The sequence below is a fragment of the Lepisma saccharinum genome, chromosome 11 (assembly GCF_977018435.1).
Source record: "Lepisma saccharinum chromosome 11, izLepSacc3.1, whole genome shotgun sequence".
Taxonomy (NCBI): domain Eukaryota; kingdom Metazoa; phylum Arthropoda; class Insecta; order Zygentoma; family Lepismatidae; genus Lepisma; species Lepisma saccharinum.
The window spans coordinates 82,635,979-82,924,336 of NC_139239.1; the positions used below are offsets into that span (position 1 = coordinate 82,635,979).

The 288,358-nt window shown below is 36.9% G+C and overlaps 3 protein-coding genes across 5 annotated transcripts; 2 read left to right on the forward strand and 1 right to left on the reverse strand.

The window, feature by feature from the left end:
- Positions 1 to 5,214: 5,214 nt before the first annotated feature.
- LOC145995341 (uncharacterized) lies at positions 5,215 to 76,938 on the forward strand. Its single transcript, XM_083131954.1, has 9 exons — positions 5,215 to 5,346; positions 36,574 to 36,970; positions 41,042 to 41,088; positions 51,742 to 51,823; positions 63,927 to 64,120; positions 64,877 to 64,912; positions 71,014 to 71,227; positions 73,205 to 73,263; positions 76,528 to 76,938. The coding sequence occupies exons 1-9, from the start codon at positions 5,281 to 5,283 to the stop codon at positions 76,549 to 76,551; spliced, it is 1,119 nt and encodes a 372-aa protein (XP_082988080.1). The 5' UTR covers positions 5,215 to 5,280; the 3' UTR covers positions 76,552 to 76,938.
- Positions 76,939 to 96,407: 19,469 nt separating this feature from the next.
- On the reverse strand, positions 96,408 to 139,197 carry RpS24 (ribosomal protein S24). 2 transcript variants are annotated; one of them, XM_083131462.1, is made up of 5 exons: positions 139,043 to 139,196; positions 129,770 to 129,838; positions 121,094 to 121,303; positions 109,707 to 109,823; positions 96,408 to 96,493 (listed from the first exon to the last, which is right to left on the reverse strand). In XM_083131462.1, exons 1-5 carry the CDS (start codon positions 139,043 to 139,045, stop codon positions 96,491 to 96,493), a joined length of 402 nt encoding a protein of 133 aa, XP_082987588.1. In that variant the 5' UTR covers positions 139,046 to 139,196; the 3' UTR covers positions 96,408 to 96,490. The 2 variants fall into 2 exon arrangements, with proteins under 2 accessions (XP_082987588.1, XP_082987587.1); XM_083131461.1 differs by lacking the exon at positions 96,408 to 96,493 and adding an exon at positions 104,203 to 104,229 and having other exon boundaries at positions 139,043 to 139,197.
- On the forward strand, positions 139,147 to 199,161 carry Sirt1 (Sirtuin 1). 2 transcript variants are annotated; one of them, XM_083131459.1, is made up of 12 exons: positions 139,147 to 139,301; positions 149,470 to 149,617; positions 153,673 to 153,785; positions 158,099 to 158,220; positions 167,753 to 167,875; positions 170,455 to 170,648; positions 179,431 to 179,537; positions 180,747 to 180,902; positions 182,021 to 182,179; positions 183,831 to 183,948; positions 188,767 to 189,173; positions 191,578 to 199,161. In XM_083131459.1, exons 1-12 carry the CDS (start codon positions 139,154 to 139,156, stop codon positions 191,781 to 191,783), a joined length of 2,001 nt encoding a protein of 666 aa, XP_082987585.1. In that variant the 5' UTR covers positions 139,147 to 139,153; the 3' UTR covers positions 191,784 to 199,161. The 2 variants fall into 2 exon arrangements, with proteins under 2 accessions (XP_082987585.1, XP_082987586.1); XM_083131460.1 differs by lacking the exon at positions 139,147 to 139,301 and adding an exon at positions 139,482 to 139,563.
- The last annotated feature ends 89,197 nt before the right edge of the window (positions 199,162 to 288,358 follow it).

Sequence of the window (288,358 nt, forward strand, 5' to 3'; positions counted from 1 at the left end):
ATTTAGGAATATTGTGTCGGAATATTTGTCTTATTGCTACGATCACAATCAATTAATTCTCGTTATTGCAGTTTACTATACGTGTAGAATTTCAAATAATAAAACAAGACAGTATTATAAAGCTATAAAAAACAGCCTGTGAAATATAAAATGAAAGACGTGCACTAGTGAAATAAAAACCCGCAATATTAATTTAAGTGCAAAATTCAACTTACTCCAGGACCCGATCACTTGTGCCGTACCACATCCAAAGCACGCTGTTTGTCCAGTTCACGTCAATACGTGTCTTTGCGAAAGATTGCAGCTTAACAAAGGAAGTTATGTGACTTTTGGATTTTTCATGTTTGACACAAGTGTTGCAAAGATTACAGTATCAGCCACGCGTCCATACATTCAATATTAATTTAAGTGCAAAATTCAACTTACTCCAGGACCCGATCACTTGTGCCGTACCACATCCAAAGCACGCTGTTCGTCCAGTTCACGTCAATACGTGTCTTTGCGAAAGATTGCAGCTTAACAAAGGAAGTTATGTGACTTTTGGATTTTTCATGTTTGACACAAGTGTTGCAAAGATTACAGTATCAGCCACGCGTCTATACATTCTTTTCAGCCCCGAAAAGTAAGCACGGCCAACAAAAATGCAAAGCTTATTAACACTTATACTTCCTGTCAACCATGGTGTTTTGTCATAATTTGCTTGGGAATATGCCTCACATATTCCCGATTTTTGTCTTTGTGTGTAGAAATAAGTTCAAGCGATGACACTGGCCTACCTGTATTAACAATTTGCAACTTCTCCTGAAAAGATCTTGTTCCAAAAGGTTTCACCAGCAAATCTTGTATCACATCCATTACCCTTTAACACAGCACTATCACGACAAACACTAACACCTTAATAAATAATAAACACGAAGCCAACGACTACACGCATTCAGTTTCACGCGCCAAACTTCTGTTGTTGTTTTCCTGGCTCAGAAAGAAATTCCCTATGAATGATAAAAAAAAAATCCCTTTCCGAGCTCGAAATGACAGGTTTTTAAAAGTTCGAATCATTGCAGGTCAGAGCCAGAATTTTATTTCGGGATGGGGATCATCCCTTATTAGCAGCCGCCACATAAAGTTGAAACAGTGGGGTTAGAAGTCCTGAAGATGAATCTCAGATTATTACAACGTATTATGCAAAGTGTTTAATCCTGCTAATGAAGTAAAATTAATTATCACTATACACTTTTTAAATTAGATATTTGTAGGATTTCGGGGAGGGGGGGTTTCAGCCCCCCGAGTCCTCCACCTGGTTACGTGCCTGATGTGTTTTTTTCGTTTATGTTTAATTCGTTCATCTTCATCACTATTAATCTAAACAGGCGGAATATAGCAACTTAAATTAACTAATATATATAATTTATTTTTCATATCTTTCCCTTTAAAAAATATTCAGTTCCGTGAAAGAAGTATTCTCGCTGCTTTTGAAGATTAGAGAGGAGAAACAATCACTATTTTTGTAAATACAAGGATTGGGGGGAGTCAGCAAATAGGTGCTTTAATTTCTTAAGCTTTGAATTTTAATTCAGTTTGCTTCATCTTCAATATTTAAGTTTTTCCCTTTTGATAAATTTATGTTCAAGTAACAGAAATCAGCAAGACAGAAGCAAATGTAAAGTGAAAATTAGCGTAGAATTGGTTTGCCCATGTTATTCAGTTTTCCTGTTCTTCGCACTCTACCGGGTATGTTTTCCCTATTCAGCGGAGGGAATGGAGAGGCTCTGAAGGTTGAGAGTGCGACCGGTGGACTCTCACAAGAAGGAGCTTACCCTGGGCACGGAATCACCGCGCCTGAAAAGCAATGTTTCCTCCCCCTCTTTCCTTTCTCCTCCCTCCTCGCCAAGGGTTGCAAGGGAAGCGGGAGGAATGACGTCAGGGTGAGATTCCCTGTAGACATTCCACCGGCTGGAGAAAGGTTCCCGGACATTCGGCGGCAAACGATTGGAAGTATTCGCGCGCTGGAAGCAAGGAAATGTATGCATCGAAATTGGTTTGGAAGAAAATTGGGAAGAAATGTGTATATATATACATTTTTTTTAAAAAAAAAAAAAAGAAATACAGCCGGGTCATCTGCTATTACCTAGATGACCCAGAGTATACGCCGCTGATTTGTATATGTTTCTCTATTGTTGTTTTAAGTCTACTTGCTGCACAGACAGACTATTCGGTACTGGATCTATATTTTAAACTAGAATCCGAAGCAACGTGCCTCCACCGGGTGTTGAGCCCGGAACCCCTTGATTACAACATCCTGTTTAAGAACAGATATTAATGACATATAAGTTCTTAAATACGCGTATGTGTTAACATAACTTATGACAGCTGAATGAAAGGATAAGTTTTTCCTACATCCTGCCAATCACTGAAAGTTTAAGAACATTAGTAGAAATATTACTTGAGGCATGCACAGTGGCAACGATTAGAGGGGGGGGGGTAGAGGAAGCATAGTTGCCCTCCCACTATGCTAAACCTTATCTCCCAAGGGAAACCCCCAGTTTTGACACCTTGCCCCATCAGGTTTGGAACTCAATCGCCGCCACTGAGTATGCATCGCATAAATATTTACAGTAATATCATATAATCTTATATTACGTTATTACAACACTTCGTATTCGGTAAATAAAAAAGAAAACATAATCAGGAAGGGGTGGGATTTGAACCTACGATGTTTCGATCTTGACGAAAACAGTAAAAAATGAAAAGTGTTGTCATCTAACCAACTACTCCAGGAGATTTCTAACGAAAACCTCAGTAAAGCACGTTGATCTCAGTTGAAGAAACCTTGTGCCGGAGTTTCGAACCATTTTTCGCCAATAACCAAGGAAAAGACACACTTTGCAGAATCGTTTGGTGTTGTGCAAGGTATCTTTCATAAAAATTTCGTATAAAATCATCATGAATTTGCCTCCTTGCATTCAAATGTGACGGCAATTCTTTCCAAGTGGATGAGAACTTGTTCAGTGTTTCAAAATGCACATAAATTTACCTCTTTTCAAATTCAGAGCGAGGAATCTTGAAATATTTTCAACATTCGTATTTCTACTTAACATTTTTTTGTCTACTCATGTATTTTATTACTGCTTTAGGGTATCTTTACTTTATGGAATGTGAAAGAATGAAAAAAAAATTCACGAGCGTTTTCATTCAGGAAGAAGAAATGTTGCAAAGTTGGCTACTCTTAGTTGGCTCTGAAGCGCTATGCTGCCAAATTTACGAATTCCGGACTTTGAAATTTTTCAGGGCGGTCAAATAAGAAGTTGCGAAGTGTACGTGTAGACTGCACTGCTGGAGCGTTGTAAGAGGAACGGAAAGGGAGGAGTAAGCGAGAAGGGAGGCTTCGTCGGTCGCGTTCCTGCAGTTGGAAACCTCTCGTCATCTGTGCAATGTGGCATTATAATCACGGCAGGAGAAACATGAGACGGTTCCGTGAACACCTCCCCACCGAACAATATATATATATATATTCATTCATTCATTAATTGTTTTCTGCCTAATTGGCAGGTTTTTCACTGCAATCTCCAGCTTTCCCTGTTCTCTGCCTTACGCTTCGTAATAGCATACGACCCAGTTAATTTAATATCATCCATAAGCTGATATCTCTTTCTTCCACGGACTTTTCTTCCTTCAACCATTCCCTCCAAGGCATCTCTTAGCAGGCAGTTTCTTCTTAGATATATCCTAGGCAAAATAAAATTATTTTCACTCCGACCAGGGATGTTTTTATCCCCCTCAAAGAAAGTGAAATTGAAAGCATATAGTATACTATTTCTTAACTATGTAGAACACACAAGTCAAAAATCATTCGCGTCCATTAATGGTCCAGGCACCAAAGATTTCCATCCCGAAAAGTGTGCAGCCTTGTGGATTAAAAGAGGACACCATTCTTCAACTGACCAACATGTATTAAAGTGTTCACAAGAAACTTGTAGGTAGGTTAAATGGAAATTAAGGTCGAACCTGGAAATACAGGGTGTCCCATATTGAATGTTACCATTTCAAATGTAAATATCATCTTTATTAATCAATCAGTTGACAAGAAAGTTGAATGACACATAGTATACAAACAGGAGATTAATTATTTAGGTGTGAAATATGATATCCCGTAGGTGGGCTCTATTATTCGCCAGACAGACACTTGGGATCTTTGAAGAACGGATAATCTTCCGATACTCTGACTTTAACTGGCCTCCCGGATCCCCTGATTTAACAGCACGGTCAAGTTTTCGGTATTACTAGTTCGATAGCTCTTTTTGTGTACAAGTTTGGGTTTACTTGGAATGTAAATAAATATACTAACGTAAGTGTTTCTAAACAACGTGTAAATGTTATCATTAGATTTAATGACCTTAGAACCGGGAAGCAACAGTTTAGTTTACTGACTGATAACATACAAATTTGCATACCCAAAAACCTACTCCGCAAATTGAAATCACAAAAAACGCCACTGAGTGGGCAAAGCAAGAAGCTTAATTCGTACAGCGCTGCATATAGCCTACGACATTTTACACACTAAAGAGCAAAAAATATCAACTTTATGAATTATACACACACACTGACAAACAACACACTCATATAGAATACACACACACACACATATTGCGTGTGTGTGTAGTATATTGCTTTTATATATTGATTTGCTTTTTATTTTACTTCGCTTTTGTGCCGCTTTTGACTAATTTGCGAAGATGGGAATGAGTGATGATGTGATGAAATTGATCAATGGACACTCACAAACATCCATGCCCAGGTCGGGATTCGAACCCGAGACTACCCAATAACTACTGGGATCGGTGATCAAAACTAGCCGAAAACAAGAGTTTAATGGATGTTTCTGGTTACACAACTGTAATTATAGCTCGAATTACTGTTACAATAAAAATCCATCACCTTATATTCCTGGTTCAAGTTTTCCAGTTACAAGATGTTTGTACTTGTACTCCCTACTAGGCTTTTTAATCCGAAAATTGATTTATTCAGCCACTTCGCCTGCTGACCAAATTGGCTGAGTACACTACATATGTTTTTTTGTGGGCTGATAAAAGCAAGAGTTTTCATACAAAGGCTACCTAGGGAGGCGAAAGCCAACCATGCAGGAGGTCACGTCCATTTCCATTGGATGGCGAGGGTTTATATAAGGGTGGGGAGATCCATCAACCATAAACATCACTTTGATCTGGTCGGGAGAAGTGAAACTGAGAGGAACTCATTGGAATCGCAACCACCGCAACCGCAACCATGAAGCTGCCATCAACCGCAATTCTCCACCTCACGATGGTCCTCTTTCTTGTCATCAAAGTCCATGTAAGTAAATTAAGTGCTTTAGGTTAGGATATATATTTTTTTATCGCCACTGGTCCCGGGTTCGAATCCCGGCAAGACATGGGTATTTTTTGTGAGTGTCCCTTCATCAATTTCATCATATCGTCACGATTAGCCAAAAGTTGCAGAAAAGCAACGCTAAATAACAAAAATTAAATCAAATATTTTGTAATTTTATGTACAGTCACGGACACTTCTGGGTTGTAATAATCACATAGAAAATCAATGGGGTTGCTACAATCCAGAAGTGTCCGTGACTATACAATGGATGTATGGTCTAGTCGGAGTCTACCATCGTGGCGGATTGGTTCTCATATCGCTATACGACGCCAGGGTTCCCGGTTCGAATCCCGGTTAAGACATGGATGTTTGTATTCGTCTGTTCTGAATGAAAAAGATAATTGAGATTAATTGATATGAGTTTGGTGTGTGGGGAAGATTGCCGCTTCGGGGTTTTCCTTCTAAAAAAAAAAAAGTCGTTAAGGTGTCTGACTCCACACGGGAGATACGGGTTCGATTCTCGGGGTGGGTGATCTAGGGTTGGAATTTTTACGGCCTTGTCCCTGCATAAAGTGGCTCTGCGGCTCACCCAGCCTCAAATCTAGCAACCCTGAGGAGTAAAGGCGGCCGGAGCGTGATGGTGATCACATCACCTTCAAAAATGGTCGAGATCTAGAATATCCTATATGTGCCTTCACGGAACGGTGCTATTTGCACGGGAAACTTTACCTTTTACCTTTACAATGGAAGTATGATGATTTACTATGTAAACCGAAATCACCACTCCTTACCATTACTATTTCATAACTTGCTCCAAATGAAGGTATAGGAAACAACAGCGAGTCGGTTTCTGCGGTGTAATGGTTAGTGTTATGCACAACAAGAAGAGTACGGTATTTCGTGGTTCGAATCCCGTAGTATATGGATGTAGTGCTCTACATCGAGGGCACGTAATCCATCTTCATCACATCATCACGATTAGCCCACAGAACTAGAAAAGCGACACAAAATAACGAAGAAGTAAAATCATTGAGATATTTTGCCGTTTTGTTAATATATTTATAACAGAGGTATATGTTGTGTGACAACATAACATACAACTGGTATAACTTAATGAAAATATTGCGTTTTAAATGTCACGGTGGGTACCTATATCAGTATTGGTAGTAAAGAAAAACCTCCTGCCATCTTTGATTCGTTTACTTTTCCCAATCAAGTAAATTGAGACGATGTGAAAGGATGACAGGTTGACTTAATGAGAGAATGAACGCAAGTTAACACCCTCTTGTTTCATCAGTATTCGATTTCAGGATTTCTATGTTACTAGTTCGTTACGCTAACTGGTAGTTTACTGACGGGGGCTTCCGGTAGCTCCACTTTTCGATGCTCTATTTGATCTGTAGCCAATTTACTTCAGTTCGGGCCAAGAACAAGTACTTCTTGCCATATCTTCCATGAATTCTTTGTCGACTTGAGGATGTACGCTTTGTTTTAAACGCTGCGATGCTGGGGGATTCTGACTTATTTCAGTAACTTTTAATACATCTGCATTACCGATATTAATGTGTAGGATAATATAGTATTGCAAAATAATTGCACGTACCTATTCATCGATCGATTGATTGATTGATTAGATTTGAAATTTTGGATGCGTCAGCATTTAGGCTATTTTGTACCGTCACACTATACGGGGTCGAGCCCCTTACCATAACAAAAATATAACTAACATAACATAGTTGGAATGTCGGAGGATTAAATATCCTTACCAGGGTTAAAAGCTGAGGTTTTTAAGGGGCACTTAGCACATATAAGGACAAAACATAGGACAACAGATACAACCCTACAAGGATTATACTGACCGTGGGTCCAGACGCCAGAGCCTCGTTAGTATGCAAAATGCAGTCCAGGGTGTAAAGTGTAACCACCTGCAAATGAACCTGGGCAGACCCGCGACTCCTGTGCACCGTACTCCCGCGAGGCGCGGAGGGGCTGGGTGAACCATGCTTTCTTATGGCCCGAGCTGAAGGGATCGAGGGGAATGTGCGCGAAGGATTTTAACCGAAGGCTCTTTTGTCTATTGTTTGTGGTCTCTCTATACTACCTGGACTGCATTTGGTGTACTACGTGGAAGAGTCATCCCTTACACCCCATTTATTCATCGAATTCTAAATATATAATATGATTTCCCTTTTCGACCCTAAATAATTTCACTCTTTCACATAATTAAATTATTTCTTTCAGTATCAGGTTCTCAATTTTATACGCATTTTCCCAATGATTTGCTGGATTTGTTTTATTTTGCGTCGCTTTTTGTACCATTTATGGCCAATCGCGCACAGAAAAAACTTACTTGTTTGTATTAACAAAACACGTTTGGCTAAGCTTTTTGGTAACCGCAAACAAAATATTCGGTAACCTTCACGAAATTTGTTAACTTCGTTAATTTTTTTTTATGGTAAATCCAACCAAGTGTGCACGATTATTTGGTCCTGTTGAACAATCGTTTGTTTGTCGCCTATTTGAACAAAGGTTTGATTACCACAAACAATTTTCTTGTATTATCCCAAACAACCTATTCCCTCTGTGCGATGCCTAGGCTGAATGAATGAATTTCCATCGTGCCCAGGAAGGGACTCCAACCTAAGGGAGATTTCACGTCGAAGCGACTCGTAAGAAGTGACACGTGTAGCTTGGAAGCAAACCTTAGTAATCAAAGCAACCTTTCGAATCGAAGCGACACGGCAAGCTGCACGTGTCGCTTTCCTGACGCTCTGACTTGGCCGTTTTCTCAACACCGTGCTTCGTGTCGTTTCGGGCTGTAGTCCGCGCATGTGAACATCATCAAGGTTTACGAAGTAACGAGCGAGTGGGGTAGTGCTTATCGTACTGGTTCTCACTACAGCAGTCGTAGGGTCAACTCCCCGCCAGTGGGGGATCCAGAGGTGGATACAGGGGCACGCCCCCCCCCCCAAATGCTCTAGCAAATTATACTCGTAATATGTAATTTAGAAAATTAATTTTAAAAAATCTTATTAATTATGTGTACACTTTTGAAAACATATCGTTAAAAATTGATGAGTGCCGAACATCATTTGAAGTTGGTGCCCCCTGTGCATTGTTGAAAGTTGGAGCCCCTCATACACCATTGGAAGTTGGTGTCCCCGAACATCGTTGAAAGTTGGTGTCCACGTGCATCGTTGAAAGTTGGTGCCTCTCGAACATCGACTATGTTTCTTTCATAAATCGTTAGTAAAGTTTCTCCCTGTTCTTTGTTCCATCATGAAAGAATCAAAGGGCGTGAAAGTAAAGTTTAAAGCGCATTATCCTACCCAACACTATATGCACGCACGTTAGAACATTAGAAGTTTGCTTCATCTGTTGTGTGTGATTCCAGTCACAACGGCTACAGCCGAGCGTTCATTCTCGAATCTGCGAAAAATCAAGACCTACGTTAGATCTACAATGGATAATGGATATTCCAGCGTCGAATAACATGGGTACCTGGGGGAAACCCTGGGGGGGTAAAGGCGGTCAGGGGCGTGATGCTGATCACATCACCCCCACTCACGACCGGATCAAGAAAGTGTGGGGCGTTACCCCCACACCCCCTAAAACGCTTTCATGGCGTGGTGCTATGCACAGGGGAACACTTTACCTTTACCTTTATGGATAATGAACGATTGAATGGTTTGGCTCTCCTGAACATCCATAAAGACAAATACCAAGTGAAACCAGAGGAGGTTATTGACATATTTGCAAGGAAATATTCACCAAAAATACAGCTACAGTATTTGTAGGGTGAGTTAAATGTCTTTAGTAAGTTCCAATTATTTGACGATTGAAAAGTTAAACTGGTGTCCAAATTATTAGCAGCTTTATCATGTATCATGCATGTTACTGAAAAGGACTCAGGTGCTACATTAAACTAATTATAAAGCAAAAAAGAATTAAGAAATGAAGTAAAACAGACTGCTTATAATATGAAAATACTTCTGTAACTTGTGCGTTTCTGTGTTCGTGAGGAATACGCTATGTTTAATATATTGCTTTTTTCTACAATGTAATTTTTAAATATATTTGTTCTTAATAACTTGGCCGCATATACAGATGACTGGAATTGGTATTTAAAGAAATATTAAAGTATAAAAGACTTGTTTCACCATGGTAAACTTTAATTAAAGTAGTACTGTAATCTTCATTAGTATTTATGTGTACACTTTTGGAAATTGGTGCCCAGCCAAACTGAATCCTGGATCCGCCTCTGCTCCCTACGGTGGCAAAAAATGTAGGCATTAATCATTTCCCACTATTGTTAAATGAACTATTTCTGTTAACATTAACGAATAAAGATTGTAAGATAATATCTCTCTATTTAAACAAGAGAAGGTAATATTAGGATAGTTATTATAAATATGGAATTAGTGTTTGTGGTTGTCTAAATATGTAAAAGTCAAACGTCCTGATCAAAAGTAAAAAAAGTCAAAAGTCAAAAGAGAACTTGAAGAGAATGCAAGGGCCTACTCGCGTCTATTTCAAAGAAATACTATAATCATTCTCTCGTGATTTTTTTTATTTTGGGTCTTCTGTGTACAATCGCATAAACTTAATAAGATTTGTGACAGCCATACAGAAATTGTAATTTCTAAAATCTAGAAGCTGCTTCTTTTCGCATGTTACTATGTTTTGAATAATTTATTATTTTTTACTTCAGAGCGTGGGGGGCTTTAGTTAGCATCATATGAAACAACATTGGTGCATTTTTTACATCCCCTTCTCAAATAGTGTTTAAATAGTTTAATTGTCGACATTGCTGTTCTAATTGTATGTAATTTCATTTTATTTAACATAAATTGATAGTTAACACAATGAGAGTGGTGGACTAAAAGTTATAGAAATAATGAAAATATAATACAATCCCACATTATGATGGGTGTTCTCCAGAGCACAGTGGTAAAATGTCAATGTCTTGTGTTCCCTCCTCCGATTTGCGGTCAGGTCGCATAATGTTTCAGTTTCCAATTTAAATTTATCCCCAGTCGCGATTAGTCTATGTGTGGTGTATAAATTCATATTAAAACGTAGTGTTGACCGTTTTGATGTAATTTTTGCATATTCTTTTAGCTGCGGTTACCTCTTTTGCCGAAATTTACGACTTAGTATGATCATTAATTCAACAAATAAAAGCCAGGGATCCCGGGTTCGAATCCCAGCCTAGGTAGGAATGTTTGTGCGTGTCCATTTATCAATTTCATCCTATCATCATTCATCCCCATCTTCGCAAATTAGCCAAAAGTGGCACAAAAAGCGAAGTAAAATAAAGCAAATCAACCAATCAATAAAAAAATTAAGAAATAAAAAATACATCTCTAAATTCATTAACGAAAAGCAGTTTCTGTGAATAGAACCAATCCATTATTTTCCCGTAAGTATAAATGAAATATCATCTCACTTAGTGGAAACAATGTATCAACGTTGGATAACCCTTGGTTGATCTTCCTGTGAGCAAGACGAAGTCACGTCTCTTCCTCCTCCGAATCGAACATCACTCTGATTGGCAGATCGATTTTTTCGTAGCACTTCTGACAAGATAATTTCAAGAGACGCTGGACTTATCCAAATTCCATGCGACATTTTATTTGAACGAGACTGTACGTAATGGGACTGGAACTGTACTCTAGTTAGAGATGTCTGCACCCGGGGCGGAAAATTCTCCCACCATTAACCTTCTTTAAATATTCGCATGCGAACAACCCCGACCTCATAAGGTATAAATAGAAAAAAAGTGTTAATATTGCTGTATATGGAAGCGACAAAATTAACAAAACGTTACAAGCGAAGCCGTTTGTTTCTTAACAAAAGCAAGAGCTCACTGAGACAAAAGGTTTGACATGATAATTTGGCATTATTTATTTCTCCGTTCTGTGAAATAATTTATAATGCAATTATCACAGCACACAGAAAATCGTTAATACAATATATTTCCAATAGAATAACATTGTAAAGATTACGCACATCTGTTTAAATATAATAGAACACTACGACAAAGTATTATTTTGTAACTGAGATTAATCAGTACTGAGAATATGCTGCTTATGTTTCTTATTTCCAGCTGGCGGCTGATCATCGTGGCTATTTTTTGGCTCTTTCCGTTCCTCAATCGTCTTCGGGTTGTGTGGCTCGTGGGTGGCAACAAACTCAGTTTAGAAGTAAAATCTGTAGGGGTAACATCTCTCTTCAATAGCAATGTTGGCAAGCTTACTTCTGTTTTTGCCAGTTGCTTACCGATCTGTGGGGGGTCGTTCCGGAAACGTCATTGTGCAGGACAATTGTAGTTGTACTGGTGCTGACGATATCGTTGTCGCAGAACTCTCTCGCTTTGCAGTATGTTTGGCAACATGCAGGGACGGCGACAGGGGTGGGCACGAGTGGACAATGTTGCAATAAATTAGTGTATTCTGGTGTTCATTACATGTATATTTTACTAATGAATATTATCTATGCTACAAATGTTCACATATCATCATCCCATAAAGAGATGATTTAACTTTGTCATTAGAAAGCAAAAGGAATTACTAGAGATCTTGAAACAAGAAAACTGTGACCAATTGAATGCTTCTATGATTAGAAGCAGCTGGTGGGCTTAGGAGGCGCAAAATTATGAGATCAGCATTTAGGGTGAGTTTGAGGGCTGCAGCTCCCGGCCTTCACTGCTTTGAAAAGTACCACATAAAGAAAAAATTAGGTACTTCGGATGTGAAAAAAAAAATGTAGAAATACGTATAACTAACCACCTCATGTAGTTTGGCGAAAAGTTATAACTGAAAGTGTGGAGGGGATTGGGGTGAGGTCTTGATGTTGTAAGCTTCAGGTCTTCACATATATAAATCTCGGCCTGTGTATGATTAAAATAATTTCTAAATAAACAAATAAAAACCTCAGCGTTGCTTCCTCCAGCAACAAAATAAATTATTTCGACTTTTTAATTAGGTCTACATTGAAATTCCAGAAGGTTTGTCATAATCAGACAAGTTTTTGTAACATGTGCACATGTGTATGTCACAGGGTCAGACAGGTTTTTGTAACTTGTACATTAATACATGTGTATGTCACAGGGTTGTTTGGGTTTTCTTTCATGATTCCTACTAACAAAATATCCATAATGGATACTCTTTCAGTTGTATATAACAAATTTTTAATACATCCTTCGATTGTCGAGTTATTACTGGGTTGCCATGACTTACTCCCCAACCCTCGTATTAATTTTGATGTAACAGTTATCTGAGTTTGGAAAAAGCAACAGAATTATTGAATTGATAATGGGTGGCTAATTCTATTTAGAAATCCTAGTTCCACACATAAATTTTGCCTATCAGTTACGTAATCATGCGATTTTTCTTGTGATTACGTTACGTAGAATTACTCGTAAAAGAAGAAGGGGTTGGAAGGAAAGCTTTGTTTTGAGGGCGTCAGAGAATTTATCACGATGAGAAGCATAAGAGGTTTAGCCGAAAAGGTCAACAGAATCTGTAGATGCATATGAAGTAAAGAAGAAAAGGTATGTCACGAAGTATTCATAAGAAAATTTTGTTTATTTGTTTTAAGTCGAATTTTATGCTCAGATAGGCTAATCGAGACTAAACCTGCAGTGTGCATTGTGCTTCCAGCAGGGGAGGGGGCAGTAGAAATCAGAACCTCTTCATTATAAGGCGACAACGTTATGCCATTGGAGAAAAAAAATATACAGAAAGAACTCACGGGGAACGTGTTATGTTATCACCATAAAAGATGCGTTCATTTAAGAGTGTATATTGCCAGAGACAAATATTTGAGACTTTCGGAAAACAACGTTATTGTTCACGGAGTTAGCTGCCTTGATCCAACAATGAAACACTGTGAAGTTGTATGAACCAATGCAACTCCACTTTTGGAAGAGTAACTTGTTGCTGATTCGATTGATTAGATGAATGGGGTAAAACAAATACACGCAGACATTGAAAATAAACCCTCCACAAATTATTATTTTGACTGTGGTTCCAAGCGCCAGAGACTCGTTCGCTTGCAAGATTAAAGTTTCCAGGGTATACTGTGCAGGATAGAGGTTGACATTTGAGCGCTTTAGAAAAGGTCACGATATACAACCCAAATCGTCTGTGAAAAACAGATGAATTACCGGGTATAGTGATCAATTTCGATGATTTTCTGTCCTACAAAATGTAAACTATTTGTTGCCTCAGTGCATGTATTTATCTAGCCATAAGTGTATCACTTCTCCAGCATGAGTAACGAAGACTTACTTCAGGAAACGAATAACAACTTAGCTAACAGATTTTTCAATGTTACTTGATTATTACTTTTGGGCGATATTTTGTCAAAATAGCCTTTCATAAGCCTGGGGATACTTTATGCAGAATGAACAAAGAATTGGTTTTTCCGTGTGTGTATGTTGACGTCCCCAATACTACATTAATTTTAATCCAAATATCCAGTGGCAGCGATTAGGAGGAGCGAAGGGGGAGTTCCCCCCACCACATTTTGCCACTTGTTGCACCCGCACTATGGCCTCTTAATGCTAAGACTTTTATATCAAAAAAGTAAATTGTCCTTGGTCCCACGTTTTGGCACCCGATAGCTGTTACTACAAACATTCAGATACATTTGTCAGTTGTAATAACCTTGTAAGCCAAGAAAAGTGATCAGTTTCAGTCAAAAACTCACGTGATGAAAATAATATGATCAGGAACATGCATTTAAATTACGAAAAAGTAATTTAGTCCTCCACCATTGTCTACCATCAACATTTCTATCACTGTCGCCTAATATATAAAATGGAGTAGGTACGTGCCTTGTAATTTTGCACTTGAAGGACAAAATGTGATGCAACCAATTCACATTTATTTCACTACATTGACATGAAGGAAAGAATGTGATTAGAATGTATGGCTGCGCACACACAAACACTTACCTTGAAATAATTGTGTCCATCGGAGACAAAGAAGTGGAACAAGATGCGAGAATAGATTAGAAAAGGAAGAGGAAAAACACCAAACACACACACACATACATGTGATGCATGTGTGTACAGTATGGCACTTAAGAGAAACATTTGAAGAATGGGGCGAGAGAAAGTGAAAGGGAGGAAGAGGTAACAAGCTGAGAAAAAAGATATAAGAAGGCATAATGGAGTAAAACAGAAAAGATGAAATGGAAAGGGAAAGAAGTGAAGAGAAATCTGTAGTGTAAGAGAGAAGAGAGAAGGGGATACATATGCATGTGTCTCGTACATATATGTGTTTTACATGTATGTATGTGTGTATATTATATATATATATATATATATATATATATATGGCCTTACATTTATATCTGCCCACCTTAATCTATCAATTTACAGCTTCTGCCCACCCGGTCGAAAATTTCTGGCGCCGCCCCTGGATGTGGTGTACCCGAAGCTCATTTGTTTCATCCCGCTAACAGCATTCGGTGCCATGTAATATGAAAATTCAACTGATCGCTGATTCGCTGTTTCCCAGCCGTCACTGGAGATGTGACCAGTATAATTCCACTGTAGTCTATACTTTGTAATCCCTTCATTAAAAAATAACCCCTATATCCCGATTATGACGATTTTTTCATTATCAATTCGCCCTTGCACATGCTTTTAGTCACTGCTCAGAATGCTATACTAAATGACCATTTTAGATCCCTTTCTTTGCAAACTGGCATTAATATTAACTAAATACGTTCACAAGGCGCTGCGACGTTTCTAATTTGAAACATATTCTCTTTTTTGATCATTTGCCGCCGTCTGTGCTTCGATGCTCGATGTAACTACGACTGTGCTGAACGCACAGTCTTATTGGAACCCAAACCACAGCACTAGCCCCTTTCCCCTTAAACTCACTGTATTAACACTGTCCAGCCTTGTTTCCATGTTAATAAAACATTAAAATGCTGACCAAGGCGAAATCTATTGTATAAAAATATACACTAAAAACGTAACGTTTCCATCCTCTAACAGGGTCTTCTTCAGACGAAGATTCACATTCACAGTAAATTTATTGTGAATCTTTGTCTGAAGAAGACCCTGTTAGAGGGTGGAAACGTTACGTTTTTAGTGTATATTTTTATACAATAAACTTTGCCTTGGTCAGAATTTTAATGTTTTATGAACTGTAGGAATCAGGTACTTAATTCAAATGGACGAATGAGGCTTAGAATGTGATCCACTGCAAATCTGTGGCTATAACAATATAAATATTACATCGAATTATACTTATTATTAATATTATAATTATTGGGCTTTGCAAAACTGCAGTACTCGTCTCTATTATGAAGGTTTAATGGCATGATATGAATATTTCTACGTATTGTTGCATGTGCATGTTGTCGAAGCTCGAGGTCGCAGGTTCGACTCTGGGCAAGGCATAGGTATTGTGTTTGCCACCTATTCATAAGCCATTACCTCAGGCGATAGAAAAGCGATGTAAAATTACTGACATGGAAAGAAAGAAATATCGTGTACTGGTGTACATTGTGTGGAAAGGTCGCCGGTTCATCATTCCGTGTCTGGTCACAACACTGCCGAATTGTGTTCCATTCAAACATTGAGTGCCACACCACAAAAATATAATAACCTGTCTCATTCAAATCCAGGAATCTTGGGTTTTGATTCCGTGTAAGTCAAGGATATGTATGCTAGCTCTTCATCACCTCATTATTTATCCAGTTATCTCCACAGGTAAAAAAGAAAATACGTTGAATATCCAGAAATCAATAAAATCATTGAACCTTTCTCATTTTTTTGTAAAAACGGAGAATTTTAAGTTAGCTATCACAACATTGTAAAAATAGTTTATTATTTATTATGATATGAATAATCACATTAAAAAAATAACCGATTGTTGAGGTTAGATTACTTTATTGCCATAGACAGACCGGTGGGTCAATTGAAATTATAGTTATATCACGTTAAACTAGCCTATGTTGGGACATTTAAATGTTTTAGTTACCTCTCATAGCCAGCCAGCCAGATGACGATCAAACTAATTCGTGTTGCTTTGAGCTACTATTTATTAGGCCTATCAGTGCACCGAATTTATTTGTAGTTATGGTGGTTTGTGTGATAGAGACAATTCACGGATGGATGGATTGACAGATGGACAAGCATGGTCATCACACATGTGTACTTTTCAGTTTTTGCTGGTTAATATCCTAAAAAAAATTTTCAAACAATGCATCGATAAATCACAAGTATCCGTTGTTATAACGTAATTGTCGTTACTAGGTGATGTTTTCAGTGAAGGTTGCTTAAAAAGTGAAAGAGTTGCTAATTTTTTATTGGAAAGCACAAAAATCGTTGTAAGTAACAAACGTAGCAAACAGTAGATTCTTGTTTATCAGAGGTTTGCCTTGAAATTTCAACTAATATTCGAAAGTTTATTTCTATAATGGTAGCGGTTCTTACCATACTAATTGTTGTAATTGTTGTAATAAAAGCGTGGTTTTTTAGAATGTTTGTGACATTAAATTTAATAACTAGTATAATTATATTTATCCTGCACAACGACCAAATTATTTTTACTGCATTTTGATCGCATGTTTTCACTATAAATTATGGAAAACCTTGGCTTCGAAGGTTCTGGGTTCGACTACCAGATAGGATATATTTGTTTCATCTATTTACTTTAATTATAATTTATCTTCATTGCCGTGATAAATCTACAGAGATAGAAAAGCAAAGTCAACTGAACCAATAATACAAATAGCCTGCATAGAAACACAATTCATCCAAAAGCAGCAAAAGGATAAAACAGTTGATTGGATCTGTTACTAAGTGATTAGCCTACGCAATTAGTCCGTGTAAAATCTAATTATACACCTAACAGCAAATGCAATAGATGACAAAAAATATAAACCTTCAATTGCTTCTATCAGATACATTTAGCACTTCTTTTATTCACAGTTAAAGCAATAAAGTATTTTTTAGCTTCAACAATGTATTTGTCCAACAAATGTCCATTGCCCATAACTGGAAGTGGTAGGGACCGATTGCACAGCGTGGTATTTTTATCAGGAGCTATTCAATTTGCGAAACAGGAACTACACCACACCAACCGTGAAATGTCGTTGGCGAATATTTTATTCATGCTACTAGGTAGAAAGGGAAAACATCCTATATGAGAGGGAAAGTACGTGAGAAAGTTGGAGTGTATATTTTTTATCTTTCAAAAGCTCAAACAGACGGAAATTATACATTTAATAGAGACATGTTGACATGTGTTCCATTTTTTTTTGTTAACGTAATATCACGGTGGCGACACCTACATGCGGGTCACGCAATTAGCATCACAAGAGTACATTCCGCCTTGACCTACTTCACCGACGATTGCTCGAGTTGGTGATGTACGCATGGTTAGCTTAAATGGCTATTGGACACGTAATTATGGTCATCGTTCAGTTCAATTCACTATGTTTTCAGTAAATTGTGTGATATTTCTGTAGGATGCACAGTTGCAGCCACATGTTCATTACTTCTCTCCAGGGGTGTCCATCTCCCCCAAGGCCAATTGCGCAATCCCTCCAAATCTCGTCATGCGCCCCCCCCCCCAAATCATGGGGTAATCCACATAAAGTATTTAATTACGATAGCGTGTCTACTGAAAGTAACTTTTTTTAAGTTTTATTGAACACGATACTTGATCTGCCTGTCCTCCTTAAACAGAGGTTTCCATCCCCCAGCTAGACCGTGGATGCATTACTCCTCAAAATATTTTGGTGAATACGTAATAATTCATTTTATTTTAATACAATAGCCTGTTAAACTGTCCATATTTTTTAATGGTTCGAATTTTCGAAATATCGAAAGCTAGCAATCTCAAGTGTCATAATTATATAAATATGTATTTAAACAGTGTTTGTGGTTGGAGAACAAGATTTCAATAACCCACAATTTGGGTACTTAACACAAAGTCTTATATAACTTAAGATCGAAAATTACAGAACCCTAGCTAGAAATTCCTAAGGCCGGGACGAGAATATAATAAGGTGCCTCCTTCAAAGAACTCACCCCCTCTGCTTGGGGTAATTTTATTTTTAGTAATCCATAGCAATCATTACATGGATTTAATCTTAAGTGCAAATTTCACTTGCTAAAGCAAAATTACCCTACAACATTAAGTTAGAAATGTGAATTTCACTATTTATTTTCCTGTTTTATCGAGTAATGTGCAATGCGTTGCTATGAAGCACACAGTTAGTACAATTATTGCAGTATAGCGTACAGGGATCAATAATACAATAATATTGCTAATAGAACAATATGATCAAACTGACTCACCTGCTTTAAATTAAGCAGTATACCGACACTAAACATTATGTATTTTAAGAAATTATATTATTAATAAATATCGATAATATTTTTTTATGTCTTGTAATGTAGCTACAATATAATTCTTCATATCGTCTCATGAAAATGTCAGACACACATTTTTGCAACACAAGATTGCGAGCGAAGCGAGCAAGAAAATTTTTATATCCATTTCTTTGCAGGCTTGCAAGAATATTAATTTAATGGAACGTCAATACTTTCATAGGATCCCTCGATATTTATTTTTCTCCCATGTTCGGCGCCGAAACGTGCTCATACCATATCGCTAAATATAGTCCCAAAATATAATTTCGAACGCTAAAGAAATCCCTTGATAATCAAACACTTTATTAAGAGCTCCATATCTCCTCGCCTCAATCCTTCAACCTAGATATTACTCCCTCCAAAAGAAAAAAATTTCCAAACCACATTTTTCGCTAGAATCTCAGACGAAATATTAATACACAAGAGATGGATATCCCCCCCCCCCCCAAATTTAATGCTCAGCTCCCCCTAACTAAAATTCCCACGATAATCTAAGATTTAACAATAATATTAAATAGTAGAATATTGCCCCCTCACCAACGTTTAATCCTGAATCCCCCACCAGAATCCACGTGTCGCTTTAAGACCCAATGTGTAAGAGTTGGATATCCCCCTCCCTTAATAGTAATATTACCCGTTACAATTTCCTTAGCAGTCTAGAATTTGCTTTTTATGTAACAGCAATGGATAGAATAATGTAATTCAACTTGTGCCAAATGCTGTACTGTTTCACATCAAATTTCCATCACAAAAAAATATCCCCACCCCACCAAAACAAAAGTTGCTTGGACATAACGTGAGTTCACAAACCCACCTGTGGGCATCATCGCTACCTCTAAATACTTAATTTTCTTCATCTAATGGATTAAATATGTTGTAAGGTGTAAACGTCTTTACATTTATTTTGGAAATAATATATAAATGTTGAATTTTATATTAAGGAAAAAATCCCCCCAAAACTTTCGATGGCGCAATCTGCGCCACAATCCCCCCCCCCCTGTGGGCACCCCTGCTTCTCTCTTCAGTATGTTTCTGTCAAAAGCATGCAACGAACCTTCACACTGAATATATATTGTACGCGAAGGATGAGCAGATTTTAAAACAATTTTAAAATTAAATTGCAAGTCCTCAGCGCTCAACTGGTTTTCATAATGTTATTTTACTTACATTGCAAGAATTAAACAACACGACTCAACTTCCAAAATATTATATCACCTTAAAACATTTGATATAAACTCATTATCGATTTTTGACACAAGACATTTTTATTCAATCTTCTTACATATAACAAAAACGAATCGAAATCAACAACTTAAAACAAATATCGACATTGATACAGCGTTCTTAATCTCAATAGTTCCCCGTTAATTTTATAAACTTATACACAATAGAAATAAAGTAAATATTAGTTATTTGTGAATGTAGAAGACAGTCACATAGTCCCCCCACTCTCTATAAAAACCTACTCGAGGGATCAAACATTTTATGATCACCCTGTATGTTATCTAAAATGTGCAGATCACAAGTAGTTTTCTCAAGACATAAGATTCTCCAGTTCGCCAATCCAATTAATTTTCTCACTGATATCTTATTGTTTGGGACTGGAAATTGTAACAATGCTGCATTCTTAGAATGATCCACTTTAATTTCTGTACCAGATATTACATGTCCAAGAAATAGAATTTCTTCCTGGAAAAACTTGCACTTTGCAAACTTAATGGACATATTTGGCTTTCGAAAAACCTGCAATGTATACTCCAAATGTTTGAAATGTTCACTAGCAGTCGAACTAAAAATAAGAATATCGCCAATATATACCAACACAAAAGAACTGGTTTCCGGTTCAAAAAGGTTGTTCATCCGATCCATAAACACAGACACCGCTGATTTAATACCAAAAGGTAAATAACAGAACACGTGCTGCCGCCCTCTATATGAAAAAGCCGTATATGGATAGGAGTCTGGAGTTAGCGGTATCTGGAAATATCCACTAAAGAATGTAACGCCATGAAAGTGTTGCAGAAGTTCAGTTATGGGTTCGACTTGAGTGAGAGGGGAAATCACATGCTGATTCAAACGACGAAAGTCTACTACTGGACGCCATTCTCCATTTGCCTTTGGAACTCTGTGCAATGGATTGAGGTAAGGGGACGACATTTCCTTTATAATGCCCTAGTTCTTCCACTTATTCAATTCACTCTCCAAAGCTGTTCTTTTAGCAAAAGGAACGGGATGAATGGGAGCACGAATTGGTAAATCAGTATCCAACATTATCTTGTATGTTTCAACATGAGCGGGTCTAGGCTTATTCGAAAACTGCATTCTATATTTTAATAGCAACTCACGTAAGAGCGCTTGCTGACGTGAGGAGAGTTTACTACAATTTTGTACTGTTGATGCAATTTTCTCTTCAGTTACTATGTAGATTTCTTCTGAAATTGTGTTCATTGGCAAATTTTCTGCCGTAATGCACTGAACCCTTTTATCAACATGCTGATGGTTAGGCTTCAGTCGATACAAAGACTGTGTATCCTCTTGCTTTGCAGGAGATACCAATGTAACTTCTCCCTGTCTAAAATTCAGTATAGCTTTATATTGCCTAAGGAATGGTATACCTAAAATAATATCTGCATGTAATTGTTTTAACACAAACATTCCCAACGGAAAAGTCTCCGACTGTATCAAAAGGTGAAGTATTTTCCTACCAACAACTCGAAATTTTTGTTGTCCAGCAAATGGTAATAATTTTACCTGATCTATCGATTCCAATCTCGCACTTTGTACAATGAACTTTATACTGCACCATAATTCGTAACTCATTAGATTACATTGACTTCCACTGTCAATAATACATTGAATTGTTAAATTACAAATGGACCCAAAAATAATAGGTTGATCTGTAATAGGAAATGGTACAGTGGGATCCATGAGTATTACCCTGCAAATTGTCCATGACTATTTTTATTAATTTTTTCTTACATACTATGTGTTTTTAAGCGATGCATTTTTATGTATGCTGGTGCAGAAGTTGTCAACAGCTTGTTTTGAGTTTTCTTTTAATTCCTGAAGCTCTTATTGGGTAAAATAAAGTGAACGAACATGGTGATGGACAATTTGCACAGTAATACTCATGGATCCGACTGTACACCACTATCATCCATGGTCCAAGTGGGTTCCTCTTGGTACCATTGCAATTGGAAATACACTGCTAGCTGGTCATTGTCTTTAAAATTATCATATACAGGAAAAATATTTGTAATTTGTGACTGAACATTTTGTGAACCATATTCTGTGTTAAAACTTGCAACACAGCCCTCTGTATTCTCACTGCGAGTAAATCGGGCTCCATTTACCCACGGCGTTCGTTTGACTGTGACTCCATCGCTGGTGTATTAATTCTTTAACTTGTGTTTCTCTGGGATCAAATGAAACAGCGTTTTCATTCAATCAGCTACCTGAAATAGCATTACTGTTAAGAGAAACGAATGATGGTTCCCAGGGCTGACGACAATTACAACATAAATTTACTTCATTGTTTAAACCTTGACTATTGTTCGGGGAATAAGGAAAACTAGCCACATTAGGATCTGAATTGGATCTCGTTTGTAGATAACCTTGCCTTGTATTAGAACGTCTATCGTTCTATGGTGTCACACTGTCTCGTCGGAATCGGCTATTGTTATAACTTCTATTATTTGTATTTAAGTTTCTTCTAAAGAACTGTTGATTGCCATAATTATTTTGATTCCATCTTCTGAATGTAAAGTCCTGTCGCCGACCAGAGTTGTCACCCACATTTTGTCCTCTATTATAAGAGTTACCAACGTATATAGAACCAGAATTAGAATCTCTATTGTTGGAAGAAAACTGTCCATTATTCCTTTGATTTGGATTTTGCTCGCTGTTCCTTGGTTGCGTGTTAACTGTCTGAACTTTGTACCTTTGTTTATCTCTGAAATCTGACGCATTTGAATCCTTAGTAAATCTGGATGTTCTCACTTCAAAATCACTAGGCAAATCACACTTCTTACCAGATCTGGTCTTTATCAAATCCAGTCTCTTCAGTAAATTAATAACGTCGTCAACCTTCGTTAGGCCAGCACCTAATATCGTATGTGCCGTAATCGATGGAAACTGATTAATCAAAATGTCTATGACTTCTGCATCTTTTGGACGCTCTACCAAATTATAATATGTTGAGTAAGGACTAGTGGCAAACGCCTCCATGCTCATAAAGCTATTTTCATCATACTTTCTGTTCCTCAATTCTGACAACTGATCCTGCGTCAATGAGTACGAAATGTACAGGTTCAGAAACTCATGTACAAAATGTTTGTATGTAGTAAAGGAATCCACGTTTGTATTGTACCATCCCTCGGCTGGCCCTTGAAAACAATTCCGAATACATTCCAATCTCTGAACGTTTGGAATCTGAAGCAAATCCAAATGTGAAGTTAAGGTTTTAAAAAACTTCCTTGGGTTTGATTTCTCTGCATTTCCAGAAAATTTAGGCAACATATTCAACTCATTCAACCGTAGATACTTTCGTGGTTGTTCCTTAGAGGTAGATGGTTTATTTGTATCAGAATCAATTATAGTAGCGTGCCTATGGTGCTTCGTGTTGTAATTAGGTTTAAATCGTTTGCCAGAAGTTGCTTGCGAATTATATCTAGTTTTGTTTACTTCAGACATATCAGATTCTGATCCATTGCTAGATTGTGAAGCATTATTTGCTGGATCAACATAACATGTGAAGTTTTATGAGGCTTCTTTAATCAAGCATTTTGCACATTAACTGGTGTAGTAGGAGCTGACAAATTAGATTTAGGATTTCCTGTAGATTTGCGTTTTCCTGACATATGCAATGGAAAAGATTCATCTTCTGAAGCACTGGAAGATGACAAGGATAAAGATACAGGATGTTCTGGATTACGTGAAATTTCTGTAATGTTGCCATTGTTCCCTACAGCTTTATAGATTGTTGAAGTATTAGTCATCAGCAGTTTAGCTGTTACATCACTTAATCGTGCTTCACAGATCTCAATGCGTTGAATTGAACCTTCATTATTACTTTCCCTAATCTGGCTGATAACATTCCACTGCTCGTTTACCTTCAAACCCAATCCAGCAACACTTTCTTCTAACTTACGAATGCTGTTAGTATTCGCTTCACCAGATATATTCAACTGTTGGAAATTTTCGTCCAACACTTTAACTTGTCCCTTTATTTGATCATTTGCTGTTTTGCAAGCTTCAGCAACCTACCCAATCTCCATCCGGAGTGAGTTGCCAAACTCCTTAACAATGTTGTTCATATTTTCCATACACTTCACCGTTCTGTCTTCAAGTTCTGCAAACTTCTCTTTCTGAGATTTCTCAAGCTCTGACAACTGCTCTCTCTGAGATTTCTCATGCTCTGACAACTGCTCGCTCTGAACAACTGCTCGCTCTGAGATTTCTCAAGCTCTGACAACTGCTCTTTCTGAGATTTTTCAAGCTCTGATAACTGCTCTCTCTGAGATTTCTCAAGGTCTGACAACTGCTCTTTCAGAGATTTTTCAATCTCTGACAACTTTTGCCTTACGCTGTCATTTGATTCCTTCGATTCCCGAAACATCACCAATATTTGAGCATTAGAATCTGAAGTACCCGTAGGTAATGGCATGATAGGAACATTCTTCGTTGTCATTGCACTAATTTGTATTCACAACAACAGAACGAAAATATGAAGTACACAAAGGAAGGAATACTAATAAGTCTAAAAATTATAATTCTTCAGTGTAACCAAATTCCCGCACACTGGCCACCAATTTCTTGCAACGATACTTCACACTTAATATATATTGTACGCGAAGGATGAGTAGACTTTAACACAATTTTAAAATTAAATTGCAAGTCCTCAACGCTCAACTGGTTTTCATAATGTTATTATACTTACATTGCAAGAATTAAACAACACAACTCAACTTCCAAAATATTATTTCACCTTAAAACATTTGATATAATCTCATTTTCGATTTTTGACACAAGACATTTTAAGTAAATCTTCTTACATTAACAAAAACGAATCGAAATCAACAATTTAAAACAAATATCGACATTGATACAGCGTTCTTAATCTCAATAGTTCCCTGTTAATTTTATAAACTTGTACACAATAGAAATAAAGTAAATATTAGTTATTTGTGAATGTTGAAGCAATGGATAGTTAATAACGTAATTCAACTTGTGCCAAATGCTGTACTGTTTCACATCAAATTTCAATCACAAGAAATCGTCCCCCTCCCACCAAAAAAAAAAAGTTGCTTGGACATAACGTGAGTTCACAAACCCACCTGTGGGCATCATCGCTACCTCTAAATACTTAATTTTCTTCATCTAATGGATTAAATATGTTGTAAGGTGTAAACGTCTTTACATTTATTTTGGAAATAATATACAAATGTTGTATTTTATATTAAGGAAAAAATCCCCCCAAAAACTTTCGATGGGGCAACCTACGCCACATCCCCCCCTCCCCTGTGGGCTCTTGCTTCTCTCGTCAGTATGTTTCTGTCAAAAGCACCAACTGCTTCCCATGTTTGCTTGGAAGGAATAGGAGGCACACAGATACAGAAAGCTTTAGAGTCCCAATAAAATAAATCTACGGAAAGAAATAAGGGAAGACTCCAGAAAATTATTTCTCTACATTCAGATATTTTAATATCTTGAAGACGATGAAAGTCAATTTAAACTGTGTTAAATCAGAATAACAAATGCAACAAAGTGTATTGCCAAAAGGTATATTAAAATCTGCAGATAATTTTATTGTAAAAATACAATTTTGTACAGTAACGGCGGTTTCGCTGCCTCAGCATCCGAGATCGTTAAGCAATCAACTCACTTTCTGAAGGTTCCGGATTAGAAGATACCTGACCTGGTCATGGGCTTCTCTTTGTGAGTGTCCCTTTTTCAAATTCATCCAACCATTCGATTTGAGGCTACTACCACCACCCTAATTGAAACACTGGATCTATAACTATTTATTAATTTATTTTTCCTTTTTCCGTATTCGCTGGACTCCGTGGCAGAGGGGCTATCACAGCGCGCTACGACGCCAGGGGTGCCGGGTTCGAATCGTGGCCTGAGCATGGGTGTTTACGAGTGTCTCTTCATCAATTTCATCATATCATCACTTATCCTCATCATCGTAATTAACCAAAAGTGGCAGAAAAGCGAAGTAAAATAAACCAAATCAATCAATCAAACAATCTCTTTCTGTTTTTGATCCTTTTTGTTTTTGTAGATTGGAATAAAATGCGCGATAGGTTCCGTGGAAGTATTTCAACATTAATTGAATTTGACGATTGAGTTCGTATATGCATAGAGGATTTTTACGTCATTTCCTATCACTTTATGTTAATTTCGTGCTCCTGCGTAACCTAAAGTTTAGCACTCTCGCCTTTTGGAGTTACACTTGCTATAGTAGGGGGTCTTGAAAGTCACAAAACAGCGACGATGGGACATGATGCTCAGACCATACATTACACAACGAAAAGCAGCTTGACAGGTCTTGGCCCTCAACAAGCTGTTTGAACCAAAAGTTTGATTCTTTTTTTTAGGTTAATCGTGATTATAATCATGAATTATGAATTGATCAAATGCATCAAGGAACAAAAACAGCGAAACATCCATGCATTACTAACCGGTGCTGCAAACTCATTCAGTTTCACGTGAATTTGAAAATGCCCTTTGTCATTGTTTACATGTTGCAAGAAATAACCTAGGACAAATAATAGAATGTACAAAATACAACAAGAGTGACACTTCTGTAAAATAATGATGCAAGTTCTTGATAACTCATGTGCTCAGATCAGGAAATATTAAAGCTTCTAATTGTTGTGCGTAGTTTGTCTTGACAAGTATAGTTGGAATCATATTTCAGTGTCTCCATTCTCATTTTAAGCAGTAAATCTAGTCTGGGCTACACCCTATATGTGCATAATATGAACTTTAAACAAAACTCTGAAAAAAGCAGCGTTAGAAACATTTCCCCATAGATTTGAATCCTGTGATTCAATCCCAGATAAAGCCATTTTTTTTTAATCGTAACCATAAACTCGTTTTATTGCCATTAGCATATACTATTTACCTTATAATAATGAAAAGGATCACAAACAAAACACTCGATCCTTTAAAGTTGGAAGGCTTGAACAAAAAGAAAGACTCAAAATGGACGCATGTGCCGACGCACCCACAAATTTTAACTCCTTCATGCATTCATGCCACTGTACTAGCTTCGTGAAGAATGAAATGGTTACATATGTTATTAAGTTTTATTAATAACCGAATCTTGAAGAATTTATCCGAAAAATTATTTGTAAAAAGTAACAGATTATGACATTATGACAGTCTACAAAAGACCTCCGGGGTTTCACACGAAGAAACATGTGAGAAAAAAGAAAGTTAACTTGCATTCATAAATAACACGAAAGAGCATTTACTGATTTTCCCCCATTTAGTAAATTTCAATATGTGCTCCGTACGTAGCTCTGCATACATAAACACAGTCTATCTCTTCCCATGTGCCGGCCAGCAAATCGTAACTTACGATCGCCATGGCTGCGATTATCCATTCTTGTAGATGATGAATCTTTCCAGCGTACGTACAGCAATTTCTTAACATATCTTCACATAAAAAATCAAGAGAGGTATGTCAGAACTTCGTGATGGCCATGCGATCGGCCCTTTTCTTCCAATCCACCTTATTAGGATTAATATGATTAAAGTTTCTGTTCCAGGAGTGCCACCGAATGACGCGGACGCGTTCATACATAAACAGAGCTTTTGAGTTCCTAAATATAGTTGAGAAGCAGTATGCTTCCATCTCACTTACTTATAATTTTTTGAGACGCCGGAGTTTCTTTGTAGACATAGGCGTAACTTAGCGGAGGAAGGCAAGCCCCCCCCCCCCCACCAATTTTCGGGCTTGGTAAAAATTTACACTTATTTTAGCATTCTTGGACATGATTGCAAAGTAATAAAGAGTAATATTTGTGATTTCTCAAATGTCACAGTTATGTAGCAAATAATCCTGGTCGCTATTTCTATGGGATGGAAAACTTTTCGATTCTGCCACCTCCCAAAGTGAAGCTCCAAGTTTGATTTCGACCCTCCAAAATTAGATCCCAAGTTACGGTCATGTTTGTAGAGATCCTGTGTATTATTTCATAAATAGGTACGTTTTATTAATTTTGATGAGCATAATGTGCATAAGGCAAAGATCTGAAAAATGAAATCAAATTCCTTCGTGTTGTATCGTAAATACAATACTGAAAGAATTAAGAACTATAAGGGTATCAAACAGAATTTGACAACGAATGCAGCAATATGTGCTATCCCTATCCACCAAACTTCAAACTGATAGACTTTTAAGTATCGAATGCCAAATTCATTTTTTCTAGAAGTGCATTATTTCGATGCGGTTATTTTTATTCTTCAAATTTCTTTATACTACATATCTTCCTGCGCCCTTCACATTTGACATTATTCATGCCAGGCAGGGACCAGGGGGCTGAGCCCCCTGGAACTGCCGTCAGCCCCCTTGACATTAGGTAACACTATTTTGTAGTTTGCAGTGAATAATGAAAATGTAGACAGCCCATATTATTTTGCTCACAACTTTGGTGAAGGTTAAATTCACATAACATGAACAGCAGCTATTATATTCTTTATCTGTACCTTCGCTGCTACTGTTGCGACCTCACTTTAGACAAAAATCAGTGACTTTGATGCCATCATGCAAATTCCCTCCGCATCTGCGTCAAAGCTCAACAGATCCCAAGTTTTGAGGACGAAGAGGAGTTTCCTTGCTTCGGGCGGAGGTGGAATGTACTGTAGGCACTGTGATTGAATATTGTGCATTGTTTTCTTGTGTGATATAAATATCTGTATCATCGAAAGTAGTATGGAGTGTGTAGTGAGGGATGATTTCAGTAGCAGTCAATTAACGCTTCAAGCGATGTTTTTTTTTAAATATATAGAAAAATGTAGTTTTTGTATATTTCTAAATTTTATGTAACTGAATACCCCCCCCCCCACACACACACATAATTTGCCTTCATTTCACACTGTTAAACTTTTAAAAAATGGACTTGGTTTACAAAGCCCCGCCTGATAACCTGTGAACCCCCCTCCCCCCGGAGATCAATTCTGGCTACGGGCCAGTTGTCATTCCAATTTCCGCATCTAAGTCCTTTCTCGCCCATCGAGTTTCGAACTTCATCCACCAAAGGGCCTCTCCGATGGCGCAGTGGTAGCGTCGTCGCCTTGTAATCAAGGGATCCCGGGTTCGATACCCGGTAGAGGCACATGGCACAGTGGTTCGGATCCCACTTTAAACCGTAGGTCCAGTCCCGATTAGCCTTACTGTGCATAAAGTGGACTTAAAACACCAACTCAAACTCTTTCATCCACCAAATTTTTGGTCGTCTTCTTTCTTGGTGCAGTCCAGTCTGAAATTTTCTTTAGAAGTCTGTCTTATGGCATCCTTTTCACACGCCCGAACCATTTGAACTGTATATATTTAACAAAATTCATGAATGAATGCTTCTAGTTCAACTTCTGTTTAATCACATTATTTTTTACTTTTTTTTCCTTCAAATTCTTGCTGAGTAATTACAAGTATCAATCTGTTGAACACAATTTTGATTCCGACTCCTTTGTAAATTGCCAAACGTGCTCCGCACTTTATTGTAATTTGTGCTATCGAAATGAAAATATATTATTTCTTTTTAGATACTCAATCTGTGAATCGTCAGCAGAAATCGTCCTTCTGTTATTATTGGTCGTACCTGCCACGTCTCATGCTACGTAACTACACATTCTCAGCCAAATGTGTAGGTATACAGGGACTTTTTTCCTTCGCTTTGTTCTGTGACACCATTTTATGACCACCCTGTACAAAGTTCAACAAAACATGATTGGAATAGATCTCGATAAAACTTTTCCTGTCATTTATTTCCTGCCACCACTAGCTATGCTTTCATGAATGTACCATTCAACTAACAGCAATAACAGGCCATTTCTTCCTTCCATAATAATAACGTGAAGCGAAAACGCACACTTTTGAAAAAAAACAACTTATAAAACAAATGTATCTGCTTTGAAAAACAAGGGTGTGCCTTTCGTAATGTTGCTCGTTTCCGCTGACTCTTAGGAAATCCTGCTACAGAGAATTGTCCTTTTGAAATCACGCACTGGGAGTACTCTGCACTCACTTACATCCCGTTACGAGCTACCAGCATTGTTAAGTTGATGAGCGTTATGGATGAAACGTCTGCTGAAGCAATCTACATCCTCCTGAATCACCGTCACAAATTAGGGGTTCCTCTATTACAGAACGCTGAAAATATAAATCACAGTGTGCATACTTTGGCATTATTTCCCTGCTTACACTAATTACTACGATATATCCCAGCATGGGCGTGACTTGGGACCTAATTTTGAGGGGGCAGAATCAAACCTGGGGTTTAACTTTGGGGGAAGACACTCGAGAAAACAGCGTCCAGAAAAAAGACTGCAATGAAGTAAAATATCGAGATAACAGCGAAAAGAGTCTATTATTTTCAAAAAAATATTACTAGTGGATAAAATAGTATGCTAAACGCACTTCTTTATGCGCGAGATAACGCGAATTTGGGTTCTCACACAATTTGTAGTGTTTCTGGGCAATTTTGTAGTTTTTACGCGTTTACAGAGGAAAATACCGCAAATATTTGTCTGGCAACAGTCTGCTTTGTGCAGTCATCTGAAGTTGAACCAAGCCGCACTTCTCCCTCGCGATTTTCAAGGACAAAGGGGAAATTTTACGTACGTATACAACGGGCACCATTGCTTATTTTGTTATGTAGTTATAACAAGGGAACGTGCCTAGGAATCAAAATATTTTTCTTATATGTAAATGCAGAATGTTGCGGTAGTAGCTTTTCTAGAGAAAAGTAGAATTTCTTAGAGTAGCCTGATTTCTGAGGATTATGAATTGAATTCATTGACCTCCGCAGAATTTTTGCATGGAGGGGCAAGAAATATTTTTTTCGGGGGGGGGGGAGCAAAAAGGCATATTTTTCCCCATAATAATGATACTCCCTCAAAAAACACAGCTTCAGTCTGAAATTACCATGTTCCTTCAACACCCTTATAATACGTAATTAACACAAATTACTGTGACTGAAATGAAATTATGTGTGAAATACAATGCTTTTCACGGTCGAGTCGTCCGTTGAGCGCCGGCTACAGCGCCGGGCAGTGAGAGCGCGTATGCCAGCATTTAGATCCACAGCTTTACGCTGACTTTGGCACTAGACGTGTCAGTGTCTCAGTACCCAGATAGCTCGTGTCCAGTTTGCACGTGTTTGTGAAGTATTAAAGTGTTAACAAGTGTTTTAGTTTGCGTATTATTGGTGCTTTCAGCAGACTAATAATGCAACGCTATACGTACAATTTAAAACAACGAATTTATATGTACGATTCATACGTCATTACAAATTCTTGTAGGGACGTTAGAAGGCGTTTGCAGCAGAATTCCCAGATGTTCCTGTTCCACACAGAAACACCGTTCGAAAACTTGTAAACAAATTTTGGGACGGGGGTATGTTCTTGATAAGAGGGGAAGGGTAAAATAGCGCGTGCTTACTGAGGAGAAACTAGACGACGATGGATCACAATTGGGACATACTCCTCAAAAATTCCTCCGACGCCTTGTACAAGAAACAGACTTTATCATAACGTATGTGTGGCAAGCTACCAAGCTTTTAAACCTGAAGTCATGCATTAGAAGAATTGAAAGAAAATATCAGAGAAGGAATTGAAGCAATCTCGGAAGAGGAACTGATACGTGTTAGGGAAATTTCCTAAAAAGATGCCGTAAATGTGTGGATGCAGGAGGACAACACCTCTTGCAATGTAATTGAACGAGCCTATTTCATTACATAGCTAACATTTCCAGTTACGCGGATGTTGCATCCAGTTTGCCGGCAGACGCGTTCTCACTGCCCGGTGCGCAGGCCGCCACTCCACGAACGACTTGACCGTGAAAAACACTGTATATACTTTTTAGGAAACATTCATTTTCCATGGGAGGCCGTGCACCCGCCCCCGCCCCCGCTCCCTTGCCCCCCCCCCTTTCCGTACGTCCTTGATTGAATTGTTTATAACCTGTAAACTAGTGCAATTATTTTCTTTGCAAATAGAAGTTTTATACAGGCATTCTTGGAATACTGACTCATTTTGGGGCGGAAACGTTATACGTATGGCATATTCTTACCACTTGTTATTGTGTTCAGATGGAGTTTCTCTCTGGAGAACACGAAGCTGTTCTCAAAGAACTCGAAAATGTTTTCAGAAAGTGACACAGAAAACATTATCGTGTGCAAGTTTACTTCCGCTACTTCTTCTCCCAAATTAGCCCCTTAAGCGTAAATACCGAAATTTTGGAATTTCCAGAGAATCGAATCCGGGAAAGCTACGCAGGAACTCTAGTTTCTATGAAAAGTGACTGTAAATCTAAAGTAAAATTTTACAGTCCGTTGTCCAATCTCATAGTAGTGAAAGGGCGAAATGTTGTGATTCTCTTTAAAATCCATTTTACGCTCAGATAGGATTATCAGGACAGAACTTACAGGTTATAGTAGAATCCTAATCACTGTGTAATATTGGCTTTTCTAACGTTGGAAGCGGCCACGGCGCCCACCCAGCGTCGAATGACATGGGTACCTGGGGGAAACTCTGGGGGGTAAAGGCGGTCAGGGGCGTGATGCTGATCACATCACCCCCATTCACGACCGGATCAATAAAGTGTGGGGCGTTACCCCCACACCCCCTATACGCCTTCATGGCGTGGTGCTAAGCACTTTTTTCACTTTTTGCTAGTTTGTTTCGCTTTAAGACCACTTTATGCACAGATAGTCTAATCGGGCCAGGACCTACAGTTTAAAGTGCAATCCAAACCACTACTTGCCTTCACCAGGGATAGAAGCCAGGTCCTCTTGATTACAAGGTGATGATGTTACCACTACACCATTAGGGAGGGCCAGGTAATATAATGTAACAGTGAGCAAGTAACACTTTGAATTTCGTTCTATCAAAACGAGGAAACAAATATAAAGATCTGAAAATCACCCTTAAGATTTTCAATTTGAAGACTGCCAAAACAATTACACTGGTCAACAAGATTTTGCTTATCATTGTTTTGTGATGAATTCTTATAGATTTCGACCCACTAAACACGAATCCGGCAACGATTTTGTAGAAATATCAACATTTTGAAAGATATTAGCATGTTTTGTTCTCTCGCACTGCTGCCTTAGCCACAGCAATATGGGTGTATTTACTCTTACAGTCGCTAGATGGAAGCACAGTTGCTGTTGATTTTAACTCGTATAAAGGTTCGAAACTCCCCCGTCGTTTCTACCCCGTCTGTGTGGTTTATCTAATTTTTTTGTGTGTTTTTTTTTATCGGTGCGTAGTAAATTTGAAGAGTACAAGCGCTCACCTGAATTCCTACTTTGGCCTTGTGGTTGTGTGTTTCAAGGTTGTTTCTTCGCCACCATGTCTACTACTTCAGTCTGGGTGTGTGTTAACAGGCATGCCATTTGCGATTCTGCGAGTGTGGAGGGAACCAACAAATCATCATGATGATTGTTACTTTTGCATGATCGACCTGCCACATTTCAAGAGAGGGAAGAACAGGCATTGGCAAAACAATTTGTGACAGCATTAGATAGTGACTCAGTTGCTCTACAGTACATAAAAAAATTTCCTAATCTGTCAGAGGCAAAAATTGTGGGTGGCATTTTTACAGGACCACAGATTTGTTTCATGCTAAATAATAATGAACTTAAACAAAATATGACCGAGCTGGAAAGAAATGCTTGGAAGGCCTTTCACAACTTGGTGAAGGGATTTCTTGTCCACAACAGAAATGAAACTCTTGACGATCAAGTTAAGACACTAATTGATACATATAGAGCACTGGGCTGTAGAATGTCTGCTTCATTCGTATCTGATTTATTTTGGGAGAGATAAGCGAAGAACAGGGCAAACACTTTCAAAAGGAATTCAATTCATGGAAGGCAGATACCAGGGAAGATGGGACTGTGCCATGATGGGTCATTACATTTGGGGATTAGTTCGTGATGAAGGGGAAGGGAGTGTTTCCCAAAAAAGACAACGAACAACAAATATTCCCTCTTGAGCATGTTGTCACAGAAGATGAACTAAATTAAGGGACTGATGTGTAATATTAATGTATTCTGTTCATTTCATTGTATTGCTTTAGCTATTTTTCATTGTTATACTGTTCATTATATATGTAATTTACTGGGTACTGACTATACTGTGTTCGTAATTCTATGTTTGTAATTCTATGTTTTTCTACATAATACATATGACATATAGGCTACACGTTGTACTTTCAATAAGAAATAATAAACGACCCATATTATCCGAAAAACTGATATTACAGCAAAACCAATGTCATATGTGTTCAGTGGGTCCAAATTATGAAAATAAGACTAAAAAATATACATAAGCAGAAAGTTCATGAAAATTTGTAGACCAGTGTTATATTTTTAAGACATAGTTATGCAGTCCTAAAACAAAAAGTGCTGAGCAGTATTCATCCTAAAGTGTTGTCGTACGTTTGCACAAATGTGTGTGTTAAATCGGCTAATACTGAATAATAATTGTTCTTACTATTGTTGGTACATGTAATGAATGGGGTTTAAGACAAGTCCAATGCTTTAATTCATGTGGGTTCAGATGCTCCACACAACCATCCATCCTCAATATCAAGGAAAAACAACAATTAGTAAATTGCTAACTAAAATTTGTAACCTACCATTATAGTTACACAGCCTTGACCTTGTCTTGGCTGTCACCACTGAGGTGAAGCAGTCTCAGCTGTTGGTTTTGGAATATTTGTAGTCTTCTTCCTGCTTCCACAACTAATGACGCACATACACATATATAATATAATGTCTCCATCTCCATGATTCAACACTGGACATTTTGAAAATAATAGAATAGCACACGTATGATTTTCAAATTATTTGCACAGCAACTTACGACAGAATTGTAGTTCCATAGCAACAGTATTTTTATTCAACAATTCATTCATTCAGTTAGCTTGGAAAATATCAACATTGTTTTGCTTGGAAAGTTCGGGGGCGCCCACAAGGGAGTTTCATGACACGCTTCTGTCATGGGATTTTTTTTTGGGGGGGGGGCAAAATTTTATACCAATTCTATATATTTTCACTCAAAAATGGGGGGATCGTTTCGTTTGATTGCCTTGTTACTGATTTTTAGTTATGGTTATTATGTACAGTTTTCTTACCTGCCTGTGGGTGGTCGTGGCGATAGGGTTGGAATGAAACATCACCTCTTATGCCTTTAGAATTGGTTTCCAAAGGGAAGGGGGGGGGTCGTGTTGTTCGCAGTAATACAAAGTTAGTCAAGGAGACAAATTGCTAAGAATTAGCTACAGTACACTAACAATGGCAGTGGGCCTGAGCAGTTTTGTATGTTTCATGTTAGCAAACATGAAAGTGAGCCTACAGTACCTGAATTGAATTGTTGAATTGTTGTTTTAAGTCCACTTTATGCACAGTAAGGCTAAGAAAAACTCAATATGCTGACCAAGGCAGAAATTTATTTTAATATAAAACATAAACTAAACATAACGTTTCAACCTTCTAGTTTCAACATTACGTTTAGTTTATGTTTTATAATAAAATAAATTTCTGCCTTGGTCAGCATATTGAGTTTTTCATATCATGGAAACAAGGCTTAATGGTGTTATAGAAAGGCTAATCAGGACTGGACCTACAGTTTAAAGTGGGACCTGAATCACTATGTTCCTCCACCGGGTATCGAACCTGGGATCCCTTGACTTGATTACAATACCTAAAGTAAACATATATTGCTTAAAGATATCTATATTATATTGTTCCACAAATTTTGTCTAACAAAAATAATGTGAGTAAATAATTCGGCATAAAGGGGACGGGGCGAATGATCTACCTTTTTTTGGAAGGGATTGCATCATAGCCCTTGTGGGGATGGGCACCCATGGCTCTATTTAACTATTGATTTTAAAAATTACAGACAAGAAACAGTGATACATACCCCTTTACTCACCATGTCAAAATTGAGCAACCGGCTACTGCCCAAGAGGAAAGAAGAAAGTGTTCCTTCCCTATTTCTTTCTCTTTACCCCCCCCCCCCCAACACACACAGAGTCAGATAGAAAAAGGGAGGAGACTCATCTGGGATCTAGTGAAACTGATGGGGGCAGAGTTCTCTATATGGATGCGACAGTGTGATGAAAAATAAAATCTTGGTCAGGTGTATGTAATTTTAAGTGTTTGGAAAGTTACTTTTTAAAGCTAAATGGGTTATGTTATTTGGTTCAATTAGATAAGAAATGCCTTGTTCTAATGAATTATTCATTTTTAGCATGATATTTCCTTCTCTTTAATGTTGTAATTGTAGATGGTCATCTAAGCTCTTTTATATACATTAAGAGTATCTGATTAACTGTAATGCACAATAATATGGTAGAATATTCTGGTTCTATCTAAATATATATTTTAAATTAAACTTCTTCACACCAATGTCGTCACTCCATATAATGCAGGTTCAAAAATAAAACTCAAGCAGTATCCAGTATATTACTGCTGGCAGCAAGTTCTTGTGACTGTCAATTATACTCTAGTTTACTTTTGATGCTTCATTATATTTATGTTTTCAAATTTCAGCCACTACCAAAGGCAATGCCTGAGCATATGATGCCTAATGATGATGAAGATAAGTTTGAAGATATGATTGACGAAAAGCCATCATCAGCTGAAATGTCAGTAGAAGAACCAAATGGAAGTATGATGGGTGAAGAAATGTCAAAAGAAGACATGGACAACAATATGTCTAAAGAAAACATGAACAGTAAGGAAAATTCAAGCATGGAGGAGAAAGAAATGGATATGTCTCAAACTACAGAAAAAATGAATACAGAGCAGGATTTTGACTCGAGTACCATGATGGAAAATATGACAGAAACAAATAACATGTCAATGGATTCTGCTGAATCTACAATAAATGAAAAATTCATGGAAGGAATGGAACAGAAAGCACAAGACAATGTTACTGCTGATGACAGTAAGTTTGAACAGAATCATAGAATTTACCACTTTATCATATTTATAATTTATTTATCAAAACTCTAGTTTAAATAAGTACACTAGGTTACTACAAGAATATAAATACACAAATGTAGAAATATTTTTCATAAATGTATACAAAATCATATTCACACTCTAATCATCACATTTATTTGAATTTCTTCTCATTGTAAGTAGTTTTTATTATCGTTCTTTCCTAAAAAGAAGGTAAAGTTAACCCCTGTGCATTGCACTGTGCCTTAAAGGCACATAGGGGTTGTGGGGTTAGAGCTTAACATATTCTCAATCTCTGCCAGAGATAATATGCAATTCTGACCCTGACAGTAAGTTATGAACTAATGTGATTATTGTTCACAAAATATTATGAATATACAAATTTGGCATGAGCCAATGTCCAAGTAGAATTGTAATTGTGGTGCAACGTTTGTAAATAGATGGTAAATCAGGTTGTAAGGAGAACAGAGAAGTTACGGACTTGAAGAAAATAGCCGGAATCTGGGTTGTGGAAGAACACTATGCAAAAGATTGGAAAAATTAATTTGGGGTGAATGGAAAAGGAGAAACATTGAGGCATGACTTTCTCCTAGTCATTGCCAACAACTTTTCAAAGTTTATTTGAAGTTCATTTTATGCTCAGATAGGATAAATTGGGGACTTAACCTACAATTTAACCCCTTAAGCGGGGAGCCCGAGTTGTGCTCGGGCATTTGAATTTGGCGGCTTTTTGGATCCAGTCAATGTTCCCGTAGCGGGGAATTATTTTCTTTAAATGGATATACAGTAGTACATACTTAGATACATTTCGTTTTGTACAGTTTTGTATAGTTTGCTTGCATGTTTGTGTGTTCATTCACCTTTCTCTCATTTACAAGACGTGTAATGTTATAATGTTGTCCAGAGTCATGTGCCCTCTGTAACAGGGGCGGACTGGGGGCTCGCTGAACTGGGGTCTTAGATTCAACATACGATTTACTATAAATTATGTGTGCAGTAGTTTCAATTCCCTTTTAGATTTAAGTTACACACACACACTCTCACCCTCTCTCACTCTCTCTCTCTCTCCTCGACAATGTAGTGAGAAAGTTTAAATTATGTGTGCAGTAGTTTCAGTTCTCATTTAGGTTTAAATTACACACACACACACACCCTCCCCTCCACACACACACTCTCACTCTCTCTCTCTCTCTCTCTCTCTCTCTCTCTCTCTCCCCTTCACAATGTAGTGAGAAAGTTTACTTTAAATTATGTGTGCAGTAGTTTCAATTCCCATTTAGGTTTAAGTTACACACACACACTCTCACTCACTCTCTCTCTCTCTCTCTTTCTCTATCTCTCTCTCACTCTCTCTCTCTTTCTCTATCTCTCTCTCACTCTCACTCTCTCTCTCTCCTTGACAATGTAGTGAGACAGTTTACTTTAAATTATGTGTGCAGTAGTTTCAATTTCCATTTAGGTTTAAGTTACACTCTCTCTCTCTCTCTCTCTCTCTCTCTCTATCTAAAAAACAACTGCGCATCAGATTCCGCATAGTGTACACAACAATTTTCGAGAACAATTCGCGTGACCCGATCTGAAGTTGGAATAAACTTTCCTGCCCGAACCTAGCTCGGGCAACCTGTTTAACGTTACACATTGCAACCCCGAACACAGCTCGGGTTACCCACTTGTAACTCAATTGATAAAATCGAAACACCCACTTAAGGGGTTAAAGTGGGCAAAGTGCTCTTATCAGGGAGGGCCTAATATCCCCTAGTCCATTAGTCAAGTGGAAAGTGAAGATTGTCCAAAATTAATTGATAGCTAGGATGCATTTCCAATATAAACTTTTACATTCTTTTCTTTTAACTTTTAAACTGCAGGCCAAATGTGGTTGTTCTTACAGTAGGGAATATAAATTACATTTAAAGTATTAACTAGGATGGTTTATGTAGTGCAATACTGATTAGTCCCTCATTATCAACATTCTGCTAGAAGAGAAGAAAAGGGACTTCTCTAACATATTTTACTTCAAGAAAGCTGGGTCTTGATAGAAATAAGTGTCACTATCTAACTCTCAGGGCATGTTAGCAAGAAAGACATCATTCAACTTGACAATTCTGTTTATTAGGAAGAAGTATATTCTAAATTTTTCTTCACTCCCACCAGTGGCATCTGGTAGTCTGGTTCTACTCTCAGCCTAGCATCCAGAAGAAGTCATCAATTTCAATTACTCACACCCATTTTTGTGTATGTAATTATGCTAAATATATTGACAACTCAAGTTATGACCACCTTTCACTGATAATGAAATAATGGCAGAGTTGTATTTCATGAAAAATTTTGAAAATATGATTTTTTTATAAATTTGAAATCTCTCGGTGATTTTTCCATCGATCACGAAAAGTGTGATGTTATCAGCTTGTAGATAATTCAGCATTCGATAACCTGACAAAATCACTGAAAAGATAGAAATACCAATCTACAATATCAATATTATTGTTGATTTACAAAATTTTAGCAAAAACTTGCTCCCTTGCCCTGCTGGTTATAGTGAGCAAGGAGAACAATAACATGGACATACACCAAACAAACAAGCCGATCCAATTGGACAGAAAAATAAACGATTTTCACTCTTCTTGAGCAGCTACATAAAATCCTATAGTCTTATTTTGTAGAGCAGAAGGAGAGCTATAAAATGGTATAATATAATCATTGCAGCCACAATAGTTCCCAAGATAATGTAGCAAAACCTGCGAGGAAAATCACAAACTTCAAAAAAACCTACTCGGCAGAACTACAGTTCTCTATGCCATCTGCATGCATTATATACAAAAGGTGCATAAAAAGAAAGCATCTTTGTACCATTTTGAAAACATTTGCAAAACCTTTTTTTCCTTTCCTGACCATAATTTTGTACCTTAAAATCCTCTCCCTACTTATGACCAACTGACTGTACCAATAAAAATCAAGAGAATAACAAATATAAAAAAATACATCCCTTGATTAAGTAACCACACTTTCTCCTTGCCTTTCTTATTTTATTTTCATTGCTTGCTGTAAGACAACTAAACTTTAGTTTATATGCTTTCAATATGTGTTGCATCAAATTTTGTGTATATTGAGTTTAAGCCTCCACACAAAGGATCACAATGGTGTTGTATCCTCTGCAACAATAAAATGTATGACAGAAAATCGGTAGAAGGTTGGGGTCACAAGCAAGTAAATTTTCATTATCTGTTTATAAAGTCTACTGTAATACACATCACCAATATATTTCCAGGAAAGGGACGTTTGCAGATTTTGTTGGATTTTACCACTATGACTACGTGCCAACAAATTTCAAGTCATAATGGTTTGAACCAGTGGTGAGTGAGGCTTGCATCAAAGTATTATATTTACAGTTTATGTTAAATGAAAATAAAAATCAGCTAATAGCCGAGTGCTGAAATGAGCATCTCTCGTTTGAAATTAATCAAGGCATATTTGAGAATGCTCCCCCAGGGTGGTACTTAAAGGGGAGGGCTGATTGGGGAATTCCCCTCTGGTTTCTGCATCCCTTCTGCGAACCATTACTGGTATCATTCCCATAATCCATAATTACAAGGCAACAACGTTGCTAACGACAGCCCTGAAATGGAGTTACTGTTCACAGCCAGAACTATCACCACAACTATCATATTTGATATAAATGACAGAAATTTGAAACTGCAAGCCTCACTTCTCTCAATGGAAATCATTGTTATCAAAATGATAAAAATTAATGGTTTTATTTTAATTTGTAGTTTGTATAGTCAATAGGGTGGGTCAGAAAAATGGAGTTCACTTCGTCAAGTTCTCATAGTGCATGAAAGTTACATTATTGCAAGTAGTAACACAGGGGAAAACAAATAAAAACTTGCATAATATCTTCGTTTACACATTAAGGTTAAATTTTGAAAATTTTGCCAAATATATTCAATTTTCCTCGCTTATATATTTCATAAATTTAATTATGTGAACTTCATTTCTTCGACCCACCTTAATAAAGTATTTGCACTTTTGCAATATCTCTAATGCATTCATATTTCAGGTTCAATGCCAGAAAAGAGTATGATGGAACAGATGAAAGCAGATAAGGTATTGTTTGTTATTATTAATATATATGTACTGTACATAAAGACAGAAACTCTCATACATACCTATGAAATTATTCCTTTGAATTTTTTCAGAGATTAATAAATAATTCACAAAAAGCAATGTACAAGTAGATAACTGATTTAATAGCTGATGTGGGTCATCAAGACATAAATGTTTACTAAACAATTCACTTGTGTGAAAATGTGTGTATCTATTGTACTTTTAAGAACAATTTTAAGTTACAATGATGATAAAAACAGTAACCTTTTTCAAATAGTTTTTTAGTCATAGTTTACACAAGAAATGAATTTTTAATTTTATATGCATGAACAATGATGGCAACAGAAAAAAACTAGTGGAGAGACAGGCAGGATGAACAAGAGAGATGGGGGGGGGGCAGGGACAGGGGGGCTAGAGGGGGCTGAAGCCTCCCCAAAAGAGGTCTCAGTCCCCTCTATCCCCCCTAGATTTTTATAGTACGGTAGATGCATTTAGACTGAAAACTTAAAAAGTAGAAGTTTACATTTTCCATTGAAAACTTCCATTGGAGCAAGTACAAGTACAATTTCTAGTTTAATTAGATCGCAAGGTTATTTTATTACGATGTACTGTAAAATCAAGGAGAGGAGGGCAGATGCAGATATGTGTGCACAGCAGTGACCACTGATCATTTGATACTAAGTAATTGGCCAATCATGAGTCCCCAAACTTGCTACGTAATCTGCTGGTTGCCTGCCGTAGGTGGACATATTCAGTGGCTGTGATTTTGTTCTTGGATTGTTGGCATATACAGCTAATTGTCATTAACAGTTATATTGGCCTCTAGAAATAGCAGTGGCGGTCTCTTCATGGAACAGAGAGAACAGGCTGTTCCCTTCTACTTATCGCCCTTTTGAGCTATTAAAAGTATCTATATTAACATAATAAGTACACTTCTTTGTCCTGAAATCAACGTTTCCACAAGTAACGCTGAAGAAAATCTTTCACCGTGGCTGGACGTTTGTTTTCTTCACCTACCCTCACAGCCTCAGGCCTCATTGTTCCCCCACTCTACTGCCTGATGTCGAGTATTTCCGACCATGCGCGAAGGTAAACGATCCCCAAGGTCCCATGGAAGCTGACCATCCTAGCTGTTCCCTCCGACTCCAAGATATATAGCGGATTCACTTTTCCTCGAGTTTTTGCTATGTGCTGAAGTTTAATTGCATCATAGTGATACTTTTGGGTGTAGTAAGTCTATAATTTCCTAATCTTGTTACGAACTTGCGTCTGACATTCAAAACGAACTGCAAAAATCATCTACAGTCTAAGCGCCTGCTAAATGCTTTAACTTACCTTGGCTAAATGCTGCGAAATAGCTTCCAAGGGAACAGCTCCAGTCCACCTCTTCTACCAGCTCCAAGACCAAGTTTCAACGCATGCAGCGGCAGGACAAGAAAGCGAATGTTGTGAGTGTTGCATGATTGACTGGCTGGAGATGAAAGCTTTTAGTTCATTGAACTTTGCAGAAAAGAGAGCAAGCCAACACCTATCCTAACTGATAGAAGTTAAGAAAAAGATAAAGGATTTAAGTCTAGTTGGAGATAGATTGTGTTTTGTCTTTGTTGAATGTATTTCATGTAGTTTTTATAACATGAAGTTATAAGTTAAATAAATGTTGTTTTGTTGGTTAACGTTTTGCCTAATTGAGAATCATTACAATTAGCGACGAGGATAAAAATGGAACGAAGGTAACAAGAATAATGTGTATAAGAAGATTAGTCTTATTATGAATAAGAAGCTATGAATAATGGAGGTTAGTAATCACATACAGTTTTTTGAACAGTTCGATGTGGAACGTGGCAATATTCAAACATACATTGAAAGGTTTGACCAATCTGTTTGGCAAATAATATTGCAGCAGATAAAAGTGTTTGTACATTATTCCGTAGCTGGCGGAAGAGTGTACGATATACTAAGCGATTTAGTGGCACCAGCAAAAGTTACACAAAAGTCATATGAAGATTTATGTTATTTATTGCTAACCCATTTCAGGCCTAAAAGAAATGTCATACCTGAAAGGTATAAGTTTCATTTGTTGAGACAAGAGGAAGGGCAAACGTTATCTGAATTTGTAATATGTTTGAAGCATCAAGCAGCTAATTGTTAATTTGGTATGTTGAAATGATGAGAGACCAATTAGTTTTTGGCATACGTGATGAAGTAACAAGAAAGAAATTACTATCTGAACCAGAGCTTGATTTTGTAAAAGCAGTATCTTTATCATCAACCATGGAAATGGTAGAGCAAAATGTGAGGTTGTTTTATCAAAAAGATAAGACTGTATTTAGTAATGTACATCATGTCCATAAAGATAGAACAGTTAATCAGCAAAGTAAGAAAGTGGCTTTTAAATGTTCAAGGTGTAATAACGTTCATAATAAATGCAAATGTCCAACTTGGAATGTACATTGTTTTAAATGTGGATTAAAAGGTCATTTTCAGCAGTGCTGTAGGAATAAAAATAGAAATGTTATTAAAAATGAATCTGCAACTAGGGTTAAATCAGATGTTGATACATCTATGAAAAGTTTATTATTAAACGTTGTACATGTGGAAGCTGATCAACCAGTGTACGTTAATAAGAAAAGTAAGTTAGACAAAGTGAAGCATAATAATAATTCAAGTGATCCTTCGCATGAGAATAGAGTACATAAAAATCAATTATTTATACAGAAATCGGAGGTTGAAGTGAATAGCTCTAAAAGTGAAGCTGATAATTGTTTAGTTAGGTTGATGTGCAACTAAAAAGAGGTCCAATCCGAAGTACGGTGAGTCACATAATTATTCGGACAGATAAGATTTCTGAATATTTACTGACGTAGTCGTGATATAATACGATGATAAATGTTTAATATTTATTTAACAAACAAAACACAATATAAGCACACTGTTAATTATCTTCAATTATGTTTAATATAATATATTAGTAAAATATTTTCATTAAACAAAACAAACATTTTTTTGTGGGTTAAACAAAATTATTCGGACACATGGAAGGAGAAACAGGAAAACACGCTTGAAAGCAACGAACAGAAATGTCAGTATCTGGTAGGCATCCCTTTCATTTTTAACACCTCGGATAAACGATTTGGCATACTTTCTACCAATTTTCTGGTGTACACTGGCGATATGTTGGCCCATTCATGTTGAAGTCTCTCCTTGAGGTCTGCCTTGGAGGTTTTAGGTGTTTCCTCACTTTTTTTTGCAACTTACACCAGAGGTGCTCAATGACGTTCAAGTCTGGAGACTGCGGTGGAGAATGGAGCACTTTTGGGCAGTTGTACAATAACCATTCTTGTACTACGCGGGAAGTGTGCTTCGGGTCATTATCTTGATAAAACATAAAGTTACAAAGAATGCCCGTCATTTCAGCACTAGTCTTTAGATTTGACTTCAGAATGTCAAGGTAACGGTACCTGTCCATTGTCTGTTCGATGAAAGCCAATTTACCAACGCCTTGGGCCGACATGCAACCCCAAACCGTTACGTGACCACCCCCGTGCTTCACTGTTGATTGCAAATTTTCCCCTCGAAGCTCCTCACTTGGTTTATGCCACACTTTTAACCTCCCATCTGACTCACAAATATTGAATTTACTCTCGTCAGTGAAAATTACCCCATTCCACCATGTCTGATCCTTTCCTAAGTGTTCCTTTGCGATCACCAGTCTTTTTGTCCTGTTTGGCTTACTTACAAATGGCTTTCTCCTGGCTACACGGCCATGATAGTTTGCCCTTCTGAGCACTCTTTGTATAGTTTCAGGATGACTATGCTTTCCACACTCCTCAGCTACCTCAGCACACACCATTTGAGCACTCATCTTTGGGTTTTTTTTTAAATTTTCCTCACGATTACTGTCTCTTCTCTGGGGGAAAAAATTCTTGGTCTCCCTGTATGACCGTGGAACTCGATCCTGTCTTCATCTTTAAATCGCTTAATAATATCTGCAACTGTACTTTTTTTCATTTTCAACATTGAGGCAATTGCACGGTAAGTTTTACCCTTAGCGTGGTGCCATATCACTAACCGACGTTGTTCAAATGAACTTTCCTTTCCTCTTCGCCCCATTTCTACATAGAAAATGTTCTTATATCACAACTTTGTTAAACAAAACGCGATCGTAATTGCTATAGAAACCTACAGGAAACCAGAGTTAATATATATGAACAGAGTATCAATCAATCCGTAAATTGAAATTGTCACTGTATCGCAAATTTACGTTAACATTTAATATGTGTCCGAATAATTTTGTGGCACTATTTTTGCAACGGTAGGGATTCATCCTTCGTTATATTGTTGCTGATGTTCGTTTTTTAACTTTTTATTGTCCAATTTTGTGCTAAACATGATAGTTTTTAAATGAAAATCAACTTCAACGCTGTACACAGATTTCACTCCCTTCCCGCTCTTAAACGTTAGAAATTTACTGTGTGTCCGAATAATTATGTGACTCACTGTAGATACTGGGGCAGCAGTATCTGTTTGGGAATTCCATAAAACGAATTCCAGTTATAAAGAGTGTTCTCACTTTAAGGAATGCAGATGGAAGACCATTACCAATAGTAGGGAGAGTTATGCTGGATGTGCAATTAGAAAATCGAGGATTAAAAATGCCCTTGTACATTTCCCGAAATAAATTAAAGACACCTATTTTAGGAAGGACCTGGTTGGATGAATTATGGCCAAATTGGAAATCTTAGTTTCAAGTAAGGATTTCTACTTGTTTGTTAACAGTATCTAAGCAACTAACTTTTTATAATCAGAAAGTTGAATACTTAATAAATAAGTACAAAGAAGTTTTTTCTGGTAATATTTGTAAGCCTATTAAGCAATTTAAAGCTACAATACCAATCAAGGATGGAGCAGTTCCAATATTCAAAAAGGCATACGATGTTTCATACAGTTTACAACCAAAAAGTAAAGGCTGAATTGGATAATTTAGTTCAATTGGGAGTTTTGTCACCCATTCAGTATTCTGATTGGGGTACACCTTTGGTGGTAGTAAAGAAAAATAATGGTGATGTACGGCTGTGTTCTGATTTTAAGGTAACCGTCAATAAAGTGGTAGAAAAAGTAACTTATCCTTTGCCACGAGTGGATGATTTACTTAATTTTTTAGTGAATGCAGACACGTATGTAGTGTTGGACCTGACTACGCATATCTTCAACTATTACTCGACGAGAGTGCTAAAAAGTTGTTGATTCTCAATACTAAATGGGGATTGTTCACTTATAACAGGTTGCCAATGGGTTTAAGCTGCAGTGCACCGATTTTCCAAAGAACAATGGATCAAGTACTGTTAGATTATACATTTGCCAAATGCTACCTGGATGATTTGATTAAAACAGGCCATGGAGAAGAAGAATGTTTCAGTAACACAAAACTAGTTTTGGATAGATTGACATATTACAATATAAAAGTTAATCTCGATAAATGTCAGTTCTTCAAAAAAGAGGTAGATTATTTAGGGTTCAGGATATCTAGTAATGGTTATCAACCTTTAATCAAGAATAAGACAGCAATACTGAATTGTCCAGAGCCAACAAGCGTTAAAGAGATGAAGTCATATTTAGGAATGATTTCATTTTATTATAAAAGCATGCCAAAGTTCACTATGAAGATAACACATCTTTATGAATTGCTAAAGAAAGGAGCAGTGTGGTCGTGGACAGATCGACATAAAGCGGAATTTCTTGAATCCAAAGAAGCATTAGGAAAAGCTGAGATATTAACTCCATTCAATCCAGATCAAGATATTGTACTGATAGTAGATGGAAGTGGTGTAGGAGTTGGGGTTCAATTGTGTAATAACATTCAGGGCGAATTGAGAACAATTGCCTGCACTTCGGCGACACTAGCGCCTTCAGAGAGAAATTACAGCCAATTTGAAAGGGAAGCGTTAGCTTTAGTGACGTGCATAAAGAAATTTCATAAATATCTTTATGGAAAACATTTCATAGTTTATAGTGATTCTTTACCTGTAAAATATATTTTTGGCGAGACAGCAGCAATTCCATCGTTAGCATGTTCACGTTTACAGAGATGGGCCTTGTTGTTATCACAATACTCATACACAATTGTTTACACAAAATGTGTTGATGTAGCAGATTTTTTATCGAGATTGCCAACAGAGGAAGACACAGGTGATGCTGAGGAATCTTTAAATTATATTGACACCTTCGAAATGGAACCTCTATTGTTAGATAACATAGTAAAGAAGATGAAAGAAAATGACATTTTACAAAAAGTTGTACAATGGGTTGATGTTGGGTGGCCTAATGCACTTCCAAAAGAATTTCAAAATACTGTGGTCTTACATTATTACAGAAGGAAGAATGAAATAACAATGAATAAAGGATGTCTTATGTTATAATAATTCTGAAAGAATGCAGAGAAACAGTGTTGAAGCTGTTACATGCAGAACATGTGGGTACACCTAAAATGAAAATGATGGCTAGAGAGTTTTACTGGTGGCCTTTAATAGATCAAGATCTTGACAAAGTGGGAAATCAATGTCTAGAATGCAATAGTTTTCAAAGAGGTGCCTCCAGAAACAAATATGTCGGATGGAAACAAACAGAGATTCCTTTTCAGAGAATACCTATTGATTTTTTTCTAATACGGAGGAAGGAAATTTTTACTATTCATTGATAGTTGCTCTAGATGGACAGAAATATGGCAGGTGCAATGGAGAAGAAACTATAGAATGTTTAAACAGAAATTTCCAGATATTTGGTTATCCTTCTGTTATTGTGTCAGATAATGGACCGCCTTTCAGGAGTAATCAATTTGAGAAATTTTGTGAAAAACATGAAATAAGATTGATACATTCACCACTTTGGAATCCGGAAAGTAATGTTTTACCGGAAAGGTGGGTGCAGACTGTTAAAGGCTTATTAAGAAAAAAAATATTTTCAAAGTAGAAATGAGGGACATAGAATTGACTGGAAAAAAATGATAAATATTATTTTATACTATCTAAGATTTTCGAAGTGGCAACGATTAGGAATGTCTCCAGCAGAAAGAGTTATGAGTTATCAGCCGAGAAGTGTATTCAACTTACCAAATTGCCAAATAGATGAAAAGATAGACAATAATAAATATGAGGCAGAATCTTGGATGCCTAGATCAGGAGAGATAGTTTGGATAAAAAAAATTTCCATCCTTAGTGCCTAAATTTATAAAAGCTCAGGTGATTAAGAGGGTAGGAGCAAGGCTTTTACAAGTGAAACTTAGAAATGGATTGACAAAAAGAATGCACAGACATCAAGTGGGAAAGCTTAAGAACAACTATAAAGGTCAGAGATTGGAGGTTGAGAAGAAAGAAAAGGAGATGAATGATTTTTGGACGTTTCCAAGGTATAAGGCAGCACCAGGAAATGGGGACCCAGAGGCAGTTGTAAACACACAAACGAGGAACATAGAGAACAGAGAATTTCGAAGATCCTCTAGATAAAAGAAAGAACCAGATAGACTACAACTTACCTTTGGTAACAAGACCTATGAATGATTTTTTTTGTTACAGGGGGAGAATTGATAGAAGTTAAGAAAATGATAAGGAATTAAGAAGATATACTCTGAACAAGTCTAGTTGGAGATAGATTGTGTTTTGTCTTTGTTGAATGTATTTCATGTATTTTTTATAACATGAAGTTATAAAATAAATGTTGTTTTGTTGGTTAACATTTTGACTAATTGAAGATCATTACACTAACTGAATTAAAAACTAAAACTAAATTGTACACAAAACATTTTCAAAGGAGTTACTACAACTCTTTAAAATGATTAACTGGATATTCTTCCAGTGGAAAAGTATTTTGTTGTCCTTGTTCCTTCCTGAGAAGGGAGTCTAGAACAGTTCGAGTTTCGTCACATTAACAACTTCTACAAATCTAGCGGATGTCATGAAAAAACTCAGCCATCTGTATGCCATTATTACATTGAGAACGTTTGAATTACAAGAATACTCAATTCTATGAAAAAAACATCAACTTAATCTATGAATAAAGAGATGAAACAGGTTTTGACAAAACATTATTTTTTTCTCTGATCACTCATGTATTGCTTTTATTAAATTTTTCTTTGTTGCACACCAACAATTTTGTTATTAATGTTTCCTGTACATTATATCATATTTGCTTTAAAATTATTGTTGTTATATAATTTTAACGTACCTCATGTATGTCACTTCTGACAATTTGTAGCATATATATTTATTTGATTCTTTTCAAGAAGGATTGAATTTTACTTGGTCTACTGTATTATATTGACACCCATGGGGGGGGAGGGGGGGGGCAAGTGCAGGTGACCTGTTTCCCTGCCTGATTTAGCACTGCACGCCACTGATAAATCGTATCACTATATTTCGGAATAGGTCTAACAGGTGTGACAAATGAATTTTTATAAGTAGGACGACATTCAAAATCTAAAGGACAGTGATGCTTCTTATTAGTTCCTCATTCGAATGAGTGTTAACAATGTTCTTCAGGGTTGGCATGTCTAAAAAAAGGTAAAGGTAAAGTGCTCCCCTGTGCATAGCACCACGCCATGAAGGCGTATAGGGGATGTGGGGGTAACGCCCCACACTTTCTTGATCCGGTCGTGAGTGGGGGTGATGTGATCAGCATCACGCCCCTGATCGCCTTTACCCCCCCCCCCCCCCCCAGGGTTTGCCCCAGGTACCCATGTTATTCGATGCTGGGTGGGCGTTAGAAAAGTTCCCAGATTTGAACCGGCCGGGGATCGAACCCGGTCTAAAACAAAAGTGATTTAAACAACTTGTTTTAAACGTTTAAAACACATGGCTTTGTTTTTTCACAAATGTTTAAAAAGTTTAAAACAAAAGTGTTTTAAACATGTTTTTTTCAGACTTGTTTAAAAAACATTTTGATACTTGATGTTTGATGGTTTGTGGCTTATTTGCATGTTGTGTAACTATGCATTTTCATTCAATGTGTGCCATTCTGTTTACTGTGTATAGAAATCTGTTCAGTGGTGAAAATGTATATTGAATTAACAAAGAAGCATATCGTGATGAATACCCTTGAATCACATTTAAAACATCTGGCTATGTTTTCTTTACAGGTGTTTAAAATATTTTTAAAATTGAATACTATATGAATGAAACAGTTTTTTTTCCTCACCTAACACACTGCAAAATGTGCACATTGTTGTAAATGTCAATATTGAGTTGCATTCACGATAAAATGTCACATTACCCCCCCCCCCCCAAAAAACAAAAAAAAACAAAAAAAACAGAGCTACCACGTGGACTCAGTTGGGCCTGGCAACTGTGGATTAGTCAGTTCTCAAACTGCCTACATAAAAGATTTAAGACTAACATAAATGTGTATTTTTAAGAAGTTAGTCAAGTGTTTACTTTATAACAGGAACACAGTCCATCCTTGGATGATTAACAGATACCTTATTAATCATTAGTCTTTGAAAATAAGTCTTCTTGGCATTATGATTTAAACGTTTTATTTGTTTAAAACATGTTTTTTTGTTCTTGTTTAAAACACCGTTTAAAACATTAAAAACATTTTTAAACTGTTCCGTTTTATGATCCGTTTCAAGTTCAATAGAACGTCTATTTTCATAATTTTTTTGGATAATAACCAAACGTTCTTGAAGCATGTATTTAGCCATGATGAATTGTCACAGTATACTAAACACAAATGACAACTAGTGACAGTTATAACATTTGAAGCATAGTTGCCAGTTCATTTCAAAATTATATAATTCTTATTGGAAAACCCTTTATAAAATTTCATAAATTGTAACTATTGAAACTTCATATTGTATAGCACTGGTATACAATATAGCATTTCACTTTGTTCCCATTTATTCAATAAACCTTTATCATGTTCTCTCAAATCTTTGGATTTTTTCTTTCAGAGAATATGGGAAATTATTTAAGAATTTGCACAACAAAGATTTATTAATGATAGAGTAGTGGTATTAAAAAACTGTATGCAGTTCTCTTCTAGCGTCAGTGTGATAATTTAAAAATATACAAAAAAAAATTGCAGAAGGAAAACATTTTTTGTTCATTTTCTCTTATTTTTTATGCCAATAAAACAATTTTCTATAAAATTATCAATGCATATCTGGGCCCTGAGCAACAAATTCATCAGTGTCTTTCATAGGTACTTTGCAACACTGCTACGAGGATGAACATTGCAAACTTGGAGTTTCAGGAGAAGTATTTAAGTATAATGAAAACGTAACAAAACAAAATTTTGATCCTACTCTGAAAACATCGCCAGTCTTGACTTGCAATGAAGCACAACTCATTCAGGAAATATGACAGTATAGAATGAAAGAGTTTGAAACATACAACCTTGAATTCACGTAACTATTATAAATGGTATCATTATTTTTTATGAGAATTTATATCTATAACAAACATATCATGATAAAAATGTGTGCTCCTCAATGCACATGCTCCTCACATTTAATAATTAGCATGTTTAGTTATTATATTAATGCTTTATCATTTAAATAAAATAGAAACTGCTTCAGATGAAACATAATAAAAATCGAAGTATGCTCTTTACCCATTAGATCTATACGTACATTGCTCCTAATATATGAAATATTTTCTTCAGACCATGCTCTGCCCTGAGAAACCAAACATTGTAAGAAATGCTATAATGGAATGCCAAAAGGAACTGAAGAGTAGTAAAACAGGTATGTATGATAATCAATATTATAGTCAAAGAATAATTCAGAATTTAAATTTAATGCACACCAGAACCTTGGACATTACTTTCAAAAATCATTTACAACAGGTTTCAATAATTATCACTATCAAACAAATGTAGCAAAAAGTAAAAGTGTAATTGACAATAACATCAAAGAGGCAATACTCTAAATGTGGTATCCAAATAACGTCATGCTTTTACACAGGTCCATAGCCAGGATTTATTTGAGAAGGGGTCAGACCCATAGACGGATTTTGTAAATTTTATATATATAATGGGGGAGAGAATATGTATAGAGAAATTTGCTCATTTCGATGCTACAAATCCTTGAAGAATATTTCTAGCCTATATGTGTAGGGTGACCAGACACATACATCCAAAAAAGAGGACAGGGGATGGCTAAAAAGGAAAACAAAGTCATAAAAAAGAGGACACCGCAAAAAAATGGCCACACATTTTGCATTATTCATAATTTAAACAAATTTGATCAATATAAAAAATCTTACCAACACTTTGGGTGTTCTTTGTGAGTGTCCCTTCATCAAAATCATCATATCATCGATCATCCTCATCTTCGTGATTAGCCAAAAGAGGCAGAAAAGCTAAGTAAAATAAGCCAAATCAATCAATGAATCAATTGAAAAGGAACTGCACAGAACACGTGTGTTTCAGAACTCTGGGACATGCTCAGAGGGTAAAGCAACATATTGGAATAATATGAATGACTCAAAATTGGGCAAAGTGATCGTGTAAAGCTCCCAGATGCTACGTGAGCATTGCTCGAATACTTAACATGACCCAAGTGACATGCCTTAAATGGTGATCATTATGTGTTCTCTGTGCAGCACATTTGCTATGTTCGATGCTATATTCTTTCCAAAAAAGGAGCACATTTACTGATTTCTAAAAAATCCGACCGGATGCCGGACAGACAACTAAAAAGGATAAAAGAGGATGTCTGGTCACTCTGTATGTGTGCAACCATGTGACAAATATTTGCAGTTGACACTGACATTTGTTTCTGTCCAAGAGCAAAAAATATAGTATGATACGAATGGACTACAGGAATCCTCCTGCAGATTGTAAATATTTCTTTCAAAACTTGCTATTTCTTTTAAAATGCAAACAAGTCAAATAGCCTACAATAAGCAACATATGTACCATACATGCCATGCTATATGAGGAATCACACCCATTTTAAAAAGCCAAAGTTCCTGACTTTCCCAGGTATAACGTTCTAGACTACTGTAGAATGATTAAACTTGCTAATAAATAAGATATATACTTCAACTTCACAAGTTAATCAAATTAATCAATCTTGCTGAACATTTTTGAAAATAAATTAAAAATAAAAATAAAATAAAATAACGTTTTCATAATAGTCCAGGGGCAGATGCCAATATTTCTATAGTTTGTGGGTTTTTGAATGAAGGGAATATATGACTACCGGTAATACGTTGCTAGTGTGGTACACAATGACGGACTACCAGGTGTTTTGCCCGCAATTGTGGCAGAAGGCCTGTGTAACGTCAGAAATCCAAGATGGCTACTGCTTCATGCACCAACTAAGAAAATCCATCATAACTCCTTTAATAGTGGTTTTGGAAAAACTTTTATAAATACATATTTTATTCAGAATTGAACAAGGAACAAAATGTATTCTTACAGTTTTTTTCATATCTCGCACTGTTATGGAGATATATCTAGTGAAACTATTTCATGGCCTTTTCTGCAAGGATTCTATGCATATTTTACACTTTACTTGACATTCTGGCATATAAAGGGGGAAAATTACTACCTGTGATATTTTGTTGATGCCTACTATTGTGGCGTATTGCCTGTGTGACATCATACATCCAAGATGGCTGCCTCTGCAGACATTAACAAACAAAAACAACCATATCTACTTAACTCCTTTAGGAGTAATTTTGACCATTTGTAAGTTTGTTGGGTTTTAACACGAAGGGAAGACATGTGTATGGAGGCATGCAATCATGTATTATAATGTGTCAGAAACCATACATAACGTCTGAAATCCAAGATGGCCACCTTGGAGGTTCTGCACATGATATATTGTTCATATCCTGATTTAGAGTTCGATTATCAGATTTTTCCAGAGGCATTTTCTGTTAATAATTAAAAAGTGAAAATATTATTATTATAATTTTTATAACTACAGTAATGTCCAAAAGTTAAGGATAACTAAGATATGAGAAATGTTTTATTAATAAAGTGACAGAACTGCATAAAACAGTGAAAATTAATAAAAAAGTTATATGGTATACAATAGAGTGGAGGCACATAGTGGTTTGGATCCCACTTTAAACTGTACGACCAGTCCCGATTAGCCTTACTGTGCACAAAGTGGACTTAAAAACACCAAATCAATCAATCAGTAGAGAAGAATGCATGAAATTAACAATCGTTTTATACTGCAAAGACATACATGCCAAAGAGAAAATAGAAGATACTTCCTTGACGAAAAGAAGAGGGTTGTATGGGGTGAAGTTACCCCTAACAGCTACACAACCTTGTAACGACGTAGCACGCTATTTACAAGGTGGTTCAAGAGTTCTACAGGCACAGGCAGCTGGTTCCATTTCCCATGAAGAGGAGTGCGGAGCTCCTGAAATGTCTTTGGTACAGGATCGCGAGATTACTCGTCTCCTTAAGACACTACAGGATTTACGTCTGGGGACCTTGGTGGCCAGTCTATGTGATGGATTTATTCACCTTCAAGAAAGCCATCCACCAATTTGGTTCGATGCACACATGTACTATCATCTTTTCATCCTTGAAGTTGAAGTCTGAGTCCACTGCATCTTTGAAAACTCACACATGCTGTTGGAGTACCTCTTTCTGTGCCTCTGGGCAGTAAGAGTACCTCCAGCAGAGACGTGCAGCTCTGTACATCCACTGAGCATGATGTCTTCCCATATCAGTATTCCATCACGACCAAACTGATCGCTTTCCACGATATTCCTTGGATTAAATCGTGATCGAGGTTCTCTCCAGATGAATGTGCGAGGGGAATCATTTTGCAAACTAAATCTGAACTGATCTGTGAAAGAGCACATTCCTCTGTTTGTTCAGGGTCCAATTTCGATGATGGTGATTCCACTGTAAGCGGGCTCTTCTGTGCACTGGATCAAGTGGGACACACATAGAGACCAGCTGTCCTGAGTCTCCGGTACACAAATTGGCGAGAGATATTCTAATCTCTGAGGTGGCCGCAAGCTTTGAGGACAGTTGTCATCATCCGGTTTCGTCGTGCAGTTAAAGCCAGATATCGGCCCTGTTCTGGCGTTGGTACTCGTTGACAACCTTGTTCTGGCCTACCATGAACATCTATTGTGTCTTGGAACCATCACCAAAGGCTGGAAATCACTGTGGCACAGTCAATGCTGCCGTGACTTCAAATTGACCTGCTTCCAGATGTCTGACGATTCTTCTGACGTCTTCGTGCCATGTTTGTACTGTACATTGAACACTTTACCAAGAGATTGTCCTCCCATCACAATGAGCGTTCGATACAGAATGAGGCACTCTTATACTGATATGTTGTGTTTTGTTTACCTTTCAATCATGGGCCTATTTGACACTAGCAGTACTGTTGCCTACACGCGTAAGTTGAGTTACATTCCTTGATGATTATTTATGGTGATCATGCAGGTCTCCCACTTCCATTTTTCTACTTTTTGGACAATATCGTATTATGGTAATGACGTCACCTGTGACTTCCTCATTCAACATTCTCTGGAGCTCTAGGCAGTGTCAATATGACAGGAATGATCTTCTTGTCATCCTCATTTTCTCTTTTCCCATCAACAGCCTATTGAGATGCATAGATTTGGATGATCCTTTTCTGCTTTTATTTGACTCCAAAACTTGGAAATAACTCCTTCTGATAAAAAGTGTGAGGATAACATTAGTTGGAGCAAGACGTGGGCCTTGAACATTCCTTTTCGCGAACAGATACCATCGCAATTTGCCGAAATATTTGATTCTAGTGTCAGGAAAAATCCTGTCATCATATTCAGGGTGTAAAAGATGCCCAAATATCAACCTCACTTCTACGAAGTACACCCTGGACTGCATTTTGCAGACTAAAATTGCTCTGACGTCAAGGGCCTCCCCGATGGCACAGTGGTATCGTTGTCGCCTAATCAAGGGGTCCCAAGCTCGTTACCAGGTGGAGGCACATATAGCAGTTCAGATCAAACTTTAAATTGTAGGTCTAGTCCCAATTAGCCTTACTGTGCATAAAGTGGACTTAAATAAAACACAAACTCAATCAATCAATGCTTTGGTGTCTGGACTCATGGGACTTGAGTTGTGTGCTGGCCATGTGTATTTGTGATTGTCCTTTTATCTAAAATGAAAGCATTTTCCATACACGTCTTTTCCTTCGTGTAAAAACCCAATAATCTTACAAATGGTCAAAATTACTCCTAAAGGAGTTAAGTAGATATGGTCGTTTTTGTTTGTTAATGTCTGCAGAGGCAGCCATCTTGGATGTATGATGTCACACAGGCAATACGCCACAATAGTAGGCATCAACAAAATATCACAGGCAGTAATTTTCCCCCTTTATATGCCAGAATGTCAAGTAAAGTGTAAAATATGCATAGAATCCTTGCAGAAAAGGGCATGAAATAGTTTCACTAGATATATCTCCATAACAGTGCGAGATATGAAAAAACTGTAAGAATACATTTTGTTCCTTGTTCAATTCTGAACAAAATATGTATTTATAAAAGTTTTTCCAAAACCACTATTAAAGGAGTTATGATGGATTTTCTTAGTTGGTGCATGAAGCGGTAGCCATCTTGGATTTCTGACGTCACACAGGCCTTCTGCCACAATTGCGGGCAAAACACCTGGTAGTACGTCATTGTGTACCACACTAGCAATGTACTATCGGTAGTAATATATTCCCTTCATTCAAAAACCCATGGGAGTACAAATGGCTCTGGACTATAAGCAATATTACCTCAAAAAGGAAGATTGTTGGAAGAAAAAAATTAAATGTGTTTTCGGTTAACAATTCTGGCAAGCAAAAATCATTTCATTCCCCTGACTTTCCAGGTTTTTAACGCTTTTAATAAATTTCCTGTGTTTTCAATGACCTTCACACTCCTAGTCTGGTTTTCCGGACTTCTTCAGTTGTCCAGGATTTTCAGATCAGTGGGAACTCTGTAAATGAATTATCTGAAGGGAATGGCTAAGATAAGTGGCTTCATCCTATAATTGTCTCTGTTGGCATAATATTTTTCTATGGTATATTTTCCCTTTTAGAATCTTATTTCACATGACATTTTCAAAGGCTTGTAACATCAATTTTTTTTGCTTTGTGAAAGTAGACAGTGTTGTACAGTCACACCCCTGTGTATTTAAGTTCAAGACAATTACAAGTAGAAAACAAGAAAAGTTGCAGTAAAATACGAGGGGATATCAAAAAGTAATTGAGTAAATTTTTTGCAGCCAAACGGAAATTTATTCACAAAAACTGAAATATACATTTTGAAGATTAAACAATACTCTACTTTTCAACATTACATCCATTCACATTTATACATTTGTCCCACCGTGACACCAATTTTTCGATGCCCATGCGGTAGAAATCGTTCGGCTGGATGCGTAACCAATGACGCATGGCTGTCACAACTTCAGTGTCGCAGCTGAAGTGTTTGCCAGCAAGGTGTTCCTTCAGTGGGCCGAACAGGTGAAAGTCTGATGGGGCCAGCTCTGGACTGTATGCTGGATGCTTGAGAATTTCCCAATGCCAGGAATTGACTTTTTGCATCACTGATGCAGCCACTTGGGGATGAACATTGTCATGCAGAATGATGACCTCCTCCAGAGATTTTGTTTAACGTTTATGGCGCAGAGCAGCTCGTAAACGATCCAGTATGGCACAATATGCAGCAGCATTTACAGTTTTTCCTTTTACCCCAAAATCAGCAAGAATGACACCCTGGCTAGCCCAGAAAATGGTTAGAAAAACCTTTCCTGCAGACGAGATTGTCCTGAATTTTTTGGGTGCGGGTGAGTTTGTGTATTTCCATACCATACTCTGTCGCTTTCATTCAGGGGTGTAATGAAAACCCCATGATTCGTCCCCGGGTAACAATGTGGTCAAGGAATGTGTTTCCAGCCCTATGGTACTTCGGTTTCTGTGGTCAAAGGGACAGAAACCACCTGAAATCTATCATGAGTTGTGTGCAGTGTATGGTGACATGTGCATAACATTCACAAATGTCTGGATGCAAATGCTCAAGATTGTATCCCATATGGTCCTCCATATGCTGTGGTGTGAGCTATCTGGGGACCCATCTCGCTGACACTTTGCGATACACAAGTGCTTCATGAATGATGGTGTATGCACTGCCATATGAAATGCTCACTGCATCCCCTGTTGTTTGGATTGTTGATCGCCGTTTCTTCTGAATCAATGCCTCCACAGCGTCAACATTGCTCTGTGTGTGGAATGTGCGAGGCCGTCCAGATATTTATACACCCTGCGTCGAACTTTGCACATCAGTTACAGACATTTGTGAATGTTATGCACATGTCACTATACACTGCACACAGTTCATGCTAGATTTCAGGTGGTTTCTGTTTCTTTGACCACAGAAACCGAATCACATTCCACAGCTCGACTGTGTCGAACGTCTCAAACATAGCTGCCATTTTGAAACAACTGCCTCAGCGTGTGCGAGGTGCACACACCTGCCATCTCATAAAGGGACATCGGAACCGGGGGAGCAGGGGGGATCATGCCCCCCCACTCATCATCAAGGGGGCAATATGGTCTCCCCCCCAGTCGCGCCATAGAAAATGTACTATTTTTTTCTGCTCGTTCTTTGTTCTCAATAAAATTTGAGAAAATATTTTTACATTCGTCAAATGAACATGGGCTGAAGTTTCCGCTAACATCAAGAACCAGAAAAGAAGTACTTGACTGACAGATCGCTAAGCAGATTTGGAATGGCAGTTTTGTCTTTTCAAAGCAAGTGCAAAAGTGAATTGTCCCTCCTAGGAATTCCCTCTTCCTGTTTCCAGTTCCAACAGGTTTTCTACAGATACACTCCCTCATAACAATGCTCCAGGGAGTAGTGGGGGGAAGAGATCGGTGCACTCAGATAGGAATGGTCTGCAGTTCCGAAATAGATCCAAACGAACATATTTCCGCAAAACATGTGTTGCGGGGGAACCAAATATCCTATGAAGAATTCCTGGCCTCCCTCCTGCTGTTTCATGTTCACAACCCCGTTGTCTGGAAAGCTTTGTCCAGATTAGCGTTTCAGAAGATGATTAAGTTTTCCCTAGCTTTGACTTGAACTTATCAGTTGAAGTTTGGTGTTGGTCAGAGTCACTAGTCAGTTATCAGGTGCATCGGAAACTTGTGAATAACAATGAGTCCATCGACCACCACGTCGTATCATTGTTAACATAAAAATATCAAATGTGTTTTTGAAAATGTGGATGCAGGGGAAGAGAGAAGACATCTTTCTAAGGAGCATTAAGAATATTTTTAATGGCTTGTATGATATTTTAACTTTTTTTGCTATCATTTAGTTATGATTCCGAGAATAACATTACAAAAACTGGCTGTTCACCGATGATAGCATAGTGGCTAATGCAGTGGTCTTATCATTAAAGGGACTCGGGGGTCTACGTTGTCTTTGTTCATAATAAAAATTAATTAGTATCCCACTCGAAATAGCATATAAAGTTGATTATAATTGACAATAGTACGTGATATTCTTGAAAATTCATGACAGTTTTGAAAAGTTATCCCTAACGTCACATCTTTATAAAGTTAGATTAAACGCAATGATGATTGGAAAGGAGTAACTCCCCAATACAAGTGAGTAGGTAATAGGAGACGAGTGAGACTATTTTGAGGGTGGAGATTCCAATTTTACGTAGCCCATATTCCTACATACGTATAATATGCAAATTTATCTTTTACAGACAATAGTTCACTACCAGATTATTTACTACTGGAGTTTTGACTGTTGAAAACCGACAAAAAAAAACAAAAAAAAACGGGAGAGAAATGTTCCTGTCTATTAATTATTAAAGGTGCAACATCAGCACCTTAGAAAATGTGATAGGATGGCTGGTTACTTGGTTTGAATCTGCGACCCCGAGATTTTTTGTTCCCCGTTGCACATATACTAGTGTTACAACATGAAATTTTTACGAGATACAATGTCCCTTACATTGTTTTAATTAATTCGTTCACGATCACCCAAACTACTGTCGCGTTCCACATCTGGTTTGTCTTTGTTCATATTAAAAATTAATTAGTACATTATGCAATATATTTAGTGTGGTGCAATATCTTGCAATCAATCACTCAAATAGTTACTGGCTCTGCACATAAAATGTTTTGGAGTTGGTGGATACATAGTATACATGTGGGGTGAGGGGACACTCAACCCCTAATCCCTCGCAATGACATATCCAGATTGTGGGTCCAGGGTTCAGACCCCGAAAATTCCTTAATTTTTTGTGGATTCTGAAAATAACATATACTAAGTTATTTTTTTTTTAAAAAAAAACTGTTTTGGTACAGTAAGTGAAGTTGATGTATTTTTTAATAGTGAAATAGTAAAAAGAAATACATCATTATGCATCAGACATTAACAAAAAAATATTGTCAATGTGTGAATCTCGATTTCTAGAAAAACATGATTCACTTCATGTTTTTGTTAAATTTCTTCAACCTTGTCAGTTAAGCAGAGCTGTCCAAGTGAACCATCCCAACCAAGTGATCTTCTAGCCCCAGTTGAAAAGAGGACTTTCTACTCTTTATCTGAGAAAAGTTTTTCAGTTTTACTGATGAGTTGTCAAAGCATGCTTCACTCTGCCCCTCCCCTCCACACGAGAGTACGATGCACAGACTCGGGGGTTTACGTTGCCTTTGGTTCTACTGTACTTTTCCCATCAGGGCTCTGGCGCCTGGACCCGCAGCCAGTATCATCCTCTGTGGGGTTATGTGTTGTTCTTATGTGTGCTGATGACTCCTTAGGTTCAGCTTTAAGCAATGGTATGGAGATTCTAAGAAAGTTTTATCGATCTTAGTCTTGGTAGGGAGCTCACTTCCGATGAACGTTGTGAAATCAGAACAGTATATTTTATAAGGACCCCGCAAACCCGTGATCCAAAGGCTTCTCAAAAGGTTGCTTTCTATTCTCAGTCATTACGGTCTTCTAACTTTGTTCTAGCCATTGGCAATTTTCTATATTTAAATGATATGATTAAAAAAAAGTCTTGAACAATTAAGAACTTTGGTATATTAAGGAGCACCTCTTCTAGATCGTGATTTGACCTCAATGAAGCTGGTATTGACCCAATGTATACATACCATCACAGTTTAGTAAGGATAAATGGAATTGAATACGTCAACAGTGCATCAATTGGCTGGTTAATGTATTTATCACCACTTGTTTGTGCAATTATATTACCTAGAGTGGAGAGGATGATGGGAGCAGCATCTCTCGTTTAATCTAAAATGTAATATAAATTATATTAATTATATATATAATTTATATATATATATATATATATGAAAAGAGATTTAGAAAAAATGGTGGTGGATCTAAGAACTTGCCCCCCCCCCCCCCCCCCTACTAAATAAGTTCCGACATCCCTCATCTCATGGAAAGGGGCAAAATAGCTACATGTACTTCCAAATGTATATTTCAGTTCTTGTGAATACATCTTAATTTCTTGAGTGTTTTGGAATAATAACAGTATCTGTTAAAAGTACTTCACACAATTTTGTGCCAAAAAAGAATCTAGCAACGATTCTGCTGTGAAGTGAATCCTAAGCCATTGGCTGGCAGATTCAACATCAGTTGCAGAAAAAAACAGTGATGGTGGCGAAAGAAAAAAAAGTGTCTTATCCTTCTGCTAAGTGGTGGAGAAAACGGACCAGCGGTGCCGGTGGAGAGCTAAAGGCCTCCTTCTATTGTTGGTTTTGTATTGCAGTCCTTGAGGAACCTTTGTTTCATAATGTAAAGAATACACAAAATTCTCCTCTATGAAAATTAATATGCCAACATTAGTGACATTGTAATTGTAGAAACCATTCAATAATCAAAGGGTTCTTATTTCCTGAGTGTTTTGTCAAAACAACTGTTTTTGACTCATAAAAAAATTCAGACAATTTTAAAAATGTACACAGTATTCTCCAGAATGTCCTACATAAGCAGTGCAATGCCTGTAGTGGTGCAAGAATCTCCATTTATAGCAAGTAGTGTCCGAGCCAAAAAAGTTTGTGTATGGATTAAAAGGAATGGACTGTCCTGACATCTGATAGCCTTGCATCAATGGTTTTAAAATTAAAATTACCAAATATTGCAGACTACAGACTTCTGGAGCTTATTTCTCTCCAGACACAACCCATTCATTTGTGCAAGGACATAATCGAAATTCTTAAAAAAGTTGAAAAATCAACTTTATTTTCATAGGTTTTTATATGTTCAAATTAAAAATTTTCATAGCTTGAGAGGGGGGACAGGGGGGGGGGTATGGCATCCTCTCTTGGGTATGGGCCTGCTTTTACATCACCACCTGCAGGCAGAGCAATTCCAAGTGGATACAACCACAAACAACTTGAAAGGTGGATATGAACAGGAAACAGTATTTTTAAATTTAGTTTTTCTTTCCTCTAATATTATCCTACAAATGAAAACATTGTCCTTAAAGAAGAAATGTAAAGTAACTGTTAATTTTGTTACATATTATTGCAAAATATAACAGCTATGCAATTGCAGTTGCAGTTACTCATTCTACAAAGTAACTTCATTGTAACAGCAAAATTAAAAAAGGGCCAGTGCTGGGTAACATGTTAGTTCTCAGCTATCTTATACGCATTCTCTTATACTAATTTGTTGAATACAATACTGAGCCATTTCACATAGAATACAAGGCATATCCGAAAGAACATCATATAATTTTAAGAAATCCGAACTTCGTTTATTCGAGGGTGTCTAATAAGTGAGGAAAGTTTTTACAATGAGAAGGAGAAAGAGGACATCAACAGCTCACATTTGTACTTGACATTTGTGTACAAATAGCACTGTAGTGACGACATGTAGCCAGCCTAAATCAATTATTATCCTCGCAGTGTGCAAGTGATACAGATATCATTGTCTTGATAGAAACAAATTGCATGTGAGAGGGCAGGCATAACAGCAGATACATGGAATGAATCAAAGTTTACTGTGGTCAAAGTTCAAAAAGATGTTAACATATTACAGGTCAGAATACCACAGGTTTTGGTGTACACCCTGTATTATAACAACAGGTGTGTATATAGTAACATAAGTAGCAAAAGCAATCAAGAAATTAAAATAATAGTTATAAATTACTAACCATCTTTCTGACTCATGCTTCAAGTGCAAACATGTCAATATGATTTGAAAGACAATTAGATTGGTTAATACGAAGGAGGAATGTTTAATGAAGCATATGCTTGCCATAGATGGCATAGTGGTAATGCTGTCACCTTGTAATCAAGGCAGGTTTGATACCTGGTGGAGGCACATAGTGGTTCGGATTCCACTTTAAATGGTAGGTGCAGTCCCGATTAGCCTTACTGTGTATAAAGTGGACTCAAAACATGGTATTTTAAATCTTACCCTTTCCTTACTCATCATAACTGTAATTTCAGATTGTGAGTATTCACAGAACAAGTGTCAGCTAATCTCAGGAAACACCCTGGTTGCAGAGTATAGTTTGCACAGTTCTTATTACTAAATAGACCTACCATCAACTAAATTTCCTGATTTTTTCAGGTTTTCCTGACCAAAATCTAATTTCCTGTCATCTCCAGCTTTTCCAGGTACCTGATAACCTTGCATGCATGCATGTAGATGTGAGTAAGAGGCAAAATACCACTCCATATTTATCCAATCTCTACAATCCCACTATATAGGCATAATTTTGACTTTACATCATTTTTTGAGATACATGGAATTAATGTAACTCATTAATTTGTGTGTTCTACATATTTAAAGTTAACATTTATTCATGATAAAATTTCTAAATGTGTTTTGTATTGAATCAAGACATGATGGGTCAACCAGACACTGAAATGAAGAATGTGAAGAATGCAAGTGACGGAATAAGTTGGGAAATATCAACAGATGACATGAAAGGTGAGAAATCTATGACGGAAGAAGAAAAAATGAAAGATGGGAAATCCATGATGGAAGATACAAAAATGAATAGCACCATGATGGAAATGGAAGGTCCTACTCCTGTAAGTATTCACACGGGTTGCACAATTTTGCTTCATACATATTCAGTTTTAAGGAACCAAATGCAGCCTAACAAACATAAAATTATAAACAAAATTAAATACAAAGTGTTTAAGGTTTGCAAGTTAATTGAACGTATGACCAGTCTCACCTAATGATGGTGTAAGGGGTGTAATGGGTGACCTGGTAAGGCACTCAAAAGCCAACCTCACTTCCAAGTAGAACATTCCATGCAGACCAACAAGACTCCAACATCTGGACCTATGGCCAGTATACTCATCTGTGGATTTGTGTCGTCCTGTGTTCGGTCCATATAAGTGCTGAGTGCCCCTTTACAGCTTCAGCTTTTAACCTGGGTAAGGAGATTTTAGTACCCAGAGACAGAATAGTTTTAGTTCTTGTTTTGGATTGAGTAAATGAATGAATTAGTAAGGAAGTTTTTATCTTGTATTTTCTTTTCTTATTAGGAATCTGTCCTCAATTTTGTTTTAGTTAAGGGGTATATCCTACATTGTGTGAAAGGAAAAAATAGCTTATGTGCTGATATGCCCATAATACACAAATCGATCAACCAAATTAATCAATGATCACATCGAAACAAAACTGAAGACATACTGAAGATAAGCCACATTTTAACTACTATGTTTATTACCAAAAAAATTTAAACATGAAAAAAATACAAACCTATAAGAGCTAATACATTTGTAAACACATGAAAAATTTCAAATTTCCTAATGTAGATATCGTTTTATTTTCAGTGCTGTTATCAATGTATTCTCAAGCAACTTGAAATGGTAAGTTATTCAATCTCTTAAATCATTCCATTTTTCAATTTTTAAACTGGGAGAAGTAATACCATAAAAAAAAAGTTTAGTATGTTCATTTTCATGCCAAAATTTATTTTACCACATACATGGCAAAGAAGTTAGTTAGGTGACTGTAATGCACAGATTGGCAAAGAAGAGGCATTTAAACCTACTATTGGTAAAGAAAGTCTTCATGAATTAAGTAACGATAATGGTATCAGATTAATTACTTTTGCAACCTCAAAGAATTTAATTGTGAAAAGTACCACTTATAAATATAAATATATCCATAAATATACCTGGTCTTCTCCACATGGTAAAACTCATAATCAGATAGATCATATTCTCATTGATAAAAGAAGGCATACTAATATAATTTACATTCGTTCACAGTGGCCATTATTTAGTAATTGCTAAATTAAGAGAAAGACTCTCAGTGATAAATCATAAGCAACAAAATCTAAAAGCTCTAAAATTTCATACAGGAAAATTTGCTGATGATAGAATTAAGAAAGATTACCAAATTAAACTGTGAAATAGATTTGATGTCTTGCAGGATTTAAATGACAATGAAAATATAAATGAAACAGACGTAAATAAGAATTGGGAGCACATACGTAATGCAATAAAATCAGCAGCTAAAGAAAGTATAGGATACCATAAACCAAGAAAAAGTAAGCCATGGTTTGATAATGAGAAATAAGAAATCAGGCTAGACTTAGGTGGTTAAATAACTCTGATGATACAAATTTAAGCAATTATAATAGAATAAAGCGAGAAGTTAATTGCACGTTTAGAAGTAAAAAAAGAGATTACTTGAAAAGCAAAATTAACTAAACAAACAGCAAAAATAAAAATATCAGAAAAATGTAAAGGTGTAAATGGATTTACAAAGGGGTGGCAACCTAAAGTAAACTTCATGAAAGATAAAAACGGCATTTTTTTGGCTGACCCAAGCGATATTTTATAGATGGCAGAACTACTTTAATGACCTTTTAAATGTTCATGTAGGAGATAAATCAGAAGTAAATGAAGTACACAGAACCTTTAGTTCCAGAACCTAACTTGACTGAAGTTAAAGATGCTATTAAAAGGCTAAAGAATAACAAAGCACCTGGCATTGATTTAATACCAGATGAGTTAATTAAATATGGTGGAAATTTGTTAATATGTCAAATTTATAAATTAATTTGTTTAATATGGAATAAAGAAGAAATCCCTCAACAGTGGAAAGAATCCATAATTGTTCCTGTGTTTGAAAAAGGTGATAAAATGAACTGCAATAATTACAGTGGAATTTCGCTACTCTCAACAACATATAAAATATTATCTAACATTCTTTTAGCAAGAGTCACCCCAAATGCTATTGCAATTATAGGTGATTATCAATGTGGATTTAAACATAACAGATCAACAACAAATCAAATTTTTCATATCAGACAGACACTTGAGAAAAAGTGAGAATATAATCAAAATGTCCATCAGCTATTCATTGATTTAAAAAAAAAGCATACGATTCAGTCAAAAGAGATAAATTATATAATATATTAGTCGAGTTTGGAATACCTAAGAAGAAGCTTGTTAATATGATAAAAAGTATGCTCCAGTGAAACAGAAAGTAAAATTTGTGTGGATATTAATATGTCTCACAAATTTACAATTCATGATGGGTTAAAACAAGGAGATGCATTATCTCCATTGCTCTTTAATTTTGCCTTAGAATATGCTGTTATGAAGGTAAAAGAAACTAACGAAGGTCTAAAATTAAACGGTGTGACTCAGCTGTTAGCATATGCAGACGATGTAGACTTACTGGGGGATGATGTAAATACAATTAAGAATAATTCTAAAATATTTTTTAAAGCAGCTAAAGAGAGAGGTTTGGAAGTTAGCAGAGAAAACTAAAAATATGCTTACAGGCCGAAACCAAGTGTTAGGTAATAATCAAAATCTAATTATTGATAACAACTCATTTGAACCAGTTTCCAAATTCAAATACTTAGGAGTAATACTAACAAATGAAAATGATATTAAAGAGGAAATAAAAAGCAGGCTTCATTCAGGAAATGCATGTTACTTCTCTCTTCATAAACTTTTGTCTTCTCCTTTAATATCTAAGAAACTAAAAGTTAAAATATACAAAACAGTAATTTTTGTGAAACTTGGTCCCTTACATTGAAAGAGGAACATAAATTGAGAGTATTTGAAAGTAAGATCCTTAGGAAAATATTTGGGCCTAAAAGGGATGAGGTGACAGGTGAGTGGAGAAGGTTACATAATTTAGAACTACATAATTTGTATTCATGTCCAGACATTATTACAATGATTAAATCAAGAAGACTTAGGTGGACAGGCCATGTGGCACGAATGGGAGAGGAAAGAAGAGTTTACAGGATTCTTGTTGGAGAAACCTGATGGTAAGAGACCAATAGGAAGACCAAGATGAAGATGGAGGTATAATGTTGAGATGGACCTAAAGAAATTGGTAGGGACGGAAAAGAGTATATAGATCTTGCTCAGGATAGGGACAAATGGAAGGCCTGTGTTGCTGCAGCCATGAACCTTTGGGTTCAATAAGGCCAGAGTTAGTTAGTTAGTTTTACATACAAGCAAGCTTTTAATTTTAATCAACTCACATTTTAAGTTTTAACAATTTCTGAAACAGAAATTCATAACTAGCTGTTGTGCGAATTACTCACTGATTTCAATTCAACACGTATTCTAAAATACAAAAACCTTTTTGTACTAACGTTTCGTGAGTATCTGGTTTTCCAATGAATGACGTTTCGAGAACAACTGTTCCCTTCTTCAGGTTCTTAAGTTACATAGGCTATCCAAAATACACCATACCCATGGCAATTCTTTTCTCCCAAAATTCCAGGAACAAGAATATAGGTTTGGTTATTAATATAGGAAAAATTGGAATCAATACTAAAACCCTTTAAAACTTCCAAGGCCTTCGTTATTGTTAAAAACACGGTGTAAAATCATCTCAAGCTAAAAAAACCCTTTCTACTTAAAATTATAAAATTATAAAACGCGACCTCTAATTTTACTCCCTCGTACTGACTGTAGGATGCTTCCTCAACGAAGGGTTCTTTTACCATAAATTTATTGGTAGCCTTTGCTATTCTCTCACATGGCACATCTTCATGAAACAATCACTTAATCTACCAGCGGACTCTTGAGTTAAAGTTATGCCAGTATACATCTTGCCATACTTTTAAACTCAACATGCATAACACAAAATACATTTGAAACTAAAGTACAGGGTGTCTATAAAAGAACTCTGGGGTTTTAAACAATGATAGCATGCAAACGGTATTAGATAACTCAGGTTAGTTAATTACTTTGAAATCAGTAGCTCATCAAGTTTTATTCATGCCATTTGCAGTTTATTCCAACAAAGGTTGGCAATGCTGCACAGCGTTGACCTTGAAGTGGCCGAACCGAACCCAGTCAGTGCAGTTCAGTTCAGTGCAACGGCGACACCACAACAGAAGACAGTGTGTGATGTAGTTTGTAGAAACTGGATCCGTTATTACTGTACAGCGGAACTTTTGACGCGAGTATGGTGATGTTGCACCTTTGGACAAAACCATTTGTCAATGGCTTCAGGTGTTTAAAGAAACTGGAAGTGTGGATTGGAAGGAAAGGGCCTATTCCATGGCCTCCAAGAAGTCCGGACCTTAGTCCCTTAGAATTTTTCCTATGGGGACATGTGAAGAACATGGTTTATGCGAAGAAAGATGTCAACCATCTAAGGCAAATAATTATAGATTCTGTGGCAACCATCACCCCAGACATGCTGGCCAGGACGTGGCAAGAAGTTGATTATCGTTTGGATGTTCGCCGTGCTACAAACGGGGCACACATTGGAATTTACTAAATTGTAAACAAAACTTGATAACATTACCTTCAAAAATATGTATTTACTTTTTCCTAAGTTTCAGTTTTTAATCAAATGTATTTAGCTTCAAAACCCAGGAGTTCTTTATAAAGGGTGCGGCAACATAACTTTCTTATTTCAGAATGCAATAAAACCCATGTGATGAATTAGAATTGTTTAATGGTTTTTTTACACTGTAGGTACATATCTAAAGTTATGTTTCATACAGTTTTGAAAATCATATCAGGGAGTGCCCCCCTTGTCCATACACTGAAGAAGCTGATTTCTGGCATTCTTCATGACCCGAACCAGCATATCAGTGGGAATGTTGGCAATTTCTTGACGGATGTTGGCCTTCAGGTCTTGGAGGGTCCTTGGATGGGTAACATAAATGCGCGATTTCAAAAAAACCCACAAAAAAAATCGCAAGGGGCCAAGGGCAGACGCATGTTTGCACGCAGAACGCCGTGGTGATCGCAAGATTGAAGCTCTCACTGCCTCAATGTTCTCACGTGATCGGATGGGCCGAGTGGCTCCTGTTCTTCGTCTTGTCGCACTCGCAATTTGTCTGAACGTAGTGACCCAGGTAACAATATATTTCCGGTCTGGGACAGGGCCCAATGGGGCTACATGAAAGTGCTTTCGGAAGGCGCGCTGGGTTACGATAACAGAACATCTGTTCGTAAAGTAGGCCTCGACGGCAAACGCACGCTCCTCACTGTTCCAATGCATGATGGCGACTGACCGGGATGCAAACAAAACTTTAGACTCGCGCCTGTCGAATGAGACCACTCCTGCCCCACTACGACCTCTACAGGCTGCATGGCACGCATTTCAAAAAAGAAGTTACGTTGCCGCACCCTGTATATACCCTGTATTTCATTCTTCCTTCTTTAAAACTTCAACTAATGATGAAATAACAAAACTTAATGAGTGGGAAGAAATCTTTATCTTGATTGAAATCTTATATCACAATAAATTACACTACAAACTAGCAATAAACAAGGAAGTAAAACATTCACCTCTTCCAAAAGAAAACATTATTTTAAAAGTTGAATAAAAAGTGAGAAAGATTACTAGAAATGAAAAAAAAATGTTCCAAATGAGATTTCTTTAATTAAGACACATTAGTTAATGATAGTTTTCCAATTAGGTATGGAAATACTGCTTACATGACACTTAGCTTATGTGAGGAATTCAAGCTAATTAAAAAATGTATACAATAACATTTTTCAAAGCATCATTTTCGATCATTTGCTATAATTTTGTTAAACAAGATTTAGTACTTTTTTGCATAGTGGGAACTCAATCAGTGATTTACAACCCCCCTGCCTGCCAAATTTCTTCAACATCCCACTAAAATTTTTCACAATGATGATTTCTGCTCAAAATTTACCCTTACCACCCAATGCAACTTTTAAAGTAACATTTCAAAAATAAAAGTATATTGATTTTTTAATTGAAAAAGTAACTTTCAGAAAGATCAGTGAAAAATGCAGGCTTGTCAAACCTGGGTTTCTGGCATACCATGCCATTGCTCTACCAACTGAGCTACTGAGCCAGCACTGGCTTCATCTGATCTTGTTTGTCTGTGCTACCACAACGGGATGTGTTGCCTTTGAAACACACTTTTGACATCGACAGTGCCTGTACTCTGTCCTGCCTATCTCTGGAGTAAGACTGCACACAAGGGCAGAGAAAGGGAGGGGGACGAGTGGGCAGACTGAAGCAGTACACCCTGCTGTGAAGGCTGGTAACAGCAGTCACTTTTCATCCTCCATGCAATCCCATTCCCTCTCACGTGTTCATTGGTGTGTTACTAATTGCACAGACACTTGTTTTCATTAGCTTCTACAGAGATATGCAGGACAGAGTATAGTCTCCCTGCATAGACATGTAAAGCACAATCTGATGCTTCAAACGGGCTCCAGAGGACTCTTGAGTAGGGGAACTTAAATGATGATGATGAAGTTATGTTGTTTCACACCAACATAACCATAAACTGCATGCACTGGAATAAGCATTTACTCATTCCTTATGTTATGTGAGGTCTGAGGAGGACATGATTTATCAGTCCCATCCCTGCTGATATATTTGTAAATTTGATTTGATAGTTTAGGATTATAGTTGGGAATCTTATCTGTAGAAACTAACACAATTACTGTTATTTTAAAATGTTTACCTGAATTGTTCTTCAAAGTTGGATGACATGAATGAGCCAGAACAAACTATGGCAGAGAAATGGATCAAGGAGTATGTTGAAGATGAAAAAGAAAAGATGATGATGTTGAAAAAATTGCCAGAATGCTTTAAAAAAATGAAAATGAGCAGCATGGACAGCATGTCAGAAAGCAAAGCCAAAAAAGATGGAAAGAACAAGAGTGATGATGTGAAAGAGGAGATGGAAAAAGAAGGTAAATATTGTTTCTTTATTTACACTTTGGGCCATTCCACATGAAATCAATCAATGAAAAGACACTTCTCAACCTCTCATATTTTGATTCATTTGAAATTTGACATAATGTAGAGCCACCTGAAGGAGGAAAATATGCAAAGTTGTAGATGCATATATTTTGTATATCCGAAATTACAGTGGTGCAAACTGTATGATTTTCACCATTTTTTCAACATCTTCTTAACATTACATTGCAACATTTCAGCAATAAGGACACTCATAGAAGTGATTCAAATGGTGTGTTCTTGAAGGGCTCTTTCACACGATATATTGCATGCCTATGTCAGGGGGAAAAAACAAAAAAAACAATTGAAGGTGGTCTAAAGTAAACATTGGGAGCCATTTTCTCAAAAATGGGCCTTTAATTTTTTTCAAAAAAATATATGTATCATACATACACTATTACTCAATAACTGAACAAAATTTAAAAATGGGATGCCAATGGGATCTGGAGTTATGTTAGATTCAGGTTAGGGTAGGGTAGGGTAGGTAATGCATGATAACCAGGGGCCGGATTTTGATGACCTAAAAATCTTTGAAAAATGACCCAAAAATTCATACAAAACTCAATCTCCTTATTGAAAATAGTATATATATTTATATTGTACACTTACTTTATGGATCACAATCAATAACATTGGGAAGAATTCACAAATATCAGAGTATTACACAAAAAAAAAATAGGTATCCATACTCTCTATACAGTCCAAGCACAAGTAATAATTGAAAAACATTTGGAGAGAAAAAAGAATTTCACTGCATTAAAGGTGCATGTTGCTTTGTTGCTCTGGTAGTTAAACACAGAGTAAGTACTGCAAGATAACATTCTACTGAATATAGAACAGAAATTGTTGAACTTCTTATGTTTCAGCACGCAATGACACAAAGTTTTTAAAAAATGTTGCAAATTTTTAAAAAAATGCCCTAAAAATAAAAAAAATGGTAAAAAATTACAAAAAAAATATATTTCTTCAACCTGAGGAGGGTGTTCAGGATTTCTGTACTAGTTAGCAATGTCTATGTCGCACTAGTTAAAAGATGAAATGTCATCAAAATCCAGGCCCTGATGATAACATATCTTGATACACGAATTCCTATAATTCAAAGGTAAAAGTATAACAGAAATAAAATACAATATTGTTTGAATTAATGTGCATGAAGCTAATGTTTACATTCCGAGTTATTAGAAATATAGGGTGATTCAAAGGTCTGATCCCATAGCCAACTCCGATATTAGTGCACATAGCGAAAAATGAAAAGTTGTTGGAAATAGGAGAGTTTCAATCTAAAGTGCTTGAATTTTCAACGTAGCATGCACCATTCAGGCTGAGTACTGGGTAAATTAAGAATTGACGATGATAATTACAGGCAAAGCAAACAAGTGAAAACATGACTGTGACATGCAAAGTGGGACAGTGTGAAATACGTATTTTAGCCTGATTCTCATTTGTGCCTGTTAGCCTTTTCTAGTGGTGTGGGGAAGTGAGGGGGGCATGCACATCACATGTTCACGTTTCTTATATTGTATTCAATTTCTTCCAAAATATTCTTTACTATGACATTAACCATACGTTTTGGAAGTAACCAGCTAATATTGTCTTGATTATTCAGAAAGGATGGCAGTTTGTTGAAGTGAAAACATCACATTATCTCCAGAATAAAATGAAAGGTTCAGGATAGCAGTATTGTACATATTTATATCATTTCAAATAATTATTTCTCCACGCAACATTTAAATTATGATGAAAAATAATGAAATAAGGCAGGAAAGAAGCTGTTATTGCATGAATAAACTTTCTGCGAAATTACTCGAAGTGTTAAAATTCAACTTGGCTATAAGAATACTCTTGTCTGGCATTACCCAAAAGGGATCCACATTAACCACAACATATTCTACATTTCTTCCAATACATGTCATTCATTTTTATAATTTTAGATAAGATGAAATGTGAGTTTTCCAAGAACTTGGTCATGTGCCTTACAGAAGATATGCAGGTACGTCTAAAAGTATTTTTTCTCTCTAAAATACATATGAATCATGCATATTGATTTTACCAGGTGTGCCGGTTAATAATTCTTAATTGATCCGAAAGAAAACAAGTGTATCTGGGGAGAAAGGTAACAAATGATTTATTCAAAGTATGCGCCATCGCTAGCTATACATTGTGCCCATCTGTCCGTCAAAATGTGGATGCCCTTCCAGAAAAATCGTTCACATTTTGAGGTGATCCAGTCAGGAAGCCATTGTTCGTCATCTTCGTAATTGTTGAAGAGTTGCTGGGAAAGTGAGTGAGACATTGATGAAAACAAGTTATAACAAGGGGCTAAGTCTGGTGAGTATGGTGGGTGGATAAAGAATTCCCAGCCAAGTACAGATATGGTGTCTCTGACGCCTTTCACTGTGTATGATGAGGTGTTGTCGTGCTACAAAATCAACTTTCCCTATCTTGTCGCAAAATCTGGGCACTTTGATCAATGCATGGTTCAAATTGATGAGTTGTTGACGGTAGTGAACGGCATTCACTGTTTCACCTGGTTTTAGAAGCTCATGGTACACCGCACCCTTATGATCCCACCAAATGCACAGCATTGTCTTCCTTCCGAAGCGATTCAGTTTTGCAGTCAATGTTGAAGGTTGTCCTGGATAAACCCAAGATGTTTTGCATTTTGGGTTCTCAAAGTAGATTCATTTTTTGTCCCCAGTCACTATCCGATGCAAGAAAGACTTTCTTTCATGCCGAGAAAGCAAAACTTCACACACAGTTTTTCGCTTTTCCATTTGTCTGTCGTTCAGATGATGTGGTACCCATTTTCCTGCCTTCTGGATCTTTCCCATAGCATGAAGATGATCAGATATGGTTTGGCGACCAACATTTAACTTCTCTGCCAGTTGTTGTTGCATTTGCATATCGTCTTCGTCCAACAGTGCTTGCAATTCGTCTGGGCCGGGTGATCTTTGTCTTTCAAGTCGAAATCACCACTTTTGAATCATCAAAACCAACGCACACACGCATCTTGCATTAGGACATTGTCACCGTACGTTTCCACAAGGATACGATGGCTTTCATTCTCGTTTTTCTTTTGGTTGAACAAGAAAAGCAGGAAGTGCCGAACATTCTCCTTATTTGGTTTGAAGGTCAACATGTTTCCCACACAAACCCAATATCACGATCACTTGCACTCGGTTGCACATCCACGGCATTTTGACAGGTACTGTCCTGGCAACACACTCGACGTAACAGTTGAGACTGTGCACCAACCCTTGCTTCCAGCACCTTTCAGTGATGAAATTAAGAATTATTAACCCGCACACCTGGTACACTATAAATTTTAACAATTTTAGTTTGTTGTTTTAATCCAAAATGTTGACAATATACACTGCTCCACAAAACTTAAGCAACTCTGTACAAACATAAACAAGCACAGGCAGTGCGAGTGCCCTCTATAACGCGTGAGCACCACCTTATAAACCAAGATTAACAGCTTGTGCCTGCAGGTGCAAACCACAGCCTAGTATTGTCCCAGTCCTCAAGCAGTGAAGTGGTGGTTCGTGCGTGGGATATCAAGTGTAGACACCTTGAAATGAATCGTAGACATTATTTGAGTGACGTTGACCAAGGTCAAATAATTGGACGACTGGAAATGGGTCGGTCCCAGGTGGAAGTGGTACGTGAATTCAATGTGAATAAAAGTGTTGTGTCAAAGTTGTGGCTTCGCTTTCAAAATGGTCCTACTGTCAATAGACGTCATGGAGGAGGCCATCCGAGGACGACGACGGCAGCTGATGACCGGTTTCTCACAATCAATGCCAGACGTAACCGCCAAGAGCCCTGCTCTCAACTGGCAAATGATTTGTTTCAAGCTACGTGACGACATGTTAGTCATGAAACTGTTCGTAGGCGGCTGAATAAAGCAGGGACTGTATGCCAGGAGGCCTGTGCTGTGTGTGCCATTGAAACGGGAGCACAAACGTGCGCAATACACATGGTGTCAGGAACATGTCGAATGGGGAAAAGACCAGTGGGCACGACTAATGTTCTCTGATGAGTCTCGATACAGCCTGCCATCTGATTCTGGTCGGATATTCGCGTGGAGTGTGGAAAGAGCCAGGAACACGATATATTGAAAGGCCGTCCTTTGGAGGTGGTTCCATTATGGTGTGGGGTATCATCATGCTGGATGGGAAAACGGACCTCAATATTGTGGAACATGGAACTTTGACGGTACAACGTTATCGGGATGAAATTCTCCATTCACATGTTCGCATTTGGTTCAGATTTCCTTTTAATGGATGACAATGCACGCCCACACCGTGCACATCTTGTGTCTGATTATCTGGAGACATGACATTACCCGTATCGAATGGCCTGCATACTCACTGGACCTTAATCCAATCGAGCATGTTTGGGATGCTCTTGGGCAAGGAATAGCACAGTGCAATCCACCACCACAAACAATTCCTGAACTGCCCTCTTAGCCCTGTTACTCAAGACTTGATAACCACTCTGATCCACAGCATAGAGGCCAGATGTCGTGCCTGTGTGTCTATTCGAGGTGGTCACACACCGTATTGACAGCTTGTGCCCTCTCAGATTCCAGCTTTTCATGCAGGGTTATACTGGTACTGAACTTTCTGGCCACCCTGTACACCATATCTGCATTGTTATTGTGTTCATTTGTGTTGCATTGTGTATCTGTACCTTCCTTATGTTTATTAAACTTGGTGAACTGACATTTTCTTTACATTTAGTCCTACTTCGTTCGAGTTGCTTAAATTTTGTGGAGCAGTGTATTTGAAACTGATCAACCTTCTGTACAAAGATTTAGTTATTTCTACATTATAATTAGAATTACAAACCATTAAATTAACACTGTAAAACCTGGCTTTACAACAGAAAAATACACGAAATACAAGGGGAGAAAAATTCATTTTGACAATATCATGAAGTTGTGCCAAAATATTTAATTTCTTAATATCATCAGGAAGCCCTGTATTTGAATGCATGGATTCAAATATGCAAATATTTGAAACTGTATAAAACTTTAGAAGGTAAAATACGTTGTCGATGTAAAGTTTCAATATAATTTCTATCACTCATTTGGAAAAAATTTGAAGCTACTTAATTACAAAGCAAACACCAAACCAAGTTATAATGTTGTATCTGAAGATAATTTTGGTAAGTAATCATTACTCTTACGTAGATAAAAGTGTTACTGTTACTGAATATTGCAAGTTTTAATAAACTCTCTATTTTGCAGTGTTCAGTGCTGAAACTACATTAGGAAGTGATGTGACAATCAAAAACTCATGCACTTCACATAAATTGCATTGCATCGTGCCACTTTTGAAAGGCTGGTCAACCCTGACAAATGAACATGTATTTTTGAAATGTTTGTTGGTGACCAGTATGTGCAGATAAACACTATTCTATTTATCAAACAAGAAAGTGATTACATTTCAAGATCGGAAAAGAATGGAAATAAACTAACATATGTTCCGATTTATTGTATGTATATTTTACAGTACTGTACTGTATGAAACAAAGATTCAGAGCACTTAACACATGATGCACCATACAAAAAATGACATATTACTCATTATTTTTACATAACTGTGTGCTCTCTTATGTATATTATTTACCCAAAGTTGTAATAAAGAACTAAAATTTATCTGTATTTCTTTCTTGCACCAAACAAATATTATGAATATATCGAAATTTCATGACATTATAACTTACCAGAGACTAGGGATGGCCAGATCCGGATTTGTAATTAATTAATACACTTACAAGAGAGGTCTAAGTCTCCCCCTCTGATTTCCATGAAACTTGGCAGGTGTATAGAGCCCCCCGCCCTCAAATGTCAAGATGAGGAGAAATTGAAGTGGGGATCTGACCCCAAAACCACGTAAATATGGCATAGGAAGAAACAGGGGGCATAGGGCCTCTCTATACACCTGCCAAATTTCATGGAAATCGAAGGGGGACACAGAGGTAACATGATCCCCACCTCAATTTGTCCTCATCTTGACACTTGAGGTGGGTTTTGCCGATGCGTAGCAAAGTATTTTAGGAACACCACTTGAAAAAAATTCTTGTAGGACTAACTAATCAAAAATTTCTTTGTAATCGAAGATCATAATACCTTTTAAGGTGTGGTAATATTATAATGGGATTGAGATCCGAAACTCTCAGATCCGGATCCAGATCCGTAACTTTTGGATCCAGACCCGTTTGGCCATCCCTACCCGAGATAAGCAGGAAGCCACCCAGCCGGTATAGCTTCTGACCACCACATGGGAATGCAGGTTTGATTCCTGGGTTGATAGTTTCAGGTGAGAATTTTTGACAGTGTCCCTGCACAAGTGGCTCTGTGACTAACCAAGCCTCCCATTAATGAATAACAGGGGCAACTCTAGAGAGGGGTTGTGATGGATATAAGAGAATATGTGGGGGAATGGCTCTAACTCAACATTGTTTATGTGCGTTCATCGCATGGTCCAATACACAGGGAATAGCTATACATTTATTGAAATAAGAGTCTGTGCCAACAATGTACAGTCATAGGAAAAAATACTTTTCCCATAGAGGCTTAATACCAGAAATCTTATTGGGGAAGTATTTCTTTCCACGATTGTACACTGGGATATTTCAAATGCTTATTTCTGAATTCAATGGATGGTATTCAGCAAACAACTTGCCCCACAATTAATTGCAAAAAATCACACTCTGACATATGAGGGTAATTCGGAAAGTAACCGCCATTGTGGCATGGCACTAGTAGTAGTGGGCAGAACGCAACCGTTGTTACATCATGCAATCTGTGTTTCAGTAAGCCTCCAGCTGTGCTAGTGAGAGTATCGTAGTGCCGTGCGTGTGCTGGTTATAACGTCACAAAATGTGTTCCGAAATAAAAAATCCAGCCAAATGCAAGGTACACGGAGTGATAAGATTTCTTTGGGCAAAAATATCTGTCAGCAGCAGACATTCATCGTGGATTGTGTGCTGTATACAGTCCAAACATTATGGGTGAAGGTGTTGTGCATCAGTGGATCTGATTTTTCAAAGCAGGAAGAACAAACATTCATGATGCACCTAGGAGTGGTAGGCCTTCTGTAGTGAGTGATGATCTCGTCAAAAAAATTGACTCTTGACAACAAGTTTGTGAGAATGGGAAATTTTTGATCATACCATGTACAGCTCCTTCTGATTTTCATCTGTTCACTCACATGAAGAAGTGGCTTGGGGCACAGCACTTCGCTGACAAAGAGGATCTTCAAAATGCTGCGACAGGTTGGTTGAATTCCCAGGCAGCCGAGTTTTAAGCAGAAGGAATTGGTAAGTTGGTGAAATGCTATGACAAGTGCTTGAATTTACATGGCAACTATGTTGAAAAATAGAGGACAGCTGTACCTATCAGATGTAAAGTAACAATTTGTTGTATACATGCGGGTTTTTTATTTACAGCCAAACGGCGGTTACTTTCCGAATGACCCTTGTATTTCTGGCGAACAGATGAGATCCAACATTGAAAACATGCAGGTAAGCATTATGCATATGATCCTTTCCGAAGTGATTCATGGTATGATTATCATGATGATATGAGAAATGTGTACAGATAACATATTGCAAAATCATCGCTCTACGAAGGTTTCTCAAATGCTTTCCTTAACACATGCGAATCTGTTTGCCCAAATTCATGCTGCTTCGTCCCGAAGTGCACTGTGATGACGTCAAGTTGAATACCATCCATTTTATATGGTGTGTTCATGTACATGTATGACCTTTGTTGAAGGTAGACAGCTGAACATCTGAATTTTTACAAGAATATTCTATAATGGCCAAGGAGTTCATAATGGCCAAGGAGTTCATAACTGCATGATTTGACTAAATCTAGTGTTTGCTTCTCAACCTCTGTGCATACACATCCAGAACTACCACTGTAGGAAAAAAAATAACTGACTTATCTCTGGAAAAATATATTTTCTTTCAAAACTAACACAACTTTTGTTTTAAAAATATGAATTAATGTTCTGCAGCAGGCTTGAGCACACTTCACCTGAATACTAGTAAGCAGCAGCCACACTGCACTGTTTGTTACTCATGAATATAATGTTGAGATATTTCACCATAGTATTGCCACAACCAGTGAATGCAACTTCCCTTTGACATACAAATTTTACCTTCATTTCAGAAAAAAATAAATCACGGTAATAAAACTAAATAAAGTATTATTATATTTCCCTTGGCATTGGCTACATTGAAATTGAAAACTTAAATTTAGAAAAATACCAGGATAGATTGAATAAATGAAAATAGGGAGATTATAAAAATAAATTTCAAATTGTACAATTTGGAACAATGTTGGTGGGTTTCATATGACTAGGGAGACAAATTTATGGTAAATAAAAACTGAGAGGAGAGCGGTAAATAAAATGTTAGATCAGCGGTATATACCAGCGGTGAAAAAAATAAAAAAAAATTGGCACACACTTTTTCATTATGAGAGGAAACAACATACAAAAGAGCTATAAATTGATAAACTACTTCATTTTTATATACTGTACACATACACAAGTACTTAGCTGTCCAACCAAAAAGAAAACATCAACACAAAATCACTTTATTTCTAAATTGCATATCTCAAGTGATTTATTGATTGTATGTATTTAAAGGATATCCTTGCTGTCCAATAAATAAAATAATTACTACTGTACTACACAAACACATGTTGAAAATCACATGATGATAAACAAAATTCATTCATGACTGAACACAAATGACACCATTGTTTCCCTTGATGTGCGGGAACAGACTAATCTTATCGCTGCTACAGCTAGCACGTTCAATGAAACTGGAAGTTGAGTAGACATTCGGGGAAAGAAAGAAATGCAGCTTGACAGGGAATGAAGATTTCTAACTGAGATTATGTGAATGGGAAATCCCAATTTGTAGCGTCTTCCTGATGTGATCGAAGCTAAAACGTTTTTCAGCTTCAAGTGTTGGGAAACTTTAGGAAAACGTTTCGTTACAAATCGACAGTTTGCGCGCACAACCTCGATTGTCGGTTTTTGCATGTTTTCTACTTAATTTGATGATATTTCACGGTTATTTCACGAAAAAGCATTCATTTCGTGGAAAGCACACATTTCACATTACTTCGCGAATAAAACTCATGCATATTTCATCATTGGGGGAGTAGTTACGTGCAGAATGTTCAAAATTGCATCTTTTTTTCACATTTCGCGCATCACAAAAATTCAATGTCCCTACATATGACGTCAGGATGGTCAGGATGCACACAGGCACCATGTTATTTGTAGTTTGCAAGGAAGTATCTACCCGTAGCATTCGCTACATCTGCACGTTTGTTTTAAATCACGAATGTCTATGTTAGTATCTACCGTCCAGCCCGCCCGCTTGAATTATGTATGCTTACATGGAACTGGCCTCAATTAAGGCTGCTCGAAGCTACAATTGAATAGTTTGTGACCAGAGAGCTGAACATCGGCCAGAATTGCTTACTAGGCCCGCCTGGCTGGTCGGGCAGGCAAGTAAAACTATAGACCTGGGTTTTGACCAGTCAAGCATCGAAAGCCCACGGGTAACTGGAAGGCCTTGCAAGACGAAGCTCACTTATCTTCAGCGTACGCTCATTCCGGTTTTGCACAGTCTCCAGATACATGAGTCACGCAGTCACCGTTGCCAACTTTTAGATTCTAAAATGGCCAGGGAGCACCTAAAATGTTCATCACTTTTATCAATTTGAAATTGCAGACAATTATTCCTTGCTAGAAAACATTTGTATCACTCACACCCAGTGGCGGCGATTGGGTTCCAAAACTAGGGAGCCAAGGTGCAAAAGTAGGGGGCAAGGACAGTTTAATTTCCCATGGTACATGAGGTTAGCATGGTGTAAAAGGTGGCTACAAGTGGGGGGGGGGGGACACTGCACCCTCTCGGCCCCGCCCCTATTCGCTGCCACTGCTGACACCTGTAAAGGAGTACGAACAAAGTTTCGCAAAAAGTGCCATCGTAAATATTTTGGAACTTTATGTGACTGGTGGTTGTTCTACATTATACTTTTTTGGGGGGTGCTCCCCTATGGAGCAGTGGTAGTCTCGTTGCCTTGTAAATAAGGGGTACCGGGTTCGATACCCGGTGGAAGCACATGTTGGTTCGGATCCCACTTTAAACTATAGGTCCAGTCCCGATTAGCTTTATTGTGCATAAATTGACCAAATAAATGAATCAATCAAACAGATTTTTTTCTCTGATGTAATTTTGTCAATTCAATATCCGAATTAGTTGCTCAAGATTCCCCTCCCCCCTCTGCCCCCCGAACACTAAGGCACGATGGTCCATAAAATGGAACATGAAATCAGAATTTGGATTATAAAAGGTTTTTGAATATTGTCATCTCTTTCAACAAATCGTTGTTCGCTCATGTTGTTGCTAGTTATCTAGTATTTTCATACGGGTGCAAATAGTACGCAATGCTAATTACACATTTCAACAAACAACGTAAAAATGAAACCGAGAGAAGATTTACGATTACAAGAACAGAAAAGTGACATAAGATGAACAACACACACAAACCTATTTCAAGACCTTCGAAACAAATTTGGAAAATATGTGGTAGTTGGTTTGACATAATAATGACACTAATTTGAGAAGTTACAAAATCTTAGGTGCAGTGGCGTTGCAACATATCTTGAGGCCCTGGGCGAGATTACAATGCAAGGCCCCATCCGTTATTTAAGTTTGAAATATCCCATCCCTTATTTACAACCTTGGTGACAATGAAGTTCGACCAGAAAGGAATACGTGATTAAATGCACAGAGGCATAGGCAGTGGAATGGGTGACCCGCAGAAGTGACGCATGTGTGTAAGAGGAGGCATGTGAGCAGGCAAGAATCGTGATCCCAGCATGTTGCACCCAAGGTCACGTAAAGAACGAAAACGGGGAACTATACGCGTGACATTGAACTTCGACCAGGCACCAGACCCATACGAAAATTTCAGATAGTGGCGCATTCGACGGATGCACGACGTCACGGACACGATAAGGGAGTCTGCCGTATATAAGCACGTGCTGAGCACCGAGGAACCGCAGTGCATCATAACCATGGCCAGGGGCAAACCTATTGACAACACCGTGAGGAGAACAGTGGTGGAGTTGCAATGGGATGGACTCAGTGAATGGGAAATAGGGCGCCAACTGAACTTACCCAAGTCAACCGTCCACTGCATCATCAAACACCACCAAAATACGGGTACTACAGAGCCAGGTAAGGCCCCCGGTCGAAAACGCCTGCTGAGCGTGCGTGACCTACGGATATTTAGGCGCTATATCCAGACCAACAATCATGTTTCTGTGGCCGAATTACGACTGTGGACTCGAGAACGCTTTCACATTGAAGTGTCAACCAGAACCATTCGCCGTTACCTACAGCGATGCGGTTACCGAGTGTACAAGGCGAAACGTAAACCCTTCCTTTCCATTTTGAACAAAGGCAATCGACTACGGTGGGCACGAATGTACTGGGGATGGACATTTCGGCAGTGGAACAGGGTTTTGTGGACGGACGAATCCATTTTCAATGTTGTGTACGGGAAAATACAGAAAACAGTCATTTGTCGGAAGGAGGAACAGAATGAAGCAAAATGTTATGCACGTCGGGTACAGAAACCTGTGTCAGTGATGGTATGGGGATGCATGACGGCATCTGGGGTTGGCCCACTACACGTCTGTGAGGGCATTGTGAATGCACACGCCTATACACGCATACTGGAGCGGCATCTTCCCACAGTGCTAAGGCACCTGTTCCACAGGCGGCGTCTCATCTTTCAACACGACAAAACCAGGCCTCATACAGCGCGGCTGACAAGAGAATGGTTGACTTGCCATCACGTGCGAACTCTGCCATGGCCACCATCGAGTCCCGACCTCTCGCCCATTGAGAATGTGTGGCGTGTTCTTAAGCGACGTGTGCAACAGAGGGGACCCACGAAAGTGGCTGCTCTTATCGCCTGCCTGCAGGAGGAATGGCACCGCATCGATGTGGAATACCTTGAACGACTCGTCCGCAGCATGCCCCGACGCATTGCCACAGTTATTTGCCGACGGGGCGGCATCACACCATGGTAAACAAGATCCCCTCTAACAGTGATCGAACTTCAATGTCACGTGTAGATGGACCAAAATGTTTTATTTTGTGTGGACACCATACATTGCTGCGTTGCAGCGGAAATTTATGTTTTCCTTTGTTCCATGTAGCCTGCTGAATAAAATATGTTCAGCATAGGCCGCGGTGGCTCAGTCGGTAACGCGTCTGACTACCATGCTCAAGGTCCCGGGTTCGATCCCCGGCCGGTTCAAATCCGGGAACTTTTCTAACGTTGGAAGCGGCTCCGGCGCCCACCCAGCGTCGAATAACATGGGTACCTGGGGGGTAAAGGCGGTCAGGGGCGTGATGCTGATCACATCACCCCCACTCATGACCGGATCAAGAAAGTGTGGGGCGTTACCCCCACACCCCTTATACGCCTTCATGGCGTGGTGTTAAGCACAGGGGAGCACTTTACCTTTACCTTTTATATGCATGTGTTCTCCTTCTTTCACAACGCACTCCTATATTTGTGACTGGTCGAACTTCATTGTCACTAAGGTTGTAAGTTTGAAATATCAATGTAAATCGATACAAGGAAATGTTTGCAAATTATCATATTTATGTATATAATAGCGTATAATAATTAATTTCTGACGAAAATTATATTTAATAGTACGCGACAGAGAAATTTACACTTGGCAGAGCTACAGTAACACGCTCCTGGAATTTTCATTAACCAAAGTAGTAGTAATAGTACGTTTTTTAAGATGTTCTTTAGGCAGTAAGACAACTGAAATATCCTTAAATGTGCTAAACTTTTTTTAAAAAAATCAGAAATTTAAACTAAGAATCTTGAAATATAACCTATATATTATTTAATGAGTCGTTCTTTGTTTCCTCATTTCATAGTTTGTAGGATGTAAATGTCACAAACCATGACTTAAGGCGATCTCCTACCCCGGCGAAGGTCTGAGCATTTTCTATGTAAGCTTATGGGATGTTTTCGGTATTTTGGTCACGATTATCTCGAGAACCAGTCGACAAAAATTTTCCAAATTTTGATTGAACACTGAGAAAGGATGTTTCTAGAGACCCACTGATTAATATTTTAATTTTTTGCATCAACGTCCCGAAAATTAAATAATTCATTTTACTCTATTTTCACTTTTCTTGACACAGCAACCCTGCAGAGCCCAGTCGCCTGGCTCTTCACGGACCCTCGTTCACGACTAATAAGCCGGGAGGAGAAGGGAGGGAGGCCCGAGGATAACTCACCAGATGTTTTCGAGCTGTAGAAATCTGCTTCAGGTATAAATATCCGGGGAGGAAAGCTCTCGGAAGATTTAACTGAGTATTTTTGAAATTATAGGGCTAACTTGAAAATGGACAAAAGAAAGTGTTCAGGAATGCGAATAGAATCAGCACAGATATATATTCACTTAGTCTGGAGTATGAAATTTCTCGAAGTACCGGGATGGCGAAAGTATGCTGTAAAGCATTGCTGTTCTCAAGGAGGTGTTGAGGGCAGCATATTCCCCAGTATCTCAGATGTCAAGAAGAGAAATAAATTACACAATGTCCATTTCAAGAATATTTCGGCAAAAATAAAGCGCAGGTTAAGTAGTTCATGAATATCTGGATAATGAACTTCTAACAATTGTATAGATCAGTCTCCCACCCCATCCATGACCAATAGCGCGTCACCCCCTTAGATCATGCCATAATTCCCATAAAGTATTTTATTGCGACACTCTCCTATTACTGAAAGTCATTTTTTAAGATTTACTGCATAATTTACTTGATCTGCCCCTTCTCCAAATTATTCCTTTTCTTCATCTTGGAACCAATTATAGTGAGTTGAATTAATTACTAATCAAGTATGTTCCTCTCCGCCTCATCGCACACATTGCACAACGATGTCCTTTTTATACATATATTTCAGAAAAATATATTGAATTTTATGATAGTGAAAGGAAAAATATTCCTCACCAAGAATTTAGATGGGGCGGTCTGCGTCATTATCCCCTCACGCGCGAAGCACCTAATAATCCGGGAGGAGGGGGAGACCCAAGAGAATAAAACCCAGATGCACTCGACCTGCATGCAACCGGTTTCGGGTATATGTAACAGGGGAAAGACCCCTCAAGATCAATCTTGGTATTTCTTTTTCTAAATTGTGGACGGGAAGTTTCGGAGCAAACGTTTGATGAATAGAAACAGAATAATCGCAGATAGTGTATATTCGTTTAGTGTGGAATATGAAATTACTGTGCTGCAAACAGTGCTTCCGGCAAGGAGGGGCTGCGGGCGGCGGCATATTCCCAAGAATACAGATCAATTGCGCTAAATCAATTTCAATTTCAAAAATATTTCAACAACGACCAATATATTGTTTTGTTCCGTGGTGGAGGATTCTCCCCGATGGCACATTGTTAGCTTCATCGCCTTGTAATCAAGGCGTCCCTGGTTTAATAACCGGTGGAGACACATAGTAGTTCGGATCCCACTTTAAGCTGTAGGCCCAGTCCCGATTAGCTTTACTATGCATAAAATGCAATTAAATCAATGTTTCATGGTCGCAAGAGTGTAAAACTTCTGAGTCACATAAAATATAACGTTTAGCTTGAATTAACAGTGTTACCTTCTCAAAGCATTTAAATAGAAATAGCATATGCATGGTTTCGTTACACATTCCAACTTTAGGCCAAAACCTAAATAGTTTTACTAAATTAAAAAAAAAAAATTACTCTCAAAAGAGGAACACTGAAAAATTTGTTTAAAAGCAGATTTTCATGCCCCAAATATCGTACTAACAATAATATTACATACGCGTGTATGCATAATCACACAATAGCAGTAAAGTGGACAATAAAATACGAAAATTGTATTTATTTTAACTCCACATACATACATGCACCTCCATAAGTGTGTTATGTATTATGTATCTGCATGTCTGTGTTAACTTATATTTCTGTTATTGGCCTGCAACCGTGGCGGAGTGGTTGGCACAGCGCTCTACGATGCCATGGGTCCTGGGTTCGAATCCCGGCCTGAGCATGGATGTTCTTTGTGATTGTGCCTTCATCAATTTCACAATATCATCACTCATCCTCATTTTCGCGATTAGCCAAAACTGGATTAAAAGAGACGCGAAATAACAAGAAATCAAAATGATCCGTAAATATGTTTCATGCTTCAGGACGTACTGGTAACCTTCATTTTTCACCTCCTGGAAGTTTCTTTGCCCTAGTCCATGTCTATGCAAGAATACGTTTATCTACGAATACGACAATTCTATTTATTACGTAAGGCATTATACAATATACCCCGAGGAAATATCATTATTTACGAGATTTTCTTCTCTCAGAAGATGTAAAATTGGGTTTTCATGTTGTTGTTTTTCCGTGAAGCACTGTTCTTCCGTCGAGTAGCTAATCTGGAGTACGTACATTTAAATCTTCTTACACATCTCACCATGTCCGAACAAACTGTTGTACAACATGATTTTTTCTCGCCAAAAGTCGTACCATTTGTTTTTATTGCGCTTTCTGTCCTGCCAAGACAAGCAGAATGTCCTATTGCGCATGAAATACATATATAACAGCGATGTACGTAACGTATCTAACCGTTATGGCCAGGGTTATGTCTGTCCTGTTGTCCCTATGCTAAAACATAGCACCAGCTATCGTAAGGCACAACCAACACCCCCCAGCTATCAATTTTCTCTTGGAACCTTGAATATATGTGTACGACAGAAACACACTATTAGATTGTAGTAGAAAAGGTCATGGTTCAAGAATAGTAGAATTTGATTACAAGTAGCAAGAATGATTTCGAAGGATTTAAATTTGAAACAGATTTTCGTAGTGATTAATTCTGCATAGGTATAATAGTTCTGCAGTTGTGATGAAAAGATCTAGTATTGAAATGCTAATTGGAAGCCCTTTTAATACTAATCTTTTCATCACAATTTCCCTCTATTGATCGCTCTTCGGTCTGATTTTCCGTGTGACTATGATATGTACCGCGATTCCATGTAACACTTTCCTAGTCTTCCACGTTCATGACAAACATGCCGCTCTCAATATAGCAACTGCTACCGATATTTTCATTTGATACTACAAAATTTATGAGGATAATCCGAGCTTTTTCTCTAGGAAAGATCGACATCTACCATTTATTCCCGGACGAATTTCACGAACATTTATATGAAGTAAATAATTTAAAATGAATTTTATAGACTACACAAAGTGTTAAATTCCATCAGAACTAGGACATATAGTCTTCAATATGTATATTTGTGTTTATTTGTGTGTTATAGTGTGTAATGAATTGTTCGGAAAGAGCCACGGAACTACCTATTGCCATTTCACGAACATTTATATGAAGTAAATAATTTAAAATGAATTTTATAGACTACACAAAGTGTTAAATTCCATCAGAACTAGGACATATAATCTTCAATATGTATATTTGTGTTTATTTGTGTGTTATAGTGTGTAATGAATTGTTCGGAAAGGGCCATGAAACTGCCTATTGCCATTTTACGAACATTTAGCTATATGAAGTAAATAATGTAAAATGAATTTTATAGATTACACAAACTGTTAAATTCCATCAGAACTATGACATGTAGTCTGCAATATGTATATTTGTGTTTACTTGTGTTTATTTGTGTTATAGTATGTAATGAATTATTCAAAAAGAGCCATGAAACTGACTCTTGCCATTTTACGAACCTTTATCTGAATTAAATTAATTCTATAGACTACACAAACTCGTTCCCTCAGAACTATGACATGTAGTCTGCAATATGTATATTGTGTTTGTTTGTGTTTATTTGTGTATTATAGTGTGTAATGAATTGTATGGAAAGAGCCATGAAACTGTCCTTTGCCATTTTACGAACATTTATATGAAGTAAATAATTGAAAATGAATTTTATAGATTACACAAACTGTTCAATTCCAACCGAACTATGTCATGTAGGCTGTGACACACACACATATTTATGGGTGTCGGAACCAGAAAACAGAGGCGATGAATTTGATGGTCTGGCTGATCATGCGTCACCCAATTAAAAAGGCAATGTGGCAGGCCCTGGCCCATAGCTGTCGCACCATCGAGTTTACATATGTCTGTAGTTTTAGTTTCTGTGTGTGTGTCGGATTACGTTTATTCATCTTCCAAACCTTTGGAAAGCACTCGGCGGGAGAAACATGATACTTCGGTGGTGATTCTCGGAATTTGACCCCAGCTGGCAGGCCCTTCCAGTTTCTCCACCGCTGGAAACCGGCGATCTGGTGGTAGGAGGGAAAATGCCAGAAGTAAACAATAATAGCTGCAGAAAACAGATCGAGGTTGAGAAAAAGGATTTCTGATGTTTTACAGTCTTGCAAGAGCCAAAGTGGTCTATTTCGTCTACCCTCGTCGCGAACCTGTGAATGCAGCGCGCTGTGACGCCAGAGTCCCGGGTTCAAATCCCAGTTCGGACATGGATGTTTGTGATTGTTTGTCCTCAATGAACAAGTCGAGATTTGACATCAATTGAGATGAGTTTTGTGTGAGGAAAGCTGCCCCTTAGGGGCTTCACTTTAATAAAAATAAAATAAAAAGGATCTGACTGCCATGCGAAAGACCCGGGTTTGATTTCCGGGTAGGTGATCTAAGGTTGGAGTTTTTCCGGCCTTGTACCCGTATAAAGCGGCTCTGGGGCTGCCCCAGCCTCAAATCAATGGGTACCTGGGGGGGGGGGGGGCTAAAAGCTGCAGTAGTATGGGGCTGATCACCACCTCCAAAATGGTCCAGTTCAAAAATGTGTGGGGCCCTATCCCCACATCCTCTAAATGTGCCTTCATGCCACAGTGGTACGCACAGGTAACTTTATCTTTTTATAGTGTTTGCAATGGAATTGAAATATTAAAATATTAAACTGGCATAAATAGGCTACTTGTATTTTGTGCATGAAATGTTTCATTGCATTAGTGATAAGAGCTTTCAAAATGAATGATTTAATAGTTAATTGGTTCTAATGTAGCCATTATGTAAAATTCATACATCCACAACCCGAAATCCGGACAGTCGGGCCGACCTGCGTGCGAAGTGATTAGCATAGCATGCTAAAACGCCGGGTGTCCTGGGTTCGAATCCCGGCCACGGCGTAGAAGTTTTTTTTGGTGAGTTGCCGTTCAACAATTTCATCTAATACGCATTCTTCATTATTGTTGCAATTATCCAAGTATCAGAAAGCAACGAATAATAACAAAATTAATCAGTCAATCAACGGACACTCGGTTCTAGGATCAGATCCAGGTACCCGGTTCTGCCGAACTTTATATTGTTTGCCATCTCTAGTATATACGTATGTAATCATGTATTATTTATACGCGGATCTTCCCGATGCCGTAGTGGTTACGTCGTCGTCTTGTAATCAAGGAATCCCGAGGTCGATACCCGGTGCAGGCACATTGTGGTTCGGACTCCACTTTAAACTGTAGGTCCAGCCCTGGCTAGCCTTTCTGTGCATAAAACAAATTTAAAAACAAACTCTACATTTATTTATGCATATATAGTATGGTCCGTTATCTACATTTATAATGGAAGAATAGTGTGTTTTACAATAATAAAAATAATGTAGTAACCAGCCCTGTTACGGAAACGCCACTGCTTTAGAAACATATTTGTCTCTCAGACTCAAACTCTCGGACCAAATTCCAACTTCATATTTTTCTTGGTCCGGAACACACTTCACCAATTTCATGCCACCACTTCCAGTCCATAATTTAAAAGCTACCCAGTTAAAAGCCAAAAGACATGTTGCTTTCTTTTCATCTTCTAAACCTGTTGTGTGTTGGGGCGAAACCACCCGCCGTGTTCCAAACCCTCTTTCTACAAGGTCATTAGGCGACCGCGAGCAGCTGCAGTGAACCTACCGGCCGGCAACAGGGTTGCCCTGTCAAGAAAAGTGAAAAAAAGTCTGATATTTCACAAATAAAATGAATTAATTAATTATGGGGACGTTGATGCAGAAAATGAAAATATCGATCAGTGGTTCTCTAGAAACATCCTTTCTCAGCGTTCAGTTAAAATTTTAAAATTATCTGTCTACTGGTTCTCGAGATAATCGTGACTAAAGTTACGCCCATAAGCATACATGGAAAATTGCTCAAACCTTCGCCGGGGTAGGAGATCGCCTTAAGTAGAAAATATCAAAGGACGCACATAAAATGTCGGTGCTTGATAGAGGGGGGGGGGAAGGGGAGTGTAAACCACAATCCTGTCTAGGGGCCCAAAGTATCTACCTACAAGCTCTTCGACACAATCGGTTTCAACATCAACAAATCTTAAAATGAAAGTCATTTGCACCATAAGTGTGAAATCTTTGGTGTAATCAATTGATACAGCTAATTTGAATTTTTTTAATTAGCAATTTTGACTTTGTTGCACATTAATTGTACCCGTTAACTTTGAATTTTAGGACTTAGATGATAATACTAATTGTGAACCTCATTTTGTTGTTAAGTCTCAATGTTCTTGTAATATTAAATATTTGATGCAGTGCTGTAACAAAATCGTAAAGTACGCGTCCGCAAGAAATACATTTGGGTCCCTCAAGTACAGTCAGATTCTTCCAGGAAATTTATGTAATTACTTAGAATGACTAGTTGTGGCTACACTTATATTTATAATTATACAAATCGATGCTCTACCTCTGAATTTTCACATATTACAACATATCTTTCTTTGACATTTATGTATTCAAAAGAAGAAAATACAAATACTTAGTATTCCCTTCTCCCCAAACAGAAGGTAGTACAGGATATAGAAAACACTGGAAGCTAGTGTAGAGCTATCAAGGAGAAGAAACTTTGCCAAAGCACTTGATTTCAGATTTAAGCACATTCCTGAAATGTAGAACTTGATCAGGAAATTCGGAAGATAAATCATCTTCGTGCCTGTTACAGAAGGCAATAGCTGCATCTGAAGTTGTAGGAACGAAGGAAGAACTGCTAATATTATCCATACCCTTCTTCAGTTTAAAACAACGGAAGCATTTAAATGCCACATACTTTGCTCCGTGGCAGTTTAAGGTGCTTTACCATTAACATATTAAAATTGGGTAGGCTATGCAAGGTCACGAGACAGAAGAAAAGCCAAGATAAAGCGCTTTTTATTCAAGAAAATAATAAATGGATAAAAATGTCAACGCAAATTTTTGCATTGGTTTCACATGAGAAATGATAATTATTTTGACTTTTTCGGGGCCCCTTAGGCTTAGAGCTCCCGCCCGCCTCTGATTTGACGTATTTATTCAAATTATAACGTTAAACTGTGACGTGAAGCTCGCTTGCGCGATGTCGAACACCTGGGCTTGACGTGCGAGTTGCATATTATTGTCGGCATGCCTCCTCGCAGATGGGTTTTTTCCAGGTCTTGTGCAGGTCTCCGTTTGTGACGTAGGTGAAACACACCTATACAAAACTGAAAATTTCAATGACAACAGACATTAGGAGCTCTGTTAAGGGCATAAGGCCCTCCTCCCTGTGGTGGGTACAAGCACTGTTGTTGACTTAGCTCTTTTGGAGCAAGGTCTGGCTCTTTCGTGCACTCATTTGGCTGTGAACTGAGGCATCACTGGCTCCAGCCAACATAGACCAAGTTTTCCCACAAATATACATTTTGCATGTGATATTGTTATATTGGCTGCATTACTCCACCCAATCTTACCTTCCCAACTTTTTTCGTGAAGATGACAGAATATTTTTAACCGGGAAAATTTCATTTTCGATTTCATACTATCATTAGTGGACTATTGAGATGGGCGATGCCACCAGATATAGACGGTGAAAACTAAGAATAAATGTCATCACTTTAAAGTTAACGGTAATAGCAGCAACACTTGTCCCCCTTTGATACCTAACATTAAACGAGGAGGCACTTTATCGAGCCTTTGAAAATCTAGCTCCTTTAAAATCAGTTTTAACTCAATTTAAGGTTAAATTTAGCTCTTTTATGTGTATCAGGTTTGGCAACACTGCTGCAGAGGGGAGTTGTGTGCTGGAGAAATACATTGCGCTTATGGGAACATTATTTTTATTTCATCTCTGTAATGCATAAAATATGTATCATTTTGGTAAACACCTACAGAGACTATCGGAAATTATTGCATGCAACTCCAGAGTTGTCTTTTACTCATGTTTGTTTTTACTTCATACAAAATTTTTTTACACCTCTGAGTAATTTCATGCCAAATCAACACAGATATATGTAATTTCCAACCTGCCCATCTGCGATTTTCATGAAATTTGGGGAGTTGAAACTATGAATGGAACTTAGTAACTATGAAAATTTTTAGTTTCGTGCATTTTGTAATTGTTAAATTATTCAAGGTCAAAGTTAGCATAAATTGCCCTTTTTGAGCCAGCTTAGATATACTAAATCTGCTGTAACTCCGCCCCTGTTTCGCCTAGGAAGCTCAAATAAAGGTTATTGTACAGAGAATTGAACAAGTTTTTCAGGTTATGGGCTGTGTTGATTTCATATGGAATGACTCCTCTAACATTTTTCGAACACTGATCATTCATGTAGAGCATGATTTTCTTGTTCAATGTTTTAAAAATATTCACATAGATGAAGTTACTACCCAGTGTAACATTCATGACAATTGTACAAAAATTATGGATGTTCACTGTCTAAGTTGCATAACCTGGTTGGACACCCTGTATAAACCATCAAAAGCAAAGAAAAATTCATTTTACATTTCAAAGGGCTTTAATGTAATTTATGGACTGAATATGTTCAAAATCCCCTGTATGTTTTATATTTTTCTAAAACTATATTTTCATTAATAAAAATATTAAAATAGGTCCATAATGATTATTGTTATTATTACATGAACAGGTAAAAATATAAGAGATATAACAACATGCACTGTGCGAATTAAGCTTTTGCTTTGGGATGGATGCCCACTTGGGAGTATTTACGATTTCATTTTGGGAGGTAGTTTCTTTGGGTATGCAAATTTGTACATGTTACTAGTATTAGAACATTGGTTCTAACCTAGGTCATTAAATCTTATAACATTTACACGTAATAGAAACACTTAGTAGAATTACATTCTAAGAAAACCCAAACTATACACAAAAAGACTTATCCAACTATTAACACCGAAAATATAACCACATTTCTTGTGAACACTTTAATACATGTAAAATATCAACATATCAACACTATGCCATGAAAACTTAAGTGCAAACCTGCCTGCTGTTGGTTCAGTGACATTGGTCAGTTTTAGAATGGTGTTCACAAGGCTCTTTTCGACAGGCACATCTTTTATGATTGGATCATTAATGGACATCTTTCAATTGTGTTCCTTACATAGTTAAGAAATGATATAATAAAAAGTTTCAATCTTATTTTTTTTGAGGGGATCAAAACATCCCTGGCGAGAATAAAAATATTATTTTGGCCCGGCACACCCACAGCATGTATTCATTATTTAGCTTATGTCTGCTTAAGATCAATATAAAATTTGTATACGTGGTCTGTTAGGAAAGTAATGAGACTGGTAACACTGTGCATGAACCGGCAACACTGCTGCCCCCACCTTCACACGGGAGGTAGGTGAACACTTGCCGTTGACTCAGTATAAGTTTCAACTTGCTACAGTTGCTTCATGATTGTTGAGAGCTTCTGAAGTGAAGTTGTGTTTCTGAGGTGCATTACGAAAATGGACTGGCAAAAGTTTGAACAACGTTGTGCCATCAAATTTGGTGTTAAGATTGGCGAACCTGCTACTGTGGCTTATGAAAAGTTACAAAGGGCTTATGGAGAACATGCACTATCTAGGGCACAAGTCCTTTTTAGAAGGCCGAGAACAAGTGGAAGACGAACCTCGTGCGGGAAGACCTTCAACCTCAAAAACGGATGACAATGTGGAAAGAGTGAGGTCTCTTGTGAGGTCAGATCGTCGATTGACGGTGAGAATGATCAGTAGAGAGTTAAATTTGAACGTGTTTACCGTCCATCAAATTTTATCACAAATTTTAACCGCCTTGAGACAGGTGACGAATTATGGATGCTGCACCACGACACTGCAGCATGTCATACGGCAGTCTCCATCAATTAATTTTTGGCAAAAAAAAAGCATTCCTGTTGTTCCTCAGCCCCCTTATTCGCTGGATCTCAGTCCCTGCGACTTTTTTTATTCCCCTTGCACAAAAACCACTTGAAAGGATGCCATTTGATACTTTGGAAAATATCCAGAGCGTAACCGACAAGCTAAAAGGTATTCCAGCAGAAGCCTTCCAGCACTGCTACGAACAATGGAAACAACGCTTCCATCGCTGTGTAGCTGCCCAAGGGAACTATTTTGAAGGGGATAACCTTGATTTGTAAAAATAATAAAGTTCATCGTTTACAGAAAATCAGTCTCATTACTTTCCTAATGAAAGTAATACAGATGCCAAGAAAATTAATGTCAAATAATTTTTAAAATTGATTATTTATTGAATACCAAAAGGGTTGTTGGGTCCAGCTGATGAAAACCAAAGTCCCAGATCATTATTTTTAGTAGTGGCCTACACAAATTTTCACAGGCAGTGTCAATGCAAAGCCCTATAATCGCAACCTCATCCTTACCTTTATGTAAGATCTGAGGAAACTTTGTATTTGGTTTATTTAATTTTGGGCATGGCGAGTCTTGGGGAGGAAATATTCAGACTACCAGGACCCCTCTCTAAATACACTATATAGCCAGTCACCAGAAGGCCCTGTGCACTACGTGAATTTGCCCAGTATGATAGTATGTGATTACTGCTATATAAGTGAAGGCAAAAATGCAAGAACATCCTAGTCGCCTTGCCTGTCACAATGAGTGAACAGAGAGAGAGAGCTGTGTGCTTTCCCCATGAGGCATGATCGTCAGGGACATGATACATTGGGACATTCCATCCAAGAGATTTCTCAGCAATTTAATGTATCCCATTCTACTGTTAGCGATGCTGTCAAGTGGAAACTTCATGGAAGCATTGAACCCAATCATCATTCTGGTAGACTTCACACTTAACTGATCAGGACTGGTGAACTCTGATGTGAACCTATCGTCAAGACAGCCTTATCAATGATTGCAGGATTTCTGTCGCAGCTCAGGTCAAGAGACCAGTGACAGAATTATCAGTCAGGAGGTGATTTCAACTTGCTTTTCATGGTCGTGCTGCTGCCAGGAAAGCATTACATCGAATGCACCAATTACTTACATTATTTGGAGTGCTACAAACACCATTATCAATGGAGTGATGTCACGGTACATGATCTGGTAGTTGAAAGGATGTGTGTGGACGTATGCGTGGTTAATTGCATTTGTCAGAGTATGTTGTGCGGACAGTGAAATTTGTTTGCGTTGGGGCAATGGTATGGGGTCATTTGTCCTTGTTTGTGACTTGGGCACTTAGTTTTAATCGATGGGTCGATGGCCTCTAGCATATATCAATTACGTGCTTTTCACACTGGGACAATAGTTTGCAATAGGCACTTTTCTGTATCAACAAGATAACTCTGCTGCCCACACAGCAAGGTCAACTGCATCGTGGTTTGAAGAAAATCAAGTGGAAGTGATTAACTGGCCTGCTCAAAGCCCCTATTTGAACCCAATGAAACATCTTTGGGACGAGCTGAAATGTTGGTTGCTTGCCACACACACTTGTACAACAAACACAAGTCAACTATTCACCATGCTACAGGAAGAATGGGAAAAAAAACTGCAGCAGTTTACCAGAAATTAGTTGAGAGTCTAGCCCAAAGCATAAAGGCTGGAAGAACAGCAAAGTGAGATTAGACATCCCATTAGTAACACAACTGGTGCCATTGGAACCAACAGCAATGAGTGTGTGTCGGGTGATTTTTGGCTACATAGTGTATGTCCTTGAGAGTAAATTCTATTACATTGTTTGATATTTGACATTTTCCAACCACAACTACAATTACAAGGATTTTTTCCTATTCTGACATATAAAGTAAACTCGAGAATGATCTTCAAAGCTGGATTTTATTCCCAAAATATATAATACATTTACAGATGGAAAGGTTCTTGTATCTCAGCAGCTTGCAGATCACTGAAAAAGAGAAAAAGACGATCAGTGTATCTTTAAAAAGTGAAGATCTTCACATGAAGAATATATGAATCATTCCAAACCATTTCAACCAATTACACTGGGGAACAAAAAAAAGATTTTATTTTGCGGCATAAAGTTTAATAACAGTTTCAGCACACAAAACAGCTGTTATTGCCAATTGTATGATTGGTTCAGTTGAATTGACTCCAGTTATAAAAATAATCACACCATGGAAAATATAGGAGGTAAAATTACTCTACGCTTTTCTCGGTAATATCAAAATTTGATAATGGGCTGAAATTCCCATAATAAACTTACTTATTTATTTGAAAATTGTTGCTAGGCAACTTATGAAGCATTGCTAGGCAATATATCGGACACTCAACAAACCTTAAGGAAGAATACCAAAACATAAAAATGGTTTTAGAAAAAAATTGAATATGGTGAACATAAGTGGCTCGTGTGTGTGGATTTGAAGATGGTGAATTTTTTACTAGGACAGCAAAGTGGGTACACAAAGTATCCCTGTTTCCTGTGTTTGTGGGATAGTCGTGCTAGAGAAAAGCATTGGACGATAAAAGTTTGGCCCCCAAGGGAAAATATTAGTGGGGAAAGCTAATATCATTCATGAACCGCTGATAGATAGGAACAAAATCATCCTTCCGCCACTGCATATTAAACTTGGGTTGATAAAACAGTTTGTCAAGGCCTTAGATACAAGTGGTGATTGTTTCAAATATACATATATGCCACACTTTTCCAGGACTAAGTATTGAAAAATTGAAGGCAGGAATCTTTGACGGACCACCACAAATTCATACATTCATAAATGATGCCAATTTACAACTTACATGTCTTACATCGAATCTGAGGCCTGACTGAGCTTTGTGTCCGTCGTCAAAAACTTTTTGGGGAATCACAGAGCAGAAAAGTACCCCGATATAGTTGGAAATATGTTGAAAAATTTTGAGAAATTGGGAGCTAATATGAGTGTGAAGATACATTTTCTACATAGCCACATTGACAGATTCTCTGAGAACGTTGGTGATTTTAGTGAAGAACGGGGAGAAAGGTTCCATCAGGATATAAGGATAATGGAAGAAAGGTACCAGGGATGGTGGGATCGCCACGTGATGGCCGACTACTGTTGGAGCTTACAGAGGGATTGTCCTCAAAGGAATACAGCAGGAAATCGTATAGAAAACGTTTCACATAGTTTGGTACTTCATTGTGTACATATTTTCTTAATTATTATGATCATAGGCCAATATAAATTTATTTTTATAATAATGATTGTAATCACAAAAAGAAATATTAAATTGTTGTTGGAAGTTCAATTATATGTATGTCTTATGTTTCCGCCATTTTGGTTTAGTTGCATTTATTTCATAAATTAGAGCCAATTCAGGAAATATATTATTATATCATTATTCAGCAGCATGAAATTGCCCTAAATTAGCTCTCAAACACTGTGCCGCAATTTCACTGTTCCCCAGTGTTATGAATTCATTTGCTGCTTCATGACTGAGTCTCCATTTGATGTCTAAGAAGACAATCTTTGTTCACATCCTTCACATCCAAAATTAAACAATCGCACCTCACTCGACTTTTCTACATAACAAAAGATGTAAGACTTACACACTTGTGTTCATGCCAACCACCAATCAACATTTAAAAAAAGAGAACATCTACCCATCCCCCAAGAATAATAATCATTCACTAGCAACTGTCCCCACTTTTCTCTCTCTAAAAACAAAGTGACTACTTCCCTAGACAATAACTCAAAGAAATAATGTCTTCAGGAACCCCTTTTTATATTAAAAAAAAAAAAGACCCCTCACAAGGTCAACAGCGCATTTTCAATTTCTGCATAATTCACCGTGGCTGACAGGCTCTTGCATAGCCAGCCAAATGGCTAGCACTCTCAACTTTGGTGTGAGCAGTCCCGGGTTCAATTCCCAATGGGAGCTGCTTGAAAAGAAGTGGCAGACTCAGGGTCTTGAAAGCCAGAAAACAGCAGCAGTGGGGCTCGATGCATTGACCATGCATTATCTAATGAAAAGCCACTTTTCAAGCCTTAGCTCTGAAAGGGATGTTGCACCACAGAGTTTAGACATCTTGTTTACATGTGCATCTTTGGGATGCATTTGGATCAGGTGGGCATTTTGAACTGGGTACATGTGGTAATTTTAGAATTTTCAGATATTTACAAGAACTGCAGTAACTTCAGTACTGTATATCCACATGTAATGATTCTCAAACTATTTCCTGTGGAATGAAATTATTTTCCTTCCATCTGCAACTATTAATATCTTTGATTAATAGTTTCCATGCCATACTGAATCAATGTGATGGATATTTTTTAATAATTTCTTTGGGAACCATATTTCTTATGTTGACTGTGTAGTACCTCAAAAGTCTGGAAACTCATTTGGGTTTCATTTTTGGCACATATTTCATAATCTTTTTGCCCCTTCTATGACCCAAATAAAAGAAATTATAACAAAAAATAAGCTATTTGTATCAATGACACAATAACTACAACAAAATTTGGAAAAGGACCCTAACAAGAAAATAAATGTGTGTGTGTCAAAACTTTCTCAATGAATTTCTAAAACCAATACTGCCATAGGCTCCTTAACAACAACTAAAAAAAACTATACTGTCCGAGGATAAAATATCCATACTTTAGTTCAGGGATTCTCAACGTTTTTGGGCCTGTGACCCCCTTTGCAAGGCACTCTGCGCACAAAGAGAAACACACGACAACACAACTTCCCTCTGGGTCCAGGCATCAGAGCCTCATTGGCCTGCAAGATTGCAGTTAACAGGGTGCATCATGTTTGAGTGAGATTGACACTCTGGTGCCATTTCAGAATGTCACCCCTACACAGTATGGAAACGATTAATATGCGAGCAAAAGTTAATTCTGAAAAAGTTGTTTCTGAATCTTTACATTTGAAATCTGAGAACGTATTACCACTTGCATAAATGAATGAATATTTTATTTAAAAATGGTGAAGTACCAAGGGTAGGTTGAAATGGTATCGATAGACCCATTATAAGTAAATTAAAATATATATTATAAAATATTTAGTGTACATGCACCGTACACACAAGAAGTTTTGGAGTTAGCAATGAATAGACCTAGGAATTTAGGGCAAATGTCAATTATTATTCCCTTAAACAGAAAGTAAAAAATAGTTCATGACCTTCATTATACATACAACATTCGACCAATTGACAGGATTTAATGGTGTAATAGTTAATAACATTTGGGTTGCATTAAAAAAATATTGAATATTTCAATTACAATGCAGTACACCTTTAAAGCCTAATTTGATGAACTTATGACCTGCTTAAAAGCTATCCGAGTATCTATTCCTTTAAATGGGACACACCCACAAGGCCATTTGGAGATACTGTTGATCTTAAATGTTTTTGTATTAATTCCAGAATTCCAGAGATTCAAATTTTCAACTATACAACTGCAAGCAACAAATTTGCAATGCAAACTAAGATTATACACAAGCATACTGCTTGTTTGTATGTGGTGCAGTTTGGCAGCACACTTAATTTGGTAACCTGTTACTGGGGCTGCCCAGTGGCAAAAATTAAAAAGCAAATCAAATAAAATCAAAACCCTGACATTTTGCAGGTTTCTCACCCAAAATTCAAGTGAGATGAAGGAAAAGTGAAAGTAAGTTACCACGTTAAAAGAGACAAACACATGAAACATTGGGGTTTTACTGGGTGCCAGATTGTTACAGTAATAGGTAGGAATATATTTCAGTCCATTTATGGCACAGGCAGGTAAGTCAATTCGTTAATTGGTGGTAGGAAATAATCTCACTTCTGGAGTTCTGCTCAGAAAAACAGGTCTGGGGTGGTGGAGTTCTTGCAACAGTCTGTCCTTAGCATTGTTCTGTAAGTTCATATAATTACAATTATGTAAAACTTAGTTAAGACATTGCTTTACAGTCCAATTTTATTTTCAAAAAGTCAAGGTCGATAGTTTTGAAGCCTATTTCAGGTGCCTAAAACTTCTTTCTAGCCTAAAATTCCTAGGTCTAGTAATGTAGAATGAACTAATTCACAATTGAAGAAATTACAATTATAATATCAATACTGGCATCACTCTTCACTGTTTCTTTATAAAACAACTCAATCCACAAGCAGTACCTCTCTCAAACAAACTGCAAATAACTTGTTTTCGTAAGTAATAAAGATCCACTCCATGCATCTGTTTAGTGTGCATGCACACTCAACATGATAAGCTCATTGTTACCTTACACGTAATATCTAAAAGGGCTTTCCACTCTTGTGTGATGCACATACAAGCATCAAACCATTCATTAAAATTCTATGTTGGCAGATTTCTTTAAAAGAGAGACCACATATGAAGTGGTGCATGGATTTTTTGACGAAATCTGCTGAATCAGTTTGGTTTCACTTCAGCAGTTTTCTGGAAATTTTGATTTTTGAACTTTTCTGGGGGGGAAAATATGCTTTTCTATTTTTATAAAAATATAAAATTTTCAGAAGGCTGTCTCCAAGATAATGGCAGATATAAAGAGAAAATACCTGGAATCCAATTAAGTTTGAACATTCACTTCAACTTTCAAAAAATTTGATTCCGTTAAGTTTCTGTATTTTGTATAATCTGGATATTTTCACTTCACATTATTACTATGTAATAACACAGGATAATGTCGCACAAAATCTCGTACATGTGGACTTGAAATCTACTTTTTTACTACTTGTTGTCACAGTGATCATTTTGGTTTGAAAAAGTTAAGGACCACACCGTAGAATATTACTACAAATTAAAAAATGAAAACAAAATCCAAGGAAAAGAGGTGCCTTCAATTCAAATTTGAGCATAATGTTCAAAATTAATTTTTGACCATGACATCAGATTGCACAGTATTCATTTTTAAAATGAATCCACTTGCAACTCTTTATCTGCCACTCTCTCGGTTACAGCCTTTTCAAAAATGTACCTCTGCAGATGTTTTTAGCTAACCTCTAAAAAGTACAAAAATCAAAAGTTTCAGGGAATTGGTTCAGGCACAACTCAATCTGCCTCATTTCATGACTATGCGGGTCAACACTTGTTCAATTTGATGTGGAATAACGCAAGGGAATTGCTCTTATTTCTTTTCCATTTGTATTGCAAGCATGAACTTGCAATACAAATGTGACTTTATAACTCAAAAAATAAGCCTCAGACACTGTATCAGGTTGTCTATAGTCACCGTGTGAAACACAAATTTACGCAATAGAAGCTTAGGTGATGCAACATTCTTTTCACATCACTATGTCTCTGATCATTTGCATTGAAGATGATGGGTCAGGATGAGAGCATTTGTGTGTGCATGTACTAGAAGGAGTATTTGAAAATCCATACTAAAGTGTGCAAGAATATTAAGTAACCACTGCATTACGGCAACTGTGCACAGCACTGGCCATGTTCCATGCAGCTACCTTCTTTTGAATTTACCCACTAAGAGGTAGCTTGCAACCTTTCAATTAATTTGTGCAAGTCTGTACTTGTTCCATGTTTTGTTCTCAACAGTGAAAATGATCAGAATGTCAGATCAGAAGTGTAAGGTAGATTTCACACCAAAGTAACAAGTAACACACGATACTTGTCACTTGAGAATTTCACTAATGGAAGGCAGACTTGTGCGGCTTGTCATGCCGGTGTGAAACACTGCTGTTGATTGGCTTGTTTCCAAGCCACGTGTATCTGTCAGTCTGAAATCTCCCCTTGGAATCCCCAGCCTTCTTTTGTTATATTTGTGGCAGATATTTGGTGAAGATGCAAATACATTAACAAATTTGTGAAAGATTCGTACCATGCGTATTTTGGTACAAGTGGTGGCACACCAGAAGTGTTCACAGAAGAATGATCTACTAATGGAATTAAATTTACCAAAGGAAAGTGTTCAAGTTCTTGTTACCAGCTTAGTGCGAAAAACCTCTTATCATCTGGTAGGAACTATTCACGGAAGACATATTTTACTGTGGATGAGTCTATAGTGTACTGTAACAACATTAGAAAACTGTGTGTGATTTCAAAGTAATAGGTTTGCTACTAGCACTGCAGGCTGGAAGCACCAAATATCCTTGCTTTGTTTATGAATTAAACAGCTGGGACAGAGCTCATCAAAAATCATGGGAAATCAAAACCTAGCCACATTGATCTGTCACCAGGTGTGAAAAAAGTGTCATGACAACAATTGCTTGATTCGTCTAAAGTCTTACTTCAACCTTTACATTTCAAGTTGGACATAATGAAAGTTTGTGAAGGCACTGAACAGAACAGACAAATATTTTCAGTATATTACCAGGAAATTCCCATGAATCACTTTGGAAAAACTTAAGGAGTGTATTTTCATTGGCCCAAAAATCAGAAAAATGATGAACGACAGCCAAATACAATGACACAAAGTGAAAAAGCAGCATGGATAAGTTTCAAAGACGCAGTTGCAAACTTTCTGGGAAACAAGAAACATAAACAGTATGTGCAGAACATGTTGACAGCTCCCGTAAGCTTGGTTTCAAAATGAGTCCCAAATTAGATTCTGTACTCACACCTAGATTTCTTTCCAAGTAATCTTGATGACTTCAGTGAGGAACAAGTCTAGCGATTCCGTGCAGATATTGTAAAAATGGAAAGAAGATAACAGGACAGGTGGAATGCAAGTATAATGATAGATTACTTCCGGATGCTAAAAAAGGGACATTCCTGAAGCAGGAAGTCTAGATGAATTAAATTCCAGGCACAGTAAAAAATACATGATTAAATTATATTAGTAGCACCTAACTTTTTCAAGCTCATAGCATATGGCAAGAAATGTTCTTTAAGCCACTATACTGGTATGCCAGAGACCCAGGTTCAAGTTTTCTATGTATCGCTAAACTTATTCTAAAATGTCGACCAGTGTTATTAATATAGATCTGAGGGTACACTTTTCATACATCCAAATCATGTGTCAAAATAGCTTTCATTATTATTGTTATGACTGTCCATCTTGAAATTATCTTGAACCACACTGGGCATCAGAAAAACATTAACGATTGTTATAAATATTATATTTGACTTCACCATTCACTTATGTATTTCACTGAAAGCAAGAGGGCATATCTGTGTATACACAGAATACTGTATTTCTATCAACATGAATCAACTTGCCTCTGTGTGTTATTCTGATCTTAATATTGCTTGGTATTAAAGTAATATGCGCTTTTTGTATATTATTATAAGAACAAATAACAAAGAAATAGCATACAGTTTACTGTCAATTCAGTAACCTATGGCAAGAAATGTATTTGAGTAGTAAACCAAGATTTTTACATGCTTCTACAATTCGGTTCTACTATAAATACATAATTATGCCCAATTATAATTGGACACACTTAAGTAGTTGGGAAATCCTAGTCACAACTTATATGTATTGTTACACAATGTACATATTTTATCAAATACAGTATCATTACAGTAAAGGTTAAGTTCAATTTTGTTAAAAAAAAAAAAAAAAAAACATGCGTCACAAGCTCCAGATCAGAACAGTCTTGAGAAAAATTGTACTGTCATAGCACTGAAAAATTGATTTCAAAACACACAATGCACTCTGAATCATGCTGAAGTGTAGGAACACTTACAACATCATGGAGATTCATAATGTCCAAATAATTTCCCAAAAATATTTGGATTATTAACGCTTTGCCTGAAATAAAATTCAAAAATATGTTTATATCTCTGTAAACCCTATTTATCTTCACTAGAATGTGTTAGTAGAAATACCATGCTTCGGTCACAAAACCATGCACTTTATTCTGTACATGGTACAAAACTTGTCAGAAACAAAGCTAACACACAATATTAATAGAAGTACATTCAACACCCCTTACCACCGTTGAAATACAGATATATAACCAAATGTCGAAAAGAAAAGCATATGATTCAACATGCATGCAGCTCAATAGCCTTTCCAGTTCCTTCCAATTTGACAAACCAACAGATTTGCACACCTATGTAATGAAAATCCACTTTATGATATAGGGCAATTCCATAGTTACAGATACAACACTTTCAAACAGTGTGCATTTTTTAAAAGAATTATACAAGCACTTTGATTTTACAGTTATATTTTGGAGATTCAGCAGAGGTATGTGGTGACCCCATCGCTGTGGGAAACCACTGCTGCAATTAGCCCCTCCTTTGCAGTTCCCTGCCTCTGGCTGGGTCGGTATAGAAGTCAAGCCTCTCCATTTTCTTCTGTCTTCCATCATTCCTCTCTTTCCTCAGTGTTCCAATCTTGCCCTCTCCTCATAACACTCTCCACTATCTCTTCAGACATCTTGCTCAACCCTTTGGCCTTATTCCCCACTCCTTGCGCATTGTAAGCTCTTACTGGCAGTATTTCTGCACCTGTTCTCTTCATGTTCTAAATATCTCATCTGTGCCTGATCTATTGTCCTGAAGCTTCACAACCCCCACAGCCTGTTGTCTCTCCTCATTCCTTATTCAATCCTTTCTAGTCTTCCCCAATATTCAAACCTGAGTATTGCCAGTAAACAAAAACTATTTAGATTGGGACGCACTGGTCAACTCCACTTGATCAGAGGATATTAGGGTGTATACCCAGACAAAGCACCCTACATTAGGCTAATCTCTCACATCAGAATATTAATGGATTCAAAGGGAAATTAGAAGCCTCGGACTGGACAGATCAAAACAACACAATAACTACACTGGGAAAGGAAAACAAGAATGTGAACCTGTAATATTAAAACTAAACCAGTAGAGAAGCAGAATTAACACAGCAAATGGTTTATTTACAAAATAGATGTACTGTGACTTTGTGAAGTGAAGAAGAAAATGGAGTACACTCCTGTTAAAATAAAGTGGCACAAGCTTCAACTATTCAACCTCATAAAGAGTGTAACTTAATGTGAACAGGAGTGTACAGAGACTTGATGAGGTTATACACTGAGGTACTCGGAACTTGGAGAATCGCCAAGAATAGGGATGTATTCCTAGCCTTTCTCGATTTAAAAGCTGCTTTTGACTCAGTTTCTTGACATGTATGGAAAGCATTGAGGCGGAAAAGAAAATGCCAAAAAGACTGCTCGTGAAAACAGTATACACAGTGAGCTTAAAAGAAATAGACAGATTAAACGCTTTATAAATTGAAAATTGTTTGTTTTATGAGGAAGCATATAGTACTGTTGCAGACAAAGTCTTCACTTTTCATGACTTCAGCATCACGTGAGCACCCTTGATGTCAGTCTAAGAATATGGTCGGTAACCAAGTAGGAAAGGCTTTCTGCATGCTTGAATTTGCAAAAACAAATTCTGTTACTGTCATACAAAGTCATTTTTAGAACATAGTATTGCAAACAACCACCCACAAGGAAGTCCACCTACGATTGGAGCAAACGGTGACTGGTGTTCGTGAGAAAACGCACAGCCTGAAGAAGTCAACAAGACGTGCAAGTTTAGAACAACAACTTCAGGACATACTCTTCCAACCATGTAAATATTTCAGGAAATATTTCAGCCATGTTATTAGAACTCTTGTTTCTGTAAAACTTTGAAACTGTCCATTTCTTTTAGGCTCAACCTGTATATTAACCCTGTAGTGGCAGTCTGAATACATGATAGGTGAATTTAATATTGAAAGAGGCATAAAACCTAGAGATAGCCTTAGCCCAATCCTATTCAATATCTTCTTAGATGAAATTGTTAATATGTAAACTGCAAAACCAAAGGACAAAACTAGATATGTGGAGGTTACGACCCGTATACCTTCAAGCTCTACTACATGCCGATCCTATCGTTTTGATATAAGATACACTTGAAAGACTCTAGCAAGAAGTGAAGGAATGGCATGAAGAGCTCAAGAGAAAAGGCATGAAGGTTAAGAGTGAAAAGAGCAAAGTTATGTTGGTCACAAAAGAGAACAAGAAAGTGCAGTCCTAAACATAGCATGCAATGGAATGTAACTAGAAACAGTTGAAACATAAAAATATCTAGGCACTATCCTAAGCAGCGATGGGAGAATATATCAGGAGGTAATGAATAAGACAAAGAAAGCAGCAAATGAGCAACACCTTAGGGGTCAAGCAAGAGATCAGCGCAAGAACAAAAAACACAGCTATACAACTCGATCCTTGTCTGCATTATGCTGAATAGCACAGAGTCTACCACTACAGGATAAACATTTTAGCAAATTCCAGGCTATAGAAGAATAGCGAGAAAAACTAGAAGTGATAGGATATATGAGAGAATACCAATAGGAGACAATGTGTGATGTGGGAAAGGAGTGTCAATTGATGTGCTCTTCCTTCCAAGCAAGCGATGGAAATGTGTGTTTAGGGTAAAGTAGGAAGATGCAAATCAAGGAACATGTGGAAAGATAGAATAGGAAAAAAATAGGATTGAAGCATGGTAAAACAAAGAAGATGAGCCAAGATCAAGAGAAGTGGATGGGATGGACAGAAAGGGGTGCCCGAGGTGCTTAGCGGCATAAGGGACTAATGGAAAAAGAAGATATTTTGGAGATTTCAGTTGCAATAATTCTTTGTACACTTTGTATATTCATAAAAATTATATGGTACGGATGTAACTCAGAAAAGAAAAAAACGACTTCAATTAATAACCGCCATATTTCTGTGCAACAAAAATGCAAACAAAAAAACTTCTGATAAGCCAAAATGATAAAAGGTCAAGCTTTGGCAGCAAAAATAATTGGATGTTCTTATTTCCTAATTGCAGAATAAATAAAATGTTACATCATGGGTGAAAGTTTTCTGCTGACAATCACAGCAGCCAGAAAAACTGATAGAAATACACATCATGAAAGCATTCTATTGTCAGTCACATGTTACCAAGCCAGTTGTATATAACATATTAGACCTAAATACACCTGAGAATTCTTGATATTTAGGTTTCACTTTTCATGGAATTGTCCTATAAAAAACCATGGAAATTGGCAGGAATATTCCATCCACGATCACGCTCAACAAATGCTGTTCTGTTACATGATATTTTGTGGCGTTGTCTTTGTGGCCCTCTTGTTGACCTGCACAATCCTCTAGAGCTGTCTCTCCCTCGTCTTGTCAATCTCCTTTCCATGACTTGGTGCTGGAAGTTGAATTTCACTCACCAATTCACGGTACACTTTTGAAATTGTAGGTCTTGCAAATTACATATGTGACTCAGTCACGCAAATGCAAGCATGTCAATAAGGGGCACAATCAATCTCAAAATCAGATAGACCCATTCTGACAGATTCACTCAAATCACACATGTTATTAATCAGAACATAAGATTGACACAATTACTACATCTGTGGCATCTCATGGTGGAATGTCCCACATATGAGACTTTGTCTAATAAAACTGACATTCAGAGAATCATCATTATCCTTCGCAGTTTCCTGCCTCTGGCTAGGTTGGCATAGATGTCAAACCTCTCCATATTTTTCTGGTCTTCCACCATCCTCTCCTCTCTTTCTTCGGTGTTCTAATTTTGTCCTCTTCTCCTAACTCTCTCCACTGACATCTTGTTCACCCTTTTGGCCTTATTCCTACTCCTTGTGCAATGTAAGCTTTTACTGGCAGTCTTTCTGCACCCATCCTTTTCATGTGTCCAAACCATCTCATCTGTGCCTGATCTATTGTCCTGAAGCTTCACTATCCCCATTGTCTGTCGTATATCCTCATTCCTTAATCTATCTCTTCTAGTGTTCCCCAATATACTTCTTAAATTTTTCATATCCACTGCCTGCATTTTTCTTTTCTCTCTCTCTCTGTCATTGTCCAAGTCTCTGCTCCATACATAATTATTGGCACATAGTATGTGTTGTATATTACCTACTTGCATTTCATAGGTACATCCCTGTTCCATATTAATCTTTGAATGCTTTGATATAGTCCATCACCCATTTGTCCTTTTCTGTTTAGTTCCTCATCTATTCTTCCACTTCTCTCAATTATGTTTCCTCGATATTCTTGGTACATTTCTGGCTCTGTTTCTTGTTATTAGCATGTCACTCTTTTCTGCACTGAGTTTTATACCTCATTCCCACCATCAAGCTGTGTCTGTACTACTACTTCCCTGTTTCCCCATATTACTAAACCATCAGCGAACAATGGAGCCTTCATCCTATCTTCTTCCCCACCTCTTCATTAATTGCATCCATTGTAATTATGAAGAGCAGAGATTATAGAATGGAATACAATTTATCACAGCCATCTTTTTTAAACCTACAACAACAGTTGTTTATCAGACCATCAGACTAGGAAAGAATTCAGTTGTAAATCAACAAAATGTGTTGAAATAAATATTAATTTTCTGATCTCTAGATAACAACACAACGATGCATGCTCATGATTATATTTAGTAGAGATGACGGAATATGAAATATTTTTTGCTGAAGTGATACGTACAAATCTGGAATTGAGATGTTTCATGAAAAATGGGGCACTTATTGCTGATACTTTTGGACAAAAAAAGTTATTTCCAATGTAAAGCAAAATAAAATTACACCTAGCATGTTTTCAGCAGAAAATTTAAAATTCTGTAATGTATTAAATACAATAATATATCTAAAAAAAACTGTTTTCAGGATCTTGAATATTAAAATGCTTTTATCTCAAAAGTAAGATTTAGTGATTTTGTCATTGGTGTAATGTAACACATACAAAGTACAAAGTAGAGTTAGATAAAAAATATGAAATTTTCACTGATAAAAGTACTGGTACCAGTATTTTATCAATCTAATATAAAAATGAATATATCACCATTTGTTTCCTGATACACATGTACTAATCATATGAACAAATCTTCGAGGCTGATTTCCGCAATCTGCTTGTTTTCCCTTCTCAAGCTGTTTTGGGACATCAAACACTTCAATGTAACCAATTTTCTACTTTTCTCTCAAATTTTGTGGAAACTTTTCAGTAACAATTTCAATTACAGTACATGTGTAGTAGTTTTCATTACACTTGTTTTTGATAAGGCTCAACTTCATCTTCCACATGAATTTTATTGGAATGCATTCCATACTGTGTGTGTACTGTACCGTTGACAACTTCATACACTTGAGAATTACAGACATAACACATAATTGCATTTAAAAAGATTACAAATTCACAAAAAAGATTTTTAAAAACCCTAGAAAATCTAGATACGTACCTTCTTGCCTCCTGTTGCGCCCACCTTAGCCTTCTTTGTACCTCTAACCTTCTTCATCCTGTTCTTCCTTTCCTTGCGCTGCTTTCGAGCTCCCTTCTGTTTTTCATACAGGCCATGCTGCAATCGAAATTACCAGAATTTTAGAAATTTTTACCAGCCATCTTTCATTGCAATTAACAGGGCTCGAAAAATTCCGGTCGCCAGGGTGTAACGTTTGCATTATTTTTGCTTTACAAACATTACACATTCAAAAAAAAAGTGAAGAAAAAGCAACGTTCCCTTTTTTTAGCCATCGGAGCTCGTTTTACCTCACGATGACTTCTTGTGCTGCCTCTAGCGGCGATTTCTGAAACCACTGGTCAGCTCGTAAAATACGCTGCTTCAGCCAGTCGGCGTGTGCGTTTCGCCTCTCGCAGCTACTTCCTACTCCCGCTCCGAACGGCAGGTGCCTGTCCTTGGGCACGACGTCTAATCCTTCGTCGGCAAGAGATACAACTCCACCAGAGCTTCCTGAAGTGAAACCTGCCATTCCAACCGTTAACGAGCAGAAGCCTGTTGAATGAGTATAGCGGAAGGAAGGCGTGGACCTTTGTGTGTATTGAACGTTAGTGGAGGTACGTACAAAAACTATCTTTTGACCGTGATATGGAAATGGTGATTACATCTCGCGATCTTGCCGTTCGCTGCCAACATTTTGATAATTTACTTTGACTTTTTACGGAACTCGGAGTAACGAATTCTAGAAAACAAACAGTGCTTCTACTTCAGTCGTCCCCCCCCTTTTCCCCTTTTTTGGCTTGTGCGTTGCTCTCGATGAACTTCTGATAAGTGTTTAAAACCAACGCATGTATTGGTGAGTGGGCGTTAAACAAAAAAAATAAATAAAAGGGGAGTAAAGGAAAGAAGGCGAGCGTATGCACGCATGAACTTGCACTATATTGCCGACGCGTTTAATAATCTGATATTTTCAAAAAAAATCTTACATTAAACGTGACTAGCTGCATAATTGAACTAATTAACAAAGCCTATCCGCGCATGGCCAGCGTATGAAGATTGACAGTGAAGTGTCCCCTTTTTGATCGCTCTAAGTTGCAGTCGGCGGAGTCGAATGCTCGCATGTGCGCTTTTGATTAGAAAACAGCGACTCTTACCGTCTTGTCCCAATTCACTATCTCGTAGTTTAATAACCTACCTGCCCGCCTTTCGGTAGCACTAATCGATTAAGCATATACGAGAGGCATTTGATTGAGCTTAAAAGAGAGGCATTTGATTAAGTATAAAAGAGACGCATTTGATTAAGCATAAAAGAGAGGTATTTGATTAAGTATAAAAGAGAGGCATTGATTAAGCATATAAGAGAGGCGTTTGATTAAGCTTAAAAAAAAGAGAGGCATTTGATTAAGCATAAAAGAGAGGCATTTTTTGGGTTTAAACAAAAGAATTAGCGTTACGCTATTTTTACAAATTGTACGTTCAAGGTGATTTAGAGACACGAATTGGTACACGCCAACTGTTCATGGTGTCTCGTCCCATCAAAGAATAAGATTGGGATTTAAACTGTATTTTAGGTGCATGCTCGTGGTTTGTTAAAAAAAAAAAAAAAATGGAAAGTTACGCGAGAAGATTAAAATAGCGCGCAGGACGCGCAGGTTATTGTTAAGGTCACATTGTTTGTTAAAATTGCTCCCAACTCTAGTCTTTGGAGATTGTGTATACTCGCAAAGTGTATCGTTTTTTGGAACTTTGAATATATATATATTTGTTAAATTGAATTGTGGAGATCATTTAATTTGTCTTGGTTACGTGCACTAAATAGTAAGATTTACGAAAAGGTGGGACTGGTTGAAAGCCCGATTTGAAGTTAACCTTAAAGAACAACTATTTGATTACGCGTTTGGCAACGTTGGAAAAGGAGAAAAGGATATTACGTCGGGAGAACGCAACCATAAAACTTAGATTACAGCGGAGAAGGCAAGAATTGCTATCCACTGGTGAATCCCTTCGAAACTATTGTATAAGTGTGCATAATTCATAAGTTTCTTTATTCCAGGGTCCTTTTTGTCTCGTGCTTCTTGTGCTTGCTGCCCGTAAACTCTCGCAGTACGGTGCAGGAAGTACGACACAAGAAGATAAAAGCTTGTAGCGTGAAGTGTGGACGTTAACATTCCTTTTTACCTTGCACGCGATCGCAGCCCAGTCGTTTCCAATTAATCAATTTGTGCGATTTGCGTTTGACCACACACATCACGTTATAAGGGCAACTAAAAATTTCAGCCTGGTGACTGTGATCTTTTGCTGTAATATGTATGAAATTTTGAAGATTCTAAGTTCAAATTGCAGTACAGCGTAAGTTAGCAAAGTATTATTTTTTTATCAACGTTGTGAACATTCCATAGAGTCCGTAACAATTTCTTACCCTTTGTTCCCCAACACTCCATTTCTTGCTTTCTCAAATAATTTAGCGATGTTTTGAATACAGTGATGCTCAGCATCTTATACAGTGTGTTTCAAAAGTCGCACAACCCAAACTTTGGAAATGTATATCATGAAAACCGTAAGAGATGTTTACACCGGGTTTTCTGCATTATAAAGCCTCATCCATTGAGATATTTTTCAATGCTTATAATTATCAGTTCACTCCATACAGAAAATTATATAAATTAATAACTGACAGAGCAGCATTAAATTTTTTCCAGAAATGAACTTCTGAGTAAGAAAAATATGTAAGAAATTATCGAAGGGTCATAATTAGACATTTGATGACTGATACCATGTCAGTCTGTCATTTGTGACCAATGATACCATGTCAGTCTGTCATTTGTGACCAATATTGGTCAATGTGCAACATTTGATTAAATTTTTGACTGGCGATTTTATGGGTTGAGTGAAAAGTGCCATTTTTGGGACATATATCCGTATATGTCAACACTAGCAGGTCAAAATATTGCCAACAGTTGCATGCAACATGTGTCTTAAGTATTGGCTATACATTTACGTGAAAAATTGTAAATCAAGATTTTGTGCCGAAATTGGACTCTTTGAGAGAATCCTAGTCTTCCCCTGCCTCACTTTCGCCGCTACTGTGCCTGTTTTTTAAATTGGTTCAGCATGGCGTATGCATTGGAGCAGTGAGTGTGAATTGCTGGAGAGTATTTTACTACTCATTCTTACACTCATGTGCAAGAGGTTTTCCAATTAAAATGCCCTGCTTCTGCTGTACCTCACAAAGCAACTGTTTTACAACCAGTCAAACACCAACAAATGATCCCACAAATTGTTTGAATTATATTTAATGTTGAAAATCAGTTCTCAGATGTTTTCAGCAAATTAAAAATGATTTTTTAAATAATGTAATTGCATTTATTTAGATAAATGCTAACATAAATTTATGAACCCAGTGATAGCATATAGGATTAGTTTAGTGCAGAAAACCCGGTGTAAATCTGTTACGATTTTCATGATAAATACAGTGTGTCCCGCTTATACGTATAATAAAAAAAATTTCATAACTTCTAAACAAACTGTCAGAATGATGTGATTAGTGTTTCATTTTAAAGAATGACTCAGAATTTTTTTTAGCAACACATTCAGTGTTAGTTGCGCATGCGCAGTAGCCAGAATGTCTTGAAAACTGATATTAGCAGTTTCTCAGTAGCCATTTGTCATGTGGTTGCCACAAGAAATGGTGTTTTGTGTTTTAACGCTGTCTGAAGTGAAGTCTGTGACACTTGTGCAAGCATTTCAATGGAAAATGGATATAAAGAGGTTTGATTTTTATTGAATGGCCCCCACGGTCACCAGACCTCACTGTGTGTGAATTTTTGTTGTGGGGGTGTTTTAAGGAGAAAGTTTACTGTACACCGGTTAGAGATTTGCAAGACTTGCGTGATAGAATTGTAGTTGCACCCGCACATGCTTCAAAACGTGTGGCTTGACGCTGACAACCGGTTTGACATTTGTCGAGCCACTAACAATTCACATATGGAAGTGCAGTAGTTTCTTGATTTGTAGAAAAAATTCTGAGTTGTTACATGTTTGTACAAAGTTTGAACAAAAAATATTGGTAAATAAAAAAGTTGTGACTTTTCTTTTATTATACGTATAAGCGGGACACGCTGTATTTTCAAAATTTGGATTGTGCAACTTTTGAAACATACTGTACGTAGTATGCACAATTGCTAGTAGGTGGTTTACTGGCACGTAGCTTTGAAGAAGTTTTTCGAGCACTGGCAATTAACATACATATTTGACAAATATATTTATTGAATTTGTTCTTATGGGCACATCAGCACATAGGGTATATTTGCCCATTAGCAAATACAGGGATATGGCCAAAACATAACCAAGGACACACCCATAACAAGAAACTAAAATATCTCTGTTAAAAATTTCCTTATTCAATTTTTAAAAGTATTGCATTCATTCATTGCTTAACATGATAAAATATCCTACATTAAAGTTGAGGCTGTAAAGGGGAACTAAGCACACAACACAGCCCTATGGAGGATTAATACTGGCCATAGGTCCAGATGCCATAGCCCAGTTAGCCTGCAACATTGCAGTTACTAGGGTGTACACTACGTGAAAGTGGTTGACTTTTGGGTGCCTTACCAGAAGGCTGCCCCTTACACACGAAACTTGACATAAATCTCAGATCAGAAACTGGAAATGTGGTTAAGTATAAAAAGGAGAAATAAAAACACATGGTTTTATGACAAAGATAACAAATGGACAAAAAAGGCAGAGGTATGGAAAATGGTGAGACTACAAAAATTCATAACATATTTATGCAACAAAATTCTGTCCATATCCATTAAATTGCTTGAATTCTTAATTAGTTACATGCACATGTAGTTTCTGATGGAAATTACATATTCAGGATGAAATGAAATTACACAGTGTACTGTTATTTTAGTTCTTTTCAAAACATTACAAACAAATTTTCATTCCAATTTTGTCCTGAAATTATGCTAAATCGAATGCAAAATGAACTCATACATGAAATTAATTTGACACTTTCAAGAATCTAGACTATACACCATGAGTGAAGGTAACATGATGTTTTGTCATAACTGCATAAAGAACACATTAAAAACTTTGTACTGAAAAATATATTTACCCAAAGGAAGACTATCAGAAAATATGAAAATTAAAAATGAAATGAAAAACTTGACATTTTGACAGTATGGTTGGAAAAAAAGTATACCAATATGCAGTACATGTACTGTATTATTTAATTTTGCAAATACAATTGAAAGTTGTTTCTTGACACCACCATCCAATGTAACGTAGCATTCAACTGAAAACCACATATTGAAAAATAAACTTTTGTCTTTGTACACATTTTCCAATGTGCAGCCACAAAATAAATGCTTATTGTTCTGTCCCACTTCTCATAACTGATGACACACCAGCATATATGAAATAGCTCCCAATTCATGAATAATGTCTGCATACGGACTCCGGCATGATAAAATGCAGGAGCGAGATAAGCGCTATGATAAATAGTGCTCTTGAAGAGCAAAAGTGCATTTCTTGGAAGAATGCAAAAGGCAATCTGGAGGATAAAATACTGAATCTGTCTGGAACATTGTGCAAATATATGGAGTACAAGAGAAGGATATAAATAATAATAATAACCGATGGTGCAACGGTCTGTGAGGGCCAGGGTCAACTTACTGCCGCTGAGGAAATCATCTGACCAGCACGATGAACCCCAAGTCATCCTCGCAGGTTTCCATGACAGCGTTATGCTACTCATTTGAAGCTCCCTAATATCCTTACGATAGTTGGAGGCCATGGTCCCATACACAGGCCGAAGTCTCGGGAGGGTCATTCCATGTCAGTTCAACCAGACCATGGTACCCATGATCTCAGATTTTGATGGAACTTGGCACATTTAACCCTTCCATGAAGGTGAGAAACCACATAATTTATTTTGTCCCAAACTTGACTGGTTTCATTTTTATAGCCCCTCAAACTTTGAGTGATCACTTATTTCTTCCATTCCCAGAGCATCCAAGTGGAACCTGCATGGTCTTGGGAAAATAATTTTCTCCCCCCCTATAAATTATTCAATCTCTTTGAAACTTCACAACAATGTTAACCAAACAATAAGGATTCCAGAAAAAATATGTCAACATATCACATTTATATTTTAGTACACTAATAAATAGGGACGTGAAGTTTTCATTTTAACGATAACACCGAAAAGTTGAGGAAAGCTAAATAAAGGGTTTAAAATGTATTTGGGTAAGTTAAGGAGGCAAGTTTTCGGTGTTTCGGAATCACGAAATAACGCAAATTACGCCACTTTTCAGAATAACAACGAATTTGCACTTTGCAAAAAACATCGCAAAATGTGCAGTATAAACTGGGCTTAACACTTCTTCTTTTCAAAAAGAAATACCAGAAGCGCTATGAAATTTGTCCACTTCTAATCTAGCTTGTGAAAGTTCTCAAAAAGTTTGTCATGCTTCATGTATTGCCGTTTGGTGCAGAAATGACTGACAGTGCTGACCTCGTCCTGAAATAGAATTTGCCTCGGGGATCTTCTCAGACGGAAAGTTTCGCAGGAACGAAAAAATTTTCAGGGAGAAACACCTGTTGTGTGGGGAGAGGCATAGGGATGTGGGTGTATTTTATGACACAAAACTGTATTTTGAGGTCTGAGAGGGTTTTTTATTGGCATTGTTAGGGAAATTTCAGTCAGTCAGAATCACTGAAGCTGCATGGTTTGTGCAGTGTCTTTCATTTCCTTTTCGTTCTGTGATGTAAATCGCAGCATCCAAAGGCCAGCAGTGAATGCATTAGTTTGCTTCTGAAAGACTTTATGCTTCAGATAGAACTACATTATTTTGTAATCACTGAATTTCAAAATAACATGGGAGCGGAAGGATTCCTTGATAAACTGCAATGGAAGTGAGAGGCTGTTTCACGTCCACTTTATGCACATGAAGGCTCGAACTGTGGAAACCTTTGTTAAAGCAATTATGCCATTCGAGTGAATGGAAAAAAAAACTGCTATCTTTCTATTTAGAAGTTAGGAAGTGTGATGAGTGAATACTGTGAACATTTACTACGCACCATCTGTGGATGAAAAATCATTAATGTTATTGTAAACTGAAAAGTGAATTTAAGAAATAAAAAAAATTGAAAATTTTATTGTGAGAATGAACGTTTTGAAAAATGGTTGTGTTCAAAGATTTGGGTCATATCCTTCAATAAACATTTCATATTTAGTGGCCGATTAAGATGAAATATTTTCCAAATGCAAGAAATTTGGTAATTTCTCACAAAGGTAAGCCTTCGATTTATTTATTTTTGTCATTAAAACTAAAGTTTGCCTTAATTTTCCATAACTAAAACAATGTGAAAATAATATGCATAGAAGAAACAGTAAAATCGCATGTAAAAATAACACCGAAATTTGCTGTAAACTGCGAAAAATGACACCGAATTGCAGTACAACATATCCCCGAAATTTAGGGAAAATAAAAATAAAACTTCATGTCCCTACTAACAAATTAATAAAATATTATTACCTGCTTTTTTTGGACCGATATCATGGTTTACTAAAATTTTATTTGAAAGGGAAAAGTGCAACACCAACAAAAGTATTTTTAAAATGAGCTTACTTATATGATCTAACTTACCCATAAATAAAATTGTTGCTTCATTCCTTTTGAAAATATGACCATTCATTTCTGAAAATTTTTAAAAATGGCTACCGGATTTACAATTTTTCAAATTAACTCAAAATCTAAGAATCTAGCTTCAAAATATCATAGAAGCAAATTCTTAGAGCATAACATTTTAAATAACGGTTACATAGATGCACGCATATCCACGAATGTTATTGATAATTTAATTGAAAGCATGTTGGATTGATTTAAAGAAAAATAATTTATAGAATAATGTACATAAGGATTTTGTATCAGAATTACTTTTGGTGAAAGTACATTAATCTCGTAATCATTTAATGGTGTTTATTAGGCTCTACAAAAGAAAAAAAAGCAAACAAAATATATGCACAGATGGGGTGAAGGTTATACGAAATGAAATGTAATTTGTAAACTGTACACACACTTCAATTTCCCTTGATTTAAAACTCAATAATTTTTATAGGCAAAAGTAGCAAACATTTCATATAATATACAAAATATTAATCATGTAAAACTGTCAATAGTATCATTACACTGTAAACAAACATGGCAGATGATATGTTACGAACTTTCATTTAAAAAATTGCCACAATTCACCCACAAAGACACTGAAAAATTATTTAAGTTTCAATTATATAGTACATCCAGAATGTTTTATTTTCATTAGAAGAAAAGTTACTGAAATTATTATAATTTCATTAACACCCTCATCAAACATTTCGATAGTAGGTTCGTATATACAGTATCAGAAACAGAATTTTTTTTAAAAAAATAAAAATCATGATTTTTATTTATCCACCCTGATTGAAAGCATACCATTATAATTACTTATATTAATATGCGAGTGGGTAATTTTGTAGTCATATGCCTAGGTCCTTTGTCCGACAGAACTCCTAGAGAATTATGTCAATTTCTTATACTGACAGATTTAGAATTTGATGTAATATAAAATGTGTTTCTGAGTGTGGAAATCACAAATAACGGTGATATTTGAGCTCAAAAATATGGTGCATGTAAATTAAAAGAAAACCTATCTCATAGCACTTTTGCTGTACAGGACCAGAATTTCATCTACAAGGGATTTATTTCGATTGAGGAAAAATTGGTCACAAAATGAAAATATTTGAAATATCTTCAAAACATATGACAACTTCAACTAGCACGGGTTAAAAATCTGTGCCATTGAACAAATTACATTAATTATATGCATAATTCATATAATAAGCAACATATGCTGCAATTTAAACAAATATATGAATACAAACACAAGAAAATAAAAAAATCACATGACCCTCCACCATTGGCTTAATACAGGGTCCGGCGGAATGAATAGCCTGATTTGAGTCACGTAGTACGGCGTTGCTGTTGCGCCTGCGCAACGACGTGTGTGCACGCTGCATTGAGGAAGGACTGCCATTTGTAAGTATGGCCTTGTGGAGTTCGGAACATCGAGCATTCGCCGTTGAGCCGTATTTAAAAAATAACGAGTCTCCAATCACCGTGCAGTGGCTCTTTCGTCGCCATTTCCAGGTGGGCCGACATCAGAACGTCCCGGATCATAGGAGGATTGTACGGTGGGTGCAACAATTCAGGACTAATGCATCGTGTGCAAAAAAGAAAAGCCCGGGGAGACCAAAGACACAACGGACCCAGGAGCGAATGGAGGAGGCCCGTCAAGCACTGATCCGAAGTCCTCGGCGTTCTGCTGCCAGACATGCCTTGGCGCTAGGAATGTCAGATCGTTCCCTGCGGCGCATCATCCATGAAGACCTCCACTTCCACCCCTACAAAATGCAGGTCGCACAGAAACTAACCGAACAAGATAAACATGCCCGACGAACCTTTGCGTTGCGTTGCTTGGAACTTTTAGCAGCCGAGCCGCAGATGCGAAACAACATACTGATGTCGGATGAGGCTCATTTTGATCTTCACGGTGGTGTCAATAAACAAAATTACAGATACTGGGCGCTATTTAATCCTCGTTGGCTGCACGAGCAACCCCTGCACAGTGAACGTGTGACGGTGTGGTGTGGCACGGTGTGGCATCGTTTGGCATCATCGGTCCATATTTTTTTGAGGATCTTCATGGACGTGCGGTAACGGTTAATAGCGATCGCTATGTCCAAATGTTACATGACTTTTTCCTTCCAAGGGTGATCAGAGACATATGGTTCCAACAGGACGGGGCAACAGCCCACACGGCCCGCCGGTCCATGACTGTCTTGCGGCGTCATTTTCCTCGTCGATTGATTTCCCGATTTGGGGACATTCATTGGCCATCACGGTCGCCCGATTTGTCTGCCCCTGACTTCTTCTTGTGGGGCTACCTGAAAAGTCAAGTGTACGCTACACGTCCTCATACCGTGGCTGAACTGAAGGCAAGGATACGTACAGCTGTGGAGGCGATCCCATTGGACATGCTGGAGCGGGTGATGCGAGCTTTTGTTCGCCGCCTGGAAGAATGAGCTGAACGTCATGGCGACCATCTGTCGGGCGTTATCTTCAAAACCAAGTAAAATGGCATATATGGTATGTAATGGCATCTATTATTCTTTGTTTTCAATGTGTGTTTCAATAAATTATTCGATTTGTTTCGACGTTCTATCCTTTTTATATCCTACTATTCATTCTGCCGGACCCTGTATTAACATTATTCCTATTATCCCATCTGAGAATACAGCAACAAACAATATTCACCCAATAATATTTACAAATTGTCTCGGGATAGATTTTTGGATTATTCGTATGCAAATAAATGAATAAGGATGACTAAGTATTTTTGGCATCAAAGTCGCCAAAGCGATCAAATCTACAACTTATAATACGAAGTACATTCCACAATAATTTCATTCCATGTACTAAAAAGTGTATCATCTACTTTTTAAAATATGCCTTTTCGTAATAAATTTAAATAAACTAATATAAGAAATAAAAATTTGCTTCAATGATATTTTGTAGCTAGATTCTTAGATTTTGAGCTATTTTAAAAAATTGTAAATCCGGTAGTGATTTTTTAAAATTTTCAGAAATAAGTGGTCATATCTTCAGGACTGAAAAAGTAATCAATTTTATTTATGGGTAAGTTAGATCATATATATATCTAAGTTCATTTTAAAAATACTTTTCTTGGTATTGCACCTTTCCCTTAACGATAAATCAAATTTTAGTAAACCATGTTTTTGTTCCAAAAAAGCAGATAATAATATTTTATTAATTTATTAGTGTACTAAAATATAAATGAGATATGTTGACATTTTTTTCTAGAATCCTTACTGTTTGGTTAACATTGTTGTTAAGTTTTAAAGAGACTGAATAATTTATAAGTGAGATAAAATTATTTTTCCAAGACTGTGCAGCTCCCACTTGGAGGCAATGGGAATGGAAAAAATAAGTGATCACTCAAAAGTTTGAGGGGCTATAAGAATGAAAGCAGTCAAGTTCGAGACAAAAAATACAAAAGTGGTTTCTCTGCCACCATGGAAGGATTAAATGTGCCAAGTTTCATCAAAATCTGAGAGCATGGGTTCCAAAACCTGCGCACATCCCGTAGCCCAAAAACATGATGACTTACACCGCACAGTCACGGTGCAGGACAGGATTCAAATAAACTGTACATAAAAGCATATCTGTGAAGCAATTTCTTCACAGCACATCTTTCGGTATAATTCATTCCCAGCCTTACTGCACAAAGTCCATATATATGTAAAAAAAATCCTTGCTTACCCTTGTTAGTCTATGTTTAGGTTCAAATTTTTTGGCAAAATCCAAAGTATCATATATCAATGCAAATCCTGAAGATTTTCCTCCACCAAAACATGTTTGGAAGCCAAAACAAAATATTACATCTGGTGTGACTTTATACATTTTTGCAAGCTTCTCCCTAATTTCTGATCTTGGGATTGATGGTAGCCCCGGGTGGAGAACATCAACGACCTGATAACAGCAGAGAGAAAATAGATAAAAATAAATGCATAATCATGATGTATTTTAAATAAATTTAACACTTACGAAAATGACACCTATGCACACACACACACACTATAAAGGGCCTCAGATGGCTAGTGGTAATGTTGTTGCCTTACAATGAAGGGGTCCCAGGTGCCAGGTGGAGGCACATAGAGGTTCTGATCCCACTTTAAACTCAAGGTCCAGTCCTGTTATCCTTACTGTGCATAAAATACTCTCACAAACACAATAAATAACACCATTTCTAAAGGTTGAATACGGAGGAACCCCAATTTATACATTTCTGGGTTTTAAATTTTACCACTTGTACATTTCATGAATAGATGAAAACAAAAATTCCAGGGATTTTACATTTTCTTATATTTTTAGTTTAAACTAAATAAACTAATAAATATTATTAGGCCCTGGTCCCTTGAGAAACAAACTCTAGGTTCCACTGTATTCTCATTTGTTTTCTTTCAATTCTTGTCTATCAAGTAAACATATAACTAACTAACTCTCTAGCCTTCTTAAACCCAAAGGTTCATGGCTGCAGCAACACAGGCCTTCCATCTGTCCCTATCTTGAGCAAGATCTATATACTCTTTTCCATCTCTGCCAATTTCCTTTAGGTCCATCTCAACGTTGTCCCTCCATCTTCGTCTTGGCCTTCCTACAGGTCTCTTACATTCAGGTTTCTGTAATTCTGTAAACTCCTCTTTCCTCTCCCATTCGTGCCACATGACCTGCCCAAGTCTTCTTGATTTAAGTAAACACATACCAAATAAAATAGAATTTATTGCTAGTTCATGCACATATATGCATCAAGAAATCACTAGCATAGCAATGGATGCTTCAATGACAATGACTGTGGTTTTATTGACAATACAATGATTTGTTCATGTTATTTATCAAATTCTGCTAACAAAATGTTCTACTGCGTTACAAGGGCCAGTCAAAATGTTTTATCAACACTGTTGCAGGTTTAATATTAACCTTTAGCAGACACATGTCTATCCTCTTCAGGCAATAAGTTTTCAGATGTGTACTTTCAATCATGCCGCAATGTACAAAAACAAAATCGTAGCTCGGGAAATAATTGTTGAGAGATTAATTATTTTTTTATTTTTTTTATTTTTTTATTAAAGACAGGGCTTTTAGCAGACATAAAATTTATACATTGTAACTGCCAATACGAGCCAGGTTTGAAGACTGGGGCAGGTGATCCTGATCAGGAATTTGTCATCATTTTCCTGTTTTTATGCACACTGAGGCACACCCAGCCTAAAGCTAAAGCCATAAAAACAGTCCAGTCAAGGTCACGCCACTCACCTACGTTGTTGCCAATAAGCAACAATTTCACCCAATGAAATCAACCGCACACGTACAACACGTGAAGTGTCGAATGAGTAACTTAGAAGTAGGCTGAAGTAAGCAAAAATTGCAAAATACCAATTTTTCAGCATGATTATGCAAAATAGACATTTAGAGGCACTATAAAAATGACATTTTGGACTAGAAACACCATGAAACATTAAAGCCTACGTTTTGCTACAAGGGAATTAAAAAGTCAAATAGGAAAAAATCTGCACCCTACTTATCACACATGAGAGAAGACGAGACAAAGTTTTGACTCGTCTCACCTCAAGTACTGTGTACTTGTGGTATACGATTCTTGGATATACAAAAATGACAAACTTGCAAAGAGTGTGGAGGACATCAAGACTGAAAACTTTTCTTGGCATCATTTTGTTCGTTAAAAAAGTAGTTTCGAAGCTAAGAGATTGAAAAACTGAATTGTTCTATCCTGAATGTGTGCAGACACGCGGGACATGTTCATGGTTGCCACTGCCGGACCCTTCCATGCCCCATTTCAACTATGAATGATATCGAGGTGAGACAAGTCAAAACTTTCAGTGTGTGATAAGTAGGGTGCCGATTTTTGCCTATTTGACTTTTTTATTCCCTTGTAGCAAAAACATATGCTTTAATGTTTTACCCCAGGGACGGAGCCCGGAATTTGCGGGAAATTTTGACAGCAATTTTCATGACATTTTTTGAGTTACAGCCCTGAAAAACCAACTTTCACATACATAGATCGGTACGGGTGCTGCGAAACTAACATGGCCACAAGTAGACTTCCACCTCGCAACTTCAAACGGCTATATGTCAACAATAAACGGTTGTACAGTACTAAATATTCCTTTCTGTGCTCCAGAATTTCTTTCTTCACACTTAGCAACACAATCATAAAAAAAAAAAAATTCCTTGCGAAATTGAGGGTGGGTCATGTGACCACGGCCCCGAAAAATGTAGTAGGGAGCGGCGGCAGTACATTCCTACAACCCTGCACAATTTCAGAGAAATGAAACATACTACTTCGCTAAAAAAATAACTACATTGTATAAAGCAGCAATGTTGTATATATGGAGGGGGAAGGGAGAAAAAAACCCAAAATTATTTTAAAAAATTGTCACTTCACCCAAAAAATGTCCTCGCACTTGGGCACAAAATGACACCTACGCACAACATTCACAGACGAAAAGCTAGAACGTAGTGACAAATGAGCACCAATTCTTGCAGCTGCTTGAAATTCTATTTTTAGCCAATGCTGGGTAACCCCTGTAGCCACTTGTGCTAAAAAAACAAAGGTTTCCTTCAGCGCACTTCGAAATTCCATTCTCACAATGCAGATTCAACAACCAGTCTTCCCCCTCCCCCTGCTTGCGCCCTCACGGAAAACTTTCATTTTGACATCGGATACTGATAAACAAGCTTCCTTCGAATGCACTTAGCAGGAGGGAGTGAAAAGCATTGCTTTAGAACAACAAAGCTGGTCTTCCTTTGTTGGCAAAAAATTGACCTTGAAAAGAGACGCAAAAGAGAAGTCCCTTCCCCCCCCCCATTTTCATGAAGACAAAAAAAAAAATGCAAAAAACCATTTCTGTTAAATACATGTGTTAGGAACAATATAAAAAAATAAAATCGAAATTCTAGCCAAAAATAGAAAAGTTATAACGTAAAAACTACGACCTTGACACAGCATCTCCATCGAGATGCTTGGTTCCGTGAGGGTTACTTTTGGGTATTTCGTTCAAGACGCTTGGGCAGCAAAAGGTTAAAAAATAACCTAAAATAATTTTCGCTCTTAAAATGAAAGCTTGATTTTTCATAAATTACAAGAGTAATTGAATAATTCGATAAAAAACTGTGGTTTGGTGGTTTAAACTACTGAATCAAAGGGAGAAATGTGTAAGTCAGAAGTAGGTCTCACACAAAGTACAAAGTATTTAAGTTTGCTGGAGAAAAAATAAATTTACCACAATTAAGTATTTAATACATTAACATTTCAGAGACCCAGGTTTGTGTCCTGGTAGAGCTTGCATTTTTCGCTGCGAGTTCTACGTAGTACATCTCCTGTCTGTGCATTATTTCAAGAATTAACATTTCAGTTAAAAATAATATTGTGCTTTTGCAGTGACCGTATTTTTGATTAATGGCGAACTTGCTAGAAAGACCATGATAAAAAATTAAAATATGTTAGTTATGCTAGCAAATGCATAAAATTCACGAAACAGGGGAGGAGGAAAATAAACCTCAAGAATGAAGAAAAATGCAAAGTACAAACAATTTCTTCTTGTTCTAACTGAATGAAAACTGATGACTATCAGGTTTAGAGAAAAATATGATTTTTCACCAACTTCCGAGCCCTAGTCATCACAGTTCATGTTGGATGTATAAACACTGCAGGTAAAAGAGACAACAGAGCTTCTAAAAAAAAAAAAAAAAAAAAAAAAAAAAAAAAAAAAAAAAAAAACTGGTGCAGGCTCGAAACCAGATACGTGCCCTGTCAAAGTAAATTAAAGGAACCGGCATTCCTATGAGTACATAATCTATACCTTCGCATGTATAATTAAGAATAAAAAAGACAGAACTGAAATATCGTGTGTATTTTCAAGAAATGGTGTATGGCTGATATATCGACAATCCATCCTCAATGGAATATTTTTTGGGTTTCGAGTGAAACCACTCAGATGCTAAAGGTTAATGTTTAAATAAGGTTCATGCTTCTATCCCTTGTTGTACTATGTTATGTTCGAAGTCTCAGTTGTTTGGCTTCTTGGACACACTGTACAATGCATCCATTAAGGTAAACCTATGTACGAAAAATTAGAAAATTTGGAAAGAGTTGGGTTGAAAATGCATTTTTTTTCCTGTGACAGTTTGGCATGGAATGTTCCATATGTAGCAAAGGCCTATTCTTACAACCATCAAATATCACATGGAAAATAGGCACATACTTCTTGAGGGAAAAATAATAATGTACAAGAGAAGGTAGTGTTCACATCTGAGAAAAATCGCTCAATCCTGCTAATTGTCAAAACATTGTGAAAGTTTTTTCTTTGTATATGTGAAAGTAAATCCACCAAAAAAAAATAATATTTTTTTGGGTATGAATAAATATTTTCAAACTTTATTTGTTAAAAATAGAAACATGTGTTGTTTTCTACAAATGACGGATGAATTGCCACCATGTGGGTGCTGTAGCCATCCAGAAGAACATATTTTGGGTAGTTTGGTTTGAAACAGCAACCTCTTGCAAACTAATAAAAAACAAACCAACTGTCATTTACTAAATGACTCTTGGTGTTTGGAAATGAATTATCTTTCAGATATTTTTAATAAACTGACAGGCGACAGGACATAATAATTACTTCAACCAATAAAATCACAAGTTTTAAGAGAAAGCTTGGTTCTTGGAGGTCTGCAGTTCAGAAAAGAGATCTGTTGCCCTTTTCAACTTCATATTTGTGCGAGCAGACCTTCCCTGCTATAGAGACAATAAAATCCAAAGCAAGAAATAGACTGCCTAACCTTGAGGATAATACGCATGTTTCGTTGTCAACTAGAAAAGCCTGATATCAAACATTTGTGCTCTAAGCATCAATTGCAATTCTCACATTAATAAAACCAAACTCAAGTGTTTCCATTGTAGTATATTGTATTCTACTCTGATGTGTGTTCCATATATTATCTCACAATAAATGAACAACATTAGTTCTGGAGTATTTATATATTTAAATAAATTATATATTAGTTGAGTTTGGAATACCTAAGCAGCTTGTTAATATGATAAAAGTATGCACCAGTGGAAAAGAAAGTAAAATTAGTGAGGATATTAATATGTCTGACAAATTTACCATTCCTGTTGGGTTAAAACAAGGAGATGCATTATTTCCATTGCTCTTTAATTTTGCCTTAAAACACGATGTGAGGAAGGTAAAAGAAACTAAAGGAGGGCTAAAATTAAACGGTGACTAAGCTGTTAGCATATGCAGATGATGTAGACTTACTGGGAGATGATGTAAATACAATTAAGAAGAATGCTAAAATATTTTTCAAAGCAGCTACAGAGATAGGTTTGGAAGTTAGCAAAGAGAAAACTAAATATATGCTTACAGGCCGAAACCAAGCGTTAGGTAATAATCAAAATCTAATTATTGATAACAACTCGTTTGAACCAGTTTCCAAATTCAAGTACTTAGGAATAATACTAACAAATGAAAATGATATTAAAGAGGTAATAAAAAGCAGGCTTAATTCAGGAAATGCATGTTACTTTTCTCTTCAGAAACTTTTGTTTTCTCGTTTAATATTTAAGAAACTAAAAGCGAAAATATACAAAACAGTAATTTACCCTGTAATAGATGTAAAACTTGGTCCCTTACATTGAAAAAGGAACATAAATTGAGAGTATTTGAAAATAAGATACTTAGGAAAATATTTGGGCCTAAAAGAGATGAGGAGACAGGTGAGTGGAGAAGGTTACATAATTTGTATTCATGTCCAGACATAATTTGTATTCATGTCCAGATATTATTAGAATGATTAAATCAAGAAGGCTTAGGTTGGCAGGCCATGTGGCACGAATGGGAGAGGAAAGAGGAGTTTACAGCAGGGCGCGAAATTTCCGCTCGCCAGGTCGCCATTGGCGACCAAAAGTTTGGGGCTGGCGACTAAAATTTTGTTGTTTCAAATATGTGTCAAACACGCCCGAACATCTCAATCCAACGTTCATACATGGGTTTGGAAAGCGAGCCGATTGAAAACCCCGGGTCCACTAAATGCCGACACCATCTAATGCTACCACTTTGCATGCACATGCAACCAAACCCAACCCATTTTCCCTGCTTTGCTTTTCCTCCACTCGGACTTGAGGTGGGGAGGGGAGGGGTAGAGTGGAGCAGAACGTGGCCCAACCGAGACTCCTTGCTTGTACACGGAAAAACCCTGTTTTCACAGTTGTGAACTGCTCTCGCGCGTGCCACTGGCCAGTCTTTGTTGACAAAAGAATGCGATAAATGCACTCGTTAAGGTTGGTTGACGTGGTAATAAATTCGTTCTGTTTACCTATTTTTTTTTTTGGTTCGGTGGTAGTTGCCTGTGAGTGAAGTGGTTCCAGAGAAATACATACATCAGCCTTCTGATTGATGGATGTGTATGTTCGATACGTGGATGCAAATGATTGGTCACATCAAGGAGGACATTTTAGGAGTAATAGAGCTTCCAAACTCTACTTCTACTGGCTACTTCACAACCATAACTGATTATTTAGATAAGGCAATAGGTTCAAATAAATACAGAAACAAGTGTTACATTGTAGGCTTGGGTACTGCAGCAAATATGGTCGGGCACAAATCAGGATAGGCTGTGCAAATTAAAGCTATTTGTAATAAAATTATAAATATTCACTGCCTTGCACACCGTTTGCAGTTAGCTGTGCTGGATGGGTGTCGTGAAGTTGAATATCTTAGAGCATTTTATTCCGTGATTAGGAATATTTTTCAGTGTTATCATGGCTCTTCTAAAAGACTTCACCTCTTGAGAGAAACGGCAGAAGTTATAGAACAAATTCTAAAACTGAGTGATATCCACACTATTAGGAGGCTAGCCAACAAGAAGTGCTGTAAGAGCTCTCTTGCAATCATGAAAGCTTGAATAGGTGGCCCATGGAAAAGACAATGATGGCGCTAAAGCTAAGGGTTTGCTGAAAAGTTTGAAGCAATTTAAATTTGTTAAGCTTCTGTACTTCCTTTTGGATTTCTACAGGAAATTGAACCCTTTAAGCGTGGCACTATAAAATAAGAATCTTTTGATTGCATCTCTGAAAATAAGAATTGAACACTGGATGACCTACAATCTAATGTTGGACCAAGCAAACAAGATTTCTTGGACCATGTATCCATTTCAGGGAAGATCAGGGATGTGCAGCTCACAAACATTCAAAATGGAGAGAAAGAGTTTCAGACTGTTAGAGGAAACTTAATTAACAATGCGAAGGTGTACATCACAGAAAGATTGCAATCTATATCAACAGATGTGATTGCATCTCTGCATGTTTTCGACACTTTGGGTCCGCCTCCCAAAGAAAATATTCTTCAGTTTGGGGTAGAAGAATTAAAGGAGCTCTACATGTACTTGAACCCGAGCCTTCATAATGAGAAAATGGATGTTCTGTTAGCAGAGTGGACAGAATACCAACTTTTGTTTTCTTCTCTGACTTTGAAACAGATGCTGGAGAAAATTCACAGTGAGGAGTGTTCAACAAGATTCCCCAATTTGCTCTAGATTTTGACATTTTGTACTGTTCTACCAGTGAGCACAGTTTCATGTGAGAGAGGTTTCAGCTGTCACAACAGACTGAAGACTACTTAATTACAGGAACTCTCTGAAGATTGAGACACTGGATGATTTGCTCCGAGTTTCTGTAAATGGACCCCCCCCCCCCCCCCCCCGGTCAGAGTTTGACCCAGCAGCTGCGATTGATAAGTGGTACTTCAGTGCAGAACGACAGTGCTACACAAACATTAATTCTTTTTAATACTTGCTCATATTTTTATTACTTATCGATATAAAATAGTGGCGACCAAAGATTTTAGTCTGGCGACTGACTTCAAACTTGAAATTTCATGCCCTGGTTTACAGGATTCTTGTTGGGAAACCTGATGGTAAGAGACCTGTAAGAAGACGAAGATGGAGGGATAATGTTGAGATCGACCTAAAGGAAATTGCTAGGGATGTAAACGAGTATATAGATCTTCCTCAGGATAGGGACAAATAGAAAGCCTGTGTTGCTGCAGCCATAAACCTTTGGGTTTAAGAAGGCTAGAGAGTTAGTTGGTTGACAGTAAATTTAGCTTTCTCCTGATAAGATATTCCACTTTGATTTAAGATTAAACATGAAAAAAAAAAACCAAGGGTGCTGCGACCAAGTAAAAAGTTGGGAATTCCTGGAATAATCAAACAAAAGTATACTATTTCCCTCAAAACAAAGAACAGTAGACAGTTGAAGAACATGACATTACAAATACAATATTTTCCTTCACTATAATAAATATGTAATGTCAGCATGAATATACGCTATTTTAATGATGTCAAGAGATTAAAACTAACCATTTGTCTCCGGCATAACAAGCGGTTGGTCATGAATTTCCTCGTTCGGATGGTTGCTGTTCCTTCACTCTGCAAGAGAAAAAAAAATACATGACATTAAAGATCAACTCGAAATACAGATTACATGAACGATTATGCAAGTTATCAAAATGTCTTCGCTTGGTTTCTTAACACAGTAAAATTCTAACGTTCACCCCTAAATCATTCACAGTATAAAAAATGTATGTGAGTGAGTATAATAGCCGTAACAATCCTTGCAAACAACGTTTCCCGAAGCTATGCTTAGCTTCTTCAGGTTTTCTTATCAGTAAATAAAATACTTAGTCATATACAGAGCATTCCCTGACATTTGCTACGAGACTCGGCGGCAAGCGGCCCGGCATCAGCGCTCGTCTTTCCCGGTGAACGGGTTCGTACGGTGGATTTATCTAGTATCGGGGTATAATTATTTCTGTTTTAATGGGAAAGTATACAGACAAAATGAAGGACTGGCTATGGGTAACCCTGTGTCGGGAATAGTTTCCAGCATATTCCTACATTTCATTGAGAAGGATTCATTGAGTGAGATTTACAATGATATTAAATATTTTTGTACGTATGTAGATGACATCTTGGTTATCGGGAAAAAAGAAATATTAGATCGTATTTTGAAAATACTGGGAGAACAAGACGATAGGATAAAATTCACAAGTGAGAAAGAAAACGAAGGAGTAATTAACTATTTGGAAATGAGAATTGAACGAGTTAATGGTGGGTTTCGAGCAGGGGTTTGTGGGTTTCGAACAGGGGTTTATCACAAGAAGTTGACAGGGGATAGATATATCCACCAAGATTCTGAACACTCAAACAGAATTAAGAATAATCTATACATGAACTTCTACATTCGGGCCGGAAGGCTCTGTAATTGTAGGGAGGAAAGAGAGAAAGAAGAAAATTGGATAATGAAGGTGGGAGTTAAGAAATTGTTACAAAGTAGAGGAAATGAGGAGAATAAAGAGGGGGGGCCTTAAAGTTTTGAATAAGGAAGGTGCAAGGAATGAGAATTAAGGAGATGGGGAAGTAGAATACAAATACGTCTGCATCCCATATGTAAAAGGGGTGTCGGGAAAGCTTGATAAAATTGTAAAAGACTTCAGGTTTGAGAGTACCCCAAAATATAGAGGAGTATTTCACAGAATACAAAAAGGATGGAAAGGGGCGAAAAGAGGTCAGAGATGAGAAGGGTGTGTATAGGATAACTTGTATATAGGACAAACCGGAAGGGGCATTTGAACTTGCTGGGACGAGCATGACAAGGATATAAAGGAACAATCACCGAAGACTGGGATTTCCGATCATGTTCTGGAACTGAAACATAAGATTAGAAAAAGGGAAGTGGTAAAAAGAGCTCATAAACAACCCGATAGCAACGTTCACGAGGCTGCAAATATTTGTGTTGATAGGGGGAAAAACTAAATAGGGATGATGGCAACTTAGATGAAACTTGGATCAAAATGTTTAAAAGATGGGGAAAAAACAGTGAAGAGTCTGTTAGATTCCTTGTCACGCTGGAAGTGACTCATGCTGCTTCGGAATCTGTGGAGTTCACATTGGAAGGGATGTAGCACTTGCACGCTACAGTAGTCATTCACTCTGTATGGTAGTATGGGTACACCATTCTTTTAGAATTATCTCCTAGCCTATATGGCACTTTTAACGTCGTGTAATTTTGCATTCTATATCCCAATACCCTTTTTTTTTGTACCTAATCCTAGATTTATTTATATATATGACGAAGTAGCATATTTACTGATAAGAAAACCTGAAGAAGCAAAGCGTAGCTTCGCGAAACGTTGTTTTTAAGAATTGTTACAACTATTATACTCACTCACGAAAGTTTTTTATACTTTTTATACACCCTTAAATCAGTGTTTCTGAACATTTCAAAAGTCGATGTCCTGACCCCAGTAAGTTTACTATTAAATAACTTTCTAATTTTTTAAACTTTATACATTAATATGTCCCTTTAAATATAATATTGAATTAATTATGACAATCCTAGAGGCTTGTTGAGAAATATAAAATTTGATTTAAATTAGTCTACTACTGGATCTAATGGAATATTTTAGTTTCATGTGGCCAATATAATTTAATTAAATTTGTAAGTGTAGATTTTCATTGGTATGTTCAATTAATCAAATTATTTCCCCTTCAATATCCTTAAGAAAATTGCTGTGCAAACTAAATTGACCATGGTGTCAATCTCCAAATCTATAGACTGTAAGCAATCTGCCCTTGTAGAGTCCAGCGCAGATAATTCTGCCGTGCAATGCGCGAAACAACTAAAGAAGCAGTGTTGCTAATGGAGCAGATAGAAAAATCGCTGCAGTGCGCCGATGCACAGCTGTTACGTACAACAATAAAATTAGAGAATTCAGGTCTATCTAACGTTGAGTTTTAAACGTCATGCATTATACCAGGACTAGGATTAATATGTACTAACAAGTGGCTTTGTATGTAGCTACATACATATGGACTAAAAATTCGCAAAACATGAACTAACACGTAAGTAAAATTACCAAAAATGCTGCAAAGAAGACTTCTTCATACGATTCCTTATTTGAGTGATTTCAAACAAAATTAAAAAATATATATATTATTTTTCATTGCATTAATGCACTGGTGGCGTTCTAACTTTTCACTCCCAAAACCCGTATACACTGGTATGGAACTGGAACGGCAGATAATTACATGCCAACGTGTTAAACCGCTACAATTGCACCATAACACTCCTCCTGAAGCAGTATTATTATTTCCTCTCAGATCGGCGACAGTCGGTTGCCTTTGTTGTACATTTACAAAGGATGCCGGCTTCCACAACAATAACAAGTACATATACTGCCACTAGACGATAAGCTGCGCGGCATTTTCTTTTGTTATGAACCAGGGCCGGCGCTAGTCATTTTGCCTCCCTGGGAGGTGGCGGCAGATGCCGCTCTATTTCGACCCCCCCCCCCCCCCCCCGGTCATTACGCAGCAACGGAAAATTGAAAATCAATATATTCCTAACTAAAACATCAAAATATAAAATAAATAATGAGACTTCTTATGCTATTTCAATACTATTCAGCGCAAAAGAATATCTCGCTCGATCACAGTTTTCAATAGGCTTATTTTTTTCTTCTCTTCAAATTTTGCCGCTCTGGGCGATGGGACGGTTCGCCCTCCCCTTCCGCCGGCCCTGCTATGAACTTGGTCACCCATCAAAGCATGGCAATTTTAACACAGAAAACAATATGTATCGCATTAAGCAGCAAAAATGACAGCCTCCTCTATGCAATTTCTACAAGAACACGTGCCGGAGCCAGAGTTGAAATGATGTTGGAGCCACATAATTTATTTATTTTGAATAATTCCAAAATTATGAAATATGAACAATTTGTTGCTGCTGTTCGCTGCTATCTTGCCAAAATGCTTTATTGGGATGCTAACACCATGACTGGCTTCCTCCTTCATGAACTCGTGCACGTTGCTTAGAATTTCCCGAGCTTGGCTATGCAAGGTTTTTGATTTCAACTTCGACAGAACTGGAGGCATTATGGAATTTAACGTTCATTAGCAAACACACACTTTTACATACACACACGCAATACACGCACACAACGTCAAACCGGTCAAATACTTAGTATAAAATAAAAATATGGTGCTTCCAATCCAACAAAACTCACCGCCACTTTATCTGCCTTTTCCCCTTCCGTGACAGAAATAGTGCTTCATTATTACAGTTGGCAACACTAGTTACTAGCTAGCCAATGAACATGCACTGCATAAAAGAAGCAAGCACTACGCCGTGCTATATTGCCACATTAGCGTCCCTACCGAACGGTGGGAACCGCGAGCTGGATCGCTATTCAATTGTTTTCAATGATGTTTGCGCGAGTGTGTCCAGGAATGGAATGACAATGTGGCAACAATAGCGAAGGTTTTCGAGCAGGGTAGAACACATGATGCTAAGAGAGGAGGAGACGAAACGAAAATTCGTTTCTACGCAACGGCAAATTTACGTGTGTGGCACTCTAAGATCATTCAATCACTCACCACCACCACTTCACGAAAAAAAAAAAATTCTGTTATTGTCGCCGAACTTGAACAAAGGTCATCTATCCAGGAAGTTGCCAGCTTGGGCTGCAAATCGAACTTCAAGAGAACTTTTACAAAGGTGTTCTCCATTTTCCCTCATTGCAATGCCTGCCCGACTCACCTTCATTTTTATTACTATTATCATTATTAGAGATGGGTCAGGTTAATCAGTATGAGTTTTGGCTGTTATAAGGTTGTCAGTGCACAGGTAATAAACAATAATTTTACCAAGAAAATACATTTGAGCAATTCCAAATGTAACGGACTGACACTTTAGAAGATTTTCTTCAGCTTTTTAAATTTTTAATTAGGCAGATATGCAATATTAAATTTCCAAAACATCACCATTTTAGATAACAAAAAGAGTCCTTTTTAACCCAGTAACAAACTTTCCAGAATTTTGTCTGACTATGGAGAAAATAATAAAAAATGCATGGCAATGGACTGACACATTTGTCAACCCACCGTTTCAAATTACTGAATGTTTTGATAAAATTCTCTGAAAGTTGGACATTTTAGTACTTCTCTTTTTCAATGATTAATAGTGGAAGGTGGTACAGTAAGACAGCAAAATCTATGCTTCAGTTTATTCAGTGGTTCAGAAAAAAATAAAATAAGCCTGGTAACAGACTGACATGTATGGTAATGTACTGACACCTTCTGTAATATATTCATAAACTCAACAGACTTACATATTCTTACTAAGAAAAATCTTTTTCTTTACTATATAACTGAAATTAGTTAAAAGTAACACTAAAAACTACTAACAATAAGTAACACGAAAACTATTTAAACACTGTGCAAAGGAAATAAGGTATATAAACTGTGCTAATACTGTATGACAATGTTACACTGCTTGCTTCTTAAAATCTTTAAATTGTTTATCTATTTCTCTTAAATATGGAATTTCAAAAGGATCGGCATCCTGCAATTCAACTGGACCATAAAATGAAAACTTCTTGTTTACAGTTTCTATATCATTAGGTTGTGGCCAGAAAAAGCTGTTAACTGAACGATATTTCATCATTGTCCATGGTTATTATTCTGTCAATATGTCTGATCATAAAATACTGCATAATATTTCTCAACTTCCAATAAACTGTTTTGTAATACTTCGTAACTTCCAGAACACTGATTTTTCAAGAAGGAATGAACAAATTTCTCAGTTGATCCTGTATAGTTGGAGCATTCAATGACATTTTGAGAGATGAATTTGAAATGGTCAATATTGTGTGTGTTTGGAATTTGTTGAATATTAACCCAGCGTTCATCTAGTGTTGCTTTCATGTTTTCTATGGTGAAAATTGGTATTTCTGCTACTACAATTTTTGTCCTTTTCTTGAAGAATGTGACAAATTCATGTGCACAGTGAATTGAAGTGTTCCCAGCCATTACAGATTCCCTCGCCATCCTCTTTACTTCTCCCCCAATTGCATCTACAGCCCCTTTACCATGGGAACTTGAAAAAAAGAAACACTCAATGTTGTTTGTTCCTGCTGTAAAAAAATATGTGATGTTACATAAAGTGTACTTTGCTTAAACTGTGAAGCTGCGCCATCTGAGAAAATATGAAGACTGGAAATTGGTAATCCAAGTTTGTTTTGGAGATAATCTAAAATATACTGTAAATATACATGTACACTGTATTTATCATGATTAAGGCAGTCAGGTGGAAGATAGGAAGGGAATTAAGGGCACACCACATGTAAATTTTACATTCGGTAGCATTCTAGGGTTAAAAAATTGGTTTAAGTGGTGTGGGATGTGAATGAGCTCACAGTGGTCCAGTTGGGGGTTAAATATCTTCCTTATTTGTGATTTCCGCATCTAAAATGAATGTGGGGATGTTCACATACCGTACCCTTGTTGGATTGGCTTAGTGGAATATCTTCAGAATTGGCCTCGTGTAAATAGTCCATAATAACTATTGAAAACTTTGCTAATAACTACTAGCACCGAACCTAGCAATCCTTAGCGAGAATGTAGTTTTGGGTGCTAGATTCACTTGCACGAAACCTTCGGGCTGTTCATCTTCAGGGTTAAGTTTGAAAGTTTTTTACTTCACAATAACACATTTTTCACGAGCTAAAATCAACTGAAAACGTCAATAAACAATAAAATCTTTATAAACCATGAAAAATATTTAGGTACCAGTTTCATAGATCGGAGACACATTAAAATCTGATATTTTGTGTTTCGCATGGTTCATACTTACCAAATTGTGTATTGCGGAACATAGTTCAAGGTGTCATTATGCTTTTAACAATTTTTGGTAAATATGAGATAACGCCCAGACAGCTTTAACTCATTTATTTCCTTAATTTTACCACTGGTACTTACCTTTTCTGCATTGCGGAACATTCTTTAAGGTGAAGTTGTGCCTTTTTCCATAAAATAGTGACAACTTTTCATATTACGAGTGATTATTTGTCTTCCTTATTTACCCTCCACTTGGGTAACAGACAATATGGCATGCACTCGTCATGGATCATCACGCCGTGCTTGTGTTTTGTCGTTTTGGTATGGATATGCAGTGTTTCAACCTTCTTAAACGAAAAATACCTACTTTCGTGTTCATTAAGTCATCACAAACCACTGACGAATAGCCCCAAAAAACCATTCACGATAGCCCCAAAAACCATTTCTGGCAAGGTTAGGTTAGGTTGGGTTAGGTAAGCATAGTTAAAAAAAGAAAACAAAATTCTCGTAAAAAATGTACGTTTGGAAACACTGACGAGACTGTGTGACTTTCGATGCTCTCGCCATCTGCCCGCACACAATGGAGACAACGGCATAATATGGCAGGCAATGCAAGTTTCTTACGTAAAGTGATTAATTCTTGTTCAGCAGCATTCAAATACAAAGTTTTTAGTTTCCCGTGAAAGAAAATACCTCCAAGAACGTCCAGAATGCTAAAGAAACTGGTACTACTTTACTATACCGGAGACACTTATCAATGATTTATTTCGCAATTTTTTACATTGGTAACGTACTATTCTGCATTGCGGAACATTTCTTTAGGTGAAATAATGAATTTCTAACGAAAATAATGTCTATTTCTTACATTAACGAGTACTTACTGTTGTTCCTTATTTCCCACAAAACATCCACGGGTAGCCCCAAAAACCATTGACGTTAGCCCAAAAATTCATGATAGCCCCACGAACCATCATGGGGACAAGATATGCCTACTAGGTTAGGTTAGGCCTGTTAGGTTAGGTTCCATTAGCACTCCTATCGTACAGAAAGCAAATTGCAGCATCAGCAATAGCGCGTCGGAAATAGATTTTCGTAGAAAACCACATGCATTCGCATTAAAATGGATCAAAACTATATTCCCGAACATCAACAACGTTGCAGAAAATGATTTGCGTAAGTACTTTCTGCTGTAAATTTGAAGAAATCCGTCTCCGGTATAGAAAAGTGTTACCAAGAAACTCATTTCAGTAAGTACTTTCTCCTGTAAATTTGAAGAAATCTGTCTGGGTGACATCGCATATTTACCCAATTTTTCAGAGAATAATTTCTTTGACTTCTTTTTTCGCTTCCATAACACAGAATATGGCAGGCAAATCGTGACTACCGTAGTGGGCATGCAGTGTTTTCAACATCCCTTCACCGAAAAATACATACCATCATGTTCGTCACTTGTGCAAATTGTACATTATGCGCGGGTAGCTGACGGATAGCCTCAGAAACCATTCATGGATAGCCCCACGAACCATTTTCCGATAAGGTTAGGTTACGTTAGGCAAGCATAGTAAAAAAAAGGGGGGGTTGAAACACTGACAGGGGCTTACATCATGAAACGTAAGCAGCATCCGATTGTCGTAGGGCAAGCAAATGAAAGCAATGGCAATTGTGCGTCGGTGAGATATTTCTCTAGAAAAATACATGATTTTCCGGTCAAATATATTCCACGATGAAAGAAAATACCTCGACGAACGTTGTAAACCTTGGAGAAACTCATTTTCGTAAGTAGTTTTTGGTAACACTTTACTATACCTGAGACAGATTTCTTCAAATTTACAGGAGAAAGTACTTACGCAAATCATTTTCTGTAGCGTTGTTGATGTTCGGGAATGTAATTTTGATTCATTTTAATGCGATTGCATGTGGTTTTGTACGAAAATCTATTTCCGACGTGCTATTGCTGCTGCTGCCATTTGCTTCCTGCATGAGAGCAGAATACGCTCTCGTATTGTCCGTATATGCTTAATTGAACGAAAGGAGTGCTAATGGAACTAAACCTAACAGGCCTAACCTAACCTAGTAGGCATACCTCGTCCCCGTGATGGTTTGTGGGGCTATCGTGAATTTTTGGGCTAACGTGAATGGTTTTTCTGGCTCAAGGAACGATCAACGGTAAGCTATCGCCATGTTGTGTGTGGTAATAAACAAGAACAGTAAGTACTCGTAAATGTAAGAAATATACATTACTTTCCTAACAAATTAAATTATTTCACCTAAATAAGTGTTCCGGAATGCAGAATAGTACGTTAGCAATGTAAAAATGTGCGAAAGAAATGATTCCCAGGTGTCTCAGGTATAGTAAAGTAGTACCTAGTTTTTTTGTGTAAAATTGAAGAAATTTGTCTCCGATGTATGAAACTGTTACCAATTGTATTACCAATATTTAACTTTCTCTTGGGGGTACAGAGGGTCAAGGGTAACATAAATGTTAGTCCTTGTTGAATATCGAAATAAGTAACTTAAATTTTAAAAAGTCGACATTTTCGAGGGTGTAGAGACGGTCGCCGATCTCACCAAGTGCAAGTTTTGGAATTCTAGTGATCCTATTTGCAAGTTATTAAAATGCCTTGCACTTAAGCCTTCTCCATTCCTATTGCAACGCTTTTACAAACACGTGTAATATTTGTAGAAAAATAATACTATGTTCTCGTTAAACACCACTCAAAAGTTCCTAAGTACATGTTCAATTTACTTTAACATTATATATATAAATATAAATGCAAAACCGTGCCAGACGTTGTATTCGACCAGAATATCTCTCATTATAGTTCGCAAAATATTCGAAAAAAATTACCGGCGGGCTTTTCTAGATATTTTCAACAATATTTCTGAATTATTGTTACAAATCATGAACTGTAGATTGCTCCTGTATTTATGGATGAAATAAAAAACATAACATACCATTGTTCAGAGTTCACCAGCTCCTACTTCGTTCACGATGTGTAAGAAAGCGCCATCTACTTCCGGAAAATGTACTTCCGGCGATCAATTTCTGTTCATCGAGTTTGGAACATGGCGGAAAACCTTGAGGTCGGAGATTATTCGTCACCCTCAAAACGCCCGAAACTGGATCAAGGTCAGAACCTGCACACTATAAGTAATGGTGTTGACTTGGAACCATTTGCAGCGTCTATGAAAAATGTTCATGAGGATTTTGAAGGTAGGTTACGTAAAAAATATGTTGTGGAAAGTTGTGCTTTCTTCGATTAAAGATGGCGGATGAAGCCACGAAAATTTCTAGTGTACGCTCTAACCCAGACTACTGCATGTGAGAAATGCAAAGGGGCGGGGCATTGTTAACAGTAGACAATCGAAAGATGCGCGTCGGTAAAATGTCAACAAGAAAGTACCGAAAGCATATAGTTTATGATAAATGAGTTTTCTGTATGAAAGTAACGTCCGATTGTGCAAAAAAGCAATATGTATTGTTTGAAACAGTTGTTACGTGTATATTTCTTAATTTTACCAAAATGAGAGTTCAATGACTTTTAAGACACCGAACATGGCCTCTGCCAATTGCGAATAATTGTTCATAATATATTCTTAGAAGTATCATGCTGTAATATACTACATTCCTAGATCACCGAGAATATGTAAATTTATCAACAGTTTTCATATGCTTACCGTGCATTTTCAAAATAAATATTCTTGAAAATAGCGTAAGAACCAGTTGTCGGACATCAGAACCAATGTCTATTCAAATAGAGCAGCCTAGTCTTGAGAATCTGCGATTTATTGAAAGATAATATTTTATTGTTGTTGCTTTCATATACGTTTCTGGGTAACATTATCGTATGGGTAAAACAGATTCCTTCAAATTTACAGGAGAAAGTACTTACGGAAATCATTTTCTTGAGCGTTTTGGAAGTTCCTGAATGTAGATTTGATCCATTTTAATGTGAATGCGTTTTGTTTTCTGCGAAAATCATTAAAATTTCGGTAACCACCAAACGTCTCTAATTCCCTTATTTTCGTATTTTTAACATTGATACTTACATATTCTGCATTCGTAAGGATTCTTCTACTTCGCGTTTCGTTTTTTGCAGGCAAATAATCTCAATTTTCGAAATATGGAGTATTTTTATTTTCTTTGCTTTTGCTTGCGTTACACGCGATATGGCGGAGAAATCTTGACTAGCGTAGTCCATGATCAGTGGTTATGCAGTGTTGCGACCTTCTTCATAGCAAAATATCTAGGTACTAGTATGCAGAATACGTAAGTATGAATGTGAAAAATACGAAAATAAGGGAATTAGAGACGTTTGGTGGTTACTGAAATTTTAATGATATGGATAACAACATAGGCCTTTAGCCTAAAAATAAACTTTAGTCTGCTGACGTCAGAACGCAAGGTAGCAAGAGTGTTGTGCGATAAGTTATTGAAATAAAACAAAGCAACTGATTGTAAAACAGGTACACGTCTCATACTCTCACTTAATGTCAAAGAAAAAGTCTGACGAACTTTGCATTTTTTTTCGACCTACTCGGAGCGAATTGACAATATAGAGAAAGGCTCCAATTTTGTTAATTTTCGGTATACTAACAAATTTTGGCCTCCTAATCAGGAATCTGTTGTAAAAAACCGGGGGTGACGTCTGGAAATTTTAAAAAAAAGGCGATTGAATTTTTGGTACTGACGAAACTCGGAAGTTATAGGTGTCGGAAGGATAGTAAACATTTACCAATATCTACTTTCGTGTTACTGATTTTGTATTTTTTTCCAAATAAATAGCCCCACGAACCATTCACGGATAGCCCCACGAACCATTGGCGCGTGGATAGGTTAGTAGGGCCACGCAAAGGTTTCAATAGTTAAAAATATAGCCCCACGAACCATTGGCGCTAGCCCCACAAACCATTGGCGCGTGGATAGGTTAGTAGGGTCACACAAAGGTTTCAATAGTGAAAAAGATAACCCCACGAACCATTGGCGCTAGCCCCACGAACCATTGGCACGTGGATAGGTTAGTAGGGCCACGCAAAGGTTTCAATAGTTAAAAATATAGCCCCACGAACCATTGGCGCTAGCCCCACAAACCATTGGCACGTGGATAGGTTAGTAGGGCCACTCAAAGGTTTCAATAGTGAAAAAGATAGCCCCACGAACCATTGGCGCCAGCCCCACAAACCATTGGCGCTAGCCCCACGAACCATTGGCGCGTGGATAGGTTAGTAGGGCCACGCAAAGGTTTCAATAGTTAAAAATATAGCCCCACGAACCATTGGCGCTAGCCCCACGAACCATTGGCGCTAGCCCCACAAACCATTGGCGCGTGGATAGGTTAGTAGGGCCACGCAAAGGTTTCAATAGTGAAAAAATAGCCCCACGAACCATTGGCGCTAGCCCCACAAACCATTGGCGCTAGCCCCACGAACCATTGGCACTTGGATAGGTTAGTAGGGCCACGCAAAGGTTTCAATAGTTAAAAATATAGCCCCACGAACCATTGGCGCTAGCCCCACAAACCATTGGCGCGTGGATAGGTTAGTAGGGCCACGCAAAGGTTTCAATAGTGAAAAAAATAGCCCCACGAACCATTGGCGCTAGCCCCACAAACCATTGGCGCTAGCCCCAAGAACCATTGGCGCGTGGATAGTTTAGTAGGGCCACGCAAAGGTTTCAATAGTTAAAAATATAGCCCCACGAACCATTGGCGCGTGGATAGGTTAGTAGGGCCACGCAAAGGTTTCAATAGTGAAAAAAATAGCACCACGAACCATTGGCGCTAGCCCCACGAACCATTGGCGCGTGGATAGGTTAGTAGGGCCACGCAAAGGTTTCAATAGTTAAAAATTGGTTTCGAAAAAAATATTCGTAGCCCCACACACCAGTATACAAAATTTTATGATTTTCTGTACACTCAGATGACTTTGTCCTAGAAAGGTGCCCAGTCTTGCAGAACGTTGAAATCCACACGGAACTTTTTTCTTCTTCATTTTTTCACGTCCCTGGATTCTCTTAGTACATAAATATATCCACCTACCATTCCGTAGAATGTGCAGTTTACATGGATTGTTACATTTTGGACATTCCAGTTCCTTCAAAATTCCATGGTTAATTACAAATTGTACGGGATCTTGAACCCCATCGAATTTCACCACGCATCCTTGGCACGTCATGGTGTCCGAAGTTCGTTATGACAAATGATGAATAGTAACGCAGGTTTATTTACGTTCTATAACTGTTACACAGTTACAAAACCGCGTATTTGGAAACACTGACCGGTTGTTACGTCATGAAACGCTCGCAAATATTTGGTTCACGTAGTAGACGGACAGCAAGGGAACAGCTTTCGTGCATCGGAATGAAATTAATGTCGAAAATTACATGATTTACTGCCAAAAAAAATTCAACGAGGGAAAAACATAATTCCAAGACCTTCCTAAAGTATAAATAAACGCATTTCGGTAAGTAATTTCTCCTGTAAAATTGAAAAAAAGACGTTTTGGGGAAACGAAAATTTTACCCGAAAATCACTGTCCGACACGCTGTTTCTGCTCCCGCCATTTGCTTTTTGCATGAGAGGGCAATGTTCCGTGTGTTAAGACGATGCAACCCCGTAGCCAGTGTTTCAGCCTCGCCGTGTTTTCACTAGAACCACCTGTCGAGTTCGGAACAAGCCATTTTCCCCCGAATGGGTGTCACTTATCGCACAACATTGTAGCAACATTGTGTTCGGACGTCTCAGGAGAGAGCCTGTTTTTACAATTTTTCTTTGTATTTATGCTAATGGAACCTAACCTAACAGGCGTAACCTAACCACGTAGGCATTCCTCGTCTGACGTCAATATTCAAGGTTGCAAGATTGTTGTGCGTAAAGGAAAAGAATTAACGAATTACGAAGAAAGATGGTTCCGACCCGAATGGGTGTCACTTATCGCACAACACTGTAGCAACATTGTGTTCTGACGTCACAGGAAAGATCTTTTTCATATTAGGCAATACAAGCTAACGCGTCTCTTAGCGAAAATAATAATTTTTCTTTGTATTTATGCTAATGGAACCTAACCCAACAGGCCTAACCTAACCACGTAGGCATTCCTCGTCTGACGTCAATATTCAAGGTTGCAAGATGGTTGTGCGTAAAGGAAGAGAATTAACGAATTACGAAAAAAGATGGTTCCGACCCGAATGGGTGTCACTTATCGCACAACACTCTAGCAACATTGTGTTCTGACATCACAGGAGAGACCTTTTTCATGTTAGTCAATACAAAGGTAACGCGTCTCTTAGTGAAAATATTATTTTTTCTTTGTATTTATGCTAATGGAACCTAACCTAACCACGTAGGCATTCCTCGTCTGACGTCAATATTCAAGGTTGCAAGAGTGTTGTGCGTAAAGGAAGAGCATTAACGAATTGCGAAAGAAAGATGGTTCCGAATTGCGAAAGAAACATGGTTCCGAATTTCTGTGTATGGACAATGAACGTGGTAAATCGCAAGGTTATTTTACAAGTTCTACACGTAAATGCGACGTATTAGCATAATTTCAAATAGGGGCACGAAAGTAGATATTTTCCGGTGAACGAGGTTGCACCACTGCGTAAATCGACAAAACACTCTCAGAACGCCCCCTAAACCAGTATGCTATCACGGCCATAATGTGTTACTGATTCGAAACAACAAGTAACAGTAAGTACTCGTAAATAGAGAAAATAAACATTATCTTAGTTAGAAATGCATTATTTCGCCTTAAGAAATGTTCCGCAACACGTTAGCAATGTAAAGAAGTCCGAAATATATGATTCGTAGGTGTTTCACCCATACGATAATAGTACCCATTTCTGTACTCATGTCACAGAATTGTGTGAATTTTGTGTTCAATTGAGAGGAACAGGCGCAAAAAAAATATCGCATAATGTAAACATGGTAATACCAATGGTTGAATGAGATACTGATGTTATCAAAGTAAGGTCTCACTGTACAACATGGGCTGCTTTTTTCCTCTAAATAGACGAGCAAAATGTATATCCCTTGAAAGTACGTACCTTCTACTTCCATTTTCCGGTGTTAACTTTTCCGATTACTATTATATTATTGTGCGTAAAAAATGTTTATTAACAGTTTCATAGATCGGAGACACATTTAAATCGGATATTTTGTGTTTCTCGTGGTTACTACTTACCAATTATATATTGCGGAACATAGTCGAAGGTGCCATTATGCTTTTTGCACGAAAACAAACACATTTTCTGCTAAAATAAGCCATTTTCCTGAATGCTACGGAAAGCACCTCACGGTGCGATATCGCTTGCTTTGCGAATAATAACGCTTCTTTTGTTTTCGAATATCAGTGTTTCCAACTCTATTGTGCATGAAAATTCCTATGTTCCACGAATTATTGGGTTTTTTAAATTATACTTTCAAGTCACGAAACATGCAAAGTTAGCCAGGTTAGGTTCGTTTGGTTTGTTTAGGTTACGTTAGTAAAAAATAAGATTAACTTACCCTCACATTATCTTTCACGTATTTATTCCATGACACATCCTTCTTGCCCGCAGCCGGCTCTCCGGCATCTGTAGGGTAAGTAAGTTTTTTTTTTTTACACTTTCTGTCACTAATCATTCATGGGAACAAAGTATGCCTATGAGGTTAGGTTAGGTTCCATTAGCACTCATTTCGGTAAAAATTTACTATCCTTCGGACACCCCTATTTTTTTCGATTCGTCAATTTTTGACATTCTTACTTACGTATGTGCTTCGCGGAACATTCCTGAAGGTGAATTAACGTTGTTTTCATGAAATTGATTCCAATTTTTCACATTACCAGTACTTCTTGCCTCAGACACAATATGCCGAGTACACCTTCCTACATAATCACGCGTCGTGCTTGTCTTTTGTCAAATTTTTGACATTCGTACTTACGTATCTGCCTCGCAGAACATTCCTGAAGGTTTATTGACGTTGCTTTGATCAAACTAATAGCAATTTTTCACATTACGAGTACTTCTTTCTCCTACCTTTCCACTTGCCTCACACACAATATGGCGCGGATACCGTCGTAACTAATGACGCGTCGGGATGACGCATCGGCCTTCTCTTTTCTCGATTTTCAATTGTTATGCAGTGTTTCAACCTTCGGAACCCAAGAAATGCCCGACAACAAATTTTAAGGAGCGATTTTACAATACCGGGAATTTCTTCATTTTGTTTGAAATTCGGTATACTCACCAATTTTGGCCCCGTAATCACGTATCTGCAGTTAAAATTTGGCGCTCACACGCGGAAATAGCAAAATAATCTCAATTAAGTTCGTATTTCCACACCCTCGATTTCCAAATTTCCCGCCGGTTCCGGGCTTCGCCCCTGGGGTAATCGACCTACTGCCCCCAACCGCTATCGCGGCCCTGCCTCTGCTCCGCTCCGGCTACCCGCCTGTTTCTATAGACTCCCTGTTAAGGGTATGTTAGAAATTGGCCGGATTCACCTGCCCCCAAATAAGCGCCAGCAGTTAAAATTTGGCGCTCACACGTGCAAATAGCAAAATAATCTCAATTAAGTTCGTATTTCCACATCCTCGATTTCCGAATTTCCCGCCGGTTCCGGGCTCCGCCCCTGGGGTAATCGACTTACCGCCCCCAACCGCTATCGCAGCCCCGCCTGTTTCTATAGACTCCCTGTTAAGGGTATGTTAGAAATTGGCCGGATTCACCTGCCCCCAAATAAGCGCCAGCAGTTAAAATTTGGCGCTCACACGTGCAAATAGCAAAATAATCTCAATTAAGTTCGTATTTCCACATCCTCGATTTCCGAATTTCCCGCCGGTTCCGGGCTCCGCCCCTGGGGTAATCGACTTACCGCCCCCAACCGCTATCGCAGCCCCGCCTGTTTCTATAGACTCCCTGTTAAGGGTATGTTAGAAATTGGCCGGATTCACCTGCCCCCAAATAAGCGCCAGCAGTTAAAATTTGGCGCTCACATGTGCAAATAGCAAAATAATCTCAATTAAGTTCGTATTTCCACATCCTCGATTTCCGAATTTCCCGCTGGTTCCGGGCTCCGCCCCTTGGGTAATCGACTTACCGCCCCCAACCGCTATCTCGGCCCCGCCTGTTTCTATAGACTCCCTGTTAAGGGCATGTTAGAAATTGGCCGGATTCACCTGCCCCCAAATAAACGCCAAATTTATACGTGAGCGCCAAATTTTAAGTGCAGATTCGTGATTACGAGGCCCAAAATCAGAAACTTCACGGAATCCTCCACACCCGGTACAAACTTAATCACACATCCAGCAAACGTCATTCTTCTACCTCCCGTTTCACGTTCTAACGCTAGTCGCAAACGCAGACAGTTCGAAACACTGCATATCAACAAAACACAATCACGACCCGTCATGATAGTCACGAAGGTGATGGTGTACGAACGTGATGGTGTCTAAAGATGTACGCGCCAAACGCTATCTCCGTCGGAGAATTAATTTTCAAAGAACAACATAAATTTCAGCTCTGAAACATTCCCAAATCACACCTTCCCGATGTTCGACAATGCTACAGGAACTTATTACGGTAAGTAGTTTCTTCTGTAAAAATAAATAAATGTGTCCGAAGGATAGTAAACTAGTACCCTCATTTCACCCCTAAATATGTGCTTCATCATCGAAAAATGTCCTCAGTACGTTCAATCACGCAAAACCGTTCTAGCAGACAGCTGGCGCTCCAGCATCCATAGGGCAAGTTAGTTTTCTGTCACTAACCATTCACGGGAACGAGGTTAGGTTAGGCCTGTTAGGTTAGGTTCCATTAGCACTCATTTCACCCCTAAATTTGTGCTTCATCATCGAAAAATGTCCTCAGTACGTTCAATCACGTATATCCGGACAACATCGGTTTTTCTCGATTTTCTCCTCCAGGAAATTTTTCCTCGCCTTGGGATTTAGTTTGTTGAATTCCTTATACAATAATCCAAGGGATCTTCTACGCCCGATAATAACCTAAAGTCACATCCATGACATGCCATTTTCTCGATAAAAAGCGAGCGTTTCTAGGAAAAAACCACGCGTTTCTCAACAAAAAAATGCACGTTTCTCGAAAAAACCCACGAACCATTCACACGAGGTTAGGTTAGGCCTGTTAGGTTAGGTTCCATTAGCACTCATTTCAGCCCTAAATTCATCCAAAAACCATTTTCCTTTCTCGAAAAAAAAAACCACGCGCTTCTAAAAAAAAACCGCACGTTTGGAAACCCTGATTCCACTAGCGAGATCGCGTGACTTCGACGCTAGAGCCATCTGCAGGTACATCTTGGAAACAACGGCATGATGTTGTCGATTTTCACAAAATGCGCAATATTATTGCATGAAAAGTGATTATTTATTGTTCTGCTGCAATGTACGATGAAGTTTTAGGAAGAATATATATCGACAAAGGTTCTAAACCTTGGAGAAACTCATTTCCGTAAGTAGTTTCTTGTGTAAAATTGAAGAAATGTGTCTCCGATGCATGAAACTGTTACCAAATGTTTTTCCTGCTACTAAAAGCAATGCATTTCTCCATTCGTTCGCATCCATATTGTTAACGCACAGTTGCTGTCATTTGTTTCGGGGTCTTCCTCTCCACACAAGAGTTTTGTTACCTTGTGTTCTGACGTCAGACGAGGAATGCCTACGAGGTTAAGTTAGGTTCAATTAGCATAAATACAATGAAAAATTAGTACTATTATAGTATGGGGGTAACACCTATAAATCATATATTTTGCAATTTTTTACATTGCTAAAGTACTATTTTGGAATGCAGAACATTTCCTAAGGCTAAGAGAACTAAACCAAGCTAGCCTACAATAAAGATGCTTTTTCCCCGTTACGTCAGAACACAAGGTTGCTCAAGTGTTGTGTGATAAGTGAGAACCTTCGTTTCGTGGAATTCGAGTTGATTTGTCGCTCCGGATTCCACCCACACACGCACAGTTTCTTTCATTATTTCAGACGAGGAATGCTTACAAGTTTAGGTTAGGCCTGTTAGGTTGGGTTCCAATAGCATTGAAAAATGTTTTTCGTGCTACTAAAGGCAATACAATTCTCTATTCGTTCTCATCCATATTGTTTACGCACAGTTTCTTTCATTATTTCGACGAGAAATGCCTACAAGGTTAGGTTAGGCCTGTTAGGCTAGGTTTCATTAGCATAAATACAATGACAAATTATTATTCAGGCTAAGAGAACTAAACCTAGCTACCTAACAATGTAGGCATTTTTTGCTTTCACTAGATTTGTGCAGGAATGTGCACCACCATGTCACTTTTTCCTTCCAAGAGCTCCCAACCTGGATACGTATGTCTCGTTTTTTTAAAAGAAAAAAATTTACGCACCTTCAAAATTACTTTTCCCAATTATTAACTACAAAACGTTACCAAAAAATTATAAACTGCGTTCCTCCTACGCAGCCCATATTCTGCAGTCTTACCCAAAGTAATAAATAACTTGTAATTTGCACATGCACCACCTGAAGTCCTAGGAACATATATGGAATGCACTGCACTCAGCTGTCCAATTTACCAACTGCACCCGCTCTAGAATTACATCAAACATTTTTTTAACTTATAGATTTTGTTGTTTTATATAATATAAAATGTGTTCCGGGGGATGGAAACCGCAAATAACCAAGATATTTGATCCCAAATTACAGCCCTTTCTTGTAGTACATTTTCTGTTTTTTGTATTTTGTTTCCTAAGTTATTAGTCCGTCACAAATAAATGTTTTGATTAATAGAAATTCCAATCTGATGAATGATTACAAAAAATGTATGTACTTGTAATAACCTTAAATCAGTTGAGAGGAGCTTATACGTACAAGATCAATTGTAGCTATAGTGTATTTATGGATATTTATGATAAGGTAAGAGAGATCTTGGTCCTCCTCCATGGCCGTGCACCCTAAGGCACCTTGCTTTGGACTGTGGCTGTGGGATGGCATGGGTTCGAGTTCGATCCCGGGTTCAGTCTCCGGGAATTTTCAGCCTGTGTATAGGGCCGGTGGCAACCCACCATCGTGAGGAAATTGGGGAGCTACGAGTGAGTAGCGTAATTCTGTCTCGAAAATCTCCTTTAATGGCTGGGGTTCGGCTCTGCAAGCGCTGTTGCACCACGGATTATTATTATAAGAGAGGGCTGGTGGCATATCATTGAAAACTGATTTGAATTTTACATTCATTTCATAAACACACTTAAATTAAATATGCACTTGGAAATGGTGGTAGCAAGCCACTGGAGTCAATAGTCAATTACAAAATTTTTGAAAAATAACATAATCTTTATCATTTTATTGAAATAGAAATTAATTTTTTTTTTTTTACTTGTTTTCCATAATGCACGTGTCTTTTTTCTTGTTGTAGGTGACTTCTCCGTAAGTGCTGAAGTTTTAACTGGTGGAGATTCAGGCTTCAATGATCTCACTCCCCCAGCATCCCAAGGAGAAGATAGTCAACCTTGTACATCTGTGTTCGATAGTTCTGCACATAGCAGTAGCCAATTGGAAGAAAAGTAAGTCCTTTCACCTACAGAAGATGGCTGGTTTATATTGCAACCACCACCATGTGGTAGCAATTATGGAGCGATTTTACAATACCAGGAGTTTCTCCAATTTGTTTCAAATTCGACATAATCACTAATTTTGCCCTCCTAATCACGAATCTGCAGTTAAAATTTGGCGCTCACATGTACAAATTGCAAAGTAACCGAAATTATGTGGTCTGCGATCGGCACAATTGCTCATTCTTTATTGGAAAATTTTCTGTTTCGAATACTTAAAAAATTACACTTTTGAACAATAATCTGGAGCGCGGAAAGAAGTATTTACGAATGTATAGCCGTTTAAAGTTAAGATATTGCCATTTTAAATTTTTGAGTCCAAATTTCCCAACTATTCCGGGCTTCGCCCCTGGGGTAATTGACCTCCGCTACACTCCGGCTACCCAGCTTTCACTATAGAGTCCCTTTTTAAGGGCATGTTAGAAATTGGCCAGAGTCACCTGTCCCCAAATGAGCGCCAAATTGCAACTGCACATCATGATATTGTTAAATCATACTGCAATTGTCACATCTATTCTTTAAAACTGCAGCTGATAATTCAGTTTGGAATTTTTTGTTCTTTTATACATGCAACATTTTTTTCATTCACTTTGATCTATTGTCGTAACCACAGATTCGTGCTGATGAATTTTTGTGTAAAATGTTGATTTGCTTCTTCTTTCCTTAAGTTAAATTATTATTCATCCAATTAGCCCATTAGCACAATTTTTAATTCAAAAGTATATTTATAAAATGCATTTTTGGACTTTAAAACTAATAAATTATTTTTTTGTTGGAATCTGGAGTCTTGTGGAGGGCTAACAGCCAACAGCTTCCACATAAATAATGTTTTTTTCTATTTTCATCAGTCTCAGCATCTATTCCTACATTGAACATTGTGTGTTTTATTTTTAAGCATGTGAATAGTTCTGAAGAAAAGCAACAGTTATATTAGGATTTTATTGAACTTTGTGTGTATTTGCTTTATGGACATTGCTGCAAGTATGATATCAAAAGTTGCACACTTTTTGAAATGTGATGTATAATTATTATTTTTTTTTGGAAATAATATCTCATTGTTGCTCATAAGAACTGTGGAATGAAAGTGGGCAAATATGTTTGTTGTTTTTTATAATGAATTTTAATAAAATTTTGTGCATCCGTCATAGATCATTCAGAGACTAAAATGTAGAGGCTGTAACATCATCATATATACCAATACACTAAGCAAGACACATAAGGGTAAATAAATTATGAAGTGCTTACTTTTATGTCGCAGTATCTAGAATATCACCTATGTTATTTTATCCTGACCTTTATCAAAATTTTGGAGACGTGCTGATTGTCCATGCAAAAGGAGGATCCACCTTTAGCAAAACACTGCTCTAAGGAATTGAGCACATCTTTAGTAGGAGCCATTTGTATCCATTTGCAGAAACCATGTAGGATCATAAATGACATAGTCACATCACAGTGTCCATGGAAAATAATTAATCCCCCATACACTCAATCCATTTCATACTATTATCAAAAATAGAAAATACAAGTGTAATTTGAACCACGAACCATAAAGGACTACTAAATCTCAATGGAATTTGAAAAATAAAATAAAAAATACACTTTAACATTTCAATGATACATCATCATCATCTTCGCCGTTTCCTGCCTCTGGCTAGGTCGACATAGATGTCAAGCCTCTCCATTTTTTTCTGGTCTTCCACGACTCATCTCTTTCCATGATGTTCCAATCTTGTCCTCTTCTAACATTCTCCACGATCTGCTATTTCTATCGAGATCTTAGTCTCCCCTTTATCCTTGTTCCCACTCCTTGTGCATTGTAAGCTCTTACTGGCACTCTTTCTGCATCCATCCTCTTCATGTGTCCAAACCATCTCATCTGTGCCTGATCTATTCTGTCCTGAAGCTTAATACAAACTAATTAAAATATGTTGCACTTATTTTTCTTATCCACCAGTAGTTGTTATACACACATGGCACCAAGTCATTTCCACCTTTGAAAACTATTATGCTAGTTTATGGGTAGTTGGGTACCATGGCATGAGAAATAGTTCTAGTCATGTAAGTCCCTCTAACAGTCGCAGACCAGCAGTGACTTGACTTAATTCCAACAGCAGTCCTTACAGATAACCATTTCTCACAATTCCAAAGTGTTCAACAGAAGATTTCAACAACTTTGTGTATTCCATATATTTGATAAGGCATTGAAAAACAGGAATTGTAGCTTTCCTGGCGATGGGATACGAACAAGTGTTCTCGGGTTATCAGCCAGTTTAAATCGACGTTGGCTTCCAACATTTGGAGCACATACATTGCTCTCATCATCAGGGAATGTAAAATTTGATACCAGTGTAGCGTTAAATATGTGACTATGATGAGGCGGAGCTTGGATGCTGTCTTGCTATTGGCTTGCCCTGGATCTTCGTGTTCTTATTGGGTTGTGTCGTGTTTTTACGGAGGAGTGGGTTCCGGGTGTGACTGAGCTGGAGTCCCATGTCCCTGATGAGATTGGTGCTTTATCGTGAAGTGGCTATGGGTTCCTTTACTCATTGGTCCCAGTAACTGGCACATTTGACTATTGTTTTGGTGTCTGCAAATAAAATCCTATGTCCCTTGGTAATGATGTGTTCTGCAAGTTCTGACTTTTCTGGTTGGAATAATCTGATGTTGCAATGATGTTCATTACGTTGCTGTTCAATAATGCATCCTGTTTTGCCTGTATATGGTGTCCCACACTCACACGGTATGCGATATACTCCTGGAATACGGAGTTCCAGCTTTTGTTTTCAATGGTGGTCTGTGAATTGTCTTCACCCCGTGCCTGGCTAGAATTGTACTCAAATTTCTGGAGGTGTGTCTGACGAATGGTAAAACTCTTGTAGTAGGACATTCCTGTCCTCTGCTGCTACTGGTATAGATGCTGTGCTGTGCAGAATCGGTCCTTGTAAGGGCTTCGTCCCCATGTTTGGCTGATGTGGGTTGTGAAGAATCAACCCTTCTAAGGTACCACACTTTTGTCCGTGGTTGGTCTGTGCTTTGCTGAGATGAAACTGCCTTGATGATCACCCTGTTGATATCTCTCATGTGGTATCCATTCTGCTGTAACGTGGTTCTGAGATCAGTGAGTTCTGATTGTAGATTCTCCTGGTTACTGCCCTGTGGGCTAGAGTGTTCAGAACGGTGAGACGTTGTGCTTTATGATGGAAGCTATTGGCACCGGCCTGTACCTAAATGTCACGGATAGCACTGATTCGTTCATTCTCCAAATTGAATGTTGTTGCCTGACAAAGCTACCAGGCAGGTGGCAAAATCCATCGTGAACATAAACTGTGCAGAAAATTGAACTGTAAGCTTATTAGAGTGAACCTTATGAAGGTTCATTTCAACTAAAAAAAAACTTTTTTATTCAAACATAAGAAAATGATACATATGTCAGTGTCAAAATTAATTGGTTATGATTTGGTTTCAGTTAGAATTGTCAATAACCATTTTTCTGCCACTTTCCATAATTTTCTTCACACAGAATTAACTGCAATAAGACCATGCAGATAAACTCAAAATGCAGTTTTTAATATTAAATGTCTTGTTAATGAAACATTAAAATGCTGACCAGGGCAAAATTTATTGTGTATAAAAAAATATACGCTAAACACGTAACGTTTCCACCCTCTAACAGGGTCTTCTTCAGACGAAGATTCACAATCTTGAATGTGAATCTTCATCTGAAGAAGACCCTGTTAAAGGGTGGAATTTTTACGTGTTTAGTGTATATTTTTTATATACAATAAATTTTGTCTTGATTGGCATTTTAATGTTTTGTTAACATGGAAATAAGGCTCAACAGTGTTACCAAATGTCTTGTACTCATTTACATGAAAATTTCTCATCACACTGGAAAAGAACACATTGCTCATTATTCAAAAGTTGATGTCTTCAAAATAAATAGTTGTAGAATACAACATAGATTTTATTACTAGTACTACAATTTAAATTCACATTTTTCATTTTAGTACAGAAATTTCTAATGCTGAGGATAAGGATGAAGTTTCTTCAACTGTCAGTAATATTTCTGACTTGAGTGGTCTGTCAGATTTAAGTGGCCAAGATTGGAAACCTATGGCAGGTAAGAAAAACCTACCTTTTAATTTTTCAACATTTATGTGTTTGTGTGACCATTTTTAACTTCTTTTTTAGAATATTTTTTACTTCACAAAATGGAGTTTCTCTTGTCAAGGTTAAAATGCAAATGCTTGGGAGGGTCATACTTACACTTAATATGAGCCTTCTCGATGACATGGTGGTAACATCATCAGAGGCGCAACCACAAATTTTTGTCTGGGAGGGTGGGGGGGGGAAGTACCAGAATAAATGTACCAATAATAATAATATTAATAACAATGGTATTAGTATAACATTATTATTATCATTATTGTTGTTATTATTCATTTGCTTTATTTTACTTCACTTTTGTGCCACTTTTGCCTAATTTGCTAAGATGGGGATGATTGATGATATAATGAAATTGATGAATGGACACACAAACATCCATGCCGAAGCTGGGATTCGAACTCAGGACCAACATTATTTATGTTATGACTGTAGAAAACTTCTTACATCACGTGCCGGCAACATATTTGTTAAAACACTAAAATAACACACAAACAGCACGATAAAAACACTTCAGAGTTCTTCTTCAAATTATTTATATTATTATTATTGTTCGTGGAATTTGGTGCTAAAGCATTTGTGTTCGAACCAATGATTTGAATTATTTTTTCAGCACGTTCAATTTCACATTAATAATGGAAAACAAGCACACAAACTATTTTTGAAAGACAGAAAATACTTGAAAAATGCATTCCAAATATAATTATTTTTACATTAAAAAGTATAACTTTCATGCACGATATATGTTTCACATATATGCAACATGGAAAGATGCGGACACTAAATTGTGTACATGTTCAAAGTTTCTTTAATACATATTATATACAACATCTATTAGGGATGGGATCGATTAATCGGTACTCTATCGGTATCGGCCGATATAGGCATATTGGTGTATCGGTTTATCGGTAAAATTACCGATTATTTTACCGATCCGATATATCGATAAATATCTGACAGTTTAGTGCAAAATTCTGCCATTTTTGTTGTAATTTTTATGGATAATCTCCATGCCCTACTTTTTTAAAAAGTAAATGTCTAAGTATGCAATTTCTCTTGCACTGTAGTCACTTTGAAACACACATTTTTTAAGGAGGTCAATGAACCTTTCAGGTTCTTCCAGGACCATTTCTAATTTTATATCGGATCGATAGAATATCGGTTATCGGTATCAGTAAATTTTATATCGGTACTTTATCGGTATCGGCCAAAATTTCATATCGTCCCATCCCTAATTTCTATACATTACACAACCTATTCATCCATCTCACAATAAACCAACATCAAAAATTACATAAATTGTCTCTCAAATGTGCACGCTCCCTTTCCTCAAAAAAATTGTTCATGCATTTAAAACAAAATCAAATTAAGACAAATCTCATTTCCCTGTTTGGTAATTCACATTGCATTACAAAACAATGACATATTGCGAGTGAAGCGAGCAAGAGAATTTTTGAATCAGATTTTTTTGCAGCTTTTGTGCCTTCCCGATGGTGTAGTGGTAACATTGTCGGCTTGTAATCAAGGGGTCCCGGGTTCGATACCTGGTCGCAGCACAGTGGTTCATATCCAACTTTAAACTGTAGGTCCAGTCCCGATTAGCCTTTCTGTGTGTAAAGTGGACTTAAAACCACAAATGAATCAATCAATTTTACAACTTATTTTCATTTAGATCCTTCGGCACTCAGGACCGACTCCTGCCACCTCCTAGCTATGGTTCTGAACCAGATAAGACGAAGAAAAGCAGGTATTGCGAGCGAAGCGAGCAAGAAAATTTAACAAAAAGTAGTTTTATTTGCACAAAATTTAAAGTTGTAGGCAGTAATTGCCCCCTGTAGGTACACTTAGCTGTCAATGTTTGCCCCCCCCCCCCCAGAATCATTTCCTTCCAAGGTTGGGGGGCCACTGAACATCATCATCTTGTAATTACAGGGTTCAATATAATGTTGATATCTGAAATTGTGAGAATCGATCATGTTGTTTCATTCCTCTTTTCAATGCAGTTGCCCTATGAAGGGCTACGGTTTGAGGAAAGTATTGATTGAGCTAAGCAAGCAGAATCGTTCACAAATGAAATTTAATCTAGAATTGTAAATTTTTGAACTCTCAGTACTTTCTCTTCAAATGCCCTTGGATAATAGAATTATCCTGCAATGTAAATTTATATTTTAGATTGTCTTTGAATTTTTTCATGTGTATCAATGGTTCTGGATATTTATATTATTCCATAACAGGGTGGGTGTCTGCCAGTCAAGAAAGTCAAGGAAATGTAAAGAAATTAACAAGTAGAGCAAAAAGTCTCTGAAAAGTCAAGAAATTATACTTCATCATCATCCTTTGCCGTTTCCTGCCTCTGGCTGGGTCGGCATAGAAGTCAAGCCTTCTTCCCTGTTTCCCCATATTACTAAGTCATCAGCGAACAACAGGGCCTTCATCTCTTCCTCTCCTATCTTCTTCCCCACCTCTTCATTAATTGCGTCCATTGTAATTATGACAAGCAGTGGGGAAAGAGCACTTCCCTGTTTTAGTCCATTACTTATACTGAACCACTCTTCTTCCCACTGGTGTCTTCACACAGCTTTGGTTGGCCTTGTGTCTGCTCTGCACTTAACACACTATCTCTTCCTAGACTCCTTTGTCTCTTAGAGCCTTCCAAATCTTTGTTCTGTCCGTGCTATTGTATGCCTTTTCCATATGTAGGAATGCCATAATCAAATTATTTCCATACTCCTAGTGCATTTCCTGCATTGCCTTATGGAGAATATCAGATCTACTGTTGATCTGCCTCTTCTAAATGCATACTGTTCCTCTCATATTCAGCTCTTGTCACTTCCCTTATTCTTTTCTCTAATATTTTGTCATACATCTTTGCTGAGTGGCACATAAGTGTTATTCCTCTGTAGTTTTTACATTCCTTTCTGTCACCCTTCTTGAGTATGGGAACTATTAGTCCCTTTGTCCAATCTCTTGGCACTTCTCTCGCTTGTCACGCTGTTTTCAACACTGTACAGCCACTGCACACCAATCACTCCAGCTCCTAGTATTATTTCCACTGGCACTTCATCTACTCCAGGTGCTCTACCTCTCTTCATTCTCTTCAGTGCTTCCTCCTCTTCTTTCCATGTGAGATTCCTTTTTTCATGTTCAGCAATTCCTCGAAATTATTTCTCCTTATTTCTTCATCCTCTTCTACAATGTTTCTTCTTTCATCCCTTAGCTTACAGCTGTCTCCTCTACATATTCTTCTAGCACTTTGGCCCATTCTTCCATCCATTTTTTTTCTTTCCTCCTTTACTACTGTTCTTGCATCTTTCTTCTTTTCCACATTTTGTACATTTTGTGATTACATTTAAACCGTTTTCTAAATGCATCAGTTTTGTCTTTCACAAACAAACAGACTGTGAAACCAACTGAAATCTCCTTGCTGTGTGAGGTGTGGCCGTTGTCTGAGTATATCAACACACCTTTCCGATGGACCAGTGCAAGGTGTTTGTCCAACAATGCTGACAGGAGATCTCTGCCATGATTGTCTCGTTTGGTAGAAGGAATTCCAATTGATGATATCGTGCACCCATTGATGTTTGGTTTAATGTTGTGGTAAAGGATCCAATTTCCATCTTCCGTCTAAATTTGACTTCCTTCTGTAACAGGTCTGTAGAACATTGCAAATGTCCACATGCTGCTGCCTCTGCTGCAGTGTCAGTTCATGAGGTACCCTTTTTCCCAGTTCATACACACGACAAAGATCCTGAAAATGTCTGTGAATGGGTCGATGTGAGTACTGTGCCCAATTCTTCAACCATCTCACGTGAATTCTCTTCAATGGTTGCTCTCAGAATGGGATTGTTCAGTTTGCAGATGGAACTCATAAAGCATAACATGCCGTATATGTTCTTCAGACACTCCATGTTCCAACACGTGTCACTACCACACAATTTTCTGCAGACTGATCTTGCTCCGTGCATTGATACACAATGAACTGTCCTCTCCATTTGGCTTGGAGTAGTTCTTAATTCACCCATCTCATGGTGTCCTTTCCCTGGTCTTGCAGAAAATGACATTACATATGGAATGACGTTATGCATATTTTTTGTTTGATTTTTAAGGAAATGTAAGTTACTAAAACAATAACAAATATTTCTTCTATCATAATGTCTATATCTACTTTATAGTGAATGTTTGTGCATTTTTTAAATTTGTGAGTCTGAATTTGCAGGCCCTGATTGTTGTTTCTTGTGTAATGTAATCATTCTCCTCACTATTTTCTAGGATCAATGAGTTGGGTTCAGAAGCAAATGGTTATGGGTGCAAATCCCAGAGAAGTGTTAGTACATTTAGTTCCAGAGGGGACACACATACCAGTTCAACTAGATGATGTTACATTGTGGAAGGTAATAATAATACTTAAGTTTCTGATTTTATATACACAATATTTGGTGTTATTTTAAGTATATAGCTATGGTGATTTAAATAAGCATGACAATTCATTACACATATATGGGATGTATAAAATTCAGGCAGCTTAATTTTGTGAAATCTACTTTATATTTAATATTTAGTTATTACATAAGTACAGTAGAGCGTCGATTATCTGAACGTCTGTCAACCGAACGACCGCTTAACCGAACTGTGTACTCGCTCACTTTCAGATATCTGTAATGAAAAAAGTACGTGACTTAGCTGCTCGTAAGCGTGTAGGCTTGCTTAGACAGACCAAAATAAAGGATTTTTTTAAACGTTAATTTTGTGTACTGTGTGTATTGTTCATGCAAAATGTGTATGTAATATGTACATATTTTTGTTTAATAAACTGTACCACATACTATATATTCCTACTAAAGTTGCCTTTGTACGTTACTTTGTAATACATACTTAAAGAGATGCCTGTTTTTATGAATAAATTTACTGTACAGTACTTCTTTTTGGCAAATAAACATGTACAGTTCGATTATCCGAACAAACCAGTTTTCCGAACACCCATGTCCCCCAATTACTTCGGATAATCGACGCTCTACTGTAGATACATGTCATGTGCTAAAGTGACAAAGTTTTGTGTAAATGCAAATTTTATATAAAATCAATTTTCTGCAAATTTCTTCTCCCTATACTATGCTTCAAATACAATGTTTTCACATGAATACTATGGTCCTGACTTTTTTTTCTTTCAAAAACAAGTACCCAGTGAAATAACTGATAACTTACTCCATTGATATAACATTTCATAAAACAGCCATATATGTGTATATTTTAATAACAAATAGCCTGAAGCAAAACTGACTTGAATGATGCATTCTTCTCATTAAAGTATCTTGCTGGCATGTAGAGTTGGAAGTGGTCGAAAAAACTGCTTTGTTTTTTCTGCAACTTTTTTTTTCAGCTTTTTTCTCAAAAGTGTTTGAAATGGATGAAAATACATTACTTGACTGCATTTTTCTTTCTCCATAGCTTTCTTTTATCTTTCTACTGTAAAAGGACACTCATTTCTAAATTTAAAATACAACTTTTAACATGGAATTCATAGCTAGACAAAAGCAGTAGTTGCAAAAATGCCGGGATTTTATCCGAGTATTATCTCCATATTTCTGTAGGCTCATTAAATATATATCTACATAGTATGTATACACCCACGTAACTTAGAAGTGGTTTTGTATATGTTTTGTAAATAGAATATAATACTAGTATACTAATACAGTAGCGGTAGTCAAGGAAACAACAACAGGAACCGGAAGTCAACCTAACAGTGAAGCATCAAGTTGCCAAGTGGATGGTGGCAGAGGCCACCAAAATTAATAGAACATTTACAAGTAGGTTTCGCGAATATATCTTTAGTAACTCGCTTATGGTTTATATAATTTTCAATATTTGAATTTGGCATATGAAGCAAAAAGAAAGAAAATATTGCTAAATATTTTAACACACTTATCAAATGTACCCTCACTGATACTGTATCTAGTATCAAACCCTTTACATTTACATTTAGCATAAAATATGTATATGTATTCTGCCTTTCAAGTGATTTATGTATATGACAGTAAAAAACTTCTTACCTCACGTGCCATGTTAAAAACAAAATACACACAAACAGAATGTTAATAGTTCTTCCAAGCTTTCGATTTCATCTCAGAATCATCATCAGGGCTGGTCGAAAGATGATGAAGTTGACGTAGTAGATGTTCCGCTGGAACTGGCGTAAAGTAAGATAATAAATATTTGTCGTTCTTTTGCCAATTCTATAAATATCAACAGAGACCGTCATCACACACAGAAATGTTTTGCAAGCATCTCCATATCTGTCTTTTATCTAGGTTTTTTTCTTACTTCGTACAAATACTTTTGACACCTTAGTAACTTTTTCTCCATACTGAACATTCATGCAGAGAATCATTTTCTTTTTTAATGTTTTAATAATATCAGCATAGATAAAGTTAATACCCAATGCACTTATCACTTTTTGTATAAAAGTTACGGATGTACAAAGTCTCAGTTGCGTACCTTTTAAGAAATGGCCAATATATGTCTTCTGGTTGCTCCATCATGTAAAATTATTTATCTAGTTCCAAAATATGACCTTACGAACCTCTAAAACCTCAAATGAAATAAGTTGGCCGCTATTGGTAAAAAGTCAAAATTTCAATTTTTCCCCCAAAAAAGCCTGCTTTTTTGCAACTCTACTGGCAGGTGGCCATATATATTAACTGTTCAACTTTAAATCATGCCACCCCAGTTTCTGGATTTCAGTCCTGGCATGGGCATTCTTTTTTAGTGTCCATCAAATCATAACACTTCCTTATCAGTGAAATTAACCAAAAAGTCTCTCTAAATAACAAAATTACAAAAATGAAGTAACTTCGTTTGAGAAAGATGCATCCAAAGTTTGAAGCTTAACCTTCCAAATATTACACACTCAAATTTAACCTTTTGTTTACCACATATCTTTTAAAAGATATGTTGTCATGTTCTTAGTTTTGCGGAATTACGATTTTCTTCTTTTATGTTATTGTTAACACATATACTGCACCGTAAAGACTTGCATGTCTTGTTCTTCCATAAAAAGCAGGAAAATGGCAGCTTCCTTTGAAACTGAGTCAGTGGCGCACATATATATCATTTGGGGGTAAAAGTCATGTTCTATTGCTCATATGATAATAGTGCAAATATTTTCTTGTTTCAAACATGCCTGCGATAATTTCCATGTGCATTTTGACAATGTCTGTACTTTTTTGTCCATGGAGGGGCTTTTTTTTTCATAAATTTTGAAATTTTCCGGTTCCTCCCCTCCCCTATACACTCAATGTGCATAAATTTTATGTGGTTCGAATCTATGGTTCATTCCACGTATATCGGTACTTCATTCGTTTGTCTAGGGCAATTAACCTCCGATGTACATTAACTCTGATACACTTACTATTCATTTATCTGCGATGGATTTCGCCACTCGTCTGGTGGCTTCGTCAGGTGTGAACTGTCTTTCATTTTCACTGTCAGTTTCCTTCTGGCGTTTTTGCAAGGAAGACAGCTTTTTCCACAGAGGCTATGATGTCCGGCACTGGGGGTTTCTTTTCCTGTAGTGCAAACTTGAAGCCGAATTTTAGGATGCATTCAAACTCACTGGGGAATTCGCAATTGGATAAGTTTATGATGTTTGGGTGGATGTCTGGCTCGTGAGATGCAGGGAAGGGTGGGGGTGCAAGGGGGGGGGGTTGGGTTCCAGGTTCCACCAAGCCTAGGGAATTTTATTTTGAGAGTGAAGAGCTTGTCGTATGTGAATTTTCTTAGCTTGCTCTACAAGATTTCGTCGAAGTTCGAACAGCCCATGTGGTTGCTAAACTCGTTGCTAAACGAGATGAGTGGCGAAATCGATCGCTGAAAAAAACTTTAGCGGAAAAATGAACCACCAAACTGATATCTCCGATCTACAGTTGGTTCAAGGTAACTCTCCATTTAGCTGAAATCCGAGGCCACATTTGACACGAATGGCAAAGTCAACAAGTATAATGTTTGCATTTGGGGCGAAGAAAACTCCCATTCCACACTCGCCAAAAGTGGGTGTCTTCTGTTCCATGTCCAAGAATCATCTTCATGGACCGTTTTTCTTTGAAGAAAATGTGACAGGTGATGATTATCTGCAAATGCTTCTGACCTGTCTCATGAATACACTCATTGTAAACGAACATGAACTAACTCTTCATTTTGCAACAGGCACCAGAATTGAGAATGATGTCAAAATTCACAGAAAAAAATCCCAAAGATGCACATTATCTTCAGAAGCTCCCAAATTTGTCACAATTAAAATTAAACTAGGGCTGAGCCGATACCAGTGGTATCAGTATCGGTTGAAATTTTTCAACCAATACCATTGTTTTTGACTAACTAGAAGGGTGGCCAAAACCAACATTTATTTATTTTCACCTTTTCCAATTTACATTTTGCTTTGAAGAAAAATGAAAAAAAAAAATTATATGCATTAACAGCAAGTATGTAACAAAGATGCATACGCAGATCAGACTCGCGGTCAAGTATCTTGCAAATCAAGGGTAACGAGAAATTATCCCCATCCTTCTTGTTCCCACAGATGCGGTCTCATGTAACAATAATCCCAATGAGGTCCCTGCAGCCAATGAGGCACTTGGTGTATTGTGGACATTTCTCTATTTAGAGACCTCTCGCAGTCAAAACAGTCATCGCCCTGTGAGTGGTGCACGTATTGCTGGAAATTCAAGTACCTAGGCTAATCCCCCATTTTCTTTCCAACTTTAGACTTTTGTTGTCCCGACCTGCATAACTGGATTGCAACAAGCGTGTTTCGGCACAGGGAACTTGGCAAGGGTATAATTTTATTTGAACGACAGTTGATGGCACTTACTTTCTGAAAACTGTAGTAGTGGGTTTGGATTTCCTTCCATGCCAAGGGATAGTACGAAGCATTTAATACTTTTTTAGAAATAATTTGCCGAAAGTTTATATGTCAAAAGAAAAGTCAAGTCGGAATATCACTATACTGAAATCAATGAGCTGATATATAAGCAAGAGACTGGCAAGTTATCACTCTCTCCTTACATTTTGTTTATTATTTATTAGGGATGGGACCGATTAATCAGTACTCTATCGGTATCGGCCGATATAGGCATATCGGTGTATCGGTTTATCGGTAAAATTACCGATTATTTTACCGATCCGATATGTCGATAAATATCTTATAATTTAGTGCAAAATTCTGCCATTTTGTTGTAATTTTTATGGACAATCTCGATGCCCTACTTTCTAAAAAAGTAATTGTCTAAATATTCAACTTCTTTTGCAATGCAGTCACCTCGAAACACACATTTGTTAAGGAGATCAAGGAACATTTCATGTTCTTCAAGTACTATATCTAATTTTATATCGGTACTTTATTGGTATCGACCATAATTTCACATCGTCCCATCCCTATTATTTATTATTCTCTTTGTTAAAGGACAAAAAAGAGACAAGGTGAGGTTTACATTACAGTTTTACGTCGTGTCCGGGACTGGTAAATCGCCAATTATTCTTGTGTGATCCCTTAGTCTAAAGGAGGTTGAAGAGGCATGATCTCATTTTTCAACATGTTGGGGGGGGGGGGGGGGGACGATCGCCTTGCTCTTAGCTTCTCATAATATTTTTCTCATATTTGAAACATATGATCGATTGATTATCACTGATCTATAAAAAATCTGTAAAGTTGTGATTCATTGTTACAAGAGAGAGTATCGTTTGGTGGGTTAATTTTTTCATCGCCCCTTGTCAAAAATACATATCTACAAAATGTAACAATACTAAACACTCACACACACACACACATGTAATAACTAGCCTTTGTTATTTTAAATTGGAATTATGCAAATATAGGTATCCGTCAGGGCATCGGTACCGGTTCAAAGTGGTATTGGCTCAGCCCTAAATTAAACTCTACTACGAGAGGGTGCTGGTAATTTCTTAGCCTTTGCAAGAAACAAATGAGACAGAGATGGGAATCAATTTTTTTTATTCAACATAATCCCCTCTGAGGTGAACATACTTCCTAAGTCTTTTCTCCAGTTGTTGTAACCCCCCCCCAAAAAAAAAATTTTGGTTGGTTCGCAAACCACGTACGTACAGCATCCTGTGCCTCAGAAAGTGACCCAAATCTGACCCCCTTCAGAAATTTCTTGAGATTTGGAAATAGGAAGTAGTCAGAGGGGGCCATATCTGGTGAATAAGCAGGGTGTTCCAAAACTGTGAACTTCAAATCCGTTAATTTTTGCTGGGCAATGCCTGCAGTGTGTGGAGAGGCATTGTCGTCCAAATACAGAATCCATTTGTCAATTTTCCGCGTCGTTTGGACTTAATTGTCTGCTTCAAATTATCAAGAAGTGATGAATAATATGCCCCTGTAATAGTTGCACCCTTTTCCAAAAAGTCAATTAGCTGTACACCGTCTTTGTCCCAAAAAACACTGGCCATCACCTTGGCTGCCGTCTTTTGCACACAGGCCTTCTTTGGGCATGGTGACTCAGAGTGGGTCCATGCCTTTGACTGTTCTTTTGTTTCAGGATCATAGAGGTAGATCCAGGTCTCATCCTCAGTCACCAATCGATACAAAAATGTGGACGCATCCTTTTGAAAATAATCAAGAATCACTTTGGATGTCCTCACCCTGTCACGGTGCTGATCAGCGTTCAAAAGTTTCGGGATCTACTTTGCTGAAACCTTACTCATACCTAGATGGTCGTGGATAATAACACCAACTCTTTCACGGGAGATGTTTAGAGACTCAGCAATGATTTTTAGTGGAAATTCGCCGATCTTGAAGAATTAGATCATGCACAGCATCGATTACTTCCGGAACAACCACACATGCTGCCCTTCCTGTGTGTGGCTCATCATCTGTGCTGAAATGGCCGGTTTTAAATTTAGCTACCCAGTTCTTAACAGTGGCATATGCAGGGGCATGGTCCCCCAAAGTCTGTACTAACGTGTCATGTATCTCCTTGCCGGACTTTCTCTGCAGGAATAAAAACTTTATCACCACTCTATGGTCTTTCACTGTAAATGTTGCTTCAGGTGCTGCCATCTTTCAGTCACATCTGAAATAAAGAAAAACCATTAGACGTACAAATATAATTTTCTCTACCAACAATATACAGACATTAAGCTGCAATTTAAGACCAAATTCATGAAAATACGACAACATGAAGGGGTTAAGGAAGGCTAAGAAATTACCAGCACCCCCTCGTAAATACCAGTGACATACCTCAAGGCTCATGTAACATTCAAAACATATCTCTAAGCATTACCTGAGGCACAGTATGATCCAAAAGTTGCACACTCCAGGACAATGCTCAATGTGACATATATGTCACAGCTCACCATTAGTGAACACACCAGCATCAGATGTACAGGGTGATTCATAATTCCATCTAGTGTTTCAAATGTTTGTAGTACAAGAACTACATCAAAAAGGTGCATATCAGTGCATAAAGAATCTCTCCAAGTTTGCACTCATATTAGGCCCCCATCATGTAATTGTAGATTTAGCTGCTAGGTGGCAGTATACAGCAGTTAACGCAAATATGGCATGCACTGGTGAACACAAAGCGTTATGCATCTTGGAATTCGCTGAATGTGAATCAGTTGTGATGGTACAACCTACAGACAAGACAATTCATGCATGGTACAACAAATTCAAGGATGCAAAATAAACAGGCCAGGCAGGAACTAGATTTAAGGTTTGATGTCCACCACGTCACCAGGGGTACACATATCGAGCTCTTGTATGGTATGTACCAAACTTGGAGAGATTTTGTATGTACTGATATGCACCTTTTTACTGTATGTGTTATAGTTCTTGTACTGTAAATGTTTGCAACCCGAGAGGGAATTATGAATCACCTTATATATTTTACAGCCAGCATTTAAGGGTTAATGTACTGAATGAAAGTGTGTGTGTGTGTGATGGGAGTTAAACAGTAATATATTTTATTTTGGAGGTAACTACAAGGACCAGATACGAGGGTCACTATTTATATTTTGAGCCTTGGCAACACTGATTAAAGTTAGGCACGATTTGACGTTTGCACGGAATCGTCTGGCATTATTGACCATAACGTACTTCAAATGTTTTGTCAATAGCTTCATTTGTGTTGTTTATGTTGCCTTGGAGAGAGCGCGACAACAATAAAATGGATTTAACTCGTGAACATTTTCGTACGATGATTTTTTACGATTTTCGACGTGGATTATCAAGACAAGAGTGCATCGATCAACTTACTTCCACATTTGGCGATGAAGCCCCATCCTTTGCCACTGTGAAACGCTGGTATAACGAATTTAATCATGGCCACCATTCGCTCACCGACGAGATTCGCGAAGGTCGTCCAAAATCAGTTGTTGCTCAAGAAAACATTGATGCTGTGCAAAACCTAATACTGCAAGATCATCATTTGACATACTGTGAGATAGAGGCAAACATAGGCATTAGTTCCACCAGCATATATAAAATATTACATGATCGTTTAGCTGTGAGAAAGGTATGTTCTCGTTGGATCCCACACAATTTGACAAAAACTCAAAAAGACGCGTATATAAGATTGTAACAGGTGACGAATCATGGATATATGCATATGAGCCAGAACGGAAACAGCAGTCGACTGTATGGGTGTTTCAAGATGAACCCAATCCAACAAAAGTTGTTCGCGCTCGAAACACATCGAAACAAATGGTCACCTGTTTTTTCTGGAAAACTGGTCATGTGGCAACTGTGCCTTTAGAGGAACGTAGAACGGTCAACTCTGAATGGTACACAACAATTTGTTTGCCAGAGGTCTTCAGTCAAATACGGAAAACAAACAAACGCCGTTGGATCATTCTTCATCAAGACAATGCCATCTGTCACACATCTCGTCTAACAACCGACTTTATGAACAGTAAAAAAATCGAATTGATGGGTCATCCACCGTACAGTCCTGATTTGGCACCCAATGACTTCTTCTTGTTCCCGAATGTCAAGAATAAATTGCGTGGACAACAATTTTCGTCGGCAGAAGATGCCGTTGATGCGTTCAAAAACCATATTATGGAGGTGTCTCAAGAAGATTGGAAAAACTGCTTTGACAAATGGTTCGAACGAATGCAAAAGTGTATTGACCATAAAGAAAAATACTTCGAAAAACAATAGAGCAGTTTTCAATGCCAGATTCCTGTTTTTTCATTGTTAGGCTCAAAATATAAATAGTGACCCTCGTATGCTTATACAAGGTGGTGCAAAAGTCATCACCTGATTTTCTTAACCTATAGCTTGGGTTTTAAATTAAACAAAGTAGGTTTTTTTGTGTCAAACTTTTATTGATACTTGTAAGTTTTATGTCCTCAATTTTTAAAGATAACATCCAATAGATGAAATGATAAAATTGTGAGCGGTCAAATCGGGGGACCTGGCCGGCCATGACAAATCACCAAAACGGGATATTTCTCTGCCTTGAAAAGTGTCACGCAAAAGAGGTAATGTTTCACAGGCGGTATGTGGGGTATACTTATTCATTTTGGCGCACAATAAATTTCGTGAGTATCTTCTATTTAACTGACAAAACACTACTGATATAAACAACAATATCAAAATAAAGGTCAGTTCAAATAGGATGATGACTTTTGCGCCACCTGTTACTTGTATGTGTGCACATTGAGCACAGTGGTGTTCGTGGAATAACAAAAACTAACTGCAGTTTGAGTTCTGTTCTTGTGCATAACTGAAATCAAGAATGTTCCGAATTGGCTAATTAGGTTGGGGTTTCATCTTATTTAATGAACTTACTTTTATATATGTGTAAGGAATACCTCTTCATTGTTTGTTCTTAGAATTGTTTGTAAGTTGTAAACCATTAATATCATGCTCTGTATTTTTACGTCTTATATCCTTTTTAATTTCAGATTATTGTCAATGTTCTTAGTGAGCCACCTCATCGTGATAAATTGAGACACATAAACACATTAGATGATGCTGTTCGGTTATTGAAATGTTCAAGTAAAATTATAGTTCTTACTGGAGCTGGTGTAAGTATTGTTAATAAATGTTTGTACTGACACCCACTAACATTCAGTCACTGGCAATACTCAGTAATTGGCTGTCAGAAAACCATGTACAGTCACAGACACTTCTGGATAACCCATTCAACATTGAAGGGGTCATTACAACCCAGAAGTGTCCATTGCTATACTTGGTCTGGAAAGAGCCAATTATTGTCTAGTGATTGTAGTAGTATACACTCCGACCTCTGCTGCAGAGTGGTTAGCCCACCATACTATGATGTCAGGGGTCCCGGGTTCGAATCTAGACCTGGGCATGGGTGTTATTTTTTACCCTTCATCAATTTCATCATATCACACGTCACCAACTTCACAATTAGTCAAAAGTGGCAGAAAGGTGAAGTAAAATGAACCATATTAATCAATCAAATTCATAGTCAGAAAGTAATCAAGTATCAAGTCATGGGTCCTAGGTTCTAATTCTTAAGATCTGTATGGTGTGTGTTACGTAAGTAGAAGCTTCTCAAGGTTAAGTTTCAACCCCCCTCCCCCCATTCCTCACCCATCCCTCCTTTCTCAATTAAGTTATCAGTTTTATATGACACTGGAATATACAACTCTTGGTTACACAATGTTTCACCATTGATTTCATGTGACAACCCTCAGGATCAAGCAGAATGATAGCTCAAGCTTTCTTGTTCAAACAAGAATAGAATTAGCTTTTGAACAATCCTCACTCTCATGATCCAATTTTCTGATTATGTGAACATTACAATTTTCCCTGTTACTACTACTACTACTGCTCAATTACAGTAGATACAAAAGCAATAGACTGGATACAGTGAGTAGCAGAGCATCTGGGGGGGGGGGAGAAGATAACAATGGTTACCAGTTGCTGATTATTTTTTAGGGGGTGGAGAGCTGGAGTGCATGCCCTTCACCTGCCTATTAAAAGATAACAAGCTTTAGCAGGGTGGCTACTCACCAGGAATTCCAGTAATTCTGTGAGAATTGTTGTCTGCATTAATTTTTCTCTAGACATGAGGCAAGATTTTCACAGTTTAGCTTTTATTTTTATCGAGGAAGGAAAAGAAGGGTGCGTGGAAAATAGAACAAAATTATCTCAGTTTGTTTATTTTGTTAGTGTCATTTGCAGAATAATCTATCTGACGGAAGATTATTGCAAGACAAGATATCTTGAAGTTGATTAGGTAAATTTGAGTTTGAAATTCTTATACAATCAACAACTTTTCATACTTTAGTATATCCCGTAACATTTGTAACTTGTGTTTCTAGATCTACATAGGCTGATTTTTTAGTAGTGGCAACTATGCTGTAGCAACACCGTGCAACGAAGCCAGGCAATGTCGTTTATACCAAAGAAACAAACCCTCCCTCCTCACTCTTTCCACCCCATGCCCGTGCGCAGTGACAACAAGAACAGAGCAGTTGTAGCGAGCGTTCGCGGACTGCAGTCACGATGTTTACGAAGCAGGAGTAGCAAAGCTGGTTAAAAACTGAATGTGCTAGAGGTCGCACAGCACGTCAGTGTCACAATGGACTGCAACAGGCTTAATCCCTAAAAAGAAGGAACCATTTCGTGTGATTCGCTTCCGAACAGTTTGAGATATTCTTTTAGCAGTAGATCGCTCTCTTCACGCTATCAACAGATTAGGCAGTGCCAACGGCATCCGATGGCTTCCACATCGCTGGCAACACGTTGTACATCGAAGGTCTGTAAAACTTAAAACCGTGTATGTATGCTGTGTGTGTAGAAAGTAAATTGTTGCCACTACTTAAAAATCACCCTTTGTATTTTGAGTGTGTGAGTATGTGAAATGGCAAATGTAAACGCCACACCTTAAATTTCTCAGATACCTTTGAATCAGACAGACCCTTTATATTGTTAATATATTTGTGTATGTGAATGATGAGAGGTGGTAATAGGTGAGGTTGGAATAGAGAAAACATATGCTTGTACCCTTGAATTAGTGGAAATTTCACCTTGAAAACTGGGAATTATACTTGAATTTTATCATGGTTCTACAATAGCTGCCACCCTGTGTAGTTTTTGAACTGTTGGTTTTTCAATTATCTCTAGTGACTTCAAAAATGGTTAATAACATTATATGTGCACCCCTTTAGAACCTCATTATTTTGGTATTACAATCTTAAGCTTAAAATCAAGTTTAGTAAAAGATTTGAATGATGCATGCACGCAATCTACATAATCTTTCCTGTTTTGGTATGGTAAATACAGTTAAAGTATTTTGTAGATAAAGTTCCATATTTCTGAAGTGGAGTTTTTAGTGGTGGTTCAAGTAACTTCGAAGGACTACTGCTTTCATTAACCTAGATGCCGTAACTTGTGTTAATGAAGGCAATTGTCCTTCGAAATTATTCCGACAATCACCAAAATTTGCAACTTGGAAATATTGAATTCTACATGCACAATATAAATCTTCCTTTTCTTTTCCTCATGTATCTGATGATTATAGCAGCATTTTGACTAAACACAGCAGCATTTATCTTTCTTTTTCAATGTTTAAAAGATCAAATTGTAAAGTTACTTGTGCTGAAAATATGTATTTTGCATCTCTTCTAAGGTGTCAGTTTCATGTGGAATCCCTGACTTCCGAAGCAAGGATGGAATCTACTCGAGGTTGGCTGTTGATTTTCCTGACCTTCCTGATCCACAAGCCATGTTCGACATAAATTATTTTAGACAAGACCCAAGACCATTTTTCAAGTTTGCTCGTGATATCTACCCAGGCCAATTCAAACCTTCACCATGTCATAGGTAAGGAATTGCTTTCATTTTAAATATTGTTTTGCATGTTAAATATACAGTTTTTTATAGGTTATTTGTATTATAAATGTAACAGGTGCAGTTGGCCCTATAATGCTCAAGATAATATAGGGTTTGTATGTGGTGGGTTTCTTGGGGGGGGGGGGGGGCAAGGTTCAGCTTGAGGCTGTTCTTCCACCTAATCCATGTCATGAAATACTAGGGATGTTACGAAGCTGAAAATTTACCGATGCCGATGCACTCACCGATAATTTTTGGAACTGATACCGATGCCGATATTTAACCGATTCCGATTCATAAGATTATTAAACAGAAATGGGATGTTATTTTCAGCATGACAAAAATAAATTTGCTACGTACATTTCTATTGCATATCATATGTATATACATATATATTCTCAAGAGATGCGAATGTACATTTGCAACTACAAAATGTTATGTGAACCTTTAAGAAAAACATGGATTCTCAAGAGATTAAACATTAGTACAGAAGCAGTTCTTTGAAACGCAAAATGAATTTCTGTCCTGCCAGATTCAACTTCAGAAACACAAGATTTGGACGCACTTCAGGAAGTAACCTACTTCTTCTCTTATCGCAAATCTGTTCAGCAACACTGAACACTCAATCACTGAATACTGATGCAGCAGGTATGCCCAAGTATTTTCTCAGCACTTGCTTCAGGTTTGAATACTCATTTTTGAATTTCCAATTCAACAGCAGATCCTGGTTCAGCAATGTACTGTTTTATTTCCGATTTATAGTTAGGTTGATCCTCTGAATGAGTTTGCAATAATTTTATTACAAAAACTCTACAGTAATGACGAATCATAACCAAATTTTCAATAAATCTTACAAAACTAGAATATAAAACTTATTAGAAGGTAAAAACTCTAGTATAATCTGTAGCGGTTTAAATATCGGATTTTTGCCGATTCCGATGCCGATGTGTCAATTTCGGCCGATTTTCATACATCTGTAATCAGCTTCGGCACATCCCTATGAAATACATTTAAATGTACATTTGTTTTATGTTGTGACAATATTAATACAGTGTAATTTAAAATGTACAATTTAGCTACAGAATATTACTGTTGATCAATTAATTAATTGTTTTATATTATATGGATTATATCATACGAACAAAAAGAGAATACTTGAAAATAAGATAAAAGAAGGAGATATAAATAGAAACCATAACATAAGCATACAATTAATAATTGGGAAAAGAGAGACGCGGTAGTATATAAATATGGAGAAACTAGTACTCACTTATCCGCGAAACCGTTTCTTCTTCGTTCTATCAATTTCAGTGGCCACTGCCACCATCCTCGTTGGAAATTGCTGTACTGTTCGAACTGTTGATAGAACGAAGAAAAAACGGTTACGTGGATAAGTGAGTACTAGTTTCTCCGTATTTATAAGCACACATGTTACATCGTTGTGTTTGCACACATTCTCTACTCTGTTAGAAAGAATTACTTGGTTTTGAAAATATTCTATTTTAGATATATTTGACATGCTCTTAGGTAGGGCATTCCAGTTTTTTGTAACCATAAATGGAAACGAGAATTGATATGCGTGTGTGTTGCAGTGTTGGAAATTATATTTGAAAATGGTTTTTGATTGATTGAGTGTTTGTTTCAAGTCCACTTATGCACAGATAGGCTCATTGGTACTGGACGTACAGTTTAAAATGGGATGTGAACCACTACAATGGGGGAAATTAGTATAAAGGCAGTAGTGTGTTGTGTGGAAAAAAAAAACATTATTTATTGTTTCTTATGGATATTGCTACCTTACCTCTTGGTACAATTTACAGACAAATCATATCAAATTAATTTTTGTCATTTTTCATGGGGAACACTACATGAACACTGAAAAACACACTCTTAAGTATGGAAATTGTTATAAAGGCACCTTTGTATTTTTACAAAATAAACTATAAACAATCAGAAAACATTGCACAACAAAGTTCTAGTATTTAGTGGAACCACCATTGTTCGTAATAACCTCGAGCATTCTCTTTGGCATAGACTGGGTGAGGGTGTGTATGTCTTCCCGTGAGATTGCTGCCCACTCTGACTGAATCACATTTTTCAGCTCAGCCACAGTCTCAAACTGCAGTCTGTCCATTACAATTCACATGCCTTGCTTGGATCCCTCATAGATTCTCAATGGGGTTTATATCTGGACTTCTTGCTGGCCAACTCAGAACTGTTATTCCAATCTCCTGAAACCACTGTCTCAACTTAGCAGACACGTGGATGGCAGCATTATCTTGTTGAAAACGTAGATTATTGTTGCCAAATCCAAATTAACTCATCCTCGAGTAGGCACCCAAATTCATCCTGGTGTGCAATCATGCTATACTTGACTTACCTTTAGCGCAGAATGCTGCCAAGATCATAATGCTTGCCCCACCAAAATTTCCACTCATCCGAACTTGGTCTTCTTGTTGGGGAACTGCATGTCAACTATGATTTGAGAGGAAAACATGTTATTGACTTTTGCTTTACGCAAAATCAATCGTTTTGTGGACTCTGGCATCTTTCTTGTCCAACCATATTTTTATTTTTGTCCATACTGTGCTCCCAGTTTGACAAAATTGTCAATAACACATTAGCGATTTGACGATTGGAGAGTCCCATCTCCTTGTAAGCACATGCTTTCTATGAGGCATGTTGCACTAGCTACTACCTGATGCTCACAGCCACTTCACTTCCACTACCAACGTCGAAACAGCACACAACAGCAACTGTGCCAGCAGCGGTGTTGCCTTTGTTGCAATTTCCACCCTGACAGTGTTTTGTTGGTTCTGATGCAGTGCTAACACCTACACTGACACAATTAGTGTGATATGATATTCATAAGAATTGTACGCAATACATGTCACTAATACGGTAGAAACATTCGTATGTATGAATGACTTTCTTTCCTTTTTCGAAAAATTGAAGTATGTTTGTACTAATTTCCACCACTGTATGTGCCTCCACTGGGTATCGTACCCATGATCCTTGATTACAAGGCAACGACCTTACCACTATGCCATCGGGGGGCCCCGAAATAATTTTTTCTTGTCCGTATGGGAGTAGTAATGGGACTTGTCAACAGATGTAGGGGATGGGAGCGGGTGACACCATCCGATAGTTGTCCCACGTCGTAGTAAGGCATTTTGTTGGACAAACTGAAGGAACATGGAAACAAATAGGTTCCATTGATACATATGATTTTTGTCGAATATCGCCACCCGACAAAGTATCTCACTACAACATGCGACAGAAATTGTGTGGAGTGCAACATCCAACAAAAATTGCATGCATAAACAAGAAGAGCTTTAGACTGCATATATGCTGCTGGAATTTTATTACTCTTCCGGCTCACTTCACCTTATTTAATGTACCAGTGCTTACGAAGGTTTTCTTTCATCATCCTGACATATTACTGGTTTCACACAAGTTAACATATGTTTACAATGACATTGCACTATTCTCATATATATATAGAGAAGAATCCAACAAAACGGGATATATATTGAATACTATCATGAAAAAGTGAAACATAAATCTGCATTGGTGAATGTTATAAAAATTGGCAAGTGTATGCTCCCAACCTCAAATTTACTGCAACACTAGTATTGCAATGAAATTAACGCCACTCTTGGTCCTGTCTGTTTAAACTCATGAGAGATGGTCATTAATCTCTCACTGAGTAAGGTTAATGTCCAATATTATGCAATAAAATACTAATAATAAATACGTAAATATTTTAATATCATATTTACTCGAATCATTCAATGATAAATGCAAATAACTTTCTTCAAGAATTGACTTTTCTCTGCCAGCCCTGCTAAATTTTCACTTTCCATCTACTGATTTATACGAGGGGTGGCCAGAAAGTAATTTCCGATTAGTAGGAACATTGATTTTCGCAAACGCCAAAACCGTGAAAAATGGTAATTGCTGTGAAGTTATGTTTAGGAATGTGCAGTGATGTCTGGACACATTTTTCGCACGTTCGAAATATCAAAATAATGCAAATTTGGCATGAAATGCGAATTGTTGGCATTTTTAGCGATTTTTTTTAAATCAATGCCCTAAAACACAGAAAAATTCCATGTAATCCAACATTCTTGTCTTTTCTAGGCCATGTTTGTGTACATACAACATGCAAGTTTTCCAACATTTTACTCAAGAGTAAACTATAGAGTTATACGTACATGGAATAATTCCGACAGCCACATTAAATCATTTATTTCCCACGATTTTTTCAACTTCTATCAAAACCATTTGCATCACAGAGCAAAGTGACAGGGTTCTAACAGGAGATCGAGTGCATATCTACCGTCACACAGGAGCCACATCTTCGTATTTGTTGCACGAGATAAGTTTTGAATTTCCAAGCTAAGTGTGCACCATTGGCATTTGTCGAGCGAGTAATAATGGAGCTCAGTCGTTAGGGCGTCTGACTACTATCCGAGAGACCTGGGGTCGATCCCCTGCAGGGGAGAACCGGGATGTTTTCCACCTATTCAAACTGCTCTGGCGCCCACCCAGCATCATATGAAGCTTGTACCTTGTGGAAACTTTGAGGAATCAAGGTAGCCAGTAGCGTGGTGCTGATCACATCACCCTTACCTTCAGCCTTAGGGCTACCATACGTCCTGATTTTCCCGGACATGTCCTCTTTTCGGACCCTGAAATTTGCATCCGGGCGGGTTTTTACTTTCTGTTAAAATGTCCGGGTTTTTACTTTTATCCAATCATCATAGGTCAGAGATCACGAAGTTACAACTTTTCGAATCATTAAATGTCTGTTGTTGGCAGTACTGGACGATGCGCTAAGTGTTAGTCGTTTGTTGTTACAGTTTCAAGTTCCGGTGGATGTGATTTCCGCTTCATTCGTTTGTTCATGTTTCGAAGTGGAAGTTAGAGTTTGCGAACACGGTGTAAGCTACTAATATGCCTAAAAGAAAGTGGAAGTTTACTAATAAGTTCCAAGAAATGTATTCATGTTTTAGACGTTGTAGAGACGATTTTGAAGGCGAGTGTATGGTTTGTAAACCCGGTACATATGTGTCTGTGGCAAACAAAGAAGGGCTAGACTTGCAAGCACACGTGGAGTGCGAAAAGCACAAAAGAGCCGTCAGAGGTGAAGCTTCATCTACAAAACTGACTCAGTTTTTCACGAAACCTGGCAGTGAACATAAAAATAAAGTAAGTGCTGCAGAAGGTTCTTTCGCGTTTCATACTGTTAAGCATCGCAACAGTTATGAAGTGACGGACTGCACATCAAGCTTGATGAAATCATTTTTTCCTGTATTCCAGTATAATATCATGGAGAATAGTATTTTATTTAATGGTGATAAATTGTGTGATTTATGTAATGTTTTCGTGTTTGTGAATAAATTGATGGTGTGTGTGTGGCTTTCGAAGAAAATGTCCTCTTTTTAGCATTTCAACATATGGTAGCCCTATTCAGCCTAGATCAAGAAAGTGTGGTTCCCTAACTCCACACCCCTACTATACACCTTCATGGAAAAGTGCAGGGGAACACTTTACTTCTACTTCCTCAAAAATCTGTTCCAACATATCAAACTGTCACGAAAATACGTAGACCATGTGACCTACAATTTAAAATAATAGTTTAAAAGCACAATGGAGTATTACGTTTCGGTATATTTGTCAGATAAATGTTCTAAAACAAAAACGCGAATTTTGGGAAACGTAACACTAACAAGTTAAAAAAAAGATAATGCCAATTTTTGGTGCCATAATATATCGGTATCTGTCACGTGAGATTGATTGATTTTATTTTTTTGGGTGCCTCGCCACTTATGGTCATTATGCACCCTTCAGTATGTACGGGGAAAATTCCATTCTCTAAAATCCTTACCTTAAAATTAAAAAAGGGGTATGGAAAATAACTTTCCCAGAATAACGTTCAAGATTTCAAACACTCAAGAAGAGGCGTAAGCCATTTGACTTACGATTTGAAACAGTAGTTTAAAAACACCATGAAGGTATAATTTCAGATATTGCCAGAAAATGCACTAAAATGAAAATGTGAATTTTGGGGAAAATAACACCGTATAGTAAAATATATAAAAAAAGAAAATACACCAATTTAAAAATATATATATATATATATCAAGGTCCCTACCGATTAGGCATAAATAAAACAAGAATATCAGTTGTAATTTATTGCATTAGTAACAGTGAGTCCTAACCTAATTTTCAGCATAATAACCACCGTTGTTCTGGCATTTGTCATAGCATGGCACTAAATTTTGTATGCCCATGGCATATGTGTCTGACAGCAAAGACTGGAACTATCTCTACCGTAGTGTAGCTGTCAAATCCTTGCCCTGCCTTCAGTTAAACAAAGAGATGAAAGTCTGTACATTCAAGGCCAGGGCTGTACAGGGAGTGGTCAAAGATCTCCCGCCTGAAGTGATGCAAAGGGCCCGTGTGTACTCAGCTGTATGGGGATGTGCACATTCGATTGGTCTTCCGTGAATTGTCTGCACCATCGTCTGACCATACTATCACTCACGATGTCCGGTCTGCACACCTCACACGATTGCTGGTGGCTCTGTGCCAAATATCTGATTACTACATGTAGGCTACATCACAGTCGGTGGGAGACTGTATGAGAGCTGCAATCTTTAACCTAGAACTGTCCTAAAACGGCTGCATTGCAACTGTACCAGATTACAGCTACATGCCACTTCTTCCTGCCTGCATGTGTGTGTGTCGCTCTCCGACCACTAGTGCTGCGTATAGGCACAATTGGAGCTTTTTTCAGGATGCCCCTCGTATGTGAACTTTCAGAAGCTTTTATTATTAGTGTGTTCCTGTTTTAATGTGTGGTTAGCTAAATCAGGTACCTATACAATGCAATTCTATAAATTCCTTGCGTTACATTTCTAATACCTACATACCCTTTTCGTCAGCATTAATGGTATAACTGCATGTTGTCAGTTTCACAGTACTTCACTTGGATATACTGTACTGAAGCAGAAATCCCATTGATAATGTAAGGAAATATGACACTTTATTTTGTTCGATTCAATTGTTTCACTTATATGCAAGAGTTAAGTTGTTTGCTTTACAGAGAAGAGAGAAGTAGCTTTATGCATTGAAAAACGAGTCCGCACTCATGGTTCTTGCAAGCAGAGGGTTCCAAACCTCAGTGGAAATATAACATATAATACCGAGAATGTATAAGGAGACTGATAAATTACAAATTGTATTTCTTAATCAATCACTCTTCACTCTTATCTCATTTAGTCGTAACTTTAAAAATAATCAAGTATTTTATTTTAAACTTACTGCGTATGACAAAATTCCATAATCCTTCCCTAGTTTGTGAATTGTAATAATTTTCCAAATTCACTATTTTGCAGTTTGAATTCAAATCATAGAGAATAGAGAAATTAAGTCAATTTCATAGAAGTTAATATTGGTACTTAACAAAACCATATGTGGATCTCTGTGAGTTTATTATTTCTATTTGCAAAAACATTCATTTAGTATAGTTTGTAATTGTCAGGGAAAAATGTAAATTTTGTCCTGGAAAACCTGGAAAAGTCAGGGAATTTCATTTCTGCTTGTTTGTAGCCACCCTGATATAGGACAGATGGGTAGAAGCATGCGTGTAAGATGGGGCGAACATGATGATGACATTAGAGAAGGGGGCCCCAAAACAGGGCTATCGGAGCATATAATCAGGTGCGGGCATAAAATTATCAAGAATGGGGTTATCAGAATAGAAGGAAATAAATTGAATAGAAATGTTTACGAGGCTGCAAATATTTGCATGGGGAGAAATGTAAAACTTAATCGGGATGATGGTAATTTGGAAGAGGGATGGGTGAGGCTTTTCAAAAAGTGGGAGAAAGCAACGGAAAAAGAACCTAACATTGTATTCCATGTTACTCCGGAGGTCCTCACAGCTGCCGGTGTAGAACGTGAGTTCGTGCTGGAATGGTGACGTAGATGGAGGGGAGAGTAGGAAAGGGATAGAGAGGAAATAGCATTCACCTCTTCTCCGATGGAAGTTGTTTCACCAGTGCCAGCTGTGCAATTGTGCGTGCTTTTATTCTTTTTTACGAGTTCCTGTTTCTAAGGGATCTTAATGGATACAGGTGTTTTCGGATTTAATGCGTCTTTTAAATGATGAGGTTTTTTAAATTGAAATATGTCAGGGACAGTTTTTAAGTGTTTTTAACCCAACCCTCTACCTAATCCTCATATTACACTTTACAATGCAGCATTATGTTTTAGTGCTTAGAAAGAATTGTGAACCTGATGAAGAGGGCAGTCGTACCCTGAAACATTCTTGAGAGACCAGACATTGGTCAATATTTATATCATTAATCGAGCTAATGAAGTGCTCGTTTATCTCATTTGCATGGTCAAACATGGAGGAGATAACATTTTAACGTGTACCAGTGCATACAAATGTGAACTGCTTTCATAAATCTTCCACTGTTTTGGTTGTGGTTTATTGATGTGATGTTCAAAGTAACACTTTTTTTCATTTCAAATGACATGTAAAATTTCTTAGCTCTGTATTCCTTCCAAACAGATTCAGTTTCGGTTCTCTTGAATTTATGAGTTCCATTAACAGCTTCACGATTTATATAATCCATGGTATTCTAATCAGGCTGAAAGTATTTATCTAGAAATCTAGAAAATACTTAGAGAAATTTTATTAGCATATTCTGTTTAATGGATGTATAACAGTTTTTCTTGCATGTTTAATTAACAGGTTCATTAGGCTGTTGGAAAAACAAAAGAAGTTGTTGAGGAATTACTCGCAAAATATCGATACATTAGAGAAGTTAGCTGGCATCCAAAATGTTATAGAATGTCATGGTGAGTACTTAATTATCTTTTTCTCTGTCACTTTCATGAGAAATTACAACCCAGGTTTATAAGCTTACTTTAAGAGAGTAAAAGTAGATGTAAACAAATCCAAAATTGATCAAACTCTGACCAGGGAAACACTTGAAATAGTAACCAAGAATACATGTTTTGAAATAATGTATTCAGTCTATTTATAAAATGGAAAGGGATCGATCCTCTGACATCCAGCACCATGTGACAGTAATTAGCATATTATTTCTCTGAAACTACAGTTGCAATTTCCTCATGTAGTTTAAGAATACAGTGGAACCTCCATTTTATGTTTTTCAGGGGACCAAGTTGAAGAAACTTAAAATGCAGGAAAGTGTAAAATCAAGGAAAACTTTATAACATTGTGCTATTTTGGGACCATCACGATTGATTATGTAATGCGGGCAAATGTAAAATTGGGGTTCCACTGTATATTTAATCTGATTCTGGAACATATTAGATATTCCACATATTCTTCCAATGTGAAAAATATACAGGGTGTTTCAAAATGATTTAAACAAAAAAATAAAAATAGCTGGGAGTGAACTTCAAACAAGCTGTATGACCTCTGGTAAGAAGTTCATTCAATATATTTTAAATGCTTATCAAAAGACACTACTAAATGTTATGTTTTTAAATTGATAACTGCAATTGAAAGTGTAACAACATATGATGTGAGGTGTCTTCTTGGTTTGAAATGTTCATTTTGTTACATGGAGTAATTTCAGTCCATATTTATGTATAATCTTGAAGAGAAAATTAGCACAGAAATTGAAGCACGGTGTACATATACAGTGGAACCTCGATTTTATGTTTTTCATGACCAAGCTTAGAAAATTTATACTGCAAGAAAATGTATAATCTAGGAAAATTTTATAACATTTTGCTGCCTTGAGATCATCAAGATTGAATGTATAATGTGGTAAAATATAAAATTAGAGTTCCGCTGTATGTGATGTATTTTTTTTAAATATTTTATTTAAAAATAAAAATATCTTATTTTTAGAACACATGGTGTGTAAATAGTATATTTGAAACTGTGTTTATTTCGTTTACTGAGCCTTTAATAATATCCTCTACTCAAAGAAACAGAGTTTAGGAACCATTTCAGGACTGTGTACTTATATGATTTATATACTGTTGTAGTGATGTACCTTTGTGTGATAAAGTTGTTTGAATTTCTTTTAGGATCTTTTGCTACAGCTTCATGTACCCGGTGCAAATATAAAGTTGCGGCAGATGCAATTCGTGAAGACATTTTCGCGCAGAGAATTCCAATGTGTCCAAAGTGTTGTCCAATCTCATTGCCATCAACTGATGACAGTAATGATACTAGCTATAGAGGTAATGGTATCACATAAAAAATAAATTTATAGGTACATGATACTTCCTTCATTTTAATGTATGATTAGTTTTGTTATGTATTGGTGTTATCCTTCCTTCCTTGGCTTGTATGTATGGATTGTACAATTTTAGATTTGAATATAAAGTTTGACCCACAAATGTATTCCTAAGGAAGTTGGTTAACAATGCTGCGACTTCCATAAATTTTGTGACATTATTGGTCAATCAAATGTCTAGGATTCAGTAACGCAAAGTTCCATATGGTAAGAACATTATGCTGTATAAAAGTTATTTCAAGTGGTTGCATAGGATCTTTTGATCTCTTTCGTCATAATATACTTTGAATTTAATCAAGACACTACAAAGAAAAAATCATGGTGAATATATATTGCAAGTGCACCTGGGTTTGATTTCTGATTGAAACACAGTGCAGTGGTTTGGTCCTCATTAGCCTGCCTAAACATATAGTGGACTTAAGGCAAGCCTTTTTTTTTTTTTTTTTTTGTAAATTGTTGAATGGATGGAAATGTCTCAACACAAGCATCTTAAATAGCTGACGTAGAAACCATGAAATGTCACTATCTTGGTCATTAAATGAGCTGATCTCATATCATAAAACACTTTATGTACACAGAATTTATATTATATCTTAATATCTCGATGACGGTGTGGCTAGATGTTAATAGTGCTGGGAGAAAGAACACGTGTAGCATTCTTGGCTTCAGATCTTTTGCAAGATATTCAAAATGTTTAACTTACACCAAAAAAAGTGTAATGACAATGAACTTCTTTCATATACCCAGTGAAACTTCAATTATATGTTTTTAGAGGTTCTTAGCGTAAAGAACATAATATGACAGGAAATCTAACATTTATTGGGATAATGTAAAAATTTAGATTACACTGTATTTTCAGAGGGTAAGTTGACATAGACAGAAGCGAAAGGTGTCAGAAGTATTATCCAGATATATTCAGAAAATGGAAACAACTTCAATATTTCAAAGCATGGGAATGAAGTGGTGTAACTGTGTTACAAACAGATGACAAAATTTAGGTGCATGGATAAAGCTTTCATGAAATGGAACTAATAATTATCTTTCTTTCTCATTTTTCTGTAGAACGTTTTTACCAGGGTATCATGAAGCCTGACATAGTTTTCTTCGGAGAAGGTCTGCCTGATTCATTCCATGAAGCAATGGCCAAAGATAAAGATGTATGTGATCTTCTTATTGTAATTGGATCGTCGCTGAAAGTGAGACCAGTTGCACTTATACCAAGTAAGTACTTGGAGTATGTTCATAGAGAATTACAGATTTCAAATTAACCTTTTTTATCATTGAAAAGAACAAAATAACTATTTTTTTTCTTTCAAAAAATGGTGCCATGTCAGCATCTTGCATGTCTTGAAATAAAATGCAAGGTGCAAAGTGAACTAGATAAAGGTGTCAGTTCGTGTCATTTTGTACATGAAATGTAATACTCAGAAATATACCTACGATTTTTATGGGCTGAAATCACCAAAATAAATAAATTTTAAAATGTCCTTATGAACAAAAATTGCCATAAATATGCTTTAAAACATAAAAAATATGCACTGACAACAATATAGTTCTATTCATAATGGATGTGGTAAACGCAGTTTAAGTATTGCCTACGTGAAATTTCGTATTTCCACATTGCACAATTGGATAATTATTTCCGATTAATTTTGAAGGTTCACTGACTTCATTCACTAAGGGTATGGCATCTGTCTTGTGAACATATCACAAAACACACACCATTGCACAACAGTCGAACATAATTGCTGCATAGCATAGTGCACTATAATGCCAGGGATACCGGGTTCGAATGCCAGCCTGAGCATGGGTATTTGTAAGTGTCCCTTCATCAATTTCATCACTCATCCTCCTCTTCGCGATTAGCCAAAAGTGGCAGAAAGCAAAGTAAAATAAATCAAATCAATTAATCAATAAGGGCTGTATTGAATCCTCTCACAACTGTTCTTCGTGGCGTACAAGTAAGATAATTTGCACCGCCCTTGTTACAAAAACACTGAACTCAAACTGAAAAAGGAAAAATTCAATTTTTTATGGCCGCGAGCTGCATCTTCAGGTGTAGAAACAAAGTGAGGAGAATGAAGCGATAGTGTGACCTGCAGGGATACCAGGTCCAGAAATGACATGGACTGTGCCAAACAAAACGTAGTTCTCTAGCCAGGCTGTGAGTGGTTTGGGTAAGGGGTGGGTGGTTGTCTTGTTTAGGACAGGTGAAGTGGTTGCACTCATGGCTGATATGTAGGCCTTCTGCCATCTTTTACGTACTGAGGTGTGGGTGGATTGGGTCAAGTTGTGGATGATCACTACCTGGAAGCAGTCATTGAAGGGGATATCGTGGTGGTTGGTATGCACAGCAACAGTGAAATCCAGGCTTTGGGTGGAGGAGCAATGGCTGTTGATTCGGAGGTTGAGGGCTGTGGATTTTTCCCCCAGGTAGAAGCCACCACAGATGTTGCAGCTAAATAGATGGGTTTAGAGGTGTGGCAGGTTTCTTTGGAGGTAGAGCGTGAATTTGCCAGTGGCAGTGTGAATCTGCATGGTGTGGGAAGTAACGAGGATGGGATATGTTTTTCACTTGTGGCACTTGCATTTGTGAGTTGGGGCAATGGGGGGGGAGGGAGTTATGGACTTGGAGGGGTATGGTGGACCTTGAAAATCTGGCAACCATACAGGTCACACTACCGCTTCTATACCTGAATATGCGGCTGCGAAAATTTGAATGTTTCCTGTCTGGTGAGTATTTCCTCTTTCCTCTTTTACTTGGTATTTAGTCCTTGGGCCCTCCTTCCTTTTATCCACTTATTATATGTTATGGTGTATTTTACTATTACTCGAAGTAATTATATATATATGTATGTGTTATTCTTTACAGGCTCAATTCCTCCAGAAATTCCACAGATACTGATCAATCGGGAGCCACTTAATCATTTAAGTTTTGATATAGAGCTTCTAGGTGATGGTGATGTTATTGTCAGTCAGCTGTGTCATATGTAAGTAACATGTTGAATACTCATGTTTGTGGTTGCACATGTTCATATAATTCATTCTGATGTATCAATGACAGCTGATATAAATGGTGATGGTATCAGAAAGTATTGGTTAACCTTTAGAGGACAGAGCCTCATGCACGTGAATTCCCATTTTAGCCAGTACCTTTTCAAGGGCACTCTTGAACCATTATTTGCATCCAACGGGTATCGAACCCGGGTTGTGTTTGTAGATGTATTTCGAGTCTTGAGTATGTGAAATGGCAAATGTAAACTAATGCAATGAGAAAGTCTTATGCATAGAAGGAACAGTAAAACACATGTAAAAATAACACTGATTTTAAAATTAATAACACCGAATTTCAACCTAAACCGTGAAAATAACACTAAATTGCAGTAAAAATAACATCGAAATTTAGGGGAAAATAAAACTAAAACTTCACATCCTTAGTAATGACTAGGGGCTTGCATATTTCGTTTTTGACGAAAAAATGAAATGTTAATTTTTCATGTTTTCAAAAAGCAAAATTAACTCTTAAACACGAAACTTAGGGTTTATTCACCGACGCGACACCTTTTGAGGTCTGAATTATCCTGAGAGTTATGCAATTATTGGAAAATTGATTAATTCTGCTGTTAATATTGGAGAAGCAAAAATGGACTCCTTTACACAGAAATAAACTTAATACTCTGATAACTACACAAATGTGCTATTAGAAGTGAAATATTAATTGTGTGGAATAAGTGTAGTTTTTAAATCAAATTTAGGATTATATTCACAATTTTAAAACCAAAATGTCTTTTTATATACCACTTTTCATCCAATTTTTCACCGCTATAACACCGATATTTTATTTTATTTACCGCTTTTGAACCCAAAATTGACTCAGTTTTTGTACCGAAATTTTGCTTTTTATTTACCAAAAATATGTGCCTCTAGTAATGACTCATCAACATATAGGAGGAAAAATATATTGTTTTGAAGCTGCAGTTTCGTTGCTTTGCTTGGATGATTATGAAATAACAACACGACACAAAACAGGGAGTCAGAACACGAGCCACTTTTCCTTCTTGTCCTGCCTTCTGATAAACAAAATCGTAACCTTTTTCTTGCAGTTTACACATGAATAATCCTCTTGAACACTCAGAGCAGTGCAGGAAGAAAATACAATGTTTAGTATGATCACTGCCAGTGGTGTACCTACGATTTGGAATACTAGACCAAAGAGGACGGGGTTATGACATTCCACCTTGGGATCACCGCTGATCGCTGCTTTTCTTCAGAAGCATTCATGCACCAAAAATAAGTCACACAATGTTCAATAATTCATTTATCTGTGATTTTGTTTACATAAGAAAAGTACTGCAGCTTCTCTGTCTTCAACAACTGTATTATCCTCAAGTATTATGGTAATAAGTAGACCTCGGATTTTAAGTTTTTAACCTATTTTTTTCTTTTGCAGATAAATAAGAAATAACAAGTTGGGTCAGTGTTTCATTAAAAAACGCAACAACTGATGAAGTTTTATAGTGCCTAAAATAGCCTATTTTGCTTGTTGGAACCTATTTTAGGTTTATGTGTGTAAATGAAACTTTTTTTTAGGTCTTTATATATTTTATAAGGTTTTACAGGATTTTAATATCACACGCAGATATTTGCTCTGTACAATGATTAACATACTTTGTGTTGATTTCAAACCTGCAAACAAAGCAAACTGTGTGGTGCCACTGTTACCTGCATAGTCCAAAGTGCAAACTTCTGATCCATTAATTCGGTGCTTTGTGGCATTCACACCTTGCGAAGTAACCTTTCAGCATTCAAATTTGCACCACCGACTATGTTTTTGTTGAAAGATCATTTTCAGCACATAAGATAATCCTCACAGAGTTTGGCGGAGTTTGACTGTGGATAACATGAGTAAGAATCGTAATTGGGAAAAGAGAGATGCGGTAGTATATAAATACGGAGAAACTGGTACTCACTCACTAACGACACAGACTAAGACGCACAGTTAACAACAGCGCACCTAGCTGCAGCCAGAGAACTACAAACAAAAGATGCACGCCAAGCAACAGTACAGCGAGTTCCAACGAGGATGGTGGCAGTGGCCACTGAAATTAATCGAAAAAGAAAAAACAGCTTCGCGGATAAAAGTGAGTACTAGTTTCTCCGTATTTATGAGAAAGGTTGTTATGTATTCAGGGTGAAAACTCTAGGACTGTGATAAAATTCAACTGTAATTCCCAGTTTTGAAGGCAAACTTTATTGAGGATTAATAAAAGTTGAAATTTTTCACGTTTACCAAGACAAATTCACACATAATTCCCACAGCAAATAATTCATGCAGAATTCCCGGTGAGTAGCCATCCTGTATTGTGCAGCAAATTATACATATCAACAAGTAACTTTTGCTAACAGCACAAGTATAGTGTTACAATAATTTGTGGATAATTGTGAAAATGATGTGTACAAATTAATATTTGGTTAGAATAATAATATTTGGTTGTTTTATATATACCTATTAAAATTTCTTATGGTTCCTTTGAAATTTTGTGTTTAACTATTGTGCCTAATCAGTATTTTTCAGGAATTTTGAACCATTTAAATTTTTTTGGAACCTAATCCAAAAATTTTCGAGCCTAATGTAAGATTTTTAAAACTTATTTTAGGATTTTTTGAACCTAATTTGAAATTTTTAGAACCTATTTGAGGATTGTTAGAGCCTATTTTAGGAACCTAAAAGCAGACTTTTTAGAACCTAAAAATGTGAAGTCTAGTACTAACAGACAGCGGAACTTTTTCCCACCTGCCAAGCCACTGCTCCCCCCTCCTTTTTTTTTCACCTTATTTGTATTGTCTACGACTTGTCTGACAGCCTGAAAGTTATCAGTTGTGATCTGCTTCAGGCAGATACGACTCATCCAAAGCAGTGCAAAGAACAAAAGCAGGATTATTTAGCAAGGGCCAATCTGGTTCAAGGGTGCATTGCCCCTCCCCTGCTCTCCGTAGCAAGCGACAGAAACAGAATTCCAAGTCGAGAGTTTTTTCAGGTGGTTATAGCTAATAAGAAAACTTGCATCAGAAAGGGTGGCACGTTATCTTCATGGAAATCTTGAACTCCCAAGAGCAGCATTCTTTCGAGCAAGCACAGTTAAAAGTGCCTATATGAAGTCATTTCCTTGTTGGGACTGAACTCGTTTAACGCTTAACTCGAAAAAATTTATAACTTAAATATAATAGTACACAACCTTAGGGAAATTGGCAGGGATGCCAGAAAAAAGGTACTAATGAGAAACTGTGATTTCACTGTAACATTATATAAAGTGGCAGTGTTGCCAGCTTCAGGACAATTTCTGGAATTTTGCTTCTAGCATCCACCATATGGATGCTAGATGGACCAAATTTGGAGGGAAGCACACAAGACCACTCTACGAGGATACGTAGAGGCACATATTTTTGGTAAATAAAAAAGCAAAATTTCGGTACAAAAATGGAGTCAATTTCGGGTTCAAAAGTGGTAAATAAAATAAAATATCGGTGTTATAGCGGTGAAAAAATGGATGAAAAGTGGTATATAAAAAGACATTGGTTTTAAAATTGTGAATATAATCCTAAATTTGATTTAAAAACTACACTTATTCCACAGAATTAACATTTCACTTCTAATAGCACATTTGTGTAGTTATCAGAGTATTAAGTTTATTTCTGTGTAAAGGAGTCCATTTTTGCTTCTCCAATATTAACAGCAGGATTAATCAATTGTCCGGGAATTGCATAACTCTCAGGATAATTCAGACCTCAGAAGGTGTCGCGTCGGTGAATAAACCCTGAATTTCGTGTTTAAGAGTTAATTTCGCTTTTTGCGGTTCATTTCGCATTATTTCGTGACAAAATATGGTCACAAAATGCATCTCACACCTTTCAAAAACATGAAAAATTAACACTACAATGTGTTTTTTCAAATTTCATTTTTTCGTTAAAAATGAAATATGCATGCCCCTAAGGATATGTAATGCACATGCTGTGACTTTGAAAGAAAACAACGGAAAGTACGGGATTCGGAAATTTTGCGTAATTACGGAAAGTTTAAAACTTTGGGCCTTTGCCCTTGCTTCTTCCCTGGACCCTTAATTGTCAGATGTTAGTTTTTACTCATTCTTACATTTGAAGGGCTCGGGTGTAAAACATGGTAAGTGACATTTTGGTTATTTTTGAGTTACAAAGTAAAATGTGCGATCCTTCAATTTTCGAGTGAAATTGTCATATACAATTTGCATTGGACTCAGTGAAGCCTTCTGAAATCTGTAAACACAACACGAAAACAATTTAACTACAGTAGAGTTTCTAATAACCTTTTTCTTAATCAACTCAGAAATCAAGAAAATGTCACTTACCATGTTTTACACCCGACCCCTTCATTTAGAATTTTTTTTTTTTCAAAATGATGCAGTGGTTGAGAATTTACAACCTTCATAGTAACAAAAGGGAAAAAAGGTTTTTTTTTAAATCTGCGCTTGTTAATAATAAGAAGAATGGATGTATTGTTTTGTAATTTGAGTATATAATACCTTTAGACGTAAACTAATGAAAAAAAAAGACAGAACTAAAATATAGTGTATAGTTTTCAAGAAATGGCATGTGAACTGCTGCTGTGTGCTAACACACGGTCGGAGCAAATTTCGGCAATTGTGCCTTTGCTTCTCGAGTAGTGATTTCAATTTCTCTCTGTGTGTCTTTATTTTCATTTTCTGGGTCAAGTGAAATATAATGGTATTAAAATTTTTATCCTGTGTATCTCCATTATTTATTTATTTTTGTAGGCTTGGAGGAGAATGGGAATCAGAGTGTTGGAGGCAGCCAATGATTCAAACAACCCAATTGCTACCAATTTGCCCTATGAAGCAAACAAACTGTGAAGGAAATGGTGAAAACTGTTCTAAGGAAAACATTGAAAACAACTCTAAAGAAAATAATGAAAATGGCAGTAAGGCAGACATTGAAAGTAACTGTAACGAAGATTCTGAAATCAATGGTAATAAAAGTGATTCAAACTCTAATGTAAATAATAGTGTTGTGCAGTGTGACATAATTAGTGATAAAAAAGACACGTCCAAAGAAACATTGGTGGAGTATTGCGAGGATGATCCCAAATCAGAAGATGATATTGATGCATTGAGGAGATGTTGGCAACCAAAAGTAAAAGAAATATTTTCGGAACGTCTGCCAGGTAAGATATATGCAATGTGTATGTGTACATGTATACATAGGGTGGGTCTGTACTTTGGAACAGGCTAATAGTTTTGAATTGGATAATAAATTGAAATACCACCTCATGAAAATGCCTTCTGCAAGTTAAATTCAAAATGTGGAATCACCTCCAAAAGGGGTGCCTCAAAAATTTCGAACTCAGAAGAGTGTTGAATGGTTCTGTAAGGTGTATTTTCCTAACATATTTTGTCATAAAATAAACTCATAAACATGAAATATAGTCATAATTATATCCTGTGAGTAAAGTATAATCCCAAATGATTGATTAATTGTGGAGTAAAAATGAGGTATGGAAAAATTGAACAAGAATAAACTGAATAAAACTCTCCAATAAGTACACAATAAGAAAATATGTACTAAACTTTTTATATTGCTATAGTAAGTGCCACGTGCTAATATATATAAAAGTTTAGCTTAATTTAATAATTTGAGAAATGTCCAAGGATTTTTGTTGATTTGAATGAATAGTATATGTATTAATACAGAAGGTTGTTTTACCCTTATGACATAGGCGCAGACTCCATGGGGCTTGGGAGTGGGGGGGGGGGGTCTCGAGCCAGCCCCAATGTTAACAATGTGGGGGCAGAGTCCCCCAAATAATTTTGCTTAAGAGGATCTAATGTATTATTTTGCTTCTCTTGTAAAGTTTACTCTGAATTGTACCACATGAACTTAACTTTAAATACACATTTGAAATGTACTAGAATCTAGACCATCAACTTTGGGGGGCTGAGACCGCTAAACCATCAACTTTGGGGGGGGGGGGCTATGACCAGAGACAGCAATACACATGACGTATTACTGTAATTATGAGTATTGTTAAAATATTTACTAAAAAGAGTTTCAAAAGATGATGTGCATGAACTAAGAGAGTGGATGAGACGTTCGGGCTACAAATGGCTCTCACATGACATTCAGAACGAGATCATTCACATATTAGGGAGATCTGTTTTGCGCTCCGTGGTAGCAGATATTAAAAGTCTGGAATATTTTGCTATTATGTTTGACGAAACTTGTGACATATCCATCCGTGGACAATTAATATTCTGCATTCAAACTGTAAATAAAAATTTTGATATTTTTAAGGAATTCATGGATTTTATGAGATTTCGAACACCGAGGCCAAAACTTAAAAAAGGGAGAGAGTAGTCATTCATTTATTTATTTCAGTGATCAGAGCCCCCCAATAATTTTGACAAGTCTGCGCTCGTGGGTAGTGATGTTCACTCTCCTGTTCTAAGCTGTAAACCCCTGTTCCACCACGATCATGTTTGATTTGATGGCCCTGTTGATGAACTATTGCACGACATCGAAGCTTACATTGAAGGAGACGTCTATTCAGCACAGCCTGATCCCACTTGTCCTTGCAAGTTTTCCAAAGTCCATCAAGTGTCATGGCTCGAGGTTTTTGGATGTTCTGTTTTAGTAGGCCAAAGTCACAGTAGAAGTCCATTTGTAATGCATTTGGCGATTTAACAGGGATGTCTCTAAATGGAATAGCCTTCCCTGTCTACTGTTCCATATGAGCCATGGAGGCCACTGTTGTCTTGGTGGCCTTATCTTGGTGTATGTGAACTTTGGCTGTCTCATTGCCATACAAAGCAGGGGCATGTTGGTGATATATGGGGTCTAACACATGCTGTATGTAGTAGGTTGCAATATCTTTCACATTAGATGACACCCAATGAGTAGGAAACTATCATAATCCCTTTTGGGAAACTTCCCTTGCACATTCCTGCTTGGACCCAGTCAAATAGACCCATGCCACATCTATGGGGATGACATAACACCATTTGGCACCCACTAGGTAGCTCTCATACAGATTTTTGCATGCCACTCTCCATTGAGCAATGTGTGTTGGTGTTGGGACATGGACTTGGCATTTGTGTGTACTTTTGAAACCCAAATCATGACAGATGATCCGATTAACAGTTGCTGGTGTATAAACTATGGGGTAGTGGGGGTGAATGCAACACCTCTGGTTACGACTGAAAATTACTACCATAAGGGTGAAACAACCTTCTGTATAAGTTGAGCTGCAGAAATGGAAGTTTTTAAATTTATTTTACTCATTTATTCTTTATTGCTGTAGAAGCTAATTGAATCCCTCTTTCGAGGATTTGCTTGAAGCAGAGATTTTCTGTGTATTCTCAGACACCATGAAGGTTTTTAGTTAGTTGCATTTCACATGGATCAAAATTATGAATGTGTTATTAGAATGGAGATACTTCGTAATAAGTTTACTTTTTTGTACCACTTTTGAACCCAAAACGTAGTCTGTTTTTGTATCACAGTTTTGATCTTTTATGTATCACAAATAAGTTCCCGTGCTCTGCCCCTCTATCTTTTTATTCTTGTTTCAGAAAATGCATACTACTATATACATCCAAATCGTTATATTTTCCCTGGAGCTGAAGTTGTGTATGATCCAGATGATGAACAATCCTTGTGCTCAACTGACACTGATGTGGATAATGACAAAAGCCATGAAAATCAATCAGACGATGAAGATAATGGCTATTGGGATGATATAAAGAAGGATGAAACACAAGAAACAGTGCAGAGATAGAGTTTGTATTGCTAATGTGGTGGTACTGTTGATTTACCCACCAAGAAATGTGTAACTGGGAGTGTGCGAGATAAATAAGCTTAACTTATTCACCACGCTTTGTGTTGGATGCTTTAATACCTGTACAGTTCATTGTACTATTGGCTGTAGATTGAAAGCTTTGGGATGGAGAAAGAAAGAAGTTACTGCAGTTTTGTGATGATGAATGTACAAAGTTCAGTTTATAACAATCTCAATTTTTTTAAATTGTATTTTACTACCAGTGTTGACTTAGTTTGTGCAAACTGCTTTTTAAAAATATAAGTGAAATTTTGGTTTGTTTGTGTTCCATTCCTTCCATATATAAATTCCGTGTGTGCGATGGAAATGCCGTACGCGAAGCCAATTACAAAAGAAGATTTTAAAATATGGTTCCTGAAGTACCTGCAATAGCATCGTACATTTTCCTTAATTTCATTTTTTTTCTATTATATGTTCCCACTATGTTTTTCACAGTCAAGGTACAAAGTAATTAGTTGCTAAATATTTTGCTCATCAATGCTAAGGCATTCATTCATACACCAGTCTTTTACTCAAAACACTTAATTCTCATAGCAGACAGTTGTTATCTGTGAACGTCTTGTGGGAGAGAATGCTATTAGGAACACTCTTAATATACACAATTTCTTCAACACTCAACTTTAAAATATTGGGAATGATGTGTGAATGCATCAGTTGCTTTAAAAGCGGAGAATTCTAATCAACAATTTGTCTTGTCCATAAGTAGATTAGCAGTAACTCTTGTCTTGATTTAAACTTAGGATAGTGTAAAATAAGGTTCTCTTTCATGAAGCACGTTCGGGTATGGTGTGACTGAGTAAGTTGTACAACAGTGCTTGTATCAAGATGAAAACTAATTTGTACAAAAGCTGAGTATGTGTCGTTTGCTCAAAACAAGCTTTTCTGTAGTTGTATCCTAGTATGTATCTTTGTGATGGGGAAAAATGCAAACAGTTCAAAGTATGATGCGTTTGTTTGGATGTTATGTGGATTTGTTTCATAATTTTGAAAACATTACAGTGATTAATTCCCCAGATTTTTTTTTGGAAATCAATTCTTATTTTATGTATGATATCATTAATTACATAATAATTCCTTCCATTTTTTCTCCTTAACGTTTTCTGCATTTTTGAGACATGGCATATGTGTGTGTGGCTCTAGAGATCTGTGGAGCGAAAATTGAAACTGGTAAATAATCCAGAAGCAATTTCTTACCAGGTGCTTTATTGTTAAATGGGACAAAGTATTATAAAGGTTGTGTGCTTGATCTTTGTTTTTTTATGTGGATAATACATAATACATCAAGCATAATTGGCAAATATATTAAAATGGGAAGGTATCAATATTCTGCACACATTTAAAGTTTAAGATCTACTGTATATCTTTTTTTTCTGCCTACATTGATTTTGACCAGTCATGTGTTTAAGGAAAAAAAACTTTTTTTAAAACTTTGTGATTAGTTTATTCTTGCATCCAGGTGTGTTGATTTGCACACATACAAGCAATCAGTAATTCCAATATAAGTGAAATTGAAAGTAAGAGTTCAAGTATGTACTGTCCTTTTTGTTTTAAAGAAGAAAAGAAGGAAAATTGCAATAGATTGACATGGTGGGTGCTATTACATGACATGTTTGAAATGTAAATGTACAAGAAAAAAAAACTTTTCATTATTGAATCTAGTATATCAAGCAGATATATAATTCCTATGCTACAGTAATTTTTCCAACTTAAGAAGTTTCATCAGAATTATATTACTCTTGTAAACTTTGTGATAGAACCCTTCATTTACATTTCTCAACATGGAAGTGAAAATCGGTGCAGCTAGATTTAAAGAGTAACATCAACCTTTGGCACATGTTCCTGTCCCTTATGTTCATTAACTTAATGGAAACATACCCTAAGTCTGACAAATGTGCATTGAAAGAAACGTTAACTGTTAAATATTTTATCCAGGAAGAAGAAATATGTTTGTTACTTTCTTTCATCATTTTGAAATTTATTTAAAAATATTACTATATTGATGCCCTGCAAAAGAAGGCCAATTGTTTGTAGTGAAGCTGAAAGTTGGAAGTGTTTGTATGAGTTTTGTCAAAAGGGGGAGCAGGCAAATTCATATGTAAGTAAAATGAAATACAACCAAATCCATGAATATGTGACATATTTAATATGTTAGTGCATTGTGAGCAACTAGGCACTAAAATGCATTTTGCCCATATGAAATTCCTATGAATACGGAGACACTAGTACTCACTTCACTTTATCCACGAAATTGTTTTTATTTTTCATTCTATTAATTTCAGTGACCACTGCCACCATCCTCGTTGGAACTTGCTGTACTGTTGCTTGGCATGAATCTTTTGTTTGTAGTTCTCCAGCTTCCACTAGGTGCGCTGCTGTTAACTGTACGTCTGTGTCCGTGTCGCCTGCTATTTCCCGGCATTAACTGTTATAGTAGGGGAATCCAAGTGTGGTGAGCCTGCCAACAGCGCACCTATCAGGAGCCGGAGAACTACAAACAAAAGATGCACTCCAAGCAACAGTACAGCAAGTTCCAACGAGGATGGTGGCAGTGGCAACTGAAATTAAAAGAACAAGAAAGAAAAAAACAATTTCGTGGATAAAGTAAAGTGAGTACTAGTTTCTCCATATTTATATACTACCACGTGTCTCTTTTCCCAATTACGAATGAAATTCCTAGTCGGATTTCAAAGATATAGTTGTGTTAAAACTACTAATTACTAAATAAGTGGTACATAATTATACATTATCTGAATGTGCAGAAATCTAGCATTCATTGAATCTTTTAGGCCCACAAAGTCTTCCATTGGACAAGGCAAACAAACACATTTAAATGTTGAAAGAACAGATGTTAATACATGGAAAGTAAAGATAAATTGTAAGACGGAAGGTCTAAATTTACACACAAACTAGGGAAGGAAACATGTTGAAAAAAGTTGGATTTTATATCAACTTCTCACTTGTGTTTTGTAGTTTTGCAACTTACAAAAAAGTTCTGCTCCCAAATCTGACACGTATGTATGTGCCATAACTATATTTGAAGATTTACTCTTTCTGTTAGTTTTATTGTTTTGCTATGCTATTAAGTATATACTCTGAAGTAATTCCCGTCATTGAAAAAGTCTGATAATCTTCAATCTTTGTGTTATTTCTAATATTCAGAATAATTTCTAACAGCTATGCCAGTTCAAAATAATGTCTAAACAAAAACATATTTCATGTCTCTCTCTCTCCCAACATCTTAATTTTGTGTACCAAATTACAATTAAATGGCAAGTTATTTCTGCTCTCTCGAAACTTAATGTAACAAATTTCATATTTGGAATGACGTAATTGTACATATTAATTTCTTTGTAAGTTATCTACCCTTTAAAAATATGGAACTTACATGTGAAAAATATACCTGGCACCGATGACTTCATGATACGAAAAATGAACACCCATACAGGTCCCACCGACTTTTATAATTAAATTGTCCATCACTTCATATTGAAATAAAGAGCACGTATGTTTTTGTTCATTCTGTCTCTAATTATTGTGTTTATTTGATTTCAATTTTCCTGCTGTAATTGTATTTGAGAAGTACAAAAGATTTAGCTATTTATAGTGATTCCATTACTATTTGCTGGTACAAAGAGTTACCGTGCTTAATGGTACTCCACATCTACAGTGTTTTATCGAACCCTGTTCAGTTGCATATTGACGTATTTCATAAAATGAAATACTAATATGAGAATAATTTCTATCCGTTTATAAATTGTAGATATGACTATATCTTTATATAATATGTGAAGAGCTGGCTCCTGGGATTGTCACTTGTTAAGTATGTTTCATATTTTTAATTCTTTATAATATTTCAACCTTCCAAAGATTAAGTCCAAATCAAAAGTATGGTTGGAAGACATTTAATAAAGGTGTGTTTATAATATACGTGTGTGTGTGTGTGTGCTTTGTGATTTCTTTGTCATCATTTCTTCTGTTACATACTATATGTATTTACAGTAATCAAATATTGCAGTTTGAAAGAAAGGTGAGTTTTAATGTGTCGCAAGCAGTATATATTTACTTTCTCATGTATAGAATGGATGTGGTAGAAAGATGATAGCAGTCTCAACATATCACAAATATACTCAAGTATTTTGTGAGTGAAGTAGATAAAATTGTATCCATCCACAGTTAAAGTAAACAGTGAACTTATTCTGTCAAGTGGAAATTCGCAATTATATGCTCAGAGACTGCCTAGGAAGTGTGAAATCTTGTGAAAATTTCACGTAGAAAGAAGCCTGTATATAAGTAGTAGTATGCCTATTTCTGTGCATTTAAATGTTAATGATTAAGAGTATATTTTCACAAGCAATAAGGTCTCTGTAAGTTCTGTTTCGTGGTACATGTTCAGTTTTACTGCAAGTTTTGTGTACGAGTGTACGATTTTTTTTCCACGTGTATGAGTGAGCAGTCATATAAGTAATGCATGTTATGAGATCATGATCTGGTCTTGAGAGTTTGAGTGTATCCAGATGTTTTATCGATAGTTCCATGTTGTTGTCCCATTATTACAGAATTGTTGATGTCCTTCATGCTACAGCTTTTTTTTTAACAAATAAAGCAGAAAAATACATCAAATGAGGTACAAAATAAACACGTTTCAGAGCTTTAAGGTAGCTGACTGAGTGTTCATTCATGACATTTTTTAAAGGAAATGACAGTCATACTTTGATAGTTGTAGAAGGGCTAGGCTAGACCTCACTTTTACCTCCTTTTATATTTCTAACTCACATATTCAGTTGTTTGAATTATCAATTTTTCTTTATCTTATTTATATATATAGAAGTATGTTGCCATATATCACGTTAAGTTTTTGCGTTCACTGTTTGTATTCTGAAATGCATGTATTACTTTGTATTGTTTGTTCAGAACCTTAAAAAAGAATGAAAGAGAGAGAGAGAATACCAGAATATTTAATATGCAATGGATGAATACATTAATGTGTTTCTTTAGTCTGCTGTGAATTAATGAGGTATTAAAACTAAATGTGAATATTAACTACAATTGTTAATAACTTTGTAATCAGTATTATCAATTGAACTGGAGCACTATTATATTTATGTGCAAGTTGTGCACGAGAGACTTTACATGCACTGAAACTGTCAAAATGTATTTAATTTTAAAACATTAAATTACAGTATATAGAAATAGTAACAGCTATATATATATATAGGGCTCGAAAAATCCCGGTTGCCATGGCGACTAAAAATTTCAGCTTGGCGACTATGATCTTTTGCTGTAATATTGCTGTTTTTTAAGTTTCAATGTACGAAACTTTGAAGATTCTAAGTTCAAATTGCAGTACAGCGTAAGCTAGCAAGTGATTTTTTTTATCAACGTTGTGAACAATCCATAGAATCAGTAACAATTTCTTACTCTTCGTCTCCAACCCTCCACTTCCCGCTTTCTCACATGATTTAGTGATGTTTTGAATACGGTGATGCTCAGCTTCTTATAGATTGATTGATTTGCTGTACTTTATTTCGCTTTTTGTGCCACTTTTGGCTAATTTGCGAAGATGGTAATGAATGATTATATGATGAAATTGGTGAACAAACACTCAGAAACATCCAAGCCCAGTCCAGGATTCGAAACCGGGACCCCTAGCGTCATAGCAGGATGTGCTAACCACTCCGCCACAGGGGCTGGCTCAGCTTCTTATAGTATCCACAATTGCTAGTAGGTGGTTTCCTGGCGCCTGATTTTCAGATCTGGCACCTAGCTCTGAAGAAGATTTTTCAAGCACTGTATATATATATATATATATATATATATATTTTAAGGATATACAGTAGAACCTTGATTAGGTGTTGACACGATCTTTAAGTTTGAATAAAAAAATTCAATTTTGGCGGGAAAGTTACAATACTTTGTAGGAACCAAGCTGCATCATCCTGCTACACGAAACCATGCAGGGCGAGCTAAAAGCAAAGTCGGAAGCGTGTCTTCTTATAGATTAGGTATTCATAATGCAAAAGTAAAATTGTATAAACAATGTATAACATTTACTTTTTTGCAATAGATAAGGATAAATATGTAATGACATTCAACATTCTGGAACATATATACTAGGGATAGGATCAATTGGTACTCTATTACTGAAAATTTTACTGATCTGATATATCTATAAATATCTTATATTCTTCTCTCTTATAATTTTAATGGATAAAAACGTAATTTCCAACTTTTTTTTAAAATAAAATATCTAAATATGCAGCAGCTTCTTTTGCATTGCAGTCATATGGTAACATATATATATTATGGAGGTCAATGAACCATTCAGATTCTTTAAAGACCACTTGAAATTTTTGTTGGATCAGTAGAAAATATCAATATCAGTAATTTTTCGGTATCAGCCAATATTTCATACTGGCCCATTCCTAATATATGCAATGTAACCATGAATTATGGTCCCATATTTTACATTTTCCCACATTATGCATTCAATCCTAAGAATTCCCGAGTGTTGCATTTTCCTGCATTTTAATTTTTTTTCAACTTTTTCCCCTGAAAAACAAAATCGAGGTCCCACTGTATTTCCAGATACATAATATTTTTTATGCTAATAAATAGTACTGTTATATATCACGAATTACACGAGAGCTAAAAAATTAAAGGAAGAAAATATTCAGTTATGTTATGATGTTCATTGAAGTATGTCGTGTAACATGGAATAACTGTTTTTACTAAAATATAAATAAAATGAAACTAAAACAGTCTGCAAGCGAACTATGATTTTTTTTCACTGGTTATATGTTGAATGTAGGAGATCTTTTTTTAAAATGTGTGTAGGTGTGAAGACTATTTTGTTCATTTTTAAGAATATCCTGATTTCTGTTTCATGTTATGAAACATGTGCTTCAGTTCAGTTATTGGAATGAGTGTGTGTGTATGTGTGTGCAAGACAGAGAGAGGGAGTAATAGTAAGGGAGTGAATGTTCACTTGAATATAATTTTTTTTATTTATTTGTTCAGTTAGTTTAGCAGTGAATATCAACTCTAAAATAAGTTTGCAATGTGTAGTTTACAAGTGTATTAAATCAAATTCTAAGAAATACGTAGAATGCTGTCATACCCCTCTGGTACAGGTATCACACCTGATATTATTTGTGTCTTACACAATATAATTATATGATGATTTTAGAATATTTGTTGCAATATTTTTTTAAGAATTCATATTTGGTGACATTACAAACTTGTATTTTAAAATTTAGTTGCTTGGTTTTTCCAAAAGCTGGCAATTTTTATGAAAGTTTATGTAAATAAATTGAATCTCAGTTTACATACTGTTGTAATTCTTGTTGTTCCTATGAAATCCCCTTCGAAAATGATTTAATAAAATAAAATTTTCTCACTTATGATATATTTTAGGATTAGATAAATATGAACTATTGATATATAATTTACCAATATTCGATACCATTTTCTCCACAAAAGCTCACAGTTTTGTAAAAATATCTTGGTGAAAATTGTATTGTCTTCAGATCGTCAATAAGGAAGCACAAGTAACAGCAGCAGCATGCATTCTGAGTATGCAAGCTACACAATGGATACCCACAACAATGCAAGAGCTTAGCGGAGCATAAAAAATGAACTATTTTCACTCAGAGACCTCTCCCGCAGTTAGGAACTCCCGTTTTCCACATGAAGACATTGCTGTTTCCTTTTGGTACCCTTGGTCTCCCCAAGGCAGTCCTAAAAGATCCCTATTGTGACTTCCGTAGGCCTGCACTTCTCCCCCCTCTTGATTTCTTTTAATGGCCAAAATACTCAGGGTACTAGTGATGGGTTATGGCAGTTCACTGGAGCTCGCTTACCAAAGGAATCTTTCAAAAGAACAACCAATACCTAGAGGCATGCATATTTCGTTCTTGACGGACACACGAAATGTAATATTTATTTTTAATTTTTTTTAAAGGTGTGAAGATATTTTTCTATCATATTTTGTCACAAAATGAACTGCAACATGTGAAATAAGCTGTTAAGCAGAATTTAGAGTTTATTTACTGATGTGACACTTTCTGATGTCTGAATTATCCTGTGAGTTATGCAAATAAAATTAAAAAAATATTAATTCTGCTGTAAATATTTGAGAAGCAAAAATGAACTCCTTTACACAGGGACAAATAAACATGCTATTGGAGGGGAAAAGTTTATTTTGTTCGATAAGTATAGTTTTGAAATCAAGTTTATGGTTAAATTCTCCATTTTAACACCAAAATGCTATTTTATATACCACTTTTGATCCTGAAATGTGCCCCATTATTGTACCGATATATTGATCTACTATTCGCCATAAATATGTGGCTCTACCAATACTGCTAGAACAGTGGCGAAGCGTGGTCTTAATAAAAAGGCAAGCAATGCAGTACTGAAAATGGGGGTGGGGTGTAAATAAATTATGCAACCATTTACTCCAGAGAATTTCAAATAATAATAATAATATATTCCTCAACTCCTATCTCAATGGTCATGCTTCTTATTTCAAAATTCGTGGGTACATTATTTACATAATAAAATACTTACTATTACTTACAGCTTCCTGTATACAATTTGAAATATCCATGTTTGTTTTGGTAAATTCGCAACATACTAAACGAAAGAGGACACTGACCTTAACCATGCATTCTTCCCACACAAATGGAAGATGTTCTGTATAGCTCCAGAACTAACAGAAAAGTGATAACAACATCGTTGTAAACATTATTGTTCACGGGAGACTTGGAAGCTTAAATAAACCTTTGGAATCATAGGTCATTACTAGAGCCCGGAAGTTTGGCAAAATGCCTCTTTTTATCTACTGGATATATTGATAAAATTTTTCCGGATATACGTTTTTTATGTTGTTTCGAATGTTTTAGAAGCCTTTTCATTTTGCCTATTTGAGACCCCACTGCCTATTTTTAATTATAATGCCTTTTTTGCCTTTTTCAATTAAATTGGACCATTTTTTTAAAAAAAAAAGTGTGTATATAAATTATTTTTCTCCCAAAAAACGTTGTTGGCATTTATTTTTCCCTTTATTATGTGAATAATTTTCGCCTTATTTAAGTAATATTGAACTCAACGCATGTTTCAACATTGCTGAAGGAGAAAAGTGTGAAAAAAAAGTATTTCATGCTGAGTTAGGATATTGCCTTTCGGTTAACATTTCCTTGTGCATGATTGACTGCTGAAAACCTGTTGCAGAACATCTGCACAATTACGTCATCACGTCCAGCATTCGTGTCAGGACGTTATTGACAAGAAACAGCACTAATGCCCAAGGGCCTTTGCATGGATTCCAAAATCAAGTTCTCTATCTTTAGTTTAGTTCTGCACTTTGGAGGGAAAGGATCGTGTAGTTGTCATCATGCTGAAATTTAGTGTTCCATTAAGTGGTAAGTTACGTGCGTGAATTTGGTGAAAATTGAAATGCTCTTCCCAATGTAGATTTTAACATTTTGCCAGAAATTATAGATAAAAGTAAGCAACTTCCAAATGTGCCTTTTTTTCGGTTTATTTTGCCTTTTTTTTCATTTTTAGTGCCTATTTTCCACATTATAAATGCCTTTTTGCCTGCCTATTTTAACGAAAATAAATGGCTGAACTTCCGGGCTCTAGTCATTACAATAGGTCATTTTTTAATAATGTATCATATTCATATTAATAAAAATGGTATTTCGAGTTTGATAGCATTTAGGACTTAACATTTTTTTTAAATTTTTTTTTGCAGGTCTCAGAAGAGAGTTTCATTGTGTCCTTCACATCCAAGTTTTATCCAAAAACCAAGAGTTTATTGAATTTGTTTGCATGGAAAGTTACGGCAAATATTGTGTAAATTATTTGGTAGTTGTCAACACTGGTGGTGTAATTTGAGATGAGCGAGGCAGACAACAGCCAGCTTTTCTGCAAATTCCAGTGCCGGGAACATTTGTCTTAACCCATGAACGTTGACAATATTGACACGTTTTATACATTGTGAAACTTAAAGTAATGCTTTAAAGTTTGTCTCGTACATGTAATCTAGAAGAGTTATAATGATTTATATACTTTCTGCTAGTAGTGGCTGGACTCAGATATTTTTGAGAAGCAGAGAAGCTGTAAAAAGCGGAGCTTTCCTTCTTGGCTTGGGAGTCGTACCTTCACCAACATTTCACCCTTTTGCCAACAGGCTGCTGAGGGAGTTTGCGGCCGTAAAATTTCGCGAAATCTAGTGGGATAGAAACTAAATAAGGCAGTCAACATCAAGTACAGTAAATGATATTTTAATACTGCAAGCAGTGCTGGCATTGCTTCTACTATATCTTCGCCATTGCGCTAGAAGTTGGTTTCATGCAGTTGAGCGGAAGAGGGTGAGAAGGGGGAACTGTCCACTACTTCTCTTCCCACAAGGATGGCAGAGCACATGTGGTGCCGTTAATAAAACAAAGCTGCCTTGTTTGGGAAAGAAAAAAAGTGTCCCAAATGGTATATCTGAATGGGAGGTTGTAACAGGCAAACGTCGTTCATCAAATTTTTAAAGTGTAATGCTGATATCTCTTATCCTAACCAAGAAAATCATTAATTTGATTCTAGCTTCAAAGTTTTTGCGCTCGCTACTTTTCCTATTTGGGATGTATCAGTAACCCTGCGAAGAGACACTTGCTTAACCCGTTCACTGCCATTGATGTGTTTAAGCATCATATGGGGTTGTAGGTGTGTGCCTTTGATGCACATGTGCGTCATATTACCGGGTGTTCCGTTCAAATCTCCCTAATTTCAATTAATCTTAGAAAAGAAAATATAAATGATAGAGCAATGAAATTTCAGAGAATTGAAGAAAAACTCATAAAATTTATTTTCCACACACTAATACACCTCCACATGTGTCCCATTGGTAGCACGAATAATATCCAGTCTGTATTCAACTTCTTGCCATGTTAACATTCTTACATTCAAACAATAGTGGCGTTGCAACCAGTGTGTACATAAATGTAGCCTTTCAACAATGATGTCCTACAATTTTTTTTTTTCGAACATGAAAAAGGCAAGCCGTCATTGTAGAGACTTAAACAGAATAGCAGTTTTGATAAAAAGGCATCAGTTCAAATAAGTGAATTTAGTTTCTGTGGATTTGTATTGCGTGGGGGACATTTGAAGATGTACGCCTAAATGTCGCGATCCTGCAGAAGCGATTCAATCTTTTGTAATTGTTTTATTAAGAGGTGATCACTACAGTTCATTGGCAAAATCACTCTTTTTCCTTTTCCAAGTCCTTTGTGTGCATTCCACCATGTCACCAATAAGTATGCAGATGTGCCAGGTTTATTTGGATTTTTCATTGCACAAAGGCGACGGGTGAATCTTGTGGATCACTTCTAGGGATGCTGCTCTAAGAATCTCAGGTATCTATCTCTTGGAGTCTCGGGATAGATTCATTCTTCTGGAGGTAAGAAGAAGCTTATTTGTTGTTTCAAGTAACCCACAGGAAGATTATCGTGGAAGGACATGTGCTTATGCTGGTTGAATAACAGCAAGAAATCTTAATCATGGTTTGGAGATTGGAAATTTTCGAAAAATCATTCTTTGATGTTGTGCTCATACTGTTTGTGAAATTAAAGCCCAGATGAAAGAATGATCAAATGAATTGAAACACGTGGGCGAGTCGGAAGGTGGTATCCTATTTTGGAAATATTTTTTTGTAAAATATCATGATTAAAAATACAGAAGAATCGATATATGTAAAATTAATTCTCTTCATTTCCGTAACAACAATTGACCATGAAATTACGAACACAATAATTAGTGTTAGATATATAGTAATGGTAACCGCTATTGTCTGCATTCAAGGAGTCCCGGATGGACTAATGAGGCATAACTGGGGGGAGGGGGGGGGGACTTGCCAACCTAACAAGTTTTCAGAATTAACAAGCTAATGGATCTTGTGTTAAGCTGCTGGGACCTGAGAAGCAAGATAATGAGTAATTTTTATGATTTCGCAAATGTAACAGTAATTTAGCAAAGTAGTCTTTGGTGCTATTTTTATGGGGTAGAAAACATTTTGATTCTGCCCTTCCCCCTGCATAACGCCCAAGTTTGATTCAGTTCCCCAAAAGTCAGGTCCCAGACTCGATTTCTGGGGGGATCAAAACCCCCACTTTAAAAAACTTGGCCTTTTCTTTCTGTCAAGATACAAATCTAAATCGGCAATTTTTCAGCAATTATTATTATTTTTTTACGTAAAACCAAATGTGTGGTGACCACATTTACCATTTAAAGTTGTTGAGCAAAGCATTATCCATGCTGTCTCTAGACAGTCAGTAGGATTCCCTCCCCCCCCCCCCCCAACTGGAAATTTCTTAAATACCACACTGGTCATACAGCACAGAGTAACAAAAAAATCATACTATATGCTGGTGAAGCACATGTACGTCATTGTAAAATTTACATGAAAATTGTAAATTTACAATGTATTTTACAAAAATCAATCCATTTTATGCTACAAATAAGCATAATTACATAACTGCACTAATCAACCCCTGACAAAAGTATGCATTTTCTCGGTGGCAGAGAGCATGTTAAATGAACAGCTCTTTCATTATTCAAATTACATTCGCAATGATGGTCTTTATTAAGGATTTACATTTTTCCACTTCTTTCACTCCTGTTTTGTAAAATAATATGTTTATTTTATTTTGTAGTACTGTAAGCAACATATAAATGTGCATGTATGTCCAATAAAGAAGCCAGAAAAATTCACTGTTGTCAATAAAATGTAAATATATTTGTCAATAAAATGTAAATATATTTTAACTCTTAAGTATTTTGGTGTTGGAAAACTTTGCCAGGTTTGTAACGAACGTATGTGTTTAATGCTTTATATTTGTTGAGATATTAAGATTTTTTAAATGTTTGTTATTTCAAATTATGTGTAAGATGTCACAGACAACTTTAGTTAGATTGGTACAGTTGTGGTTGGAACTTGTATAGAAATGGTGTTTAGGAATACGTCATAATCTGTTCGCATTGACGTCACTTTCCCATCTCAACAAAGGAAGTGAACCCGCCTGAATGTTTTCTCCTGACAACGAACTGAATTGAAAAACAGGTGAAGGTGAGGAATCAATAAGCATGTGGTAACGGGAAAAATGGAATGCCAGAATAGTGTAATTGGTAATTAATTTTGATTCTTTCTAGCGATACTTGAAAATAATAATTAAGTACTGAAACTTTCGTGTATTTAAGTTCTATATGCATTTGTGTTTAGTGATTGTGATTTGATAAGCTATAGAATAATTCTTTACGTCTCTTCAGACAAAGCAAAGAGATGTAAGTAAATCTGTACATTGCTTGTAAGTCCACATACAATAGGAAAAATAAGTGATTATAAAACTGCGGTTAACTTTGAAAACCATGTTGTGTTTCTTTTCTACCCAGCAAGCCCTGATGATTTGCAAAGATTCTCATGTTCCCAACACAAGGAGCAGCGTACTAACTTTGTAACGCCTAGTGTCCAACTGAAGGACGTTGCGTAGTTATTTTGGCATACCAACGTGGGGCTGGAGTGCCAAATTATTTTAGAAATTCAAACGTGATGCCCGATTTAGTGCATACTGAAAGTGTTCGTCCATAGAATTCACGAAGGCGATAGTGAATTCACGAAGGTGTAAGTGTGATAGTGAATTGAAGGTATTATCTGGGAAAAGCCATAGACGGTGTAACAGAATGGGGAAAGATGCGACAGGAATGAATCTGCGAAGCAGAAGAAGAGTGGCAAGCGAAAATGGATGTAGAAACCAAGTTTGGAAGCTGTGATGATCTTACCGATGACAGGGAATTCTTCCAGTGTTGCCAATGTTTGCAGAGGTTTCTAAGTAGTTGTGATGGGCAGGAAGTAACTTTGGCATCAAATAAAGATATGCGAATCACATCATGCTTGTCAGCACCAGAAACAGAACCAGAATCTAGTTTTTCTACCAAGCCCTCGTCAGATCACTGGTTACTTGATTAATTTATGAAAGATAAAGCAGAACAATACCAGAAAGAAAAATGGGATGAGGAACATAGACAGAAGAAAAGGATAGAGGAGGAGAAACAGCATAAGAAAGAGATGGCTCAAATAGAGAAGGTTCGAAAAAAGGAGATGATGGAGTTTAAACTCACAGTGGAGTCTATAGAGGAAAAGTGAAGGAAAGAGGAAGAAGAAAAGGGAAGGAAAGAGAAAAAGGAAGAAGAAGGAAAGAGAAAGAGCAAGAAGAAGAAAAGAGAAAAGAAGAACTAAATATCTTCCGTTCATTGATTGAAAACCAGGAAGAACGGAGGATACAGGAAGACATAAAACTAAGGTCAGAGTTACAGGCTCTATTCTCTCAACATAAACTTGAACAGGTAGAGAGCATCAGAGGAGAGATAGAAAAGCTTAGTATTAAAGTCACTGAAAAGGTGGACGAAAGGGTAAAGGAAATTGTGGAAGAACAGCTAGAGTTCTTAACAGTTTGGCAAGGACGGATAGAGAAGGAACAGGAGCAACTGAAGAAGAATATGGAAACCTGTCTTGAAATTGTCCAGTCTGGAAGATAATCTGAATGTGACCCTCCAGAGAGAGTTAAAGAATTAAAGAGTTCTGTAGAGTCTATTAATGTAGAACTAAAAACCTTTGGTGAACGAAACGAACTCATGGAAAATATAGTGCAAGAACAGAAAGTCAAAATAAAGGCAGCTGGAGAAAATGTTAATTTTCTCCATGAGAAGGCTAAAAAGATGGAAATATCTCTTCGCCAAGAAATCCAGGAACACACAGGTACAATTATAAGTAGGGTCAGTGAACTGCAGGAAAAGATCCATAATTTACAGATTCGACCAGAAACCTCTTCCAATATACTACCTGATTCAATCCGAGGAATGAATCCAGAAGCTACTGCCTATGAACTTCCTATGGTACTTCCAAACCCATTCTTCCCCGATAATTCCACAACTTCTGATAGATGCAAGAGACCTAGAGAAAAGGATAGTAATGACAGTTTTTCTCCTCGACGCATTACAGAGTTTAAGATGCCCATAATAGCTGATATCGCGAACATTCCGAAATTTAAAGACTATATCGAAGCTCAATCTGCCGAAAGATATCTGCGTGAGTTAACTGTCAGTTTCGACTTAATGCAAGTACCTGATCACTATAGATTAGAATTGTTACCTAGGGTTTTCACCGGCAAGGCTGAGCATTGGTTAACTGGTAATATGAACAGCTTTGTGAATTATGCTGATTTCTGCGCACGTTTTAAGGATAAATTTGCATCTGAAAAGTTGAAACAACGACAACTAGCGGCTGTGAGGAACTGGAGGTATTCTTGTCTGGTCCACGACAACTTAGAGAGTTTTGCCTGGAGTGTCTACGCAGCGTACAGAAACCTAGCTGACAATTTTAATGAGAGTGAAGTTCTGAATTTGATTATTGGGCAGTTGCCGTATCGCATTCGGAATCTTTGTCTGGCACAAGCTCCGCGAACTGTGGATGAGTTGACGCACTTTTTAAAAGACTTTGATATATATGATAAACCTGATGCCTGGAAGAATAAAGATGCTGCAGGCAATAAAAGTTTTAAGATCCGGAATATTTAGACGGATTCAGAGAGTCGAGAAGGAAATTTCTCATGTCCTCAGAGATTCAATAGAGGATTAGGCAGGAGAGGTTTCAACCGAGATCAGGACCGAAAACAGAGAAGCTCCTACAGGCTTCATCCAGAACAAGGACAAAGATCTCCAGACAGATGGCGTTACCAAGAACGACGTAATCCTACCTCATCTAGACAGTACTCTCCATGACGTAGAGGTGACAATTGTGGTTCTTTCTCACCAAGACATGATGTTGCCTCAGAGCAGGAAGAAGCAGTGGAGACTACTAGAGAGTTTCTAAACAACCAGCGATCCCAATCGTGTCAAACAAACATCGACTTATTCTAAGTGCCTGCTCTTCGTTTAGGCAAGTGAACTCGAAGGGACGCAAAATACAAGAATAATATGTAAATTCTTTTTGCTCACTGAAAATGTATTTTCAGGCAGTCAAGTGGATAAGGTTCCGAATGTAAAACTGTTATATTTTCCGGAAGACTCAAGAAGAGAGTGTTAGGTGGTAGACGAGTAGAACTGGAAATCGGTGGTCTGAATTTTAGCACCAAAGTATTCAATTAAGAAGGTTTTGGTTCTGACTTCCTCTGGCGTATGCTTTTTCTAAAACTGCACCAGGCAGAAATAAGTTTTAAGAAAAATGCAGTTGATGTGTTATTTGTTACCACTCCTGATCAATTGAAGGAGGATTTTTCAGATATATATTTAGTGCGGTACATCCGAAAGGTCCAGGATGAGAATAGAGTCGGGACCTCACAGAGAAGGTCCATATAGTAAATATTTGGATTGATTCCTATAAGCAGGAGTTATTATATTGCTGGTGTGGAATTTAAAGGCATTATTCTAGAAGCACAGAAGCAAGAAGAGTGTTGAGTTTGAGGTGCTATTGAAAAGTGCTGATTCAGTTCATTGCTTATTGAATCTTATACCGCTTTCTACATAGGTGTTTCTGGAGAAGAAACTAGATATATGGAAGCCTTGAGTCATAATGTACCATCATGGAATTAATGCCTGAATTCACTGTTTATTGGTTGTTTAACTACCATGGATTGCATTCTGTTTTGGATACTGTAAGCTACGTTCCTTCTGAGCTGTTGTTAATGAAGAGAAGCCAAGATTGAGCTATTAAATTGTTAAGATAAATTCTATACTTAAATATTCTTTATGTACTAAAAATTTTTTCAGAACATGTAAATTACAATTTCTTCAAAAATTTTCCCCCGACGAGGGGCAATTGTAACAAACCTGTGTGTTTAACGCTTTATATTTCTTGAGATATTAAGATTTTTAAATGTTTGTTATTTCAAATTATGTGTAAGATGTCACAGACAACTTTAGTTAGATTGGTACAGTTGTGGTTGGAACTTGTATATAGAAATGGTGTTTAGGAATACGTCATAATCTGTTCGCATTGACGTCACTTTTCCTTTCTCAACAAAGGAAGTGAACCCACCTGAATGTTTTCTCCTGACAACGAACTGAATTGAAAAACAGGTGGTGAGGAATCAATAAGCATGTGGTAACGGGAAAAATGGAATGCCAGAATAGTGTAATTGGTAATTAATTTCGATTCTTTCTAGCGATACTTGAAAATAATAATTAAGTACTGAAACTTTCGTGTATTTAAGTTTGTCTTGTCCAACGTTAATTCTATATGCATTTGTGTTTAGTGATTGTGATTTGATAAGCTATAGAATTGTTCTTTACGTCTCTTCAGACAAAGCAAAGAGACGTAAGTAAATCTGTACATTGCTTGTAAGTCCACATACGATAGGAAAAATAAGTGATTATAAAACTGCGGTTAACTTTGAAAACCATGTTGTGTTTCTTTTCTACCCAGCAAGCCCTGATGATTTGCAAAGATTCTCATGTTCCCGACACAACTTTGTAACGCCTAGTGTCCAACTGGAGGACGTTGTAGGTTTCTTTCTTTGTTGCATTTTTCTACTGCTGTGATGTGATGATAAGTTGGATAAAGGACTACAATTATATGGATAAATTGTCAAACATAAACATTCATATGGGAATTGAAGATAGCATTCACAATCTCTCCTTTTCTCTTATGACAGTGGTTTGGGGTCATTCTGCCGAGTGAAAGATGTTTCAATATGGAAGGAAGAGCATGTAGTCTGTTTCATCAGAGCCTGTTTCTATCTACCAAGTTCCTTTTATTTATTTATTTATTTATTGCATCTTGTTTTTAATGGCGAAGGTAAGGCTTTGTAGCCTTTTCTACCATTTAACCATGTTTATAGCAAAGTTTTAACATATGAAAATTATAAAACATTAATACATAATACATACATAGAAAGTTAAATATTGAAAACAAAGAAAGAAAAATATAAAGTTACAAAGAAAAATTACAAAAAAGAAAAAAATTCATACGGGAATTAAAGTCTAACAACCTCACAGAAAGGGTTAGGGGTTAAATAACCCATCTATCTCTCCCTCAATGGTCTGCTTTAGTAGAGTTACTATAAATAGAATGCATAGCTTCCTGGGAAACCACCACAACACAACAGTAATAATAAACAAAACACAGTTGCTCTCTCCTGGGTTCTTAGGAGTTATTGACTGGGGGCGGGAACTGTTGGAGTGGTTGACTTGACAACATGCGTGGAAAGCTCACAACTCTTGGAACTACCAGAGTGCAACTACTAGTTGACTCCGAGGGACTGAGCCGTTCACAGTTTCCAAAAGGAATTGTCCTTGTTGACAAAGGAGTTGTTCATAAAGGATCTACCGATACGGTAGTATTAAAGATTTTTGCAGGGTTTGAAAGTATTGCCAGCAGTCAACATATGTACTATCTGTGATGTTGACTAGCGTTTGATACCATGGATCTGTGGAGTACAGTGAGAACAGATACAGAATAGAATCCAAGATAATTAAAAGAAATAAAGAACAAGATCTTAAAATTAATTATAAATACACTAAGGATGCTGACAAAGTCAGCATCAATTACACTGGGGAACAAAAAAAAAGATTTTATTTTGCGGCATAAAGTTTAATAACAGTTTCAGCACACAAAACAGCTGTGATTGCCAATTGTATGATTGGTTCAGTTGAATTGACTCCAGTTATAAAAATAAACACACCATGGAAAATGTAGGAGGTAAAATTACTCTACGCTTTTCTCGGTAATATCAAAATTTGATAATGGTCTCAAATTCCCATAAGAAACTTATTTATTTATTTGTAAATTGTTGCTAGGCAACTTATGAAGCATTGCTAGGCAATATATCGGACACTCAACAAACCTTAAGGAAAAATACCAAAACATAAAACTGGTTTTAGAAAAAAATTGAATATGCTGAACATAAGTGGCTCGTGTGTGTGGATTTGAAGATGGTGATTTTTTTTTTACTAGGACAGCAAAGTGGGTACACAAAGTATCCCTGTTTCCTATGTTTGTGGTATAGTCGTGCTAGAGAAAACCATTAGACGATAAAATTTTGGCCCCCAAGGGAAAATATTAGTGGGAAAAGCTAATATCATTCATGAACCGCTGATAGATAGGGACAAAATCATCCTTCCGCCACTGCATATTAAACTTGGGTTGATAAAACAGTTTGTCTAGGCCTTAGATACAAGTGGTGATTGTTTCAAATATATATGCCACACTTTTTCAGGACTAAGTATTGAAAAATTGAAGGCAGGAATCTTTGACGGACCACCACAAATTCGTACACTTATAAATTATGCCAATTTTACAACTTACATGTCTTACATCGAATCTGAGGCCTGGCTGAGCATTGTGTCCGTCGTCAAAAACTTTTTGGGGAATCACAGAGCAGAAAAGTACCCCGATATAGTTGGAAATATGTTGAAAAATGTTGAGAAATTGGGAGCTAAATTGGGAGTGTGAAGATACATTTTCTACATAGCCACATTGACAGATTCCCTGAGAACGTTGGTGATTTTAGTGAAGAACGGGGAGAAAGGTTCCATCAGGATATAAGGATAATGGAAGAGAGGTACCAGGGACTGTGGGATCGCCACGTGATGGCCGACTACTGTTGGAGCTTACAGAGGGATTGTCCTAAAAGGGAATACAGCAGGAAATCGTATAGAAAACGTTTCACATAGTTTGTTACTTCATTGTGTACATATTTTCTTAATTATTTTGATCATAGGCCTATATAAATTTATTTTTATACGTAATAATGATTGTAATCACAAAACGAAATATTAAATTGTTGTTGGAAGTTCATTTATATGTATGTCTTATGTTTCCGCCATTTTGGTTTAGTTGCATTTATTTCATAAATTAGAGCCAATTCAGGAAATATATTATTATATCATTATTCAGCAGCATGAAATTGCCCTAAATTAGCTCTCAAACACTGTGCCGCAATTTCACTGTTCCCCAGTGTTATATAACAAAACAATTTATGCGCAAAATTTCAACCGTATATCATGGTATTCTTGAGACTGAAAACCAAATTGAAATTAAAAGGACAAACAGGAGGATTATATATATAGTAGGGCTGAGTCGAAACCGATACCTTGGCCGATTCCAACCAATACCGATATTTGTATAATTCCAGTTTAAGATGACAAGGGCTAGTTAGTTGTTATTGAGTCATAACAACTCATCACATCACATTTTATTAATATTAGATAACTCCCAAATTATTCTCATGTAGCATTATAGCACTTTAAAATGTCTTGTGACATTTTATGTGACCACCTTTCTAGACAAATAGGATGCAAGAAAGAAGAAGAAAGTTTTTGATATGTTGCAAGCCTTTTTAATGTGTGCCAGTTACACCAAAAAATCGGTGGATTATTACAAGTGTGTGTGTTTCAATTTGGGTTAACCTGGAGAGGGAGGAAAACTACGTAAAAACTATATACAGACATATAATGCTCATTTGGAAGGGCTCTGTTTATGTCCTGCTGTTCTTTAATCTTTGTCATTTGCAATAAAAACAAGTCGCTGCAGTTTCGGTATCGGCCAGCAGTCGCACAAAAGACTTACACAGACGGGTAGGAATCCACAACCCTCCCTCCTCACAATGACATTCATCCCTTTCCCAAGAACTACGGAATCAGCCCAGCATGATGATAACGCTGGTTTTGAAAACGTCCACGTTCTCACCTCCACGAGTTTGCAAGGAAGAATTGGCAATGAATGGTTTATTTTAGTTCCATATAGCCAACTGGCCACTAGGCAGTTTCATGCCTTCAATTTCACGTTTGGGTACAGCACTTTGGTCCTGCCTTTGATCTTGTCAACTGCTTCCCAAAAGGATACAGCATTTCTCGGACATCTACGTGGAACTTCCTGTGTGGGACCCCAAAGTCATAAGGAAGGATGAACGAACTTTTGAAAAGGACAAATCTTGACAACTGGGTTGTTTCTCTTGGATGCTCTTCTAGGTACTCAACATCATTGGTATAATTCTTTAAGTATGCTATACTTTACCAAAAAACTAAAAAGACTAATAACGGGACGTCAGCAACAAGGTTAATATATGCAAGGTTGGAGTGTGTACTTCAACAGGCTGACGTCACTCAAACATTTTGAAAGTAAATAAAACATACAAATAAATTGAAATCTGTAGCACAAACAGAACGTAAATTACACAAAAACACTAGCATAAATTATTGTGTGCTTAAAACTGTTCACGGAATATGTCCTTTCGTTTCCACTGAAAAACATACACACCAGTGATGACTCGTGATTTTTTCGGAGTGTAGGAAGAATTTATGGTTAAGTGAGGAAGGTTTGAAAAATGCGTTCAATTACATTCACACGTAGCCTATCGCTTATACTATCCTTTGCATTTAGAATGTTAGCTGCAGGCCTTTGCTCAAGGTAGGGCAAAAGGCTCTTGCTCCTCACTTTGAACTATGAAATATTTAAATGTGAACCTATAAAAACCGACCAAAATATCATTAACGATATTTCAGATTTTTCAAGAATTTCGATTTTCTTCTCCCTCCTTGTCGTCGAGTGGATTCACGATAACAAAAAGTACTGCTTAAACTTCGAAATTATGCTAAATGTTTCTAAATTGTGCTAGGATTTATTATTAGTTACTGTTTTTTCGGATAATTGTAATTCTGCATCTACTTTTCTAGAGTTTTGAACTTACTTATTCTTAACAGTTATGTAATAGTATAAATTTTCCCCAAAAATTGTTTAAAATTGTGCAACAAATAACATGGTTCATAAGGTTTGAGAAAATTGTTTACCTCCAAATTTCCAACGATTTCCTACCACAAAATCTCCTGAAGTAGAAATAAGATTTGGACATAATATTATTTCTATTTCCTGAAAACATATTCCATTCAATTCGATTTTTCCTCTCCCAGGGACTGGGGTTTGCAGATTTTACCATTGTGTCAAAAGCAGGGTGCTAAGTGCCAACAAATATCAAACTGTGCTTGGTTTAGTACCATTTTGCTGGAATTGGCAATGCTGATTGAGGAATAACTTGGAGGTTCCTCAGTCCTCGCCGATCTTCGCAACCTTGCCGCCCCTTCCTGCACTGCCCCTTCCAACCCTCACCCATCTCTTTGTAGGATGACCGCCGTGGTTCCTCAGCAAGCGGCAGAAAGCCTGTGGCCATTGTCTCTCGGCTGCTGCTGGTGCGTGCGAAAGCAGTCAACTCTTGACAGTAGCTAATCTAGTCAATTGTACGTACATTGTGCTCATAATTTTATAACGCATTAAACTCCTAAAAAGTAGAGAACTCGAAATAAGTACAAATGAACTGTAGGAAGTTCCTCACTTCCTACATGGAGGAATCGGCCCTGATACACACGATTCCATGGTGAAACACCAAACACGTCACAAGAACTTCTGACGTTAAACTTCTTACCTCAACAACTTCATGTTAATTACACCCAAGTACGGCACAATCACAATGTGCAAGGGCCAACTTCTTTCACTATTAGAAACAACTTTGAAAGAGCTTACAATTCCAAGGTGCTACCATATGGGGGACCTAGGAAGGACATGTCAGATGACAAGGGTATTCCCCCAGTCAATATTTTCCACTTCAAGCAGTGAGCAACAGACGAACTAAGAAAGCCTTTGAGGATTCTATTGAAGGCTGCTTAATGATGCTGAAGAAGCAATTACCCTATTTCAATTAATACATGGTCATAAGAATAAAACAGAATGAAGCATTTTATCATGAGAAAGCTAATTTTGATGAAGTGGACTTCTCTGAAAACTTCACAACCATCAACGAGCACAATATTCTGTCCGGACATTGGAACCAATAACAAGTAAATCCTATATACGGCATGCATTTGGATGGATACTCCTACCGATTCTTTTGTATTACTTTCAGACAAACTGCAGTAGATTAATTTCTAAAGTTGCTTTTGCAGGAAGTATTTATATTGTACCCTGCAATCCAAAGTGTTAAATTCTTCTCAGACAGGCAGCCACTTCAAACAGAGATACCTGTTTGAAAATATAGTATTCTCAGAAACATTATTGATCTTGACTTGCATGGAATTGAATTTCTTTGCTAGTTGACTGGAGGAGATCGTGCAACACATCTTCACCATCAACCATTACTTGAGTTTGAAGAGCGTGTTTGGTATGTTTTTGACAGTAAAGTAAATTCAACGCAGATCTAGCAAAACAATTATGCCAATATTGTTTCCAAATACGTAGATTTTGTTTCGAAAAAGTGACAATTTCTGTTTATGTTTTACTCTTTCTCATCTGATACTAAATATTTTGTCATAATTCTTGTTATTGCATTGTTCAGAAGACCAATACTGTGTTACAGTTGGATCATTAAAATCAATTTTCAGTTGGAATACATTATATTATTTGGAAAACAACACAACAAGTAAATACCCCAATGGCATAGTAATATCATAGTCGCCTTGTAATTAAGAGGTCCCGGGTTCGATACCCAGTGGAGGCACATAGTGGTTTGGATCTCACATTAAACTGTAGGTCCAGTCTCGATTAGCCTTACTGTGCATAAAGTGGACTTAAAACACCAGCTTAATCAATCAAGCAATGACAATTAAATATGTATAATGCCTTTGGACAAATCGTAATTCCATCACACACTATTTTGGAAAGAAATAAGTATCAGAATGCAAAAACCATTTCAGTTGTGACCTGATGAGCATGATTTGAACTATTTTTTCCTAATATTAATATTTCAGACAAAAGTTCATCATTCACAAAAATTGGAGAATGTCAGTATGCACCTTCTAAGAAGGTTTACATCAAGGTAATTCCGTCACGTGAATTATGGACACAATTATCTGTCTAGTATATCCAGATAATTTACATGTTTTGCAAGCTTGGAGTTGTACTACATTGTGTCAATACAAATAGCACGACAAGTCAAATGTGATACCTAAAACGTAATCGTATGAGGAAAATATGTAATTACATAGTTGTCCAAAAGATAATTCCATCTCACATGAAATTGCCCTGCTGGGAAACGATTCAAATAAATAACTGTGAATCTGTTGCTAGGAAGCGAATGGTCGTAAACAAATATCTTCGCAGCTCATTGCTGGAAACGATTCGAAGAACAAAAACTTGGGAATCTGTTGCTAGGAAATGAATGGTCGTAAACAAAAATCTTTGGAGCTCATTGCTGGGAAATGATTGAAATAAGAAAAACGGGGATTCTGTTGCTAGGAAACGAATGATCTTGAACAAATATCTTTGAAGCTCATTGCTGGGAAACGATTCAAATAAATAAAAATGGAACTCTGTTGCTAGGAAACTATTGGTCGTAAACAAATATCTTTGCAGCTCATTGCTGGGAAACGATTCAAATAAGAAAAACGGGGTGTCTGTTGCTAGGAAATGAATGGTCGTAAACAAATATCTTTGCAGCTCATTGTTGGGAAACGATTCAAATAAGAAAAACTGGGAGTCTGTTGCTAGGAAACGAATGATCTTGAAGAATATCTTTGCAGCTCATTGCTGGGAAACGATTGAACTAAAAAAAAAAAACGGTGGGTCTGTTGCTAGAAAACGAATGGTCGTGAATAATCATTTTGACAGTAAGTCTTTAAGCTTTCCTATAAGAATGATGAATAAACTCTCTCGGGCTATCGACCAGGTTAGTAGTATAAAATGTGGTATTACTGGGACAAGAAAGTATGACCCCCCTCAGACTGGTTTTGGCTACACTTAAAACTATGTCAAGATGCTTATATAAGCTTATTGCCTACAGTGTGTTACTCTGTCGAATCCAAGAATTTAGTAAAAAAGCCCTCGGGGATTTCCCGGAAAAAGTATGACCCCCCTCAGATTGATTTGGCTACACATACAAAAGCTGCATCTGTCAGATTGTTGTCCATAGGATTGTAAAAAATATGGCCCTCTTGGCATTGTTTTGGCTACACTTAAAACTAAGCCAAGATGCTCATATGAGCTTATTGCCTTTAGTGTAATACTCTGTAAAGTGTAATCTTATTAGCTACACACATACACACACACACACACCCACACACACACACATTTACTTCCGGTCCACTTCTGGGTCACTTCTGGTCAAATTCCGGTCCACTTCCGGTTTACTTGACAGACACCTGTAGGTTTTTCTAGTTTTTTTAAGTCTATAGTTTTATTAAGTATATAGTTTTTTATTTGAGCCCCAAAAAATTATATATAAATACCAAAACCAAAAATAGTAACACACTAAGTATACACACTAAGTATACAAAGCACACTGCTGAACCCAACTGATATTTTGTATTAAGTATATAGTATTTGATTTGAGCCCCAAGAAATTATATATAAATACATATGACAAAAATGCCAAATCAAAAATATTGTAATCAATGCGATAAGAATATATCTAGCCCTAATTGGGCTAAGCACCAACGTAATTGTGATCCTGAAAAACGCAAAATGCCCACTAAAATATGTCCAAAATGCCATAGAAAATTTTGCAAGGCATACTTGGATAGACATATCGGCTCTTGTTCTGCACAGGCATCAACATTGCCCGCACAGCCATTTACATCTGGTCTAGAAAGAAAGCTTGCTACAACCGATAATACTATACCAGCAAAGCGACCACGCAATGTACCTATTCATAGTAGTTTTAACGGTCAACTTAGTGATTACCGTTTCGTATCAGAGCCAAGATGTGATATTAAGAATTTTTTGAACAGTAAAAATCCTGATACGCTAGCTATTCTAAATGCACAAAATGGCTCTTATAAGCTATCTCTTAAATTGTATACTGAATATAAGAAACCAAACGGCACAAAATTTACACACCCCCACATAACAGAAACTGTACCTGTATACTCAAATACAAACTTAGACGAAATACTAAGCAGGTTGATAGACCAATTGCTTATCAAACATTCTGAGTTTACTGCTAAAGAATCAGGATGGAGTCTTCGTGGATCTCCACACAGGCTCTATGTTAATATTTCTGAATTCAGACCTCTACAAGGCAGTAACGAAGCGTAGTCTTACGAAGGAGGCAAGCAATGTTTCAGTACAACAAAACATGTAGTACAACGACAGGCCGAGGGGAAAGATTCAAGGTTTATAGCCTCATTTACCCAGTCGCTGGATTTGTCAAAATATCGTAATAAAGTGACTGTACTAAAAATAAACCATATGATCCGCAAACGTCACATTTACTTTTTTAAAAAAATCCAGGTAACGTTATTCATATGATATTAAACGTTTTGCATATGCGAACTTTCCGCATACGACTAAAGGGAGACGGAATTTCTTACTTACTTATTAGTACCTTTATTTGTTCATTATTATTTAATATGGTCAAACGGTGACCAAACCGATTTAGATAAAAAAAATGGGAATCATTTGTTTATTTTACGTTGCATGATGTAATTTAGTATTTTTGGGCACCCTAAAAACCGCATTGGAGTAACTTAAACACTAAATAAAAAGTTAAACACAAACAATAAAAAATTCATTTCAAAGCAAAGAAACACATGCATAGACGATGTACTCACCACAATAAATTTCAAACTCTTGGTGTTGGTCGACCCCCTTCCACGATTTTCATTTTAACACTTATCTCTCTCGAGCTAAACGAAGCAATTTTCAATTGCTAAATAATACACCCGCACTTCACATCAACCGTTCCTAAATACGCGTTCATTCCGATAAATTCACAGCACAAAACACGAAGCAACAAACACTCACACTATCCCACGCGCTTTCCACAACTGCAAATGCAAGCATCCACACAAGATCACTTTGAAAATCTCTGAAACAACAGAAAGTGATACCAACCTATTTCCTTAATTTTATCCGTCACAAAGGAAAGATATATCAGTTTGGAGATAAAAATTACGCGGAGGAATCAAAATCATTTCAGCAGAACGAGTATGTACATTAATATTTAAGTAATAAAGTATCATTCAATGGCGTGCCCGGGGCGAAGGGGGGCGGGGTGGATGGTACACATAACCCCCTTTTGGCCCAGTATATCTAAGAAAAAACGTCAAAGGAAGGAAAAGATGACAAAATGGGGACCGTAAAAAGACCCTGGGAACACCACTTGCGTCATAATAATAGAACTTAAAACATATTCGGGCCTCCCCGATGGCGCAGTGGTAGTGTCGTCGCCTTGTAATCAAGGGGTTCCGGGTTCGATACCCGGTGGAGGCACAAGTGTTTCAGATCCCATTTTAAACTGTAGGTCCAGTCCCGATTAGCCTTACTGTGCATAAAGTGGACTTAAAACAACAAATAAATCAATCAATCATTAAAACATATTCTTGTGCTCATAATATGCAGAATGTATACGATTTACTTCTATGCCATGTACAAATATCGGTAGATAGTTCTTTCTCAGATAGCTTTATTTTCACCCCAAGTTTTATTCAAAAGCAGTCAATTTATTGATTGTAAAATTTGTGAAAGAGGTCACTTGAATTACTGCGTAAATAATTTGGCAGTTGCAAACACTGGTAGCGGTCAACACTTCTGGCGTAATTTGAGCTTGACCGACCAGGAAGCAGGGTGCAGGACCAAAGTCCGTCCAATCTTCCCTCCCTCCCTGAGAAAACTCTTCACGGGGGTGCAGAAATTCCACTGCCCCAACTCCCAATATCAACTTTTTTTTACGCGTTTTACATTTCGCGAAATCTAAAATAATTTGTAATATAATATGATATATATGGAATTTAGAACAGTGATAATAACTTCTTTTAGTTATTTTATGACTAACAATTATTATTATATTTGCGATCTTGTTTACGTGTTCATGAAGACAAATATTCGTTACTAGTTTTTGCTGGCAACGTACCCATAGATGAATCCTTCTGCTTTCGGTTGAACTCGGCTATTTTCGGGAATCAAGCAAGCTCGGAAAGCACAGCTTTTTGTAGAAGCTTTGTGGACGGGTTTCGCCATGTGACTCCTTCGGAGGCCTTATTTTCCCGCAGAACGGCTGCAAGCATTGAGGCTGGTGCTTGCTACAGAGCTGCTGGGGGAGTTTGCGGCCGCATTTTTTCGCGAAATCGAGTGCGATGGAAACTAAATACGGTTAGAACATTAAGTACATTAAATGATATTCGAATTATTCAAGCAGTGCTTGCATTGCTTGTACTATATCTTCGCCTCTGCTACAAGGTTTGACATATCTGCCTTTACCTGATAATATCAAAAACAAAAAAGCTGTGGTCAACATAGATAATACGGACCAGAAATGCTTTTTGTGGTGTATTTTGGCTGCTTTGTTTTCAGTTTTAGATCATCCAGAGCGAATAAGTCATTATAAACAGCACGAACATGATTTTGATGATGCTATAGATGGCTTAGAATGTCCAATGCTTGTCCAGAATATCGATAAATTTGAAAAAAGGCCAGAGATAGCAATGGCCGACCATTATCTATTAATGTGTTTTCTGCTGCTCGTGGCGATTGCTTGATAGAACCTCTTAGAATCAGCAAACTTGATGATGACTCTGCTGTCCCGATTGATCTGCTCTTAATTGATAGAGACGGTAGATACCATTATACTCTGATATGCAATCTTCAGGCTTTAGCCAGAAAACAACTAGGCAAATCTAATACAATATACAAGTTGTGTCGAAGATGTTTGACTGTGTTTGATGGTTGAAAAATAGTAAATGGTGTTTATGAAGAGAATACAAAAATTGCTAGAAACAATTTGGCTGAACATTTAAAATACTGTGGCAACCATAAACCTATTCATATGGTTATGCCTAAACCAAACAAAAAATGCCGAATTCAAAAAATTTCGAAGCCTAGTTGGAGCACCCAGAGTATATAGTTTGTGATTTTGAATCAAATCTCAAACCGCTTGCATTCTGCAGCCCAGATCCTGAAGAATCATCAAGTACAGCGTATCAGCTACACGAACCTTCTAGTTTTTGTTATGTAGTTGTACAGGATGGTGTTGTTAGTAAATCATGCTTATACAGTGGACCAGATGCTATCAAAAAATTTGCACGTAAAATAGAAAATGAGTGCCGTCGCATAGCCCATGATATATTATTAAAATCAATACTTATGCTACCTTTAACAGAGGATCAAATCGAAGATTTTAACAGTACAGAAAAATGCCCGGTATGCAATTCTGAATTTTCGGATACAAATATCAAGGTGCGTCATCATTGCCATACGGATGGTCGATATAAACAGGCTTTGTGTAGTAGCTGTAATATTAAGATCCAGAGACCAAAATTTGTCCCGATATTTTGCCATGGTGCATCTAATTATGATTTTCATCATCTGATCAGATACGAGGGGTTTGACAAGCAGGATTTAAATATTTTAGCAGAAAATGATGAAAAATATATAGCTATTAGCAAAATAATCAGTGTTAATGGCAGGCCCATATACCTAAGATTTCTAGATTCATATAGATTTCTGTCGGCTAGCCTTGCCACTCTGGCCAGTCAATTATCTGATGCCCAATTCAAAATTACGTCTGACACGTTTCCAAATTTGGACCTGAAATTGCTTAGGCGTAAGGGTGTATATCCATACGATTATGTTACCGACTTTTTTAAATTTGACGAGTGTGCTTTGCCACCGCAAGAAGTGTTCTACAGCAAACTCAGAGCATCAGGAATCACCGATGGCGATTATCGCCATGCCCAGTTGATGTGGACCAACTTAAAGTGTCAGAATCTTGGTGATTATCATAAATGCTATTTGGCACTTGATGTGACGCTCTTAGCTGATGTTATTGAGGCATTTAGAGCATCCTCAATACAAAATTATTACCTTGACCCGGTCTATTTTTACAGTGCTCCAGGCCTAGCATGGTCTGCGATGTTTCTGAACCCTAAAATAAAATTGGATCTGATGAAGGATCAGGACATGTATCTGTTCATCGAACAGTGTATACGAGAGGGCATAGTACAATGTTCTCAAAGATATACCAAAGCCAACAACAAGTATGTCCCCGATTATGATCCTGCACGACCATCAAACTATATATTTTATGTGGATGCCAACAGCCTTTATGGTTATGCCATGATGGATAAACTGCCATATGCAGGGCTTGAGTTGGTCGAAGATTTCAACATTGAGGATCTTCAAGACTTTGATGACAGTGACTATGGCCTGTTCTTAGAGGTGGATCTGGCAATTCCTGATAATTTACACAGCCGGTTTTCTGATCTGCCGCCAATACCTGAGGTCAAGTGTCCACCTGACTCTAAACAGAAGAAGCTGATGATGACTCTGGAGCCAAAACAGGATTATGGCATATACTACAAGAACCTCCAGTTCCTGATGCTTCATGGTGTTAAAATAACCAAGGTTGGCAAAGTCTTAAGGTTCAGGCACTCAAGATGGTTGAAACCATACATTGATACAAACACCGAGCTTCGAACACTTGATAAGACCTTGTTTAAATTGATGGTCAATTCGGTGTATGGTAAGACCATAGAAAATGTCAGAAAGCATACTAATGTCAAGTTGATTACCGACCCCAGGCAGAGCAAAAAATTGGTTGCAAAGCCCAACTTCAATTACAGAAGAATTTATGACGATAATCTGGCGCTTTTTAACATGTATAAAACAAAGATCAAGTTTGATAAGCCTATTTATGTAGGGGCTGTAATATTAGAATTGGCCAAATTACACATGCTGGAGCTTTATTACGATGTGCTGAAGCTTTTTATGGTGATCGTTTAAAACTGATGTATATGGACACGGATAGCTTTATTCTTGATATTCAGACAGATGATGTTTATAAAGATATAGCACAGCCTGCATTGCTTGAATATTTCGATACCAGGGTCATTCCACGTCAAATCATCCAGGCCATGTCACCCACCATCTCCGATTTTGATGAAATTCGGTATACTTATAGAACTTTTGATGCTAATTACAAAAATGACAACTTTTTTGAGATTGGTCAAGGGGTTCAGAAATTACGCGATTTAAAAAATCTCCCTGTACGCCACATGCGGTTCCACTTTGAATGACACGCATTATGTTATAAATTATAGTATCTTCCCTCAAGTTTGCCGTAGAAACTTCAAGTTTGATTTCTTTTGCTCAGGATAGTGTAAGCTTTCATTTAAATAAGGTTTCTGATCAGTGTATCAATAATCATGTATTTTATGTATAGTTTCATGCATTTTTTTTAGAAAAATAAATGACTAACTTCAAGAGCGAATTTCGTGCAATGCCCCCCTTCAATTTCACCCAAATTTTATATACAGGTAGCTGAGAGTGGGTACTAATGTTTCATGGAAAAATTGGGATGGGCGATTCAGAGACAGGGTGGTAAAAAAATCATTTGCATTAAAAGTTAATCTTATAAAAAATACTTATGTATTTAGCACAAAGTCTGAAGTACAATATGTTTTGAGGTATAATATTCAAAATTTCTGTTCACTATGTGTGAAGGTAAGCATAGGCGTAACCTGGTGGGGGCAAAGGGAATAATTTTCCCTATCTAAAATTTATAGAGTAATTAAAACCTACAAATAATAATTGCAGTGGAACCCCGATTTCAAGTTCCTCGATTTTACATTTCCCTGCATTTTACATTCAATATTCGTGGTCCCAACATAGCAAATTTTCCTCGGTTTTACATTTTCTCGCATTCTAAGTTTTTTCAGCTTTGTCCTCTGAACAACGTAAAATCGAAGTTCCACTCTATCTAAGTTAGTTTCAACTGACTTCAATTTTTTTAAAATATTATAATCATAGTCATTAGCATTCCCAAGCTTAGCAAATTTTCTTCGAGAACATTCTTCTTCTTGTGCATTTTATCTCAATATGGAATTTTTTTTATACTCTTCACGGAGATACGTAATATGAAGTAAGAATTAATAATACACATTTTTCCTGATTGAAGTTTTTCCAAATGGAGCTTTTCTTGCCACATACCAGAGAAAATCTCCTTGTGATGGGGTGGTTGGAACACTTAGAAGACTTGTATAGACATCAACAGTATCAAGTAACAAGTTCAGCAATGAAGTACCAATTCCATAGAAATAGTATTAGAGGCATAAATTTCTTATTAATCACGTAAGGTGAAATGATGATAACCTGCAGTACAAGTGTCAACGATTGCAAAGTACTACACAACAGCACCAGGAAGATTAAGTATGCACTGTTTTGAACTTAGGCTACAGGTTATTTACAGTGTTCGGTAAGTTACTTTTTAGAAGTAACCGAGTTTCAGTTACTCATTTAAAAAGTAACTCTGTTACTCTGGTACTTTGAAAGTAACTGAGTTACTTTACAGTTAGTGTAAAAGAAACTTACAGTTAATGATCATTGATTTGTGTAAAAGTTAAAATTGTGTTTCTAGTACATAATCCGTATGTCTTCATAAACCTACATTACTACTGCAAATAAATTATGAAACACAGAATCAACTTTGCTTGAACGATTTTAATTAAGAAATCATTTGAATGCTGACCACGGTATTTGGAATATGTTGTCATTGATTCCACTTGCACCTATTTCTTTCTCCTCCATTCCAAGTTCAACAAAATCCAAAGATCCACTCCTTCAACGATGACTGTTTCCTAGCTCGACAGTCCACCTAAAACACTGAAGTTTTCACATACAAGTAGATATAAATTGAAGTGAAGCGTGGATGAAGTTAGCATGCAACAAAGCATAGCTTCCTTGACAGGCCAGCAATTCCAAGAAAATCCTTTACGTAGCATCCAGAGAAGGTACAGGTATATTTTTTTTTTTACAGTTGGGAACAGAAAATGTGAACGGCACAATTTATAGTGCATGAAATTTTGGCAATGCATAGAATACAATCGAGTAAGTATTTTTCGGTACTATCTTCTTGGGCGTAACTTGGGAATTTGGGAACTATCTTTGGTTGAGAGAATCAAAGTTTTCAGTCCCATAAAAATAGTGTCAAACATTATTTGCTAAATACATTTGAAAAATCACAATAATTACTCTTTTTTTGTTTGTTCCTAAAGTGCCAGGATTTTCACAAAATATATTTAACTTGTAGGTTTTAATTAATCTATAAATTTTAGATAGGGAAAATGATTCCGTTTGCCCCCACCAGGTTACGCCTATGCTTGCCTTCACACATAGTGAACAGAAATTTTGAATATTATACCTCAAAACATATTGTACTTCAGACTTTGTGCTAAATACATAAGTATTTTTAATAAGATTAACTTTTAATGCAAATGATTTTTTTACCACCCTGTCTCTGAATCGCCCATCCCAATTTTTCCATGAAGCATTAGTACCCACTCTCAGCTACCTGTATATAAAATTTGGGTGAAATTGAAGGTGGGGCATTTCACGAAATTCGCTCTTGAAGTTAGTCATTTATTTTTCTAAAAAAAAATGCATGAAACTATACATAAAATACATGATTATTGATACACTGATCAGAAACCTTATTTAAATGAAAGCTTACACTATCCTGAGCAAAAGAAATCAAACTTGAAGTTTTTAAGGCAAACCTGAGAGAAGATACTATAATTTATAGCCTAATGCGTGTCATTCAAAGTGGAGCCGCATGTGGCGTACAGGGAGATTTTTTAAATCGCGTAATTTCTGAACCCCTTGACCAATCTCAAAAAAGTTGTCATTTTTGTAATCAGTATGAAAAGTTCTATAAGTATTCTGAATTTCATCAAAATCGGAGATGGTGGGTGACATTTTCACAAAATTCTGGATGATTTGACATGGAATGACCCATCAGTGAATTGCCTGGCTATCTGAATATTCAACCACACAACAAAAAGGTGCCTGACAAGTTAAAAGACGAGACACTTGGCGATGTTATTGTAGCATTTGCTGGGTTAAGGGCCAAGATGTACAGCTTTGAAACATCCAGGGGTGCTGTCACCAAAAAAGCCAAGGGCGTTAGTAGAGTAACTGTAGACAAAGAGCTCAGATTTGAAGATTACGAAGATTGTCTCAAATCACGTAACACAATCAGAACATCAGAATGCAGAATCCAGAGTATGGATCACTTGTTGACCCCAAATATTGTAAGAAAGGTTGCTCTGGACCCACATCACGATAAGAGATGTGTTTTATCATGTGGCATACATACTCTACCATGGGGTCATTGTGATTTGATAAGTGGCAATCAATGACCAATCATGGAGCATGCCTTGCAATAAATAAACATGCCAATGAACTTATTTGGGTTCAAGAAACAGGCTTTTATGGAACTGCCAACACCAGCACCCTCTCCTGATATACAGTCTATGCTATCTAAACTAAGTGGTTTGTTAATTATTCATCTAAATAGCATACTTACAGATGTTGATGTTAATACAGGTAAAACATTGTATATATTTAACAATAACTTAAACTACTACCAGTTAGTTACCTGTAGGTGGTCAATTACAATTTATTACAACCCCCGAGGGCAATGTCAAGATTTCAGTAGGCAGAAATATTTACAGAATTAAGCACTCAAACATGGTTTCTGGCACTGTATATACTGTCTCTGCCGGTGACTGTTTATATATTGAGGTTCTGAGACATTATGACAAGCTTATACCAATTTTTATAGAATTAAGAATCAGATACTCTATAAAAAATAACCACTATAAAAGCACAATGCCTAACGATATATTTGGCCATACAAGGCACGAAGATCACAGCGACGAGATTCTGATGCTTGACGTCAGAGTCAAAAAATTAAGAAGCGATTTACAAGCTCTACAAACCACACTCAATGCCAGTCTTCAACTGGAGATTACTAATTTACAATCACAATGCATGGACCCTCTTCTTAAAATCGAGTCAGAACTTAAATTGCTGCTTCAGAAATACGCTGACTTGGCTACACTACATAATCTACAGAGTCTTGAAGAGGCCATAGCAGCTCTTCAAGCCAAATTTAAGACTCATGCTACCAACTCTGAGCAACTAAAACAGCAACTGGAAGAGCAGATTGGTAGTGTCCAGACACAGCTCCAAACAATTGTCAAAAGCATAAAGTCCCAAGATGATTTTGATCTAGTGATTTCTACTTTAAAAGAACAGATTCAATCACTACAGATACCTAATCTGGACCCCTTAAACAATGCCATAGCCGAGGTCAGAGAAAAAATCGAGACAGTAGAAAATTTTATGAACAACTTACCATCCTCCGATGCTCTGAGTGCTATTACTCGTAGTGTTGCCAACATCAAGCTACAACTAGAGACATACGAGGATTTTGGCAAAATTCAGAGTACCATAAGCCATCTTGAGGTTACCATAGCAGCAGTACGCAACGATCTGACAAATGTACAAGAAACTCTGGAGTCCCAATTACCTGGTATCGTAGACACCCTTGTCAGTGTCCAGCAACAGATTACCAAACTTGAAAATCTTAATACCGAATCTGAGCTATCACATTTTCATCACATGATCGATGATATTCAAACAAAGCTTGACATTTTACAACAATCAACACCTACTCAGGCAGACATAGCCCTGCTCCAAGATGCTATGCGTAGTGTAGCTGATGCTACTGAATTACATATTGTAAAATTGGCCCTTGAGTCTCTGCAGAATATGGTGGCTAATCTGCCTACATCACAGGAACTTAAAAATATTAAAAGAGCCGTACATCGCATATTGAAATCTGAAGACATCAAGAATATTCAGACAGAGATCAAACAGCTTACTCAGACAGTGGCTACTCTTCCAACCAATCAGCATATTAATGAACTGCATGCCCTGTTTGAGGATATCAGAACCCAAGTCCATGATCTTACAGCCCAAAGTTCAAAATTGTCTGTTGTTGAAAATATACAGCAAATTGTAGCCAATTTCAAGCAACAGCTAGGGACCATGGAATCCAACCAAGCAAATGCTCTGTCTGTTTTTGCCACGCAGCTTCAAGAGATTGTGCAATAATACAAAAAACTTGCTGTGGACATAAGAGTCAAACCAGGCCACGACGAAATTGTTAGGACTATCAACGAGCATCTTGAATCTGTAATAAGTAGATTGCTTACAGCAGAAAAAGAAATAACTGGCCTAATCGAGAATCCTAAGCAAACAGTAATCCTTGAATTGTACAGTGTCCCCAACAAAGAATACGAATCACCGTTTACACCAGGTGGCAAACTGTATATGTTGTCCCCTGCACAATTTTATTACCAGTTCTTCGTAAGGGGCACACTCAAACCGGTCAAGATCAAATACTGGTTACAACCACAGGCACACCACTACCCTACCTTGTCAATAGCCAATGCTGACAACATACCAAAAATCACCAGTGTAGAGTTGGAGGATTTTACAGACCCCGATACACTAGAAACAGCCTATGCTGAAGATGATGGTTCTTTGGAGTTCGACATACAAATAGGGGATAAGCTGTATTTAGAAAATCCTGTAGTATCAGCTGCTGAACACCCCATAGTTGCAATATTCTTGTTTACGTACTATGTCTAGACAAACCATAGTAGACGAGCTACACAAACCAGCCAGACGTAACTATAAGCGACTGCCAGTGGTCACAAAAGGCATAGACGATCTGTGGCAGGCTGACTTGGTTGAGATGGCAAGTGGACAGCTGAAAAACATACACAAGATCAACAAGGGCTACAAATATCTACTTACTGTCATAGATACATTTTCGAAATATGCCTGGGCTGTGCCACTCAAATCCAAAACTGGACCATGTGTTACAGAAGCTTTTAGGACAATCATCAATCTGAGTGGCAGATTACCGCGCTATCTACAAACAGATAACGGTAAAGAATTCTATAATTTGGTGTTTCAACAATTTGTTAAGAGCCAGCCAATACGACATTACTCAAGTTACAGCGATCACAAAGCCTCTATTGTAGAAAGATTCAACAGGACCCTAAAAAGTCATATGGATAAGCAATTTACGCTTCAAGGTAATTATAAATGGGTTGCTATGATACAAGAACTTCTAGATCAGAATAACAACTCGGTCCACACCACAATTAATAAAAAGCCATCTGAAGTAACCAAATCTGACGAGCAGCAATTGATCAACACTGTTTACTATTCGAGATATCAGCCAACAACCAGAAGACCTAAATACAAGGTAGGTGATCAAGTAAGGATTAGTAAATATAAACACATATTCAAAAGAGGCTATACTAGAAACTGGAATTATTTACATTAACACATATATAATAAAAGACCATCACAACGAAATCCTCAAGGGCCGATTCTATGAAGAAAAACTTAGCAAAACTAAACAGCCTGACACATATCTTATAGAAAAAGTCATCCGCAAAAAAGGCAACAAGCTACTGGTCAAATGGCTAGGTCATCCAGAAAACAGCTGGATCAAAGCAGACAAAGTGATACTATGAACACCTGGGATGTTATAAAGCGACTACCAGAGCCCGAACAGCAGACTAAGAAAAATAGCAATCTGCTACCTGATAATATTCGTTGTCTTATTGTTGGGTCATCGGGTTGTGGTAAGACTACGCTTCTGGTTGATAATTTTTTACTGGACAAACAGGCACTTGTACGTCTTTTCTAAGAGCTTAGAACAATTAAAATATCAGCAGCTGATGAAGCTATACGATGGACTGGATATGGCCACTTTTGAATCAGCCACTCGATGACTCTCGATAACTCTGTTGTTGCGTTTGATGACATTATACTAGATAATCAAAATGAGGTTCGAAATTTTTTTACACAGGGACGACACAAAAAAATAGATTGCCTCTACCTGGCACAGACCTTTTCTAAAATACCGAAACAGCTGCTACGAGACAACGGCAATTTTATATGTGCGTTTCGTCAGCATCATACTAACCTCAAACACATGCATGACGAGTATGTAGGTCCAGACTTAAGCTACAACGATTTTTCTAAGTTTTGTGGTAGGTGCTGGAACCAGGACATCTACGGGTTTGTCACAATCGATATGACAAAGAAGCCCAATAGTGGTAAATATAGGAGTAAAAATCAACGATTTTTTAGACATAGAGACGTATATAAACAACCATGAAACGACCAATCGTTGACGATCTTAAATTAAGAGACTATCTTGTAAAACGATTCAAGGGATTGAAATCAGAGAACCGAGCAATCTATGAACAACACAAGCAAACAGAACAGCCTATTATTGATGCTATTAGTGAACTGGGTAAAAATATCAAAACTGTTAAAGAGCAGAACCAAAATTTGATCACACAGCTTGTGCCGGTAGCTGTTCGGAACATATTAGATTATCCAATCACCCCCCTTTCTAGTATTCATACACCTAGTCCTGTTCGTCCTCAAAGAATCGAAGCTAGTCAGGATCCTATTGAATTGGGTCTTCTTGGTCAAAAATATTTAAGCACACCTAAAGACAAGAAAGACGAGGTCTTCAGTTTATATGCTGACACAGAGCGTGACGGTAGCATCATACATAAAATTGGCAATTTTAGAGTTATGTTTATGGGCGATGATCTGATTGTATATTCAGAATCACATCTTGGAGAAAGAGGCGGTTTTGTTAAGTATCCTGGAACACCTGGATTGTGGGAACTGATGACTCGTAAACGGCCTGATGAATATACAGATCAAGAGTATGAGCACTACTACTAATAAAATCGGATGCCCTGTACCAAAACAACGACCCTACACAAAAAAGAGTCAAGTCTAGCAGTGGAGCGAAATACAACAACTTAATCAAGCCCATATGGACACAAATTAAGACAGGTAGCGGAATCAAACATTACAACACCCTGCCTAAAGAATTTGTCTGGGTTGACGATGTAAGAAAACTAATAGATAGGCTGCTCGTCATAGCTGGCCAAGAAAATGCCGGTAACCACAACTTTTACAACGAAAAAGTCGGAATTATGGATATGATAGCCACCAAATTGTCTAATTTTATAGTCAACGATACTAAGGGTTATCTTATAATAAATATTAATACTCTACCGCCTAAATTTTGGAATATCTCTGAGGGTCGGGGGCTGGTTAATGACATCATAAACAAGCTGCCATTTGAGTTACACATACCAGGCTATCAGTATTGTGGTCCCGGTACCAAACTAGACCATAGACTAATCAGAGGGGACCCTGGTGTTAATCCCCTGGATGCTGCTTGTAGAGACCATGACATAGCATACAACACACATAGCAACCTTAACAAGCGACATGTGGCAGACAAAAAATTAGAAGAGACCGCATTCGGTAGATTAGTAAGCAGAGATGCCTTTTTGGGTAAAAAAATAGCAGCGTTGGGGACCACCATAGCTATGAACACCAAACAAAAACTAGGGTGGGGGTTGTAACAGACTAAATAAACTGCCCAGCAATAAGTGTTACGACTTAAATTTAAACCAATTAGCTATGTAATCCCAGAATATGTATATAATAAACCTACGATGAAGGCCAAGGGTGTTATGTATCAGGTACCTTATGCAGTTCTTAAATCTATTGGTACTATCGATAGTTTTTTTAACCAAAAAACAGCGCAAAAAGGAAAGCTCTTGTCTTGCCAAAGGCCATGGTATGAAGTTGTTACTTAGTAACCCCCAATTAAAAAAATTACAGCAATCCAGAAAAAATCACATGTAGGTGGCTTTATATTTAGTATCCCGGCTACCTTAGCAGCACTCGGTGCAGTTGGTAGCTTAGGAAGGGGATCGGCTGCCATAACAAAAACAGTAATAGATGCCAAGAAGAATAAGGCCGAATTAGCTGAACAAAGGCCTTAAAATCTGGCCATAGAAAAACAAGGCAAAGGAGTAGTGTAATTGGTGATAATATAAACTCGAGAAAGTATGAGCCCCTCTCAGGCAGATTTGGCTACACTTAAAACTAGCTCAAGATGTGCATATGAGCTTATTGCTCAAGTGTGGTACTCTGTCTAACCCAAGATTTTTGTAAAAATGCCCTCGGGAATTTCCCGTGAAAGTATGACCCCCTCAGATTGATTTGCCTACACTTACAAAAGCTACATCTGTGAGATTGTTGTTCATAAGCTTGTTAAAAATAAGCCCCTCTTGATATTGTTATGGCTACACCTAAAACTAAGTCAAAAATGCTCATAAGAGCTACCCACATACACCCACACCCACTCACACCCACACATATTTACTTCCGGTCCACTTCCGGTCATTTCTGGTCAGTTCCGGTCACTTCCGGTCCACTTCCGGTCCACTTCCGGTTTAAGTTCAGAGAATTAATATGCAGAGGCCTTCTAGAATTGCTCTGTGACTCTCTCATTTCTTACATCATAAACATATGATTTTTCACCTATAAGAATAACACTACATATAGTGTCATCAGGGAGTGTATCGTGGAATTCACAGATAATTTTAATGTTTGTCCTGTCATTAACCACAACTTGTTTCCCTTTTGAAGTATTGATGACAAACATGGGTCTCTGTGCTTTGAATTCATCTGGTGTGTAATACATGTCAGTATTGCCAGTAGTGACCCTTTTGTATACTGTAAATGCCTCATTTAATTTAAGGAAATCATCCTTGGACATGTTTAAATTATAATTTTCTCTAGGAAACACCTCATTTCTGCCATTTTTAAGATATATGTTCTTGATGTTGCAGTTATCAAATTTACTTGAATTTTTTTCCTGATTATTGTGTCTTCCAGTCTGAAACAGTACCACCACAAAATCTGGCATGTCATATTGTATACTGGAGAATGAATTTGTAGCATCAAACTCATAATAGCTACCAGTGGCAGGCTTCTGTACACATTGATATGTATAATATTGTAAAGGCACCTGTGGATTTTTTAGAATATCTGCTTTGTATTTAAGAGCATAACTGGCCTCATATTCAACAACCGGGATTCTTAGCTCCATAGTCTGAATAAGGCACTTGCCTTCATCAGGTAGGGTATTAGGCAGAGCTGCCCCAGTGGAATTTAATGTACTGTACCTCATCAAAGCATTATTATCATTGGCAGCTCTTCGAAATGTAATTCTTAAACCACCCTTCCACATAATATCTTTGTAATCTGAGAAGAATCCTGGCAACAGGCGAATAGGGAACAGCACTGTGTGGCTCTTGGATAATATTTTATCACCAGCCTCAAATCCACCTATTTTGTAGTATGATGCCTCGGTTTCGGATAATTTTAGTGTGGCCAAAGCTCTAGATGTAATACCGGGGTAATCTACTCTGTTTATAACAACACCATGTTTTCTGATCTCAATTTCAGAGAACAGATGTGGCACAAAATTGTCTACCAATCTTATATTTGAATTTGCCGGATAATCTGTACCATCGAGCTTTACAACATCAAATTTGATGTATAGATCTGCTCTGTGGGGTGTATAAAGCCATCCCCTACATCAAGATCAACCTCAATCTCTGTGTTGGGTTGATTTAAATTTGCAAAAGTCCTCCTGTTTGGGGGGAATGATTGTAACTCATAACTCTCAATATTTTCCATTTTTTTTGTATGTATTTTTATTTAAATATTAATCTCTATGATAGCAGTTGTTGTGGCTCCAGCAAAATCAACTAATTCTTCTTTTTCATTAGTGAGCATCAACTCAATGTAATCTATTCTATTATGGCACACAGGAAAATATAATGTTGGTGATGGAGTGTAGATGATCGGCTCCATAAATTCAGAGTTAGGTTTGAATGTTGCAATGATGCCAGTTTGTTTGTGAGTGCCTATGCCATTTGATTTGGTGATCATACCCTCGGCCACATTACAGTGAATATTTAGAGTTTCTATGTCTAAGAATTTAGGTATATTAATAGCAGTGTGTTTGATGGCTGGTTCAAGTTTTGTGTTGTTCTCAAAGCCTAACAGCTCTCCTATAGTACATAGATCCACTGTCTCGTAGCAGACACAATCTCTACTCTGTGAGTGACAGAATTTTGAGTTAACGCTATACCTCTGGGTAACTGAGCATTTAAAGTAGACAGATTATATTGCCCTGGAGTGATGACAATGTTTTGATTCCCAACTGCAATCTTGTTGTTGTGGTGTGTAATATTGGGGATCAAGTACATGCCATAAAATGCTCTGAGAGCTATTGTTTTAAGATACACTATATCATCATGTAATCTAAGTTTCAATATTGAATTTTGGCTGGTGAGATTGAATACTCCCATGATGTTTCAGATACCACAAGGCCTTTTGAAAATCTTCAATTGATGGTTTATTTATTTGAGACAGATATCTAAGAACAGATAAACACAGATGTCCACAATTAACATCTTTGAAATTTTGAACACGGGCATTATTGTAATAAAGATTAGTTGATTTTAGATATTTTACTAAATTTTCAGGTGGAACACCTCCAAATGAATCAAACACAAATGCCTCATCTTTTAAATATTTAAGATAACAGATCCAGTGATTACCCTGATTTTTGTACTTATCCAAATTAACTATGCCACACTCTTTGTTGAGTGGTTTTTCTGGTAAAGAATCAGACATGTACACACCTCTAAAATTTTTGATGCCCAGTTGCTTGATTAAAGCTTCAATATCTTGGTTTGTAAGCGGCTCTTGTTTTTTTAAACTTATTCATGGCTCTCTTAACACCTTTGCCTTGTTTCTCCATGGCCAGATTATGGCGCTTCAATTCATCTAATTCTGCCTTATTCTTCTTGGCATCTATTACTGTTTTTGCTATAGCAGCTGATCCCCCAGCCAAGCTCCCAACAGCCCCGAGAGCAGCTAAGATGGCCGGGATAGTAAATATGAAGCCACCTGTATGCAATTTTTTCCTGGATTGCTGTAATTTTTTTAATTGGGGGGTGCCAAGTAACAATTTCATACCATGGCCCTTGGCAAGACAAGAACTTTTCTTCTTGCGCTGCTTTTTGGTTAAAAGACTATCAATAGTTTTAAGAGATTTAAGACCTGCATAAGGTATCTGATACATAACACCCTTGGCCTTCATTGTAAGTTTATTATATATATAATCACAACCCCCACCCCAGTTTTTGTTTGGTGTTCATAGCTATGGTGGTCCCCAATGCTGCTATTCTCTCACTTAAAGAAGCATCTTTGCTTACAAATCTACCAAATGCAGCCTCTTCTAATTTTTTGTCTGCCACATGTCTCTTGTCAAGATCAGTATGTGTGTTGTATGCTATGTCATGGTCTCTACAAGCAGCATCTAGGGGATTAACACCAGGATCACCTCTGTTTAATCTATGGTCCAATTTTGTACCGGGACCACAATACTGATAGCCTGGAATGTGTAGTTAAAATGGCAGCTTGTTTATGATGTCATTAACCAGCCCCCGAACCTCAGAGATATTCCAAAATTTGGGGGGGTAGAGTATTAATAATTTTTATAAGATATCCAATCCCCTTACTGTCATTCACTATAAAATTAGACAATTTGGTGCTTATCATGTCCATAATTCCAACCTTTTCATTGTAAAAATTGTGGTTGCCAGCATTTTCCTCCCCAGCTATCACCAGCAACCTATCTACAAGTTTCCTGACATCATCAACCCAGACAAATTCTTTAGGCAGGGTGTTGTATTGTTTGATTCCACTACCTGTCTTGATCTGAGACCATATGGCCTTGATTAAGTTGTTGTATTTTGCTCCACTGCTAGACTTGACTCTTTTTTGTGTGGGATCATTGTTCTGGTATAGAGCATCTGATTTTATTAATATTTCTTTGTAATGCTCATAATCTTGATCTGTATAACTGCCAGGTCTCTTCCTAGTCATCAGTTCCCACAATCCAGGTGTGCCGGGATACTTAACAAAACCACCTCTTTCTCCAAGATGAGATTCTGAATATACAATTATATCATCTCCCATAAATGTTACTCTGAAATTGCCAATTCTATGTATGATGCTACCATCACGCTCTGTGTCAGCATATAGGCCAAAGACCTCATCTTTGTTGTCTTTAGGTGTGCTTAAATATTTTTGAGCAAGAAGACCCAATTCAATAGGATCCTGACTAGCTTCAATTCTTCGAGGAGCAACAGGACTAGGTGTATGAATACTAGAAAGTGGGGTGATTGGATAATCTAATATGTTCCTAGCAGCTACAGGTACAAGCTCTGTAATCAAATTTTGATTTTGCTCTGTAACAGTTTTGATATTTTTACCTAATTCACTAATAGCATCAATAATAGGCTGTTCTGTTTGCTTGTGTTGTTCATAGATTCCTCGGTTCTCTGATTTGCATCCCTTAAATCTTTTTACAAGATAATCTCTTAATTTAAGATCATCAATGATTGGCCTTTTCATGGTTATTTATATATGTTTCAATGTCTAGAAAATTATTGATTTTATTTCTGTATTTGCCACTATTGGGTTTCCTTGTCATATCAATTGTGACAAACCCATAACTGTCCTGGTTCCAGCACCTACTGCAAAACTTGGAAAAATCATTGTAGCTCAAGTCCCCACCTACATATTCATCATGTATGTGTTTGAGGTTGGTATGATCTTGATGAAACACACATATAAAATTGCTGTTGTCTCGGATCAGCTGCTTCGGTATTTTAGAAAAAGTCTGTGCCAGGTAGAAACAATCTAAGTTTTTGTGCCGCCCCTGTGTAAAAAAAATTCTAACCTTGTTTTGATTATCCAGTATAATATCATCAAACACAACAACAGAATTATCGAGACAGCCATGGAGTGGCTTAACATCTGATTCAAAAGTGGCTATATCCAGCCCATCATATAGCTTCATCAGCTGCTGATATTTTAATTGTTCCAAGCTCTTAGAGAAGACATACAAGTGCCTGTTTTCCCAGTCTAACCAGTTGGGTGCCAATAAAAAATTATCAATCATTAGTGTAGTTTTACCACAAGCCGACGGCCCAACAATAAGACATCTAATATTATCAGACAGCAGCTTGCCATTTCTCTTAATCTGCTGTTCAGGCTCTGGCAGTCTCTTTATAACATCCCAGGTGTTCTTAGTATCACTTTGTCTGCCTCGATCCAGCTGTGTTCTGGGAGTCCTAGCCATTTGACAAGTAACTTGTTGCCTTTTCTGCGGATGATTTTTTCTATGAGATATGTGTCAGGCTGCTTAGTTTTGCTGAGTTCTTCTTCATAGAACCTGCCTTTGAGAATTTCTCCTCGGTGATCTTTTATTATATATGTGTTAAGGGTCCCAGGTTTAATTTGAACCACTGTAAATAATTCAGTGCTCCAGTTTCTGGTAAAGCCTCTTTTGAATAAGTGCTTATATTTGCTGATTCTTACTTGATCACCCACCTTGTATTTGGCTTTTCTTGTTGTTGGCTGGTATCTAGGATAATAAACAGTGCTGATCAATTTTTGCTCATCAGATGAAGTTACCTCAGAGGGTTTCATGTTGATTGTGGAATGGACCGAGTTGTTATATCTATCTAAAAGTTCTGGAAGAATATTAAGCCATTTATAATTACCTTGAAGGGTGAATTGTTTATACATATGATTTTTTAGGGTTTTGTTGAATCTTTCTACAATAGAGGCCTTGAGATCACTGTAACTCGAGTAATGTTGTATTGACTGGCTTTTAATAAATTGTTGGAACACAGAATTATAGAATTCTTTGCCATTATCTGTTTGCAAATAGCGCGGTGATCTTCCACTCTGATTGATGATTGTCCTGAAGGCTTCTGTAACACATTTTCCAGTCTTGGATTTGAGTGGCACAGCCCAGGCAAATTTTGAAAATGTATCTATGACAGTGAGTAGATACTTGTAGCACTTGTTGATCTTGTCTAAGTTTTTCAGCTGTCCACTTGCCATCTCAACCAAGTCACACTGCCATAAATCATCTATGCCTTTTGTAACCACTGGCAGTCTCTTATAATTATGTCTGGCTTGTCTGTATAATTCATCAACAATAATTTGTCTAGACATAGTATGTAAACAAGAATATTGCAACTATAGGGTGTTCAGCAGCTGGTACTACAGGATTTTCTAAATATAATTTGTCTCCTATTTGTATATGAAATTCCAGAGAGCCATCATCTTCAGCATAAGATGTTTTTAATGTATTGGGGTCTGTAAAATCCTCTAACTCTACACTGGTGATTTTTGCTTTGTTGTCAGCATTTGTTATTGATAAGGTAGGGTAGTGGTGTGCCTGTGGTTGTAGCCAATATTTGATCTTGATTGGTCTGAGTGTGACCCCAACAAAAAACTGGTAATAAAATTGTGCAGGGGACAGCATATATATTTTGCCACCTGGTGTAAATGGTGAATCATATTCTTTGTTGGGGATACTGTACAATTCAAGAATTACTGTATGTTTAGGATTCTCGATTATGCCAGTTATTTCTTTTTCTGCTGTAAGCAATCTACTTGTTACAGATTCAAGGTGCTCATTGATAGTCCTAACAACATCATCATGGCCTGGCTTGATCTTTATGTCCACAACAAGTTTCTTGTATTGTTGCACAATTTCTTGAAGCTGGGTGGCAAAAACAGACAGAACATTTGCTTGGTTGGATTCCATGCTTCCTAGCTGTTGCTTGATATTAGCTACAATTTGCTGTAAATTTTCAACAACTGCCAATTTTGAATTTTGAGCAGTAAGATCATGGACTTGTCTTCTGATATCCTCAAACAGGGCATGCAGTTCATTAATATGTTGATTAGTTTTGTAGAGTGGCCACTGTCCGAGTAAGTTGTTTGATCTCTGTCTGGATATTCTTGATATCTTCTGATTTCAATATGCGATTCACAGCTCTCTTAATATTTTTAAGTTCCTGTGATGTAGGCAGATTTGATACAGTATTCTGCAAAGATTCAAGTGCCAATTTCACATTATTTAATTCAGAAACATCAGCCACAGTTTGCATAGCATCTTGGAGCAGGGTTATGTCTGCCTGAGTAGGTGTTGATTCTTGTAAAATTTCAAGCTTTGTTTGGATATCATCGATCAAGTGATGAAAATGAGATAGCCCAGATTCAGTGTTGAGGTTTTCAAGTTTTGTGATCTGTTGCTGGACACTGACAAGGGTGTCTACAATACCAGGCAGGCGAGATTCTAGAGATTCTTGTACATTTGTCAGATCACTTTGCACTGCTGCTATGGTACCTTCAAGATGGGTTATGGTACTCTGAATTTTTCCAAAATCTTCATATGTTTCAAGTTGGAGCTTAATGTTAGCAACACTCCGAGTTATAGCACTCAAAGCATCAGAAGATGGCAAGTTGTTCATAAAATTTTCAAGTGTCTCAATTTTTTCTTTAACCTCGGCTATGGCATTGTTCAGAGGGTCCAGATTAGGTATCTGTAGTGATTGAATCTGTTCCTTTAGAGTGGAAATCACTAGATCAAAATCTTCTTGTGATTTTATGCTTTTGACAATTGTTTGGAGCTGTGTCTGGACATTATTTATCTGCTCTTCCAATTGTTGTTTCAATTGCTCAGAGTTGGTGGCCTGGGTCTTAAATTTGGCTTGAAGAGCTGCTACAGCCTCCTCTAAACTTTGAAAATTATCCAATGTGGCCAAGTCAGTATATTTCTGAAGCAGCAATTTGAGTTCTGAATCAATTTTAAGAATAGGGTCCATGCATTGTGATTGTAAATTTGTAATTTCTAGTTGAAGACTGGCATTGAGTGTGGTTTGTAAAGCTTGTAAATCACTTCTTAATTTTTTGACTCTGACATCAAGCATCAGAATCTCATCACTGTGATCTTCATGCCTTGTATGGCCAAATATATCATTAGGCATTTTGTTTTAGTGGTTATTTATTATTAAATATCTAATTCTTAATTCTATAAAAAAAGGTATAAGCTTGTCATAGGATCCCGGGACCTTAATATATAAGCAGTCACCAGCAGAAACAGTATATACAGTGCCAGAAACCATGTTTGAGTGCTTAATTCTATAAATATTTCTCCCTATTGAAATCTTGACATTACCCTCGGGAGTTGTAATAAATTGTAATTGACTACCTACAGGTAATTGGTAATGATTAAATTATTGTTAAATATGTACAATGTTTTACCTGTTTCATCATCAACATCTGTAAGTATGCTGTTCAGATGAATAGTTAACAAAGCACTTAGTTTAGATATTATATCAGAAGAGGGTGCTGGTGTTGGCAGGTCCATAATAGCCTGTTTTTTGAACCCAAATAAGTTCATAGGCATGTTTATTTATTTCAAATCATGCTCTGTAATTGGGCATTGATTCCCACTTTTCAAATCACAATGACCCCATGGTAGAGTATGTATGCTACATGATAAAATGCATCTCTTATCATCATGTGTGTCCAGAGCCACTTTCCTTACAACATTTGTAGTCAACAAGTGATCCTCACTCTGAATTCTGCATTCTGATGTTCTGATTGTGCTACATGATTTGAGACAATTTTTGTAATCTTTAAATTGGAGCTCTTTGTCTACAGTTACTCTGCCAATGCCCTTGGCTTTTTTGCAACAGCACCACTACATGTTTCAAAGCTGTACATCTTGGCCCCTAACCCAGCAAATGCCACAATAACATCACCAAGTGTCTCATCTTTTAACTTGCCAGGCACCTTTTTGTTGTGGGGTTGAATCTTTGTATGTTCACTGGTATCAAAATATTCAAGCAATGCAGGCTGTGACATATCTTGATAAACATCTTCTGTCTGAATATCAAGAATAAAACTATCTGTGTCCATGTACATCAGTTTTACACGATCCTTATAAAAAGGCTTCAACACATCATAATAGAGCTCCAGCATGTGTAATTTGGCCAATTCTAATATCACAGCCGCTACACAAATAGGCTTATCAAACTTAATTTTTGTTTTTTTCATGTTGAAAAGTGCCATATGCTCATCATAAATTCTTCTGTAATTGAAATTAGGCTTTGCAATCAATTTTTTGCTCAGGCTGGGGTCAGTAATTAATTTAACATCAGTATGTTTTCTGACATTTTCTATGGTTTTGCCATACACTGAATTGACCATCAATTTAAACAAGGTCTTATCAAATTTGCTCATTGCAGATGTTCGAAGCTCTGTGCTTGTATCAATATATGGCTTCAACCATCTTGAGTGCCTGAACCTTAAGACTTTTCCAACTTTGGTCACTTGAACACCATGACGCATCAGGAACTGGAGGTTTTTGTAATATATGACATAATCCTGTTTTGGCTCTAGAGTCATCATGAGCTTCTTCTGTTTAGAGCCAGGTGAGCACTTAACCTCAGGAATTGGGGGCAGATCAGAAAATGTGTTGTGTAAATTATCAGGAATTGTCAGATCAACCTCTAAGAACAGGCCATAGTCACTGTCATCAAAATCCTGAAGATCTTCAATATTGAACTCTTCAACCCACTCAAGCCCTGCATATGGTAATTTATCCATCATAGCATAGCCATACAGGCTGTTGGCATCTACATACAGTATATAATTTGATGGCAGTGCTGGATCATAATTGGGAATATACTTGTTATTTGCTCTGGCATATCTCTGACAGCATTGCACCATGCCTCCTCTTATACATTGCTCCATAAACAGATACATGTCTTGATCTTGGATCAGATCCAATTGCATTTTAGTGTTTAAAAACATTGCAGACCATGCTAGGCCTGGAGCACTGTAGAAATACATTGGATCCAGCTTATAATTTTCCATGGAAGATTTTCTAAATGCCTGAAGTATATCAGCTAAGAGAGTGACATCAAGTTTTAAATATGCCTTGTGATAATCACCAAATGTCTGGCATTTTAAATTTTTCCACATCAACTGGGCATGGTGATAATCTTCATCAGTGATTCCAGATGCTCTGAGTTTGCTGTAGAACTCTTGTTGTGGTGGCAGAGAACACTCATCAAATTTAGAAAAGTCAGTAACATAATCATATGGATATACACCCTTCCGCCTAATTAATTTCAGGTCCTGATTTGGAAACAAAGCACATGTGATTTTGAATTGATCATCAGATAATTGACTGGCCAATGTAGCCAGGCTAGCCGATAAAATTCTGTAGGAATCAAGAAATCTTAAGTGAATGGGAACACCATTAACTTTAATTATCTTGCTAATAGCAATATATTTCTCATTATTTTCTGCTAAAATATTTAAATTCTGCTTGTCAAACCCCTCGTACCTGATCAAATGATGAAAATCATAATTGGATGCACCATGGCAAAATATAGGGATAAATTTTGGTCTCTGGATCTTAATATTACAGCTATTACACAGGGCCATTTTGAATTTACCATCTGTATGGGAATGGTGATGTACCTTGATATTTGTATCTGAAAATTCAGAATCACATACCGGGCATTTTTCTGCATTGTTGAAATCTTCAATCTGATCCTTTGTTAAAGGCAACATAGGTTTTGATTTTAATAAGACATTAGATGCTATGTCATGGCACTTATTTTCTATTCTATGTGCAAATTTTTTGATGGCATCTGATCCCATGTATAAATATTCTTTACTAACAACACCATCCTGTACAACAACATAATAAAAACTAGAAGTTTCATGTAACTGGTATGATGTAATTGAAGATTCATCAGGATCTGGGCTGCAGAATGCAAGGGGTTTGAGGTTTGATTCAAAATCACAGACTATATATGCTGGGTGTTCCAACAAGGCTTCAAATTTTTTGAATTTGTCATTTTCACTTGGATTAGGCATCACCATATGAACAGGTTTATGATTGCCACAGTATTTTAAATGTTCAATTAACTTGTTTTTAGCAATTTCTGTATTTTGTTCCCGAACCCCATTTATTATTTTTCTACCATCAAATACAGTCAAACATCTTCTACACAACTTGAATATTGTCTTAGATTTGTCTAGTTGTTTTCTGACTAAAGCTTCAAGACTGTGTATCAGAGTGTAATGGTGTGTGCCATCCCCTTCAATTAAGAGCAGATCAATCGGAACAGCAGAATCATCATCAAGTGTACTGATTCTGAGAGGTGCTATCAAGCAATTGCCACGGCCAGTAGTACAAATAAATACATTAATAGATAATTGTTTACCATTGATATCCCTGGCCTTTTTTTCAAATTTATCAATATTCTGAACAGACATTGGATATTCTAAGCCCTCCATTGCTTCATCAAAATTGTGTTCATATTGTTTATAATAAGTTATTTTCTCAGGATGCCTTAAAACTGGATACAAAGCAGCTAAAATACACCACAGAAAACATTTCTCATCGTTATTTTCTATGTTAACCACGGCTCTTTTGTTTTTATATATTGGCAGGTAAAGGCAGATATGTAGATCCTTGTAGTGGGCTGAATTCAGAAATATTAACATAGAGCTTGTGTGGAGATCCGCAAGGGCTCCATCTTGACTCTTTTGCTGCAAATTCAGAGTGTTTAATATTCAATTGCTCTATCAAACTGCTTATTATTTTGTCTAAATTTGCATTTGAATATACAGCTACAGTTTCTGTTATGTGGGGCTGTGTAAATTTTGTGCCATTTGGTTTCTTATATTGTGTAAACAATTTGAGGGACAGCTTATAAGAGCCATTTTGTGCATTTAGAATTGCCTGCACATCAGGATTTATACTGTTCAAAAAATTCTTAATGTCACATCTTGGCTCTGATACAAAACAGTGATCCCTAAGTTGGCCAGCAAAACAGCATTAACAGGTGTTTCAAGCCTCCTTTTCAGACCAGATGTAGATGGTTGTGGGGGCAATGTTGATGACTGTGCAGAACAAGTACCCTTATGTTTATATGTGAAATATTCCATGCTATATTTTCTATGGCATTTAGGGCATATTTTAGTGGGACTTCTGCATTTGTCTGGATTACAATTCTTTTGGTGCTTAGCCCAATTGGGGCTGGATATATTCTTATTGCATTGATTACAATATATTTGATTTGGCATTTTTGTTGTTTATTATATAAAATTTCTTGGTATTCAAATCAAAATTCTATGCTTAATAAAAAATATCAGTTGGGTTCAGCAGTGTGCTTTGTATATTTAGTGTATATACTTAGTGTCTTAATATTTTTTGGTTCTTTGTTGTTGGTTTATTATATACAATTTCTTGGGGTTCAAATCAAAACTCTGTACTTAATAAACCTATGACAGGTTGTAAAGCTGATAGCCTACATGCACAAAGGTAGAATAAGTATTGATCTACTGAAGCACTGACCTATCACAATTGCATGTCTGCACAGGCATGTCGTGGTGTGCATGGAAAGGCAATGACCTAATACCATGTGTCATGTATTGATCTTGTATAACAAACTAGGGCAGATATAAACCCTTTGTTCAATATATTAGAAAATTCTGTATATTAAATCAAACAAACCTATAATTCAATTTATACAAATCTGCTATATTTTTGTGTTTTTTAAAAAATAAGAGGAGCACTGCAACAACACATCTGTACTCCTCAGCCACTCTCACAATACTAACTGATATGTGATGCAAAAGCTCTTGCATCATAATTTGTTGCATAATATTGGGTAATAATTTGTTGCACAACATGATGCAAGAGCTTTTGCATCATAATTTGTTGCATAATATTGGGTAATAATTTGTTGCACAACATGATACAATAGAAATAAACCAGAAGTAGGCTACAAGTAGGCAACAAGTGGGCCGGAAGTGGGTAAACCGGAAGTGGACTGAAAATGGACCGGAAGTGGACCGGAAGTAAATATGTGTAGGTGTGGGTGGGTGTGGGTGTATGTGGGTAGCTCTTTGCCCTAGTTTTAAGTGTAGCCATAACAATATCAAGAGGGGCTTATTTTTAACAAGCTTATGGACAACAATCTCACAGATGTAACTTTTGTAAGTGTAGGCAAATCAATTTGAGGGGGGTCATACTTTCACGGGAAATTCCCGAGGGCATTTTTACAAAAATCTTGGGTTAGACAGAGTACCACACTTGAGCAATAAGCTCATATGCACATCTTGAGCTAGTTTTAAGTGTAGTCAAATCTGCCTGAGAGGGGCTCATACTTTCTCGAGTTTATATTATCACCAATTACACTCAAAGGTCTTAAAAGAGTCATAAATAAGTTTAAAAAAACAAGCGCCGGTTACCAACCAAGATATTGAAGCTTTAATCGAACCACTGGGCATCAACAATTTTAGAGGTGTGTACATGTCTGATTCTTTACCAGAACAACCACTCAAAAAAGAGTGTGGCATAGTCAATTTGGATAGCTTCATAAATCAGGGCACTCACTGGATCTGCTATCTTAAATATTCAAATAAAGCATTTGTATTCGATTCGTTTGGAGGCATTCCACCTAATAATGTAGTAAAATATCTAAAATCTCATAATCTGTTACAATGACAATCGTATTCAAAATTTTGAAGATATTAATTGTGGACATCTGTGTTTAATCTGTTCTTAGATATCTGTCTCAAATAAATAAACCATCAATTGAAGATTTTCAAAAGACCCTGTGGTATCTAAAACATCATAGGCATATTCCAGCTGACCAGCCAGTATTCTATCTTAAAACTCAAACTACATGATGATATTCTGTATCCCAAATCAATAGCTCTTAGAGCATTCTACGGCATGTACTTGATCCCTAATATTACACACCATAACAACACAATCACAGTTGGGGATCAAAAAATTGTCATCACTCCAGGGCAGTATAATATATCTACTTTAAATGCTCAGTTACCTAGTGGTGTTGTCTTAACCAAAAATTCTGTCACTCACAGAGTAGAGATTGTGTCTGCTACAGAGACAGTGGATCTGGGTACTATAGCAGAGCTATTAGGCTTCCAGAACAACACAAAACTTAAACCAGCCATCAAACACACTGCTGTTAATATGCCTAAATTCTTGGCCATAGAGACTCTGAATATTCATTGTAATGTGGCCGAGGGTATGATCACCAAATCAGATGGCATAGGAGTAGAGGTTATAACACTTACCGTCAATCGCTGCGTGGGTGGTCTTTAATTTGCATATAATTAAGAACTAATTTGCACGGGTTTTAATTAATTTGCACGTACTTAGAATTTATTTGCATGTACTTAGAATACTTTACATTTATGTATTTGCATGTTTATAACTTTTTATGAATATATAATTATTTATTTTATGAAAAATATGTATATAGAAGGTAATTAGAGGTACTAAACGCTATGCATATGGTTTTATATTCATTACTGCAAAGTATGTAATGTATAAATCGATAATAATTAATGTTTATAATATTGAAAATAAGAGTTTACGGTTTATGAACAGCTATGAACGGTGGTAATGGGTGTAGGTACAGGTCCAATTACGAAAGAAGACGGTCCTGGTACTCGAACACGCGATATGCAACGGTAATAAATATAGTGTACTATGTAATAATGTTATATGGCATGTAACATATTGAGCGGAGACGAACTATGTATAACGTGTGAGCTGAGTCTGATGCCAGACAGACAAGGGTGAACTCCGCGCAGGTAGACGAGAAAGGAATTTGGGGAGTGTGCGTTCAAGGTCAAATGACGTCACAACGTCAGAACAAAGAAGGAACCCAATTGACCAATCAGAGAACGCGTCGGTAGGTTTTCAGAACCGGTTTTTTCAAGGTTAACCAGTACGCAAGAACAGGAGAAAGGTATGCAATGCCGTAGGGCAGGGGAGGGATTCAACCAGACAACAAAGGATGTCTGAGAATGCGCAGCAATGGTCAAATCTCTGAAGCTATGCGTCGCTTGTAGAACCGGTTTCCGCCGCCAATTAATATTCCGCTCAGGGTTGCCCTAAGGCACAGGACGCTTTAGCGAGGTTTTTGGATACCCAATTAGATTGGAGCGAGAACTTTACTTTGAACAAGGAGAACGAAGCGTAGGGGTTTATTATATGTACTAGGAAAAAGGGAGATCTATCAGGGACTGGGCCTACAGTTTTCACTATTTGCTTTTATCACAGGGTAACGAACCTAGGACTCTTTAATTATTGATTTAGGTAGTAAATGTATGTTACTGTGTGCTATTTAACTTAATTTTGAGTTTATTTTTTACCAAACTTTGACTTTATGTCAAACATTTTCACAGCTTATCCTTATTTTTACAAAAATAACACTATTTATACTATTCAGGCAACATTTTTTCATTAATTTTGGACTCACAAAGACATTTTTTTCAACTTTTAACTTATTATTTTACAACTTGATATTAATTTTTTACCAAAATAACACTATTTGTACTATTCAGGAAAGACTTTTAGTTACATTTTCGACACACTAAGTGTGTGTTCTCAACTTCTATCTGTTTATTAGGCTTATTATTACTCAAATAACACAATTTCAGCTGTTCAGGCAATATTTTTTATTAAATTTTGGATTCACAAAAAGACATTTTCTAAACTTTTAACTTATTATTTTACAATTTTATGTTAATTTTTACCAAAATAACACTATTTATACTATTCAGGCAACATTTTTTCATTAATTTTGGATTCACAAAGACATTTTTTTCAACTTTTAACTTATTATTTTACAACTTTATGTTATTTTTTACCAAAATAACACTTTTTATACTATTCAGGCAACATTTTTTCATTAAATTCTGGATTCACAAAGACATTTTTTTCAACTTTTAACTTATTATTTTACAACTTTATACCTATTTTTACCAAAATAACACTATTTATACTATTCAGGAAAGAATTTTAGTTACATTTTCGACACACAAGGTGTGTGTTCTCAACTTCTATCTGTTTATTTTACAAGTTTAGGTTTATTATTATTCAAATAACACTATTTATACTATTCAGGAAAGACTTTTAGTTATATTTTCGACACACGAAGTGTGTGTTCTCAACTTTTATTTGTTTATTTCACAAGTTTAGCCTAATATTTACTCAAATAACACGATTTGAACGTGTTTTTTATTACATTTTGGACACACACACACACACACACACACATACACACACACACACACAGAGAGAGAGAGAGAGAGAGAGAGAGAGAGAGAGAGGAGAGATTTTTTCCAAGTTTACAGGATTATTCTCCACGTTTACTCAAATAACACAATTCAAATGTGTTTTCAATTAAATTTTGTACACACGAAGTGTGTTTCGTCAAGTTTTACCCTTTATTTTTCAATTTTATGCTTAATATTACTCAAATAACACAATTTAATCCAGTCAGGAAGGATTTGTTATTATATTTTGGATGCACAAAGAGATGTTTTCAACTTTTTTAATGATTTTTTCCAGGGTATGAATTAATTTTTATTTATTTTGTTTTGTATTATATATACATTTACAAATTTTTAACTTAGAGTTTAGTATTTATTTAAATCTTTTCAAAAACACTAAAGAAAAAGTACTTTTAGCTAAAATGTAAGCCACAGAATATATTATTATTATTATTATTATTATTATTAGGGTTTACTGATTTCCACTATGCTATTTTTGGTTCTGTATTTCTATATGTATTTATTTAGGTCAGGTTACGCCTGCTACGTAGGAAAGTTTGTTTATTTTAGAGTTTGCTGAGTATTTTGTTACTCTTATACTAGGTAAAGTTTCCTAAATATATCAGGTAGGGCTACATCCATATACTTTTTTTTTTTTTTTTTTTTTTTTTTTTTTTTTCCTGTTTGGAGATGATGTGATCAGCATCACTCTCCATCTGCTTTTTATTTTATGTACCCAATATTATTTTGAGGCTTAGTGTATTCTAGAGCCTATTTATGCAGGAGAGAGGGCTTGAAAATTTTGATCTCAGATAACCCACAACTATTTGTCAGAGTATTTTAAAGGATATTTTATATTTATTATGTGCCACTAGAATATCAAAGCTTGCTTAATTTTTATGTCTGTAACGCTGTTATTGTATTTCTAGCTAAGGCTTACTGGATAAAGTACACGAAATGTTTAACATTTCGACTATTTACCTTTATACGAGGCCAAATTTTTTGTGTAACGAAAATTATTGTGTGTCTATAAAGACTGAAATTCTTTTACCGAGGGGTCCACAATTGGACGCTTACCAACATTGTTTTTTTTCTTTTTTAAATATAACCATTTATCAATATATTGACAATTCACAGGACAAGACGAAGTTCACACACGACTGACTATATGAACCATAGGTCCATTTGCTAAACTTTTTTCTATGCTAGAAGAATAATTTAGCCTTATAGCCTTTTTCAAGGTATTTTTGAAGTATTACTGGTGTTTGGGTGCATCAACATTTGGGTTATTTCCATTTGGTTTATTATACGAGGCTACAATCACTATCTGAACACTGAAATCCTCAGATTGAAACTAAAAGCTTAGGCTGTAACTAGGGATTTAGTATGTATATCGACAATTTATAGGACAACACGAACTTTACAAAGGATTGTAGGTGACGTAGGATCACACGCCAGAGCTTTGTTAACCTGCAAGAAGCATTTACAACTAATATTACGAGGAAATGAGGTTGATTTTTTACTGTTTCACAAGAATGCTATCTTTTATACACCCAATATTTGCTTTTTCAAGTAACTACTTGTACCAGAAGCACTTACAGGCCAACTCTAACTAGATTTTGATTTATTCTATATCAGGTGCTAAATTTATAAAGAACTATGATTGTGTATATTTCTGAGGAAGTACGCAAAAGCAGATTACCCGATTAAAGTATCTGAAAAACAGATTTTTCTATGTAAGTATATTTTTATTGACTGGATTATTTAACAGATCAAACAGGAAGACTGCAAAATTCATTAAATGTAGTTCTATAGTATAGGTGGTTTCAGAGATATAAAAAGAACAAATATAAGATTTCGCTTTTTTTGCTTCTGAGGCTAATCGCAACGCTAAGGGTAAATGGCCAGGAAATGTAACGGAGGAGAAACAGTCCCAAAAGTTATGGGCTGCATGTAAGTTAATACCACAGAGATATTACAGTAGGTGTAGGTTCTACCACCAGAACATTTCTATTATAATAATACTGGTTATGCTGTACTGTTAGCTAAAGATGCTGATATTTGAGAAACTTAAAAGGTTATTTGCAAAATTTTAGATAAATAATAATCTGTTAGACTGTAAACATATTTTATATCCATTCTGCAAAAGACCCGATGACAAAATTTAAAAATTGTTATCGCCCAGACAGGGACTCGAACCCTGGACAGATAGGTTAAAAGCCTAACGCTATACCAACTAAGCTATCTGGGCACAAGGTATTCTTTTCTTGAAAAGTTAGTTATGTTAAGAAATATATTGAAACATTTGAGAACACTTTTGGTCTGGTTCGACAGAGAAGGAGACATTTCCAAATTTTTACAGACTGGGTGTATTTTTCCACTATAGAGGCCTTCACTATATGTAATTCGAAACGCTAAAGTTCAGCTAGCTTCCAAAATTGAGGTAAAGATTTTGTTTGGCGAGATTAACAAGTTACAATTATATCCAGTTACGGACAAATAAAGCTAAAACTCTCAGATTTACTGTACTAGCCAAGTTTTAGTAACATTTTCTTCACTTTAGTACAAATACCAAAGAAATAGGTATATTTTATTTATAATTTGACAAAATGTACTAGTATTTAATTCACAAAGTTAGGTAAAAAACAGTATTTTTTAAAAATATTGTTACTGCCTTCAAATGTTATGTTATTTAGCCACTAACAACTGGTTTACACTGTTTGGCATTCTTTAAATAGGAAAAGAAGGAATTATTTGTTTAGTATTTTTATATTTATTTAAGAAAACAATTCTACAGTTTAACTTAATTTTAACAAATTGTTACTAATTTATATATCAAAGTTATGTTATTTAGAGTGTATGAAGGCGTATAAAGTTAATATTTGTATTTATCAGTTCAACTTACAATTATATTTTACACACAAAAGATAATGTTTACAGTTAAATTACTTGAATCAGAGAATAATATTTTACAGTAATTGATTCATTCAGCAGTAGTCAGTACTTTTATGCATCAGAAAGTTTTCTTAATTTTCTATTACGCATGCTATTTTGGGCTATTCTTAAAATGTATTTCTAGGGCAAACTGGTTTAATTTTCTGCTTATAATGCAAAGTTGACAGTTTTCGCAAAATGCATTGTACATTTGTTATATTCTCTACTTACAATCCAAATATTATGCTTATTTAATGTATAACTAACTAACTCTCTAGCCTTCTTAAACCCGAATGTTCATGGCTGCAGCAACACATGCCTTTCATCTGTCCCTGTCCTGAGCAAGATCTATATACTCCTTTCCTTCCCTACCAATTTCCTTTAGGTCTATCTCTACATTATCCCTCCATCTTTGTTTTGGTCTTCCTATTGATCTTTTACCATCAGGTTTCCCAACAAGAATCCTGTATACTTTTCTTTCCTCTCCCATTCGTACCATATGATCTACACACCTAAGTCTTCTTGATTTAACCATTCTAATAATATCTGGACATGAATACAAATTATGTACTTCTAAATTATGTAACCTTCTCCACTCATCTGTCTCCTCATCTGTTTTAGGCCCAAATATTTTCCTAAGGATCTTATTTTCAAATACTTTCAATTTATGTTCCTTTTTCAATGTAAGGGACCAAGTTTATTTACTGTATTTAACTTTTTTTTTTAATTAACAAAAATTAAAAGCTTATACTGTAGTTATTATATCTTTTTCTATCAGCTTATTTTGAAATTAATATTATTAGGTATAGTGTTTGATTTATAACTATATTGCTTTTTTTATCAATTTATCTAAGAGTACACGCAGACAAACACATGTGTACACACGTTTATGTAAATAGATATGCCTTTTTTCAATATTTTAGTATGAAGATTGCACTTTAGTTATTTAAGCAAGGGTAGGAAAGGTAGGATTTCTGAGAATTTGTTGCAGGATTTTGTTGTCCAAGTATAGATGAGAACTGAGCTGGGACACTGTTTTGAACCTTTTCATGGTAGTTTGCATGTGAACTGTATGCAAATTGAGCACTATTGACTGTGCATGCTTCTAAGTTTTGCTGTTATTTTACATCAAGTCTGTGAGACTGTAGTCAGTTTTCCCTTTTCAAGTAGTTTTTATTGATTGTATTTGTATATGTTTTTGGGACTTAGCAGTTTTACGTTATTAGGCAGTTTGTTGTAGAATATTTTTACATGATTGTTTTTAGACATTGAGTGTCTGCTGTTTTACTTGTAATTATTTTCCTTCTTGTGTTGTGTATTTGACTATATTTTGTCCAAGTTCGTAGTATTTAGAATAATTGTTATTGACTTGTAGATGTAGGGAGTAATAATCCTTTGCAAGATGCCCTATACTTTAGTCTGAACATTATTCTTAGTGTTCACTTTTGAAGCCTTAGTATTCTGGTAGTATTATTAATGTAGAGGTAAATTAGGCTGAAATGTAGGCATTTTTCTGATAAATTATACTCACTTAGTTGTTTCAGCAGGTAGAAGTTGCATGATGGTTTACTGCTGATGATGTTAATTTGCTCTTCTTATGTACTACGTATGATGTAGCTTACTTGAGTAATTGGAATTTTCTACTGAAAAAAGGATTGCTTGTCTATTTTATTCCTATGTTGTTGAGTTTGTTCATAAACAAGACATGTTTTTACTCTATCCTATACCTTGGAAGAATCTAGATATATTGTGTTTGCAGTTTTATGTTTCTCTAAGGTTTCAGCTATGTAGTTTCTTAAACTGTGCTATGGGTGTGACTATTGATTTCTCTTTCTGGATGCCATGTTGGTTTCTGTGTATTCCTCTTGCTGCTTGAATTTGACTTAGGTTGTTTGCTTTTTTTCTTAGATCTTTATTTTTTTTATTTTTTTTAATATTCTTTTACATAAAAAAATTCAAAGTACGTTGTTAAAGTCAAAGTGTGTTAAATTCAATTTTTCAAAGTTAAAGTTTTAAAAATACAATTTTCTAAAATTAAAAGTTATAATACTATATTTTTGTTAGTAGAAGTTTTTATACTAGGGCAAATTATTTTGTTGTTAATGTAAAATTTGTTAGTTAATGTAAAATTAAAGTAATTAAAAATCAATTTTTCAAATTTAAAGTTTTAAAAATACAATTTTCTAAAATTAAAAGTTATAATAGTACATTTTTGTTAGTAGAAGTTTTTATACTGGAGTTAATTCTTTTGTTGTTAAAGTAAAATTTGTTAGTTAATGTAAAATTAAAGTAATTAAAATTCAAAAAAATAAAAAAAATAAAGATCTAAGAAAAAAAGCAAACAACCTAAGTCAAATTCAAGCAGCAAGAGGAATACACAGAAACCAACATGGCATCCAGAAAGAGAAATCAATAGTCACACCCATAGCACAGTTTAAGAAACTACATAGCTGAAACCTTAGAGAAACATAAAACTGCAAACACAATATATCTAGATTCTTCCAAGGTATAGGATAGAGTAAAAACATGTCTTGTTTATGAACAAACTCAACAACATAGGAATAAAATAGACAAGCAATCCTTTTTTCAGTAGAAAATTCCAATTACTCAAGTAAGCTACATCATACGTAGTACATAAGAAGAGCAAATTAACATCATCAGCAGTAAACCATCATGCAACTTCTACCTGCTGAAACAACTAAGTGAGTATAATTTATCAGAAAAATGCCTACATTTCAGCCTAATTTACCTCTACATTAATAATACTACCAGAATACTAAGGCTTCAAAAGTGAACACTAAGAATAATGTTCAGACTAAAGTATAGGGCATCTTGCAAAGGATTATTACTCCCTACATCTACAAGTCAATAACAATTATTCTAAATACTACGAACTTGGACAAAATATAGTCAAATACACAACACAAGAAGGAAAATAATTACAAGTAAAACAGCAGACACTCAATGTCTAAAAACAATCATGTAAAAATATTCTACAACAAACTGCCTAATAACGTAAAACTGCTAAGTCCCAAAAACATATACAAATACAATCAATAAAAACTACTTGAAAAGGGAAAACTGACTACAGTCTCACAGACTTGATGTAAAATAACAGCAAAACTTAGAAGCATGCACAGTCAATAGTGCTCAATTTGCATACAGTTCACATGCAAACTACCATGAAAAGGTTCAAAACAGTGTCCCAGCTCAGTTCTCATCTATACTTGGACAACAAAATCCTGCAACAAATTCTCAGAAATCCTACCTTTCCTACCCTTGCTTAAATAACTAAAGTGCAATCTTCATACTAAAATATTGAAAAAAGGCATATCTATTTACATAAACGTGTGTACACATGTGTTTGTCTGCGTGTACTCTTAGATAAATTGATAAAAAAAGCAATATAGTTATAAATCAAACACTATACCTAATAATATTAATTTCAAAATAAGCTGATAGAAAAAGATATAATAACTACAGTATAAGCTTTTAATTTTTGTTAATTAAAAAAAAAAGTTAAATACAGTAAATAAACTTGGTCCCTTACATTGAAAAAGGAACATAAATTGAAAGTATTTGAAAATAAGATCCTTAGGAAAATATTTGGGCCTAAAACAGATGAGGAGACAGATGAGTGGAGAAGGTTACATAATTTAGAAGTACATAATTTGTATTCATGTCCAGATATTATTAGAATGGTTAAATCAAGAAGACTTAGGTGTGTAGATCATATGGTACGAATGGGAGAGGAAAGAAAAGTATACAGGATTCTTGTTGGGAAACCTGATGGTAAAAGATCAATAGGAAGACCAAAACAAAGATGGAGGGATAATGTAGAGATAGACCTAAAGGAAATTGGTAGGGAAGGAAAGGAGTATATAGATCTTGCTCAGGACAGGGACAGATGAAAGGCATGTGTTGCTGCAGCCATGAACATTCGGGTTTAAGAAGGCTAGAGAGTTAGTTAGTTATACATTAAATAAGCATAATATTTGGATTGTAAGTAGAGAATATAACAAATGTACAATGCATTTTGCGAAAACTGTCAACTTTGCATTATAAGCAGAAAATTAAACCAGTTTGCCCTAGAAATACATTTTAAGAATAGCCCAAAATAGCATGCGTAATAGAAAATTAAGAAAACTTTCTGATGCATAAAAGTACTGACTACTGCTGAATGAATCAATTACTGTAAAATATTATTCTCTGATTCAAGTAATTTAACTGTAAACATTATCTTTTGTGTGTAAAATATAATTGTAAGTTGAACTGATAAATACAAATATTAACTTTATACGCCTTCATACACTCTAAATAACATAACTTTGATATATAAATTAGTAACAATTTGTTAAAATTAAGTTAAACTGTAGAATTGTTTTCTTAAATAAATATAAAAATACTAAACAAATAATTCCTTCTTTTCCTATTTAAAGAATGCCAAACAGTGTAAACCAGTTGTTAGTGGCTAAATAACATAACATTTGAAGGCAGTAACAATATTTTTAAAAAATACTGTTTTTTACCTAACTTTGTGAATTAAATACTAGTACATTTTGTCAAATTATAAATAAAATATACCTATTTCTTTGGTATTTGTACTAAAGTGAAGAAAATGTTACTAAAACTTGGCTAGTACAGTAAATCTGAGAGTTTTAGCTTTATTTGTCCGTAACTGGATATAATTGTAACTTGTTAATCTCGCCAAACAAAATCTTTACCTCAATTTTGGAAGCTAGCTGAACTTTAGCGTTTCGAATTACATATAGTGAAGGCCTCTATAGTGGAAAAATACACCCAGTCTGTAAAAATTTGGAAATGTTGTCTCCTTCTCTGTCGAACCAGACCAAAAGTGTTCTCAAATGTTTCAATATATTTCTTAACATAACTAACTTTTCAAGAAAAGAATACCTTGTGCCCAGATAGCTTAGTTGGTATAGCGTTAGGCTTTTAACCTATCTGTCCAGGGTTCGAGTCCCTGTCTGGGCGATAACAATTTTTAAATTTTGTCATCGGGTCTTTTGCAGAATGGATATAAAATATGTTTACAGTCTAACAGATTATTATTTATCTAAAATTTTGCAAATAACCTTTTAAGTTTCTCAAATATCAGCATCTTTAGCTAACAGTACAGCATAACCAGTATTATTATAATAGAAATGTTCTGGTGGTAGAACCTACACCTACTGTAATATCTCTGTGGTATTAACTTACATGCAGCCCATAACTTTTGGGACTGTTTCTCCTCCGTTACATTTCCTGGCCATTTACCCTTAGCGTTGCGATTAGCCTCAGAAGCAAAAAAAGCGAAATCTTATATTTGTTCTTTTTATATCTCTGAAACCACCTATACTATAGAACTACATTTAATGAATTTTGCAGTCTTCCTGTTTGATCTGTTAAATAATCCAGTCAATAAAAATATACTTACATAGAAAAATCTGTTTTTCAGATACTTTAATCGGGTAATCTGCTTTTGCGTACTTCCTCAGAAATATACACAATCATAGTTCTTTATAAATTTAGCACCTGATATAGAATAAATCAAAATCTAGTTAGAGTTGGCCTGTAAGTGCTTCTGGTACAAGTAGTTACTTGAAAAAGCAAATATTGGGTGTATAAAAGATAGCATTCTTGTGAAACAGTAAAAAATCAACCTCATTTCCTCGTAATATTAGTTGTAAATGCTTCTTGCAGGTTAACAAAGCTCTGGCGTGTGATCCTACGTCACCTACAATCCTTTGTAAAGTTCGTGTTGTCCTATAAATTGTCGATATACATACTAAATCCCTAGTTACAGCCTAAGCTTTTAGTTTCAATCTGAGGATTTCAGTGTTCAGATAGTGATTGTAGCCTCGTATAATAAACCAAATGGAAATAACCCAAATGTTGATGCACCCAAACACCAGTAATACTTCAAAAATACCTTGAAAAAGGCTATAAGGCTAAATTATTCTTCTAGCATAGAAAAAAGTTTAGCAAATGGACCTATGGTTCATATAGTCAGTCGTGTGTGAACTTCGTCTTGTCCTGTGAATTGTCAATATATTGATAAATGGTTATATTTAAAAAAGAAAAAAAACAATGTTGGTAAGCGTCCAATTGTGGACCCCTCGGTAAAAGAATTTCAGTCTTTATAGACACACAATAATTTTCGTTACACAAAAAATTTGGCCTCGTATAAAGGTAAATAGTCGAAATGTTAAACATTTCGTGTACTTTATCCAGTAAGCCTTAGCTAGAAATACAATAACAGCGTTACAGACATAAAAATTAAGCAAGCTTTGATATTCTAGTGGCACATAATAAATATAAAATATCCTTTAAAATACTCTGACAAATAGTTGTGGGTTATCTGAGATCAAAATTTTCAAGCCCTCTCTCCTGCATAAATAGGCTCTAGAATACACTAAGCCTCAAAATAATATTGGGTACATAAAATAAAAAGCAGATGGAGAGTGATGCTGATCACATCATCTCCAAACAGGAAAAAAAAAAAAAAAAAAAAAAAAAAAAGTATATGGATGTAGCCCTACCTGATATATTTAGGAAACTTTACCTAGTATAAGAGTAACAAAATACTCAGCAAACTCTAAAATAAACAAACTTTCCTACGTAGCAGGCGTAACCTGACCTAAATAAATACATATAGAAATACAGAACCAAAAATAGCATAGTGGAAATCAGTAAACCCTAATAATAATAATAATAATAATAATAATATATTCTGTGGCTTACATTTTAGCTAAAAGTACTTTTTCTTTAGTGTTTTTGAAAAGATTTAAATAAATACTAAACTCTAAGTTAAAAATTTGTAAATGTATATATAATACAAAACAAAATAAATAAAAATTAATTCATACCCTGGAAAAAATCATTAAAAAAGTTGAAAACATCTCTTTGTGCATCCAAAATATAATAACAAATCCTTCCTGACTGGATTAAATTGTGTTATTTGAGTAATATTAAGCATAAAATTGAAAAATAAAGGGTAAAACTTGACGAAACACACTTCGTGTGTACAAAATTTAATTGAAAACACATTTGAATTGTGTTATTTGAGTAAACGTGGAGAATAATCCTGTAAACTTGGAAAAAATCTCTCCTCTCTCTCTCTCTCTCTCTCTCTCTCTCTCTCTCTCTCTCTGTGTGTGTGTGTGTGTATGTGTATGTGTGTGTGTGTGTGTGTCCAAAATGTAATAAAAAACACGTTCAAATCGTGTTATTTGATAAAATATTAGGCTAAACTTGTGAAATAAACAAATAAAAGTTGAGAACACACACTTCGTGTGTCGAAAATATAACTAAAAGTCTTTCCTGAATAGTATAAATAGTGTTATTTGAATAATAATAAACCTAAACTTGTAAAATAAACAGATAGAAGTTGAGAACACACACCTTGTGTGTCGAAAATGTAACTAAAATTCTTTCCTGAATAGTATAAATAGTGTTATTTTGGTAAAAATAGGTATAAAGTTGTAAAATAATAAGTTAAAAGTTGAAAAAAATGTCTTTGTGAATCCAGAATTTAATGAAAAAATGTTGCCTGAATAGTATAAAAAGTGTTATTTTGGTAAAAATTAACATAAAGTTGTAAAATAATAAGTTAAAATTTGAAAAAAAAATGTCTTTGTGAATCCAGAATTTAATGAAAAAATGTTGCCTGAATAGTATAAATAGTGTTATTTTGGTAAAAATTAACATAAAGTTGTAAAATAATAAATTAAAAGTTGTAAAAAATGTCTTTGTGAATCCAGAATTTAATGAAAAAATGTTGCCTGAATAGTATAAAAAGTGTTATTTTGGTAAAAAATAACATAAAGTTGTAAAATAATAAGTTAAAAGTTGAAAAAAATGTCTTTGTGAATCCAAAATTAATGAAAAAATGTTGCCTGAATAGTATAAATAGTGTTATTTTGGTAAAAATTAACATAAAATTGTAAAATAATAAGTTAAAAGTTTAGAAAATGTCTTTTTGTGAATCCAAAATTTAATAAAAAATATTGCCTGAACAGCTGAAATTGTGTTATTTGAGTAATAATAAGCCTAATAAACAGATAGAAGTTGAGAACACACACTTAGTGTGTCGAAAATGTCCTGAATAGTACAAATAGTGTTATTTTGGTAAAAAATTAATATCAAGTTGTAAAATAATAAGTTAAAAGTTGAAAAAAATGTCTTTGTGAGTCCAAAATTAATGAAAAAATGTTGCCTGAATAGTATAAATAGTGTTATTTTTGTAAAAATAAGGATAAGCTGTGAAAATGTTTGACATAAAGTCAAAGTTTGGTAAAAAATAAACTCAAAATTAAGTTAAATAGCACACAGTAACATACATTTACTACCTAAATCAATAATTAAAGAGTCCTAGGTTCGTTACCCTGTGATAAAAGCAAATAGTGAAAACTGTAGGCCCAGTCCCTGATAGATCTCCCTTTTTCCTAGTACATATAATAAACCCCTACGCTTCGTTCTCCTTGTTCAAAGTAAAGTTCTCGCTCCAATCTAATTGGGTATCCAAAAACCTCGCTAAAGCGTCCTGTGCCTTAGGGCAACCCTGAGCGGAATATTAATTGGCGGCGGAAACCGGTTCTACAAGCGACGCATAGCTTCAGAGATTTGACCATTGCTGCGCATTCTCAGACATCCTTTGTTGTCTGGTTGAATCCCTCCCCTGCCCTACGGCATTGCATACCTTTCTCCTGTTCTTGCGTACTGGTTAACCTTGAAAAAACCGGTTCTGAAAACCTACCGACGCGTTCTCTGATTGGTCAATTGGGTTCCTTCTTTGTTCTGACGTTGTGACGTCATTTGACCTTGAACGCACACTCCCCAAATTCCTTTCTCGTCTACCTGCGCGGAGTTCACCCTTGTCTGTCTGGCATCAGACTCAGCTCACACGTTATACATAGTTCGTCTCCGCTCAATATGTTACATGCCATATAACATTATTACATAGTACACTATATTTATTACCGTTGCATATCGCGTGTTCGAGTACCAGGACCGTCTTCTTTCGTAATTGGACCTGTACCTACACCCATTACCACCGTTCATAGCTGTTCATAAACCGTAAACTCTTATTTTCAATATTATAAACATTAATTATTATCGATTTATACATTACATACTTTGCAGTAATGAATATAAAACCATATGCATAGCGTTTAGTACCTCTAATTACCTTCTATATACATATTTTTCATAAAATAAATAATTATATATTCATAAAAAGTTATAAACATGCAAATACATAAATGTAAAGTATTCTAAGTACATGCAAATAAATTCTAAGTACGTGCAAATTAATTAAAACCCGTGCAAATTAGTTCTTAATTATATGCAAATTAAAGACCACCCACGCAGCGATTGACGGTAAGTGTTATAACCTCTACTCATAGGCACTCACAAACAAACTGGCATCATTGCAACATTCAAACCTAACTCTGAATTCATGGAGCCAATCATCTACACTCCATCATCAACATTATATTTTCCTGTGTACCATAATAGAATCGACTACATTGAGTTGGTGGTCACTAACGAAAAAGAAGAATTAGTTGATTTGCCGGAGCCACAACAACCGCCATCATAGAGATTAATATATAAATAAAATACATACTAAAAAATGGAGCATATCGAAAGCTACGAGCTACAGTCCTTCCCTCCGAACCGTAGGAACTTTGCCAATTTGAATCAGCCCAACACAGAGATTGAGGTTGACCTTGACGTAGGGGATGGCTTTATACACCTCCACAGAGCAGACCTCTATATCAAGTTTGATGTTGTCAAGCTCGATGGCACAGATTATTCTGTTAACTCAAATATAAGACTGGTAGACAATTTTGTACCGCATCTGTTTTCTCAAATCGAGATCCGAAAGCATGGTGTTGTCATAAACAGAGTAGACTATCCTGGTGTTACATCTACAGCTTTGGCCACACTGAATTTATCCAAGACCGAAGCCTCGTTCTACAAAATCGGTGGATTTGAGGCTGGCGATAAAATAATAACCAAGAGCCACACTGTACTGTTTCCGATGCACCTGTTACCTGGATTCTTCTCAGATTACAAAGACATTATGTGGAAGGGTGGTTTACGAATCACATTTCGAAGAGCCGCCAATGATAATAATGCTTTGATGCGGTACAGTACATTCAACTCTACTGGGGCTGCTCTGCCTAATACCCTACCTGACGAAGGCAAATGTCTTATTCAGACTATGGAGCTAAGAATCCCGGTTGTTGAATACGAAGCCAGTTATGCTCTTAAATACAAAGCAGATATACTAAAAAATCCACAGGTGCCTTTACAATTTTATACATATCAATGCGTCCAGAAGCCTGCTACTGGTAGCTTTTACGAATTCGATGCTACGAATTCATTTTCTACCGTGCGTTCATTTCGATCTGCAGCCGAGAAATCGGGAGAAGCGTGGCGGGCGGCGCTGACGGAGATGCCGACATTTGCGGCCTGTAATGCCCGCTTATTTTTATAGACATATGCAGACATTTATATAAATATTGCAAAACGATCACTAACCTGTGTTATAACACGCAAAAGTTCTTCTGTAATTCATCCAAGTTCTGCTCTTATATGCACAAATAAATACGCTTTAGAAACGATGTTAAGAGCCACAGATAATAAAACATTTTAATCATAGTTTTGACCAGTAACGTCCTGCTTAAGTTTATATCCTTGAAAGAGTTTTGTGCCGATGGGGATCGTTTGGAGGTTTTGAATGTGCAACACTGTATCAAGATTACGCTGTAGAAGAAACCGTTAAAAGTCAATAGTGTTCGTGAGCTTCCTTGCAATCCGAAATCTCCGAGCTCGAGTTTTTTGTTCCTTCGCGACTAGATGAAGACAGAGTTGTAAATATAGTGGCGAGCAATGTAAACCAAGAGCGTGTTAATTTCGTACTGTGCGCAAGAGTGTTATTCTTGGTTACTTGCAGTTACTTGTTTGTGTTATTGTAGTGTGTATGTGTGACGTGTCAGTGAGACGATTGGAATGCCAGCCGCAAGATTCACGTTAGAACAAAGATTTTTTTTATGTATGACACGTACCTACGTGAAAACAAACTCGTGTCGAGACGTGTGTAGGTAATTTGTACAGAAATTCCCATGCGTTTCAACTCCACACAGAGATACGGTTAGACATCTTGTCCTTAAATTACGAGAAACTGTATCGTTAAATTTTAAAACACCTAAGCAAAAACGACGGATTCTAACCGAAGCAAAACTCGATGATATTGGTGCAGCGTTAGAACGTTCTCCAAACAAACCTCTAAGCCGTGTTTCACAAGAGGTGGGCGTGTCAAAATCATCGGCACATACAGTCACTAAGCTACTAAAATTAAAACCGTACTCTTATAACACAGGTTAGTGCTAGTTTTGCAATATTTATATAAATGTCTGCATATGTCCATAAAAATAAGCGGGCATTTCAGGCCGCAAATGTCGGCATCTCCGTCAGTGCCGCCCGCCACGCTTCTCCCGATCTCTCGGCTGCAGATCGAAATGGACGCACGGTAGTATACAATATGACATGCCAGATTTTGTGGTGGTGCTGTTTCAGACTGGTCGAGACAACAACCAGCAACAAAATTCAATTAAGTTCGATAACTGCAATATCAAGAACATATATCTTAAAAACGGCAGAAACGAGGTGTTTCCTAGAGAAAATTATAATTTAGACATGTCGAAGGATGATTTTCTTAAATTATACTAGGCCTACACAGCATACAATAGAGTCACTACTGGCAATACCGACATGTATTACTCACCCGATGAATTCAAAGCACAGAGACCGATGTTTGTCATCAACACCTCAAAACGCAAGTACATTGTAGTTAATGACAGGACAAACATTAAAATAATCTGTGAATTCCATGATACACCACCTGCCGACACCATATGCAGTGTTATTCTTATAGGTCAGAAATCATATGTTTATGATATAAGAAACGAAAGAGACACATAGCAATTATAGAAAGCCTCTGCATAATGCATTGTCTTAGTACTAGATATACAAGTTGAGCCTGGTACCAAATTAAAATATTCGGGTTAACATATTAATACTCTGAACTGACTGTCAAGTATTTAAGCACACTTGACAGAGTATTACACTAAAGGTAATAAGCTCATATGAGCATCTTGGCCTAGTTTCAAGTGTAGCCAAAACAATGCCAAGAGGGCCATATTTTTTACGATCCTATGGACAACAATCTGACAGATGCAGCTTTTGTACGTGTAGCCAAATCAATCTGAGGGGGTCATACTTTTTACGGGAAATCCCCGAGAGCTTTTTTAATAAATTCTTGGATTCGACAGAGTAGCACACTGTAGGCAATAAGCTTATATAAGCATCTTGACATAGTTTTAAGTGTAGCCAAAACCAATCTGAGGGGGTCATACTTTTTTGTCCCAGTAATAGGACATTTTATACTACTCAGGTCAATTCTCTATCAGCTTTAAGATTTGGAGATCTATTCTCCACTCTCGTCTTCAGGGTAGAAGTCTTTTTCTACTTTTACCCTGAAGATGAAAGTGACGTTATTTATTTATTTATTATTTATTTATTTATTCCTTGTTTTGGATGGCGAAGTTAAGGCACAAGCCTTTTCTTCCACTTAACCATCTCTACATTACATTTTATAAATTGATTTTTATAGCTAACTGTATGATAAATATATAAAAAACTAAATATTTAAGATACCAAGAAATGAAATCTATAAAAAACTAAGAACATTGAGATACCAAAAAAAAAGAAAAACACAAGAAAAAATAAAAGAGAAAGACGCAAAAAACATAAAAAATAAAGACAAAAATACATACACACTAAGTAAAAAAAATACACGTAAAACATAAACACACACGCAACGAACATAGTCAAATTACAGAAAAAGTCGGTGGGTGTTGGTCCTACCAGTTTACACGAAGGTTTAATTTTATTTTATTTCCCTGTTTTCAGTTCTGGTAAGTTGACTCCAGAAGATGATTTGTTAATTTTGATTTGAATCGAAAGCTTAGAAACTGACCTGATCCATCGCCAGAGAGAATTTATTCATAATCCTCTTCACAGTTAGTTGCTGAGATACTATTCAAATAAACAAATTGCGACTGTGGTGAAGGTGGTAAACATTTATGTTCACAGTTAATTTCTATCAAATAAATCAAATAATAATAATAATAATCAAATAAATATATTGGTAATCTGTTTCCAGGAAACCAAAGGTTTTAAACAATCATCTTCATTGCTCGTTGCGGTGTCAGAACGAAATGTTGCTAACGCATTGTGTGATAAGGGAGAACCGCAGTTAGCAGCCTTCGTATTGGCGTGTACTGCTTCGCTCTTTACACTCGATTTCGAAAATATTGTTTGCTGTTAATAAAACCTTTACATAAATCTTCAAACTACAAAGATGGACAGAGGTTATGGAGAATCAAAAACAATCCAAATAATTGCGTCTCTCTTGTCTTCATCCAGTGGCGACTCGTGGAATTTTTGGGGAGTAGGAAGTTACGGTAAACAGACCGAGGAAAGTTTTCGAAAATGCGTTCAATTACACAGTGACATGTATCGCCTGTATCTTGGATTAGCCATTGGATTTGTAATGTTAGCTGAAGGCCCTCCCTGCCTGTCATGTGTGGATTAAGAACAGCTTTGCCAATACCAACCTCCTGATAAGAAAAGGTGCTGTTTCAACTCATAAATTACGCTAAATGTGATAAAATTATGCTAGGGTTTATTATTATTATTATTATACAATTATTATTAATTTATTATCATAATTTTCTGATGACTATAATAGTTTTAAGTTCAATTATATTTTGCTATTTTGGAGTTGTGAACTGCGTTATTGATTATTTATTGTAGTTAAGCAACTTTAGGAATTTCGACCATTCCGTAAAATGGGTTTAGCTTGAAAAAGTTGAAGAGAATTTCATGACTGGTAACGGCGTCCGTTTCTTTTATCTGTGACCTCCAACTCTTTCTACCGATATCCTTTTATGAAATGTTCCTCCCTTGTTAAATCGGGAAGGATAAAGAAAAGATGAAAACAAGAGGATGGATCAGGGCCTGTAAAACTTGTCTTCATTGATTTTGTCTTAAATGCATGAACAATTGTTTTTAGGAAAAGGAGCAGCACATTTGAGAGACAATTTAAAAGGTAGATGAATTGATTATGTAATGTATTTAAATAATATGTTATAACACCATTAAGCCTTGTTTCCATGATATGAAAAACTCAATATGCTGACCAAGAAAGAAATTTATTTTATTATAAAACATAAACTAAACGTAACCTTCTAGCAAGGTCTTCATCAGATTCTGCACCAAGTACAAATGAGACAAGGTACAAAAAAGGACGATATACGTATATACACAAAAATTATTCCCCTCCAGACACAAGACTATTAGAAAGTTGTTTTCCTGGAACATTCCAGCAGGTCATTCCTTGTCAACTGTACTTCCACCTGACAGGCGATTTAGCTAAACATTTTCTTTCATCTGGAAGGTGGTTGAACTCATTATCTCACGCTCTTTTTCTTTTTTCTTCATTTTTCTTCCTTCTTCTCTCTTTCCCTCTTGTCCTTTCCACTCTTTCTAACACCTTCTTCCATTCTTTGTTTATCTTCAGTCCCCCATTCCAGTTCATTGTGTCTTCTTCACCTTTCTTCTCTATTTCCTTGGCCTCCTTCCATTTTCTCACTAGTATTCTCTTCTCCCTTTCTATCTGCTTAGCCTCATCCCACTCTATGTCATGTTTTGTTTCTCTCGTGTGTTTTAATATCGCATTTCTCTCTCTCTTAAGTCGTACATCATCTCTATGTTGTTTCAACCTGTCTTTCAGCCTCTTTTTCGTTTCTCCTATGTACACACTCTGACATTCTTTACATTTCACCTCGTAGATAATACCTTCCTCCTCCTCTTCCTCTTCTCTGTTTTCCTTTTTCTTGTTTGCATTCTTCGCTATTCTTAAGATGCTTCTCCCTCCCTTCCTGTAAGTTTTAATGTCCGCTTTCCTAAGCACTTTGCATATCTTTTCAGTGGTCTTCCCCATACTCCTTATTCCACACCACCTCTCTTTTTAGTAGTGTATTTGCTTTGTTTGCAGCCATTCATTTTGTATTTATTCATTTTACCCCGATTTCAACTAATTTTCCAAGGGGAAAATATACAAAAAATCTAAATTTTACCATTTTTATAGCATAAAAAATAATTATGTTTTTTTATCAAAGCTCAAGTCATAGGGGAAAATATCAAAAAAATCCAAATTTTACCATTTTTATAGCATAAATATTAATTATGTGTTTTTTATCAAATTCAACTATTCATTTTTATAGGGCAAAATTTACTTTTTGAGTCTAAATCAGTATATTTTTAAGCATGCATTTACAATTATCCACTTTTTAAGAGAAATAGATGTGTTGATAGTGATTTTTGAGTTATTTTACAGTGCACTGCTGTGTAGTGCAGTGTATATAATTATTTCTCAAATGTATGTATTTCTGATTAATTTTTACGTCTGAAATGTAGATACTGTTTTACGTTATTAGCACTGCAGTGCTGTGTAGTGCAGTGTATATAATTATTTCTCAAATGTGTGTATTTCTGATTAATTTTATGTCTGAAATATAGATACTGTTTTAAGTTATTAGCAGTGCAATGTATATAATTATTTCCCAAATATATATATATATATATTCTGTTTAATTATATAAATCACTGTGTAGGAAGTATCTTTGGGAACCTAACTTGCGTGACATGCAAGCATTCTCATGTAACCTAGTTTTGTACTCAGACAAATCAATAGTATTGTCACGAGAATTCTTTGCATTCCAACATTCCTGAGTGTGCGTGTGTGGAAATCAATGAACTTACATTGTGCCATTGACCTGTTAAGAATGTCACATCAATAATACTGGCTTGGGAATGTCATGACCCTCTCTCTCTCTCTACAAAAGGAGAGAGTCATGTGAATTGTGCTGTTTGGTTAGCTAAGGGAAATTTCCCGATTAATAGTTTTCTCACGAGAATTTTTTTCATTCCAAACATTCCTGAGTGTGTGCGTGTGTAGAGATTGATGCACTTATGGCTGCATATGAACATTGACCTGTTAAGAATGTCACATCAATAATATTGGCTTGGGAATGTTATGCCCCTCCCCTGTGAGAAGGTTCATGTGACTTGTGCTGATTGGTTGACTAAGGGAATTTCCCGATTAGTAAATTGAGGTTATAAATGTAAAGGTTTTGCTAATGTGGAATGCAAAAGCTCAGTCCTTGGCCCTCTCAGGGATTTGAATCCTGTTAGGTTAAACAGCATAAAAATTTCATCACCGACAGCAAGAATTGTCATATGGACTGACGATTTTTTTTAACAGACCTAATAATAAGTTATGAACTGTGCTGTCTTGCAATTCTCTCGAGTTTGATATCTGGTGAAGGAATATGATGCCACTATAAACTGTATACAAAATATGCAATCTCTGGAATGAGATAGACGAGGCTTATGAACCTCGACTTATACAGTTGTACAATCTGGCAATGAATGGATGTTTCTTTTTATTAAATATAGTAGTGTGGTTTTTTTTGGTTTTTTTTTTTGCTTATTTCAATATCAGGCAATAATGTTAGAAAGTGTGTGCATGGCCCCAAGAATACAATTTAAAATCACTAATGTGATATGGACCCTTTTCACTTGTGTGTATTTGAATATGCGAAAATAAGGCACTTTGAATAATCGAGGAGAACAATCACAAAAAAGCTTGCAACGGTATAGAGAGGGGTCACGAGTTCAAACTTCAGACGATTTTTGTTAATCTGCAAAGCCCCAGGGGCGTACGGATATCAGTACGAAAATTTGTAAAAAAAGAAGAGACTATTTTGGCTAATGGCAACGATGAGGATGAATAATGGTTATTTTGATGAAATTGACGTGGGGTACTTAGAAAACACATGTCTGCTTCAAAGTGTATTGCACCAACAGCTACAATTTGTCCCCCTCCCCCACACAAGGCAGTTAACAGAGGTGTACTTTTGTCGGTCTACGACTCTGAGGGCTATGTTCACCTATAGTTGGACATATTAAAAAAAGAAATGACGTGAGCAATAAAATATAACAATACCAATCCTGGCCTTTGTCGGATGACGTAGTGGTAACGTTGTTGCAATCACACCTCTAATGGTGTATAGACTTAAATGTTTTGCATAACATGAAATACTGTTAATGGAAATGTGTCGTTTCTAATATTCTATATAGAAAGCAGATAAGAAGAAAAAGAATAAAATAAATGTTGCGAGCAGATACGAAGCCTCAACCCAAACACATATATGATCAGACAGGATGGAAAATGGAAAAATGCCCTGCACCACGATAGCATAGTGGTAATGTTGGTCTTGCCTTGTTCCCATCGATAACATAGTGGTTACACCAAAGAAATAAAACAAAATAAAAAACACTGTCCCCTATTAAGAAATACTTCTCGAAATTATTCAACCACTCTTCTTTTGTCTTCCTATCTTCAGGGACGTAGCTAGGTTGATCAGTTTGGGGGGGGGGCATACGTAAGATTTTTCTATCAAACTATTATAAATTATCAAACTATTTATACACCATTAGGACTATACTGTATACATACATTACATATATATAGTCTTGGAAAGAAAAGGAGCAAGGGCCTCCTCGGTGGCGCATGGTAGCATCGTCGCCTTGAAATCAAGGGGTTCCGGGTCGATACCCGGTGGATGCTCATAGTGGTTTGGATCCCACTTTACACTGTATAACCAGTCCCGATTACCCTTACTGTGTATAAAGTGGACTTAAAACAACAACTCAATCAATAAATAAATTGGAAAGGAACATCATTTTCTTCTGTAGCTCCCAACAGTCTACGGATATACTCTCGCGAAATCCACAGCCATTATTCGGGAAACTAAATGCAGAATGAACTCATTAGCTTAATGGCTGAACAATGTTATTAGTCTTTAGATTTGTAAATTTGCTGGAAGAAAATTGAGAAGTAGATAAAACCCTTTTCCGTGGTTTTAGATATAAAGTGCTGGAACCAGGTTTACAAGTATTGGCAACAGTGCAAATATGAAATGTGTGCGTAATGAGTTCAAGCTAGGCATCTCATGTATACACTTCATACCGGAATCGAATCCGGTATCTCTTAGTTCAAGGCGACCGCGTTAAGCGCTATATCTATAGGGCGGGCCCGAGTCTTCTATGGCATCTGATTGTTCACTTGGAGAATGATGACGATAAGAAATTATATTAAATTAAAATTAATCTTATTTGTGTATGGAAAACTGAATATATGATGGCACTGGATAAAACAAAGTTCCCACACGCTCAAATGATTACTCTCTCGTCTTTGGTTTGGCAGGTTCAACAATCTGCCCGGGTTCGATTCCCGATGGAGGAACATAGTTATTCGGATCTCACTTTAAACTGTAGGTCCAGTCCCGATTAGCCTTACTGTGTATAAAGTGAACTTGAAACACCAACTCAATTAATCAATCAATCGAAAGGTTCAAGGTTCGATCCCTGGTGGTCAGGCCGGTAGCCAGAATTTGATTTCGGAAGTGGCTTATCCCTTATCGGAAGCCGCCATTTAAAGATGAAAAGGTTGGGGGGGCGGAGTAAATGCGCTAAAGATGAATTTCTTGGTATATTGTAACTTACCATATACAAGATGTTTAATCCTGTTAATGGAGTAAATTTAATTACTACTACACATTATTAAAATTAGATATTTGTAGGATTTCGGGAAAGGACTGCAGCCCTCGACGCCCTTCCCTGGGTATGTGCCTGCTTGTATTAGTTCCAAAATTTCTGTGCTAACGTATGGTGAAAAAAAATTGCACAAAGTTTGCAACCCTGCGGAACTGGCAATATTGAACACTGACACACCATTTGAGCTGTGTTGGATTGTACGTCTACCAGTTATGTAGTGTGAAGAGGAAGAGAAGGTTGGTGTAAAAACAAGTCAGTATGGAGCTGAAAGAAGACGACCGTCGGAAAATGATCGTGCAATATTGGACAGAGAATCGTGATGTTCGAAAGTCCTAGCTTGTGAAACATTTTCAATGTGTAGGATTTTCCCGTCGTACGGTTTATAATATTGTGTCACAATTGGAGAAGGGAATCAATGTGGAAAGAAAGCCGGGCAGTGGACGGAAGTCGTTGCGACGTGTTACTGCAGGTAAGGTGGCAAAATCCTACCGTGAGCTTGGTAGGAGGTTTCAGTGTGATAAAAACACAGTGAAGAAAGCATTACAGAAGATGGGGATACGGAGACATAAACGAAAAACTATGCCAAAAGTGACGGAGCAACAAGTTGTTGTCCAGAAACAGCGTTTACGAACCCTTGTGACAAAAACGTTCACTGCAACAAATGACGTGATTTGTATCATGGACGATGAGATTTATTTCAGCGTAGATGGCAATGAGTGGCAGCCGAAAACCTACTATGATCCTGGAACTGCTGCCGTGCCCGATCCAGTGCGTTTTGCTGCCAAAACCAAATTCCCACAGAAGGTGTTGCTATGGCTTGCCATGAGTGAGAAAGGACTGTCGAAACCTCAGTTTTTCAAGGCTGGCCTTGCACTCAACGCCGACCTGTATGTAAAGTTCTGTTTGCCTAAAGTGAAGCAGTTTATCAATGAATACCATCGTGGGGACAATGTTGTTTTTTGGCCAGCTTTAGCCAGCTGCCATTACGCTGCACAAAGTCTTGCGGCCATGGAGCACTTAGGTATCCCTTACATATCCAAAGAACAGAATCCCCCTAATGTTCCCCAACTGCGACCCATTGAAGATTTCTGGGCAAATTTAAAGCGGATGGTGTATGCCAATAATTATCAACCACGAACCGTTGCAACCCTCATCCAACGGATCCGCAGATGCTTGCGCGATGTTGATCCATCAACATTTGCTCCATCTATGCAGAAAGTGCCCCAAAATTGTCGCAAGGCCAGCAGACTCGATGTGAATGTGTTTGTTCATTGATGTTCAGATACCACCCTTGTATACCAACCAGCACACGAAATACATCTGTGCGTTTTTGCCCTTGACCACAGCGTTTTCTTTTTGTGCAAATTTTTTTCACCATACGTTATTCCAACATCGTGAGGACAATTTGGGAAGTACTTGAAAGCGATATGCAAGCAAATTCTGCTCTCGAAACTATGGGACTCGATGTGATGACCACACGCAACCGAATGAAAGAACTCTTCGCAGGCCTTGTCCCTCAATATTAATTTTACTGACTAATTGTAAGTTTTCCTCGGCCTCCTCGATGACGCAGTGGTAGCGTCGCCGCCTTCTAATCAAGGGGTCCCGGGATCGATACCCGGTGGAGGCACATAGCGGTTCGGATCCCCGATTAGCCTTACTGTGCATAAAGTGGACTTAAACTTAACACGAACTCGATAACTGGAAGGTTTTAGAAGAACTAAACATGGCTTTTTATGCATCGTACAATTTTGCTTCTTTTCACCCTACTTTTACAGTTTTTCTTCCTAAGAATTCCACTGTGTATAACACGCTACGAAACCAGAGGTCCAAGGTTCGGACATTGGACAGATATGGTTGTATCATGTCTGTCCCATCACCATTCCTTCAGATCATCATTCATCCTCATCGTCGCATTTTACCCAAGAGGTAGAAAAGCGGCGTAATATACAAATACGTGGGCCGTTCAAGTCAATCGGGGACTTTTTTTTTCCAGGTTTAAATAGACGCCTAGGCTGGAGGTTTTGTATGCAGTAGGAACTGGCAACTGTGTGCTGTTACTGGTAGGCGGCGCTCATTTCCCGCGTTTCTGCATAGATCGTTATTCAAGATGGCGGACAACAGTGTGAATGTCTACATGGAACAGCGTGTTGTGATGAAGTTTTTAGTGAACGAGGACAGAAAACCTGCAGAAATTTACAGAAGACTTCAGGCTCAGTACGGTGATGAGACACTCTGTCGCAGTAAGACATTTGAATGGTGTAAGCGCTTCAAAGATGACCGTATCTATATTACTGACGATCCCGGTCGTGGTGGATCATAGCCCACGGCAATCATTCCTGGAAACATTTAGCGCGTGGAGCAGCTGATCCTGGACAATCGTCGCATAACCTGTCGTGAAATTGCAAGGGTGTGTAATCTGTCGTTAGGAACAGTGAACACAATAATTCATGATCATTTGTTGTTCCGAAAAGTGAGTGCACGGTGGGTCCCAAAGCAGCTGTCCGCTTTTGACCGACACAGAAGAGTTGAAGTCTGCAGAGAACTCAAGGACCGCTATGACATGGAAGGCCAGGATTTTCTGAATCGCATCATGACATGTGATGAAACATGGGTTCACCATTTCACTCCAGAATCCAAAAGAGCATCGATGCAGTGGAAGCATACGGAATCACCACCTCCCAAGAAATTTTGAACAGTTGCGTCTGCTGGTAAAGTGATGGCAAGTGTCTTTTGGGATAAACAGGGGATTATTCACGTTGATTTTTTACCCCATGGTGTCACTATCAACAGTGAGTATTACTGCCGTGTTCTGCGTGATGTGCATAAGAGTTTACGGAAGAAACGTCCGGGTTTCATCACAAAGGGTGTTCTCTTTTTGCAAGACAATGCACGACCGCATACCGCTCAACACACATTCCAAACATTCCAGGAAATCGGCTGGGAGATATTACCACACCCCCCTATAGTCCTGACTTAGCGCCAAGTGATTTTCACCTGTTTGGACCCCTGAAGGAATTCCTTTGACGAAAACATTTCAACACTGATGATGAAGTGAAGAATGCTGTCCTACAATGGCTCCGCCGTAATGATAAATCCTTCTATGCGGAAGCATTCCAGGCGTTAGTTAAACGCTGGGATAAGTGTATAACTGTAGCAGGAGGTTATGTGGAAAAATAAATCCAGCTACCACACTTTGAAATTTGTTCTTCTATTTTTTTTAAAAAAAGTCCCCGATTGACTTGAACGACCTAGTATATAAACGATTGATTTGATTTATTTTACTTCGCTTTTCTGACACCTTTTGGCTAATCGTGAAGATGAAGATGAAAATGAGTGATGTGAAATTGATGAGAGGACCATCATAAAGAACACACACGCCCAGTCCCGGATTCGAACCCAGGACCCCTGGCATCGAAATGCACCTTGTTAACCACTGCACAACAAATAGAAACAGAAATTGCTTGATAAGTTATTTGATTCTCCATAACTCATGATTATATTATAAGCTTATTATTCGCTGCATGACTAGGGATTATTTATATTTGTATGTCTAGCCAACCCTAGCCATCTAAGCAGCAGCAGCTTCCGCATTTGCAGGTGGAGGCTAAATGAAAAAAAATCACAGAAAGTCAGAAAGATAAACAAATTTTGTAACATAATACTAATAGAGCATGCACACGGCTGTAAAAACAATTGCTACATACCTAGTTTCCTTCCTTAATTGAAATGTAGTTTATTCTTCATTATACATGAGATCAACCACCCTGGGAGTCGAACCCAGGATCTTGTGTGGTAGTCAGACTCTCTTTTAGAAGCCAATATGTTGGATATTTGGTCGATCAGTCGTTCCTGATCCATCGTTTCCAGAGGAAGACAATCTGGCAGCTTCTCATTCGACATTTTACTCGCGATGTACGAAAACGAGATTACAAACACTTCGTGATGATATCTTCTCGCGTTTACAGAAGTTTACCACCGCTCGGACCACAAATAAATACTTTAAACTATCTGACAGATATCAATTGTCCACCCAATCAACAGATGAACCGACCGCTTCGATGTTTCTTCGAATTTTCTGAAAGTGGTTTTTCCCCTCCTTTGCAGTGCAGGTCATTAGCAGGAGGGTTGAGTGCATGTGAGAAGAACCGCTATGTCATTCATTCCCGCGCCGAAAAAGGGACAAGCAATAGAATTCTGTTCTTGGAATTTGAAACGCATGGGGATAACTCTTCTGAACCATAAAATAATTAACCCAGAAAGATCTAGCCACCCGTAGCTAAATCTTCCTGTTTGAGTCGTCGTTTCGACGCCCATGCAGGGCCAGATGAAGAGAAAGTGCGGGTTTTGGGGGATCCTGGATTTGGTGTGCAGCAGGGACGAAAAATGCATTTTCAATAGGTCTCAGACTTCCCTGACTGGGGCGGACCACAAAACTATTAACTGCATCCCCTCCCAATACAGCTGTTTGTGTTCAACAAGCAAGAAACAGGCAAATAAGAAAGAAATGCCTTGTTTGGGTTCGTGCTATTGAAAATTGAAGAAGTGTTTCAAACTGCAAGCAAAATTTATTGAAGAATTATTTTGCAATATTTGCAGTGACGTGCGGTGATGAGGACACTTGGGGTAGCAATCAGTGGCGTGTCCAAGGGAGGTTGGTGTGGGTCATAATCCCCCTCCCCCTTTAGGGCCCAGTATTCCTAAAAATAGAACGCCAAAGAAGGGAAAGGATTGCAAAATGAGGAAGGACTACTGAAAAGAAGCACGTGTTAATCCCACCCACTTTCGAAAATCCAAAACATGTTGATTTGACTATTAAGCCAGAGATCCCGGATTCGAACCCCGCCCTGGGCATGGGTGTTTTTGTGTTTGTCCCTTCATCAATTTTATCGTACCATCTTGACGATTAGCCAAAAGTGTAGGAAAAGCGAAGTAAAACAAACCAAATGAAACAATCAATCAATGATTTGATTTGTGCTACTTAGCGTCGCTGTCACATTTGGATAATCGCGAAGATGGTACAATAAAATTAATGAAGGGACAAACACAAAAAACACCCATGCCGAGGTCGGGGTTCGAACCCGGAACTCCTGGTGTCGTAGCGTGCAGTGATAACCACTACCTCGCGGTTGGTTGATTCGGTGTTTAAGTCCACTTTATGTACATAAAAGCTAATCGGGGCTGGACCCACAGTTTAAAGTGGGATCCAAACCACTATGTGCGTTCACCTGTACCGATCCGGGGCCACTTGTGCTCCCCCACAGAGGTCGGCCGACAACAAAGATGAGTCGAAAGCTCTAACTATTCGGATACTTGGGTATCGGTAAAGCAAACTGCGTATTTACTCAGTGGTAGGTAAATTTCAATTGGATTTTTGAAACACCATATTTGCATATGATTAACGTTATTCCAAAAAAATTGCATTGCTTGATTTCCCTAATTTCTTCATCTCACGATCTCGTTACTGAAGGATCCGGGCTCGAGCCCTGGCCTGTGCATGAGTGTTCCTCTGTACCCACTTTTCATCCGTTTAATTTAATCAACGTTCATCGTCATGGCAGAAGTTAGGTAAAGTGATGGAAAAGCAACGCTAAAGAAAGGAAAACGAAAATGCAAATAATTTCCTCCCAGTGCATCTGCAGGGCACTGTTAAATCAGGAGTCCAGAGTTCTCTGTTTATGATTGTCCCTCGTGATTTCCATAAGCTCATTAGCTACTTATCGCGATTAAATCTATACAGATAGAAAAAGTGATAGAAGGTGGCAAAAATTAAGTATGTATATTAGAGGGGATGAACAGGTAACGAAACACACTTTTTTGTAGTTTCTTCAACAATATTCATTTGGCTTTTTTAGTTCTGGGATACATTTTACATTCCAAATTATTTCATTATTCACTGCAGAGTACAACACATAGGAACAAGAATGCGCGCTCGTCACGGGTTCGAATCCCAACCTGAATTGTTCTTTGTGAGGTCCCTTCATCAATTTCATTATATCATCACTCATCCTCATTTTCGCGATAACCAAATGTGGCAGAAAGGTGAAGTAAAATAAACCAAACCAACAACAACAATTAGAACGCGCGTTTTCTTGTCCAAATTAATTGTTATTTAATCATTATATATTCCATATTTGAAAAAATAAAATAAGCCATAACATTTTTGTCTGCACATAATACAAGTACTTTCCCAATCATATACAAAAAATAATACAAGTACATTCCCATTCATATACAAATAAAACTACATCCCATATTATACATATATATTGCACAACGTATAAAAGGTTGTGTAAATACAGAGAACATAAGTAGTCCAGAAAATTTTCACCTGAGTTCTTTAGAGGATTTACAAAGGAATCGAAGGGAAACCTATCCCCTATCTGTCCTATAGGAGATAGACTGGAGGACCTGAAACCACGGGCTTTCAATCATGGGAGCGGGGGGCGAAGGGGCAAGGGAGGTACAGGCAGAAATCTTCCCTTTCCCTTCGGGCGTTTGTCTATACCTGGATCTGGTAAGGCGGAAGAAGAGCCAGCTAGGGTATTGAGCCTTGCCAGCTGATCACATCGAGGGGCGAGAAGCATGTGGAAATACATTTTGCATATGAACTGAGGCTTCAAGATAATAAATATTGTGATTTGAAAATAATTAGAGACGTGAGATTGATTGATCTATCTCTGCTAGACTAGCTACTCCTCAGTGCACGTCACTGAATATTTGTCATCAAAGTAAAATTTCCAGCAAATACAGAACAGTTTCCCGGGGCCACGTGGACATTTGCCGGGGCCAGTGCCCCCGCGTGCCTCCCCCTAACGACGTCCCTGCCTATCTTTGTAACAAAAAAATGTTTTGTCAAATGTTTAGACGACTACGAAAACATTGAAACATACGACGTAATAATAACATATTGTTGCATTGTAATCAAATGAATTCGTTGAATATGCAGAACAGTCCTCTCTAACCTAATTGAACGTTGAAAAATAAAATTCAACAATTAATGTTATTAATAGAGTTAAATATTTGCCACTCTGAAATAGCGACGGAGAACACCCATGCTATTATAATATAATTTCTAGCAGAATAATAATAACAATATGCTTATCAATGTATATATTAAGGATTAGGCCTAAGGGATTCTTATTTCACTATTTTATTTACTACAATCATTTCTAACCTGTCCATATCCTCTACCCTTTCTTAAATTCGATTAAAATATAAAAAGTAAAGGCACAAATATTACGGTTATTGAATAAAATTCGCGTATGCATTCAGAAAGAGAGAAGAAGAAATAAATAAATTATGCATATTCTTCATGTACGTACGTGTGTTTAAAGCTTGGTAGCAATGTGACAAGAAGCAGTATTTTTTTTACTCTTCAAGGAAGTTTTTTTTTGTTTTCAATTTTTTGCTGGGTAGCCTAACAGGAGTGGAATGCACACACTTTCTAACATTGTTGCCTGATATTGAAATAAGCAAAAAAAAAAAAAAAACACTACTATACTTAATAAATAGAAACTTCCATTCATTGCCAGATTGTACAACTGTATAAGTCGAGGTTCATAAGCCTCGTCTATCTCATTCCAGAGATTGCATATTTTGTATACAGTTTATAGTGGCATCATATTCCTTCACCAGATATCAAACTCGAGAGAATTGCAAGACAGCACAGTTCATAACTTATTATTAGGTCTGTTAAAAAAAATCGTCAGTCCATATGACAATTCTTGCTGTCGGTGATGAAATTTTTATGCTGTTTAACCTAACAGGATTCAAATCCCTGAGAGGGCCAAGGACTGAGCTTTTGCATTCCACATTAGCAAAACCTTTACATTTATAACCTCAATTTACTAATCGTGAAATTCCCTTAGTCAACCAATCAGCACAAGTCACATGAACCTTCTCACAGGGGAGGGGCATAACATTCCCAAGCCAATATTATTGATGTGACATTCTTAACAGGTCAATGTTCATATGCAGCCATAAGTGCATCAATCTCTACACACGCACACACTCAGGAATGTTTGGAATGAAAAAAATTCTCGTGAGAAAACTATTAATCGGGAAATTTCCCTTAGCTAACCAAACAGCACAATTCACATGACTCTCTCCTTTTGTAGAGAGAGAGAGAGGGTCATGACATTCCCAAGCCAGTATTATTGATGTGACATTCTTAACAGGTCAATGGCACAATGTAAGTTCATTGATTTCCACACACGCACACTCAGGAATGTTGGAATGCAAAGAATTCTCGTGACAATACTATTGATTTGTCTGAGTACAAAACTAGGTTACATGAGAATGCTTGCATGTCACGCAAGTTAGGTTCCCAAAGATACTTCCTACACAGTGATTTATATAATTAAACAGAATATATATATATATATATACATATACATATATATATATATATATATATATATATATATATATATATATATATATATATATATATATATTTGGGAAATAATTATATACATTGCACTGCTAATAACTTAAAACAGTATCTACATTTCAGACGTAAAAATTAATCAGAAATACATACATTTGAGAAATAATTATATACACTGCACTACACAGCAGTGCACTGTAAAATAACTCAAAAATCACTATCAACACATCTATTTCTCTTAAAAAGTGGATAATTGTAAATGCATGCTTAAAAATATACTGATTTAGACTCAAAAAGTAAATTTGATAAGAGTATTTTCAAAATTAATAGTAACCCCCGTTTTTCACCTTTTTCTCAGTTGTCACACATGTTAGGACAAACACACACATTCATGCCCAAACCGAGTATTGGTAATATCGCACGCTAGCCAACAATTCCCGAGGAAAAGTTTGATACGCGGTTTAGGCACAAGTGGATGGAATCCCAATTTAAACTATACATCCAGTTTTCTTACTGTGTATAAAGTGGACTTAAAAAGAAGAAAAAAATCGAGGAAAAGCGCTTGAAGGTTTCGATGAATTCCAAGTGCCTTGACGAGGCGAAGCTATCACATGATTTTCAAGTAGTCAAGTGCCCTCGTGCTAGCGGATAAGTTCCACGTAAAGATGGCTTTGGGTTCGATTCCGGTTCTATTCCCCTATCGTTTTAAATAACTCGAGCAACTAATTATTGCATTTTTGGGTGGATACCATTTTAAATTTTATTTGTGAAAATTATTTTTTACGATAGTTTTTTTCACATTTCTCATCATTTTACAAACATACTCAATAAAATGTTATGCCTGGCAAAAATTATACATTTCTTTCGAGAAAATGATCTAGAAATACATATAATACTATTCACAAGAAATTATCATAATCGTTTAGAAAACAAATTTCAATTCAAAATTCAACAATTCGCACAGCAAATAAAATAAGAATGTTCGTAATAAATAAATTGAAATATATAGTCGCTCGAGTTAAGAAAAAAAATTAAGGCAATCGAACGGGAACTGAACCAACTATCTCCTGCGTGTCAAACTAGCACGCTACCACCTGACCACCTGGTCTTCTGTCAGTCCGACAATATAATCTTCTTGTGAGTAACACTTGCTAAATTTCTAATCTTTGAAGCGTTTGTAATTGTTGTTGTGTATCACGGAATTATGTTTACTGCAACATTTGAGCACATAATCCAAACATACGTAAATTTTATACACAGAAAACACGGGTTTCCTGCACATAATTACGGAGCATGCGCTCTGTCTAGGACTAGAAGGAACATCGCAAAAGTTACCGAAGCTTCTCTGCGGTGCTGACAGTTGGCCCCGGAGTCACATGGTATCTGCTTATCAGTCGACATGACCTTGTGCCTGCAGAACCAGCACACTGAAGTGAACGAAGGTATTTTACATGATTTATAAGCTGGAACAAAACATGCCAAGCGTTACAACAGACAGAGGTTTGTCTTCAGCTTTGGGACAGACAAACCACGCTAGGCATACACACAGTGTATAATGTAAGATAAAAGGAAATTATTTCTCCGTCTTCTCACACTGACAATTTTATTGCCTTTTTTTTTGGAGTTATTTGACCACAGAAACGGGTTGTATTATTGAAGTCGTATCTCATGTGATGGCTTGGTTCAGTATGCTGATCAGGTTTTCTGACAAAAGCAGGTCGAGCTACCCAAGAACAGTAATTTTCTATCTTTTATATCTGCTTCCTTCCTCATCCGATATAAGCCAGACGAACACATACCACAAATATGTAAGAGAACTATTGCTAATTTGGTAATTTGTCTTGCAATTGAATTTCTGTCATGAACAGCTGCAAAGAAACAAAGGTTTCCCTTTTTAAAGATTACGCTGAATAGTTGTTATTTGATTAGAAAACTAAAAATGACTTGAGTATTCCCATGTAGTGCACAAGAGATTCTAAACTCACTCTAAAACATACTCCTGCTCGTTTCAACGTATTATTTCAACAATCAAGAAACAAAATAAAGGGCATGCTCAAGAAAAAATATGTTTCTGTGATTATCAAGTTCATTACGTGGTTAACATCAAGTTTGGATTTGTCGGTTATCCAAATATTATTAACTTTGAAAATAGTCTTTCAGTTAGTGTAATGTGCCTGAAATTGAATGCCCTATTTTTAACCGTGAACGTGTTTTGTTTCTTCAATTAAAACGTTTAGTTTACAATTTAGTTCATCATACAAACCTGTGTCTTTCTCCCTTGTTTATTTGTAGTTATAAATAAAATCTCATTGGAGCATAGAAAAACCTTTCACTGTTCATTAGTCAGTCATTTTTCTCGGTAGTTTTCAATGCAACATTCAGGCTCTCTGATCGTGCATCGTACGTTTCACATCAGGTATCATATAATTTAAAATATTTATAAGTTGTTTTAAGCGAAATTCTCAATTTTTATTCTTTCCACATATGATATCAATATCACATTGTAAACAGTTATTAATGGTTTCAATGTCATTTGCTGGGGAAAAAAAGTTTCGTATTACTTTAGATTCGAACATGCAAACGCAAGTATCAAAGTGATGCTTTAGACAGCACTCACGATTTTGAAACATGGAAAGTTGGTGTGTGATGACAGAATGTAACTACTGTCATATTAGCATTTACAACTAGGAAGCGTTCTCAATGATCACGTGGCTGCATGTTTTTCGCTAATAAATAACTGCGTTTTTTCAACACATACACAAATACATCGTCCCTTCGGAACTTCAAATTTTCATCTTTGCTGCTATCAGATTACCAACATACGAAGTGGCATGCAATTGAAAAGGTTTTGCAGAAACCTCAGTTTTATAAATAAGGTTGGATGAAATTAGACACCACAAAAAAAACTTCCCTTCCGTTGGGCTCGAACTCGGGTTGCGCGCATGCTAGTCAGACACGATAACCAACACTCCAAACTTTTTTTTTTAAAGAGCTCCTAAGCGGAAGCTTCCCCCATCACACTTCATTTACTCATATCATTTCACTCAAATTTCTCTTCAGGACAGACAATCACAAACATCCATGTCCGATCCAAGATTCGAACTCGGGACCCCCGGCCTAGTAGCACGATGTGCTAACCACTACCCCACGGGAGTCGACTACGAGACAACACGAAACTCTTTCGCAAGTAGTCGACTGAAACGCAAGTTAATTTTAGATTGCTAATTCCCAAGGTATAACATGCCTAGGTAGATGTGTCTTGCATTTTCTGTACTTTTGTTATTTCAGTCTCTTTGGCCTCTCCCTAGGTTAATCACGGCAATAATGAGGAATATTTTTTAGACAAAGATGATAAACAGACACACAGGAATAATCACCCTCGCAAAAAAGCCAGAACTCGAGTCTGGAACCTTCGACGCGAGGTGTGTTTCTTGTTCTAGCTATATCCAGGGGTGATAGATCGGGAGATATTTCAGGCCATTCGATCATACCTCGTCTTCCAATCAATCGTTGTGGAAAGGTCTCATGTAAGTATTGTCGAACCTCCCGTCCATAGTGTGGCGGCGCTCCGTCCTGTTGGAACCAAACACGATTAAAGTCCTGTGTGGACACTTGGATAGCAGGGACAATCTGTTCACGAAGCACTGTCAAATACTTCTCACCTGTCAGATTGCCGTCAATGAAGAAAGGACCAAGAATGATGCCTCCCATCATTCGTACCCTAACATTCAGTTTCTGTGGATACTGGGTATGATGTTCCATCATTCAATGCGGGTTTTCATCGCTCCAATAGTGACAGTTATGTCGGTTCACCTGCCCGTTTAACATAAATGTCGCTTCATCAGCGAATACAATGTCATTGAGGTGAATACTATCGTTATCTATATTTCGCATCATTACTTCGCAAAATTCAATACGGCGATCAAAGTCATCTTCCGTTAGTTAGTGCACTAAACTCACTTTGTAGGGTTTAAACTTACTGCGCACTAAAATTCGTTGCACTGAACTCTGGGAAATGTTCAGCGTGTTGGCAACGCTGGTTGTCGATGTATGCGGATTTTCCACAAAAGATTGTAACACATCCAAAGAAACTGCCTCGTTGCTACACGATTTCGGCCTTCCTGATCGCACACGGTCTTTAACACTTCCACTTGCTGCAAAACGTCGAATGGTTCTTTCGATGGTTGACTTTGTAATTGGGTTGCGTTCAGGGAATGTAGCATTAAATAACTGTCGCACCTCGGTATACGATCGCTTGCGATCTCCATAGCCACACATCATTAATAACGCAATACGTTCTCGTTCACCAAGCTCCATTTTGATCACTGACACGGACACAAATCTCCTTCCCTTGGCACAACACTCACCAACATGAGCGACATGCAGAACGTTCGCAAAGACGATAACAAATGCAACTGACCTTCGAGGAAGTTGACTACAATCTACAAGGGATGTATGCAGGTAGACTCCATATCCAGACGAACACTGTTATTGCTGTCCGTGGAAGAGAAAATAGAACAAATACGTACCTGATGCTCTTAATTCGTCGAATAGGATTGTTAGTTACAAAAGAGTATGTTACGCTGTTGTAAGGAAGGATTGTTTAGACTGCAACAAACTATCAAAACAAGCCCGGGAAAGGACTAGAGGCAGAAATGGAAGAAACGTAGAGAAGTAGAAGTCACGGCTTCGAAGTAAGGTTCCATCCCGGCATTCGCCTGGGGGAACTGAGGAAAACCGATCTGCCGATCTATCACCCCTGGATTACTTTCTATGGGGCACATGAAGGACAAAGTGTATCGCACCAAACCACACTCCCTGAATGATCTACGGAATCGTATTGTGGAGGAAACAAAAGGACTTTCTCGGGATATGCTACAACGTGCACTTTGCAGTTTTTACGATCGGTTGGGATATTGTCAGACAGTCGACGGGAATCAGTTTGAGCACTTGCTTTGATGCATTCTGTAACTCAATGTCATGTTTTCTTGTTCATGCTCTCTGTAATTTGCAGTGTACAGTTACCCACAGGAAGACAGTAAACAATTATTTCAGACCAATCTCATTTTTTGCAGTCAAACGTAGTACACCCTATCTCTTCCACGAATGGCGATAGGTCCAAACTGAGTTCGGATTGTCGTTTGTGGGACGATTCTAGCCTAAATTGATGTGTCATACATACCCCTTTCCATTTGAAAATATTGTGTGATATCCAATATGGCGGAATCCAAGATGGTTGCCATGATATCCACACCCCCATTCAATACAGTTTCCGCACCAATATCCACTTGCAACATGTGATTTTCCTCTGTCAACACGTCTCGTTATTACTGGCCTGTCCCGATACTTTTGACTAACCCTCGTGATTTGGTGTTTTAAATCTACTTTATGCACAGTAACGCTAATTGAGACTGGACCTACAGTTTAAAGTAGGATCCGAACCACTATGTGCCTCCATCGGGAATCGAACCCGGGACCCCTTGATTACAAGGCGACGACGCTAACACTTCTCCAGTTGGGGTGGCGTAGATATATATGAGAGGGGGGGCATTGAAGAAAGTACATTATATATATTTTTAAAAAAATAATTTCGTCATACAAACTTACTCTAATATGTATGTATGTACATATGTAAAGAAGTAAATACATAGGAATGTATATCTTAAAGTTAATACTAAACAATCCATAAAATATTTAGAACCCTTCTGTGTTTAATAGTTTTTGTGTTCTCGACCTTATTATTATAAAATTATTGTAAAATGTTCACTAGACCAACAGGAGATGTTTGGACCTTTCAACCCCTAACCTTTGTACACGGCCATGATAAATGGTCCTAAACCTTATTCAGGCAAGGGCGTTAATATTTTCATCAACAAACAATTCATCCAACTCAATGATAGAAATCTCAACTAAAGAAATAAACGATATTCGTTTCATTAGCACAGTAGGGAGATGCTACCTGTTGTGATAGCGACCCCCGATTCCCTTCTTTATATCCGGCTCTGGATTACTTCCCTTCTTTAATCCTTTCAAATGTTTCTCCTTGGACACCTCTCCCTAGGTGTCTCGCGAGCAGATTATAGTAAGGCCGGAATTACGAAAGTGGGGTTACACGTAAAATTTATATTTTTAGTCCCTAGGTTCTTTAACAAGTACAGAAAGTGACTAAACATCTGGTAAAATATCAGTACTGTAGTTCTTGGAGTTAATTCGTCGAATCAGAACATTATCTGGTAGGATTACATGGGTTTATTATATGTTGTTTTTATATACATATTTTCATAGCGTTTCCATATATGCATTGACCAAATCAACTAATTTCCTTAATTCAACAAAGGCGTAACTATGACCTAACCATTGGTACTTTCACCAATGGCGTACCGTCGACTTATTGATATTCCGACCTGTTTTGTGTTTCCTTACGTAGCATCCTTCTTCAGCCATCTAGGCATTATGATGCGACTCGGCAATACCTTACAATTGCAAATATTTACTAATGGGGGAACTTGGAAATTTCAAACAGGGGTTGGCTGTACCAAATGCTACATATATTTTCCTTCATCAGTCTAGCCACCATAAGTGGACTAAATTTTCGAAGAAGTTTCCCTTGCCAAATATTACATTTAGTTCTCAATAATTCAGTCTAGCCACCGTAAGTGGACTAAACTCTATAGGAAAGGTTCCTCGTCGTTGTGAAAGTGGTAAAAAACTGCTTTTTGTTAGACGGTGTGGGAGTCCGTAGACGTTCACCCCATAGCACTGGAAATGTTCACAGTAAATGTCTTTTTGAAGGACAGCTCCACCAACTGGGAAGCTAAGAGAAGGGAATCTGATGTTCAGCAAAAGTATAATCAAACAAGCACATATACATGCAATAACATATAAAAGTTCACACATTAAGTAAACTCTTTACCTTGTAGCTGGCCAGCAATTAATTAATACAATACCACAAAACCAGTAATGATCAATCCGATCATTACACTGTGTAGTGCCTTATCTTTGTTCATCGGAATAGGCGTGATCACCGGGGCAAGGATGGAGCGGTTGCTCTCTCTAATATTTCCATTCACAAATTTAGTATAGAGGGATGTTAATCCATTATTTAACAATATTAATATCTTAAACAAAGATGAAACTTTTTCAATCCGGTGGAAGTTCCAAGCACCCGAAGGATGGGGAGGTATTTTTTGTGTAATTGGACTGTTCCACTTTGTTGACTAGCAAATTCCTTGTTGTTAACACGAGCACATACTTATACTAACTGAACGAAGACTAACATTGTAGAATAAGATACTTTCGTAAGACTGCAGAAGTTCATTCTAATGTCCCAAAAGCGTTTTATATACTATCCAATATTTGTTTGGCTAAATATCGGGTGTTTCAGAAATAATAGGGAGAATACAAAAATGTATTGCAAGTAAAGCATTGAACTTACCATAATAAAAGCAGTCCAGAACGATCGAGGAACGCAAAGAGTATTTTTTAACACCTACAAATGTGCAATGTATGCACCACGGGTGACACGACACACATAGACACGATAGTCTAGTTCTTGTCACACTTAGAGACCTGCACAAGACCTGGAGTAGACCCGTTCGCGAAACATCGCTCCTAAAATGCCATGCAACCTGCGCAACACCCACGCTTGAGCAGCTTGTCTGCCCACCTGCCCAGATCGTTCCTGGCAGGCATTGTAGACCCGCCGGGTACCCGCAGTCTTACCTATAATAGGTAGGTCTCAGTGCGTTCTTTCCATCAACTGCAGGCCCCTCCATCCATCTACATGACGTAGTTGCTTCGAGTAGAAACTGCACCGGTCTCACACCTGTCTGAAGTGTTGCCAACTGCAATAGATTTCCACTACTTAGAAAGGGATCTCAAAGCCACATCGCCAATGAAATGAGATTTAAGAATGTTCCTACTTTTGCCCCCACACACATTGAAATAGGTTTTCCGTGGCATAGGCTCCATAAGAATATGTCGTAAACAACCAATAATCCAGGGCACTACTGGAACATGTCATGTTCGACGCCGAGGTAGCGAGTAGAGCAACACACTGTTCTACTGCGAACACCAGAGCCGTAGCCTGGCAGAGTCCAGGGGCATTGCCGTTATCCCCCCCCCCCTTTCTGAAGTTTGTTAAACTACTTTGTAAAATTTGTTTGCAGTGACGAGTGAAAATGTAGACTACAGATTATTTTACTCAAAATTTGATAAAGGTTAAATTCACAGAATACAAAGAACAGATAGGCGTAAAATGATTTCATTTGATTTACGAGCCGAAGTCAAAGTAGCAGGTAGTAATTAGAATATTTTCTCTCGGCTTCAGCTATGAATGGGAAGATATTGAAAATATATTGTAAGTATTTGACCAATATTTCTAGATTTTCTGTGTCCTATATTAACTTAATGATTAAGCTACACACACAACACACACATATAATTTACTTTCATATAATACTATTAAACCTTTGAAAATGGACTTGGTTTGTGAAGCCCTCCCTGATAACCCATGAGCGCCCCCACCCCGCCAATCAATTCTGGCTACGGGCCTGCAGAGGCGCAACCACGAATTTTATTTTGGAGGGGCAAGTACCTGGATAAACATGCCAACAACAATAACAATAATAGTAATAAAGTAACAGCAATGGCATTATTATTCTCATAAATCATGCAAAAAGGGGGTGGGTAGAAGTCGGTTCTAACGCATTTGTGTTGAAACAAAGGATTTGAAATATTTTTTAACACCTTAATTTCACATTAGCTAATAATGGAAAACAAGCACACAAACTGTTTTTGAAAGGAAGAAAGTGCATGATAAATGCATTCCGAATGTTCATATGGCATGTAAAATTTTCATGTACAATATTTTCTTTTCACATATGCAACATGGAGCGACGTAAAATAAGAAAATACATATGCAACATGTTAACACTAAATTGTGTACGTATTCAAAGTTGCTTTAATGCATATTTAAATACATTACATAATTAATTAATCATTCTCATAACAAACCAACATTGATAGCAATGTTGTCATTGAGCCGCCATGGCATTTTCTGTTTTAAAACGTTTTTCATTTAGATCGGACTGTATAATATGTTATAATATAATTCTACTTTCATAAAATTTGAAATCAAGGGGTTGCAATTGCCCCTCCGTTCCCCTCTGTAGGTGCCCTTTGCCGTCTGGAAGGAATAATACAAGAAAAATATGAAAACTAATTCCATATTGAGTATCCTTTAGCCTAGTTTTTCTTGTACTTTAATATTTGCCCCCTTGCCCAACCCCGCTAGACTTCATTTTCGTCGAAAGTTAATGAGCAATGCACCCTGCCCCCTGTGGTTGCGCGATGAGGAGTTTTTTGTTTGCCCGATCATTCATTTAAATAAATGAAGCTGTAATATTGCGTGCATTTCCTGGCAATAAGATAAAAACTGCTTACAATGAACTGAAATCGCTAAGTATAAATTCTCCTTGGAGTAGAGAGCTCCTCCTAGGACTTCGTAGGATTTTGGAGCTACGTAAATATGCAACACTGGCTGCAGCTGTCCACGTAGTGAAGAAACGCCTGGAGCGACACGCTGCCGGAGGGCTGTTTCCTTCCAGCAGGTTTTTGCAGGCGCCCGGGTCTTGTTGAATGCCCAGGTACCTTGTAAGCGCAGAGCGCCTTGAAGACGAGGAACCCGGGCAAAGACGCAAGTCGACTCGTTGCCGTGGGCAGGCGAGCAGGTAAACCTGTTCTCACGGGGCAAGAAGCACGGGTAGGCAAAAGCTAGACTTTGCAGTACTCTGGTCACACTCGCATCAACATGGGCCTGTCGATAGTGTCTCTCGCTGTGATGATACGCTCCCTTAGGGTTGCGATATCACGCGGCATCGGTGAGAAGAATACCCTGCCATTGATGAACTCGACAAAAAGAAGTCACACGGTGTAAGATTCGGGGATCTTGGGGATCAAAAACATTGCACAAAACACTTTGAGTGACGTGGGTGATTTGAGTGTCGCCTAGCGGCAGGGATGTGAACTCTCAGCTTAACAAAACATACACACACAAACTGTTTTCGTTACTCGAACGTTCTGGACTGGTTTCATTAACGTAATTCAATAGTTTACTTGCAATAATTTTTTGTTACCCGTCAAATATTTCTGAAACACCCGGTATATTTGCATTCAATACGTAAGCGTGTGTGTAGTTCTAGTTTGAGAAGAACCGTGAATTTTGTTTAGGTTTAGCTATCCTTTACTTGGAATGCATATGAGTTCCATTTTCGCATGTGAGGTATGACGTGTATATAATTACAACTAACATTACACTAAATGTACACATAAATTCGATTTTCGGGTCGTCCGGACCACTCCAGGTAACCCCTGTTTTGTACGCATTCATAGATTGTGCAATAGTGAAGTAGTTTTTCTTGTAGGAACAAGGCTTTTGAACCCTCTGTAGCTATATTCCTAATTAGAATAAATTGGAAAAGGAAAAAATAAACTTACATTTCGACAGCTCGTCCTTGCTTTCTTTAATCTGCAACTCTGTGTCCTTATCGAAACTATTCTGTAATTTTTCATTGTCATCCGATTCCAAAATCCCTTTCCTGGAGTCCAGTAGAAGCTGGAAGAAATCATATCTCTTCACATTGTGTT

Coding starts and splice junctions, on each gene's coding strand:
- LOC145995341 (XM_083131954.1), top strand. CDS start 5,281: ATGAAGCTGCCATCAACCGCAATTCTCCACCTCACGATGGTCCTCTTT. Junction 51,824..63,926: donor ACTGAAGAGTAGTAAAACAG/GTATGTATGATA, acceptor TATTGAATCAAG/ACATGATGGGTCAACCAGAC. Junction 73,264..76,527: donor GCCTTACAGAAGATATGCAG/GTACGTCTAAAA, acceptor TCTATTTTGCAG/TGTTCAGTGCTGAAACTACA.
- RpS24 (XM_083131461.1), bottom strand. Junction 121,304..129,769: donor TGTTATGCCGGAGACAAATG/GTTAGTTTTAAT, acceptor TGCTGTTATCAG/GTCGTTGATGTTCTCCACCC. Junction 109,824..121,093: donor CTAAACATAGACTAACAAGG/GTAAGCAAGGAT, acceptor TTTCGATTGCAG/CATGGCCTGTATGAAAAACA.
- Sirt1 (XM_083131459.1), top strand. CDS start 139,154: ATGGCGGAAAACCTTGAGGTCGGAGATTATTCGTCACCCTCAAAACGC. Junction 139,302..149,469: donor TGTTCATGAGGATTTTGAAG/GTAGGTTACGTA, acceptor TTCTTGTTGTAG/GTGACTTCTCCGTAAGTGCT. Junction 149,618..153,672: donor AGTAGCCAATTGGAAGAAAA/GTAAGTCCTTTC, acceptor TTTTCATTTTAG/TACAGAAATTTCTAATGCTG.